At 40.5% G+C, this 288,358-nt stretch overlaps 2 long non-coding RNA genes and 1 other non-coding gene across 8 annotated transcripts; all 3 read right to left on the minus strand.

Annotated features, from left to right (window-relative positions):
- Positions 1 to 5,846: 5,846 nt before the first annotated feature.
- Positions 5,847 to 136,003, minus strand: LOC138756112 (uncharacterized). Of its 6 annotated transcripts, none has more exons than XR_011352759.1 (3): positions 135,865 to 136,003; positions 133,794 to 134,013; positions 5,847 to 6,102 (listed from the first exon to the last, which is right to left on the minus strand). It is a non-coding gene; the product is annotated as an uncharacterized lncRNA (long non-coding RNA). The 6 variants fall into 6 exon arrangements; XR_011352755.1 differs by lacking the exon at positions 5,847 to 6,102 and adding an exon at positions 35,159 to 35,241; XR_011352756.1 differs by lacking the exon at positions 5,847 to 6,102 and adding an exon at positions 101,451 to 102,521.
- Positions 136,004 to 162,525: 26,522 nt separating this feature from the next.
- LOC138756113 (uncharacterized) lies at positions 162,526 to 178,566 on the minus strand. Its single transcript, XR_011352760.1, has 3 exons — positions 178,435 to 178,566; positions 163,129 to 163,237; positions 162,526 to 162,564 (listed from the first exon to the last, which is right to left on the minus strand). It is a non-coding gene; the product is annotated as an uncharacterized lncRNA (long non-coding RNA).
- Positions 178,567 to 230,274: 51,708 nt separating this feature from the next.
- On the minus strand, positions 230,275 to 230,381 carry LOC138759675 (U6 spliceosomal RNA). The gene has a single exon (XR_011355018.1). It is a non-coding gene; the product is annotated as a U6 spliceosomal RNA (small nuclear RNA).
- Between the last annotated feature and the right edge of the window lie 57,977 nt (positions 230,382 to 288,358).

Raw genomic sequence — 288,358 nt, forward strand, 5'->3', positions numbered from 1 at the left:
ATAGGCTCCTCTTTAATCGTGAAAGCATAATTTTTATATTTTTTCTTTATTTAAAAAAAAAGTTATTTAGGTCATATATACGGATGGCCTTGGTGGAAAGTCAGGGAATACAGTCAGGTGATAATAAACTTGAACTTGAAGTTATTTATTTTTTTATTAGCTGTGCATCACATTAACTGAGAACTTTGTTCTCTCTGTACTGCACATGTTGTTTACCTGTGTACGTGGAGTACAGTTTGTTTTTGCAGTACCAATATATGGTAATTCTGCCTTATCGGCAGGAAAAAAAATCTCATTGTTGTATGTAGTCTGAGAATAAATCTGAAATCTTAATATAGTAAAAAAACTGTTTTGTGTGACTCTATTCAAGTCAACTTATCCTTGAGTACATCACATACTGCAAAATTAAAAAGAAATACAGAGATAAAGTTCACTCAAAAACAGTACAAAGCCAGCATCATTTTACACATGAAAAGTCCATTAATGGTAGGGAAGAAATCTGGAGGTTTGTGTTTTCCAACTTATAAATCTTTTGCCTTATCAGAGGAAGGAGAAGAGAATGTGGACCAGAATGAGAAGCTGGAGGGATTGATTCTATGGGTCAAGCTGTGTTCATGGATAGAAATGGTCAGAAAACCTTTCCCCTTTCCTTCCCACTTTAGTGATTTAGTTCATATTTCCTCTTGTTATTTTAGTCTCAATATTGAGCCCTAACTCCAGATATTGACTGTCTATTTCTACTCACAGTTGCTGCCTGTCCCATTGAGTTCTTCCAGTAGCTCTTTGTTTGCTCAAGATTCCAGCATCGGCAGATTTTGTTTCCATAGAGTATGGCCATAGTAGGATGGGTCTTTGTAATGTCTTAGCTGCTTTCCTGAAGCATTGGGAAGTGTAGGCTGCTGGTGGAGGGGAGGTTAACGTACAGAATGGCCTGACCTCCATTCTCAACTCAAGGAGATAAAACATGCATATTTCCATTGTTCTGGAAGTGTCATAGAAAGCACATTGTTGAGAAACTAAACACAAAGAGTACCCCCATGTTACTTGTCGTATATGTAGATGTGTGACATATATATGAGAAAGGAAAAAATGAGATACACAGTTTTAACTGTTCCACCTCGTCTCTTATCGATTCATTAAATTTCATATGTTACATGAAGATAAAATACAAAAATAAATGTACATTTATAATCCAAAGTTGTGTGGGAGACATAAAAAAATGGACTATGCAAATAAAGAAGAGGAAGACTGATGTTGTGTCAAGCAGGAAGACTTGCCTACAACAGCCTTTATTGGTTATGACACCTATTGGACTCTACTCTAACTTTATGCTGCCCCTTCCCTGTGAAGCAGTCAAGTTTAATTGGTTCATTCCATACTCTATGACCAATTACATTTAAAAAATTATGGTTTCAATCTGTATTGCACCCCCCACCCCTTCCCCCATCACCTTCAAATGTGCTGTGGTCCCCAGGAGGATCTGTATGGCCCCCTTTGAGAATGGCTGGACTACAGCAGCAGTATGAGACGCTAGTGGGAACAAGACATGGAAAACAACTATTTCATGAAGCCTTTTTTTTAATGATTGGTAGAGATGCAATTAAAGCTAAAATGTAATTATGATGCAAGTCATGAAGAGAAACTAATGTTGTAAAATTCCAGTTAATAAATATCACTTAATAAATCTGACCTTCATAAAGTGAATGTTAGAATACTCATAGAGATAAGATGAACAAAGAGATGCTTTGTAAATATGTAATAGAATTGCTTAATTCTTGCAAGAGATGCACAAAACAGACCATATAAGATGATGAGTGTTTTGCAGAAATTGACACACAGGAGACTATACAAGACATTATACAAAGTTCTATTGAGAGGAGACACTTTCCTCACATCAAGGAATGGATAAAGCAGTAAGACAAAAATACTTCAAAAGCCAACAGATAAATGTAACATTGGTAACACAAATATGTGAATCATTCTTACTTTTCTGAAAAGGAAAATAGGGCAGTTGCAGAATTATGTGAACACTGAAGAAACAAAACTCCACGGAAGTTCAAGTTTAATAACAAGGCAACAACTTTCAAATTTTGGTCAAGTTGCAGAACATCAGTTCTCAGAAAGCAATACCTAAATAAGGTGCATACATTTCAAAAGTTCTCCATACCTTCAGTAGTTCATCATGTATTATATATTTGAAGCAGGATGGCACAATGGGCATAGCAGTTAGGGCTAGCAATCGGGACCAGGATTCGAATCCTACGCTATCAGTAAAGGGTTTGTACATTCTTCCTGTGTCTGCGTGGGTTTTCTCCAGCGGCTCCGGTTTCTTCCCACCATTCTAAACATATTGGAGGTATAGGTTAACGGGGTGTGAATTGGGCAACCAAAGACCCATGGGCCGAAATGGCCTGTTAATATGCCATATGTCAACATTTAAAATAGGCAAATAAGAGTTCAATTATGTGGATCGATTTTTAGGGTAAAATTTAGGAGGTTGACTATTACATGCATTGTTCTTTTGACCATTGTTAAGTACCTGCATAGTTCGAGATGCTGGGAGTTCCAATGGGGGCCTAGGCAGCCAGAACTGGGTGGTAAGTCTGCATTCAAGGTATCAGGAGCTCATCTGGGCGGCCAAAAGTAAAGGTGTTGCCTTATACACATGATATATGGAAAATACCAGAGTCCAAAAATGGGGGGGGGGGGGGGGGATTCATCTTTTACATGGTATTGACTATTACACAAAGTACCTGACACTATATGTAGTTAAAATAAGAACTATAAAAATTCATTTCATAAGTCACGGCAAAAATCACACACCACAGTAAAATGAATGACATCAATGGAATATTTTATTTTCCCATCTGAGGCAATACTTTAGTTAGAATATCATCAAAGACCAAACAGAATTACTGGAGGGAACTTTATCAGGAAGAAATTAATGATTCTAAAACTATTTCTAAATCCCAAGATACCCATACTGTTTTGATCTCTTGTTGGGAAATGACCTTCCTTCATCATTACCCTGGAAATGAATATTAGAGTGTTCTTCTGGGAAACGAGCTATCCAGGAGTTCATTGGAAGCATAAGGTAAAACCTGTATTATTATTATTCACTTGCAGCTTTGTTGAACTTAGAAAAAACAAGGAAATTATAGTGGACACAATCCATGGAAGAAAAATAAAGTTTTGACTCATCGATCAATTCATATTCTATGCATCTCAAACTTGTTTTCCAGTACTACTAACTTTGTTCCACTTCAGTCTCACACATCAGTGCAAGCTTGCAACGTGTGTCTTCAATTAAAGTCTCTAGTTCAGCGGTAAGTCATCCCTATGCCATCGGTGCGCCGAGATTAGTAAGGGATTGCTTAAAGTGGTATGTGGATGGGAAGGGAAGGTTGAGAACCACTGCTCTAGACCCAATTGTTATTGAAGAGAAAAATTGTCATTGGCCCATTTCCTTTGGAGTTATGAAACCGTGCACATAATGAGTCAATTAGGTACAATTAAAACAGTGGTTTCGAAACTTTTTATTTCTACCCACATACCACCTTAAGCAATTCCTTACTGATCATTGAGCACCTATGGCATAAAGAATACTCCAAGTGCTCTGTGAATGGAAAGAAAAGGTTGAGAACCACTGCTCCAGTTTGTCCATTACAATTTTACCCGAACACAAGGGAAAGTGAGAAAAATGAATGCCGTCTAACTAAAGATAGATGCTGGAGGTTTTGTTTGTATGCAGTTGTAATTTATGTGAGTCTGGTACTGCATTGGTGGCATTATATATCATAGGGACTATTCATTATTCAGTTAATGATTTATTATATTTTGAACAAATTTTGCAATGCTTGCATTTGCAAAATTATCACAAATTATTTAATGTTAGCATCATTACCTCATTCCATTATAATCTGGTTCTGTCAGGGAACTTTAATACTAGAGAGATAAGGGGTGAGGTGGTATTGAAAATGAATATATTACTCCATCATTCCCAATTCCAAACAATCAGTTAAAATTATGATCTATTAGATACATTCAATAATGACCTTGATTACTGTGTTAATATCTCTGTAATGGATGACCACCGTATGCCGCACCAGCTGCTCTATGGTGAACTCGAGACCGGAAGGAGGCTTCAAGGACGTCTAAGCAAGCGCTATAAAGATGCTGTGAAGGAGATCCTACGCTACCGTGGCATCCAGCCAAGAGAACTAGAAGCTGCGGCTGCAGACAGAACCCACTGGCGAGCCCTGTGCTACGAGTCCCACACCCGTTTTGAAGACAGGCACTGCCAAAAACTGATGGAACACCGTGAACAGTGTCACAAAGCATCAGCTACAGTTATTACAACAGACTTTGAGGGCCTCCATTGTGCTAGACGCTGTGACTCCAGTCTGGGACTGCAAAGTTACCTTCGTGCCCACAGATGAACTGCACAATAATGTGTCTTCTTCGAATCAAAAGACTGCCAATAATAAATAAATAAATAGAAGTGTTGAAAGAAAACTTCTTGCATTGAGGGGAAACATTAGGTTTCTTAAGGAGCAAACATAAGAAGTAGTACTTTTTATGTCTGCCCTTCCTAATTTATCTGGACTAATTTATGAATGTTTTATTTTCCATAAACCTCATAGTATATCACATATTTCATGACACACAATGTAAAGACATAAAATGCTTTATCATTTTTAAAGTTGTTTGAAGCACTTTAAAATGTTTTCAAGTAATTGCATCCATGACACTATTATAAACGAAAGTGATGAACATTTTTTTTTGTGCCAATTGGCAATGGAAGCATGAAATCCAAGGTTTGCAAATTGAATTTTGTTTCATTGTACATTTTAGTAAAGTTACATAATTTTTGAAACTTTTTTTAAAAACAAGACCTTATGAAGTTCTCCAAATCTAGCAACACTCATGAAAATATCCTATGCAAATTTAAACATTTCATCACTTGCTGGAATTTTGACAATCCATAGAAAATACCCACTTTATGAAACAATGTATCATGGCTGTGCCAAAATGTTCTTACATTTGTGACATTTTAAACATTTACATTATTATTTCTGCCACATTTGTCAGACTCCTAACATTTTATTGACATGCTAATATAGCAAAGTAATGCTCATAGTTGGTTTTGTAGATCTTAAATTATTAGCGTCAGTGAGTTGCAAATTCCATTTCAAAATGCATTAAAACCACCTTTCGTGCTATCTCAGTGGAAAATGCATCAGAAAAGAGTCAACATTAACCTGTTCTATGTGTGACTGCTGTTTTAATATCAAATATCCACCATATAATGCTAGAAAGGTTGGTGGATACTGTATTAAATGTTAAATGCCCTTGGTATAACATTAGATGGAAAGCCCTCCCCTGGCACTCAGCTGTTGAACCTGTTGAAACAAACTATTAATTATTGCTTTATTATTTCATTTGTGTCCTTGGGCAAGGATGATAGCAGCAAGAATAATCTAACAGAACAAAAGCTATTGGTAGCTATTACTGAGAGAGTAATCAACAAAATCTTTCCACCATCCTGAAATGTCTCACAGTCAACCATGTCATACAAGTCTACCCGCACCTTTGAAATAAAGCAGACCTGTAAACAGTGTTTTGCATTTTAATTCGTAGTTAAAAATGATCCAATCTCTCTAAAATAAGCTTTTAATTTTTCATGTCCTTCTGGTCAAACAGGCAAAGGTAAACATCATTAAGCATTCATAGAGGATGCTGAATCCATGACCATCTATTCGAATGTACCCAATAAAGACGAGTCAGAAACTGGAAACAAAACTAACCCACTCCATCATCCTCCTGAATTGAATTTACTGTCAATCAATATTTGATCTGATATACATGCAATACAAAAAGTGTGGTTGGATGAAGCTGTTAACCTATTGTGACCAAATTACCATCCTGAATGAATAGAAAACTGAGGCATGACAGGAAAACATGAGGAGCAACAAATGTCCTCTTCATTTCAAACCAAGTAAGAACTGAGATATAGCAACAAGACATCTCTGTTCAACTTGAGACTGTTGTGTCTTGCTTCCACTTTATTCTTTCCTTTATCCCTCCACCTCATTTTCCTCCCTGCAAGAGAACAGAAATCTCAGTGACGCTTCCGTAATTCCCCACAACTCAAGGTTGACAACTTTCAACATTGGTCAGGATATGGTTAAATCCATTTAATTGAGAAGAACGTTAGGAAAATATGAAGCAAAGACCAGTACTTAGATGGAAAAAGAGATTTAAGTTAATGGGCAAGAGTGTAGAGAAACACAGAAGCTGCAGATGCTGGAACCTTGCGCCAACAAATGCAATGCTGGAGGAACTCAGTGATTAGAGAAGCTCATTCAGTGATTTGGGTCAGAGTCCTACTTCAAGACTAAAGTAGGAAGAAGTGATGTCAAGGGTGAAAGAAACTGAGGAGTGTCTAAGAGGTGATGATGTGTGGATACAGTGGAGGGAGAGACCACTGGGAAGGTGGAAAGATATGAACAAGAGTAGGTGAATAAGCAGAGGCAGGGATTACACAACTCCCACACAGACATGTCAGTCCTTTGCCATAGTGAGGCCAAACGTAAACTTAATGAACACATATTATATTCCTCCTGGACAATCTTAACTCCAACAACATGAACAATGAAACAGAATTTTAGGTAACACTCATTATTCCATTTCTTTACATTTTCATGTCCTTTCTCATCTCTTTAATTCCACCCTCCTCCCAGTGTGCTCGATCTCTCTCTTTCTTTTTCCACTTCTCCCATTTTCTGTTCAATATGGTTTTAGCTCCTCCACAGATTCTTTCTCTCATGATGTGATATCACCCCTTCCTACTTGAATTTCCATAGAAGACACTGACAAATCTGAAAAATTAGGGGTTTTTTGCATAAGCTGCATAATCGCCTGCTTATGTTTTAAAAAAAAAGACGGATTTACTATTTATACTGAAGATTTTAAAGGTGGATAGGGTAATACTTTTATGTAGCCCAGAGCAGCGCACTAACTGCCCAGGACAAAAGGGGGCGGGATGTGTAGCACAGCAACAGCCGCCCTGTGAAAGCCCCACCCTGTTGCCTGACAGCTCTGCCGCCCCTCAGACTGATAGCTACCTCACCCCATTCCCTGAGCCCCAGTGCCCCACTGCCTGACAGTCCCACTGGCTGGCAGCCCCCCCCCACCACACTGCTTGTCAGCTCCGTCAGGAGTGGGTGGTGTGAGAGAGCAGGCAGCATGAGGGAGTGGGTGGCATGAGGGAGTAGAGCGGAGTGAGCAAGAGCAGCCTGACAGCTCCACTGGCTGCTCTGTGACAGCACAGAGGGGCAACAGTGGTGTCAGAATGACGACAATCATCTTACCTTCCTGTTTGGAGCTGCTTTCAGCTGCAATTCTTTTACACAGGAGGTAGAGTGGCTTCTCTCCACCTCCGACACTACCATCCTTGTCGGAGGGAATTTGGAATGCGTTGGACCCGCCAATCCACCTTTGGACCTTTTATGCAGGTAAGCAGAGCGTTTTAAAGCAGATGAAACCTGTCTTTACAAATCGCTAATTTTCGCTATAAAAGGGCCCACTGAATGTCCATTTCTATCCTTTGATGCTATGTGACCTGTTAATTTTATCTGGCACCTCTTGCTTCATGTGAGAGTAGCTTTACCTTTCTTTCTCTTCCTTGTAATAAACAGATGATGTGAAACAAATTTTAATTGGAATTTTTAGGGATTGTTAGACATTTAAACATCCTTCATAAATTATGTTTCTGACATGTTGATGAACATGTTGATAATCTGATGAACATCGAAAAAGAATTTTAGGTAATACGCACCTCAGATTTTTTTTCTTTACGTATTCTTGTCCTTTCTTATCTCTTTAACTCCACCCTCCTCCCAGAGGCCTCTCTCTCTCTCTCACTCTCTCTCTCTCTACCTGTTTCTTCACTTCTCCCATCTTCTGTTTAATAAGCTTTTAGCTCCTCCATAGCTTCTTTTCCCCATGATATACTTAATATCACCCCTTCATATTTGAATTTCCATGGTGGATCCTGACCAACCAGAAACAAATGGGGATTTTTACGCACAAAACATGAATAAGTCTTTAAATAAACTTTTCAATATAAACTCCAGTGCCATAATCACTTTTGAAATATAAACAAAAGTGTTTTGTAAACAAAGAGTAATGACTGCAGATCATAGGCGCTTGGTTCAATGCAGAAATTAGGGTTTGCAATTTAGCATAACAGTGAGATAGCCATACATAACACAATGAGCTATGTTAATTGGCCTATACCAAATCAACAATGAGATATCTTCAGAAAAGTTATTTTGCTTCATTATGATCAAAGAAAGTTTAACACAAGATTAATGTTGTCATTTAGTGCACCAAGCATGGTCATGGGCATATTTGCTCTGTCTATCATTCATTGAGATTTTTGTGTACCCATCAATTCAGCCTTCACAGAACTAATTTTTGATGTCCTCAGAAAAATTTAGACCATCCATTTGTTTTACTTTCTCCCAGTAGAAGTGCCTTGTCAGTTGCAGTGTGTTCCCATTTGTAAAAATGAATTTCAATAGACCATTTTTCACACTCAAAATGTGGAAGTAATCAATAGCTCCTTTTATATTGCACCACCTGGGTAACCCTCTTTTGACCCAGGAGGGATTACTGGGACAAAGACGCACCTTTTAAATTACAGGACGATCGACTCACTAAATTACCATCACGACAATTTAAGGGGGATCCCGCCCCACAACGATGTGTCACACACTCACCGCAAGTACTGCTGGATGTTCAGAAGCTAGTTGCCTGGTGAGCACTAACGTCACCTGAATAAGCTGGTCAGCTATTTTTCTGTTCAAATCACTGGAAGGTAGGTCAGGGATCTGGTTGGATTTCAATGGGGTTGACCAAGTCGGACCCTTTCTAACTGCCACGGTAGCTATCAATTTCAGTCTCCCCCTCCATGAAATCTAATCATCCAGCCTTCAGTTTCATGGTTGTTGTTTAGAAGGTACTTTAATAGCAGAGGTTCAAGCTTTAGATAAGAACAAGTGTAAGAAATCATCTCTGCCCTCTTATTTTGTTTTGAGGATGGATAATATTAAAAATTAGCAGCAAAGTGGAAAAAGGTTCACAAGCTAATTATGGGTGCACAAGACAGCATCAATGTTTTTGTCCATGTAACTTCCTTGTTCCTCAACCCTTCCGACTATTCATCCCCTTGGTCCCTACCCAAACCCACACTCCTCCCTCACCTTTATTCAGGGCCACAAACACTCCTTCCAAATGAAGCAATGCTTCAGTTGTGAATCTACTTATACTGGAGCTCCCATTGAGGATCCCTCTACATCAAAGAGAATGGATGCAGACTGGGAGATCATTTTGTTGAGTACCTTCGCTCTGTCCACTGCAATAGCAAGGACCTCCCAGTAGTCATTTCTACATGGTCTCATGTACTGCTAAATCAAGGCCATTCGCAAATTGGAGAAACAACAGCTATGTAGTCCGGGCACTCTCCAAGCAGATGGCATTAACATTGACTTCTCTAGTTTTTGTTTGGCTCCTCACCTGGCTCACTCCCTTTCCCTTATCCTTCTTTCTCCTTTCCTCCAGTTCCCCACTCCATTCCCCTCTCCATTCAGAGAGCTATATCCTCTCCCTATCACTTCACAGCATTCTTCTCTTCTGTCCTTCCACCCACATCCCTATGACCTCTTGTGGGCTTGTGCTTCTCCACCTGCTTGCCCTTAAGAAAGGGCTCAACATACCAAAAAATCCAGAGATCTTTCTTCTAAGTAATATAAGAAGTAAAGAATTAGGCCTCAAATTGGATGAAGCACAAAAAAAATTTATTATGATAGCCTTAACTGTAGCAAAAAATGTCAACCTGGAAATCAGAAGAGAGCCTGAGAGTACATCAATGGTACATAGAAATGAATAAATATATTCCATTGGAAAAAAAAACATAGAATTTAAAAATTAAAGTCACATTATTTGAACAAATTTGGGAACTGTACATGGAACACAACAGAGAGGGCCTACCGCGGACCTCCACCCCCTAAAATGATAGAATGAGAAGACGACAAAATGAACTGACCCAGTGTGTAAAAGTAGATGACACAGTTTTCTTGTTTATTTTCATTGTGTGATGACATTGTTTAATGGATTTATTGTATTGTATATGTTGAATGTGTAGTGGGTAGGGAGGGGGGGTGGGAAGGAGGGAGGGAAGGGAGGGGGGAGAAAATGACACTGTGTATATTCAAGAGGAAAATGTTTGTGTTTATTTTGGTTAATATGGTTCATAGTGTGAAAAATAAAAAAAATAAAAATGAAAGAAAGGGCTCAGGCCTTAAATTTATCTTTGTCATAAAAAAAACTGCGTGACCAGTACTTCTGTGTTTTAAACTACAATCACAGCGTCTGTAGACTTTCAGTATAACTGGGTTCAATTATGCCATTATTGCTGCTCATTACAGAACATATTTCATGACTTAGGGACAGATTGTCTTGAAGTTATATAACACTGATTCATTCCTCGAATTCAAAAGAAACCCTACAATCTTCTTGATATTGATTTTAGACCCATTTTACTGCAAAGAAAAATTGCATTGCTGCCCATGCCTGCTGTGGAGAACATCTGCAGCATAGGTGATGGAAGCAGACTTAAATGTTTATTTCAATCATTTTAAGAAATGCTTCCAAACTTTATACCTCACTATAAACAAGAAATCAACAGCATGAGTCGCACTCTTCTTAATTTCAATGGGATTATTGTCATGTTTCCCTAACTAATTCACTATTTTTTCATCAGAACGAGATCATATTCATGACTGCAAAACCATTCAAGATCCCATCTGTCCTCACCATTATTTGTGTCATTTTCAAAGTCCTCATCATGTAATTCTTTAATATCCCTTCAAAATCATTGCTATCAGCCAATTATCAGAACCAAGGTTCTTTACACAGCATTTCAAAACTGTGGATCTTCTATGTTGCTGTATATTTTTCTCCAGTATTGTGAGTGAATCCTGAAGTTAATGTTACTAAGAAACAATATAACATTGCTTCCTTGCATTTAATTGTCCTGGAAATACAACCATTTTATTCTGGTCTTGTTAGAACCTTTTGACAGCGGTAATTTGATATTCAATTACTCATGCTTAAAATCTTAAAGGGTTTCTCATAAGAATGCAGGGCACCCAGTCCTATGCATTGAATATGTGTTTTGCATTGACTAGTATCCTGTATATCTAAATGTATTTTTCCCTCACATAAAACTCTCACCATTACCATGGGATATGATTCAGGCCCCACTTCCCAACAAATTTACATCCAGGTATCTCTGAAGGGCACAGGATATTATTCATCTGGTTGAACAACAACTCAAACTTATTTCAAGTTTAGGTATTAGGTAAGCTGTGAACATGGGTGGATCATCATTGCTGGTAAATTCTAGGCCTATGCCCATATGTCTAGATTGTTTTGATTGAATAGTGCAAGATTCTATCCCAGTGAAAATGATCTCCAAAGATTAGCTGCATCATAATACAGAAATCTTTCATGAAGAATACCATATTGCAATGGGTTATGAGCCTACAAGTAATTTTGCCAATCAAGTGGGATGTTTCTAGCCAAACCATTCAGAAGTGTCATAAATAATAATTGAGTTTAGAAAGTCATAGTCACCCCTGTCAAGAGCAAATAAGCTTTAAGCATGCGGTTTCCTGCAGCTCTTAATTGGCTATGTCAGAGTTATGTAAAAACACAAGGATTGATTACATGATCAGAATATTTATCAAGACTAGCACAGGAAGAATAGCATAGGACTGCATTGTATCCTGAAATATTCAGTTTGCCTTAGACAGCACATGCCACACCTTTGATGTAAATTAGTGAGTGATGTTCTTGTATGTCATTCCTTGAAAACTTTTTTCAATTAATAACTAAAAGCTATGATGATAAATATTTGTTTTAGTTCCTTCAAGCACACTCAAATTGTGTAAATCATTTATTAGGAGGAAAATTGTGTGCCTCAAACAAAGTTGAAGATTTTGTGTCTTATTAATACCACAATCTTTTAAAGCTAGTCTTAATTCTTTCAGAAAATAATCCTCTGCACATGCCAATATTTAGTACCTGGGTTCAATTTTTTTTTAATCGTTAACAAAGACCTTTTAGCTATAACACAGCAATTTGACATTAATTGGTTTGGTGATTATAAATTTACATGAGGTAGATGGCTGATATAAAGAAGCAAATAAAATCTGATATTAATATAGGAAGTTAATTTATGATAAATCTCCTTGGAATGGAGACAAGTGAACAGAGTAAAACACAAAATTCTTTAACGATATGTTTAAGGAAGGGTTGAATTAATAGATTAAAGTTTATGCTCTTGCAGTGAGCAACATTTCTTGAACTTATTTACATGTATCAGCATAGTTGAGCTAATTGCCTCACCTTTTTAGGTTATGAAGCTAATATTAAACAATATTTTTTTTAAAAGAGAGGTCTATTACTTCTCAATGTTTTCTTGATGAAATATCTTGGCATAAAATATTCCAAGGAACAACGGATGTAAGCTATCAATCAAAATTTGACATACTTTCCTTAAAACAATAAATAAAGTTCGGTTGAAGTTAAATTTTAAGCAATGCTTTAGCAACTCTTCCAAAACGCTCAGAACAGCTGACCAATGAAGCAAAAGTATTTAGACTCATGGGGTCATATTTCATACAACCACCCCCCTCCCTCCCCCCCCCACCCCAATTTTCAAGATTGATGCAACAGGTACCTTAAATCATTTGAGATATGAAAGAAAGGGTTGCATTTCTGAAGTGACTCCCACATCCTCAAGACATCACAAAGCTTTTGAATGGAGTGAAACATGAAAGTCTGCAGATGTTGTGATTGTAGTCCAAACACAAGAATGTTGGAGGAACACATCTGGTCTTGCACCATCCATAAGAGGTAAGGATATATTACTGAAATTTCAGGCCTGAGCCTTTCCTCAAGGTATACCTGACATTAATGAAACAAAAGCCTGACATTGGATATGAGTCAGGACAGAGTAGAACGTCTAGGCTATAGCACCATTTGCGGACCAGTTTAGGCTCTAGGAAAAGTGGAATGTCGTAGGAAGATGGAATTTGATGCCTTTAATTATCAGTCATTCAAATATTTCTTGATGGTTGAGGTTAATGTCATTCAGTGAAAGTCATTTGTTCCAGTTAAATTTGCTCTTGATTGCTGCCTGTGTTGGTGGTGGAGTTAGATACAATCAATACATTTTGGAGACATTTAGCCAGGTAATTAAATGGGCAAAACATAGAAAGATACAATCTAATGTAAGGAAATTGGATTAGTATAGATGGGTAATAGGGTAGAAAGGTATGCTGGATGGCCTACTTTTGAGCTGTATAACATTTTGACTCTATATTGTCCCCCCAGCATAAGATTAAAAATATATACTCTAATGCAATTCAGAGAGAACACCAAACATTTGGTCACATTCAGAGTTGATTTGATGTTCCATCTCACAAGTAGCTTATAAAAGTTAAAAGAAAGGGGAAATGCTTTATTATACAATAGTAACTGCTGAAAACCTGGAATTAAAGCAGAAAGTATAAGAAAGGCAACACATTCATGAGGCTCAACAATGTGCGGAGTGAAGAAGACAAGTGGGAAGTGCTCTACCCTCAAGTCGGCCATTGGATTTTCCAAGCAATAAGACACTTTCCTACTTATTCTGAAGCGATGGAGTTCCTGCAGAAGCAGTACTGGGGCTCGGCAAATGTTACATATGCATGACTCCTCCTGGGCAGCCGAAACAAGCCCTGGGTGAGTCAATTAACTAGTATATGAGGGCACTGTCGCAGCTGCGATTAGCCTGCAAATGCTGAGAAGTATCTGCAGCTGCCCACCTCGAAGGCCTAATATAGGACATGTACGTAGCTGGGTTCAGCTCTGACTACATCATACAGGGACTCCAGAAAAAGGGCATTCGGAGCTTGCAGGAAGTAATGGACTTGGGTAAATCACTGGAGAGAGCACAATGAAGCGCTGAAGCATTCTCTTCAGGCAATGCGGCTGCCAAGTGGGGTACGCAGGCACAGTCATCATGGGATGCAGGGTCCCTCATCACTGCTGCCACCATCAAATGCCAGAAGTGCTACTTCTGCAGGCATGGGAAGGACCCCTGGAAGAGCTGCCCAGCTCAAAGTGCCACATTCTCCGCCTGCTGGAAGAAAGGGCACTACAGAAAAGTGTATAGGTCCCAACCTTTCCCCAGCAGCACCGAGTGCAGCCGACAGCCACCGTCATTATGGACAATCCCATATTCGGCTTCACCTCAGGCGTCACTTCCAGTGGCCAGGGACGGATCGACGGGGCCCAGGGGTCAACGAACGAGGGCAGCTCCATTTCTTGTAGCACAGGACTGCACCAAGTGCACGACATAAGGGCAGCCATCTTGGCGAGCGCCCTTAAACCAACATGGTAGTGACTCGGACAGCGACCAGACACTCACCTCCATCATCATTGACCAAGACAACCCACACCAAATGGCCAAAGCCATGATGAGAATTGAGGTAAACAACCACCCTACAAACTGTTTATTTGACACTGGAAGCACCGAGAACTTCATCCACCTGGGTACTGTACAGCAATACTCCCTCATTGTAACACCAATGCAATACAAGGTCTCCTTGGCCTCCAAATCCGACTCAGTGGCTGCTGTACTGTGACGCTGACTGTGCAAGGCATGGAGTGCAGGAACTTTAAACTCCTGATCATGCCCCACCTTTGAGTGCCAGTCATACTGGTACTGGGCTTCCAGTGCCAGCTACAGAGTGTCCATATGTAGTTCAATGGCCCCCACTTACCCCTCATGGTCTGCAACACCAAACTTCTGAACTGGCCGACCTCCCCTGAACATGACCTGTGGCCTCGTTACTCTCCAAGACCCACCACCGCCCCTGTTTGAGAACCTTACACCTTGACTGCAACTTGGTAGCCACTAGCAGCAGATGGTACAGCCCAGGGACAGAGCATTCATTAAAGAGGAGGTCAAACAGCTCCAAGTGGAAGGAGTCATAGAACCCAGCACCAGCCCATGGAGAGTCCAAGAGTGATAGTAAAGAGCAGAGAGAAACAACGATGGTCATTGACCATAAACTGCTTCACCCTGCTGGATGCCTAACCACTTCCCTGCATCGCCGATATGGTTACCAAGATTGTCCAGTTCTGAATTTTCTCAACCATCAACCTCAAGTCAATTTACCACCAGCTACCAATCTGGCTGGAGGACAGCCCATAAACTGCCTTCAAAGAGGGCGGACACCTCTACTAGGACTTCCACGTCCCTTTCAGAGTTACCAACAGTGTCTATGTCTTCCAGAGGGTTATGGACCACATAATCAATGACTATGGACTAAAGGCCACATTTCCTTACCTGGAGAATGTGACCATCTGCAGCCACAACCAGCAGGACCATGACGCCAACCTCCACAAGTTTCTCCAGGTGGCCAAAACCCTCAACCTGACTATTAACCAGAAGAAGTGCATCTTTAGCACTTCATCCTTGGTTGAGTGGTGGAGAATGGCATCATTGGGCCAAACCTTGACCACATGCACCCCCTGTTGGAACTCCCATGACCCAAGACCATCAAGGCCCTGAAAAGATGCTAGGGTTTCTTTTCATTTTATGCCCAGTGGGTCTCCAATTACGTGTACAAAGTCCGACCCTCTGTGAAATCAGCCACTTCCTCCTTGTCAGCAGAAACCCATATTGCATTCACACACATCAAAGGCGACGTCACCAAGGTGAATGCTGAAGATGAATCCATCCCCTTCTAGGTGGAGAGTAATGCATCTGACTGCGCCTTCAGGGCCATGAGCTTCAGCACTCAGCTGTCGATGAGGAGGCCCAAGCCATAATGGAACTTATGCACCATTGGAGGCACTACCTGGCCGGAAAACCATTCACTCTGCTGACTGACCAATGTGCAATCGCTTTTATGTCCAAAAACAAACAGCACGGAAAAATTAAGAATGAAAAGATCCTGAAGTGGAGAATTGAGTTATCCACCTACAACTACGAGATCTTGCACTGGCCTGGGAAGCTCAACAAGCCTCATGATGTCCTTTACCAAGGGATATGTGCCAACACACAACTGGATCATTTCCAAGTCCTCCACAACAACTGCTGCCACCCTGGAGTCACCAGTCTCTTCCACTTTGTTAGAGCCCACAACCTCCCCTACTCAGTCGAAGACATCAGGAAGATGACATGCAACTGCCCGGTCTGGGCTGAGTGCAAACCCAAATTCTACTAGCCAGACAAAACCCACCTTATCAAAGCCAACTGTCCCTTCAAGCAGCTGAGCATGGACTTTAAGGGACACATCCCATCAATCAACAGGAATGTATACTTCCTTAACATCGTAGATGAATACTCCCGCTTCCCCTTTGCCATCCTTTGCCTGGATATAACCACGGCAATGGTCATAAAAGCACTAGGTGGCATCTTCACACTGTTTAAGTACCCCTGCTATATCCATAGTGATTGGGGGTCCTCCTTTATGAGTGAGGAGCTGCCTAGTACCTGTTGGCAGAACCACAGGCTATAACCCCCAATGGAATGACCAGAAAGAGAGGGAAGACAACACATTTTGGAGGGTGGTTCCCTTAGCCTTTAAATCAAAAGGACTACCTACCTCCCATTTGCAAGACACCTTCTCTGATGTGCTCCATGCTACTTGGTCCTTTCTCTGTATGGCCACGAACTCAACACGGCACAAAAGGCTCTTTTCCTTCCCCAGGAAATTGGCATCCGGAACCACATTAACTTCCTGGCTGATGAACTTTGGGCCCGTGCTGCTTCAAAGGCACATCATACACCATAAAACTGACACTCAGGTCAAGAAGATCCCCCTCCTCCATGCCAACCCCCAGTACACCTATTTGGAGAATCAGGATGATCAATGGAGCACTGTCTCAATCTGGGACCTGGAGCATGAAGAAGACCCCTCAACCAACCGGACAATTGTGTCCCCGGTAACCCCAACCAACCGGCCCCACTATTGGTGCCCAAATTCATTCCCCAAACTCGAACCAACCCGATAAGTACCATGGTACCAACTCCCCCCTCAGCCACCAGAGGCACCACCTAGGAACCGGCAACTGTGCCACAGCAGACCCTGTAAGAGTCACAGCAACAGATGAGACCACTGAACATGAAGATTCTATAAGGGACTTTGAAGCATTGTGTGGCTGCAACAAATACTAAACTACCCCATCCCACCAGACTTTGTTTTAAAAAGGAGGGATGAATGTAGTGCTACCATGTATATACTGTATGGGCTAGCTCGCCCCCTGAACTGTGACTCCTCCCTTCCAGATATACCCATAAAGGCTGTTATGCCCAAACCCCTCCCTCAAAACCTGGCTTGGAACCAGGCCAGCAATATGTAAGTTGTGCTGACACTTTAAGGTGATTAAAGCCTATTAGTCACAATTATCTATCTGATTGTGGTTGATTGGTAGTACAAATTTGAAAAACAATTTTGTTTGTTAAAAACCTGCTTGAAACACATAGGAATATTATTTATTACTATTTGAATCTACATCAATGGTTTTCTTGAACAATGCAAAAGTAATCCATTCTGTCATCCTTTGATTTCAATATTTACAAATCCTGAACATTTTCCACTATCAAAATATATGAAAAGGTTAGATAAGATAAAGGTAGGAAAATTGTTTTCACTGGTCGGTGAGACCAGAACTAGGGGACACAGCCTCAAGATTCAGGGGAGTAGATATAAAATGGAGATGAGGGAAAACTGTTTTTCCCAGACAGTAGTGAATCTATGGAATCCTTTGCTCAGGGAAGCAGTTGAGGCTACTTCATTAAACATATTTATGGTTCACTTAGATAGATTTGTACATAAAAATTGAATTAAGAGATATGGGGAAAAGGCAGGTAGGTGGAGTTGAGTCGATGATCAGCCCTGATATTAGTGAATGGTGGAGCAGGTGCGATGGGCCGGATAGCCTACTCCTGCTCCTATTTCTTATATTCTGGTGTTCTTTTGACATGATCGCAAAGGATTGCACAAGCAGAATCTTTCCTTATCTAACTTTATCAAGGATTACTTGATTGACTAATAACCCATCATTTTAGTTCATCCAAACTTAACACAACCTCATGTTCAATGATTCCAGTAGAATCCTGCGAGAATTTAACTTCTCCAATAGTGCCTCAAATTTCTCATTACAACTGTTAGTTCCACGCTTCAATCTCTTAATAACGTTAATGCATTATTGGTGTAATAACATGGCAAAAAAATCTCCCACTGTGATACAGATCTGAAATAGATATCCTTTTGGCTGAACTCTATGCTAATAAACCAATATAGTTTGTCACTGAGAGAAGGAATTTCCACAATGAATTGAAAAAAAAGGTAATTCTGGAAAATCTCCAGATTTTCTGCTTGGCTTCAAATTACACCATTTCCTGTATTTTTCTTTTGGATCTGCACAGGGAAGTGTTTCTTAATACCTGGAAGAAGATGGTGGAAAACAATGCAAATGAAACTCTTACATAGTGCAGAGAGCAGTTCAATGCTCTCACAAGGACATCTAAGGGTATATTCACAAATCAATATTAGGCTATCAGGTTGCAAATAAAGGAGAGAAATAAACATTTAGTCACTAACATGAAACAAATATGAGAATACTAACTTCAAATAACCACATTGGGAAGTGAGTGCAAATGACAATACAAGTTACCAAAGGCAATTTCTGATTCTTTGAAAGTACAAGTTGAAATGGATGAAGCTATAAGACACTAATAGCATTGTGCACTTTTATCATAACCATATAACCATATAACCATTTACGGAGCGGAAACAGGCCATGTTGGCCTTTCGAGTCCGCACCGGTTCACTGATACTGCTATATATATTTGAAAGTAACCTTCATTGAAGTTCAGTGTTTTCGTTGATCTGTGGAGACTCCTGCCGGAAAGTGTGGGATACTCACAGGACTTAATTTAAACCTGCCAGCAGCAAACTCTTCATGATGTCCCACCTTGTCTCGTGGAGCCCGGCACATATAACCACATGACAATTTACAGCATGGAAACAGGCCGTATCAGCCTTTTGAGTCCATGCCGTTTCACACGAACCACTCCACTCCCTAACCATTTCCCAGCCCCTTCCCACACTCCGCCCATATCCTCCAACCCCCTCATATCTGTTTACACATCCAATATTCTCTTCAATAATGGCCATCATGTACAAGAGCAAAGAAATAATCATCAAGTTTGCTGATGAAGGAACCGTGGTGGACCAGATCAGTAAGAATGACGAGACAGCGTACAGAGATGAGGTGTAGTCACTTACAGACAGGTGCACAGCCAACAACCTGTACCTGAACATCAAAAAAGCAAAAGAGATGGTTGTTGACCTCAAGAGGTCCCGGGGAACCATGCTGCACTGACCATTGACAGCTCCATCTTTGAGGTTGTCAAGAGTATCAAGTTCCTTGGAGTACAATTGGCAGAGAATCTCACCTAGTCCCTTAACACAAGCTCTGTAGCCAAGAAATCTCAGCAGCACCTCTCTTGCTGCAAAAGCAGAGGAAAGTTCATCTCCCACTCTCCATCCTCACTACATTCTACAGAAGATGTACTGAGAGCATCCTGTGCAAATGCATCAGCACCTGGTTTGGAAGCTGTACGTCCTCAGTCTGCAAGACCTTTCAGAGGATGGTGAAGTCAGCGGAAAGATTATTGGGAGCTCTCTTCCTACCATGGAGGATGTACACAATACTTGATGCAGTCAAAAGGGAATAAACATTGTGAAGGACTACACACACCCCTCATGTAAACTGTTCTCCCTTCTGCCATCTGGTAGGAGGTTCTGCAGCACTTGAGCTCTTACGTGCAGAATGGGCAACAGCTTTTTCCTCTGAGCCATCCGAGTCCTGAACTCCCAAAAATTTGTGGATAGGATACCATGGACTGTTACTGTTTATGTCTTAATATTTTAATATTTCAATGTGTTTAATTTCTATTCTAATGTATCTATGTAAATAAATACATGGTCCTGGAGAAACACTATCTCATCTTTAACATGCGAGCATGGTATAAACGATAAATAAAGATGTCTTGGCTTGATGACCAACAATGTAAGGTACTTCATAAGAGTTCTTTCAAATGAAATTTGATGAAGTGCCTTGATACAAAAGAAAATACAATTCAATTATTGAGTTTACCAAATAGATCACACCTTGGTGATTTTACATTTTGCTTACACAGTCCTTCATTTACTATAAATTTCAAAGCTTTGGTATCACAAATAGCATTGATATACAAGTTAGGAGCAGGAGTTCAATCCAGATTATGGAGTTCAAACTGGAAGAGTGAGAAGTGATGGAGTTTGAAAGGTTGAATGGAGTTCAATCCAGATAAGTGTGAAATAATACGAAGAAAAGATAAACCTGAAGATTAATTCATGGTTAATTGTAGGGTTCCTAACAATGTGGAGGAAGACTGGGGCCTTGGGTTCCAAGTGTATAGATCCCTCCAGCTTGCCACATAAATTGATAGGATGATTAAGAAGGGGTATGGTCCGTTGGTCTTCATTAATCAGAGTGATTGAGTTCAAGATTGAGCTAATATTCCAGCATTGAAAAACTCTGGTTTAACTCTGGTTAGACCATACTTGGATTTTGCAGTCAGTTCTTGTCACCTCACTATAGGAAGGATGGAGAAGATATCTACATCCATGTTTACCAGAATGGTGCCTGGATTAGAAAATATATCTTCTGAAGCAAGTATGACAGAGCAACATAAGATGACAAATGACTTATAGAGGTATATAATATTTTGACAGGTTGTTGATGCTACTTGACTCCCTAAGTTCCTCCAACAGATTCTATTTGGCTTTAACATCCTGGACAAACTCCAATGCACACTGTCAAGCACAAACACATACTTCCTATTCTCCATTTTTATGCATCTAATATTTTTTGCATTGAATAACAATATTCCACCAGCTTTCCTTATTATTTGCTGTATTTACAAGCCACCCTTCAATGAATCGTCCCTTATGATAACAAGATCCTACTGAATGCCAGGATTCAAGCATTAATGGGTATTTATAGGTGTTGTGGCATAGGGAATGGTACTGGAGACTCAACTTTGAACAATGTTTATAAATGACATAAATGAAGATACCATAGATATGAATGCTAAATTTGCTGATAACTTCAAGAAAGGTAGGAAAGTAAGCTGTGAATTGAACTTTAAAGGGATATAGGGGGAGACAACAAATGGAACTTGGGGTGGGAAAATGTGAATTTCCAGAAATTTTCCTAATTTATCAGGATAAAAATAACTCTTAGTAAAATGGAGGGTCCCTTCACTCATCAGACAGGAAATAGCATTGGATCTGCCCACAGCTGACACCGTATTCCAATTGGTCACCCTCCTCTTTTAAAGTCACGAGTCGATACCTGGGCTGGCCTCAAGGTCTCAGCCACTGATTGGTGTGCATGTCCTTGATTTACTCTCATTTTTTAGGATATGCTGAGTAGCTGTTTGCAATCTGCGGACAGTGCTGGGAACCAATTGTGAGGGGTGTGTTGTTAGGAGTAGGTGACTCATTCTTAGCATGGACCTGGGTGAATCATAGTCATTCACATGATTTAATTTGTACTTTCAAATCTGCAGCTCAATAGCTTCTTTAATCCAGGTACCATGGCTGTACATTAGGTGCAGTTTGCTTTGACCCTCAGTCCATCTAGATACCTTGGAGAGGTGCTCGTAGCTGAGGAGACCATCATGATTACGAGAACAGTTTACATACAGACATGCTATCTTCTATTTTGTATTTGTTTCCCATTTGTAAATAAATTCCAAGATTTTACGATCAACATGTGTCCAGGGTTGTCATTTCTTGAACCTTTTGAGCCTATTACCTGTCCCTTCATCACCAGTATCTAAACAGTGAGAGTCATGACATCCAAAGGGATCTAAGAATTCTCCTGCATAATTAATAGATGAACTTGTACATTGGTTTAAAAAAAAACATATTAGTAAACCCAACAGAAGCTTTCATTTGTTACAAAGGGAATTCAATACAAGAATGAGAAATGAATCTTTTGATTCCATCAAACATTGGTAAAATATCATCTGTACTTTTGTCTTCAGTATTGTTTTCTTCAATTAAGTAAGAATGTTTTGGAAACCACTTATGAAATGTTTGCTTGACTCATATATAGCGGCTAGTCTTTTGAGGAAATGTTTGATAGACTAGGTCAGTAGCCACCAGAGCCCGATAGAATGAAATGGGACTTGATTGAACCAGGAACCTACAGAGGACATGTCTTTCTCGAGAGACTCATGTATTGGATATAACTATTTATAGATAAGACATCACCTAAGTGTAATGCATATGAGGTAGTACATATTTTTTTCCCAAGGGTTTTATGTGTCTAGAACTCTCTTCCTTAAATAACAGTGGAAGCAGAGTCTTAAAGACTTTTATCATAGAGTCGATAGATTGTAGAAGAGCAAGGAGGTGAAAAGTTACTCATGATAGAATGGACAGTAGGATTTGACACTACTGTTAGGACAGGTGTGATCTTATCAAGGAGTAAAACAGCTTTGAGGAGCCTTGTGGCATACTCCTGTTCTGAATTTGTCTGTTCTTTGCATCTTTCAATCTTACCAACCCCTTTTATTTTTACTTCCACAAACTAATTTGGCATGTTCAAAGTTTTATATAAATTCAAGTTGTTGTCTTGAAATGATTGTTTCAGTGGATGTAACTTTCATGTAATTGATATTTAATCTTACCAAGATTCGAATGGCACCATTCAGGCTCATTTGTAGAGTCAATTTTTATTCAGAACCAATATTTCAAAGAAGTACATCACAAAATTCTGCAGACACTGTGGTTGAAGAATAAAAAATGCTGGAGAAGGTCAGCAGGTCAGGTGAGGTAGCAAAAGTAATGATACATAACTGATGTTTCGGGCTTGACCCCTTCATTAAAATATGAGAAAAAACCGGCAAGCATCCAAATAAAAGAGTTGGGGGGGTGAGGAGAAGGGAGCGTTGACAAATGCAGGAGATGATAGGTGAAGAGAGGAGGGAGGGGACAGCTGCAATAAGGGGAAGAGGGATGACTGGGTGGATAAAGGAATTGGAAGGACAGGAAAAGAAAGGAATGCAAGTTTAGTGGAAGACAGTTAAGTCAATGTCAATGACATCTGGTTGGAGGGTGCCTAGATGGAAAATAAAGTGTTGTTCCTCCAATCTGTGGGTAGTCAGAGTGGGATGGTACACAAGGCCAAGGACAGAATTGAAATGGTTGGCCACTGAGAGGTTTCTGTGTTTGCGAATGGAGTGGAAGTGCAGAGCGAAGCAATCTCTGGGTCGGCGACCGGTCTCTCCGATGAAGAGATTGCCACAAACGATGCACTGGATGCAGTAAAGGAGTCCTCTGGATGTACAAATGAAGTGTTGCTTCACTTAAAAGGCCTGTTTGGGGCCCTGGACTGTGGTGAGAGAGCAGGTGTGGATGCTAGTGTTACACCTCCTGCTGGCACAGGGGAAGGTGACGGGGGTGCAATGGGTAGGGAGAGATGAGTGCAGGAGAGAATTGTGGAGGGAGTGTCCCCTGTGGAAAGTTTAGAGGGGAGGAGTAGGAAATATATGTCTGGTGGTGGGATCCTGTAGTAAGTGTAGTAATTCTGGAAGATAATGTTTTGGATGTGAAGGTTGATGGGGTACTAGGTGAGCATGAAGAGGATTCTATGTTTGTTGTGTCTATGGGTAGAGTGGGCCAGGGCAGATGAGCGGAGAAGATGGAGATATAGGTGAGGGTTGAGTTGATGGTGGTGGAGGGGAAGCCATGTTTGTGGAAGAAGGTGGACATTACAGAAGATGTGGACTGGAAGATCTCATCTTGGGAACAGATGCAGCAGAGACAGAGAAATTGAGAGAAGGGGATGGAATCCTTGCAGGGGACAGGGCGTGAGGAAGTGTGGTCCAGGTAGTCTCTCGAGATGTAGACAGAGAGATCCAGGAAGGGGAGAGTGTTATCAGATATGGACCAGGTGAGTTTGAGATCAGGGTGAAAGTTGTCTATGAAGTGGATGAAGTTGACAAGCTCATCATGGGTGCATGTAGTCATCTATGAGAAAGAGTTGAGGGGGCCTTTGACAAGCTCATCATGGGTGCATGTAGTCATCTATATATCGGAGAAAGAGTTGATGGGGGTTGCCTATGTAAGCTTGCAGCATGGATTGCTCAATAAAGCCCACAAACAGACAGGTGTATCTAGGACACATGCAAGTACGTGCTGAGCTTTTCCAGCATTGTATGTTTTAACATTTCAAAGAATATTCTTTGGGTCAAACAAAGCATCAGATAATCACATATTTTGCCATGGATGCACAATTTAATAATTTTAGATTTTGAAGACAAAGCGAAGCAAATGCCATTAGAACTCAAAATATTGTTGGGATAAACATAGAATAATTACAGTATTGAAGGAAATCATTTAATTTATTTTGTATGCCAGCTCATAAAAGATCATTCTCATCCCTCCTTTCCTCTTGTTCTTTCCCTCGAGCCTTGAAAATTATTTTCTCTCAAGTAATCATCTCAGCAAGTAATCATCTCAGCCCTTATGAAAATCCTTATTGATTCTGCATCCATCACTCATACAAACTGAAGATGCTTGATTATATTTACTCTCTGAGTTAAAAAAAATCCACAAATTATTTGTATTAAACAAAATTTTAAATCATTGTCTTCCAACTTAACCATTTGCAAATGAGGACTCCATGTATTTTAGCAGACACTTGAACCTCACCTTGTTATACTAATTATGGGCAAATCTTACACCACAAAAGCACTGAACTATGCAAGTCTTTCTGCATTGGGTTTACTGTGACTATCTATTATATATCTATCTTATGTATTTATTTATTAATCCAATGAAGTTTACTATTTTAGTTTTTTTTACCAAAACCTGTTTAGCCCAGCAAGTAAAATTTCTGATACATTTTTACATTGCACAGTGTATACGACAATAAACTCATTAATCATTATCCCTATGTTAAATGAATCATGATTAACTCAACTTGTGTTGAATTGAGAAACTAAAGACAATGACTATTTGAATTACAACTGGTAATTTTTATCATTTATATTAACATGTCAGCTTTCAGTATCTTGAACCACACAGGTTGTCATTCATAATAAGTTAATTCCATAATTTTCTGCACAGAGCTAACATTTAATCTGTATTCAAACCATTCTGAAACTCAAATGGGATGCTTGGACATAATTGACACTGCACCTACCTGCATTATTAACAATCCACATTGACAGAAAGAATTCTAATTAAAAATGAAAAGAGATCAGTCTTTCTTCACCATTAACAATGGTAAATTAAATTGCAAAAGAGCATTGCTCTGAAGTATTTGATTTAGTTATGGGGTGTTAAAATAAAATTGTTTTGTAAGAAGAAAACATTTTGAACCATAAAGTATTGCAGCACAGAAACAGGCCCATTCGGCCCTTCTAGTCTGTGATAAACCATTTATTTTGCCTAGTCATACTGACCTGCACCCAGAGCATAGCCCTCCATACCTCCCCCCCCCCCATCCATGAACCTGTCCAAATTCTTCTTAATGTTAAAATTGAGCCTGAATTTACCCCTTCAGCTGGTAGCTCATTCCACCCCGCCAGCACTGAGACGTGGTGCCCATTTCAGAGTCATTTATATCAGCTTGATCAACTACAGCAGCATCACCTACCTTCTCTGATGAAGATCACCTGGCGAGACAAGGTCTCCAATATCAAATTATGCATCTGTATTCCCAGGTCCTTCTGTTCTAATGCACTCCTCAGTGTCCTATCATTTACTGTGTATATCCTTTCTTGGTTTGTTCTTCCAAGATGAAACACCATAAATTTTCTTGAGTTGGAATGCCTGCAATATCAACTTTAGTGATGTCAGCCCAATGGCCTGATGAAAGACTGCCCAAGGGCATCTTGTATGGCCAACTGTCCAGTGGGACCCAAAAACAACTATGGTACAAGGATGTTCTGCACAGGAGCCTCAAGAAAGCTGACATTGCCCCATCAACATGGAAGGATCTGGCTCAAGATCACTTGCAGTGGAGCGACACCATCAGAAAAGATGTGAATGCTGCTGAGAACAAGATTAAAGAGGCAATAGAAGGAAGGTGCAGGAAGTGCCACTACAGAGCTTCTGCCCCTGCTGCCCCTTCAGGCCTCACCCGCCAAGTAGTGGCAAAGCAGGGCCTGTCAAGGCACTCCAGAAGGCACATATCAAACCTCTCAAACTGACTGAAAGGAACCATCATCATCCTATGGGATGGATAGTCAGAAGAAGAAGACTCTCTGTGTGAAGAAGATCCACCTAATGTTCCCTCTAAACCTTTCCCCTTTCACTCTTAACCCATGTCCTCTGGTTTGTACCTCAGCTACCCTCAGTGGAAAAATCCAACCTATATTTACACTGTCTATCCCCCTCATAATTTTAATACTGCTGTCAAATCTGTCCTCCAGGGACTAAAGTCCTAACCTGTTTAACCTTCCTCTGTAACTCAGTTTCTGATGTCCAGGCAACGTCCTAGTAGACCTTCTCTGCCCTCTTTCTATCTTATTGATATTGTTCCTGTAGTTAGGCAATCAAAGCTGCTCACAATACTTCAAATTTAGTCTCACCAATGTCTTAAACAACTTTACCATAACATCCCACTTCCTACACTCAATACTTTGATTTATGAAGGCCAATATGCTAAAAGTTCGCAGTGACACAACTTTCAGGGAATTATGTATCTGTATTCCCAGGTCCTTCTGTTCTAATGCACTCCTCAGTGTCCTATCATTTACTGTGTATATCCTTTCTTGGTTTATCCTTCCAAGATACAACACCGCACACTTGTCTGAATTAAATTCCATCTGCCATTTTTCATCCCATTTTCCCAGCTGATCCAGACCCCTCTGCAAATTTTGAAAACCTTCCTCGCTGTCCTCAACACCTCCAATCTTAGTGTCATCTGCAAACCTGCTGATCCAATTTACCATATTATAATCCAGATCATTAATATAGATGACAAACAACAATGGTCTCAGCACTGAACTCTGAGGCACACCACTAGTCACAGGCTTCCAGTCTGAGAAGTAATTATCCACAACTACTCTCTCGCTTCCTCCATCCATCCATGGTTGAATCCAGTTCACTAATTTACCATGAATATCTAACATCTGAAACTTCCTGACTAAAGTCCCACGTGGAACCTTGTCAAAGCCCTTACTAAAGTGCACATAGACAACATCCACAGCGTTTCTTTCATCAACTTTCCTGGTAATTGCCTTAAAAAAAACTCTAAAAGATTGGTTAAACATGATCTATCATGCACAAAGCCATGTTGACTATTCCTAATCAGTCCTTAGCTATCCAAATAATTGTAGATCTGATCTCTTAGAACACCTTCCACTAATTTACCTACTACTGACATTAGCCTCACCAGCCTATAATTTCCAGGGTTACTTTTGGAGACTTTTTTTAATATAATGGAATGACATGAGCTACCCTCTGTTATGTTTGTTCTCTGAAGAAGAAAAACCTTGTGTGGTTTTAACACTTAAACAACTTTTTAATTCGAGCTGCTTGAACCAACAGTGCACTCAATTTATGTTGTGTTCTACTTTTTGTTTCGGACCATACCTACTGGGAAATGTAATTCTTTATTATATACACATAATAACACATCTTTCCTCTTTATAAAAAAGAAAAAAAAATCACAAACACAATACTATTTCTACCAAATGAGAGTATCTACATTCCATAGCCCGTCTCTTTCCACTCATCAGCTTTTGATCTGTCTCTGAAGTGGTTTAATAGTACCTTTGGTCTGGTACATTTTTCCAGTGGTGGATTGGTTGCATTTGCTGTGTTCGTATTTCTGTCTTTCTGTGAACGCTGACAACTGTACCTTTTCTACATGAGCAAGCCCCTTTTGTGCACTGACAGGTGATGGGTCATGACCATAGGTTGGAGCTTGTGGTTGTAGATCCATGTGGTTCCTTATCAAAGGCATCCCTCCCTCCCTCCCTCTGGATCTGGTAGGAATGTGGATCTTTTTCCTCTTGCACAAATCATTGCGTGGACCATATGCCAGATTTCTGATCTCAGATTTGCACTTGAACTCCAGGCTTCAGGTCTGGTGGTGTTTTCGCAGTGTTATTATGATACAGTATCTGTTTTGCCTTTCTTCCACTTTAGCCTGTTTGACCTTGTGTGCTCCTTCAGGTGTCAACAGATTTTCATGCATTGGAAGGTTGGTATATATATGTTGACCCATCAGTATTTAGGCAGGAAAAAAGCCATTCTGTAGTAGTGCACTTCTGTGGAAATCATCTCATCCATCGTGCACTTCCTTTATGAGGCTTTTCACCATTTTGACAAAACTGCTTGGCCATTAGATTTTGGGTGATGTGGGCTTGATGTTATATGTCGAAACCCTCAAGTATTGGCAAAGGATTCAAATTCACTGCTCAAAAATTGTGGACTATTGTCTGATACAACTTCTGAAGGAACTCCATGCCTCACAATTACATTTTTCATAGCGTTGCTACCTCTGGGAATTTGGAAAAGTATTATATTTATTAATAACTGTAATAATATTACACATTATTCAAATCAAACACAACTGTGTGTGTGTGTGTGTGTGTGTGTGTGTGTGTGTGTGTGTGTGTGTGTGTGTGTGTGTGTGTGTGTGTGTCTTTTACTATAATATGAATCTTTGCATTACAAATCTACTCCAACTTTGAAGTCTGGCCTGTTTGGTACAGGGTGTGGTGTAAGTGGTCCTGCTTGCTGCCTTGGTTTATAGGTAAAGCATATTGCATATAAAGCAGTGGTCTGGCTAATGTGTCTTGGTTCATTCTTGGCCAGTACATCACCTCTTGAGCTCTACATTTGCATTTTTCCTCAGCAAGATGTCCTTTGTGTATCTTCTGGAGAATTTCCTTATGTAGTATTACGAGCTCCCATTTCATTTAGTGTGAGTGTCACTTTAAGGGCTAGTACAGACTGAAACCATTCACAGCTTTGGAGAGATTGGATGACTTCAGCTAGTACAGGCTGTATCCAAATTTGCTATTTTGAAGAGGAGAAAGAACATGTGTTGCTTTTTTCCAGGGACACAGGTGGTGAGAGAGTCATGTATGTGGAACACTGGAGGAACAGCACATTTTGACAAGTGACCATCTCATCGAACACAGAGCAAGAATAACTCTGTGTGATAATGGGGAATTTCGGCTGGTTCTCCCAGTCGGAACAATTATTGAACCCCATCGTGACCAAACAAAAGGTCACTTTGATTGACCTATATTTGGGTTTTGGAAGCATCGTGGAAGTCATGCATTTTGTTTCCCCTACGCAAGGAAAAGGGGAGTATTAATTACTGTTCGTACAAAAGGATATTTCCCTGGAAGAAACTCGACAAGGATTTGTGAGTTTTCAGCAGTCCAATCACTCAGTCTCTCCCATCTCCTTCAAGGTTACTTCTGGGCATCACTTTAAAAGTCTGTGTTTCGACAAGAGATTTCTAAAACTGAACTTTGGAATGACTTTCCAGAATTCTCTCTCTCTCTCACTCTCTCTCTCTCTCTCTCTCTCTCTCTCTCTCTCTCTCTCTCTCTCGCTCTCTCTCTCTCACACACACACACACACACACACACACACACACACACACACACACACAGAGTTGTGTTTGATTTGACTAATTTGTAATATTATTAAAGTTTTTAATAAATATAATATTTTAAAATACTAACAGTGCCTTGGTAAATTTCCGTTGCTGCTGGTCTACGGCAAAACAAATTGGTGGCTCATCCGGTATTTGACCAAAACTGGATCTTATTGATCGGTTGATTTTCGATTTGATTGATTAAAATTCCTTTTCTCAAAGCCAATTAAAAGGCTTGTGGGTGTGTGAGAAAAACAGCAGCAATGTATATTAATGAGTTTTTGAAATTGCCATCCTTTGTGGGTTGGCAGAGGGTGAAAAAGGATGATTTGTGGTTGTTTCCCAAAAGTTGGGACTTGCTGCAATAAAACCATCTTTGAAAAAGGTGAAGATCCAGAGAATTATAACAAAAACTTATATAGCAGCAGGAAAGTTTAGAAAGAAGAAATTAGAACAGTTTCCCATGAGTAAATGCCTTGTGCAGCGGTTAGCCTTGAACAGATAGAGTTAGAATAATATAGATTTTAGGTGGAGGAAACAGAGCAGCAAAGGCAGTTTGAGCTATGTGCATTTGGGTTTGATGTAGAAAAACATAGATTTGAGGTGAAGGAAGCAGAGAAGCAAAGGCAGTTTGTGAGAGAAAAGATGAGAAACAGAGTACCACCTTCTGGTCTGACTGGGTGATTTGTGACCAGTAGGGAGGTTAGGTTAGTTCCTCCATTTTCATGAGGCTGAGATTGGTAAATACTTCCAGTATTTCAAGGAAGAATTTAAAATGGTCACAAGACCATGGGTCTCTCATGTTATAAGGTATGATTAAAGGGAACGTCCAGCAGGATTACGCTGCCCTTACAACCGAACAAGCAGCTAATTATGAGGCTGTAAAGTAAGTCATGTTAAAGCTTATGAATTGGTTCAGGAAGCTTGTAGGTAAAAAAAATTCAGGAAGTTGAGAAAATCAGTGAATGAGTTATATTGATTTTGTGTCTGACAAAGCAGTGTGTTTTACCCGATGGAACACATAAAAAAAAAAATTATAACTGACTGATAGATCTGGTGTTAGTTCAGGAAATTAAAATGTGCATTCCTAATGACATAAAAGCATATTTAGATGAAAAGAAAATGGAAATGGTAAGAATCTGCTAAGTTAGTGGACTGGTAAGCTTTAACCCACAAGGTTAAGCTTGTACCAAGTAGAACCTTTCAAAAGGGTAATATAGGCTATCAAAGTAAGTTAGAAAATAAATCATGAAGTAATGATTAAGGGAAAGATGAAGGGAAGCAAGTAAAGGAAAAATCTTGGTCTCCCCTTTGCCACTATTGTGAGAAACCTGGTCATATGATAGTAAATTGTTCCAAGCTGAGAAAGAAAGAAAAGGAGGCAGTGCCAGATACATATATAAAGAGATGAAAAATATAGGTTCCAGACTTTCTGATAACAATAGGGATGATTTCAAATATTTCATGCCAGAGGGTTTGGTTTTGGTAAAGAAAGGGTCACCACAAGTGACAGTGAAAATCATTTGAGATGCTGGGGCTGCCCAGTCACTTGTGTTGCACTGTGTTTTGGAGTTTGGCAATGAGAATGCCATGGGTGCAATATATTTGATTCGAGGTCTGGAGTGGGGGGGGGGGGGGTGGTGGGGGGATCCAGAGTGCACAGCATTGTGTTGAAATCAGCATTAGTTGATGGACCTGTTACGATAGTGGAGGGAGTTTCATTATTATGAGGAAATGACCTTGCGGAGGGTAAAGATATCCCTGCACTGCAGTTGACAAATAAAGCAGTCATTGATGAGACAAAGACAGATTCTGACATGTATATTCAGCCCGTGCAGTGACTTGGGCTATGGCGAAAGAGCTTGCCAGTGCACACAGCCCTGCGCAAACTAATTTCACTGGGACCAGAAAATGCAATATTACAAAATAGCTCTCAGATTGTAATGACCTGCCAAAGCCTTTACTTCCTTCTTTATTGGAGCAGTTTCTGGCATTAAAACTCAATTGTTTTAATCCCAAAAAGAGTATACAGTGGGTCAAAACAAAAATCTCGATCTGACTGAATTAAGTTGAAATTAAGAAAGTGTCAGTTGGCTATTCTTTCAAGGATGGCCTGTTGATGAGGAAAGTGGAAACAACCTGATATCCCTACCAGTGAAGAATGGGCAATTGTTCACTGGGTTGTTGTTCCTAAAGCCTATAGGGATTAAATTTTAACCTTGGCTTACAACACGCACTTTGGTGGTCATCTTGGTGTAAGGAAAAATGTGTATAAGATTATGAAAAAATTCTATTGGCCTTGTTTAAGAAAAGGTGTTGTGACATTTTGCTGGCCATGTCACATTTGTCAGGTGGTGGGTAAACCTAATCAGGTTCCCACAGTGGCTTCATTACAACCCATTCCTGCGTTTGATGAACCCTTTCTAAAGTTATTGTAGACTGCGTTGGCCCATTGCCCAGTACTTCTTAACTGTCATCTGTACAGCCTCCAGATTTCCAGAAGCAGGACCATTTAGAAATATTAAACCTAAAGCTATGTTAAAAGCTTATAATTTTTTTTTCACTTTAGTTAGTTTGCCTAAAGAGTTTCAATCAGACTCAGGGCTGTTTCAACTGTTACAGAGTCCAGAGGACCCCAAAACCAGCAGCCATGGATATGCACCACAACACAGGATTACTTAAACTAAAGTAGTTTTTAATTATATTTGAACAAGAAAACAGAATTGAACTTTAACTTATTACTTAACCTACCTAACCTAGTTAATCCCCCTCTAATACTAAGCGCAGGTATACTTAAGATTATACTTAAGATTAAGATTAGAAATGTTATTTGGATCACAGTCCAATCTCACTGGTGGCATGCAATTCTTGTCCTGTGCACAGAAGTAAACATTAACAAAGTTCACAAGGCTTTGGTGTTTACCAGGTAAATGGTTACCACTCAGGAGGGTTCTTGCTGGTTTTCAGAGAGGGATTTCTTTACCAGGACATCCGCAACTGATTCCTTCTCAATCAGTCTTGCTGACAAAACTCGCCCCCTTCAGGGTTCTCCAGATGATCCTCTTTCTTTCAGGTCACCTTTGAGACTGCCAACTTTTTCCTTTGACCAGGCAGCCTTCCAAAGTTTGCCAGCTTGTCCTTCTGGAACTGATTTCTGTGTCTCTCCTCTCTATTTCATTCCCTCCCTCTCTGAGAGCAAAACTGCTATCTGCAAAGATCCCAGACAGGCTGTCTGTTGCTACTTTGTTACTTTCTGCAAAAGCATTCTGAAAAAGTCCTGCAAAGATTCTGTGTTTTAAAATGTGTGTGTGCAAGCTGCTCAAACAATTCCTCCCAGGCCACCTCTAAATACTCTGTCACACAACAGATAGTTTATAAATTAGGAGTAAACCACATCACATCATCTGCATATCATCCAGAATCTCAAGGGGCCTTGGAGAGGTTCCATTCGACCCTCAAAACCATGATGAGGTCCTATTGTTTTGAGAATGAGAAGGACTGGGAAGAGGGTGTCCATTTGCTTTGTATGAAGTGAGAGAGTCTGTACAAGAATCATTAGGTTCTAGACCTTTTGAGCTGATGTTTGGACTCCAAATTAGAGAACCTTTAGTATTGTTGAAGGAACAATGGATTAATGAGGATGAGTGGTTGAATTTGTTAGATTATGTTTCAGAGTTTAAAATTATTTGGAGAAAGTCTGTAAACTAGCTCAAAACAATTTAAAAAATGACTCAAGGCAAAATGAATGTCTGGTATGATAAAAAGGCAAGGGTGAGAACTTTTAAGCTGGGGGAAAATATAAGGGGATTGGATTTTTTTTCCCAACAAATTCCAATCCCCTTAGGGCTAAATATTCAGGCCCATGTGAGATTGTAAGGTGAATGAAGGCAGCTACAAATGTACAGTACAGTACAACTCCGATTATTCAAAATTGGATTCTCCAAAATCCCCAGTTATCCCAAGTTTTTTGGATCCAAAGTGACAGGAGATGTCAGGCTCCCGGCAGTGGCAGAATTGGACCTTGGCCTTCCGGTGCCAGCAGCAGTGGCCCTCAGGCCTCTGTCGGAAAAGACAAACCACGTGGCGCCATCTTTGATGCGGCTTCTCCACTGACGAGGGTGTAACATATGGAGTTGGTTCATCCAACCATCAACTATATGCGCCGCCACATGATAAAATGAAGGAGTCATGATACAGTACGAAATCAACTATCAACTATCCAATTCGATTGTTTTGCAGAATTTGGATGCTAAGGTGGCTCATCTTCAACCCCAGGAAAAGGAGCAAATGAAGCAGCTACTTTTAAAATTTACGAACCTGTTTCCAGACATGCCAAAGAGAACCCCAATAAATAACTTGTCAGGATGTTGATGTTGGAGATGAATAACAACGATCAAACAACATCACATAGAATGAATTTTGACAAGTGCAGACTGGCAGATCAAGTAATTGAATATATATTAAAGAATTATATTACTAGATGTTCTACCTCAGAATGGAGTTCACCTTCTTTCCTGGCAGTAACAAAGACAAATGTTTATCCTATCCCTCAGGTAGATGATTGTGTGGACAAGGTTGGAAAGGCTACATTTTTTTATTAAAAGGTTACTGGTGGGTTCCCTTAACAAACAGAAGTAGGGAAATTCCTATATTTTTGACCTCAACGGGGTTATATGAACAAAATGTTTTACCATTTGGAATGAAAAATACTCCAGGGACATTTCAAAGTATGATTAATTCTGTAATTCAAAGTTTAGAGGATATGGATTCTTATATTGATGATTTGGTTACTGGGAATGTCACCTGGAAAATATATATCTATGAGTTAGAGAAATCATTTGACAAACTTTCAAAAACAAACCATACTGTTCATTTAGCTGAAAATGAATTTGGTCATGCTACTGTGACTTATCTTGGTCATGTTGCTGGTCAAGGCAAACTGGTGCCTGTTCAGGCAAAAGTTCAGACAATTTCTGAGTTCCCTGTTCCCATGGGTAAGAAAGCTGTTTGGATGTTTTTGGGAATGGTAAGGTATTATCGAAAGTTCTGTATAAATTTTGCTGATATCGCCCTTCCCTTGTTTAACCTTCTGAAGAAGGTTGAAAAGTTTGTTTGGGCAGAACTTTGCAGGAAGCATTTTATGTCACCAGCTTGTACAGAAATCACCTGATTTTGAGAAACCATTTTCTTTAGCAGTAGAAGCTAGTGATGAAGTTGCAGGAGTAGTGTTATTGCAAAAGAAGGGTTGTGATATATTGACCATCCATTAGCTTACTTATCCAAGAAATTCAATGAACAGCAAAATAAATTTCTACCATAGAGAAATAATTATTGTCACTTGTACTGGGTTCACCGCATTTCGATGTTTACATCTGCACAGGTCAGGGACCACTTGTTGTGTATACTGATCATAACCTTGAATAAAATTAAAAACAAAATAGATGATTGTTAAACTGGAGTTTAATTCCGCAGGAATATGATTTAATAATAACTCATATTAGAAGCGAGGCTAATTACCTTTAAATATATTAATTTTGCAATGTCTTGCAACAAATTGAAACTTATTTGTATTCATAACTAAAAATGTTATATTTGTCTGTATTATATCATATAAAAATAGTGAATTCATTATATCAAATGTTGTAGGTTGCAGTTAAAAATATTGCTCCTACAGATCAAAAATTTCTGTGTTGCAGGAGGTATTACGAGCTCCTGTTTCATTTAGTCTGAGTATCACTGTAAGGGTTAGTATAAGCTGCAACCATTCACAGTTTTGGAGAGACTGGTAGCATCTGCTAGTACAGGCTGTATTCCAAATTTGTTACCTTAGAGAGGAGAATGAACATTTGTTGCTTTTTCCAGGGACACAAGTGGTGAGAGAGTGGAACACTGAAAGAACAGCACATTATTGACCAGCAGCCATCTCATCGAACATGGAGCAGGAATGACTGTGTGATACTGGAAAATTAGGCTGATTCTTTCTGTCAGTGGAAGAACCCTACCGTGACCATAGGAAAGGTTACTTTGAATCTACCTGGGTTTTGGATGCATCGTGGAAGTCACACATTTTGTTTCCCCTATGCAAGGAAAAGGGAGAGTGTTGACAACCATTTGTAAGAAAGGATATTTCCCTGGCAGAAACTTAACAAAAATTCATGAGTTTTCAGCAGTTTCACCCATCTCCTTTGTAATTACTTCTGTGCATCAGTTTAAAAGTCTGGAACAATTTAAAACAGCTTAAAACAATGGATTTCTAAGACTGAACTTTGGAATGATTTCCAGAATTGTGCCTAAGCTGTAATTGTTTGGATATCCAGCACGCACGCACACACACACACACACACACACACACACACACACATACACACACACACACACACACACACACACACACACGCACGCACACACACACACACACACACACACACGCACACACACGCACACACGCACACACACACACACACACGCACACACACGCACACGCACACACGCACACACACACACACGCACACGCACACGCACACACGCACGCGCACACACACACACACACACACACACACACACACACTTACATTTGCAAATAGTTGGGTTTGATTTGACTAATGCATTATATTTTTAGTAGTTATTAATAAATATAATCTTTAAAAAGAACAAAAAAGGCTTTGTGAATTTCCATTGCTGTTTGCCTGCAATGCACTGGAAACACAAACCTGTTCCGTTTAAAAACCATGTCCTTCACAACTGACTGTTCATCTCTGCATGCCTAATAATCCCGAATACCCATTAGACAGGCATTCTTAGCTACATGCCATCCTTTCTGTATTGTATCTTTGAGCTCTTTCACTGTTTCATCTGTCTTTGTTGGTTTCCTGATCTGCTCTGTTCTATCCCAGGATACTGGAAATGAGGTGATAATCATGTCAACATCAGCCAGTATCTCTGCATTAACCACATGGTTGCTCTTTTCTTTTTTGACAACTGCTCGAGACAATGCACCAGCTGAAAGCATGTATTTTTCTTGCCATGTAGAACTTTTTCACATTATATTTCTGCAGCCTTATCAACACGCGCTGTACTTACATGAAAACAGTCATTCAGTGGTTTTGACATAATTCAGACCAGTAGTTTAAAGTCTGTCTTCACTTCAAGAGCTTGCCCATAAATGTTGGCAAGATGCTCTTTCTCTCTCTGTGCATAGTTGGCTTCTGCACTTGTTAAAGCCCTTGATGTATAGTCCACAGGTTGCCATGTGTCCTCATGGTGCTGCAGTAGTACGCTCCAAGGCCATGTTGGGATGCATCAGCCGAGATCCTGGTCCACCAATCCAGATCAAAAAATATTAGTAGAGGCTCTTCTGATAGGATGTTTTTGGGTCCCTGGAAGCACTTTTGCGACTTGTGCGACCAGATCCAATCATATTTTTTCTGTTCAAGGAGTTACCTAACTGGTGCTGAGGCAGTTGACAGATGAACCATGAACTTAGCTAGGTAAGACACCATCCCCAAGAAGTGTCTCACCTGGGGGGGTTCACAAAATTCTCTGTGGCTGATGTCTTTCTTGGATCAGGCTTCACTCCCTGTTCAGATATGACATCTCCAATTAATGCCAGTGTCTTTATGCCAAACTCATATTTCACTTTATTTAATTTCTAATTGGCATCTCGTGTCATGACAAGCACTTCTCTTAGTCGTATATCATGTTCATTCTTGGTGGACCCCCATACAATGATGTCATCCATCATGTTCTCAACTTCAGGTATACTTTCAAAGATCATGTGGATCGTTTCATTGTAGACTTCTGTTACAGACAAGATCCTATATGGTAGCTAAAGAAAGGAGTATTTTCTTTGTGGAGTATTGACAGTGCCTAGTCTCAAACTTGCCTCATTGAGCTTTATCTGCTGAAACCCGATGGCGTGTCGAGCTTGCTAAACCACTATGCCACAGATGTTGGCATATTAAAATACTCTCTCTTGATGATTTAATTGAGACCTCTTGGGTCCATAGATTTACGTAATGCTCCATTCTTTTTTGCGCGATGACCAGTGAGCTGACCCAATCTGCAGGTTCTTCCATTTTTGGATGACTTTTATCCATTCCATGCATGCTAGTTCTTGTTTTAAATTTGTCTCTGAGTGGAAATGGAACTTTCCTGTAGGCATGGACAGCAGGAGTCACTGTCTCATCAATGTGGATCTTGTCTTTATTTCTTTGGCTTGGCTTCGCGGACGAAGATTAATGGAGGGGTAATGTTCACATCAGCTGCAGGCTCGTTTGTGGCTGACAAGTCCGATATGGGACAGGCAGACACGGTTGCAGCAGTTGCAAGGGAAAATTGGTTCGTTGGGGTTGGGTGTTGGGTTTTTTCCTCCTTTGTCTTTTGTCAGTGAGGTGGGCTCTGCGGTCTTCTTCAAAGAATGTTGCTGCCCGCCGAACTGTGAGGCACCAAGATGTACGGTTTGAGGCAATATCAGCCCACTGGCAGCGGTCAATGTGGCAGGCACCAAGAGATTTATTTAGGCAGTCCTTGTACCTCTTCTTTGGTGCACCTCTGTCTTGGTGGCCAGTGGAGAGCTTGCCATATAACACGATCTTGGGAAGGCGATGGTCCTCCATTCTGGAGATGTGACCTACCCAGCGCAGTTGAATCTTCAGCAGCATGGATTTGATGCTGTCAGCCTCTGCCATCTTGAGTACTTCGATGCTGGTGATGAAGTCGCTGCAATGAATGTTGAGGATGGAGCAGAGACAACGCTGGTGGAAGCGTTCTAGGAGCCATAGGTGATGCCGGTAGAGGACTCATGATTCGGAGCCGAACAGGAGTGTGGGTATGACAACGGCTCTGTATACGCTTATCTTTGTGAGGTTTTTCAGTTGGTTGTTTTTCCAGACTCTTTTGTGTAGTCTTCCAAAGGCGCTATTTGCCTTGGCGAGTCTGTTGTCTATCTCATTGTCAATCCTTGCATCCGATGAAATGGTGCAGCCAAGATAGGTAAACTGGTTGACCGTTTTGAGTTTTGTATGCCCGATGGAGATGTGGGGGGCTGGTAGTCATGGTGGGGAGCTGGCTGATGGAGGACCTCAATTTTCTTCAGGCTGACTTCCAGTCCAAACATTTTGGCAGTTTCCATAAAACAGGATGTCAAGCGCTGAAGAGCTGGCTCTGAATGGCTCTGAATACACCAGGTAAACATCAATGCCACTCAAAGACATTTGCGTACTCTTCCATGAGTGTTGTGTGGTCATCTTCGGTTTGTGAAGCAACTATGCAAACTCTTTTCACTACGTTGAACTCTTCACATGCACTCAGACCTAATATTGCCTGTACTCTCCTTTCTACAATCAGTAGCTGTGACTTTAGATGCCGTCCTTTGTGTTTGAAGATCACCATACAGGGAACATTCTCTCCAGTGTAACATGTCACTTTTAATTTTACTGGATAGATCTTGCTGTTTACAGTGAGGGTCTTGTAATTTTCCATAAATAACAGATTCACCTGGGCTCTGGTGTTGATCTTCAATGGAATTACTGTCTCATTCACAGTCACTGTGTTACTAGCATTCTGTCTTACTAGCAGCAGAAGTCTGTAGTGTATCCACAAAGAATTCATCCAATTCTTTGTCCACTGTGAGCACCTTTCTCTTGCTAGCTCCTGTTTTTCAACACTTTGCAAAATGATTCATCTTCGCACATTTATACCAGGACAGTCCATAGAAAGGACACATCTTTGGAATATCTCTCCCACTGCAGCTGCTGCATTTGCTGTCTGAGCTTACCTCTTTGCTTTGCTGTAATTTTGAGAAACACCTGGTGCTCTGCTACTCTGTTTTCACAGTATGCACTGTAGTGTCTATCCTGTGCAGCTCCTTAGCTTGTGCTTGTGTGGTGTCTGATGCCCTACACATATTCACAGCCTTTTCCAGTGTCAAATATTTTTCACGAAACACTCTTTCTCTAACCTCATTATCTGAGATTCCACAAACTATTCTATCTCTAATGAGTGAGTTTTTCAAATCTCCAAATTCACAGGACTTACTCAGTGTGTGAAGCTTGGCTAAGTATTAGTCAAAGCTCAAACCTTGTTTGTGGTCACAGGAGAAAAACTTGATTCTCTCTAGTGTGACGTTTTTACTTGGAACAAAACACTCCTCAAATTTTGTCATCAGAGAGTCCAACATGAAAGCTGTTTCATCAATTTGAAAACTGTTATACAGGTCCAAGGCATCCTCACCCATCACGTGTAAAAATATAGATGCTTTCCATTTTTCATCGGGCTCTCTTGCTCCACCAGCCTCTAAATAAATCTTGAATTGCTGTTTGAAGCATTTCCAATTATTTGTTAGATTGCCAATAAACTGCATCAGTTTGTGAGTACTTAACTTATCCATGTCAGGAAATGTTGTCTAATCTTACTTACACACTTCTGAGACCATGTTATGTTTGTTCTTTGAAGAACAAATCTGTGTGATTTTAATTCTTAAACAACTTTATTTTTCAAGCTGCTTGAACCAACAGCGCACTTGACTTCTGTCATAGTCTACTTTTTGTTCCTGCCCAAACCATGTGCATTGCCTACTGGGAAATGTAGTTCTTCATTATACACACATAATAACACACCTTCCAAACCTCCAGCACCACACACATGGCTAAGGACATATTAATTGTTTCTGCCAGAGCCCCTGCAATTTCTAGACTAGCTTCCCTCAAGGTCCAAGGGAATATTTTGTCAGGCCCTAGGGATCCACCCTTATTTACTTTAAGACAACAACTGCTTCCTCCTCTTTAATCTCTATAGGTTCCATGACCTCACAGATTGTTTTACTTTCTTCCCACAACTCTATGCCTGTTTCCTGAGCGAATACTGATGAAAAAAAAACATTTAAGATCTCCCCAGTCTCTTTTGGCTCCATACAAAGCCAACCACTCTGATCTTCAAGGAGATCAATTTTGTCCCTTATTATCCTTTTGCTCTTAATATACCTGTAGAAACCCTTAGGATTTTCTAACGCATTTTCTGCCAAACCAACCTTTTGATTTCTTTTTTTGCGTTTTTTCTTGCATTTTTTTATACTACTCCAATACCTAATTTGCTCCATGTTACCTTTATCTGCTATACACCTCTCTCTTCTTCTGAACCAGATCCCCAATATCCCTCAAAAACCAAGATTTCCTGTGTCCATTTACTTTGCCTTTAATTGTGACAGGCACATTCAAAATCTGCACTTTCCAAATTTCACCTTTCATGCATTTTGTTTTGTATTGATTTAATGCAAAATATTAGAAAGTAAACAAAACTACCATTTACAAAAAAAAAAATCCATTTTAATTGTGCACTTAGAGTAAACATTTCTGCTTCATCAGGAAATGAAAACTGGAAGTTAATGACAAGTTATCCATTTAGTAAAATACCAAATCTTCAGTCAGGAAAACAACATTGTTCTGAGTTACCATTTCTATTTGTGATTTCAGTCTGTTTTAACCCATTTAGTGAAGCAAACTGAAAAAGAAAAGTATGAATTAACTTTATTAAAAATACCTTGCTTCTATAGCAAGATCTTCTACTTCATAGTACTTGGAAGAGAATTACAATTAGATCTCAGTCTATCCTTTCACTTCATTTATGACTTGTTTAAAAGCAAAGGACAAAGATTTAATGAAGAGGCCTCATGCCCATATATACATGTGGGCATGTATATATGCTTACGAAGCACACAGAAAGAAATAGCCATTCAACTATTTCTTCCTGTTCCTCCTTTCAAATGAAATGACAGCTGATATACACTGAAACTCATTGATCACTGTTATTTCCAACCCCTTGATGCACCTGCATTACAGCCTTGAAAGCTCCTATTGATTCAGATTCTGTAGATTTTTGGCAGAGGTATTTCCAGCCTTAACCTCAGAAAAACAATCTTTTTCTTTTGTTTTCATTTCTAAAAGGCTTTGCCCTTATTTTAAAACTATAACTTCTTCTGGTTGAACCATCGGGAGTAAATAAAGCCTTTATTTGATTGATTGAAGCCATTTTATTATTTGCATATTCTTAGACATCTAAAATCAATGGAATGCAAGCCATTTTTAAGCAAAATAACCAGTTATGTATTGATTTTTGTTCTGGTGTTTCTGGGCTCTAACCTTTCCAAGGCCAAAAATTCTTGCTAAGTCTAATAAAGTCTAATTAAAGGGTGAAAAACTACAGCATGCTGTTGTGCAGAGGGACTTGAGAGTGCTTGTGCATGAATCGCAAAAAGTTAGGTTGCAGGTGCAGCAGGTTATTAAGAAGGCAAATGGAATGTTGGCCTTCATCGCTAGAGGAATTGAATTCAGGAGTAGGGAGGTAATGTTGCAACTGTATAAGGTATTGGTGAGACTGCACCTGGAGTACTGTGTCCAGTTCTGGTCTCCATATTTGAGGAAGGATATACTGCCTTTGGAGATGGTCCAGAGGAGGTTTACTAGGTTGATCCCTGGGATGAAGGGGTTGACTTATGATGAAAGATTAAATCGTCTAGGATTGTATTCGCTCGAGTTCAGAAGAATAAGAGGAGATCTTATAGAAACATATAGGATTATGAAGGGTATGGATAGGATAGATGTAGGAAGGTTTTTTGAGGTGGCCAGGGAAACGAAAACGAGAGGACACAGTCTCAAGATTCGGGGGAGTAGATTTAGGACAGAGATGAGGAAAAATAGTTATTCCCAGAGAGTAGTGAATGTTTGGAATTTTCTAACCAGGGAAGTGGTTGAGGCTGCCTCATTAAACATATTTAAAATTCGGTTAGATAAATTTTTACATGATAGAGGAATTAGGGGATATGGGGAGAAGGCAGGTAGGTGGAGTTAGGTCATAAATTAGATCAGCCATGATCGTATTGAATGGCGGAGCAGGCTCGATGGGCCATTTTTGGCCTACTCTTGTTCCTACTTCCTATGTTCCTATGTTCCTAATATGTGTAATTAATGGAATCCTCCTAATGAGTCCAATCAAAAAGCTGAAAACAGTGAAAATAAAAATCATTACTCTATGATAAATACAGTTATTTACCTAATTTTGTCCTTAGAACCTTCAACATTTCTTGTTTCTTGTCATCTGCTGAACCACCTCAGAGGAGATCTCTCTCCCCTGAGTTAAAAGATCACCAAAGTTCAACTTGAAATTTGAACTCCAGAACTTGAATACACAATCCAGGCAGCTATTTTAGTTCAGCATTTAGCAAGTATTACGTTGGAATAGGTGAAATCTTTGAGATAAATCACCAGTCCAAAGCCTAGTTTATCCTATTCAATTAATGTAAACGATTCCATTCCATAACTCAAAGAAGTCACAGATCCATCCCCAGGGAATAGGCTGCCATCCATTTTTTAAATTATATTACTTGGGTTCTAAATCATTTCAGGTAAATCATTGATGGGGTGAAGCAAATAGGAATGTGTACAAGAGACCTTAGAGAAAATTGAAATAAAATATATTAAACAGAAACAATTATGTAAGCAAGAGACAATAATTTTACATCTCATTAAGAGATAGTGAATGTATAAAAGGCAATGTTAATTGAATGGAAAATTTTGCAAGGGAGGAGAAAAGTGCCATCTAGAATTATGCTTATAAATATATTTTTAAAGGAAGAAAAAGGGAAGGGTGTTGTGAAAATATGCCTGTGAGTATATGATGTCATCACGCATATATTGTGTGCTGCGGGGCACCATTTTTAGTTTAGTAGAAAAGAATGAATGAAGCCCCAAGAAAGGAAGAACAACTTTCAAAATCTATAAATAAAAATATAGCAATTATTGTGTTGTTGAAAATGTAAAATAAGTATTGCCTGTTCAATCTGATGCAGTCTAACTGCATTGTTGGGGAATGGGGTGGATGCTTACATTGTGAATGGATTGCACCACTGATTAGCATGAACAAAGTCAATGAATGCCATTTCCTACTGATTGCAAAATGAGATTCAGGCACTGCTCAACATTACACAGGGCATCTCTCGCCCACTTAGTTGGATCTCAGACCTAACGTTCAACTGCACACAATTTCTAATCTGATTCAGACCTATCATTCCTAATTTTAGACTTTTTCACCATCTTACTATGTCTGTCTCACTGCTATTCCAAACTATCTTGAGAGTAATCACAAAGCAAAATAACTTGATGTTGGAAGCAAAATAAAATCAGGAAATGTTGGAGTTCTGCACAAGATAAGAAAGTGTGTGTGGAGAGAGAAACTGAGTTTGCATCTCAAGTCAATGATCATTAAAGTGAAAAGGTGTGAAAACAAACATTTTTACAAGGATGTTGCTATGGATGGAATATTTAAATTGTGAAAAAAGATGAGAGAAGCTGGGTCTTGTTTCCGTAGAACACAAGAGTTTTAGAAGGGACGTGATTGAAGTATTTAAAATTTCAAGGGGTTTAGATAGGGTAGAGTGCATTTTAGAAGTAGATAAAATGAAGGATTGGACTGAGAAGTAGGGTTAATTTATTAGGGGCTGGGTGGTGTTAGGTCAGCAGCTGAGGTGTGTTTTTAGTGTATTGAGGACCAGAGAGTGGGACTGGTTTATTCAAAGTTGGTGAAGGGGTTAGGTTAGGGACTGGGAGTGGAGGAGAATTTGAGTTTGGGTTAAAATATTTAGAGTGGGTCTCAGGGATCTTTTTTCATCCAGCGTGGCAAGTACCAAGAATGCACTGACTGGGAGAGTGATTAAACATAATCACTAAGAATAGTAGGCTATGGGATGTGCTAGAAGATGGAATAAAAAGGGATGGATTCCCACAGAGGGCATGATGGGCTGAACCATCTGTTTCTCTGCTAAAGGACAATGACAAATGTATGGAAAAGATGAAAAGAAACAAGAGAATATTTGTGATGTGATGGAGACCAAGGGAATATAGAAATGTTGGTTCCATCAAAGAGAGGGTGTTGAAGGTTGTTAATTGTTGCTGATCTATCCAGATGACTAATGAAGGAGAGGCTGAAGAAAAAGAAAACAAACACACTGCTGGAACTGTGAGATGAAGGCCACAATTGTAGCCGGAAATCTGAATTAAAGGAGAATGCAGGAAATAGTCAGCAAGTCCATTAGTACCTGAAGTGATGGAAGAAAACTGAACTAAAGTTGAAGTTGATGACTTTCTATTAGAATAGGCAAATTCTGACAAAAACAAGAAAAAAATTGGTTATTTGAAATCGTTGAATTTCATTCTGAGTCTCAAGGGCTCAATATGTTTGGATCGAACCTGAAGTGCCTTGAGCTTACTTATGTCAGGCTTTGTTCGAATAGGGCAGAAGGCTAAAGGCAAAAAAAAAGAGTCTGAGCTGGATGGAGAATTAAAATGACAGACAACTGAATGCACAGGGGCACTCTGGTGAACTGAAGTGTTTTGCAAAGTGGATGCCAAAACTTTGTCTTGTTGTAGCTAATATTTTCTATGCTGAAAGCATAATCAGTTGGGCTTTCAGCTGCCTGAAAGAATAAAATGCTATTTTTATCTCTGAAAACAGAACAAATTTCTGGTAGGAGTGCTAAGAGGCATAATTATGTGGTAAGGTGATATGGAACCTTAATTTTCATAATTCACTGGCATCCAGAATGGAGGGCTCAGAAGGAAGGCAGAAACATATTTATTAATAATTGTTGTTCCCTTCTGTTTTTCATTCATCTTTCCCTTTAAAATCTTCAGTCTTTACCAATAAAACAACTGCAGATTTCTCCATTGTAAAAATATAAACATAATTATCCCCTGGAAAAACATGATCATCAAGATCATGGATGTTAGTGGTGAGGAACAGAGCACACATTTTAATTTAATTCCCTTTTGTCATTAGCTCCTCCAATCTCCTAGAGTGTGCTTGATTGCCTCAGGATATTAGCAATGAATATCTGTGTAATTTCTCTGCATTGGATGATATCATATCCTCTTTTTGTCACTTTGAGTTAGCATTGGTATGAAAGTAAATAACTGAGATGTAAAATTATTGAGCTTATAAGCATAAGGAGAGCATGGGGAACAGAAGTGGACAATGCATCTGGAATGAAATATTGCTTGGCCGTACTTCATGATAAGATTGGATGTTTGTTGCATGCCCAAAGCCGGCAGGAATATTTGTTGGTAGCCTTTGACAGGAATCATCCATGTATTTCAAGTGACTATGTGTGAGAAGCTAAGGAGTAGACCCCAACATAAGGCAAAATATTAGGGAAGTAATTGTAATGTACCTTCTGGCCAGGGAAAGGGAGAGGAAATATGATGGCAATAGAGACTATCCCTGAACATTATATCCAAAAATTAAAATGCTTCATTTTGCCCCTTCTGGCCATTTTATTGTTTGCTGCCATTTCTCTGGCAGATTTGCTACTGGGCACATCTCACCTTTATTCCAAGAGAATAAAGTGATGTTGTGCAAGAGATGTTATTGGCCTTGACTTTCAAAATTAAATTAAACACCAATCTGTCATTATGAAAGCTTTGGACAACTTGAAAAGCAAATAATGATGCAGACTAAGAATAACACGTCAGTCAGTCGATGTTAAACCCACCCATACACATTTTTCATTGACTAGTGGAGAAATCATGATCTGTTTCCTCATTGTTTATTCCCCAAAAGCTGGTTAAACAGAGAATGATACTAAATACCAGAATTATTGACCTTGGAATGGCCTTTTGTACAGGATGGATTTCAGCTAAGGACTCTGTGTAACTTGTGGTAGCTGAATGCTGACTTACCAATTGCCTGGAACTTTTGAGAACAAAGGGAAGCAGAGAGCAGAGAACAGCAGTTGGAGTGGCAGAGGGCTGCTAGAGAGCTGTTTGAAATGAACATGCCTCTTAAGTGAGGATTCTTAAATATACTGCAATGCCACATCAGTCATTTCTCTCTCCAATGTTCAATACAACGTCTTTTGTTATCAGTTAAAGAACTGAACTTGGATATTGAAATTTGAGAATGAATTCTGTGGACTGTGTATTTTGGACTGACTTAATTGACTTACTGACTTGGAGATTTGGGAATTTTTTTTATTAGAACTAGAGGTAGAGGAGCGAATGAGGCTGCATATACTGGAAAGGATTACAGTGGATAATCACAGGAGGAAAGAAGAGACCCAAGATCAAATTTTTGGTCATGGTGAGGGGTTTATGGCCAGTAGAGGTTAGCTTAGTTCCTCCATTTGAGAAAGCTATAATAGATACATATTTTCATTTTGAGAAAGTGTCTGTGATTTTATATTGGCCACAAAAGCAATGGTCTTGTATATTACAGAGGGTAATTAAAGGGAAAGTTCAACAGACTTGTTGAATCCCATTGTGGCCAAAGGGAACTTGATGAATCCCATCATGGTAAAAGGAAAAATCACTTCTGAAGGGAATTGTTGAATTCCATCGTGTCTAAGAGAAAAAGACTGTGTTGGCCATTGCCCAAAACCAAAGCTGGAAATCAGTATTTGTTGAAACACATAAGGTTTCTGGGGCTATTCCTCTGAGAAAGATTAAAGCAAAGGCAATTGTGAAGGGTTTGTTAAGGTTTTGCACTTTGGTTGGCCTGCCTAGAGAAATTCAGTTAGATCAAGTGAGTGATTTTCTGTCAGGCTTATTCCAACAAGTCATTTATGAATTGAGAGTTAAGCAGATTGTATCTTCTGCATACCATCCAGAGTCAAGAGACCTTGAACAGGTTCCATTCAACCCTGAAAAACATGATGACAACCTATTGTTTTGAGAATAAGAAGCATTGAGATGAAGGAGTTCATAATTTTATTTGCAGTGAGGCAGTCTGTCCAAGAATCACTTGATTTTAGTCCATTCAAGTTATTTTTTGGACATGAGATGAGAGTATTTTAATGTTATTAAAGGACCAGTGGGTTAATAATGATGTGCATTTAGATGTGTTGGAATATGTCTTTAAATTTAAGGATTGGTTGAATAAAGCTTGTGAAATGGAAAAGGAGAATTTAAAGGCCACTCAAAACAAGATTAACGTTTGGTATAATTGCAAGGCAAAGATGAAATTTTAAACCTGGTGTCAGAATTTTGGCTCTGCTTCCTACACATTCAAATCTTCTAAGGGCTAGGTTTTCAGGACCCTATGAAGTTGAGTCTAAAATTAAGGAGGTTACTTATGTTATTGAAACACCTAATCATAGATGAGAAACTCAGGTCTATCATGTAACTATGATTAAGCCATATTTTGAGCAGGTACCTCTCAGTGAGACTAAACTTTTGCCAGAGGTGATGATCATCAGCCAGGATAATGAGGAGACAAAACAAGTTTCAGAGGAGGTCATGGGACACAAAAATTGATAAGCCTAAGGCTGGAAAATCACATGGTTTTGCTGGACCAGGAAACAAATTTGGCTCATCTCCAAACTTCAGAAAGGAAAAAAAAATGAGACAGTTAAATTTCCAAAATTTGAGAATTTATTTCCAGATATGCCTCAAAGAATTTCCATAGCTTATCATGATGTTGATGTAGGTGTTGCTAGACCTATTAAGTAGCATCCCTTTGGATGAATATGGAAAGGTGCAGACTAGTAGATCAGGAAATTGACTACATGTTGAAGAATGGTATCATTAGAAAGTCAACTTCAAATTGGAGTTCACCTTGTGTTTTAGTGCCTAAGCCAGATGGAACTGTTAGGTTTTGTACTGACTATAGGAAGGTAAATGCTGTGACAAAAACAGATGCCTTCCTGTTCCTAGAGTGGATGATTTTATAGACAAGATGGGGAAGGCAAAATTTCTTTCTAAAATTTACTTGTTCAAGGTTACTGGTGTGTTCCTTTTACAGATAGGGGTAAAGAGTACAATGTTATGCCCTTTGGAATGAAGAATGCTCTGGGGACATTTCAACGAATGATTAATTCTGTAATTCAGCAGTTGAAGTACACAGGTGGTCACATTGATGATTTAGTTATAAGTAGTGACACATGGGAAGAGCATGTCCTTGAGTTAGAAGAATTGTTTAATCGACTTTCAAAACCAAATCTCACAGTTAATTTAATTAAAAGTGAGTTCAGTCATGCAACTGCTACTTATCTGGGTTATGTCTTAGGACAGGGGCAGTGGGTCCCAGTAGAGGCAAAGGTTTTGACTCTCTCTGAGTTCCCTGTTCCAATTAGTAAGAAGACTCTTTGAAGGTTCCTGGGAATGAGTGGCTACTATTGCAAGTTTTGTAAAAATCTTTGCAGATACTACACTCCCTCTAACAAAACTGCTTAAAAAGGGAGAAAATAAATTCTGATCAAAATGTTGCCAAGAGAAACGCTTGTAAAATTGAAGGCCACATGATGCCATCAACCTGTGTTGAAGTCACCTGTCTTAGAGAACATTTTCATTAGCTGTGGTTGCCAGAGATGAAGGTGTGGGTGCACTGCTATTACAGAAGAAGAATGATGAAGATATTGATTATCCTATATCCTGCTTCTAGAAGTTTAATGATCATCAGAATAATTATTCCACCACAGAGAAAGAGTTGTTAGCTCTAGTATTGGCTCTACAACATTTTGTTATTTATATTTGTACAGCTGAAATGCCACTTCTAGTGTATTCTGATCATAATCCATTGTTTTTTTTTGTGTAAAATAAAGAATAACAACAGACAGTTGTTAAATTGGTGTTTGATTTTATAAGAGTATGATTTGATAATAACATTCATTAAGGGAAAGGATAACATGATTGCTGGTTGTCCTTCTAGATGCTAAATTTTGTAAATTAAATTTGTTACTGTGTGTGCTTGTAAATAAACATAGCGCTTTACTTTATATTGTGACACCTTAATTAATTACTCAATTTGTTTTTCTTACAGGCCAAAATTTTCTTTGTAGGGGAAGATGTTATAGTCCTTTATAATAACTGTGGACAGTCATTATAAAGGATGGATTTCATCTCAGAACTCTGTACAAATTATGGTACAGCTGAGTGCTGACTCACCAAATTCTTGGAACTTTCAATGACAAAGAAAGAATCCAGCTAGACAGCAGAGAGCAGCAGCTGGAGTGGCAGAATGGCAGTGGGACTGGCAGAATGGCAGTGGGAGTGGCAGAATGGCAGTGGGAGTGGCAGAATGGCAGTGGGCATGGCAGAATGGCAGTGGGAGTGGCAGAATGGCAGTGGGTGTGGCAGAATGGCAGTGGGAGTGGCAGAATGGCAGTGGGCGTGGCAGAATGGCAGTGGGAGTGGCAGAATGGCAGTGGGCGTGGCAGAATGGCAGTGGGAGTGGCAGAATGGCAGTGGGCGTGGCAGAATGGCAGTGGGCGTGGCAGAATGGCAGTGGGCGTGGCAGAATGGCAGTGGGCGTGGCCGAATGGCAGTGGGCGTGGCCGAATGGCAGTGGGCGTGGCGGAATGGCAGTGGGAGTGGCGGAATGGCAGTGGGAGTGGCGGAATGGCAGTGGGCGTGGCGGAATGGCAGTGGGCGTGGCGGAATGTCAGTGGGCGTGGCGGAATGGCAGTGGGAGTGGCAGAATGGCAGTGGGAGTGGCAGAATGGCAGTGGGAGTGGCAGAGGGCAGCTGGAGAACTGTGTGAAATGCTTATGCCTAATAAATGAGGTTTGGTAAGTTTACTGTAATGCAACATCAGTCATTTCTCTCTCCAACCTTCAATACAATGTCCTTTGTTATCAGTTAAAGAACTGAACTTGGACATTGAACTTTGAGATTTAATTTTGTGGACTGTGTTTTCAGACTGATTTACTTGACTAACTAACCTGTTTTTTTTGTGTGGATTTTTCCTTTTTGAGTATTAGGCACAGACTGTAATGCTTTGGGCTTTTCTCATACACACTATTTATAAATATATGGTATCTGTATATATTTGCTATACATCAGATGCAAGGATCGACAATGAGATAGACAACAGACTCGCCAAGGCAAATAGCGCCTTTGGAAGACTACACAAAAGAGTCTGGAAAAACAACCAACTGAAAAACCTCACAAAGATTAGCGTATACAGAGCCGTTGTCATACCCACACTCCTGTTCGGCTCCGAATCATGGGTCCTCTACCGGCACCACCTACGGCTCCTAGAACGCTTCCACCAGCGTTGTCTCCGCTCCATCCTCAACATCCATTGGAGCGCTTACATCCCTAACGTCGAAGTACTCGAGATGGCAGAGGTCGACAGCATCGAGTCCACGCTGCTGAAGATCCAGCTGCGCTGGATGGGTCACGTCTCCAGAATGGAGGACCATCGCCTTCCCAAGATCGTGTTATATGGCGAGCTCTCCACTGGCCACCGTGACAGAGGTGCACCAAAGAAAAGGTACAAGGACTGCCTAAAGAAATCTCTTGGTGCCTGCCACATTGACCACCGCCAGTGGGCTGATAACGCCTCAAACCGTGCATCTTGGCGCCTCACAGTTCGGCGGGCAGCAACCTCCTTTGTAGAAGACCACAGAGCCCACCTCACTGACAAAAGGCAAAGGAGGAAAAACCCAACACCCAACCCCAACCAACCAATTTTCCCCTGCAACCGCTGCAATCGTGTCTGCCTGTCCCGCATCGGACTTGTCAGCCACAAACGAGCCTGCAGCTGACGTGGACTTTTTACCCCCTCCATAAATCTTTGTCCGCGAAGCCAAGCCAAAAGAAAAGATTAATTATTGATAAAATATTCATAATTTGTTTGTCATTTTCAAACTGCACCATAATTTATTTTCAGTACATGTCTTTAACACTCTCTGTTCAGCTATTCCTGTGGATCCAGAAAACATTATAAAAACTCAGTAAAGATTTTTTTAAATGTTCAGGCACTCTGTGGTCACATGGAAAAAATATTGAATTTCCAACTCGTATGAAGAATATTGTTAAAACCATACTTTATATCTTGAGTGTTACATCCAGATATGATCTGCATGTTTAATCTGTTAGGATTACAATATGTTTGGGGCCTGAACTCGCTCAGTCTAAAATAAGACTGGTGTTATGTCTCAAACCAGCAACAAAAGAAAATGAAATTCAAAAGGGTTAAATTTTAACTCACGTGGACATTTACCCCCTCCATAAATCTTCATCCGCGAAGCCAAGCCAAAGAAGAAGCCACCACAAGGGAATAATATGAATTGGCACCCGGCCCCAAATTGGGCACCGGGTCCCACCTATGGGGGCAGGACTGGAGGTCCAATGGGGGGATTCCGAGTAAGAGGGAGAGGTCGGGGTGTTCCACGAGTGCAGCCAGCCGTATGTTTTGGATGTGGTCAACCAGGACACTGGAAGAGAGGGTGCCCCCTAGCATGGGGTCTTCAGGACACTGGGGGAACGGGATATGGACCACCACAATATGAGCCTTGGGTCCAGCCCCAGAGATAGTCAGTGCCACCCCCGGTACATCAGGCACCCCATGCGGCTCTAACTCTGTCAAGACAATTCCCATTGCTGACAGAAGAGGAGCAATGTTACCCACAGTGAGGGGGCCCGAGCACCCAAGAGCAGGCTGCAGATTAAAGTGATGGACATGGAAGTATCTTTTTTTAGTAGATACGGGTGCCAGATTTTCAACACTTACTGGCGCTGAGTTTCAATCTAAAAAGTCATCCTCTAGCATCCAGTTGATCGGGTTCTCGTGTACACCAGAAAATCTGCCGTTTTCTACACCACTAGTCACTTCTGTGGCAGGACAGACTTTTGCACATCAATATATTCTGTCGGCAATGTGCCCTACTAATCTTTTGGGCAGAGATCTGCTGGTCAGGTGTGGAGCATCGATCCTTTGCGGACCTAACGGATTAGAGGTCACCTTTCCAAATGGATATTCAATGAACTGTTCATTAACTACGCTTTGTTCCAGTTCTCAGATGTTGGTGTCAGCCGCTGGAGGATCCACGTCTGAGGGACTATGGTCCGACATTTACTGGGGGCTGCTGGAACCAGAGGACCCACAGAAGGGAGGGCTGCTAAAGCTTTATAATCAATGGAAGCCGTGGATCCAGACGTTACACCCATATACCCCTCCCTCGGTTCCCCTCCATGTTACCCTCTTTTACGATAGAGATGGGGATGAAATTTATCAGCATGCCTTTTATGCAGAGGTAGAAGGCATGCAATGGGAGATTAATTCGGACTACATAGTGATAGGAAAGGAGAGAGTGGCCGCTACAGTGGCACTGACATCTGAACAGCTGGAATGGTATGTGATGGCCGGTGAGGTCATTCCTCATGTCACTCTTGCAATTGGCACTAATCACCAGGCAAAAGATTTGGGACCGATGTGTCAGAACTTGATGTCCTTGAGGGACTGGTCTGACACTCAATTATCGACAGTGCAGTTCTCTCTATCTGGTCAGGCGTACAGGATTTTGTACCCTTCAAATGATCGGGTCCTCCTTGAGCATAGACAGATTGAACGCTTTCATGGTAGAGAAAGGATGTATCATCCCGACTCTGCCCCTATGTTAGATTCTATCCCTGAGGACCTTTGGTCAGTGGGACCAGCAGACGTGGGTTTTTGCCAGCAGGTTGATCCCATAACATTTGAACTTTCAGATTATACTCCCATTTGGCAGACACAGTATCCCCATAAACCCGAGGCTGCGTTGGGTCTGGCAGATACCATTGATGGCCATATGTATTCAGAGGTGTTGGAACATTTGTGTTCAAGTTGGAATACACCCATCTTACCTGTTCCGAAACAGGACACGGGCAAATATCGGATGGCCCATGACTTAAGGGGCATTAATGGTATTGTGCGAACACCCACAGTTCCAGTACCGAACCCATATACCGCCATGACTGCTTTAACTCCAGACCACAAGTGGTTCTCTTGTATAGATTTAGCGAATGCTTTCTTTTGTTTGCCGCTGGCAGAACAGTTTAGAGATGTGTTTTCCTTTACGTATAGAGGTATAAAGTTACCTTATACTTGTCTCCCACAGGGCTTTATCTTATCCCCAGGGATTTTCAATCAGGTTTTGAAAGAACAGCTGGGGGGGCTAGTACTGCCAGGTGGGGTAGTTCTGATCCAGTACGTAGATGATATCTTATTGGCAGCACCTGAGCCTGTCTCCTGTTTGGAGGCCACAAAACTCCTGCTAGTGCAGCTGTTCAAGGCAGGTTTTAAAGTCTCTCGTTTAAAGTTGCAATGTTGTAGACAAGTAGTCTCCTTTTTAGGAAGAATGGTCTCAGCGAAAGGTACAGGGATATCCCCTGTGCATCGTACAGCGATACTACATCATCCAAAACCAAAGACAGTTAAGGAAATGCTTTCATTTTTGGGTTTGACAGGTTATAGTAGGCAGTTTATCCCATCGTATGGTGAGTTGACACATCCACTGCAAACTTTGGTGAATGAGCAGGGGATGAGGAATCTGGGAGCTACACTTGATTGGACTGCACAGGCTGAGATGAGTTTTATTCTACTTAAGCAAGCTCTTACAACCGCTATAGATTTGGCGATTCCAAATTATAGACACCCTTTCTTTTTGGATGTTTCTGAAAAAGCACACACGATGGTTGGTGTCCTTTTTCAGAAAAAAGGGGGTGGAAGATGTGTGCTCATGTATGTGAGTATAACACTAGATCCGACTGAAGACAGACACCCACCATGCACAAGACATGCAGTGGGGGTAGCAAAGATTTTACAAAAGGGTGGCACACATAGTGATGGGACATGCCCTGACACAGTATTCTAGCATTTGTGAGCTCGACAGCGTTTACAATGACATCACTGAGGCAGACGAGACTGGAAAAGATCCTGAATGCTCCAAATATTACGTTTACCCATGAAGGCATTAATATGGCAGAAAATATGGGAGAGGGTGAACCACACTGTTGTGAAAATAGGGTTCTAAGGGATATTAAAAGAAGACCTGATTTACAGGCTTCACCCTTGAGAGAACCAGATCAAACCTTATTTACAGATGGTTGTTGTTACAGACATCCCACGGACGGATTAAAAGCCGTCTATGCAGTAGTACGGAGAACCACAGAAGGATTTGAAGAAATTATTACAGAGACAGTGAGAGTAAAGGACTCAGCACAACTGGCTGAATTATAGGGAATGATAGCAGCATTAGAATAGGCAGAAGGAAAGGAGGTAAATATATATACAGATTCGGCATATGTGGTAGGGACAATACAGATTGATCTGAGGATTAGAAGTGGGTTTTTAACAGCAGCAAGGGCCCCAATTAAACACGAGAAGGATGTTAGGAAATTGGTTGAGACCCTCTTGAAACCAAGGGCATTAGCAGTTATTAAATGTAAGGGCCATGATAAAACATACGATGGTAGCTCGGGGAAATCAGGAAGCAAAAAGGGCAGCAGGGTACGGCCCTCAGTTTATTATGATGCAGGCAAATAGAATGGCACATGACTTATTGCCACTTTGTGAGGTAGGAGTAATAATTCAGGAACAAGCGCAGTCATCATCCCAGGAAATGATGGTATGGAAAGAAAGTGGGGCAACCGAAGATCAAGGACTGTGGAGATCAATGAACGGTAGGCCAGTATTACCATCTGGACTCATAAAATCCCTCCTGGAGGAGGAGCATGGGTTAACCCACTGTGGGAAGAAACAGATGATAAGGTATTTGGGACATTGGTGGCACCCCTTCCTGCCGGCGATGGCGGAGAATCATATCAGAGAGTGTAAGGTATGTATAACATATAATGTTAAGGCGACTGTGAAACCTCACAAAGGACAGTTTCCGTTGCCTAAGTTACCAGGGCAGGAAATTGTAATTGATTACACAGACATGATAGAGAGGGCGAGAGGAATTGATACCTCTTAGTAGCAGTTGATGTGTTCACAGGTTGGCCGGAGGCAATCCCTGCCAAAAGAGAAGATGCAAAGAAGGTAATTAAGTTCCTAATCAACCAGTACATTCCTATACACGGGTTTCCTAGGAAGATCAGGTCAGATAATGGAAGTCATTTTAAGAATAAAGATTTACAGGAGGTAGAAGCGATGTTGGGGTTAAAACATGCCTTTGGAACGGTGTATCATCCACAATCCCAAGGAAAAGTGGAGAGAATGAACCAAACAATAAAAGGTAAGATCGGGAAAATACAGGCACGGACCAAATTAAATTGGGTGGATGCACTGCCCCTAGCATTGATGTCAAATAGGAGTTCGTTAAGTTATGTGACAGGATTTACTCCGTATGAACTACAAATGGGGCTGCAGTTTCTGGGACCTGGATCCGGGATTCATACCACAAAGGAAGAGTTTAGTCCATTGAGATGTAAGCTTTATTATGATAAACTAACGGCTCTGGTATCAGCTTTTTCACAACAGGTTACAAGTAGCAAAAGGAAAGGTGAAACCCCAATACCATCAGCTGCTAAAGGTGATCAAGAGAAAGTGGTCGGAGCCCAGGTGGACAGGACCCTACAGAGTGGTGGAAAGAACGTCCCACACGGTTCGACGACAGGGAAAAGGAGAGACGTGGTATCATTGGAGTCAGTGAACAGCAACGGACCCACCAACACGGACACTGGAACAGATTCGAACGGAGGTGACTGAGAACCTGTGAAGCAACTACGGACTAAAAACTTTTTGAACGGGTCCCTTTACAGAGACTATTGGATTACGGTGACTGAATTTCAGTATTTGAAGTGATATCTCTATATTGAAGTCAACAAAATTTAGGGGGTTGTGATGGACACTATGTGGGGACTATGGGTGTGATGTTGTTCCTAGCCCTTGAAGCATCTGGAGAAGGAAACAACTGTACAAAGTGTTTGTGGTCAGCCTGGGAGGCCCATAACGAACTGAAACAGTACTTTGCGGATTGGACTGACTTTCCTGAACACTGTGTTGGGGCCCCCACTGGACTGAAGTGTGTTCATAATGGCCAGGTTTATGAGGTTAAGTTTAATAAGGGGTCGTGGATGCCAGTCTTTGCCAAAAGTCCTGAGGTCCCATAAGTTAACTGGTGGTTGGTCTCATTTTCATGAGACCAAAAGGGGGACTGTTGGAATATAGGGGTTAATTAATCATAGAAAATATGTAGAATATATGCTTATGTACTATTCAGTTTGTATACATGAATCTAGTACTATGTAACAATTTAATATTTACCTCGTGGTGAAGGGAAAGAGTAATGTAAGTAAGGGGCAGCCACAGTATGTAGCAAAGTTGGCTGATTACAGTAGGTTTAGAATTGCCTGCTCCCAAAATACAAAAGAGAGGATATGTATAAAACAATTTAGTAGGAATGTTAAGGCAAAAGGAGGTGTTGATTAGCACAAACAAAAAGAATCTGACAGAGACTGTCAGAAACAAAGAGAATGGAATCAGTAAGAAGAAGCTAAGACAGAAGGAGGTGTTGAGTAGAACAGAAAAATATGGCCAGATGAGAACAAAGAAATAATTAGAAATATCTGGGGTATGAATTGATTTCACGGACAAGTTTCTCTTGTGTCTTGGTGTGAGCTTGCAGGCGCCTCAGATTGAAGAGACTGCCATCCGTGCGGTACCAGATGTAAACAGCATCTTAATTGTTGGGGTCTTTCATGGCTTGGTTCAGCATCATGCTGAAGAAGATTGAAAAGAGGGTTGGTGCGAGAACACAGCCTTGCTTCACGCCATTGTTAATGGAGAAGGGTTCAGAGAGCTCATTGCTGTATCTGACCCGACCTTGTTGGTTTTCGTGCAGTTGGATAACCATGTTGAGGAACTTTGGGGGGCATCCGATGCGCTCTAGATTTGCTAAAGCCCTTTCCTGCTCACGGTGTCGAAGGCTTTGGTGAGGTCAACAAAGGTGATGTAGAGTCCTTTGTTTTGTTCTTTGCACTTTTCTTGGAGCTGTCTGAGGGCAAAGACCATGTCAGTAGTTCCTCTGCGCGAAAGCCGCACTGTGATTCTGGGAGAATATTCTCGGCGACGCTAGGTATCATTCTATTTAGGAGAATCCTAGCGAAGATTTTGCCTGCAATGGAGAGCAGCGTGATTCCCCTGTAATTTGAGCAGTCTGATTTCTCGTCTTTGTTTTTGTACAGGGTGATGATGATGGCATCACGAAGGTCCTGAGGCAGTTTTCCTTGGTCCCAACAAAGCTTGAAAAACTCATGCAGTTTGGCATGCAGAGTTTTGCCGCCAGCCTTCCAGACCTCTGGGGGGATTCCATCCATACCTGCTGCTTTGCCACTTTTCAGTTGTTCAATTGCCTTATATGTCTCATCCTGGGTGAGGACCTCATCCAGCTCAAGCCTAGGGGCTGTTGAGGGAGCTGGAGCAGGGCTGAATCTTGAACTGAGCGGTTGGCACTGAAAAGAGATTGGAAGTGTTCTGACCATCAGTTGAGGATGGAGATCTTGTCGCTGAGGAGGACTTTGCCGTCTGAGCTGCGCAGCGGGCTTTGGACTTGGGGTGAGGGGCTGTACACAGCCTTTAGAGCCTCGTAGAAACCCCTGAAGTCGCCATGTCCACGCTGAGCTGGGTTCGCTTGGCGAGGCTAGTCCACCACTCATTTTGGATCTCCCGGAGTTTGCGCTGAAGATGGCTGAATGCGCGACGAAAGGCTTGTTTCTTCTCTGGACAGGACGGCTTTGTAAGGTGAGCCTGGTGGGCAGCTCGCTTCTTTGCCAGCAGCTCCTGGATTTCCTGGCTGTTTTCGTCGAACCAGTCCTTATTTTTCCTGGAGGAGAAGCCCAGTACCTCTTCAGTGGATTGCAGTATGGTAGTCTTCAGCTGATCCCAGAGGGTTAGGGTTCAGCGCTTGATGTCCTGTTTTGCGGAAACTGCCAAAATGTTTGGCCTGGAAGTCAGCCTGAAGAAAACTGAGGTCCTCCATCAGCCAGCTCCCCACCATGACTACCAGCCCCCCCACAACTCCATCGGGCACAGAAAACTCAAAGCGGTCAACCAGTTTACCTATCTCAGCTGCACCATTTTATCAGATGCAAGGATCGACAACGAGATAGACAACAGACTCGCCAAGGCAAATAGCGCCTTTGGAAGACTACACAAAAGAGTCTGGAAAAACAACCAACTGAAAAACCTCACAAAGATAAGCGTATACAGAGCCGTTGTCATACCCATGATTCGGCTCCGAATCATGGGTCCTCTACCAGCATCACCTACGGCTCCTAGAACGCTTCCACCAGCGTTGTCTCCGCTCCATCCTCAACATTCATTGGAGCACCTTCATCCCTAACATCGAAGTACTCGATATGGCAGAGGCCGACAGCATCGAGTCCACGCTGCTGAAGATCCAGCTGCTCTGGGTGGGTCACATCTCCAGAATGGAGGACCATTGCCTCCCCAACATCGTGTTATATGGCGAGCTTTCCACTGGCCACTGTGACAGAGGTGCACCAAAGAAGAAGTACAAGGACTGCCTAAAGAAATCTCTTGGTGCCTGCCACATTGACCACTGCCAGTGGGCTAATAACGCCTCAAACCGTGCATCTTGGTGCCTCACAGTTCGGCAGGCAGCAACCTCCTTTGAAGAAGACCGCAGAGCCCACCTCACTGACAAAAGACAAAGGAGGAAAAACCCAACAACCATCCCCAACCAACCAATTTTCCCCTGCAACCGTTGCAACCATGTCTGGCTGTCCCGCATCAGACTTGTCAGCCACAAACGAGCCTGCAGCTGACGTGGACATTTACCCCCTCCATAAATCTTCGTCCGCGAAGCCAAGCCAAAAGAAGAAGGAATTGATTTCTGATCAAAACAACAAGATATTCTGACCTTGAGGATTACGATGGGAGCTCGACACCCCAGATAACTGCAGAGCAGGAAATTACTTGTGATAAATCTTATGCAAGAAATCTAGCAAAGAAAGCCAACTTTTGTTCTGCATGATAAGGTTGAGCTATATAAACTGTAGAGACTGGACAGTAGAGGTCAGTCTTGGGGAATAGCTCACTGTGCAGGTGACCTGTGAACTAACGACTGAACCAGTGCTCTGTTAAGCTTTATTCTTGTGCTGTGTAATAAACTGATTGTTGAACCGAATACCTTCTCCTATCACTTCATTCAACGAGCACGCTGGATTCAGATGACACATAGACTAAATTGAGGGTAGGGTAAAGCCAGAATCCGACATAGCTTATTCCACATATTCAACCCCCAGTGTGAATAAGGTGTCCCTTTTAATCTTTACCCTCTGACCTTAAAACTATGCTTTCAAGTTTTCGATTAAGAGCGGAAAGCATTATGCTTGACCAGAATGAAATGCTCACTAAAGTTCACTCAAAGATGATAAGAAAAATAATTTAGTTATTGACTTTCATGTTCTCAAGTCACAACAAAATACTTCCCAAATATTCATTACGTTTGAAATGCAGTATCCAGGTAAATGCAGAAATCAATTTAGGCACAGAAATTTTCAATTACTAGTCAAAAATCCAAACAAGATCTAGGGTTGAATTTCATCTTTGTGCATCATGAACTCATCATGCTAAATTACTATTAACATAAACAATGCCAAATGTCAACTATAGTACATGGAACCTTTGTGAAATGATAACATGTCACTGTTAACCACTTGGCTGCAGAGAGTGCTTTAGAAATAGTACTCTATTCTGACACAAGGACTGATGATTTTCATGTTCAAGTTCATTGTCATCTAATTGTAGATGCACATATACAACCTGATGAAACAGCATATCTCTGGACCATAGTGCAGACACATAGTTACACAGTCCACCCTAAGCCCAAATTACATCTATACATAGTGAAATAAAATGAATACAGACAAAGATAATTTACAGGTTTCTGGAATTGTTCAACAGCCTCACCAGCTGCTGGAGGAAGCTGTTTCCCAGCCTGTGAGTCCTGTTTTTATACTCCTGTACCTCTTCCTCGAAGGTAGTGTCTCAAAGATACTGCAGGCTGGATGGCAAGGGTTCCTGATAAAGTTCTGAGCCTCTTTACCATTAATAGAGGGAAGTGATACTTCAATGATCTCCTCAACATTTTAATCACCCTCCATATTGACATCCAAGCTCCATACCACCCTATGATGCAGCCAGCCGGTACAATACTTATTGTGCTCCTGTAGAACATTGATGGCTGGCAGACTTGCTTCCTCAACCTCCTGAGGAAATGTAGGCACTGCGGCACCTTCCTGACTAATGAAGTGGTGTTGTGGGTCCAAGATAGATCATCCTTTAAATGGATGCCAAAGAACTCTGTACTCCCCACTCTCTCTCAATGGCGGAGATATTGATATGTAGTCAGAAGTGTTCTTTCATCCTCCTGAAGTTCACAATCATCTCCTTTGTCTCATCCACATTGAGACTTAGGTTGCTGCTGTTGTACCACTTTTTTATAAGCCTGTCGACCTTCTCTATGTAAGCAGACCCATTATTGTTGCCAGAGGCCAACTGCCATAGTGTTAATCCGCAAACCTACTGGTCTGTTGGAGCTGGACCTAGTAGTACAGTTATGAACAGAAGTGGGCTTGAGCATGCAGCCCTGAGGAGCGCCAGTGCTCACTGTGATGGGACTTGAGGTTTTGCTGTGAAACCAGTCAGGCTGTGGTGCTTCAATAAACAAGTACAGGATCCAGTTGCAGAGTCCCAGCCAGGACACAATGAGTGAAACACAAAAGTCTGCAGATGCTGTGATTGTAGTAGAAACACAGAAATGCTGGAATACTCAACAGGTCTTCTAGCATCCATAGGACGTAAAGATAACTGACATATCGAGTGTTGAGAAAGGACTGAGGCCCAAAACATAGGTTATCTTTACATCCTATGGATTCTACAAGACCTGCTGAGTTCCTCCAGAATTTCTGTGTTTTTAGGATAATTTATCTACCAGCCTCTGAGATACAATTGTGTTGAAAGCTGAGCTGAAGTCAATGTACAACGGCCTGGCATATGAGGCATCATTCTCTCGGTTGGTCACGACAGAGTGGAGGGTCATGGCTATTGCACCATCTGTGGACTGGTTTTGCCGACAGGCAAACTGGAATGGGTCCAGGGTTACTAGTATCTGCGCTTCAATGCTTTCCATTATCAGTGCTCAAAGCACTTCATGATTGTGGAGTGAAAACACCAACCATCCAGCTAAACCCATTGTTTCTACCTACCCCTGCCCCACCAAACTAGTTTCATCCTACATTTGCAGTGTCCTTTCTCCCCAGTCCAATCCCTCCCTACCTACATCTGCAACACCTCATATGTCCTCCATCTCCTCAATGACTTTATATTCCCCGAACTGGACCTCTTCATCTTCACGATGGATGTCCAATCCCTTTATACCTCTATGTCCCACATAGAAGGTCTTAAACTACTTCACTTATTCATGGACCAAAGACCCGACCAGTCACCCTTTACTACCACCCTCCGCCACATGGCAGAACTTGTCCTCACTCTAAATAGCTTCTCTATCACCTCATCCCACTTCCTCCAAATCAAAGGAGTTGGGTTTTTTTTGTGCAGGTGACAAACAAACTGAAAAACTTCATACACACATCTCATTTAAAATGCCAGAGCTCTGCTCAAGCCAGACATTCCAGACTCTCAGTGCCTTTGTAAAGACAATGGAAACTGCTTTGCTGAAGGACTTTGCAAGTTTGTGTTAATTGCACATGTTGTAGAGTAATGGATTATTGTTCTGGAAAGCAACAGATGAATGGACTCAGAAGATTGGGCCCGGTGCTGCTGTCTGTCTGAATGCAGTTAGCTGTTCTAAGAAAGTCATATGGTTTTGCAAGCAGAGAGAGTCAAACAGGATTGTCTCTATGTGTGACAGAGAGAGAGAGAGAGAGAGAGAGAATGAGTGAGAGGGAGGACTGGTTTTCTGCAGTGGCTTTTGAAACCTGGTTTTGAAACCCCATTTTGAAGATGGGTTGTGAGTTCTGAGGTCTGTTTTAAGCCCTTGTGGCCGACACAAAAGAAGATGGCTGGCTGTATAATGTTTTACCTGAGGTAAGGGAAACAGAAAAGGAACTCTGTGGTGATCCAGCAGTTTGTGTTTTTACTTCAACCATGCTGTCTACTGAATATATACTATATAAGTGGGATGAAAAGTTGGTGCAACATAGAAATTCACCAGTACTGCACCATCTGCTCAACATTTGGAGGAAGGTTCACGTAGAAAGGAATAAAACAAATTATCAACTACCAAAATTAATATTGACGCAAAATCAACTAATCCTTTTCACAATAGATAACCTTTCCTTTAGAGAATGGGAGAGAAAAGGGATCAAAAGAATAGAAAATTGTTTCTTGGGAAATAAATTATTATTTTTTGAACAAATGAAGTACAAATATGGTATAACTCACAGTACAATGTTTGCATACCACCAAATGAAAACCTACTTGAAGGACAAATTAGGAAGCAGGCTGAAGTTACCAGAAGGAAGCAATTTTGAATATGTGATTACAGACACAATGATAATTAAAAGATTTATAACAACATGTACATCAAACAGCAAGAGAAAGAGAACGAGGAAACAAGCTGTAAACCCAAACAAAGATGGGAACAAGATCTAAACATAAAGATAAAGAATGAAACATGGGAAAAGCTATGCTCCGGAACTATGAGAAATACAATAAACATGAGGTTACGCATGATACAATATAATTGGTTACACAGGCTATACACCAAGCCCCAAAAGTTAAATAAATGGGACCCAACAGATGTTTTCGTTGTAAGAAGGAAACGGGAACAACTGTACATGCAATTTGGGCATGTGAGAAAGTGGAAAAGTTTTGGGAAGATCTAAACCAGGTATTAAATAAAATCACAAAAAGCAACATACCAAAAAATCCAGAGATCTTTCTTCTAAGTAATATAAGAAGTAAAGAACTTGGACTCGATTTGGATGGAGCACAAAAAAGATTTATTATGATAGCCTTAGCTGTAGCAAAAAAAATATTATGTCAACCTGGAAATTAGAAGATAGCCTGAGAATACAGCAATGGTACATAGAAATGAATAAATGTATTCCATTGGAAAAAATAACATATAATTTAAGAAATAACATCACAGTATTCGAACAAATTTGGGAACCGTACATGGAACACAACAGAAAATTCCTACCGCGGACCTCCACCACCAGCAGAAGGAGAAGACGAAATGAACTGACCTAGTATGTAAAAGTAGATGACACAAATTTCTTGTTTATTTTAATTGTGTGATGACATTGACCATTAATGTATCATATATGTTGAACGTTGAGTGGGTGGGGAAGGGGGTGAAGGAGGGAGGGAAGGGAGGGGGGAAAAGGGGAGAAAATGACTCTGTGCATATTCAAGAGGGAAATATTTGTGTGTATTTTGGTCAGTATGGTTCATAGTGTGAAAAATAAAAATAAAAATTAAAAAACCATGGAGTCTACTGAATGTTGTGATTTACTTCATAATCATGGAGGTCAGTGTTATTGGACAGTAGTCATTTAGTAGTCATTTAGTCCAGCTTCCGTCTGATGATGCGTATGTTCAGAAATCCTTGGTTCTTTTAAAAAGAGTATACCCACTTCATCTGACAATTTTATATCAGCACAATGTTAAATAGAAATATAGAATCAAAGAATTTTACAGCACATGACGTTGTACCGACCTATACATAGTTAACAAAAAAACCACCTTAAATCATAACCCTCTATTATTCTTTCATCCACATGGCTTCTATCTTAAATGCCCCTATTTTTCTATAAACCCCACCCCACCACCACCGCCCCAGGCAATGTATTCCAGGTACCTACAACTCTCTGTGAATACCTGCTATCTACCTTAAACTTTCCTACCTTCACTTTGCACAGATGACTGGAACATTTGACATGACCTTTAGACATAATATGAGATTTCATGCATGCACTTTATAATTTAGCACATTACTTTTGCATCTGCCATGTGGGAATCCCTTAATGTCCAATTGTTCAGAAATCAGATAAACACAAGAATTGTAGATGTTGGAATCTTGAGTCAACAATATAAAACTGAAGTGTCTCAAAGGGTCAGATAGCATTTATGGCAAGAAATGCTCAGTCACTGTTTTGGTTTGGGGCCCCTTAAAGTAGGTTAAGGTAAGCAGAAAAATGAGTGGGGGTGGAATAGAGGGTCAGGGAAATGGCCAGGAGGTAATAGGATAATGGATTGACAAAGGTGGGATAGGTGGAGAGGGGAGGAAACCACACAGGAGAGGAAGAAAAAGGTTTGAGTGAAAATGGGAGTAGCAAAGGATTGATAGAACTGATGGAAACAAATCAGGGTGGTGGTTACTTAAAGTTGGAAAAATCAGCATTCATGATGCTGTGTTTAAGGCTATCCAGGAGAAATATGATCTGTTGTTCCTTAAGTTTATGGATGTGGATGTGATGAAAGACATGTTTGTGTGGGAATCCAATGGTTGGCAACAGGAATTTCCTGATTGGATATTCAGACAGACCATTGTACTTCTAGAAATCACCGTGGAGAATGCAAATATTCTTGGGCATGTTGATTTCAAGATAGATGAGATGTTGGATTTATTGAAGAACATGAAGGTGAATAAGTTGCCAGGGCATTGAATCCTGGTTATTGAAGAACACAAGCGAGAAGATGGTTGGAGCCCATGGTAGGGGTATCAAAAATATGAGGGCATAGTTTTAAGATTGGAGGAAGGAATTTTGAAAGGAATTTGAGAGTGAAATGTTTTACATAAAGAATGGTTGATATCTGGAGCTCAATGCCAGAGTAGGGAGCAGAATCAAACACAATCATTACTTTTAAGAGGCATTTAGACTTGTACTTAAATATGCCAGTCAGAGAAGGATTATGGACCTAATGGAATTAGAGGAGCAAATATTTTTGCATGACCGTGGTGTGATGAGTGGCCCATTTCTCTACTGTATACCTCTGTCACTGCAAGATTAGTAGAAGATACAGACTAATAAAAGTTTTGGAGAAACATTCTGTGCAGTTGTTAACTTAATAGTCAATGTCCTTATAAACAAAGTTCAAAATTGCAAACCTGGATCTGCAACATTTGAAACATGACATTATTACATCAACTGGACTGAGATCATAACAGGTCAATAAAGGCAAGAAGGTCAGTTTGTGTGGTTGTGTAGTAAGATATCAATCATTCAGTTTGTGATTCTCATATTAAATTGACAAACTGCTGTTTCTCTCCACCAGAGAGAAAGAAATCATTACCTGGGGTAAAGTTTCAACTTGTCACAGTTTACTTAAAAAGTCCCCTGAGTGAATTAAATCTATTCCATACAGTGTATTTGTAGTTATGACAAGGTATGAAAGAAAATGAGAGATTTAGAAATAAAATGTTCTTCAGAAAATAGACTAGAGATTTTTCACACAGTAATAGAGCACATTATGTTAACATAACATGATGTTATGCTGTCCCTATAGAAACTGACTCCATATCGATCCAATTTTTCCCTACCTCACACCATAACCCTTTTTTTTAATAGTCATGTTAATTTTAAAGAGTTTTTTAAATTTCGCTAATGCACCAGCCTTCACTATCACCCCTGGCAATGCATTCTAGACACCCACCAATCTCTTTGCAAAACAAGTTTCCTTTAAACATTCTTTCACTCACTTTAAATGAATGTCCTCTGGTATATGCTATTGTTAACATTGGAAAAATGTGCTTATGTCTGCCTCATAATCTTACATACCTCTGTTGTCACTTCTCATAATCATACCTACATAGTTTGACGTTCCAATGAGAAAAGCCTATCTTGCTCAACCTTGCTTCATAAGACATATTCTTCATTCCAGGCAACATCCTAGCAAATCTCCTCTGCACCATTTCCAACACTTTCACATGCTTCCTATCATGAGATGACGAGAACTGTGCACAATACTCTAAGCATGGTCTAACCAGTGTTTATAGGGCTGCTATATTACATGTAGCTCTTGAACTCAATTCGCCAACTGGTGAAGGCCAGTATATCATACATCTTTTTATATATTATATCAACTGTATGACAACCTTGAAGGATCTATGGATTTAGATAACAAGTTCCATCCGTTTTCCACGTACATTAACCACATATTCCACCTTCTATTTCGACCTTCCAAGGTGCACCACTACGCACTTTTCAATTTGAATTCCATTTGCCACTTCTCTATCCAACTCTGTAACTTGTCTATATCCCAGATTCTACAACAACATTCTACATTATTCACAACACCTCCAACATTTGTATCACTGAAAAACATACCTACTCTCCTCTTCTTCATCCAAGTCATTTATAAATATCACAAAGAGAAGGAACCCCAGAATATATCTCTGCAGAATTTCACTAGTCACTGATCTCCAGGCAATTTATGTTTCATCTACTACTACTACCTTCGTTTTCTTCAGGCAAGCCAATTCTGAATCTAAGTAGCCAAGGTTCCTTAGATTCCATACCTCATGGTTTCTAACCTATCAAGGGAGATCTTGTCAAACATCTTTCTGAAATCAATATACACCTTCATCATTTTCTTACATCATCCACAGTTAGGTTCATGAGGAATGATGTTCTCATCATAAAACCATGCTGATTATCCCTGAGAAGACTGTATATCATACAAAATTCTGGGTGACATCCTTGATGAAACCAAATAGATCAAATACCTTGATATCAAAATCCAGAATGACCTGCGTTGGAATGATCAGACTTATAATACCACGGTGAAGGTAATAGGTGTCCTAAATTTTCTGAGATGCAACTTCCATCATTATTCAACTTCTGTCAAGTAGAATTTATACCTTACCTTCATTAGATCACATTTGGAATACACACTATCTGCATGGGGTCCATACACAAACAAAACCCTACTCCCATCAAGCGAGTTCAGAGACAAGCAGCCCGATTTGTCACAAATACATATGGAAGAGAAGCAAGTGTTACAAATTCTTGGATTCATTAAAGTGGAGCTCTTTCAAGACTGATGTTAAACACACTGCCTGACCTTTTTTTACAAAATGCCAAACTGCTAGCTCAAAATAGACTACCAATTCTACACTTGCTAAAAAACCACCCAACTTTCTAGTGCTGTGGCGGTGCACATCCTCATGGCGAACCGGCCCCACTTGTATTGCCACATGGTGGGGCAACCATGGGGAAATGGCATGGTCAGAGGTTTCTCTCTGACTCCAGCATCCCTTCCAGTGCGCACCCTGGGCAGCAATTATGACATCACAATGCACCAGGTGATTGAGCTCATGATGCCCTTAAAAGGGCGTGCTGAATTTGAATAAAAACAATCGTTTAAGACCCTCAACATGGTGGCTGTGTTTCTTCCACTGCTCACACCGCCACAGTGGTGACCCCAATGAGCCCAGACGTTTTTCTGGACTCAAAACACCATGAATTCAACAGAGGTTAACGCTGTCTCCATCAAGCTTCCCCCCTTTTGGACCCACCGACTGAGAACGAGGTTTGGGCAGGTGGAAGCATAATTTCAACTCTGTAATATCTCCTCAAATGCCACAATGTTCTATCATGTCCTGAGCGCTCTGGACCAAGATACAGCAGTGAAGGTGGGCGGCATCATCCATCATCCTCCGGGCAAGTACACTGCCCTCAAAGACCTGCTGCTTGGAACTTTCAGACTAACTCCCCAGCAATGGGCTTCCAGGCTCCTTCACCTAGATGGGCTTGGGAACCGTACTCCATTGACACTAATGGACAAAATGCTGGCCCTGGCAGAAGATCACAAGCCTTGTTTTCTCTTCCGCAAGATATTCCTGGAACAGATGCCAGAGAACATCCAGCTGCTCCTCACAGATGGACTTCTTGAACCCGAAGAGAGCAGTAGCTCATGTGGATGCCCTCTGGCACACGAAAAGGAAGAATGAGGCAGCCCTCAAACGGGTGGCATGACTAGGAGCCAGCCGACTGCAAGTTGCTCCCAAGACCAAGCCAGAGGAGGACCAGTCAACCTGGTGTTTCTACCACCAACGCTGGGGAGACCAAGCCCGTAAGTGTTGCCAGCTCTGCGGGTTTCAGGGAAATGACCAGGCCAGCGCCGTTGATGGCTGCGACGGCTGACCGCACAAACAGCCTCTTTTATGTGATAGACAGATTCACCAGCCGCCGATTCCTGGTGGACACAGGGGCTGAGCTCAGTGTTCTTCCCCCCACAGCATTAGAGACTCGCACCCAGTCTCGAGGTCCAACCCTGTGGGCGGCCAAAGGCTCCACCATCAGGACCTATGGCACCCGTAGGGCACAGATCCAGATCGGGAAGGAGAAGTTCCACTGGAGATTCATCCTAGCCTCCGTGGGTACCGCGCTGTTAGGGGTGGACTTCTTCCGAACTCATGGCCTACTGATTGACAAGAAGGGCAAAAGTTTGGTCAACGCCCGAATGTTCCACTCCACCCGACTTGACGCAGTAGAAGCCTGCAGGCCCGAAATCGCCACTGTAGTCGCCACCAGGGATGATTTCGACAAGAACCTCCATGAATTCCCCGCCATCTTAGAGCCACAGTTCAACGCTGCCCTGCCCCAGCATGGGGTCTTCCACCACATCACCACACAGGGCCCCCCGCTGCATTCTAGACCCAGATGGATGCCACCTGAGAAGCTCCAGTAGGCAAAGGAGGAGATCTCCAGGCTCCAGGGACTGGAAATCTTCTGGCATTTGGACAGCGCCTCGGCATCACCGCTCCAATATGGTCCCAAAATCGTCTGGGGGCTGGAGTCCGTGCGGGAACTACTATCGGTTGAACAATGCAACCACCCCGACAGGTACCTGGTGCTCCACATACAGGACTTCTCTGCCAACCTCCACAGTGCACGAGTCTTCTCCAAAGAGGACCTGCGTATGTCCTTCAGTCTAAAGAACATGGCCCAAATGTTCCAGCGCCTCATGGAAATAGTTGGAAAAGACCTGGTTTTCTGTTCATTTACATGGATGATATTCTCATTGCCAGTCACAACTGCGACGAACACAAAGCCCACCTCTGCACACTCTTTGCTTGGCTGGTGGACTTCAGCCTCACGGTCAACGCGGCCAAATGCCAGTTCGGCAAGGAATCTCTCCAGTTCCTGGGGCACTCCATTTCGGAGGCTGGGGCTGCACCGGTACCAGAGAAAATAGTGGCTGTTCAACAATTCCCCAAACCCTCCACCATGAAAGGCCTCCAAGAGATCACAGGGATGGTGAACCTTTACCATCATTTAATCGCTGGAACCACGCGCACCATGCGCCCATTATTTGCACTCATGGCCACCAAAGAAAATATTTTATCATGGTCAGAGGAGGTAGACAGGGCTTTCATTGTGACAAAGGAGGCTCTAACCAGTGCCACGCTGCTGGTGCACCCGCGGCCAGAGGTGCACAAGGCGCTCTCTGTGGACACCTCAGCTACGGCAGTGGGGGTGGGGGGGAGAGTGTCTGGAACAGTTGCTCGATGGACAATGGCACCCGTTGCCTTCTTCAGCAAGCATACAGTGCTTTTGACAAGGAGATCCTGATGCTGTATTTGGCCATCCATCACAACAGACTCGCCAAGGCAAATAGCGCCTTTGGAAGACTACACAAAAGAATCTGGAAAAACAACCAACTGAAAAATCTCACAAAGATTAGCGTGTACAGAGCCGTTGTCATACACACACTCCTGTTCGGCTCCGAATCATGGGTCCTCTACCGGCATGACCTACGGCTCCTAGAATGCTTCTACCAGTGTTGTCTCCGCTCCATTCTCAACATTCATTGGAGCGACTTCATCCCTAATATCGAAGTACTCGAGATGGCAGAGGCCGACAGTATCGAATCCACGCTGTTGAAGATCCAACTGCGCTGGGTATGTCACATCTCCAGAATGGAGGACCATCGCCTTCCCAAGATCGTGTTATATGGCGAGCTCTCCACTGGCCACCGTGACAGAGGTGCACCAAAGAAGAGGTACAAGGACTGCCTCAAGAAATCTCTTAGTGCCTGCCACATTGACCACCGCCAGTGGGCTGATATCGCCTCAAACCGTGCATCTTGGTGCCTCACAGTTCGGCAGGCAGCAACCTCCTTTGAAGAAGACCGCAGAGCCCACCTCACTGACAAAAGACAAAGGAGGAAAAACCCAACACCCAACCCCAACCAACCAATTTTCCCCTGCAACCGCTGCAACCGTGTCTGCCTGTCCCGCATCGGACTTGTCAGCCAGAAACGAGCCTGCATAAATCTTCGTCTGCGAAGTCAAGCCAAAGAAGATTTCCGCTACTTCCTCGAGGGCAGGCCGTTCACAGCCTTCGCAGATCACAAGCCCCTCACTCAAGCACTGGTGATGGCCAAAGATCCGTGGTCCTCCAGACAGCAGCGCCACCTCTCGTACATGTCTGATTTCACGACCGACATCCGACATAGGGCTGGCCAGGTCAATGTAGTGGTAGATGCGCTCTCCCGTCCAGCCATCAACACTTTCACGCCCGGCCTGGATTATGAGCAACTGGTTTAGGCACAGAGGGAACGATGCGGAGACCCAGGCCTTTCAGACCGCCATCTCGGGCCTCAAACTCAAGGATGTCCAGGTGCCCAGCAGCCCGGACACATTGTTCTGTGACATCTCAAAAGGCACGCCATGCCCAGTGGTCCCACTGCATTGAAGGGCGAAGGTCTTCAGTCTGATCCATGACCTTGCTCACCCAGCGGCAAAGACAACAGTGAGGATGGTTGCGGAGTGGTTTGTGTGGCACGGGCTGAAGAAGGAGGTGGCGGAACTGGCCAGAAACTGTACCGGGTGCCAAACCTCCAAGGTTCAGTGACACACATAGCCCCCATCCAGAACTTTGACCTGGTGGTTCGCAGATTCCAACACATCCACATTCATGTTGTCGGACCCTTGCCGGTGTCCAGGGAGGCTCGTTACCTCTTCACGGTGTTGGATCAGTCCACAAGGTGGCCGGAGGCTGTCCCAATTTAGGAGGCCTCCGCAGAGACGTGCAACAGGACTCTGGTCAGTCAATGGATTGCCCATTTCTGAGTCCTGGCGCACATCACTAGTGATAGAGGGGCACAGTTCACGTCTGCCCTGTGGACTAAGATGGCAAAGCTCCTGGGGGTCAAGCACAGCATACCACCCGTAGTCCAAAGGGTTGGTGGAGAGGTTCCACAGTCACCTGAAGGTATCGCTTATGGCCAGGCTCTCTGGACCAGACTGGGTCCTCCACAGGATTATGACAGCACCCAAGGAGGACCTGCAGGCTTCATCAACAGAGATGGTCTATGGTGCATCGCTTTCCCTGCCAGGTGAGTTTTTTGGGCCAGATCCTGACACCACGGCCACTGACAAAAACCTGCTGGCAGACCTATGCAGGCGACTGGCCTCCCTAGCTCCCCCACCGCTGGCACGCCACGGCACACGGCCATTTCATCTCCCCAAAGAGCTCGACTCGGCTTAGTTCATTTTCGTGCGGAGGGGACCACAAGGTGCACCGCTACAACGATTGTACGATGGGTCATACAAAGTCTTGCACCGGTCCGGCAGAACCTTCACCCTGGATGTTGGGGGGAGAGAGAAACTTTTTACGGTGGGCCGCCATCGGCCAATCTGGACTTATCACAGCCAGTGCAGATGGCCATGCCCAAGCGCCGGGGCCAGTTGCCAAAGCGACTGGACGTGTAGGCGGTTCTGGGGGTGGTCGTGTGGTGGCGCACATCCTCATGGCGAACTGGCTCCGCTTGTATTGCCATGTGGCAGGGCAGCCATAGGAAAATGGTGTCATCAGAAGTTTCTCTCTGACTCCAGCATCCCTTCCAGCGCGCACCCTGGGCAGCGATTATGATGTCACAATGCACCAGGTGACTGAGCTCATGCTGCCCTTAAAGGGGCGCACTGAATTTGAATAAAACGTGGTGGTTGTGTTTCTTTCACTGCTCACACCGCCACAGTGCTATCTTCCAAGACTGATATGTACAGCAATTCATTTTTCCCCCATACAATTAAAGCATGGAATAATCTTCACCTTATCATATTCACACAATTAAATATATATGTACCCAATTAAATTTAAGACAGCTCTTTGTCAAAAATCTCCTCCTCAAGCATACCCTCCCCCTAGCTCCAGTTTAAATTCCTTACGGAATATTTTGGAGGATCAAGTACCAAGAACCAAGTAATGCTCATAAATCCCATGCTTATGAATCCTCTCCAATAGTTTGCCCATCTGTGATGTCAGGCTCATTGGTCAATAATTCATAGGTTTCTCCCTCTTAGTTTTCTTAAACAACTTATGTCACTGGCCTATAATTTCCTTTATTTATTCTTAGATCCTTTCTTAACCAATGCAAAAATGTTAGCAATTCTCCAATCCTCTGGCATCTCACCAATGGCAAAGGACATTTTAAATTCCTCTGCTAATGCCCCTATAATTTCTGCACTAGCCTCCCTCAAAGTCCAAGGGAATATCTTGCTAAGCCCTGGTGATTAATCAACCCTTATTTGCTTCCAAGTAGCCAGCACTTACTCCTCTGTTATCTATATTGGGTCTATGACCTCACTGCTGTTGTCTCACTGCTGAGTCACACTTCAATCAACTTAATGTCTATCTCCCAGGTAAATACAGATTTTAAAAAAAGATCTTCTCATCTCTTTTGGCTTCATACATAGATTGCCATTCCAATCTTCAAAAGGGCCAATTTTGTCCAATGGTATCCATATAAACATAGAACCATAGAATGATACACAGAGAAAATAGGCCATTTGGCCCTTCTAGTCTATGCTGACCATTATTTTGCTAGTCCCATTGATCTGCTCCCAATCCATAACACTCCAGATCTCTCACATCCATGTATCTATCCAACTTATTCTTAAAACACCTCCCATAATTTTGTAAACCTCTGTCAAATCACCATCATTCTTCTTCACTCCAAGGAATAAAGTCCTAACCTGTTTAATTTTTTCCCTGTAACTCAACTCCTGAAGACCTGATAACATTCTAGTAAATCTTCTCTGTAATCTTTCAATCTTACTGACATCTGTAGTTAGGCAAGCAGAACTGTATACAATATTCCAAATTTGCCCTCATCAATGTCTTAAACAACTTCAACATAACATCCCAACTCATATACTCAAAACTTTGATTTATAAAGGCAAAGATGCCACAAGCTTTCTTTATAACCCTGTCCACCTGTGATGCCACCTTCAGGAAAAAAAATGTATCTGTATTTCCAGATCTCCTTGCTCTTCTGCACTCCTCAGTGCTCTACCATTTACTGTATATCTCCTACTTTGGCTTGCCCTTCCAAAATGCATCACCTCACACTTGTCTGCATTAACTCCATCTGTCATTTTTTGGCCCATTCTCCCAGTTGGTCCAGATCTCTCTACAAGCTTTAAAAATCTTTCTCACTGTCCACAATGCCTCCTATGTTTGTGTCATCAGCAAACACTGACCCAATTTCCCACATTATCATTTGATCATTGATATAGACAACAAACAATGATGGTCCCAACACAGATCCCTGAGGCACACCACTAGTCACAGACCTCCAGTCTGAGAAGCCACCATCCACTACCATTCTCTGTTTTCTCCCACATAATCAATTACAAATCCAGCTTACAACTTCTCCATGGATACCTAGTGTCATAACCTTCTAAACTAATCTCCCATGTGGGTCCTTGTCAAAACATTTACTAAAGTCTATGTAGACACATTCTACAGACTTTCCTTCATCTACCTTCTTAGAATCTTCCTCAATAGACTCTACAAGATTAATTAAAAATGACCTACAATGCAAAAATCCATGCCCACTCTTCTTAATCAGCCCATGGCTGTCTAAATACCTATATATCCTATCTCTCAGAACTCCTTCCAATAATTTGCCTACTACTGACATCAGGCTTACCAGCCTATAATTACCTAGTTTACTTTTGGAGCCTTTTTTAAACCATGGGACAACATGAGCTACCCGCCAATACTCTGGCAACTCACCTGTGGCTAAGGACATTTTGAATATATCAACCAGGGCCACTACAATTTCCACACTAGTCTCCCTCAAGTTTCAGAGTCAATATCATTCCAGGCCTGAGAAATTTACCTATCTTTTTTTTTGCTGTAAGGCAGCAAGCACCTCTTTCTCCATAATTTCCATATGTGTGACCCTTCGGTTTGTTTCCCTTCCTTCCTTATGCACTCTGCCAATTTCCTGAGTAAATAGTCATGCAAAAAAATTTGTTTAAGGTCTCTCCCATTACGTGAGGTTCCACACATAGTTGAACACTCTGATCCTCTAGGGGACCAATTTTGTCCCTTACTATCCTTTTAATATACTTTTAGAAACCCTTTGGGTTTACCTTCACATTATCTGCCAAAGCCACCTCATGTCTTTTTATGCCTTCCTGATTTCCTTCATGAGTATTTTCTTGGATTTTCTGTGCTCTTCAAGTACCTCATTAACTCCTTGTTGCCTATACTTGCTATACACCTCACTCTTCTTAATCATATTGCAAAAATCCCTTGAAAAATAATGTACCCTATGCCTGTTAACTTTGCCATTAAACCTAAGAGGAGCATGAAAACTCTTCACTCTCAAGATTTTACCTTTGAAGACCTTCCATTTACTTAACACACCCTTGGCAGAAAATAACATATCCCAATCCACTCTTCCTAGAGCCTTTCACAGTTCCACAAAATTTGCCTTCCTCCAATTGAGAACCTTAACATGAGGACCAGACTTATCCTTTTCCATAATTAACTTGAAGCTATTGGCATTATGGTCACTGGACCCAAAATGTTCACCCAAATGCACATCTGTCACCTGACCTGTCTTATTCCCCTCTCAAAGATCAAGTACTGCATCATCTCTCATTAGGTTGGCCATTCCAACGGATAAAATTATTATAGGTTACCATATCTCTCTCTCTCTCTCTCTCTCTCTCTCTCTCTACACACACACACACACACACACACACACACACACACACACACACACACACACACACACACACACACACACACACACACACACACACACACACACACACACACACACACACACACACACAGTGAGTTGGCATTTGTCATGCACGTGCACACATCTCAGTGATACCTCTATATATTGATTTAGAAAACTTTCCTGAACACATTTGACAAACTCCAAGTCATCCAGCCCTTTTAAAGTATGGGAGCCCCAGTCATTATTTGGAAAGTTAAAATCTCCTCCTTTCACGACTTTCTGCTTCTTATATCGGATTCTCTCTACATACTTGAACCTTCAATTTTCTTTCACTATTGGACGGAGTATAATACAACCCTATCAATATGGTCACACCTTTCCTGTTCCTCAACTCCACTCAAATGGCTTCTGTATCACACTCTCCTGGCTGTCCTGACTTCACACAGCTGAGATATTTACCCTGACTAACAATGCCACTCATCCCACTTTTATTTCTGCCCCTCTATCATGTCTGAAGCAACGGAACCTTGGAACATGAGGATGCCAGTCCTGCCCCTGATGCAACCAACTCTCACTAATAGAAGTAATGTTGTAATCCCATGTGTCAATCAATCTATGCCATAAACTTGATTGCCATGGTTGCCATGGACTTGATTGCCATGGATTGTACCCCGTAGGTCAATCCCCCTCAACACCATCCAAAATAATGTACTTGTTTTTCAGGGGGACTCCCACCGGGGGACCCTGCTCTGCAGTCTGTCCCCTCTCCCTCTCCAAACTGCAACCCATCTACCCTCTTTCAGTCTCCTAGGTCTAATGATGTCCCTGTAACTCCTATCTATCACACCTTTTGCCTCTTGAATGCTCCGGAGTTTATCCACCTCCTGCTCTAAGCCTCAATACAGCTTATCATTTGGATGCACTTCTCACAATTGTAGTCATCAGGGAAACTACTGACTTTTCTAGCAATCCACATCCCACAAAAGGAACATTCCCCTGCCCTAGGCTCCATACACACACTCTCCCTTTCTATCCCATTCCCTCTCTCCTATCTCTCTATCCCATTCTTTCTATCCCACTCGCCATCACCACTACACTACTACTATACTGGTAGAGTAAAGAAAATCATGAAAATCTGTTGAAGTAAAAGAACACAAAATGCTAGAGATGTTCATCAGGTTAAAGAGTGTCCTTCATGTAGCAAAGGTAGAGATACATAACCAACATTTCAGGTCTGAGCCCTTCATCAAGGTATGAGAGATTGCTGGCAGGCATCCAAACAAAAGGGTAGAGAATGGGGAGGGGTGGATGAAGGAAGGGAGGGGACAGCAGCAATGAGGTGGAGATGGCTGGATGGGTAAGTGGGGAGGAAGGGGAGAACTGGAAAGACAGGAAAGAAGGAGGGGGTGAAAGGTGAGCAGGTTCAGCAGAAAGTAGAGAAATCAACTTTCTTGCCACTTGGCTGGCGTCTGTTGGTCTCTCCACTTCTCCCGACGACTCCTGCGCACCATCCTTGCCTCGATGCAGAAATATCAGCAGTAACTCGTCCTCTCACTGTCACAGCTCCGGTCCTCGTTGGCCATGGCCTGTAGTAGCCCCCTTCTATACTATATCTACCACTGGAATCATGCATTCAACTGCCAGCTCTACATCCACCTGTCATCCATCAAGAACTGTAAACTCGCTTCCCTTAACACTGCAGCCTCTGCAACCTTCTATGTTGATCCCCATCTTGACCCTGGCCGCCTGCTCTCTGGAGCTCTCAGCATCATGGCCACTGACCTAAGCCCTGTCCTCAAACGCTCACCCAACAGAGCTCCTAATGTCATGGCTGCTGACTTCAACACTGTCCCCGACTGTCAACCCCATGGAGCTCCCAATGCCATGGCTGCTGATCCGAAAACCAGCCTCGACTGCCTGCCCAAAGGAGCTCTCAACACCACAGGCACCCACTCTAACCTGGATCCTGGCCACCGACCTCACAGAGTTCCTGATACCATGGCCGCCTACTCCAACCCAGGCCAATGTCGCAGATCCAATGGTACTCCTGAAACCGCAGATTCCAAACACAGATTGCTACCTCCAGGAGAAAACAATGGAGATTCCAACACTGAGTCACACCATGTGGTTTCCAACACTGACTGCCAATGGAGTCCTGATCTCGCTACTGGATCCCACTTATTTATACCCCTTACTACTCCTTCCCTATCCTTCTACAATTCTTCCTACTCCACCCCCATCTCCTCCTCTCTGCTCCCCTCTTCTCCACAACCCCACAACCCTCAGATCTCATCTCTCCTCCCCTCCCCCACTCTGGCTACCTCCCTAACCTCCTCTCCCCTCCCACCCTTCCTCTCCCTCCAACCTCCCAACTTGCCTATTTGGACTTTGTGGAGCAATCCATACTACAAGCTTACACAGAGAAGACCCCATAACTTTTCCTCTGGTATATCGATGACTGCATTGGGGCTGCCACGTGTACCCATGATGAACTTGTCAACTTCATCTAATTCGTGGCCAATTTCCACCCTGATCTCAAACTCACCTTGTCCATCTCTGATAGCACTTTCGCTTTCCTGGATCTTTTTGTCTTCATCTCGGGAGACAAATATCCACTGACATATAATACAAACCCTCCAACTCTTGGACTACACTTCCTCACATCCTGCTCCCTGAAAGGATTCCATCCCCTTCTCTTAATTTCTCCATCTCTGCTGCATCTGTTCCCAAGATGAGGTCTTCCAGTCCCGATCTTCTGAAATGTCTGCCTTCTTCAATAGATGTGGCTTCCCCTCCACCACCATCAACTCAGCACTCACCTGCATCTCCTCCATTTCCCAATTATCTGCTCTGACCCTCTCTGCGCCTAGACACAATAAATAGAGAATTCCCCTCATCCTCACCTACCACCTCACTAGCATCCGCACCCAATGTATTATGTACCAGAATTTTCAGCACTTACTACAGGATCTCACCACTAAACACATGTTTCCTTCTCCTTCCCTCTTGGGCTTCTGCAGGCCCTGCTCCTTTTGTCATTCCCTCATCCACTCATCCCTTCCCACATATATCCCCACCCCTCCCAAGCAACTTCACTTGTGCCAGCAGAAGGTGAAAGACTTGCACTCACACCTCCTCCCCCACTATGGTCCTGGGCTCCAAATGGCTTTTTACATGAAGCAACACTTCACTTGTACATCTGCAGGACTAATTTACTGCATCCAGTGTTCTCTTTATGGCGTTCTCTACTTCAGATAGACCGGTCGCAGATTGGGAATTTGCTTCCCTGTGCATCTCCCCTCTGTCTGCAACCACAGCAACCACCCAGTAGCCAACAATTTCAATTCTGAGTCACACTCCCAGACTTACATGCCTGTCCATGGCCTCTGGCACCTTCCTGCCTTGACCACCTGCAGATTGGAGGAACAGCACTTTATCTTCCACCTGGGCACTCTCCAGCCAAATGGCATGAACATTAATTTCTGTTAACTCCCCTCCCCCTTTTCTATCTTTTCAGTTCTCCCCTCCCTTCCCCTTTACTCACCCAGCCATCCCTCCTTCCCCTCACTTCTGCTGTCCCCTTCCTTCCCTCATCCTCCTATCATCTCCTGTCTTTGTTACCCCCACCCCCCCACTCCCCCATATTTTTGTTCGGATGCCTATTTGCATTCTCCCAAACCTTGATGAAGGGCTCAGGCCCAATATGTTGGTTATGTATGTCTACCTTTGCTATATAATGGACACTGTTTGATCTGTTGAGCTTCTCCAACATTGTGTGTGTGTGTGTTTATTATCCTGGTAGTGTGTCTCTTGGGAGAGACAAAAAAACAAAGATAAAACCTACGGCCAATTTCAGGAAAAAATCCTTTGGAAAATTTCCTTTTGGTTTTAATATATCTGTGGAAACCCTTGGGATTTTCATCTTCTCTGCCAGAGTAACATCAAGCCTTCTTTTTGGCCTTTTGATTCCCTTCTTAAATGTTTTCTCACATTTCTTACATTCCTCAAGTGCCTTGTTCCTTGACTACACCTGCTATGTATCTCATTCTTCTGAACAGGAGTCTCAATATCTTTTGAAAACCAAGGTTCCTTTATCCTGTTAGTCTTGCCTTTAATTCTGTCAAAAACATACAAACTCTATATTCTCAAAATTTCATTTTTGAAAGCCTCTCACTTACCAAGCATATTCTGACCGGAAAACACACTAACTCAGTCTAGATTTTTTCGATCCTTTCTTATTTCATCAAAATTGTCCTTCCTTCAATTTTTAATCACAACCCGAGGACTAGTTCTATCCTTATCCATAATTATCTTGTAACTAATGGCATTCTGATCATGAGATCCAAAGTGTAAAACACATGCTTCAATTATTTGACCTCATTCCGTAAGATCTAGTATTGCATTCTCTCTAGGTAGTGTGATATATCTTTTATTGTAATAAATAAACTTAGATTCTTTTAAAACAGCAATACTTTATTAGCAAAAGTAATGAAGGCCCTGTGGAGGCATCCATCTTGAATCCCACTGAAGCTGCAACAAACTATTCTCTGCCTCCCTCCAGTGGTTAGGAGGAACACTGTTACATCTCATTTCCTTGAGATGTTTAATCTAAAACATGACAAACTAATGCAGTATTCATTTCAATTTAAAATAAAAAAAAATTAAATGCAAACAATAACACCACAAACTTTTAAATATGTAGTTCTTTTTCTTTTACAGATTCAGTCTGTCAGGTGAGGTGCCGTGACGTGGCAGGATGGTATGGAGGGATCAACCAGTGAGGCTGTTTGGGTGGAATTGAGGGGTGGAGGAGGCAAGAGGGTGCTAATAGGGGTGTATTACAGACCACCAAATGGGCCAAGAAAATTAGAGGAACAAATTTGTAGGGAGATAACGTATATATGTGAAAATCATAGGGTAGTGATCATGGGAGATTTTAACTTCCCACACATTGATTGGGATACCCATACGGATAGAGGGCTGAATGGGCTGGAGTTCGTTAAATGTGCTCAGGATTGTTTTCTAAATCAGTTAGTAGAAGAACCGACTCGGGACGGTGTAATACTGGATCTCCTGTTAGGGAACGAGCTAGGTCAGGTAGTGGACATTAATGTTGGAGAACAAATTGGGTCTAGTGATCATAATTCTGTTAGTTTTAGGGTAGTTTTAGGGAAGAGCAAGGAGAGGCCTAAAGTTGAGTTTCTGGATTGGAAAAGAGCAAATTTTGAAGGAATAAGAAGGGATTTGGGGAGTATTGAGTGGGACAGGATATTTTCAGGTAAGGATGTTAAGAAAAATGGAGGATATTCAAAAAAGAAATTTTGAGGGTACAGAGAAGTTATGTCCCAGTGTGGATCAAAGGAAAGGCTTGGTTTTCGAGGAATATTGGAAATTTGGTTAGGAGAAAAAGGGAGGTGTACAAGAGGTATAAAGAGCAGGGAGCTGAGAAGTTGAAGGAGGACTACAAGGAGTGTAGAAGGAATCTGAAGAAAGAAATTAGAAAGGCCAAAAAAAGGCATGAAGAGGCTTTGGCTGACAGAGTAAAAATAAATCCAAAGGGTTTCTATAAGTACATTAAAAGTAAAAGCTTAGTGAGAGATAAAATTGAACCCCTTGTAGATAACGAGGGTAGGCTGAGTGAGAAGTCTGAGGAAATGGGGGAAATTTTGAATGATTTCTTTGCCTCGGTATTCACTAGGGAAAAAAAATGTTGAACCAGTTGAAGTAAAGAAAAATAGTGGGGAGGTCATGAAGCATATAAGGACAACCGGGGAGGTAGTGATGGCTGTGTTAAAAAAGATAAAGGTGGATAAATCTCCCGGACCGGACAAAATATTCCCTAGGACACTCAGGGAGGCTAGTGGACAGTTAGTGGGGCCATTAACAGAGATATTTAGGATGTCACTGGCCATGAGGGTGGTGCCAAAGGATTGGAAGGTGGCGCATGTGGTTCCTCTGTTTAAGAAAGGGAATTATAGGCATGTAAGTCTGATGTCTGTGGTGGGCAAGTTGATGGAAAGTGTTCTGAGGGATGCTATTTACACATTTTTGGAGGTACAGGGATTGATAGGGAGTAATCAGCATGGTTTTGTCAGGGGTAGATCATGCTTGACAAACCTGATTGAGTTCTTCGAGGGGGTTACAAAAAAGGTTGATGAAGGGAAAGCTGTGGATGTTGTCTATTTAGACTTTAGTAAAGCTTTTGACAAAGTTCCCCACAGGAGGTTAGGAAAAAAGGTGGAGGCATTAGGTATAAATAAAGAGGTAGTGAAATGGATTCAGCAGTGGTTGGATGGGAGGTGTCAGAGAGTAATGGTAGAAAATTGTTTGTCCAATTGGAGGCCGGTGACTAGTGGAGTTCCTCAGGGTTCGGTCCTGGGTCCACTATTATTTGTTATATATATTAACGATCTGGATGTAGGTGTGGAGAATTGGATAAGCAAGTTTGCAGATGACACAAAGATTGGTGGTGTTGTGGACAGTGAGGTAGATTACCGTAGATTAAAAGGTGATTTAGGAAGGCTGGAGGTGTGGGCTGAGAAATGGCTGATGGAATTTAATACAGATAAATGTGAGGTGCTACATTTTGGAAAGGCAAATTTAAATAGGCCATATACATTGAATGGTAGACAATTGAGGAGTGCAGAGCAACAAAGGGATTTAGGAGTTATGGTAAATAGTACCCTCAAGGCTGATACTCAGGTAGATGGTGTGGTGAAGAAGGCATTTGGAATGTTGGCCTTCATAAATCGGAGTATTGAATTCAAGAGTAGGGAGGTTATGATGAAATTGTACAAGGCATTGGTGAGGCCAAATTTGGAGTACTGTGTACAGTTTTGGTCACCAAATTATAGGAAAGATATAAACAAAATAGAGAGAGTGGAGAGAAGGTTCACGAGAATGTTGACAAGATTTCAGGGTCTGAGTTACAGGGAAAGGTTGTGCAGACTGGGGCTTTTTTCTCTGGAGCATAGAAGATTGAGAGGGGACTTAATAGAGGTGTTTAAGATTTTAAAAGGGACAGACAGAGTAAATGTGGATAGGCTTTTTCAATTAAGAAAGGGGGAGATTCAAACTAGAGGACATGGTTTAAGATTGAAAGGGGAAAATTATAAAGGGAACATGAGGGGAATTTTCTTTACGCAGAGGGTGGTGGGGATGTGGAATGAGCTTCCGGCAGACGTGGCCGAGGCGGGATCATTGGTTACATTTAAGGAAAGGCTGGATCGTTACATGGATAGGAGGGGACTAGAGGGGTATGGACCGGGTGCTGGTCAGTGGGACTAGGGGGGGTGGGGATTTGCTACGGCATGGACTAGTAGGGCCGAACTGGCCTGTTCTGTGCTGTAAGTGGTTATATGGTTATATGTTTATAGGTGCTTTAATAACACATGTGGATCTTCTTAAAACAGGTGCTTATGTCAGTTCTGCTGGTCAACTACTATCCAGCACTGGTGGTATTTCCTCTGTTGTTGTGCAGGCTGGATCTTTTGCATTTGTCTGTTCCTGAAGTGTCACTTGCATTTTCAGCAGGTTTTTGATTACTCCTCAGGATTTGACCATCCTCTGTTCTGACAGTGTAGGATCATGGATTTTCTTCCTCTAGAACAGTTGCCTTTTTGTCCCAAGTGTTGGATTCTCTTAGTTTGACTGTGTCATGTTGTGCCAGTGGCCCTAAGCTTCTTGCTGACTTGTCATACATTTGCTTTTTGTCTCCTTTGCAGACACTTTTGTTTCCATACCGCATCTTTGTTCTTGTTTGGGTCTGCAGAGTATGGAAGTGTGATGTGTCCCATCAGATATTCAGCAGGTGACATGCCATGTTCTAGTGGCAAAACTCTGTAACTCAATAGAGCTAGATACGGATCTGAGCCATAAGTATCTGAGTCACTATCTATTGCTTTCTTGAGAAACTGTTTAACGATGTGAACTTATTTCTCTGTTTTATTGTTTGACAGTGGATGCAGAGGACTTGAAGTCACAAGTCAAAAATCATACTCTTCTGCAAAGTTCTGAAATTCTCTACAACTGTAGCATGGTCTATTGTCACTGTAGGCAATTTGAGGAATTCCATGCCTTGCAAAGGTCAATTTCATATGTTTGATCAAACAAGCAGCAGACATATTAGGAAGCAACACAATCTCTGGATAGTTCAATAGATAATCAATTTTAAGCAAATAATTATTTCCATCAATGTGAACAGATCAGTCCCAACTTTCTACCTTGGTTCTACTGGTATGTCAGTAATTATCATGGGTACCTTGACCTGGTTTGTGTAATGTTTCAAACAGGTTCTACAGCTTGAAACCACACTGTCAATGTCAAGGTTAAACAGCATTTCTGGCCTTCCTCTTGCATTTTTCTATTCCAAGGCGACCCTCATGTACACTTTTCATCATCTCGTTGCAGAGATTAAGGAATGATAATTCTGCTCTGTCTGAGTAGAAGCCATTGACATGACTCAGCTCAGCCCTGATTTTGTAGTATGGCTGACATGCACCTTTCGGCCATCCTTCATTCAGATTCTTGGTGACCTTCTGTAGAACTGTGTCCTTTTCTGTTTCCGTTGTGATCTGATTGGCTTTCATGTCAGATATGGGATGATATTCGGTGATCAAATTCATGTGGAGATTCACATAGGTCTCTCTGGAATTCTCTTTGTGTGCTTCACTTTGCATCGATGCCCTGGATAACACATCAGTTAACACAATAAGTCATGATGTTATAGCTGCATCATCAGTTTTTGGATTATCAGCAACATTTTACTGAGATTTTTCTTGTTTATCACGATTAATGGGTTGTGGCCTGTTTCTGCATGAATGTTGGTAGACAATCCACATAACTGTAGAATTTATTGAGTCCATAGACCAGACACTTTCTCAATCTGCGTATGATGTTCAGATGTTGTCATTATCCTTTTTTTTAATTAAAAAAAAAATTCACACTATTAACCATATTGACCAAAATACAGATAAACATTTCCCTCTTGAATATACACAGTGTCATTTCCTCCCCTTTTGCCCCCCTCCCTTCCCTCCCTCCTTCTCACCCCCCTCCCCACCCACTAAACATTCAACATATACGATACATTAAACCCATTAAACAATGTCATCACACAATGAAAATAAACAAGAAATTTGTGTCATCTACTTTTACACACTGGGTCGGTTTCATTTTGTCTTCTTCTCATTCTATCCTTTTAGGTGGTGAAGGTCCGCGGTAGGCCCTCTCTGTTGTGTTCCATGTACGGTTCCCAAATTTGTTTGAATACTGTGATGTTATTTCTTAAATTATATGTTATTTTTTTCCAATGGAATACATTTATTCACTTCCATGTACCATTGCTGTATTCTCAGGCTCTCTTCTGATTTCCAGGCTGACATTATACATTTTTTTGCTACAGCTAAGGCTATCAGAGTATGTACATGACATCACTTACAACCCTGAGATTCTTTTTTCCTGTGGTGAGGCAGTATTACCACTTATTGAAAAAAGACTGTACATGTAAACAGATAACAAATGTAAATCAACTGACTGGAATACAGAGAGAATTTAAAAAATATATTGTCATTATCCTTGATGCATATCCTACTGGTCTCCAATCTTCTCCCACAGCCTGAAGTAGTACGGCACCTATTCCATCTTTTCAAGCATCTGTAGATATTTTTGTCCTTCTGAATGTATCAAAGAATGTCAAAAGCACTGGTCTGTAGTTAGAATGCTCTTCAGTCATCCCCATTCTTCCTCATGGTTGGCTGTCCATTTGAAATCACATTTGTCCTGTAGCAACTTTCTTAGGTACATTGTTTGGCAAGACAGATTTAGTGTGAATTTACCAATGAAATTGATCATTCACAGCACTGTCAATGCACACCTTTTTTTCAGTGGGTCTTGAATCTCTAAAATTGCTTTCACATTGCTCTTGTCTGGCTCCACACCTGCCCCTGACAATTTATATCCCAGAAAGGTAGTTTTCTTTGCATCAAACTGATATATTTTCTCTGTGTAACTTTAATCCATACCTCTGATATGTTTTAGCACTTTGATGAACTTCTCATTGTGTGGTTCTTGTGTGGATCTCCATAGGATCATGTCATCCATTTACACACATACCCTATTTATACCTTCTATGATATGCTCTTCTCGAGCTGAGGAAATTCCAAAAGCCATCATCAGACAGAAGTATCAGCCAAATGGTGTATTAAATGTATAGTATTTTGTGCTATAATCATGCAGTATTCATTGCCAGAAGCCCTCGGATGCATCCAATTTAGTGAAAAACTTTGCACTGGCCATCCCACGTAATTTCATCGCTGGTTGGAATCTGATAGTGTCCCTTCTTTATATTGGCATTCAAGTCTTTTGAGTCCATGCACATGTGTGGGTCACCATTTATCTTTTCGACACACACCATTGAATTCACACATTCTATGGGCTCCACCCCTAGTGCCATCATTCAGTCGGGTTCATTCTTGAGCTTTTCTTTCACCGGTGTTGAAATCTGCAACTGGCTGTTGTCCTCCTTTAAGTGTATCTTATAGCTGAATGTTAGACCTCCAAACTCCTTGAAGATGTCAGGAAATTGAACCAGCATTTCCTCTAAGCTTTTCTTTGATTGGCACTGTTAACATGGTACTCCTTCTTGACTAGGCTTAAGTTTTCACATTCTTTATCACTAAGCAGTGATTCATGTCCACCTGGGACTACTGTGAACCTAAGTTGATGCTCTTTATCTTTAACTTTCACCTTGAGTTTACATGTACCTTTGAGCTGTACAGGATTTGCATGGATGTGTGGCTTTATCTTCATTTCCCTGATGTTGTGCTCACAGATCAAAATGACCTTTGCCCCATGTCCAGCTTGAAAATAATAATTGTTCCATTTGTATGCAATGACATAGTCTACTTATCCTGTTCAACCTTGTTCATGCTTGGCTGTTCAGTGTCTGTTGGTTTATAATCTTCCTTCACTACCATGCCAACAAAAAGTGTATCGCAAAGGGCAGTTTCTTCTATAGTGTGTACCATGTGCACGCTTTAACTTCTGTTTTGTTTCCCTTCGGAAAAACATTGTGTCACATAATGATTCTGCCCTTTACACTTATTACAGACTTTTTGATAGGCTGGGCATTGTTTTGATGCATGTTGAGTGCCACATCGTTTGCACTTGAATGTCGTCCATATTTTTGTTATTTCCTATGTCTCCTTTTTGTTTATATGAGTGCCCATGGCTATTCTTTCATTTTCAGTGGCTTTTGCACTCTCACTGAGCATTTTGCATGTTGAAGAGCTAATTCACTGGTGTAGCATACCTTCAAAACTTAAGCTAAGGTAAACTCTGTATCTCACAGCAGTCTCTCTCACTGTCTTATCAGCAATCTGGAAACAATTTGATCATGGATCATTGAATCTTGCAGCGAACAAAATTGCATGTTCTTGCTTTTAATTTCAAGCCAATTAAAAAAAAAGTATTTAGAATGATTGGGAACGATGTAGACTTGTCACTTATAGATGAGGACTGGGATACTGTTTTAAATTTGATTAATGAATCTTTCTTCTATACGCAACAGTGGTTATTGCAGTTTTAAGTGGGGCATAGAGCAAATATTTTTAAACTTAAACTATTTCTTTTTTATGTCAGAAATGTAACAATTTTGAGGCTTGACACATATGTTTTGGACGTCCTAGTTTATAAGATTTTTTGGAAAAAATATTTTCAAACTTTATCAATTATTTTCAGGGTTGAATTAGAACTTAGTTGCATATTTGGATTTTCTCAAGAAGAGGAAATAGTATTGATCTCATCTTATTTACCTCTTGATAGCTAGATGAACAATTTTTATGGAAATCAGTACCTCTTATTCATATTCAATGGTTACAGGAGGTGATTGCCTTCCTAAGTTTATAAAAGAAATTAGATGCAACGATAAAGACCTAAAAATGAATTTTTATAAGACATGGGTCCCATTCATGAAGTATTACCATAATTTAATAAATTAGGGTGTTTGGATGTTCGCAAACAGTGCTGTCTTGTTTCCGAATGTTGTCTTTCATTTCCTAAGTATTTCAGATACATAAGCAAACCTTGTTTAGAGGGTGGGGTTTGATTAATGTGGGGGATGGGTCCTTTATTTTTTTTCCTTTCTTTTCTTTCTTTTCTTTTTGAGGTATTTTACAAAAGAGGTTTGATTGAGAGGAGTGCACCACTTTTTCATATATATAAGCCATGAAAGACCCCAACAATGAAGACGCTGTTTACATCCGGTACCGCACGGATGGCAGTCTCTTCAATCTGAGGCGCCTGCAAGCTCACACCAAGACACAAGAGAAACTTGTCCGTGAACTACTCTTTGCAGATGATGCCGCTTTAGTTGCCCATTCAGAGCCAGCTCTTCAGCACTTGACGTCCTGCTTTGCGGAAACTGCCAAAATGTTTGGCCTGGAAGTCAGCCTGAAGAAAACTGAGGTCCTCCATCAGCCAGCTCCCCACCATGACTACCAGCCCCCACCACATCTCCATCGGGCACACAAAACTCAAAATGGTCAACCAGTTTACCTATCTCGGCTGCACCATTTCATCAGATGCAAGGATCGACAATGAGATAGACAACAGACTCGCCAAGGCAAATAGCGCCTTTGGAAGACTACACAAAAGAGTCTGGAAAAACAACCAACTGAAAAACCTCACAAAGATAAGCGTATACAGAGCCGTTGTCATACCCACACTCCTGTTCGGCTCCGAATCATGGGTCCTCTACCGGCACCACCTACGGCTCCTAGAACGCTTCCACCAGCGTTGTCTCCGCTCCATCCTCAACATCCATTGGAGCGCTTACACCCCTAACGTCGAAGTACTCGAGATGGCAGAGGTCGACAGCATCGAGTCCACGCTGCTGAAGATCCAGCTGCGCTGGATGGGTTTCGTCTCCAGAATGGAGGACCATCGCCTTCCCAAGATCGTGTTATATGGCGAGCTCTCCACTGGCCACCGTGACAGAGGTGCACCAAAGAAAAGGTACAAGGACTGCCTAAAGAAATCTCTTGGTGCCTGCCACATTGACCACCGCCAGTGGGCTGATAACGCCTCAAACCGTGCATCTTGGCGCCTCACAGTTTGGCGGGCAGCAACCTCCTTTGAAGAAGACCGCAGAGCCCACCTCACTGACAAAAGGCAAAGGAGGAAAAACCCAACACCCAACCCCAACCAACCAATTTTCCCTTGCAACCGCTGCAATCGTGTCTGCCTGTCCCGCATCGGACTTGTCAGCCACAAACGAGCCTGCAGCTGACGTGGACTTTTTACCCCCTCCATAAATCTTCGTCCGCGAAGCCAAGCCAAAGAGAAAAAGAAGATTTTAGTATTATTGGAGAAGTACAAATTGTCATTTTATTTTTATATTTTAATCTATGTTTTGGATCAATATGTGTGTATATTTTTATTAAACTCAATAAAGATATTTTAAAAGGAAAAAGTATCAAAGCTCTCTCCATGAAGCTGTGTGCACAAGCAAAACATATACCTCTCGAGGGTTTTATTGTTCTTCGGTGAACAGGGTTCATCAAATACCTGGATAACCTTGTCAAACTTGCCCTGGTCTTCTGCTTCAGCAAACATTAACATATTGAAAACCTTTAGTGCTCAAGGTCCAACCATGGTAAGTAGCTGTGTAATCTTTTATTCATCAGGTTTGCTATTGAGTCCAATGAATTAGAAGTACAGCATGAATCATTGTTTGAACAACCTTCACTCAACGTCGACATTTTCAGGCCAATTTACATCATAACTCTCCATATCTCTGCTGATAATGACTGATTCACACTCTGCACCCACCATGTATATTCCTGGTGCTTCTTCCACTCCTAGTACCATGTGATGTTTCTTTTATTGCAATATAAAAGGGTTATTTAAAAAAATATATATATTTTAATAGCTAAAGTACATACGACTGTGTGGAGGTATCCATCTTGAATCCCACTGAAGTTGCACCAAACTAGTCTCCAACACCATCTAGGGGTTAGGAGGATTACTAATGCTCCATCTTTGCAGTTAGGACATCTATTTATTGATTAAGAAAACTTTCCTGAATACATTTGACAAACACTAACTCCTTCAGCCCTTGTAGATTATGGGCATCCTAATTAACATGTGGAGAATTAGAATAATCCTCTATCTCAACTTCTAAGTTTATTGCACTATCTGTTATCTCTCTAAATTTGTTCCTTCAATTTCTGTTGACTGTTGGGTGGTCTAAGATATAATCTCTTTCCCATTCTTCAGTTTCATCCATATAGCCTCAGGAGACAAACCCTCCAGTTCTTTAAATAGCAATGGCAGAGTGTCTATCATTCATTGTATCCTTCCTCCTTTGTGTGCTCATCTATCTTCCCTTTAGAAACATTTATTCTAATCTTATGAACCACACCTTATGATAATGCTAATAAGCTTTACATACTGAACACTGGATAAAAAAATGTTAACACCTAATTACATTTAAATTTATTAGAGATTTAATGTTCTCAAACATTGTGCAATGATGAAGTCAAATCATCATCAATCGAATTATGAAACTTTATGGGGTTGCAAGCCAATGTTAAAACACTTGACTTTTGAATATGAATGAGGTTTGGGCTTTAAAATAAACGCATGCTAAAGAGAAAAAGAACTGTGGATTCTCTGTTGTGTCAGCCTGATTTGAAAAATTGCACGTGGTTCACAGCAAAATAATTACTTGTACTTGAAGGAGGAAAGGACTGCGGGAAGCCAGTTGAGGTCAGCTTCAGGACAGAAAAAAAAAAGATTGTGCTGACTCAGGTTAGCACTGAGAGCAAATATATTGCAACAAAACGAACTGGTAGGGAAGCTCAGCTGGTTGAATAGCATCTGTAGGGGGAATGGAATTGCTGTTATTTCAGATTGAGACCTTGAGTCAACTAACATACAAAATTGTGTTAAAATTTCACTTGGAGCAGAAGGGTGTAAGAACCTGTTTTTATTTCCAAATATGGCTTGGCTTTTCCCAAACAGAAGCCACCTTATACATTAGCTTTTTTTTTAACTCGTCTCATTGACCAATGGTTATACAAATAACATTTGTTCTCATGTAGCATCTTTAACATCATCTGTCTCAAAGTAAAGTCACTAAGAGATATTAAAGTGGGAAGGCTGGTTTTAATTATCATGTTGGAGAGATAAAAATAGATGAAGTGACAAAGGCATTGATGGAAGAAACATTTGACCTTAGGCCAAGGAATAGAATGTCAGCTTGCTGCTGGTGGTTGTAACTGTGAACGTACAATTTGTCCAATGGAGGGTAGAGATTGTGAAGGGTTACACACATTTGGAGAAGATTAAAGAGATTCAGCAGGATTAGGGTTTATGCAGAGATTTGAAAACAAAAGTGAGAATTAGAGGAATGAAGCACTGATAGTCTGTGAGACATTGCAGGTCAGAGAGGACAACAGTTATAGATGAACAGGACTTGGCAAATTAGGAAATATCTGTCAAGGTTTTGGCTGAATTTGAATTTTATGGAGTCCAGAAGGGGAATATTGGAATAATGAAGCCATGAGGCATAGATGAGGGTATCAATTGCAGGTACACTGAGCCAGAAGCAATGATGTAGTAGACAGTGATGATGTAAGTAGTAGATGATGTAGATAGTGTAGCAGAGAAGATCAATGCCTCACTGCCCTAGAGGCCTAAATTGATCCGAATCTCTGAGATATACCATGTGGGAGTTTTTTAAAAATTCTTCCCATTGTTGTCTTGTGTTCTCCTTCCTGTTAAACTTTCCATTTTCTAAAAGATAGATTGGAGATTGCAAACTAGCCCTGGTTTCGATCATGGGTGGAGGAAAATTGATCGGGATCTGAGAGAGAGTGGGAAAATTAGACTCAAACAAGTGAGGGTGTTGAAATGATGGGAGAGCTAACATTGACATTGACATGATGGCCCTCTATGTCATAGGAAAGTAGAGATCAAGGCAGCATTGGTGACATAGCAGTTTTGGAATGCAAGGCATAGCTCAAGGTCACACAGGTTGACAAAATAATGATTGGTGTGGCCGAGCATGCCAAAGAGAGAGCAATCTGATCATATAAAATACCTTATCATAATCACTGTTGCTTTGGATGTCATTAATGACCTTGCTTAGGAGGAGAAGAAGATGCTAGAAACCCACAAAGGAAAAAGGAAATGCTGGAGATACCAACAGCTCAGGCTGCATTTGTAGAGTGAAACAGAGTTAATATTTCAGGTTACTAACCTTTCATCAGTTCATTAAATACTGATTTAGCAGTTGCAGTAAATAAATCCTGTAATTTATCAAATATTTCATAAAAATCCACATGTATTTGAGAGAAATTACTTTTTACAATTTGAATTTAAGAACTTCAGCAAAGCTGAGCCGAAATAATTCTTTGAAAATATAACCCTTAATCATTTTTTTAAAGAAGCCCCCTCCTTTCTTAAATCTATGCTTACTTTGGTCGAATGAAAATCAACTTTTGTAGATAAACCATAGATGACTCTTGTGAGAACAATATATGTTCACAGATGATAATGAGAATGAGCTCACCTATCTTACAGTAATGATGCTGTTTATTATGATCCTGAGAAAGACTTTCCGCTGTATGCCAAGTCTTAGTTAAATGTATCATTTGCCATTTGTCTAACGGTTGTTTCCATTGATTGATGGTAACCAGATACTCTTTATGATTAAGTTGATTCCAAACTAAATATCTGTTTGCATGGGACTAAGAATGAATTGTTCTTCAGCAATCATTTACTCCAAGATGCCATTTATGTTTAGGGACTTTGAAGGTTCCTTTAAGGGAAAATGGATAGCTATTTGAAACAGCCATATATCTAATAGGAGCATGAGGTAATTTCATTGTTCTAACAGCATTGAGTGCAATTCAACTCTTACTAATTGATGAATTAATTGTTATTGTGAATAAAACCACCTCGCAACATGAGTCAGGCAATAAGGTACTGCATGAGAGAGAATGACATTTAACTCAATAAGAATTAGGCTGTCCAATAGAAGAATTAATGCCTTGTGTATAAAGTAATGTGGCCTGACCTTCTCTGGCTCTGTCATGTTATTTCATCAGCTGTGAGATTGAGCCACCAATTACCAATGATGTTCTGACCAAATAAATGCAGTTTATTCCAATAAAATGTATTCTTTTAGATTGGCTGTGCATCATTGAGAATTTAGTCCGTACCAGTTCGATTTGATCATGTAACAATATATTTCTTAAAATTAGGACCTGTTCTTTAAAAAACAGATTTATATATTGTTTTCTGTGGCATTTCACATGTTTTTATATCTAGGACCAGCTAGAAATAAAACAGAAAATCCTTAGACTCTGTCCATCCCACTTCAATTGGATCCTTGATATTTATCAGCAGATCCCAATCAATGTGGATGAACAATATCACCTCCTCCTCACTATCCATCAACACAAGGGCACCTCAAGGATGTATGTTAAGTCCCCTGCACTATTCCCTGCATAGCCAAGATTGGCTCCAATGCAATCTATTAATTCCCAGACAAAACCATATTGTTCGCAGAATAATTGGTAATGATGAGTCCGAATACAGGATGGAGATTGGCTGGTTCCTGAAAAACAATATTATTCTTAATATTATCAAGACCAAGGCTTTTAGCGTTCATTTTAGGAAGGAGAGGACAAGGGTCCATGCACTAGTCCATATTGATTGGATGGTGGTGGAGAGGATTTGTCCATTTACATTCTCGGGCATTCACATACCAAAGGACCTCTCTTGGAGCCAGCACACTAAGGCAACTGTGAAAAAGACAGACCAAAGTCACTCTTTTCGAAGTAGTCTGCGGAGATTTGGCATGTGTACTGACAGGTTGCATCATGGCCTGGTTTAGTGATTCCACTGCCCAGGAATGCAGAAGAAAATGGAAAACATAGCCTGGTCCATCACATATTCTGACCTCTCATCTATTGAAGACATCTATGTGAGGCATTGCCTCAAGAAAGCAGCTAACATCACTCCCATCACTGTAGTCACAGCCTTTTCTTGCTGCTACCTTCAGGGGAAAGGAGCAGAAACCTGTAGTCCCAGCACCTCCAGGTTCAAGAACAATTTTTATCCAACGGCTATCAGATCTTGAACCTCCCCTCACTAGCTTAACCACCAAAAGGTCTGTCTGCACTATGGGAGAAAAAGGTAAAATCCTATTATCACTGGTTTTCTGTTTATGACTCCATGACTCAATCTTTTTTCTTTATACATCTTATCTGCCTGAACGTTTTCAAACCTAAATCCTTTTGAACCTTTTCTTTGTCAGCTAAGATGGCAAATAGAAACAAACTTCTACATAACCATATATAACCATATAACCATTTACGGAGCGGAAACAGGCCATATTGGCCTTAATTTGGAAGAAAAACAAGTTTCTTGAAAAGGTTCAAGCAGACATAGAAATCTGTATAATTGTTGAGGACCATTTACCCTATCACACTTAGTTATAAAAGTTATGCCAACTAATTTGATTTCCAGGCCTTGTGCTATCGATATACAGATTAACACTTATTGTTGTTCACTTCATTTTTAAAAATAATGAGTTTCTGCCTCTATCAGCCTTTCAGTCTTATTACTTTTTTTGATTAAAAATAGTCCTCAACCTCTCTCTGATGCAAGGTTAGAAATTTTTACATCAACTCTTTCCATTTCCACAGATGCTGTCTGAACTACGGAGCATGTGGTGTTTCCAGTTTAGATCGGCCACATCAGCAGCTTTTTTTTATTAACCCGTCAAATATTTCTGCTTTATTTCTTTAAATATTCACTCCTCAGATACTACCTGTTATGTAAAAGGAAGCAAGTGCTTCTTTTTATTTGGGCCTTTCATATCTTTAATGAGACCTTCTCATCTTCTTAGCCAACAACCATAGTCTAATGAGTTTTTCTTACAATGAAACCTCCCCACTAAAGAAATACCTTTTTAAAAGGGTGGAATGGTTAACAAAGCAGTTTGTGCAAAACTATCACAGTGACAGTTCAAATCTGGCACCATCTGTAGGAGTTATATGTTCTCCCCATGACCTGTGTGGGGTTTCTCCAGGTGCTCTGCTTTCCTCCCACCCTCCAAAACATACAAGGTTGGCACGTTAGTTGGATGTAATCGGGCAGCATGGATTTCATGGGCTAAAAGAGTTTCCTACTGCGCTGAATTGTTGAGGAAAGATGTGGGGAGCAGCAGAGGCTAATGGAAACCAGGCAAGTCAATGTTAATTCCATCCAATTGGAGAGTGCTCAGATGGAATATGAGGTGTTGTTCCTCCAATTTGTGGTTGGTCTCAGTCATGTGCACTGCCAGAATCTTTCTCCCTCTCTATTTCCTTGTCCTTCCATCTCCTTTTCCCCAGCTTTGCTTCCACAGAGCTAGAAACAACATCCTCCCCCAGTCAATTCTCATCTTTCCTCTCACCTCTGCCCCATCCATAATCAATTAACACATTTTGTCTGTTGATCTATACTCCTGACCCTACTCATTCTTCCCTCTCCCCAGCCTTTTAATTCAGACACCTGCCTGCTTTTTACTCAAATATTTAAGGAGGATTCAGGCCCAAAACCTCAGTTATATATCTTTGACTTCCATGGACGCTGCGAGACCTATTGGGTTCATCTAGCATTTCTGTGTTTTCACTATAATCACAATGTATGCAGACTTCAGTGCCTCAATCTTAATTACTGTGGACAAACATGGACGTTCAAGACCCCAATTACAAAATTTCAACCCTTCTAACTAGTTACATTTATGCTTTGTCTCCTGCCTGTCCTTCCTCGCAAACTTAGAACACATGGCATTATGCTTTTGACCTTCTGCCCTAATCTCTGGACTCATATTCTGATTCCCACTTCCCCTGCCAAATTAGTTTAAACCCTCTCCAACAGCTCAAGCAAGCCTGTCCACCAGGATATTGGTCCCTTTCCAGTTCAGGTGTAGCCTGTCTTTTTTGTACAGGTTAGACATTCCCCAGAAGGGATCCCAATGATCCAGAAATCTGAAAACCTGTCACCTGCCCAACTCTTCACCCATGCATCATCTGACATAATTTCCTGTTCTTACCCTCTCTGGCGTGTTGCACAGGTAGGAATAGGTCCTGCTTCTTAACTTATTTCCAAATTCCCTATATTCCCTCTTCAGGACCTCGTCCCTACTCCTATCTATGTCATTGGTCCCTAAATGGACCACAGTATCTGGATGCTCACCATCCTCCTCCAGAATGCTGTGAACTCAATCAGTGACATCCCTGACCCTGGCAGCTAGGAGGCAACATACCATATGGGAGCCTCAGTCTCATTCACAAAATCTCCTATCTGCTCTCCTAACCAATGAATCCCCAATGACCACAGTTCTCCTATTCTCTTGCTTTCCCTTCTGAGCCAAGGGGCCAGCCTCTGCACCTGAGATGTGACTACAATGGCTTGTCCCCAGTAGATTGACCCCTCTAACAGTATCCAAAACTGTATACTGCTTGTTGAAGGGAACAGCCACTGGGGTGCTCTGCATTGTCTGCCTTTTCTCCTTCCCTCTCCTAAAAATCACTGTTAGTCTCCTGACTTTGAGGGGTGACTGTCTCCCTGAAGCTGCTCTTTATCACTGATCCAGAGTTCATTCAGCTCCACCTCCAGTTCTTTAACATGGTCTCCAGGAGCTGCATCTGGATGCACCTCTTGCAGGTGTAGTCATCAGGGAAGATTGTGCTGCCCCAGATTCTCCACATTCGGCAATCAGAGCATTTCGCTGCCCTAGCTGCTGCCTCCATTAACTTCCTAATTGAAATTCAAAGATCTTATTGAATCGAGCTTGTCTTCAGCTCACTGGAGCTTCGTGAACCATAGCCTCCAGGTCCCACTGCTCTCCACTGGCTGCTACTCTTGAGCTTTTCTTCCTTTTATTTGTCATTGCCCCCTATCTTAATTATCCTCCTACCAATCATCATTCTGTTTAACCCTCAACTTGCCCTTAACTCACTTTTTAAAGGCATCATCTCAAGCTGGCTCCCAGCACTCCCATCTTTCTCGAGGACCACACTCCTCCTCTTTCAGTAACAGTCCAGTGATGTCTATGACCCGAGTCCTGCTCCACTTGGTCTTTATAGGCACTCACGTCAAGCTTATCCGCGGCACTTCCAGCGATGTCCACAGTAGCGACCAACGTGGAGCAATATGAGGCAGAGATAGGTTACTGTATCTCTCTTTTATATTACATATTTATTTAAATATTTCCAAATAAATGTCAGAAAGACCAATGGTGATTCACCAACATATTCTTAAAGGTAATCAAAGGAGTGTAATGAATTCTTGGCTTATTAGTATGCCCATGCCCTGAGAGAGAAAAGGTAAAGTTAACCATTATGTTTAGGCATCACATTTTATTTAAATGCTGCCATCAAGAGCCTGGAAGCATTTACTATACTATTAATACTATATAAATACAAGTTGTTTACTTTAGGTTTTCAGGTTAATAGTTCAGACCAGACAACACTGCTCAATTCGCTTTCATTATATTGATGAATATTTTTTATTAAATTGATCTTTTATTAATCTCTTTCTTTTAGATACCAACACTTTGGACAAAGTAAAGAAATATTGATGGGTCATTAAAATTGCAGCAGAAACAGACAATGTCGTCTAAGAGGTTGATAAAGTGCTGTTTTAATTCTGGAAGCATTTAATATAAAACATGGAAGTAAAATTGACCATTTTAAGTGCTTAGGTGATTGTGAACATGATTATAAGATGCATAGAAAAGCAAGGGAAGCTTGTGATGCAGATTCACAAATATATCACCAGGCATGAAAGTCATGCATTGGTACAACCATTCATGCAGCTGTCATCACAGTCAAGGAGACCTGCATTTAAACTTGATCTTGCATGCTGTCTGAGTGGAGTTTGCATATTCTCCCTGCCACCTTGAGTGTTTTCTCTGGGGGTCTCTCAAACCCATAAAAGTGCCAAAGAATTACTGGTTGATCGCTAATTGGATACGGTAAGTTCATCCTTGACCAAAGGGTGGCAGGAGTTTGGTGAAGAGTGGGAAGGAATTGATTGGAATAGAGATTAGCACGATGATCTATATGGATGATATCGGCTGAAGGGACTGTTTTCTGCTTATGAGTGGAAAGCATTAACATTGATGAAGAAATATAGTTTTTTTTCACTAAAGCTGAAGATGAGCAGTGAGTGACCTAATAAAGGTTTTCTGGAATAGGCAGTGTAACGACGGGTTGAACCAATTGAAAAGAAATGGGATTAATCCAGAATTCTAGTCTAATTGGCATGGATAATTGGGCTGAAACAACTCTTCCATGCTTTCTGGTTTGATAATCCCATGTAACAGAAATGGCGCCAGTTAGGGTCAGAAGTAGAGTCAAATAGTAAAAAGCAAGAAAGTTTTTTGTAGCAGATGCATGCACCATTTGTAACAAGAATTACATTGAAATATTTTATCATTTTCACCAATATACAATGAAAAAATGCTTTGTTTTGCATGTTATCAAGCAAGTCAATTCATGCATCAACTACTGCAGTAAGAATTCAAGTTCAAGTTTATTATCATCTGAATGACCAAGTACAATCTGACGAAACAGTGCTCTATGGTCCTCGGTGAAAAAAACAAATCCGGACATAACATATATACAAACAAATTGTAGCAATTATAGCAAGTGCTACAGAAGAGAGCAGAAAAACAATACACACTTGATGTGACTGTAGTCAAGACTGTTTTTATTGTTCTCCCTGCCCTTCCTTATATAGGCTCAGCTTACTGTCACTGGGCCTGGTTTTCCCCACCGTTGTCAGCAGAAGTGACATCACTGGCGTGCCAGCCACTGACGGGCTGGCATTCCCACCAATTTTCGCTGTTTCCTGCCAAGTGGGCTGTCGGCCAGGAAGAAAGGCCATTAGCCCACATGGGCTTTGTGAGATCGCCGTGTTCATCTGCCATTTTGTGTATTGGGTCACCTCCCAGGTAGTGGGCCACGACAAAATTATATATGTATATATACAGTACATATACTGTACATGGAAATAAAAATAAATAAATATTGTTTAATAAATAGCAGAATCTCAGAGGGTTTGTATGAGCAGTTCATTTCAGTCTTTCAGCAGTTTGACTGCCCATAGGAAGAAGCTGTTTCTCAGCCTGGTACTTCTGGCTCTGATACTCCTCTATCTCTTTCCCAATGGGAGCAGCTGAAAGATGCTGCTTGCATGGTGGTAAGGGTCCTCAATAATTTTGCAAGCCCTCTACAACCAATGATCCTGGAAGATCACTTTGATGTGAGGGTGGGGGTGGGGGAGGGGAGGTAGACCACATTGATCCTCTCTGCCATTTTAATTTTCCTGTGGATTATCCTCTGATCTTATGCTCTTCAAACTGTGATGCAGCTGGCCACCTCGAAAAAGCTCCTGTAGAATGTTACACGGTGGTGGCCAATAGCATTGCTGACCTCTGACTTCTCAGGAAGTGCATTCACTGTTGTGCCCTCCTAACAATTGAGGGGATGCCAACAACAGAAATGCAAATAACTAAAAAAAAGCAAACTGTTTCAAGACTAATGTTGCAAGGAATAATATCATACAGAGAAAAGTAGAAAAAAAATTGTAAAAGCATTCTTGCCAGTGAGAGATCGAGTTAAGGGTTTAATAACTATAAGTATTTTGGGTAGTGTGCTAAAGATGCCTCTCCAGAACCCTTGTATTTTGGGCACTGATAAATCATGTGATTTAGGTGGTAAGGAGAGCCATTACGCCGAATGCATTTATTCTCTTTTTCAGGATAAATGGCTGACAGTCGGGATTTAGAAAAGTGAGCCCTGTGCAGCACCTTGAATTGAATGTCCTAAGTGAGCGCAGGAGGTGGTAGAATGAATTCTCTCAATAACCTCTTCCCACAGTTTCTCCTCAATTTCTATTTCCAGTTCTTGCTCCCATTCTGTCTTCATTTTGGAAAGTGAATGACTTTTAATTGACAGTATAGAGCTATAAATTTTTGAAATTGTCCCTGTCACTCCTGGATTAGCTGATACTAGATCTTCCCATAGCTTTTTGCAACCCTGCTCATTGACTGCAATGTTTTGAATCTCCAATAACCCCTTAATTTCCTGCAGAAAGACATAATAGCATTTACATCCCTATGAGCCAACCGTCTAATCTTGTTACACTGGAATTCAAATAGGTGGCTTTCTATTGTACAATCGATTAAGGATATCAGTTTTTTCATTAAAATGGAGAAAATGAAATACTTATTAAGAGGGTCCACTGGAAAATTTGTCCATAAATGGCAACACTTTACATGTTATTTCTCTAAATTATGAGTGCTTTTGAAGTAAGTTACAGTGCCAGTACAATCAGTAATAAACAATGATACTGTCAACAAAAGTGCCAAGGTGGTTAGGAATGGGTGGGGGCGGGTGGGGGGGGGAATGGGCATATATCTCAGAGTGTATGTGAACATTTGTGTATATGTATATTGGTTTTTATGTTAAAATAAAGAAAATAGGTGCACAATGGACATCTGTATAATGCATATGATGTTGTTTTTGATGCTCAAGAAATATAGTTTGTGAAAAAAAAAGCTGATAACAGCAGGAAATAAAATGGTTCTTGAACTTGGAGGTTCATGTTTTGAAACTCATGTGTCTTTTTCTTGACAGAAGGATAAGAAGAGAGTAAGATGAAGGTGAATAGGACCTTTACTATGCTATAAACAGGATTGCAAAATGTCCAAGGTTGGAAATTCAATACTCTTGTGCTCATAGGCTTTGGGAGATATAGGCAATATGATAAAGATGAAGAGGAGTCCTGATAATCAATGGTAAGGAAAGGTTTTCATTCAAAACAATCTTAAACAGATTAGTCTGGATGAAAATAATATTGGGAGATGCCAAAAGACCCGCAAGCAGTGCTGATAATGTAGGAACATAGTATTCATTGGGAAATTAAAGGTGCTTCTAACAAAGATAATAAAATAAATAAAGGAATTTTAATCTCCATATTGACTGAGCAAAAAAAAAATAGCAGGAATATTATGGAGTTCAACCAGAAAATCTCCATGTGCTGGGGTCAAATGCAATACACAAATTGTGCTGGAGAAACTCAACAGGTCACACAGCATCCATAAGTTGATTATGCTTTTCTTTCCATGGATGCTGTATGCCATGCTAACTTTCTACAAAACATGTGTGTCTTGTAATAGTGTGGAGGTTGGACAGAGATGTATGAGATGATATTTCTAGATCAAAGTTTGAGTAGGCAATGACAGAGACTTATTACATTTAGTATTATGTGATGAGAAATGATTTGTTGATGCAGTAATTAAGGTCATTCAGAAAAGAATATGATAAAATGTTTTTATCAAGATTAAAAGTGAATTAATTCAATCTGAAATCAGGACTTTAAATAAGAATAATACTGGCTACAATGAGATGAGGCTGGAGTTGGTATGCTCAATTAGCAAATTACATTCAAAAGTAAACTCAGAAAAACAATATTTGAATGGTTAATGAATCATTTACAAATAATAGATATCTATTATGATAAAATACCCAACAAAAAATGTAGTACAGTTATGGATATCAAGAGAAGTTAAATATAGCATTAAGTCAAAGAATAGCAAGGACATTATTGGCAAAAAAAAGAGAAGTAGGTCCTTGCTATTGAACAGATTATTAAGGAAAGGGAAAGAGGAACATGAGGGTATAGTCATAAAGTTCTACAACATAGAAATGGCCCCTTTGGATAAATTGATCCCATTTGCTCATGGGAGCATGATCAATGACCACTCGCAGACACGAAGCAAGAGTCAAAGGCTTTATTGATCAGAAGACCCAGACATGCCACCACATGCTGCTGGCTCATGTCCAAGGTAGGTATGAGGGAGGAAACTAGGGCTCTCAGCCTTTATTAGGGCATGGGGAGGGGCTACAGATACAGCAGGGGGGCCAGCCTGGCCAACCCAGTGAGTAAATGCCCGAACATGCTCGCAGTACTGTGTTCCACCACATTCACCCTTCCTTTTGTTTGAATGAAGTCCGGCAGGGTGATGCGGGACAGTGTCCATCAGCACGGATCTTCCAGTCCATACAGTTCAAAGGTTCAGCAGCTCTGGTGGGTTTATTTAGCACTGAGATATCCGAAGTACTGCTGGGTGTTTGAGGGCTGAGTAGTGTCTGTGTCTACCGGGTCTGTAGGGGGTGGGGAATTTGTTTGTAATGGTGGGGGGGGGGGAACGACTCCAGTGGAAGGTACACTCGGGGGAGCATGTTGGAGGTAGGACTTTCACCTTCTTCCCAGAACCAGGTTTTTAGCAGGTCATCAAATTAGTGGATGTTGCTGGAAACCACAGAAGAAGCATCCCTTGGTCCTGGAGGCCATCACCATTAGGCCAGATGCCATGTGTGAAGCTGTTCCAGGAAACAAATCATCCTGGAGGGTGCCTTCCAGGTTATCAGCTCTCAGTTGGGCCATCTTCAGCAACTTGACCAGTCGCACATTGTCAGTCTTTGCCGTGCTACCTTGCTCCAGCAACCACTGCCTGATGTACTTGGATTTCATGCAACTGATAAGAATGTTCCGGATCTGCTAGTCTTCACATTCTCAGGCCATGCCATCTTCAAACCGACAGTTCCTCACAAGTGCGCATAGAAGGAGGACAAAATATTCAATGGACTCACCAAGCTGCTGCTTCCATTGCAAGAGCTGATACCTCACTAGCACAACATTCTGCGGCCTCACATAGTGAGCTTTCAGCTTTTCAAAGGCCTACTTGTAAGTAATGCAGTCCCTGATGATTGACAATCCTTTAGGTCCATCATGTGAGAGGAGTGCCGACCTCTTGAGTTCATCCATTTGTGTGGCTGCCAGGTACATTTGAAAGGACTCCAGCCAGTATGTGAATTCCTCAGGGACCTCTGGGGACAGAAGATCGATTAAGAGCATCGTTGGTTTCAATAGAACTTCCGTCCTCTTCATACTGAATAAAATTGTAACGTGACTGAGAGCACTCAATACCAGAGAGAGTGCAACACACTTTTATTCAGTAAGAATAGCACACAATAGTCCTTGGACTGCACTGGGGTTTTGGCGGGGATCCAGGGCTCATATCAGGATATGGGTGGAGTCAGGGGAGGAGCTAGTCCTTCAGACATGACATCAGTAGTGAAGTCCCAGTTCACTACACACTGTCTATGCCTACCCAGAAAAAGTTACATAAAATATACAATTTGACCTTCTTTGTTTCTCCAGCAAACTGTTTTTTTTTTCAACCACAGTATCTGCAGACTTTTGTGTTTTACTTCTGTAAGGAGTATGTACATTATCCCAGTGACCACTTGGATTCTCCCAGGTGCCCCGTTTCCTCCCAAGCTCCAAAGGCATGGGGGATAGTAGGTTAATTGGTCACATGAATGTACCTGGGTGATGCTAGCTCGTCAGCTGGAATGTAACTGGTTGATGCTAGCTCGTCGGACGGAATGTACCTGAGTGATGCTAGCAAATCTGCCGGAATGTACCTGTTAACATGCAGCATCTCTAAAATTAAAAAAATATATTAAAATTGATGTAGATCACTTACAAATAGACAGGTAAGACATTATATTGATTGTAGAAGCATCCCTTCCAGATTTGGTGTTCGAAACAACAGACAATTGATTAAAACTGATGCGTATCAGGTGACCAGTCAAAGACTACCTTCAGAGCATGATTTTGGTACAGGTTTTATACTCTCAATGGACATGATAACAGAACTTTGATTAACTAAATTTTACTGTTTTGACTACAGAATGAGTGCTACAAAGATCCAGTTACTTGCAAGATAAAGGTTGATTATAGAAAAGGATGCTTAATTATCCATAAGTTTAACTTAGTTAACAATGAACCAATATTTATATTACAACAATGGGTCTATATTATGATTGTAACTTACTTAATAATAGATCCATTTTCGTGCTACAGCACACTATATAACATCATTCATGATGTTACTGAAACTTGGATGTTGTCCCTGATGTGTTCCATGGCTCTGCTGTTGGGCCTGGCTTTGTTTTCCTGTTACCATATTACTACAAACCATATCCCTCTTTACTAGTTGTAGCCTTCACTATTCTTTCCCCTACTAGATTGGTGAAACACGAAATGACAGAGCAACTGTGTGTTAGTTTCATGAATGAGAATTCAAAATGTCTCCTGGTAATAGAAAACTTAGAATTGCACCTAAAAAGGCAGCTCTCCATCATCTTTACAACAGGTACAGGAATTATTTGTTGTCATGTAATAAAACAGAAATGTAATATTACACAAAAGTGCTTCTAGTCTTCGATGAAAAAAGACAAAGATTCATTAGCATTGCCTGGCTCCCCTTGCAGTCAGAGAAAAAAAAGTAAAAGAAAATTCCCCCCCCCCCCCCCCACCCACCCCAGCGTCTGTAGATTCACCTTCAGTGCTACTGTAGCCTCTGCAGATGCACAAGACTCCAGTTCAGTTCGAGCACTGGCAACCCGAGCCCAGATTCAAATCTCTGACAAGATGAGGATGCCTTCACCACCCCTTAGTGTCCTCTTGAATCCCGGTTCCAATTCCTGCTTCTCATGAGCCAATCTCCAGCAGCCCACAGCCTGATGTGAGTCTTTTGACCTCAAGTCTCCAGCAGCCTGCAGACTATGTGGGTTCCTCTACTGCAAGTTGCCAATGGATCACTGCCTTTCTGTAAACTTCACTCACAGAACTGCTTGTTGATCCACCACTGAGGTCACCATCCTCAGCTTTGCCTCCTCTGCTTTTCCTTCTCTTATTACTCCCCATTACTGGTTCCCTACACCAGTCCTGCAAGTCTGCAACCCCTCGTGACCGCTGCCAAACACAGGTGCTCCTCCAGCAGCACAGCCATTTTTTTTGTGGCCAATAAATTTTAGTCTTGCCAGTGACACCCAGGTACTTAAAAATGAATAAATAACATTCAGAATAAGCTATTAGCTATTCAGAACTGAAATGGGACATTTCATTAACAGAAGGATGAATGTCAGGATTTTCTGTCCGAAAGTATTGTGGAGGCTCAAAGGCTGATAGAGTTTTATATTACTGGAACCAAGGAATGTGGAATTAATGTGGGACAATTAAATGAAGAAAAAAATAACAGACATGATCTTAACTCATGGAGCAGCAAGAATATGAGCTGAATGACTTGCTTCTTTTTTCTTATGTTCTCATATTCTGAAGCTCTTGACAAATAGTTCTATTTGACTGAAGCAATAAGTAGACTTGCGTGGGATAACTTCAAGCTGCACTGACAGACGTCTTTATGAATTTGATTGCTTTGTGTATTCCTGCAGTTTTGTGCTAAGAAGTAGCATTCAATGAAGGTTCTGAAGTAAAACAAAAATGCAATCAAGCCCAATATGGGTCAGTAAAATTGCATTAATTAAGCATGGACACCAACAATTTTTAGACTTTTAGTTGTTGAATGCTCTATGGTATATTTCCAGCAATTCGACTCAAATTTACGATTGAGCTATTGATGTAGTGATGGATGGATAGTAAGCACCTCCTCTTTGATGTCGACCTTGTTTTGCACCATTATATATTTTTGGAAGTTATGTGATGTCTAGCCAGATTTTACAAAAAATGATAATATTCATCATGTCCTTATATTATATATTTGCCAGAAAAATACAAAAACACTTCTTTAAAAATAGTTGTCATTAATAAAAAATGCTTTCTTCTTTATAAAAGCACACATTATGCTTAATATACAGCCATGAGTAATTGAATGATTGTAGTTATAAATCAAAGATAACAGACCCGTCACTTAAATCAGCAATCGCATATTTCTCTGCCCAGTATCTGAGGGTTTCTGTTTCTTGTTGGCTGTGGTTCAGTATTCACTCATCAAACAGAATGCCTTGGCATCTTCCATTTTATTTTATTTACTCTTTTAATTTACTTTCATTTCCCATTGCTGGAGCTCTATATGATAATGATATTACAAATGGAGTATATACTTCATACTATTCTTTTTGTTCCATCCAGTCATCAAAGATATCATGCAATGGAGTCTGCCAAATTCATTGAGGTCCATAGAATGGGGTGGAGGTTTGCAGAGGTGAGAAAGAGAACAGTGAGTCTAGAGTTGGGTCTGGCTGAACAAATGGTAATGGTTCTAACAAAGTCTTGGTGGCTGGAAGTCAGGTATCTTTGGACCTGGGCTGACAGTGAAAGAGTTAGTGATGGCAACCTGGAAAGGAGAGCTTTAGGCAGAAGCAGAGATTAGATTAGCTGAATTTGTTTACACTGGTATGCAGGAAGCTGAGCAATGACCTGAAAGAGGTTTGTAAATTTATGATGATGGATGGATTATGTATAGGATAGGATAAAGAGTTATTCTGTTTCTCTCTAGGTAGTGGGGAAAAGGATAGAGTGGTCCACTATTTAAAGTCTTAATTCAGGGCGGCTAATTTTGATGGCATTAGACATGGATTGATGTCGAGATGCAAGATAGAATTAGTTTTTTTTTTAACTTAACCATACACATCTTATTTTTCAAGCTTTAGATACTTTGGTGTGAAGAACAATTTCAAGAGGAGGATGACATCAAGCCGATGGAGTAGTGGTTGGAGAAGAATAACCCTCCGCAGAGAAAATAAAAAAAGAAGAAAAAACAAAGCTGGACAGAAAAAAACATAGAAGGCCTGAAAGATAAAGAAACCAAGAAAACCCGAGAGATGGCACCAAAAAAAGGAAAAGACCAGAGAGAAAGATAAAGAAGAAGACAGGAAAACAGCAGAAAGAAAAGAGGTAGGCCTTACCTTCAAAAAAGAACGTCCAATCCCCAAAGCCGTTGAAAACTCAGCTGGGCAACAACCCTCCTCGGACCAAACTACAAAAATGGCTCACTGAGCCATAACAAGATGCGCAACTGCGCATGTGCGAAGAGTCACGCATGCGCGGTGCGCATAACGAAAAAGACACTGATGAGAGGCAAGCCTAGCAAAAGGACAAAAATGAACTGACAGTAATAACTGGGCAGATCACATTGCAGCAATAAGAGGTGAACAGAAGACAAGAAGAGTAAGAGAGAGAGGAAAAAGAAGATAAAAAGTTACACAGAAAAGAAGAAGGTAAAAAAGATAAACAGTTAATAGACAGAGAATATTTTGATGAACAAATGAAGACATTAAAAGACATTTTAACAACAGAATTTAACACAATAAAAATAAAAATGGAAAAAGTCGAAGATAGAATGCAAAAACTAGAGCTGGCCATAGCAGAAGAACAGATGAAATAGAAGAAAGTCAGAAAACTGTGGAATTAGAAATGAATGAACTAAAAGAAAAGCTGAAAGATAGAGACAAAGAAATTAAAGAGATGCAAGATATATTAATTCAAAAAATTGGTGTGTTAGAGAATTATAGCAAACAAAACAATATAAAAATAGTAGGCATTTAAGAAGGCGTAGAAGGATCAGACTTAAAGGGATTCATAAAAATATGGATCCCACAAGTCTTGGAAGCTGAAGAACTATAAGACAAAATAAAAATTGAAAGAGCACATAGAATATCGGCACTAAAGACTTATTCAAACCAAAAACCATGTTCCATAATAATAAAGTTATTAAGACACACAATGAGAGAAAAATATTAGAGTGGGCAAAGTATAAAGTAAAAGAAAATAAACAACCACTGGAATATAAAGGACAAAAAATATTTTTCTATCCAGACATCAGCTTCGAGCTCTTAAGAAAGGATATAATTTTAATCTATGACATCCAGCAATATTAAAATTTTTATTCCAGGGGAAAGATATAGACTGTTCTCAGACCCAAGAGATGCCCAACACTTTGCAGAACAATTGACAAACAGAAAACGAAATGAGAAGTATTAAAAAAAGATTATCAAAACAATGTACAAAATAAATTGTATCGATAATAATGTAAATATAAAGTTGAATTTTGAAAATGATGTGGAAAAAAATAAGAAAAAAGGGGAAAAAAGCTTTCTTACATTTTTGAAAAATATATAGTGTTTCTCTGGGGGGGTGGCTGGGGAGAAGAAAAGAACTGCTACCGCAAAATCAGTTGACACTTGCGTTTTATTACCACAATCCAAATAGATAATGGAATTGTGGTTGTTTGGCAAGGAGTCAAAGACAACCCAATACAGGGAGGACTTTCATTATTTTGGGTAGGAATATTTTATATGTTAATTTTAGTAAGGGTTTCCAGGCTAATTTGTTTTTAACCATGTTGTCATGTATTGAGATGTGCAAAAATATATTTTTTTAAATTGGAAAAAAAAGAGATGAAAGAGTTGAGGAGATATAGAGAATTGAAAAAAAGAGGTATAAGATGGGTACATTAAATTTCATGACTGTAAATATTACTGGAATACACAATCAAATTAGAAGGAAGAGGTTACTGACATTACTAAAAAAAGAAAAAAATTGACATTGCTTTTGTGCAAGAAACACACTTAACTGAGATAGAACACAGTAAACTGAGGAGAATCTGGGTCGGCCATGTAGTGGCATCATCATACAATTCAAAATCCAGGGGAGGAGCTATATTAGTCAACAAAAATCTACTAATCAATATAAAAGAAATAATAACAGATCCAACAGGTAGATATGTAATGACAAAGTGCCAGATTTATTCTGAATTTTGGAATTTACTAAACATCTATGCACCTAACAAAGAAGACCAGCTATTTATGCAAAATATCTTCCCAATGATAGCAGATACACAAGAACATATCTTGCTTGGAGGGGATTTCAATTGCAACCTGGACCCAGTGATGGAAAAAAACTGGGAAGACAATTAACAATAAGAATAAAGTAACTAAATTTACACTAAAAGCAATTGGAGATATGAATAATCAATATATGGAGGAAACAACATCAAAAAGAGAGAGAATATTCACATTACTCAAATAGACATAAGGCCTATTCAAGAATAGATATGTTTTTGTTATCAGCACAGATCCAAGGAAGAGTTAAAAAAATGGAAAATAAAGCAAGATTATTATCAGATCACTCTCCCCTGTTATTAACAATTGAATTAGAGGATGCCCCTCCAAAGACATATAGATGGAGACTAAATTCTACACTGTTAAAAAGACAAGATTTCAAAGGATATATTGAACAACAAATTAAAATATACTTTGAGATAAATATGGAATCAGTAAAAGATAAATTCATTTTATGGGATGTAATGAAGGACTTTATTAGAGGACAAATAATTAGTTATATGACTAAAAGTAAAAAGGAATGTAATCGGGAAGTAGAAAAGTTGGAAAAAGAGATAACAATCATAGAAAAGGAATTAGTGGAAAGAGAAGATACAGAGAAAAAGAGAGAACTGACAGAAAAAAAATAAAATATTTAACATTACAATCATATAAATTAGAGAAAAATATAATGAAAACAACTCAGAAATATTATGAACTGGGAGAGAAAAAACACAAAATATTGGCCTGGCAACTTAAAGCAGAACAAGCTAAAAGAACCATTCTAGCAACAAGAAAAGACGATAACCAGATCACATATAATCCATTGGAAATTAATGAAAATTTTTAAAAGATTCTATAAACAATTATACTAAACTGAAAATTAAGGAAAAAATGACAACATTTATGAATTTTTATCTATCATTGAACTACCACATCTATAAATAGAAGAACAAAATAAATTGACAGAACCTTTTAAGACTGAGGAAATACAAGATATATTAATAAAACTACCAAACAATAAAATACCAGGTAAAGATGGATTCCCTATAGAGTTTTATAAAGTTTTAAAGGATCTATTAATCCCTCCCCTCCTAGAAGTAATAAATCAAGTAGAAGAGTCCCAAAACTTACCAGAATCATGTAAAACAGCAATATTTACAGTAATCCCAAAAGAGGGAAAATACCCGCTATTGCCATCATCATACAGACCAATATCATTATTGAATACAGATTATAAATTAATAGCACAATTATTAGCATACAGACTGAAAAATTGTGTACCGAAACTGGTAAGGCAGGACCAAATTGGATTTGTTAAAAGAAGATGGGCAGCTGGATAATATTTCAAAACTTATTAATTTAATTCATGCAGCACAAATAAATAGAACACCAATGGTAGCTGTTACATTAGACACAGAGAAAGCCTTTGATAGGATAGAGTGGAACTATTTGTTTAAAGTGTTACAGAAATTTTAACTACCAGAAAAAATTATTAACTGGATTAGAGCATTATACCATGGACTGTTAGCAAAGGTAGTAATAAATGGATATGTATCAGATCATTTTAAATTAAGCAGATCAACAAGACAGGGATGAGCCCCTTCACTTTTTGCTTTGGTTATTGAACCACTAGCGGAGTTGATAAGGAAGGAAACTATGATAAAAGGAATAAAAATAAAAGAGAAAGAATATAAAATCAGCCTATTTTCAGATGACATCATAGTATATTTAACAGAACCAGATAAGTCAATAAAAAAAAAACTACATATGAAACTGAAAGCGTATGGAGAGATATCAGGGTAGAAGATTAACACTAATAAAAATGAAGTGATACCAATGAACAAAATTGATTATTCAGAATTTTAAAAAGTAACCCTTTTTAAATGGCAATCAGGTGATACGTTACCTTGGTATAAAAATAGATAACAACCTAAAACATTTATACAAATTGAACTACGAACCATTAATTTTAAAAATACAGGAAGATTTAGAGAATTGGAAAGAACTATCATTAACTTTAATAGGAAGAGTAAACTGTATGAAGATTAATGTGTTCCCATGAGTGCAATATCTATTCCAAGTGTTACCAATTCCCCCGACAGATAAACTTTTTGCAAAACTGAAGAAAATAGTAAGGGAATTTTTATGGTAAGAAATCAAGAATAGCGCTAGAAAAATTAACATGGAATTACAAACCAGAAGGGTTACAGCTACCAAACTTCAAAAACTACTACAGGGCAGCACAGTTAAGGTACTTATCAGATTTTTATCAGAAAAGAGAAAAACCAGATTGGACTAAGATAGAATTAAACAAATTGGGAGAAAATATCCCTGAACACATACTTTATAAATGGGATGAAAGATTGGTGCAATAAAACAATTCACCAGTTCTACATCACATACTTAAATTATGGAAAAGAATACACCTGGAAGAAAAAAAAAGCTAAATTATCAAATACCAAAATATATATTAACCCCAAAGCCATCAATCCCCTTTACAATAGACAATTTATTTTTCAAGGAATGGGGTAAAAAAGCAATCAAGAAAATAGAAGATTGCTTTTTGGGAAATAATTTATTAACATTTGAGCAATTAAAAGATAAATATGGAATAACACAAGGTAAAATGTTTGCATATTGCCAATTGAAAAGTTTTCTAAAAGATAAACTGGGAAATGGTTTAAGGTTACCAGAAAGTAGCAACCATGAATATTTAATCACAGACACAATGATAATTTTAAAAAAAATTACTAACATGTACATCAAATTGCAATATAAAAGAGAAGATGAAATAATGTATAAACTGAAACAAAGTTGGAAAAAAAGATTTAAACAGAGATAAAGAACGAAACATGGGAGAAGTTGTGTATAGGAACAATGAGGAACACGATAAATAGTAGATTATGTATGATACAATATAACTGGCTACACAGATTCTATATCACTCCTCAGAAATTAAAAGAGTGGGACCCAACAGCATCGGATCGATACTTTTGTTGTAAACAAGAGACTGGATCAATATTACATGCAATTTGGACATGTTCAAAAGTAAAAACTTTCTGGGAAGGTCTAAACATAATATTAAACAAAATCACAAAAAAAATAAAATACTAAATGATCCAAACATTTTCTGTAAAATAATATAAGAGACAAAAAATTAGGACAAAAATTAGACAAAGCCCAAATAAAATTTATTATGATAGAACTCGCAGTGGCCAAAAAATGTATTATGACAACCTGGAAATTGGAAACAAACCTTAAAATACAACAGTGGTTTACAGTGGTATAAACAAGTGTGTTCCATTAGGAAAAATGACATACAATCTGAAAGACAAGTGTACATTATTTGAACAAATTTGGGAACCAGACATAAAATATGTCGGAGAATGCCGACCAAAGACCCCCATCGCTTAAAACAACATAATTATGAGCACAATAGGATTTAAATATATAAAAGTAGATGATACAACTTTTCTTTTTTTCATTTTTTGTTATTCCTTTGTTTTATGTGTTTTATTATTTATTGATTTTTGAAGATGGATGGGGAAGGGGAGAGGGATATAAGGGGGGGGGAATAAGAAATGTCACTGTAAATATTGATGATAATCATTTGTGGACGTTGTTATTGATATGAATCAGTGCAAAAAATAAAAAAAGAACAATTTCAAGAAAAAAAACAAATTAAATATCCCTGAATACTAGTGCTGTGAGGCAGAAAAGTATGAACTTTGGTCTTGATACAGAATTCAAGAATTTTGGATGAAGATACATAAGTATATTGGTGAAGTTTCAGGAATTCAAATTCCTTTCTGACCCAGACTCTTTGTATTGGGAGATACACTTCGGTTACTTGGGGAATAAATACTCTCAAAATTGGATTCAGACAAGTAGGAAGGCAAATTATATTTCAAGGTTGGAAGAATTTGGGGGACCATAATTTCAGGAGTAGGCCTCAAAAATGGCCAAATTGGCAGTGTTTCAACAAAGAGTGTGGTAAATTGAACATCCAAAAATGGGGTAAATATGAAGGTTTTTGGCTGGGGGTGGAGGAATAGTGTTGGATGTAGTGGTGAAGCATATTAATGAATGGCAGGTTTTTTCCCTGTTATTAGTGGTCTAAATAGACACATATTGTTGTTATACTGATTTTATTTGCTGCCCTATTTGTTTCTATTTTGTGGATAACCATATAACCACATAACAATTATAGCACAAAAACAGGCCAATTTGGCCCTTCTAGTCCACACTGATCCAAGTACCCTCCTCTAATCCCACTTACCAGCACTCTGCCCATATCCCTCCATCCCCCTCCCATCCATATACTTATCCAACTCTTTCTTAAAGGACAAAATTGACCCTGCCTCCACCACCTTTCCTGGAAGCCAATTCCAGACAGTAACCACTCTCTGAGTAAAGAAGTTCCCACTCATGTTACTCCTAAACCTTTGCCTGTCAATTCTCAACCCATGACCTCTTGTATCCATCTCTCCTACTCTCAATGGGAAAAGCCTTTCCACATTAAGTCTATCTATCCCTCTCATTATCTTAAACACCTCTGTCAAATCCCCTCTCAGCCTTCTACATTCCAAGGAATAAAGAACTAATTTGCTCATTCTCTCCTGGTATTCCAGATGCTGAAACCCAGGCAACATTTTTGTAAATCTTCTCTGCACTCTCTCTATCTTGTTAATATCCTTCCTATAAATTGATGACCAGAACTGCACACAGTACTCTAAATTTGGCCTCATCAATGCCTTTTACAGTTTCATCATTACTTCCCAACTCCTATATTCTATGCACTGATTTATAAGGCAAGCATACAAAAGGCCTTCTTCACCACCTTATCCACATGCGCTTCTACCTTCTGGGAATAATGTACCATTATTCCTAGACCTTTCTTCTTTACTGCATTCTTCAGTGCCCTCCCATTTACCACATAGGTCTTGGTTTAATTATTCTTTCCATAATTAAGCACCTCGCACTTATCAGCATTAAACTCCATCTCCCATCTTGCTGCCCACTCCTCTAAGCAGTTTAAATATCTCTGCAATCTTTGAAAACCCTCTTCATCATCCACAATTCCCCCTATTTTAGTATCATCTGCATATTTACTCATCCAATTTACTGCCGCATCCTCCAGATCATTAATATATATGACAAACAGCAATGGTCCCAATACCGAATCCTGAGGTACACTGCTTGTTACCGACCTCCATCCTGACAAACAATTATCTACTACTACTCTCTAGCACCTTCCTTCCAGCCACTGTTGAATCCATTTCACTATCTCCAAATTAATACCCAAGGACTTAGACTTCATAACTAACCTCCCATGTGGAACCTTATCGAAGGCCTTACTGAAGTCCATATAGACAACATCCACTGCTCTACCCTTATCAACATTCCTAGTCACCTCTTAAAAAAATTCAACGATTGGTCAAACATGACCTTCCACGCTCAAATCTGTGTTGAGTGTCCCTGATCAGACCCTGTCCCTCCATATACTTATATATACTATCTCTAAGAATGCTTTCCATCAATTTACCTACCACAGACGTCAAACATACAGGTTGATAATTGCTAGGCTTGCTCCTCCAACCCTTTTAAACAAAGGAACCACATGCCCAACATGCTAATCCTCTGGCACTATACCCATCTCTGTTGTCAACAGACTCGCCAAGGCAAATAGCGCCTTTGGAAGACTACACAAAAGAGTCTGGAAAAACAACCAACTGAAAAACCTGTATGACCCGTTGTCATACCCACACTCCTGTTCGGCTCCGAATCATGGTCCTTTACCGGCATCACCTACAGCTCCTAGACAAGCGTTGTCTCCGCTCTATCCTCAACATTCATTGGAGCGACTTCATCTCCAACATCGAAGTACTCAAGATGGCAGAGGCCAACTGAATCGAATCCACGCTGCTGAAGATCAAGCTGCGCAGGGTAGGTCACGTCTCCAGAATGGAGGACCATCGCCTTCCCAAGATCGTGTTCTATGGTGAGCTCTCCACTGGCCACCGAGACAGAGGTGCATCAAAGAAGAGGTACAAGGACTGCCTAAAGAAATCTCTTGGTGCCTGCCACATTGACCACCGCCAGTGGGCTGATATCGCCTCAAACCGTGCATCTTGGCGCCTCACAGTTCGGCGGGCAACAACCTTCTTTGAAGAAGACCGCAGAGCCCACCTCACTGTCAAAAGACAAAGGAGGAAAAACCCAACACCCAACCCCAACCAACCAATTTTCCCTTGCAACCGCTGCAATAGTGTCTGCCTGTCCTGTATCGGACTTGTCAGCCACAAACGAGCCTGCAGCTGACGTGGACTTTACCCCTCCATAAATCTTCATCCGCGAAGCTAAGCCAAAGAATACCCATCTCTAATGACATTTGAAAAATTACTGCCAGAGCCATCATTATTTCCTCACTAACTTCTCTCAAGGACCTGGGGAATATCCTGTCAGGACCTGGAGACTTATCAACCTTTATATGTTTCAAAAGCTCCAGTACTTCCTCTTTATTAATCACTATAGTCTCCTTTTATACCCCCTTTGCTTCCTTTACCCTGCATAGTACAATATCCTTCTCCTCAGTAAATACTGAGGAAAAGAAATTTTTCAGGACCTCCCCCATCACTTTTGGCTCCACACACATCTGTCCTTTCTGATTCTCTATTGGATCAATTTTGTCTCTCACTTTCATTTTGCTATTTACATATTTGTAGAAACCCTTATTTTCACCATGCTTGCTTTTCCTATTTCTTTCTTAAGATTCTTTTTACATTCAGTATAGTACCCAAACATCTCCTTTTTTCCCTGTTTCGTATTTTTATTGTAGTACTCCCTCTTTTTTCGAACCAAGTTTCCAATATCCCTTGAGAACCATGGATCTCTCAAACTTTTGACCTGACCTTTCAACCTAATAGGTTTATAAAGATTTTGCACTCTTAAAATCTCTCCTTTAAAAGACCACCATTTCTCTATTACATCCATTCCAGAAAACAAATTGTCCAAATCCACCCCTTGTAAATCCTTTTGCATCTCCTCAAACCTAGCTTTTCCCCACTCAAAAACCTCAACTCTGGGCCCAGACATACCCTTTTCCATAATTCTTTTTTTTTCTTTGGCTTGGCTTCGCGGACGAAGATTTATGGAGGGGGTAAAAAGTCCACGTCAGCTGCAGGTTTGTTTGTGGCTGACAAGTCCGATGCGGGACAGGCAGACACGGTTGCAGCGGTTGCAGGGGAAAATTGGTTGGTTGGGGTTGGGTGTTGGGTTTTTCCTCCTTTGCCTTTTGTCAGTGAGGTGGGCTCTGCGGTCTTCTTCAAAGGAGGTTGCTGCCCGCCAAACTGTGAGGCGCCAAGATGCACGGTTTGAGGCGTTATCAGCCCACTGGCGGTGTTTCATAAGCTAATGGCACCATGATCACTGGACCCGAAGTGCTCCCCAACACATACCTCTGTCACCTGACCCATCTCATTCCCCAACAGTAAATCCAACACAGCTCCCTCTCTAGTTGGTACCTCCACGTATTGATGTAAAAAGCTATTCTGCACACATTTTACAAACTCCAACCCATCCAGCCCTTTCACGGAATGGGTTTCTCAATCAATATTTGGAAAATTTAAATCCCCCACAATAACGACCTTGTGCTTATTACAAATATCTGCTATCTTCCTATTAATTTGTTCCTCTAATTTGCATTCCCCATTCGGTGGTCTATAATACACCCCTATGTTTTGTAACATATGATTTATTAACTTTAATGCTGACTCAAGGGTTTGGGATTTTTAAAAATAACTCAAAATTTACATCATAAAAGAAAAACAAAATTGTATCTGCCCAGAGTGAGTTTGAAAAGTGCAACATTAAATCCTGCTTTCTGAATATTAGTTAACTATTGGCAAGGCTGCACACAAAAAGAACCTGGTTCACATTGCAATGAACTTGATTTAAATCTAAACGAAAGGATGAGAGGGATAATGGGCGAAGGGCAGGTAAAGAGGGCATTCTTAAATGGTCAACTTGATCAGCATGAACAAATTGGGGTGAAGGGCCTGCTTACATGCTGTGCTGACCTCTGTGGGCACAATTTTAAGGAGAGAGGAGAAATCTGACGTGTAAATTTTTCCACACAATGGATGGCGGTTATCTGGGAAAAGCTCCTGGAGGAGGTGAAGGAAGCAGATACAATAACAACTTTTGAAAGGTGTTTGGACAGGCACAGAGGTAGGTCAAATGCAAGCGATGTAATTAGCAAAGATCATAATTAGCATTCTCAAAGTGGGCAAAATGGCTGTACCATTCAATGATTCTCTCTGTGTTACCCTGAATATTTAGACTAAAAATGTATTTGTGAAGCACAATTTATTTTATTTAAATACCAATCATTTAACTTAAGGATGAATATCAGCTTTCACATTTCTCGAAGAACATAACCTTCAAGAAGGCAGCAGTGATGATCTAACCAAGCTGAGTCATTTGTACTTTAGGTTGTCTCTTGATTTCTTATTTTGTCTTGTATTTCTAATGGCTCCAACCAGTACCAGACTTGTATCTTCCCCATGCCCGCCATCCTGACATATTTTGCACTTTGAAAGCGCTCTTAGGCCAGGCTCTTCAGCATGCATGCCTCAACAGTTCAGAGTTATAAAGTATATTTTTTTTACTGAGACTCCAAGCTTTTGAGTCTGCCTCATAGTCAGAAACCTACCTGTGATTCAAATTTCATGGGATGTAAATGCTGATAAATGCTTGGCATGGAAAAAATTATGCTCCAGTTGACAATATTTTGTAATATAATTAATGCCATTAAATTAAAATTTGAATCATTGCAGATGTGTAATGATCTAGCTTCTATACATGGATTTGCCACACTTTTAATTTTTTGGATAGAATGATCCCAACTGGTCATATGGATATGTCTGTTAACAGCCACATTTTGTACCAAAGGACATAAGAACTAAAAGCTTCATTGATATTATTGAATTATTTCCATTTATTTAAGGATAAGTCATCTCATAATTTTTCTGAGGTTTTATTTAAGTTACTTCACAATTACTTTTCATATTTTAAAATACCCATATATTCTCCATTGGTCTTCTCCCTTTCATCTGTCATGAGATAGAAGGATGATTAGGAAGATCAGGAGTATCCTATTCTGTTGATCTGGACCCATACATCTCTCAGCTACAACTGCAATTGAGCTACTTGAGCATCATGGTTCATAATGTTTGTGAGGGTGCATCCCCTTATGAAGGAATAATTGAAGTTTGCAACCTCTCATACAGATGGTTTATAAAAATGTCCTTCACAGCCAAATATCCAAAGCTAAAAGTTGCCTTTAATCTTCATTTACAGCTCATCTGAATAATGTTGTGCATCTTCTGTCAAGGGCTAAGATAACTCACTGTCAGTGAAAAGAAAATCATTACTCTTTTTTTTGAAATGACCCTTTCCCATTTTGGTTTTTTTTTGTTTGTTTTTGCTTTCCTGGCCTTTCCCTCCCCTCATGTTGCAAAGGTTCTGAGGTGGCTAACTCGTATGTTGGAAAGGAATCTCGGAGAAAAAAAAAGGGCAGATGAGCTCTCTTCTTAGTCATTTCCCCATTAACAAGAAATAAATTAATTTAATTGAATTATTTATTGTTGTATTTACCAGGAGTCAATACAACCACCTTATTTTGCATGAAATATTGGCCAGTCAACTCATCCTTAAGTGCAGCAGGTAGTGAAATGGTATAGCGTTACTGGAAGAAAGTTCAGGATGCAGAGAAAGGTACAGTTGAAGAGTCGACAGGTATCATTTGAGAGTTTGATAATAGAAGGAAATTAAAGTTGATAGAGTTAATATTCCCAGTGAATGATTTAGTCATCCTGTTTTCATAGATGTTGCTCTACAATTTCCTGTTTCTACTTTTGCTATAGCAAAATTTGATGAATAATAATCAAATTTCCTTATGAAATCTTCATTCTTCATATGGATATTCCTGCAAATTATCCATTTGGTAAGGTGCACATGATTGAGCACATTATTTGAACAGATAAAAGCAGAAGACAAAAATATATGACTAATTTACTGTCACCCATATGTCACCCATGTCACTAAATGGACATTTTCAATTGCCACCATGTCATCTGCCCCATTTCAGAATTTTGTCAATCCATGTATTCCATTATTTTCCTTCCTTTTTCTTAAATCTGACTCAAATTGATTCAAATAACATAAAAACACCTAACTTTTCAGTAACCCTTGATGAATTCAAATGCATGCAGTTGTTGCAGTAGCAGTGAGAGTAAATGATCACCAGATGTTAAACCATCTTTCGATGTCACCTGTCTCTAGTCGGGTGCCAAATCTAAATCCTAATCTACATCTGCTAGCTTTCCTCTCTGTAAATGTAAATTCTCTATTCTCTCTACACCCATGACTGTGTGGCTAAGCATAATTCAAATGTGATCTACAAATTTGTTGATGACACCACGGTTACCAGCAGAATCAGATGACAATGAGGAACTGTACAGGAGTGAGATAGATCAGCTGGTTGAATGATGTCAAAAAATCTGCCTTGCACTCAAAACTAAGGAAGGAGAGGCCAGGAGATCACAAAACAATCCTCATCGAGGGGTCAGCAGGAGAGAGGGTAAAGAACTTCAAAATCATGGGTGTCAACATCGCTTAAGATCTATGCCTTTATGTCAAAGCAATCATGAAGAAGGTTTGCCGGTGACTATATTCCATTAGGAGTTTGAAGAGATCTGGTATGTCACTAAAGACTCTTGCAAATTTATACAGGTGTACCTTGGAGAGCATTCCGACTGATTTCATCACTGTCTGGAATGGAGGTGCCAATGCACAAGATGGGAAAAGGCTACAAAGAGTTGTAAACTTGACCAGTGCCATAATGGGCATTAGTCTTCACTCCATTAAGGACATCTTTAAGAGGCAGTTTCTCAAGAAAGCAGCATCTGTCATCAAGTACTGACACCACCCATGCATGCACTTCTCTCAGTGCTACCATCAAGAAGGAGGTATAGGAGACTGAAGACACACCTAAATTTCAAAAACTGATGACCCTATAGATACAACCTCACATTTTTGCACTGAATATTTATTTTAAAGTATTTATGAAAATGTAATTTATAGCTCTTTAGCACCTTTGATGCATAATACTGCTGCCTCAGAACAACAAATGTCTTGACATATGTTCTTGACAATAAACTTGATTCTGATATATACTCAATGACAGAGTCCACAGCCATCTATGACAAGGAAATCCACAGATTCAGTACTCTTGGACAGTAAAAATTCTCCTCATTTTTGTTGTAAAGAGATGTCCTTTTATTCTAAGCTGGTGCCTTCTGGCCCTTGACTCCCATATCTACAAACTCTTCCAACTGCAAAGGTAGTCTGATTCAACAAGATCAGAGTTAATCATCTGCCACTACATCATTTTCCTTCTTAATCTCCATACCTATTGATTCCCTTAATATTATACCTATCTTTATTTGAATTAATGACTGAGCTTCCAGCATCCCCAGGGAGGAGAATTTGGAAGAATCACTGCAATTTGTGTGATAAAATTTATTGGCCTCTGTACTAAATGGAATCCCCTTTATTCTGATTCCTTGTGCTAAATTGTTCAACAAGGGAATCATCTTCCCTGTATCCAGCCTATCGTATTCTGCAAAAATTGTGCAAATTTCAATTAAATCTCTTTTAATTCTTCTAAAATTTAGAGAATATATGCTCACTTAATCACTCCTGTTGTGGTAAAACTCCCATCTCTGAAACCAGTCCTATGAATGCATACTGCACTTCTGCTATGGGAAGTATATCCTTCCTGAGGTAAGGAGAACTAACTGTATGCCATATTTCAGGTGTAATATTACCAAACATCTATTTATTGTAATAGATATCGTCATTTCTCTATTCATTGTTTTTTCATATCCTCTACTTCTGAAAATGTTTGCTTTTTCAATGGGCTGGTATTTTTCATCTGGCATCTTTCACATATCCAGGAAAGACATTTGTCTTACACTATGCATCCTCACTCACAGACATAAATATGCTATCTTTCTTTGGCTTGGCTTCGCGGACGAAGATTTATGGAGGGGGTAAAAAGTCCACGTCAGCTGCAGGCTCGTTTGTGGCTGACCAGTCTGATGCGGGACAGGCAGACACGGTTGCAGCGGTTGCAAGGGAAAATTGGTTGGTTGGGGTTGGGTGTTGGGTTTTTCCTCCTTTGCCTTTTGTCAGTGAGGTGGGCTCTGCGGTCTTCTTCAAAGGAGGCTGCTGCCCGCCAAACTGTGAGGCGCCAAGATGCACGGTTTGAGGCGTTATCAGCCCACTGGCGGTGGTCAATGTGGCAGGCACCAAGAGATTTCTTTAGGCAGTCCTTGTACCTTTTCTTTGGTGCACCTCTGTCACGGTGGCCAGTGGAGAGCTCGCCATATAATACGATCTTGGGAAGGCGATGGTCCTCCATTCTGGAGACGTGACCCATCCAGCGCAGCTGGATCTTCAGCAGCGTGGACTCGATGCTGTCGACCTCTGCCATCTCGAGTACCTCGACGTTAGGGGTGTGAGCGCTCCAATGGATGTTGAGGATGGAGCGGAGACAACGCTGGTGGAAGCGTTCTAGGAGCCGTAGGTGGTGCCGGTAGAGGACCCATGATTCGGAGCCGAACAGGAGTGTGGGTATGACAACGGCTCTGTATACGCTTATCTTTACCATAACAAAATACCCATAAGTATTTTGCAGCAAGGCTGCCAATCAGAATGTCCAGTCCAATGATGTTTCCCAATATCTTTCAATGATATTAGAAGTTTCATCATTCATTGTTCCAGCATTGATTGTGGTCTTTTTATACTCCTGAATACCATCTCTGCTGCACTGACCATACACGTCTTTCAGTAAAATGGAGCCACTCAATTTGTTGGACTCCATATGAGATCATTCTGTCTCCTTTCTGCTGGATTTTCCCTCATCTTCAGAGCAACCTATTATCTCGCTGCTCCATGATTATCATGGGGTAAGCTCCTTCAATAAAGTGACATCACTCCAAGTGATCCAGTCAGCAAAGGTGGAAATAGAGACTGCAGATGCTATAATCTGGAGCAAAGACCATTTGCTGGAGGAATTCTATGGGTTGAACAGCATCAGTGAGGGGACAGGGGGGTGGGGGGGGGGGGAAGAAGGAATTATCAACATATCAATAGAAACCCTTCATCAAACAAAGATAGACTGTTTTCATGCAGGTCCTTTCATTTATTGTGCACATTGCTTGGTGTAAGCCTTCTTAGTTTTTTTTTAAACATAGGTTTGGTAAATACCAGACCCAGCAGGTTTAGCAGACCAAAAAAGAGTTAAGTATATCCAATGATTGAACATTCACCTCCCCAGTGGAAAAGTTTCAGAAAGCCTTTAACCTCTGAAAAGAAATTCAACATACCAGTAGTTTTGCACCTTATTTTGCAGCTATGACTCTCTCACCAGTGAAAATATTTCAACATCCTCCCTTGGGATCTTGTATGTTTGAATGAGATTATCCCTCATTCTTCTCAGTTTCTTCAGCCTTTCATGACAGAACAATCCTCTCATCCCAAATTTCACTTTATTCTTTCATGAATAGTGGCCATCCCTAATTGCTATTTTTTTTTTAAATTTTATTTTTCACACTGTGAACCATATCAACCAAAATACATACAAACATTTCCCTCTTAAATATACACAGTGGCACTTTCTCCCCTATTTTCCCCCCTACCTTCCCTTCCCCCTTCCCACCTCCCTCCAAAACCAATAAACATTCAATATATACAATACAATAAAACTATTAAATGATGTCATCACAATGAAAAATAAACAAGAAAAATGTGTCATCTACTTTTACACACTAGATCAAGTCATTTTGTCTTCTTATCATTTTAGGGAGTGGAGGTCCGAGGCAAGCCCTCTCTGTTATGTTCCATGTTCGGTGCCCAAATTTGTTCAAATAATGTGACTTTATTTTTTTTAATTATATGTTATTTTTTTCCAATGTAATATATTTATTCATTTCCATGTACTATTGCTGTATTCTCAGGCTCTCTTCCGATTTCCAAGTTGACATTATACATTTTTTTGCTATGGCTAAGGCTATCGTAATAAATCTTTTTTGCACTTCATCCAGTTTGAGGCCTATTTCCTTACTTCTTATATTACTTAGAAGAAAGATCTCTGGATTTTTTGGTATGTTGCTTTTTGTGATTTTATTTAATACCTGGTTTAGATCTTCACAAAACTTTTTCACTTTCTCACATGCCCAAATTGATCCCATTTTCTTCATACAGCAAAAACATCTGTCTGATAATGTTGGATCCCATTCTTTTAACTTTTGGGGCGTGATATATAACCTGTGTAACTAATTATATTGTATCATGCATAACCTTGTGTTTATGATATTCTTCATAATTCCAGAACATAACTTTTCCAATGTTTCATTTTTTATCTTTATGTTTGAATCCTTTTCCCACTTTTGTTTGGGTTTATAGCTTATTTCATAATTTTCCTTATCTTGCAGCTTGATGTACATGTTTATTATAAATCTTTTAATTATCATTGTGTTTGTAATCACATATTCAAAGATGCTTCCTTCTGGTAATCTCAATTACCCAATTTATCCTTTAAGTAAGCTTTCAGTTGATGATATGCAAACATTGTACCATGTGTTATTCCATATTTGTACTTCAATTGTTCAAATGTTAATAAATTATATCCCAAAAAACAATTTTCTATTCTTTTAATTCCTTTTTTCTCCCATTCTCTAAACAAAAGGTTATCTATTGTAAAAGGGATTAGCTGATTGTGTGTCAATAATAATTTTGGTATTTGGTATTTTTTTTTCCTTTCTAAGTGAATCTTTGTCCATATATTGAGTAAATGATGCAATACTGGTGAGCTTTTATATTGTACCAGCTTTTCATCCCACTTATAAAGTATATGTTCTGGTACCTTCTCCCCTATTTTATCTAGCTTTACATTAGTCCAATCTGGTGTTTCCCTTGTCTGATAAAAATCTGATAAATACCTTAATTGTGCTGCTCTATAATAATTTTTAAAGTTTGGTAACTGCAAACCACCTTGGTTGTACCTCTCTGTTAATTTATCTAATGCTATCCTTGGTTTCCCCCCCTTTCCACAAAAATTTCCTTCTTATTCTCTTTAGTCCATTAAATAATTTCTCTGTTAAGGGAATTGGTAAATTGAAATAAGTATTGTATCCTTGGGAAGACATTCATTTTAATGCAATTTACCCTCCCTATCAATGTTAGTGGTAATTCTTTCCAATGTTCTAAGTCTTTCTGCAATTTCTTTATTAGTGGCTGATAATTTAATTTGTACAAGTGTCTTAAATTATTATCTAACCTAATAGCTAGGTATCAGATTGTTTGTGTTTGCCATTTAAATGGTGATTCTTTTAAAAATTCTGTATAATCTGCATTACTCATTGGCATCACTTCACTTTTATTTGCATTGATATTGTACCCTGATATTTCTCCATACTCCTTCAATTTCTTATGTAGTTATTTTATTGATACTTCTGGTTCTGTTAAATTTACTATGATGTCATCTGCAAATAAACTCCCTCCCCTTTATTTTATCCTTTTTATTTTATTTTCTGTTCTTATCAGTTCTGCCAATGGGTTCTATTGCTAAAGCGAACAGTGAGGGAGATAATGGACATCTCTGCCTAGTTGACCTACTTAATTTAAATTTGTTCGACACATAGCCATTTACTGTTACCTTCGCCAATGGTCCATTAAATAATGCTTTAATCCAATTAATATATTTTTCTGGTAGATTGAATCTCTGTAATACTTTGAATAAATAATTCCATTCTACCCTGTCAAAGGCTTTTTCTGCATCTAAAGCAACAGCCACTGTTGGCATCTTATTTCCTTGAATTGCATGAATTAAATTAATATATTTACAGCAATTATCTACTGTTTGTCTTTTCTTAATAAATCCAGTTTATCTTGTTTTACTATTTTTAATACACAATCAGCCAATCTGTTTGCTAATAATTTTGCTATTATCTTATAATCTGAATTAAGTAGATACATTGGTCTATATGATACTGGTGTTAGTGGATCCTTCCCCGTCTTTGGTATTATTGTAATTATTGCTGTCTTATATGAATCTGGCAAGTGTTGTGTTTCTTCTATCTGGTTCATTACTTTGAGGAGAGGAGGAATTAATAACTCTTTAAATGTTTTATAGAACTCTATTGGAAATCCATCCTCTCCAGGCATTTTATTGTTTGGCAGCTTTTTAAATATATCCTGTACTTCTTCTATTTCAAATGGTTTTATCAGTTTGTTTTGCTCCTCTCTTCTTGCAATTTCGGCAGTTCAATTTTAGCTAAAAATTCTTCTATTTTATCATCTTTCCCCTTGTTCTCAGTTTGGTATAATTGTTCATAAAATTCCTTAAAGTTCTCATTAATCACCATTGGATTATATGTAATTTGTTTGTCCTTTTTCCTTGATGCCAATACAATTCTTTTAGTTTGTTCTGTTTTAAGTTGCCAGGCTAATATTTTGTGCGTTTTTTTTCTCCTAGTTCATAATATTTTTGCTTTATTTTCATTATGTTCTTCTCCACCTTATATGTTTTGTAATTTTATTTTTTTGTCCATCAATTCTCTTCTTTTTGTTATATCATCCCTTTTTCTAGTTCCTTTTCTGTACTTACTATCTCTCTTTCCAACTGTTCTATTTCCCGATTATAATCCTTTTTCATCTTAGTTACATAACTTATTATTTGCCATCTAATGAAAACTTTCATTGCATCCCATAATATAAATTTATCTTTCACTGATTCCGTATTTATTTCAAAGTACGTTTTACTTTGGCGTTCAATAAACTCTCTAAATTCCTTCATTTTAAGCATCATGGAGTTTAACCTCCATCTATATGTTCTTGGTGGGATGTCCTCCAGTTCTATTGCTAATAACGGGTGAATGATCAGATAGTAATCTAGCTTTATATTCTGTTTTCCTAACTCTCCCTTGAATATGGGCTGACAACAAAAACATATGTTTTATGCCTACTCTAATAATATGAGTATTCCTTCTCTCTTGGGTGCTGCCTCCTCTATATATCCATAAGTTTCATTTCCTGCATTGGTTTAACCATAAATTTGGCCACTTTATTCTTTTGTCCAGTTTTATCCAACATTGGATTCGAATTAAGGTTAAAAACCACTCCTATCAATATATTCCCTTGCGTATCTACAATCTTAAAAAAAATATCTTGCAAAACTTTTGATCCTCTTCATTAGGTGCATATATATTGAGCAAATTCCAAAATACTGAATATATCTGACACTTTATCATTACATACCTCCCAGCTGGATCTATTATTTCCTCCTGTATTTTGATTGGTACATTTTTATTAATTAATATAGCTACATCTCTGGTTTTTGAATTATATGATGCTGCCGCTACGTGCCTTATCCAGTTTCTCTTTAATTTTTATGTTCCACTTCAGTTAGATGCATTTCCTGCACAAATGCTATGTCTATTTTATTTCAGTAAATTTACTAGCCTCTTCTGTTTAATACGGTTATGTATTCCATTAATATTTATAGTCATATAATTCAACATAGCCATCACATATCCCGTTTACACCTCATTTCCGCTTCCTCACCACCACCTTTCCTCTTTTCCCCATTTTCATCTCTCAGTTTACCCTTTTTAAACTCAATGTATGACAACACATTTAAAGCATAAAATACTTCAACAACTCCCACATCCAATATTCCCTTAGCCCCAAATAATCCCCCCCCCCTCTCAGTTTCCCCTTGTGCCTTGCCGGAGAACCACAACTCCCCTCTCCATTTGGATTGCGAACCCGCTCGCAAGTGTCAACTGATTTTGCAGTGATGGTTATTCTCTCCCCCCCAACCACCCCTAGAAAATACTTTTTTTTTTCACACATATAACAAAGTTCACCCTCTTTTATTCCCCCTTACTTCCTTTCTTCCCTTCTCTTTCCCTTCTCTAGTTCTTACATATATATTATTTTTACATCTTTATATATATATTTTATCACCGTTCTTCATTCTTGTTACAACTCTTCATCTCTCCTTCTGTCCTGCAGGCGTTATGCAAATTTTTGTGCTTCCTCCAGATCCGAGTACAGTCTGTTTTGCTCCGCAGGGATAAATATTTTAAGCATAGCTGGAAGTCTTAACATAAATTTATAACCTTTTTTCCATAGGATCGATTTTTCTGTATTAAACTCCTTCATCTTCTTTAAGAGTTCAAAACTTATGTCTGCATAAAAGAATATTTTTTGTCCCTTGTATTCCAATGGTTTATTGTCTTCCGTAATTTTATTCCTTGCCCACTCCAATATATTTACTCTTCTTGTATATCTCAAAAATTTTACTAAAATGGATCTTGGTTTTTGATGTGTCTGTGGTTTCGGAGCTAGTGTTCTGTGTGCCCTTTCTATTTCCATTCTTTCCTGCATTTCTGGCATTCCCAGGACCTTTGGGATCCATTCTTTTATAAATTCTTTCATATCTGTGCCTTCTTCATCTTTCTTTAGGGCCACTATTTGTATGTTGTTTCGCCTACTATAGTTTTCCATTTTAATTGGAGCTGACTGAGGGCAAATACCATGTCAGTAGTTCCTCTGTTTGCGCGAAAGCCGCATTGTGATTCTGGAAAGGGCTTTGGCAAATACTAGAGCGCATTGGATGCCCCCCAAAGTTCCTCAACATGGTTATCCAACTGCACGAAAACCAACAAGGTCGGGTCAGATACAGCAATGAGCTCTCTGAACCCTTCTCCATTAACAATGGCGTGAAGCAAGGCTGTGTTCTTGCACCAACCCTCTTTTCAATCTTCTTCAGCATGATGCTGAACCAAGCCATGAAAGACCTCAACAATGAAGACGCTGTTTACATCTGGTACCGCACGGATGGCAGTCTCTTCAATCTGAGGCGCCTGCAAGCTCACACCAAGACACAAGAGAAACTTGTCCGTGAACTATTCTTTGCAGATGATGCCACTTTAGTTGCCCATTCAGAGCCAGCTCTTCAGCGCTTGACATCCTGTTTTGCGGAAACTGCCAAAATGTTTGGCCTGGAAGTCAGCCTGAAGAAAACTGAGGTCCTCCATCAGCCAGCTCCCCACCATGACTACCAGCCCCCCCACATCTCCAACGGGCACACAGAACTCAAAACGGTCAACCAGTTTACCTATCTCGGCTGCACCATTTCATCAGATGCAAGGATCGAGAACGAGATAGACAACAGACTCGCCAAGGCAAATAGCGCCTTTGGAAGACTACACAAAAGAGTCTGGAAAAACAACCAACTGAAAAACCTCACAAAGATAAGTGTATACAGAGCCGATGTCATACCCACACTCCTGTTCGGCTCCGAATCATGGGTCCTCTACCGGCATCACCTACGGCTCCTAGAACACTTCCACCAGCGTTGTCTCCGCTCCATCCTCAACATTCATTGGAGCGCCTTCATCCCTAACATCGAAGTACTCGAGATGGCAGAGATCGACAGCATCGAGTCCACGCTCTGAAGATCCAGCTGCGCTGGGTGGGTCACGTCTCCAGAATGGAGGACCATCGCCTTCCCAAGATCGTGTTATATGGCGAGCTCTCCACTGGCCACTGTGACAGAGGTGCAGTAAAGAAGAGGTACAAGGACTGCCTAAAGAAATCTCTTGGTGCCTGCCACATTGACCACCGCCAGTGGGCTGATATTGCCTCAAACCGTGCATCTTGGCGCCTCACAGTTCGGCGGGCAGCAACCTCCTTTGAAGAAGACCACAGAGCCCACCTCACTGACAAAAACAAAGGAGGAAAAACCCATCACCCAACCCCAACCAACCAATTTTCCCCTGCAACCGCTGCAACCATGTCTGCCTGTCCTGCATCAGACTTGTCAGCCACAATCGAGCCTGCAGCTGATGTGGACATTTACCCCCTCCATAAATCTTCGTCCGTGAAGCCAAGCCAAAGAAGAAGAAGAGTTTTCCATTATATCCCTCTTCTGAGCGAACAACTCTTGCGACTCTTTAACTTTTTATCACTTTCTTCCAATTTTCTTCTTAAGTCATTCACTTCCATTTCTACAGCCGTTTCTCGTTCTTCCACATTTTCTAATCTTTTCCCTATTTTTGTCATGACCAGTTCAAATCTATTCACTTTATCTTCTGTAATTTTCATTTTTGTTTTAATTTCATTAAATTCTAATGTCATCCTTTCTTTTAATGCTCTCATTTGTTCTTGAAAAAAACTTTATCTATATTCTGTCCATCTCTTTTACCTTCTATTTCTCTGTGCAGATCTTGGTTTTCTTCTTCCTCTTCTTCGGTGTCTGTACATGTGTTTGTGTCTTCTTCTTCTCTTCCTTGTATCTGTGTCTCTTCTGACTTTCTTGTTGAGTTGGTTTTCTCACTTTGCTTGGTTTCTTCTTGCTTGGCTTCTTGCAGTTGGTCCTCTTCTTCTGGGATACTCATCTATTGGGCCTCCTGCTGCTGCTCTTCTTTCCATTCACTCCCTTTCCTGTTACTTTCCTCTTCTTCCAGCTGATAGCCCTGGTGTCAGGCATCCCTCAGCTGGTCACGTTGTGTTTGCCCGCTCCTCTGTTGAGCCCCCTCCCGTCGGTGTTCTCCTTCTCCTTAGTAAGCGCACTGCGCACTTTTGTTTGGCTCAGAGAGCCGTTTTTGCAGTCCAGCGGTCAGGGGGTCGTGACTCTGCGGGTTCATCACCAACCTTGGAGAACGGGCTCTCTTCTCCATGACGGCTCCCTCTTTCTTCATGCAGGTAAGGCCTTCTCTTTTCTCTTCCGGCGTCTTTTCTTCTTCTTTTCCTGTTGTTTTTACCTTTTCCTTCTTGGGTGCCATTTTATTTCTTTTCTTTGCAACTTTATCTTTTATTTGCTATATTTTGTATTTCTTGAACTTTGTATTTTCTTCACTTTATTTCTTCTTTTCTGGAGAGGGCTGGTATTCCCCTACCAGCCACTACTCCATCACGTGATCCTCCCATCTCTAATTGCTCTTAAAAGATGGTGAGCTGCCTTCTTGAACCACTGCAGTCCTTGTAATGTGGGTATACCACATTGCAAGGACTGCAGTGGCCTGAACTATCCCATAATCTTCAACTCCCTGATTTTTACGAATATATTTATTTCGTCTTTACATAAATTGGCCAAAAGGACCTATTTCCTTGCTATATATGATCTATATGATTATAGGATCTATAGGATCTATATGATAATAGGATCTATAGGATCACTATGATTCTAATCTTGTAACTCTATCCCCTCATTCAAGTTTCTCTAACCAAAAATTTCTCAGTGTCTAATCTCTTATGTTCTCTAAGAAATGTCAGATTTATAATTTAATGTCCATGCACATGCAACCCTGAGATTCTTTTACTGTGGGCCACATAGAATTACCACTTATTGGTCATGGGGAAAAAAATGTACACAATGTACACGTAAACACAAACAAACGTTAAGAACTGACTGTGCAGTGCAGAGAGGATAAAAAAACAAACATAAAGCTCTTAAGTAAGAGTCCTTAACTGAGTCCTTGATTGAGTTTGTTGTTAATGAGCAGTCTGATGGTGGAGTTCCTGAACCTGGGTATGCTAGACTTGTTGCACCCATAGCTCTTTCCTGATGGTATCAGAAAGAAAAGGGTGTGTGCTGGGTGATGATTGCTGCAGCTTTTTGATGGCAGTGTTCCCGGTAGATGCTCTCGATGGTAGTAGGGGTTTTCCCTGTGATATCCTGGGCTCTGTTCACTATATCTTTATTTATTTATTTGTGAGTGTGGTGAATCTCTTTTGCAATGCCATCAAGGCCAGTATATTGATGCTTAAATAAAGGGATCAACATGTTACTCCTGTGAGGGCTGCGAGACCCTGTACAAGGGCAACAATTCTTTCCTCTTTCTAAACTCCAAGCATCTTGTGCAGATTAGTTTTTCTAATATATTATTTATCAGGATAGAGATGGTTACCATTTATTCTTTTTTGTTTGAATTAAGCCCATAAGAAATATTTGGGATTCAGCAGCAATTATTAATCGGTTTTACTTGTCATTGGTGGAACATTTAGCATAGTGGTTAGTGCAATGCTGTTACATCACCAATAACCAGGACATGGTGTTATGAGTCCACAGGACTCCAAAACCCTGCAGAAATAGACATTCACCTGGACAAGTAGTTACTTATTCAAAAGTTGTTTATAATTATCTTTAAACATGTAAACAGAATCAAACTTTAACTTATCTCTATACTTAACTAACTCAAATTAACCCCCTTCTAATTCTAAGTGCACGTGTATGTCTTCTTCTTTGGCTTGGCTTCGCGGACGAAGATTTATGGAGGGGGTAAATGTCCACGTCAGCTGCAGGCTCGTTTGTGGCTGACAAGTCCGATGCGGGACAGGCAGACACGGTTGCAGCGGCTGCAGGGGAAAATTGGTTGGTTGGGGTTGGGTGTTGGGTTTTTCCTCCTTTGCCTTTTGTCAGTGAGGTGGGCTCTGCGGTCTTCTTCAAAGGAGGTTGCTGCCCGCCGAACTGTGAGGCGCCAAGATGCACGGTTTGAGGCGGATTCAGCCCACTGGCGGTGGTCAATGTGGCAGGCACCAAGAGATTTCTTTAGGCAGTCCTTGTACCTTTTCTTTGGTGCACCTCTGTCACAGTGGCCAGTGGAGAGCTCGCCATATAACATGATCTTGGAAAGGCGATGGTCCTCCATTCTTGAGACGTGACCCACCCAGCGCAGCTGGATCTTCAGCAGCGTGGACTCGATGCTGTCGACCTCTGCCATCTTGAGTACTTCGACGTTAGTGATCAAAGCGCTCCAATGAATGTTGAGGATGGAGCGGAGACAACGCTGGTGGAAGCGTTCTAGGAGCTGTAGGTGATGCCGGTAGAGGACCCATGATTCGGAGCCGAACAGGAGTGTGAGTATGACAACCGTGAGCAGGAAAGGGCTTTGGCAAATACTAGAGCGCATCGGATGCCTCCCAAAATTCCTCAACATGGTTATCCAACTGCACGAAAACCAACAAGGTCGGGTCAGATACAGCAATGAGCTCTCTGAACCCTTCTCCATTAACAATGGCGTGAAGCAAGGCTGTGTTCTCGCACCAACCCTCTTTTCAATCTTCTTCAGCATGATGCTGAACCAAGCCATGAAAGACTTCAACAATGAAGACGCTGTTTACATCCGGTACCGCACGGATGGCAGTCTCTTCAATCTGAGGCGCCTGCAAGCTCACACCAAGACACAAGAGAAACTTGTCCGTGAACTACTCTTTGCAGACGATGCCACTTTAGTTGCCCATTCAGAGCCAGCTCTTCAGCGCTTGACGTCCTGTTTTGCGGAAACTGCCAAAATGTTTGGCCTGGAAGTCAGCCTGAAGAAAACTGAGGTCCTCCATCAGCCAGCTCCCCACCATGACTACCAGCCCCCCCACATCTCCATCGGGCACACAGAACTCAAAACGGTCAACCAGTTTACCTATCTCGGCTGCACCATTTCATCAGATGCAATGATCGACAACGAGATAGACAACAGACTCGGCAAGGCAAATAGCGCATTTGGAAGACTACACAAAAGAGTCTGGAAAAACAACCAACAGAAAAACCTCACAAAGATAAGCGTATACAGAGCCGTTGTCATACCCACACTCCTGTTCGGCTCCGAATCATGGGTCCTCTACCGGCATCACGTGTATGTAATGTGTGTGTAAATTTAAGAAAAGTTCTTTGGTTCACAGTTCAATCTCACTTCTCCTTCTTCCAAGTTAACTGGTTGCAAGCAATTCTTATATTGTGCACAGAATTGAACATGTAGAAAGTTCACCATCCTTTGGTGCTCAAAAGGTAAATGTTTAATGCTCAGGAAGGTTCTTGTAGGTTTTGTAGAGAGGGAATTGTTGTTCCAGGATTTCCACAACTGAGGTACCACCATTAGTCACCTCAATGTCTCGCCGATGAAACTTTCCCTATCAGGTTCTCCAGATGGTAATCTCTTTCTTTCAGGGTATTGCAGAGTTCCTTTCTGTTCCACTTATTCCAAGAGAAACATCAGACAGATAACATGTCCAACCATCCACTGCTCTCTGGAGCTTTGCTGTTTCCCACCAGCTTTTCCTGGCTTGCACTGTTCAGCTGCTTTCAATGTCACACACACACTGGCTGAGAGAGCTTGTTGAACTTGTCTTCTCTCTCTCTCTCTCTCTCTCCCCAACTGCCAACTGCCAAAAAGCCCATGTAACTCTCTCGCAAAAAAACCCCACCTTCTTCAGCAAACCACAGGAGTTCTCGTCTCTTGGTCAAGCTGTTGTATTAGTTAAACAAAACCTAGGAGTGACCTTTCTGTGAGCACCCTGTAGGTATTTGCAAACAGCCAGTTTGTTTCCTCCAAAACAATGGCTATTCATTTCATGACATCATTTCAATTAGCAGCTACTTGTGAAATGTACATAACATTCTCCATAGATCCTGAAATGTTACTGAATATGAATTATTCAGTATTTCAAATAAGATCTGTTTTAAAATGCGTGTATGTATGTAACCTACTGTAATCTTACCAAATTCCTCCCAATATTTATCCATTACAGTGGGTTCAAATCCCATGCTCTCTGGAAAGAGTTTGTACATTCTCCCTTTGTCTAAATGGGTTTCCTCTGGGTGCTCCTGTTTCTTCCCACCCTTCAAAATGTACAGAGGTTGTAGGTTAATTGGGTATAATTGGGTGGCACAGACTCATGGGCCGAAAGGACCTGTTACTGTGCTACATGTCTAGAGTTTATTGAATTAAAATTTTAAATTTAAACATTAAATCTCTTTAAACATTACTTCTTTTCCCCAGTAATCTTATAAATTTAAAAAAAACTTAACTTTTTCAGTTACTTCAATCCCCCAAGGCTTTGCATCCATTCTAAATAATGCAAGCTTGATTAGATTACCCTATAACATATGGTTTTTAGAAATAAAATCACAGTCCATATGGTTAGATGCCTTCCCTTTTCTATCTATACTTTAGAACACCATATTTAGCAGAATAGTTTTGATCTTACTGTAAACTTAATTCTGATTCTTTCAAATAATTTGCACTATGGATTTTACTTGATTTATTGAGATTATTCATAAGCTTTACCCGTGTCTCTTGGACACAAATGGATTGCCACTTTTCACAGTTGACTTTTATCTCAGTTCACAGGAGGCTCTGACTATCTCTTACCAAGCAAAAGCTTATCCTATTTTACAACTTAATAGATACTCCTGGAAATTTTCCACAATCTTCATCCAAGGACTGCCATTTGTGCTCTTTCTCATTAAATTCTATACTGAATATAAACAGAACTCAGAATGTAAACTCCAACATCGTGAGATTTTATCTGATGGAGTAAGCTTTTGCAAGTTACCTTAATGAGTGCCTTTTGAAAATCCAAATAGATTTGCATGTTCTCATCTATCTGCACTGGCTTATAAATCCACAAGGAACGGTCAATTTTTTTTTGAATTGGTTTCCATTCATGAAGTCATGCTGATTCTGCTTGATTAGATTGGTCTCTCACCCATTTGAATAAAGGTGTCACATTGGCAGCTTTCCAATCCTTCCATACTTCTCCAGAGACCACAGACCTTTGGAAGATCACAACAAATGTATCTATTATCTTTGTTATTACTTCTATTAGGATCCTAGCCTACAAATAATAAAATCCATAACGTGTCTTATTCTAATGTTCTAATAACGGTGAAGGCCTTTAACTTTCCTACTTATATTTTTGGCATTAATATGATATTTGTAATATTTTCTTGCATAAGTGCTGTTGCAAAATATTAAGTGTTTTCTTTTTCCATTTATTTGCTCCTCTATTTGCAAGTCTGATTATTGCAAAGCCCAATGATAGTTTTATGTGTGCTTGTGTCTTGTATGTTTTTTAATAATTTCTCATTGGTTTGTCCTCGTGCTTTACTACCTCCAGCTTCTGAAAGACCTTGTTTGTTGTTGAAGATAATACTCTATTTGTCCAATCCACTTCAGCCAACTCTATTCTGATTCCCTTGTAAATCCTCTTATTTCAGTTTAACACAGTGGTTTCAGAACTAAGTTTCTCAATCTAAATCTGAATGCAAAATTCTATCCTGCTGTGATTATTACTTCTGAGAGATCTTTTACTCTGAGATAATTTATTAAACCTGTCTCGATCCAAAATAGCCTGTTCCCTTGTTGGTTCTTTAACATATTGCTCCAGGAAATCATCCTGGAAGCACTCCAGAAATTCATTCTCATGGCTTGCATTTCCAACTGGATTAACCCAATCTACATGAAGATTAAAAAAAATCTATTATTAATGCTTTACACATAATAGATTCTTCCCCCCCCCCATTATTTCATGATTTATACTCATTCTTACAGCATGAGGCTGCACAGTTTGCATTGCAGTTAGCGCAATGCCTTTATTAGCACCAGTGATGGGGACCAAAGTTCAATTCCCATGCTGTCTGTAAGGAATGTGTACATTCTCCCCTGTGGTGAAAGCACTTGTGTATGTAAGTGCCATGACCTTGTATGTTTGACCCTGTTCTCACTGACTGGCTTGTGACTCCTCCCCATTAAGGCTGTCATGCTACAAACCTGCCCCAGTCAGAGCCCAGGTCAGTGTGAGCCAGCAACTCAAGGGATGCTGTCCATCTCTTGCTAATAAATGCCTTCACTTCCTGTTACTTTAGTCTTTTGGTTAATTGATCATGCATCATCCCCAGAGACTCCAGTTTTCTCTCACTTATCAAAACATACCAGAGTTGTAGATTAATTGGGTGGCATTGACTCATGGGCCAAAGTGACCTTTTACCATTCTGAATGTCTAATTTTTAAAAAAATAAATGTTTACTGTTTGGAGGCCTAGACAGCACTTCTTCACATATCCTCTTTTTCCTACGTTCCACTGTAAAAGATTCTACCTCTTTTAGGGTTAGATCAACCACTACTATTACATTCATTTCACCACTATTTCTTTATCAAATAATTCTGATAATGGAATTCTAAGTTTTGATCTCCTTGCACCTGTTTCATCCTAATGGCTGTTAGATCTCCATTTTGTTTCATGGTACTTTGATAGAGCTCTTTAAAATTTTACTCTATTCTTTACATGACCGTTTTTTTTTCAGTCTGTTGTGCCTTGGTTTGCCTCTTGCCTACACTTTTCTTTTTTGAATTGTGTTTTTCCCTCCCCCTTCCATCACGCCCTTTTCAGACTCCCTGACATCCTTCTTCAAACTCTTCTGAAGTCATCAGCAAACACTTTGTGAAAATAATGATCTCAATAGAGAATAGAATAGAACCTGTGCAACTTTTACAGGTTCCACCTCCCCAAACTGCTCCCATGTCTCAGGAACTTGTATTCCACCAAGCTGCTAATCGTGTATTTATTTTATCTACTCTCTGATTTCTGTTCCTGTGTAGTATAGGAGTAAATCAAAGATTACTACCTCTGAGGTCCTGTTTTTCAATTCACTTCCAAGTTCCCATTATTCAGCTTTTTTTGTTTCCTCCTGGTATTGGTACTTACACATATTACGGCCACTCGCTTCACCCTCTCCCTTCAGAGTGCCCTGTAACTGCTCAATAAAATTCCTTACTCTAGCAGCAGGCAGGGTATCACGCATAACCTTTTCCTTCTGTGATATCATAATAGGTGTCCCACTCATAGTCCTCTCCTCCTGCATAGCTGAGCCACCTGTCGCACGTGGACTTGAGGCTCTTGCTGCATTGCCCTCAGAAGCCACTTTCACCTACTGAATCCTATGCAGTCAATCTGTTTGAGAGATTCCTGCTCTATTCTGCCTACTAGTCACCCATTCTCTTTCTCCCTGTGAAGCTTAGCTTTTCATTGTTACCCTTCTGGTCATAAAGATCTCAGCCTATGGATGCTTCAAAGACCTCAGCTGCAGCTCCAGGATTGAAATGCGGACTTCCAGTTATGGCAGCTGAAGTGCCAGTTGATCAAGTAGACAAAGACGATGTGGTGAAACAATAATCATGCCTTTATTAGCAAAAACTCATAGTACAATAATGAAAGACAATAGGTGCATATACAGTTATATCCAAGGGGAATGTCCTTAACAGTAGAGATAATGCACAGCCAATGTTAGTATAGCAAGGCTCGCCAAAGGGGAGACAGACAGCTTGGCAGACATTCACCACAGCAGCTGAGGACATGTGTTTGCCCCAAATATTGTAAGTATCTCTGGCTACCTGGACAATATATGATGGCCATACCATTTGGCACGCTGTCCCATCTTATGTTCTTAAACAATCTTTTTTGCTTCATCTTCATTAAATACGTACTATTTTATCCCAATTTCTACTTACATCAATAGTCCATCTTACCTTTATTATACTTTAACTATTGAACCAAAGAAACAGTAGAGATGCTTGCTTGATCCGACTAAGGAATCATCAAAGATAATTTGATCTTTCATAAACTATTTACAGGTTAGAAATTTTTTTGAACTCAATCTTTGAGACTTCCTCAGGAATTGGCATTCAATGTTATAGGGAAAATACATCATTTTCAACCAGACCATAAACGCCTGTTGTCTGCCCTGTATTAACTACTTTTGCTATCTAGGGAATTAAAAAACTATGGGAACAACATTTCCAACAGATATTTTCTGAGACTAAATGGGATTCTATTTTGAGATGTATTCATTCATCTTCTCTTTGTACAAGACATTCGCCATTGCAATTTAAAGTAGTACATCATGCCCACTATTCCAAAACCCGATTGGTTAAATCCTAATTTATTTTCTAAATGAGATAAATGCAAAACTGAAGATGGTTCTTTGTATCATGTTTTGGTTATGTCCTTTTCTTCTCAATTATTGAGAAGGCTTATTTCATACACTAGCTTTAGTTTTTAACATGAATTGGGCCCCATCTCCTTTTACTGCCTTGGTGGAATATGTGGGCCCAATGATCTGACATTGAATTCTCACAATCCCATTAGTAGTTTTTGCTTCCCTGATTGCCAGAGGGGCCATTCAATTGATGTGGAAAGATGCTGTCCCTCCCACTCACACTAAACGGCTGTCTCATACAATGGCTTGTTGGTCTTCAGAGAGAAAAAAATGATGCTCCATCATGGTAATGAATGCAAACTTTATTTCTTTATGAGGTTCTTTTCTAAATTACTTCCCAAATTTGTAAGCTTAACTCATTTTTGATTCTTGACCTCATTGTTTATTTTTCTTGTTGTTATCAGATAGTGGACTAAGTATTTTGCCAACAGCCTCTGCAGTTGAGGATCAGATTTGATTAGCTAGTTTCTTTTTATTTCTTTTTGCATGTTGTTTTAAATATAATGAAGGTTTTGTCATGTAATCATATAAAGTTGATTATATTTTTATTCGTGTTCATTTACCTATGAAACATTTACTAATGAAATTAATAAAAAAATTGAAAAAGGGATCATCTGCCTCCCCTGCTGTGAATTATTACTGTGATAACTGATTAGGTGCAAATGAGAATTACAAAGGGAGATATATGAATTTGTGTGCAAACAAGAGGAACTCAGCAGAGCAGACAGATCCATGGATTAAAAGAGACAGTCAATATTTTGGGTCTGGACTGAAGGGAAACATAAAAGCTGTGGATGCTGGAACCTTGAGCAAACAAAGAATTGCAGGAAAAACTTAACACGTCAGACAGCATTCATGAGCAGAAATGGTGCTTGGTTATTTGGATCAATGTCCTTTTGTGTCCACTGGGTCAAAGAAGATATCTGACAGAGCCATTTAAAATGAAGGAAAGCAACAAAGTATCAATGGAAATTAATTTGTACAGGTTGGGAAATATAGAAGATAATTAATTTGTAAAAGCAAAGAAGATAAGATTCTTTTTAACATGGTCATGTTGAAACTGAATGACCATTCAGAAGCAAATTCCAAAATAGTTGTTAAAAAGGACATAAAGATTCTGAAAATATATTTAAAAAATCTGAACGTATTTGAGGAAAGCCTTAGTAGGCAGTGGTAGCGTCTGCAGAATTTCATGTTTCAACTCACTTAGGGAGCAAGGATACGCTTAAAGAATTAAATTGTCTTCTTTGGTGCTGTGAAATTTCAGGATATTTTCACTGTAAAGGGAATCAAAATCAGTTTCAAATATGATACAACCCCAAAAGATAAAGGTCAACTAACTGATGCCTGTTGCTTTATTTATTATGCAAGGAGCACATTAATCTTCTATCCATTCTGATTAGCAGTGTACATACCATAACTCATCTGGTTCTGCAGAGACCTGTACCAGATAATAAAGTTAATCATCTTTTTAGTAATATATTTTGTGAACCCAATGATAAGTGTGTATTTTTTTTAAATAATGTGATTTCTTCCTTCACAACTGCTTTGTTAAGGTTCTGTATCTCAGCCCTCAGCAAACTGGACATATTATGCTGTTTTGTTTCATTATTTTATTACAGTAGGTACTGTAAATTAAACAAAGTGCTGTTTCTCCCAGAAATACACTTATGATACAAAAGTTAAAAGTTATAAACACTTTGTGATTTAAATGAAGGGGAAACCATAAATTGGATTCAGAACGACAACACTTAACATAGTTTCTCCACATTCTGCACAACCTCATGAGACAAAATATTCAGGACAAAACTTAGAACACAATGTTGGTCCTTTCTGGATTAAAAGAGGCATGACTTCTCCGATTAACCTATTTACAACAAGCGAACCCAGCTCAGCGCGGACATTGGCGACTTCAGGGGTTTCTACGAGGCTCTAAAGGCTGTGTACGGCCCCTCACCCCAAGTCCAAAGCCCGCTGCACAGCTCAGACGGAAAAGTCCTCCTCAGCGACAAGATCTCCATCCTCAACCGATGGTCAGAACACTTCCAATCTCTTTTCAGTGCCAACCACTCAGTCCAAGATTCCACCCTGCTCCAGCTCCCTCAACAGTCCCTAAGGCTAGAGCTGGATGAGGTCCTCACCCAGGATGAGACATATAAGGCAATCGAACAACTGAAAAGTGGCAAAGCAGCAGGTATGGATGGAATCCCCCCCAGAGGTCTGGAAGGCTGGCGGCAAAACTCTGCATGTCAAACTACATGAGTTTTTCAAGCTTTGTTGGGACCAAGGAAAACTGTCTCAGGACCTTCGTGATGCCACCATCATCACCCTGTACAAAAACAAAGGCGAGAAATCAGACTGCTCAAACTACAGGGGAATCACGCTATTCTCCATTGCAGGCAAAATCTTCGCTAGGATTCTCCTAAATAGAATAATACCTAGTGTCGCCGAGAATGTTCTCCCAGAATCACAGTGCGGCTTTCGCGCAAACAGAGGAACTACTGACATGGTCTTTGCCCTCAGACAGCTCCAACAAAAGTGCAGAGAACAAAACTAAGGACTCTACATCACCTTTGTTGACCTCACCAAAGCCTTCGACACCGTGAGCAGGAAAGGGCTTTGGCAAATACTAGAGCGCATCGGGTGCCCCCCAAAGTTCCTCAACATGATTATCCAACTGCACGAAAACCAACAAGGTCAGGTCAGATACAGCAATGAGCTCTCTGAACCCTTCTCCATTAACAATGGCGTGAAGCAAGGCTGTGTTCTCGCACCAACCCTCTTTTCAATCTTCTTCAGCATGATGCTGAACCAAGCCATGAAAGACTTCAACAATGAAGACGCTGTTTACATCCGGTACCGCACGGATGGCAGTCTCTTCAATCTGAGGCGCCTGCAAGCTCACACCAAGACACAAGTGAAACTTGTCCGTGAACTACTCTTTGCAGACGATGCCACTTTAGTTGCCCATTCAGAGCCAGCTCTTCAGTGCTTGACGTCCTGTTTTGCGGAAACTGCCAAAATGTTTGGCCTGGAAGTCAGCCTGAAGAAAACTGAGGTCCTCCATCAGCCAGCTCCCCACCATGACTACCAGCCCCCCCACATCTCCATCGGGCACACAAAACTCAAAACGGTCAACCAGTTTACCTATCTCGGCTGCACCATTTCATCAGATGCAAGGATCGAGAACGAGATAGACAACAGACTCGCCAACGCAAATAGCGCCTTTGGAAGACTACACAAAGGAGTCTGGAAAAATAACCAACTGAAAAACCTCACAAAGACTAGCGTATACAGAGCCGTTGTCATACCCACACTCCTGTTCGGCTCCGAATCATGGGTCCTCTACCGGCATCACCTACGGATCCTAGAACGCTTCCACCAGCGTTGTCTCTGCTCCATCCTCAACATGCATTGGAGCGCTTTCATCCCTACCGTCGAAGTACTCGAGATTGCAGAGGTCGACAGCATCGAGTCCACGCTGCTGAAGATCTAGCTGCGCTGGGTGGGTCACGTCTCCAGAATGAAGGACCATCGCCTTCCCAAGATCGTGTTATATGGCGAGATCTCCACTGTCCACCATGACAGAGGTGCACCAAAGAAAAGGTACAAGGACTGCCTAAAGAAATCTCTTGGTGCCTGCCACATTAACCACCGCCAGTGGGCTGATATCACCTCAAACCGTGCATCTTGGCGCCTCACAGTTTTGCGGGCAGCAACCTCCTTTGAAGAAGACCGCAGAGCCCACCCCACTGACAAAAGGCAAAGGAGGAAAAACCCAACACCCAACCCCAACCAACCAATTTTCCCCTGCAACCGCTGCAACCGTGTCTGCCTGTCCCACATCGGACTTGTCAGCCATAAACGAGCCTCCAGCTGACGTGGACTTTTACCCCCTCCATAAATCTTCGTCCGCAAAGCCAAGCCAAAGATTATTCTATCAAATGAACGTTGTATTCTTTCTGACACAACTTGGTACAATAAAAACCCCAGTGCCCGACACCTATGGGGATTGGTAGATGCTGGATAAGTGAATTTGCTGGTTGTTTGAGATTGCATATTGCGTGAATTGGTAAACTGACCACAAGAGACACCAATTTTAAACTTTCGTGATCTTTACCTACTTATTTTTCATGATATTTTTGCCAGTTGCTTGAGCCTGCTGGTTGCTTGAATTCCTGATAACAGGGATTTTCTGTACTTCTATTGAAATGGAATACTTTTCATTGTTAATGTAGAATGTGTAGAAGGCTTCCAGAAATAAAAAAAATATTGTCTAACTTGGCAACAAGTTCCAAGATATATGTCTCGTCAAGTGATCACAATTGAGCAGTGACTTTTAAATGAAGAGTTAATAAAGTTGCTGGATTAGGCTTTGAATTTATTATTATCTCCATTTGTTCTGTGAGAGCAATGTGAAAGTTTATTTGTGAAGATATCAGAGGGAAAAAACAATCTGGTGTCCTGTTGTGAGTGAGGAAACAGGTTTGGCAGATTTCAAAGGCAAGGAGTCTAAACACTGTTTTGTTGGAAAGGATTTTATTTACAGAAGGCAAATGTGGGAAATGGTAACTGGTGCGCGCGCGCACACGCACACACACACACACACGCACGCACGCACGCACGCACGCACACACACACACACACACACACACACACACACACACACACACACACACACACACACACACACACACACACACACACACACACACACACACACACACACACACAGAACTGGTACATAAAATGATCAAGGAAAATTCACTACAATATGCCCCACCACCCCTTGACTCAGTGCAGACACAGCTACAAGAGACACTAATTAAATGCTCCAAACCCTTTTAACAGTGCATATCTTACCAACAGTGGCTACAATATCCTTCCACATTTCTCGGCCTGGAGTGAAGCAGGGTAGTCTTAAACTAGCAAAGAGAGAAAACAAAGAACAAATGGCACCTTTTTAGTGCTGGAACCCAGCTCGTTAGCAGGGTTAATCCAATTACAACAGCCAATTGCCCAAAGCCAAGTACAGGCAGGGTGAAGAGTCTAGTCCAGGTAATTTACATGGTAACAACAGCAAAGTATGCACTAATGGGTGGGGCAGAACCAAACCTTGATTGGCAGTTGGTGTGCCTTCAGACTAGGTAGGGGGCAGTACTGTCACATTATAAATGGAGGAATATATGGAGGAACTCAGCAGCATCAGTGAGAGACAGAGTTGTAGGTGCCTGGAATACCTTCCAATTGGTGATGCTGGAGGCTGAAACATTATGGGACATTTAAAAGACTCCTAGACAGGCACATGCATAAAATGAAAATAGAGGGTTTTGAGGTTGGAAGGGTTTAGCTTTTTTTTGGTAAGAGTATATAGGTCAGCATGACATCAATGGCCAAAAGGCTTGTACTATGCTGTTGTGTTCTGTGTTCTATGACATTAGGGAATAAGTTCTTGAAGGAATAAAAGAAGAGTACTATACTGTAACTTGAACATGGCTTCTTTGAGATGAGAGAATCAATTCCCATTTGCCTCACCCACGTGATTAATTCCATGAAACTCAAGGAGGAGCAGACAAGTTATCTCCAAAAGTCATTCTTTAACCATATTACAATGATAGTAGCATTGCAAAATTGTGACTAATGGTCATTATCACTGGGAACTTACTGTGGCAACTTAATTTTTGCTTCAAGCATCATAACAGTCACTTTGCTTCAGAAGTACTTCCATAGCTGTAAAGTGCTTTGAGGTGATCTAACTCCATGCTTTTATGACACCATGGTTCATTTTATGAATGCAAACATTTCTTCCCTTTGTCTTTACTTTTGCTTTATCCACTCAATTCATGAATCAAATTTATATTAACGAAATGTTGCAAATATATCAGGTAATTGATTCCAGCTATGAAACATTACATATAAAGACATAACTATCACCTCCTCTTATATGTACTGCAAAGGTCCGTTCACTATAGGAATGAGGCATTTGAACGTTTTCACAGATATTTTCAGATTTATGGTGCTTCTTTATTTTGTCAGTTGAAAAATTTCAGCAACTGAAGCCAGGAAGTGTATGGTTCACTGTGATTCTTTCCAGAACTACCGTCACATCAGTAGAGTGCCACAACACTGTCTACAGAAAGACTGAGATATGAATTGAGCGATGTATTGGGGTAATCAGAGGAAGAATTGAATAGTCCATAGCGCATAGCAATATTTAGCTAATGCCATATCATGAATTTTGGCAGCAAGCTGTGGACTTTTCAATTCTACAAGGAGGAAAGGACAGCTGGCAGATATCCGAGAGGATACATGAAAGCTTCATAATGACATTGTTGATAATCTAGATTTGACCCTGGAAGAGCTGGAGGCAGGTAAACTGATGACTGCTGGACCGCTGAGAGACAGGCTCATTTGGCACACTTTCAGAGGTGAGTTGTATACTATTATTTGAAAGTTTCAGGCAATCATTTATCTTCCTTCTCTCTCTAGTTCCACTGAGGTATAAGTAAAAACCCTTGTTCCTCCAACCTGTCCACCACATGCAAATAAATAGCCTCAACATCAGTGCACCTTTTCCCCAATGTGATTCAAGAGAAACAGCTTACAGACAATAATTACATCAAATACTCCAGTTACTCAATAACTTAAATTTTGCAAGTATAATGCTGCCAAAATGTCAATGTTCACAATGATACCAATGGCAAATTTTAGAATGTGTGCAAGCCTAATTAATAATGTGTAAAGCAAAAGATGCTGGCCACGATTACTTCCTAATGGCATTTTCACAGATGGACATCATTTGAAGTTATTGAATTTGCATGATGTTTAACTTCTCAGCAAACTATTCTCATCATACAGAACTTCAGAAGGAAATTAAGCTTTTGTAAACTAATAGGTTAGTCATGATTATTACTGAGCAACTTTTCTGGTCCTTATCTGTTTCTACCAATCACCCAGCAGCCTCTGTGTGACCTCCAGTCTCTGTTTCTGCCCCTTCCCTATCACAGCCACACCCAACACCGACCCCTCCAACCATTTGGTTCGATATGCCCATCTTGCTGGATGCAACAGTTTTCCTGCAGGTGAAACCTGGCTGAAAAATAATGTGTGTGTTAGACAAATCCATACCATTGATCATATCTTTAAGAGAAGCTTGCTGGGTGACTAGCCACAGCCCCATTGCCACTGACCATAAAATCCACCATATATTTTTTCTCTCCATGTGTCTACCCTTAATAATCACGCAAACTTTGGTCTATTCCGTGCTACCAACTTACTCTAACACATGAATATTTGGAGTTTCAGTTGATGCTGTAAAATCTCTTCTTTGGCTTGGCTTCGCGGACAAAGATTTATGGAGGGGGTAAAAGTCCACGTCAGCTGCAGGCTCGTTTGTGGCTGACAAGTCCGATGCGGGACAGGCAGACACGGTTGCAGTGGCTGCAGGGGAAAATTGGTTGGTTGGGGTTGGGTGTTGGGTTTTTCCTCCTTTGCCTTTTGTCAGTGAGGTGGGCTCTGCGGTCTTCTTCAAAGGAGGTTGCTGCCCGCCAAACTGTGAGGCGCCAAGATGCACGGTTTGAGGTGATATCAGCCCACTGGCGGTGGTTAATGTGGCAGGCACCAAGAGATTTCTTTAGGCAGTCCTTGTACCTTTTCTTTGGTGCACCTCTGTCACGGTGGGCAGTGGAGAGCTCACCATATAACACGATCTTGGGAAGGCGATGGTCCTCCATTCTGGAGACGTGACCCATCCAGCGCAGCTGGATCTTCAGCAGCGTGTACTCGATGCCGTCGACCTCTGCCATCTCGAGTACTTCGACGTTAGGGATGAAAGCGCTCCAATGGATGTTGAGGATGGAGCGGAGACAACGCTGGTGGAAGCGTTCTAGGAGCCGTAGGTGATGCCGGTAGAGGACCCATGATTCGGAGCCGAACAGGAGTGTGGGTATGACAACGGCTCTCTATACGCTTATCTTTGTGAGGTTTTTCAGTTGGTTGTTTTTCCAGACTCTTTTGTGTAGTCTTCCAAAGGCGCTATTTGCCTTGGCGAGTCTGTTGTCTATCTCATTGACGATCCTTGCATCTGATGAAATGGTGCAGCCGAGATAGGTAAACTGGTTGACCGTTTTGAGTTTTGTGTGCCCGATGGAGATGTGGGGGGGCTGGTAGTCATGGTGGGGAGCTGGCTGATGGAGGACCTCAGTTTTCTTCAGGCTGACTTCCAGGCCAAACATTTTGGCAGTTTCCGCAAAGCAGGACGTCAAGCGCTGAAGAGCTGGCTCTGAATGGGCAACTAAACCGGCATCGTCTGCAAAGAGTAGGTCACGGACAAGTTGCTCTTGTGTCTTGGTGTGAGCTTGCAGACGCCTCAGATTGAAGAGACTGCCATCCGTGCGGTACCGGATGTAAACAGCGTCTTCATTGTTGGGGTCTTTCATGGCTTGGTTCAGCATCATGCTGAAGAAGATTGAAAAGAGGGTTGGTGCGAGAACACAGCCTTGCTTCACGCCATTGTTAATGGAGAAGGGTTCAGAGAGGTGTAAGAAGAGAAAGGAGGTGAGCTCCTTTGGGCTCTGAGTTATTTGAGCATATAGCTTTGAGAAGGGAGTCAGTTGACCTTCAGGATGGTATCTGACCCGACCTTGTTGGTTTTCATGCAGTTGGATAATCATGTTGAGGAACTTTGGGGGACATCCGATGCGCTCTAGTATTTGCCAAAGCCCTTTCCTGCTCATGGTGTCGAAGGCTTTGGTGAGGTCAACAAAGGTGATGTAGAGTCCTTTGTTTTGTTCTCTGCACTTTTCTTGGAGCTGTCTGAGGGCAAAGACCATGTCAGTAGTTCCTCTGTTTGCGCGAAAGCCGCACTGTGATTCTGGGAGAATATTCTTGGCGACACTAGGTATTATTCTATTTAGTAGAATCCTAGCGAAGATTTTGCCTGCAATGGAGAGCAACGTGATTCCCCTGTAGTTTGAGCAGTCTGATTTCTCGCCTTTGTTTTTGTACAGGGTGATGATGGTGGCATCACGAAGATCCTGACGCAGTTTTCCTTGGTCCCAACAAAGCTTGAAAAACTCATGCAGTTTGGCATGCAGAGTTTTGCCGCCAGCCTTCCAGACCTCTGGGGGGATTCCATCCATACCTGCTGCTTTGCCACTTTTCATTTGTTCGATTGCCTTATATGTCTCATCCAGGGTGAGGACCTCATCCAGCTCTAGCCTTAGGGGCTGTTGAGGGAGCTGGAGCAGGGCGGAATCTTGGACTGAGCGGTTGGCACTGAAAAGAGATTGGAAGTGTTCTGACCATCGGTTGAGGATGGAGATCTTGTCGCTGAGGAGGACTTTGCCGTCTGAGCTGCGCAGCGGGCTTTGGACTTGGGGTGAGGGGCCGTACACAGCCTTTAGAGCCTCGTAGAAACCCCTGAAGTCGCCAATGTCCGCGCTGAGCTGGGTTTGTTTGGCAAGGCTAGTCCACCACTCATTTTGGATCTCCCGGAGTTTGCGCTGAAGATGGCTGCATGCGCGACGGAAGGCTTGTTTCTTCTCTGGACAGGACGGCTTTGTAAGGTGAGCCTGGTGGGCAGCTCGCTTCTTTGCCAGCAGCTCCTGGATTTCCTGGCTGTTTTCGTCAAACCAGTCCTTGTTTTTCCTGGAGGAGAAGCCCAGTACCTCTTCAGTGGATTGCAGTATGGTAGTCTTCAACTGATCCCAGAGGGTTTCAGGGGACGGGTCCGTGAGGCGGGTTGCATCGTCGAGCTTTGCTTTGAGGCTTGCCTGGAAGTTTCCTCTCGCTTCGTCTGACTGCAGGTTTCCAACATTGAACCTCTTTCTGGGGGCTTTACTGTTCCTGGGCTTTGGCTTGAAGTGAAGGTTGAGCTTGCAGCTAACCAGCCGGTGGTCAGTGTGGCATTCCGCGCTAGGCATGACCCTGGTGTGGAGCACATCTCGTTTGTCACTTTCTCGCACCAGGATGTAAAATCTAGTGTTTGTAGAATGGGTCCAGCTATCCATCTAACCCTGCCAATTCTTGGATGGTTGCCTGGCAGTTTGACATTTGGCTGTAGGCTACTTAGCAAACAATAAAGGAATCAATAAAGGAATGATCTTCTGGAATGTCATGAACTGCTAGCGCACCCAGCTAGCTTTACCACTGGAATTGAGAACCAACTCTAATTCCCAGAATACACTGAAAGGGCAAACCTTACAAAATCAGTAAGATTCTTAAATTCTTGAAAACCATCTCGCAAAATATCTACGGCTCCTCTAAGATGGTAACCTATATAAACATCAAACTATATAAACAGTGACCCCCCCCCCCCCCCCAATTATCTCCTAAGTTCTTCAGTTTAAAAAGGTAACAAAAGAGATCACTGTTAATTAGTCTGATTGCCTGCTTTCTGAATATATTCAGTTACTTGGATTTTTACTGAAATGTGAGAATGCTTGCTGGTGCTTCTCCAGCAAGTGTCTTGTTAAAGGGTCCTGACCCAAAACATTGACTGACTTCCTCCAGCATCTGATTGTTTTCTCATAGATTCCAGCATCTACAGTTTTTTCTGTTTTTCAAATACATACACCAAGTTCATACAATTTCTTCTCACTGCCATCTCAATCAGGAGGTCAACTGACTCCCTTCTCAAAGCTATATGCTCAAATAACTCAGAGCCCAAAGGAGCTCACCTCCTTTCTCTTCTTACACCTCTCTGAATGGTTCCTCAATTTTATCCTCTCTCACCTGTTGATCATTCAAATTCCCACCTGTCTCTTCCTATCACCTGCAAGTCTCTGCTCCTCCATCTTCTCTTCCAAACCCCCCACCCCCACCTTCCTATTTGTGTATCTGCTGGTTTTGTGATATTCCTATTGAAAGCAGAAGCCCAAAGTGAAGACTGCCTATTTCTTTCCATGGGTGTTATGTCACCTACTGAGTTGCTTCAGAATTTTTAAATTATTTTAGACATATAGCACAGTAACTGGACCTTTCATCCCACAACCCCGTATTGCCCAATTACACTGCAGTGATAGACTGCTACCACCAGCAGGAGTTGGAGACAGAGTGTGTAGCATCTGGGGAATGTTGCATCTTGGGAATGCTGTTGCATCTTGGGTAGATTCAAGATGGATTCAAGATCTGGCATGTGTATTTTCTGTCCTTAGTGCTGGTTGTTTAGCTAATAAATCTAGTTGTTTAAAAAAGAAATCAAATTTATTTATTGCAATAAAAGAACCATCACATTGTACCAGGAGTGGAAGAAACAGCCAAGTTCTGCTGTGCACAGGAGTGAAAGAAATAAATACACACAGTGTGCATAAGGAGTAATAATTGATATTAACAGTGAAAATATGAAGAGTTTAAAATTCATAATGCTGTCAAATGGACTGGTAATGTCAACCATGAGTGGAGGCTGTTTAAACAAAGCCTTATTCTGTACCAGCAAGCCATTGGAATCAATAGCAAACTGGATAGATGGAAGATTCCACTGCTACTTAATTTGGTGGTTCTTCAAGCACTAGAGGTTTGCAACTCATTTATTTTTGCCGAGGCAAAAGACCAGGGCAAGGTTGACAAGATTTTAGAGATGTTTGATGAACACAGTTGACCAGAAAAAAATGAAACCTTCGAGAGGTATGTGTTTTGCTTGCACACACAGATGCAGGGAGAATGCTTTGACACTTTCTTAACAGATTTAAATTTAAAAGCAAGAACATGTAATTTTTGGATTGCTGCAAGATTCAAAGATTTGTGATCAAATTGTGTTTGGAATTAATGATAAGAAAGTGAGAGAGAGGTTGCTGTGAGAGACAGAGCTTACCTTAGCTGGAGCTGTGAAGATATGCCACACCAGTGAATTAGCTCTGCAGCATGTGATAAAGTTCGGTGATAGTGTTAAGCCAGTGAAAATAAAGGCATAGTCATAGCCTCAATATCTGAACGAACACACAAACATAAATTAAGATACAAGAACCAACAAAAAGATGGAGAAACATTCAATTGTAAACGATGCAGCACAAAGCATGCACCAAACCAATGCCCACTTTAAGGAAAAGTCTGTAACAAATGTAAAGGGCAGAGTTACTATGCAAAGCAATGTTTTCCAAAGGGAAACTAAACAGAAGTAAAAGTGGACACATGATAGAAGATGCTGACATGCTATAGAAGAAACTGCTCTGAGTGGTAAAATTTTTATGGGCATGATGGTGCAGGAAGTAAGTGTTGAGCAGGATAAATGGACTGTATCGTTGCATACAAATTGAACAAATATTCCTTTCAAGTTAGACACAGGGGGCAAAGGTAAATTTAATCTCTGAGTGTGCTATCATGGCAATGAAGATAAATCCATACATCCATGCAAATTCTGTACTGCTCAAAGCATTGACATGAAAGGTACACATAAACTCAGGATGAAAATTAAAGATGAAGAACACCACCTCAGGCTCACAGTAATCCAAGATGGACAATATTCACTGTTGGTGACAAAGCATGTAAAAGCTTAAGCTTAGATAAGAACCGTGACCATGCACAGAACAGCATAGAGGAAATACTGGATAAATTTCCCGACATCTTCAAGGTACTTGGAGTTCTACCATTTACCTATAAGATACAGTTAAAGGAAGATGTGCAGCCCCAAGTTGGGTTCCAGTGCCACTAAAAGAAAAGCTCAAGCAGGAACTCACAGAATGGATTAATTCAAAGTTGTGTATCAAAATGAATGGTGACCTGCATGTCTACATGGACCCAAAAGAGTTGAATGCCAATAGAAAGAGGAAACATTATCAGATTCCAACCAGGGATGAAATTACAAATGAGATGGCCGGTGCAAAGTTTTTCACTAAATAGGATCCATCCCAGGGTTTCTGGCAAATAAAACTGCATGATGATAGCATAAAATACTATACATTTAATACACCATTTGGCCAACATTCCTGTCTGAAGATACTCTAGAATTTCATCAGCTCCGGAAATGTTCCATCGGACAATGAAGCATAAAAGGCATAAATGAGACACATGTACATGGGTGACATGAATTTATGGGGATCCACAGGAAAACAACCCAATGGAAGGCTCATCAGAGTGATACAATGATTCCAGGAGTATGGTTTAAAGTTGATCAGAAGAAAATGTCAGTTTGGTGTGAAGGAAGATAAACTTTTTGGGAGATAAACTGTCAGCAGCAGGTGTAGAGCCAGACAAGTAGTGAAAGCAATTTTAGAGATGCCCAGACCCACTGACAAAAAAAGGCATGTTGATCGTGCTGGGAATGATCTTCCAAAACAATGCACCTAAGGAAGTTGTTACAGGACAAATGTGAATTCAAGTGGACAGACAACCACAAAGGAGAATGGGGATGACTAAAGACCATTCTAACTACAGAACCAGTACTTCTAGCATTCTTTGACGCATCCAGAAAGACAAAAACATCCATGGATGCTTCAATAGATGGAGTAGGTGCTGTACTACTTCAGGCTGTAGGAGAACATTGGAGGCCAGTAGCAAATGCATCAAGGGCAATGACAACATCTGAATGTCAATATGTACAGGTCGAGAAAGTGTCTAGATCTGGTCTATGGACTCAAGAAATTCCACAGTTACGTGTATGGTCTACCAACATTCATGGCAGAGACAGACCACAAGCCATTAATAGTGATAATCAAGAAACAGCTCAATGAAATATAGCCAAGAATCTAAAGACTGATGATGAAGCTACAACATTATGACCTTGAATTGGTGAACACACCAGGGAAACTTATCATGTTACTTGATGCGTTATCCAGAGAAACGATGCAGAGTGAAACACACAATGAGAGTTTCACAGAGACCAATATGAATCTCCACATGAATTTGATCACTGAATCTCTTTCCATATCTGACATGAAGTCTGAGCAGATCACAACTGAAACATAAAAGGACACAGTTCTACAGAAGTTTATCAAGAAATAAATTAGTGGCTGACGAGAGGTGAATGTCAGCCATATTACAACAGCAGTGCTGCCAATGGGCTTCTACTCAGATGAAGCAAAATTGTCATTCCTCAATCACTGAGTCAAGAGATGCTGCAAATAGAGTGGCAGAGGGGAATTGAAAAATGCAAGAGGAGGGCCAGAACTGCTGTTTATTGGCCAGGGATAAATGCTGACATTGACAGGATGGTTTCAAGCTATGAGATCTTTTTGTAACATCATACAAAGTAGACAAAGGAACCCATGAATAACTGACATACCAGCAGAACCATGGGACTGATCTGTTTCACATGGATGGAAAGAATTATTTGTAGGTTATTGATTATCTATCAAACTATCCAGAGATAGCGCTGTTTCCCAGTATGTCTGCTGCTCATGTGATCCAATATAAGAAATCGATCTTTGCAAGACACAGAATTCCTCAAATTGTCTACACTCTACAATGACAATGGATCATGCTATAGTTATAGAGAGTTCCAGAACTTTGCAGAAGAGTATGATTTCTGACATGTTGCTTTAAATCCTCTGCATCCACAGACAAATAGCAAAGCAGGGAAAGGTGTTCACATAGTTAAACAGTTGCACAAGAAACCACCAGACCAGTTGCTCATATCTGTATCTAGCTCTATTGAGTTACAGAGCTTCTCCACTTGAACTTCTGATGGGATGTAGACTATACACCACACTTCGCTACTTTGCAGACCCAAACAAGGACCAAGATGTTGAACCGAAACAAAAGCTTCTGCAACGGAGACAGAAGACAAACTATGACAAGTCAGTGAGAAGCTTAGTGCCACTGGCACAACATGACACAGTGAGACTCAGAGATTCCAACATTTAGGACAAAAAGGCTATTGTTCTGGGAGAAATAAATGCAATGTCAGATCAGAGGAGGGTCAAATACTGAGGAGGAATTGAAGGGAGCCTGCAGAAAATGACAGAGATACTGCAGGAGCAGATAAATGCAGAGGATACAGCCTGCAGAGAAACAGAGGAAACACCATCCATGCTAGATGGTAGTGGACCTGCAGAGCTGACACAAGCACCCACAAAGTTGACACAAGGACGTGGTTTAAGAAAATCCACACGAGTTGTCAAAGCACCTGACAGACCAAATCTATAAAAGAAAAAGAACTGCACATTTAAATGTTTGTCCTCCTCATGTTCATGTTACATCTGTGTCTATCTTTAAATTGAATGAGTACTGTATTAATGTGACATGTTTGATTAAACATCTTAAAGAAAGAGGAGGTAGTGAAAGAGTGATACCACCAGGAGGAGTTGGAGATGGAGTGTGTAGCATCTGGGGAATGTTTCATTTGGGGAATGCTGTTGCATATCAGGTAGATTCAAGATAGATGCCTCCACATGAGGTCTGTCATGTGTATGTTCTGTCCTTAGTGCTTGTTGTTTAGTTAATAAATAGAGTTGTTTAAAAGAGCCCAAGTTTCTTTATTGAAATGAAAGAAACATCACATACACCTGATTAACCTACACCCTCCAGTACATTGTTTGTGTATTGTACATGTAATTTATCTTTCCTTTCTATTCTTTACTTGTCCAGAGATTCCTATATGGCTGTCTACTGAACAAGGCATCAAAGTTTGCAGCTTAAAGGGTATGCCATTTAGGTCTGACATGAAGAGAAACCTGTTCAGTCAGATTTGTGAATTTGTGGAACCATAGAAAGTTGGTGAAGCCAGATCATTTGAAATATTTGAAAGGAAATTGGTTGTGGCTGTTATGGCTAAAATGATCAAGGGATTATGGAGTGAAAGCAGGAGCAGAGTTATGGAAACATTTGATCAGCCATGTTGAACGGTGGAACAGGCTCAAATGTCTGTATGCCAATCTGCCGAACCTTGAGGAAGGGCTCAAGCCTGAAACACTGGTTACCCTTTACTTCCAAAATATACTGTGTTTCTCGAGCTTCAGTGGACTTTCCTGTTTAGCCGCCTAAATTTCCTTTTGTTTCTTGCCTTGGAACCATGTATAAAAACCATTTTCATTGGTTACACTCCCCAGTAAGTGAAATGAGTAATTGGTTCTGAAATTTATGCTTAAAGTTCTCATCAATATCTTTCAATAAAAATTATTTTCAATACTTATTTTGAAATTGAAAAATACAGAGTACATAAAAATACATATTAAAACTAAAAAAAAATACATTACACTTAGATCATACCAGTTCATCCAATGTATCCCACATTCTCAATTAAACAAATTATATTTGTTACATTTTATTATTTAAAAAAGATCTAAACCCACTACAGAAATCAAAAGTAATAAATTACCTTATTAGTCAACACTTCTGCATTCATATCAAATCAGAGATTCTGAAGATAATTCATAAATGGTCCGCAAAGTGTTTGAAATTTTAAATTCAAATCAGAAATTGAGCATGTAATCTTCTCTAAATTTAAAGATGACATGATGTCGCATAGCCATTGAATATGAGTAGGCAGGGCAACATCCTTCCAACTAAAAGTATTTTTAGTTCAGATCAGTACGTCTGTTCATAAGGATTTATTTGATACTGCTGCAATACCTCTGCTTAGTATTTCTTCTAAATGCCCTCCAAATAATCAACATTAAAAATGTTAATGTTTATTCAGTGTACTTTTTTTGAAGCCTCAACAACAAGGAATCAATGACAATATTATGAACTAGGTGACTGTCACAATGAACATCTCAAATTTAACAGAATGTTAAACAGAATAGAAAGCATAATGAAATAAAAGAAAAATGCTGTAAATGCTCAACTGGTCAGGCAACCACTGTGGAGAGAGTAATCAAATTGCTGTTTGAGTTTAATATTCTTCCATCAGACCAGATGAAAGAAGTTGAATATGCATCTTTATTGCCATTTTATATTTTTAAAAAAACATACGTGTTAAGCTTTCATATGAAGAGACAAATTAGAAGCAGGAGTAGACTAAACACCCTCATGAGCTTGCTTCTGCCTTTCATAAGCATTATGGTTGATCTGCATTCCAGTATACCCTTGGTGTCCTTTCACCCTCACTTTTTTAATCAAAGCTATCCACCTCTGTCTTCAAAATATTCAAAGTTTCTGCTTCAACCATCCCTTGAGTAAGACTATGTTTGACTTAAAGGAGTAGGTCCTTATTTTGAAACATTGATCTCTGGTGCTTGTTACTTCCAAAAGGGGAAAGATTCTTTCAGTATGCACCCTGCCACTCTCCTGAACTTCAGTAGATACAAACCTAGCCTGCCCAATCTTCCCCTTTAGACAATTCACACTTTCCATATTTATATGGTGAACTTACTCTGGACTGATTAACTTTCTTCCTTCAATCAATACGCAATTCTAGGCAAAGGCTTGGAGAAGGCAACTCTTGACTTCAAATCCCCAGGCTCGGCTCGTCCAGCCATCAGTACCTGGAAATGGCCCCAGCTATGGGCAAATAGCACACGTCAGTCTGGCATCAGGGGCTGGCAGCTGTGGACAGAGCACAGGAAACAGTTTCCATAGTGGTCTGCAGCAGCAAACCCGTTGGGCGAAGGATCCGTAAGGACAACGGTCAGTGAGCATGGTCTTGAAACAGACCACTGCAGGGCAATCCCACATCACTTTGGCTGTTGTGTCTCATACTCCGCCAAGCTCAGTGGCATGGGACCCAGATGGAGGCATTTGTCCTGGGCAAGTACTTGCCTCCAAGTCCCCGGCACACGGTGCCTAAGGCTGAAAAGCTACAAGGCACCATGTTCATCTTCACATGTGAAGGGATGGGCCATGGATGGATGGACTAAAGATATGGTCTCAGCAAAATGCCATTAGCTGACATAACAAAAGCAAAACATCCTTACTTTTGAATTAGCCCCCCCCACCAACCCAAAAAATGGAGCAGCATTTTTCTTCAATGGTTACATGAACAATGTCGTGTGAACTTGGAGCACTACTTTTGCAATATATTTGTCTGGAAGCTAGGAACAAGAACAAAGAGGTAGAGGACACCTAATTGACTCGTTATGTGCACGGTTTCATAACTCCAAAGGAAATGGGCCAATGGCAATTTTTCTGAAGCAAAATATTTCGGTAACAATTAAGTCTCGAGCAATAGTTCTCAACATTTTTTTCTACTCATGTACCACCTTAAGAGCACCAATCGCATTGCAATTACTCAAGGTGTTTGTGAGTGGAAAGAAAAAGTTTTAAAACCACTGCTATACAAGATGTAAGAGATATCAAGACCATTCAAAGTCCCTGGGCCCGGGCAAACAAGTCACAATTCATGCTGAAGGTTCATTCCATAAAATTAATCATAGCAGATGCCAATTCAGAGTACAAGGTGCACTGAAATAGTCCCCATGGATATCTCAGGCAATGGGAATAATTTTACTTTGCATGTTCTTTTAGATATGTACTTTAAGCATGTTAAACATGTGTTTTATGCATGTACCTGTGACACACAATATAAGCACCTTCACTGGTGGTTGATATGCTGAATTCCTCAGAAGGATTGGAATCAAACATATCCACACAGCTACATATCACTAGACTCAAAGAGCTTGGCATATATACCATTTCAGACTGTGAAAGATGGACTGATAGTACTGACAAGAGGTGAAATTGTGATACAAGATGTCTGTTTCTTACTTCAATCCTGAATATCTACAAGAGAGACTCCAACTGAGTTTCTGATCGGCAGGCATCTCAGAACACAATTTAGATTTGGTGAAGCCTGTCTATTCTAAATAAGTGAAGCAGAAGAAGTGACATGACACCAGAGTTCATGATTGCCATCTCAAAATGAATGATTGTGTATTTATCCAAGATGACATACATGGGATCAAGTGATTGGGATGTATCAATGATTGTGGTTTATCTGAGTGACAGTGATGGAGCATCTTTAAGACTACCTATGACATCATTAGTCATAATGATTAGCTCAGCCAGAGCAGCATTTCCCAGAACTAGATGTTTCCTCATCTTCTATTGAGAGCAATAGAATGATACTGCCATCAATCACGTGATGTTCCTGCACAGAAAGAGCTGAAACAGATTGATTGAATCTGAAAAATAGGAAGGCATTAGGTTTACACATCTCCTGCAAATGAGGGTACATTTCATTGATGTATTATTTTACGTGTTTGCACCCAAGTGTTTTGGAAAATAGTATTCTCTGAGAGCACTAGGAATGGGGGAGATGTGTTTTGTAATATTATTCTTATCAGCACCCTGGGTAGATCTTCTGCTATTATCCTATGACACTCTGTCTTGAAAAAAAAAATATCCTGTTGTTAGCTGGTTGTTCCAAAGCTAACAGTTCTCGTGGAAGAATAGGTCAGGCAAAAATTAAGTTGCTTATCCATAGTTGAAGGCCTTTAATCAGGCCCTGCAGATTTTCTTGTTTAATGAGCAGACAATAGTCATTTTGAGCCATAGGAGTTAAAGTTAGGATATGCAAGACCATCATGGCAGCTGAAGGCCTCATAAGAAGCTACAGGCTGCTGGTGACCAGCTTCTGGCAACTTGGTATCAGGACTGGGAATCGTGAGCTGATGGTGCATAGAATACCCAAAGGGCATCAGGGGCTGAGAGCTTCCTAATCTCCTCAGAGGTTTGGAACCAGGGGTCAAGGTGACATGAGATGGATAATTCAAATTTTTGTTCAGCCTTGAACTGGCAGCAGGCTGTACAACTGTGGGGTTTCTGATAGAGCAGGATGCACCCACATCAGAGGAGTTGGCAGGCTTAATAAACAATTGCTGTCTCTGAAGGGTCTCTCTTTGTTTTTATTTTTCTTTCTCATGTTCATAGTGGCACTGGACTAGTGGCAGCTCTTTAAGTGCCTTTACAGGTCAATCCAAGGAAAACAAAATATGTCTGATTTGTGTGTGTGACAAGAATGGAATCTTCAATTTTGTTCATTCAAGATTCCAATAACTGCAGTTCTCATATTAAAATGAGGCCCCGGACTGCAAATGGGAGATTCTGCGGGCTTCCAAAGATAAAAACAACACATCAAGAGGGATTTGAAAGCTAATAACTCTCTAAATTTGGTGAATTTATCATCAGTTGATTCCAGCTAGCAGGAACAAGTATAGATCCTCAGTATCTCTCAAATCCCAAAAGCCAACCACACTCCAACTCTTGCAGACCTGCAGACAGGGGTGGCACTGTTGTGGTCTGGTGCACTGGCCACTATCTGGCTGAAGCCCGATGACAACTCTCAGAGACCTCCTCTTATTTACCCCTCCAATAGGACCCCACCAAAACTCATCAAACCACTGTATCATGCACAATCTTTGAATCATCATTTCTGATTACCTCCCTGGCATGGCCTCCAACCTTATTGTTTCCCAACTTTGTACCGGCCATTTCTACCTCCTACCCAAGGTCCAAAAACCCAATTGTCCCTGCAGATCCATCATATCCGTGTGCTCCTGCCTCATCGAAGTGGTCTCCGCTTAACTTGACTCTGTTTTGTCCCCCCTGGTCCAATTCCTCCCCACCTACATCTGGGCCAATTCATATGCCTTCCGCCACTTCAACCACTTCCAGTTCCCTGAACTCATTCGCCTCATATTTACCATGGTCATCCAATCACTATACACCTCCATTCACCAAACTGAAGGCCTCAAAAAGCTTCATTTCTTTCTGGAGAATAGAACCAACCAGACCCCTCCTCCAGCTAGAAGAACGTCCTCACCCTCAATAATTTCTCCTTTGTCTCATTGCACTTTTTCCCAGTTAAAGGGGTATCCATATTTACCCACATGGGCCCCAGCTATGCCTGCTATTTTGTTGGCTATGTAGAGCAAACCATGCCAAATGCCTACACAGGCAAGAACCCTCAACTCTTCCTCTCCTACATCAATTACTACCGTGGTGCTGCCTCATGTACCCATGATGAGCTTGTTGACTTTGTCCACTTTGCTTCCACCCCAACTTCAAACTCACTTGGTCCATCTCTAGCAACACTCTTCCTTTCTTTGATATCTCTGTCTCCATCTCAGGAGACAAACACTCGACAGACATCTATGAACTCACCAACTCCCACAGCTACTTCAACTTTACCTCTTCCCACCCTGTCCCCCATATAGATTCCATTCCATTCTCTCAATTCCTCTGTCTCTGTGGCATCTGCACCCAGGATGAGGACTTCATCCCAGATCCTCAGAGATGTCCTTCTTCTTCAAACAACGTAGCTTTCCATCTACCACCATCAACTCAGCACTCACCCACATATCCTCTATTACCCAATCATCTGACCTGGCCCCCTCCACTCTCACACACAACAAAGACAACAAAGACATGGTTCCTCTTGTCACCCCACCAGCCTCCACATTCAACACATCCTACTCCACCATTTCCACCACCTACTATGTAATCCCAACATTAGACACATATTTCCCTCTCCTCCCCTCTATGACTTCCACAGGGATTGTTCCCTCCATGACTCACTTGTCCACTCCTCTCTCTGCACCAATCATCGCCTTGGGACCTACCCCTGTGACAGCAGGAGATGCTCCACTTGCACTCACACCTCCTCCATCAGCAACATTTGGAGCCCCAAACAGTCCTTCCACATGAAGCAACATTTCACTTATGAATCAGTGGGGGCTATCTACTATATCTGGAGCTCCCGCTGTGGCTTCCTCTACATCAGAGACACTTGTCGCAGACTGGGAGATGCTTTGTTGAGCACCTTGTCTCTGTCTGCCACAATAGCATGGATCTCTCAGTGGCCACCCATTTTAATTCTCCATCCCACAAATCTGTCGACAAATCTGTCAATGGACTCGTGTAGTGCCAGACTGAGATCACCTACAAATTGGAAGAACAACACCTCTTCCGAATGGGCACACTTCAACCAGATGGCATTAATATAGACTTCTCTAGCTTCTGTTAAACACCCACCCCATCCTCTTGCTTCCTTTGTTGTCTCTCCATTTACTCTCTCCTTTTGCACAGATATGATCATTTCTATCTATAATAATAATTAATATTATTACATCTAATTAACATCTTTTGTTGGTCTGGATTCCTCCCCCATTTTTTGAATTCTAACACTTTCTGATATATCCCACTTTTGGCTTTTCTGATTTTTCCTTGAAGAAGGGTTTACACCTAAAACATCGGCAATTTTAATCTTTGTCTCCTATGGATGCTGAGTAATAATGCAGTCCTGTTCTCGAACACTTGTTAATCTGTTTAACTTTAACTTTAATGAATTTAAAGTCACAAAATAATTCATTGATATTGCTTCAGACACTTGCTATTGCCTAAATATTTCTTTCAGAATAAACTTATTTTTCACATTTGGGTAAACTGATTGAAGATTGGAGATTTCTCTTCCTCATGGCTATTCATGAACCAGGTGAATCTTTGTAATATCAAAGGTTCACAGTAACTGGCAAATATAACAGAACTGGCAAATATATCTAATTAGAAAAAAAAAAAATCTCCATGGGTTTCAATACATGCTTCCAGGTTAATAATCTGGTACCCTGGATTATTAGTTGTCACCAAAATCACTATCTTACCAAAATCTCATTTCTTTCTCTACTTTTTACTCCATTTTAAAGACATAAATACACTTCCAAGATAACAAGATTCCTTGTCATGTAATAATACAGAAAATGCTATACTACTCAAAATTTTATTTTGTCTGCCATAAGTCCTTTGACTGCAAATCGGCAGCAGGCTGCAGCCTGTACAGGTCCTTCAGCCACTGAGCCACTCGCTGGACCGCTGCCATAGTCATCTTCCTTGTTCGATTGTCTCCATGGTTCTTCTCAATGGGAGGTGCTCCCCCCTACCATTTCTAGTGCCCTGCTGCACCCCCAGATTCTGCAACCCCTCATGGCTGCTGTCAGCCCAGGCACCACAATCTAGGGCATAAACATGCAGATGCAGGGTTTTAATTCAAATCACCATCAGGTCTTTTAACATCAATATTTTGAAGCTCGGAGGAAGCCATATATATGAGGAGTAGGTGGTTGGATCCAGTAGCACTGTGTCCCCGCTGCCTGCTCATTCTAGTCTACAGCAGCAGTGCTGCCATATAGCAGCCTTACCAGTTTTATGAATGGTAAATTACAAAAAAGATTTTAATATAAACAAAATTCGATAATATTTTTAACATCAAAATATTTTCAAATTGCATCATATTTTTGCAAAGTGACATTGTTTTGATGAACCAAGAAGTGGAATATTGGTCTTGGTGGCATGATTGTAATTTATTGTCCAGTTCAAAAGTAAGTTGGAGTGTGCAGGCTCCAGTAAACTGCTCAGTGAGCATTTTTCTACATTATTAACAGGAGAACTTTGCTCTTTCTTGCTTTTGCCCTTATCACCAGTACACTGAAAAGGGGGCCTTCAATCTACACAACCTCCTTACATCTTCCTACTGTCTTCATTGAGCTTGGCCATTTGCCAGCAATGAGTATCTTCAGTGGTAAAAACAGAAAATGTTGGAAACATTCAACAGCATGTGTGGTAAAAGAAATATATTTAATGTTTCAGATCAGCAACCCTTTTAGGACTGGAAAGTCTTTGACCTGAAAGATTGTGGTATTTCTCATGGCATCTGGGTGGTGAGGCCTGAAACTATGGTGAAAAAAGACAAATTTTCCCTTGTCGTTGCTCAGCTGCCTCTGTCTACTAACTCCATCATCCCGCTCCATCTCTCCATTATCTCTTCATCCCTCCTCAGGCCACTCATTGCTCACTGGCTCTTGTTTCACCCCTCTCCTCTTTATTCTGACTCAGGAGGGTGGAGAGGGAAGATTTCTCTTTGTTTCCTCCAGGGTCTCGACGTGAAACGTCAACAATTCCTTTCACCCCGCAGCTGTGGCTCAGCCCATCATTTCCTCCAGCAGATGTTTTTTGCTCCTGTTTCCTGCATCTCCCATCTCTTGCATCTCCACAAAATAGAAGGTTGTTAATTTTAAAACAACATTTATTTTCCATTTTGTTAGCAGCTCATAAATAAGAATAAAGTAATAGGGCAATTTTAAAATTATGTGAGAAGTTGGAGATCTAAATTTGCATTTGTATCACATTTAGTGTTCGCAGCAGAATTTAAATGGACTCACATGTCTGGATCCTCTATTACTTATATCAAACACCTCTGCTTAATCATTAGCTTATTAGAGGATTATGAGCTTTCTGGATTTTCTCAGGCCGACTGGGAAGTAAATTCCTTGAGTTACTTGTTCACGGATGGATTACCTCAATAATAGTCAGCCACGTATCTCATGCAAAATTTTCTTAAGGTTAAGGTAAATGAGAAGAAAATATAATCCATTTCATGCCTCTTCATTGAGTAATCTGACTTTTGGAGATGATAAGTGAATAGCTATTAGCTCTGGGAGGTGCCTGGTACAAGTATTAGCTTAGACCCTGTCATAACTCCACATTTTGAATGACAGATGGTCTTTGTTAATAATAACATCCCAGCATTCTGTTACCATGTGGCAATCTCATTCCAGTTATTAGGAAAACATTACATTTGTGGAACTCTAATGTATGATACATGGAAAAGGAGTCAATTAAAGCATCCAAGCATAAATGGTGCCATTGCCAGAGCTGCTCTAACAGAACCACTGCTGCTGGTGTGGACCCGGGAGAGCGGAAATGGTAGATACAGCACTGATCTGAAGCATTCAAACACTCAATCCTAATTGCAGCAGCTCTGAACAGGCATTAAATAGCCTATTAGAGGAACCGATGGCATTCAGTGGGTTCAGTGTCCAAGATGGCAGCCCCTGAGCTTGGCAGCGGCCAACAAGTGGCTGCAGACTCCAGGGAGCAGTGGCTCAGTACGGGCACCAATAATTGGGTGAACCCACTCGGTTGAGAAAGAGAAGCATGGGAGATGACCCTATTTGACAGTGACCATGGCACAGACCAGTGAGGGGCTCAGCAACTGAAGGACCCATACAGGCTTTGGGCAACCTGCAGTTGGGGAACGCACCCTGGGCTCCTGGAGACTTGTATTGGAGCTGGGAAGAGGGTGCTGAGGGCAAGAAGGCCTTCGGGGGCTAAAGGCTTCCTGATTATATGAGAGGCTTTGATATAGAGCTCAGATTGACAATGAATTAAACAGGAGTCTGTGTGGCTGCCGAGGCTGTGGGAGTGCTTGAAGCGAATCTACGGACACTCGGTGACTTTGTAGGGACTTTTCTTCTCTTTCTCTCATAATTTAAGGGATGTCTGGTGACATTAAATGTGACTCTTTGTCTGCTTTAAGGTAGGCAGAGAACAATTTGTGTAATATTACATGTTCTGTATTATTATATGTCAATAAAGGAATCTTATGTAATGCCTTTCTGTAATCGAACAGTTTAATTTAATACAGTTGATTTCATTTGAGTGGTTCCTGATAAATAGGCAATTCTGTTAAAGAAAAAAAAAATCATGAGAATCAACTTCATGAGTACTTTTTTAAACATACACTAATTTGTACTTTTTAGTTCAGCTTAATTCTGGATTTTCACACTTTTGTGATCAAACTCACAGAACAGATTTTGTTGTGACTGGCGTTTTTTTTTTCTTCGATGAAGTGAAATGATGCGTTGACTTGAGTTACCATGAGGTATATTTTGGAGGAAAAAAAAAACAAATTGACCAACTAACCATATGTCCATTAGTTCTGGAGATCAAACTTGACACATTTTTATTGTGAAATGACTAGAATCAAAGCCATACTTTTGAATGAATTCTTTTAACTGCAGGAACCTTTTGAACAAAAGCAGAAACTGAGGTGCTCCCTAAAAATCATAATTTAATCATGATGATTTTTTGCAGGGAATAATCTTCTTTCTTATCACCAATCCCAATTTCAACAGTCTCTGTATCCATGTTAATATTGTCTGATTTCCCCCACCAAATTTATTTTACATTTCCATTCACTTATGCACTAAAGTACCAAGCATCTCAACTATTCTTGGGAATTCCTACCTGGAATCTTCCTGGTTTGCTTTTTAGCTGGAAGGCCCTGTTACCTTGTCCAGATTAAACTTCAGATAGTATAGATGCATGTTGAGTGATAGTTTGGTTACAAAATTGGCTGGGCATAGAAGAGAGATGGTCACAGTTATTTTGGCTAAGCCTATGACCCGTGGACCAGTATATATAGATGACTTAGATGAAAAAGTAGATGGTGGGTTCATACATTTTAGTACATTTGCAATTATCAACCTTTTTTGAATGGCGTCACAGGCTTGAGAGCCTGTTAGGCCAGTCGTGTTCCTGCTATGTTCTTGCAATGTCATTTTGGAAAAGAAACAACAAATGGTTGAACGATGGGTGAACATTAAGGACATCAGCATCAAAAAAACTCATAGCTTTAATTTAATTTTGCACATAGAGTCATAGAGGTGTGCAGCATGGAAATAGACCCTTTGGCCCAAAGCATCTTTGCTGACCAATTTCCCCATTTGAGTTAGTCCCATTTGCCTTCATTTGGCCTGAAGCTTAGATCTGCAGGAATAAAAATGTCAGCTTCTCTCACATTTCATTTGTTTCATTTTAAAATACTGAACAGACTTTTGTGTGTTAATTTCCTTATCCAGAATATTTTATTACATAATCTCTACACATCCAAAATGTAAAGAAAAATCTCACTTGCTTTACCATGGTTAAAAATGTCAAATTATAAGAAATTTTCAGCAAAAGAAGACGAAAATGTAATAGTTCAGCACATTACAACAACAAGAATATGAATGTATTGATGTCAGTGGCTATGCCCTAAAAGGCCTGGCTCTCAAGGTCACAAATTATGAACTGAACATCTGATTCAGGAGGAGTTCTCTCTCATGGTAATGGACACAGTGCTGCAAAAGCTCAAAAGTCCTTCTTGAAATGCGACACTCCAAGAACTGCACCACTAACCTCATATGCAGTCATGCTGTCGTCCTGGAGGCCTAGTAACGAAACATCTTGCCTGTTAGCAACAAAATTTTGTGGACGCAACATAATAAACATTAAACAATCCTTCTGTCTGAAAGATAACTAAAGACATCAAAAACTGCCACCCAGCCTGAAAGGCCCTGAATGAACCAGTGCAATAATCCATTTATTAACACAGACAGCAGTGGTGTTGTGGGAACAGAGTCAGTGTAAGACATCTGGTTTCAAAATGGTGGATTCTGCACATAACACTCTTCTAGTTGCACCACTGAGGTCCATTTTAGAAACACTGGCATTAAAGTGTCATTACACACTTCGCTGGAAATCACAGCCTGTCTACATCACTTGCACTCTTCTCAACAGGGTAACTGGTAAACATAAATTGAAACTCTGTACCCTCACAATGGATGCTATATTAGTACTAAATCTACCCTTATGCTACTCAAGGGCGAGTGCTCTTCAGCCAAAATTTGCAGTCCAGCTCTCAATTTTCACAGTCCAGAAAAGGAATAAAAACAATTTTTCATTGCATTAATATATTATCTGATTTGATTTTAATTTACAGATAGCAGCGTGAAACTAAGCTGTAATTTCAAACACAATCCATATCAGAAAAAAATGAGCAAATTAAATCCTTCCATTGATTGTAGAAACATTACAGCAATAATAACTGTCCAGAATTCTCTGCATATGTTAATTCCTACTGACCTATTACCATGTGAAACATTATGCTGCTAAGTGATTTTACAAACCACTTTTAATTACTTAATGTGCAGCCATTAACTACTTTTAAAATAATAAATTGGCCAGTAAATTAAAGCCCTCTGCTTTTATGTTGGAGGTCAGTTTGAATGGGCCACATTAACAATGCAAGTTTTGATTTTTGTTGCCTGGAACCCTGACAGCTTTTCAAGAAGGAAATTAGAGTGTGTGGCTGCAACAGCAATTTCTGCTCTATGTTGAATGTTCTGCTTGCAAATCACAAGGAAGCAGAGCAATAATTGAAGATAGAACACAATTCAATTCCCTTTCTACAACTCCTTGTCTGCAGAAAGCAAAGACTAAGCACTATGGAATAATTCTGAATAAAAAGAAACAATAGAGATTATTTTTATTTTGAAACCATTTAACCATGCTACCTACAATTTTTTTCAATGTGCTTTATTCCTTTGCCACGGGGGACAATAATAATGGGTAAGATTTTTTTTATCCCAGAGAATACTTGTCAGTGTATTAGGATTAAAGGATTATGTGGCTGTGTGATTATCTCCATACTCTACGCTTCCCCTCTCAGCCAAGACAAAAATATGCTTTGTTTCGCCAAAGGAATGAAGGTAGAAAGAAAAATAAAAGAGAACAAAATGAAGAAATAATATTTGTACGCTGTCTTTCACTTTCTTTCATAATATCCCAAGGCACTTCAAATCCAATAAATGATTTTAGAGTGCAGAGTGCTGTTACTCTGTTCTCAAGCTTATTTGACAAGGTTCGTGTAGATGAGTTTGGACATTACAGAGCCTATTCATCATCACATAAGTTATTTCCAAATTAGCAAGGAATGCAAGTCAATTAATTGAACTATATTGGATCAAAAATGAACATGCTCTGTAATGACCAAACTCATCCACATGAACCTTGTGGAAGATTGCATTGTGTGCTTGTCTCCAAGACGTGTTTCTCCAACCGATTGATTTTCCACCAACCAGCCTGATATTGCTATGATGGCTTCCTCTTCAATTGTTGGTTTTTGTCCTCCTCAGTTGGTTGAAGCCATATCATACCTCTTTGAGTGTAATAAAAGAAGTGAAAAGGCTGCAGACAATGTAAATCTGAAATAAAATCAGAAAATCCTGGAAACATTGTGTCAGAAATTAGATTATATAATTGTAGAGCTCGTCGAAAGAATCAAAGACTTGTTGATCCAAACCAAGGCTTTTATTGGCAAAAGACAGGAGCACTTCACAGGTACCCGACCAGTCCGGAATGATCCGACCTGACTATGGACAAAACCCTTTAAGGCCCAGACAATAGGCATGGCTTAGCTCTCAGCCAATTGCTGTAAGCACAGTCTAGATACAGTAACTATATACACTATGTACATTGGTGATAGATCTGTACTTCTTTTCTTTGGCTTGGCTTCGCGGACGAAGATTTATGGAGGGGGTAAATGTCCACATCAGCTGGAGGCTCGTTTGTGGCTGACAAGTTCGATGCAGGACAGGCAGACACGGTTGCAGCGGTTGGAGGGGAAAATTGGTTGGTTGGGGTTGGGTGTTGGGTTTTTCCTCCTTTGCCTTTTGTCAGTGAGGTGGGCTCTGCGGTCTTCTTCAAAGGAGGTTGCTGCCCGCCAAACTGTGAGGCGCCAAGATGCACGGTTTGAGGTGATATCAGCCCACTGGCAGTGGTCAATGTGGCAGGCACCAAGAGATTTCTTTAGGCAGTCCTTGTACCTTTTCTTTGGTGCACCTCTGTCACGGTGGCCAGTGGAGAGCTTGCCATATAACACAATTTTGGGAAGGCGATGGTCCTCCATTCTGGAGACGTGACCCACCCAGCGCAGCTGGATCTTCAGCAGTGTGGACTTGATGCTGTCGACCTCTGCCATCTTGAGTACTTCGACGTTAGGGATGAAAGCGCTCCAATGAATGTTGAAAATGGAGTGGAGACAACGCTGGTGGAAGTGTTCTAGGAGCCGTAGGTGATGCCGGTAGAGGACCCATGATTCGAAGCCGAACAGGAGTGTGGGTATAACAACGGCTCTGTATACGCTAATCTTTGTGAGGTTTTTCAGTTGGTTCTTTTCCAGACTCTTTTGTGTAGTCTTACAAAGGCGCTATTTGCCTTGGCGAGTCTGTTGTCTATCTCGTTGTCGATCCTTGCATCTGATGAAATGGTGCAGCCGAGATAGGTAAATTGGTTGACCGTTTTGAGTTTTGTGTGCCCAATGGAGTTGTGGGGGGGCTGGTAGTCATGGTGGGGAGCTGGCTGATGGAGGACCTCAGTTTTCTTCAGGCTGACTTCCAGGCCAAACATTTTGGCAGTTTCCGCAAAACAGGACGTCAAGCGCTGAAGAGCTGGCTCTGAATGGGCAACTAAAGCAGCATCGTCTGCAAAGAGTAGTTCACGGACAAGTTTCTCTTGTATCTTGGTGTGAGCTTGCAGGCGCCTCAGATTGAAGAGACTGCCATCCGTGCGGTACCGGATGTAAACAGCGTCTTTATTGTTGAGGTCGCAATAATATATATACAAAGTCAATGATTTCAGGCTTGGTGATCTGTATCCAGAGAAAAATGCATTTGAACTAAGACAAAATGTTAACAGGCAATGTGGCAACACACAGAAATTAAATGGAAATAAGATAGTAAGGGCCCAGAAATTCTTCAGTCATTTTTTCATTTAAATTCTTACAACTTGAAACATTATTTACACCTACAATACACAAAACTGGTTAAAAAAAAGCATGTTTTAACTCATCTGTAAAATTGCTGTGGCTTTTTCAATGTGCATGGCCATGTCCACCACAGACCATACAGAAAATATGAAGCTACCATCAAGGAATGCAAGACATTCACATAGAATTTGTTCCATCAGCATGGATTCAGGAAGGGTAGGTCCTGTTCGACACATTTACTAGACTGAATAGTATGTTGTATCATTGTATTTTCTGAAGGGATCAACAAGGTGGCACATCTGAATTAAAGGCTTCTCTGTAAGATCTGCCAATGGCGAATCTGTTTGCCTTACAGCAGGCAAAAGCAATTTCATGTAATATGACACTTTTTATTATATGACAATAATTTGAATCTTGAAGATAAGGATGAATTAAGGAAAAAATTACACACTGAAATGCTGGAGGAACTCAGCTGGTCTTTCAGCATCCATTGGATACAAAGATATATTGCCAACATTTTGGGCCTGAACCACAAGTAAATCTAAAAGAATGCTACAGATGCATTGTGGAGAGTAAGGGATTTCTTAAAGTTGTATTTGGGTGGAAAATAAAAGTTTGAGAACTACTGATCTTCTAGATGCAGTACAATATTGGTAAATATGAGGTCATTCACTTTGGTCACAAAAAAAAAGTAGATCATATTATTTCACTTTAATGGTGAAAGATTGCAGCATGCTGATGTGCAGAGAGACTTGGGAGTGCTGGTGCATGAATTGCAAAAGGTTGGTTTACAGGTACAACAGGTATTCAAGAAGACAAATAGAAAGTTTGTCTTCATTGCTAGAGAGATTAAATTTAAGAGCAGGGAGATTCTGTTGCAACTGTACAGGATATGGTTAAGCTGTGCCTGAATACCATGTGCCATTCTGATCTACTTAGAAAGTAACTGACTTTGGAGGTAGGACAGAGGAGGTTCGCTAGGTTAATTCCAGAGATGAGGGGGTTAGCCTATCAGGAGAGATAGTGTCTCCTTGAACCATAGAACATTACAGCACAGTAAACAGACTTTCAGCCCTTCTAGTCTGTCATAAAGTATTATTCTGCCTAGTCCCACTGACCTGCAATAAGCCAATAGCAGTCCATATTCCTCCAATCCAAATGGTTCTTTAATGTGAACATTCAGCCAGCTCTCACCACTTCAGCTGGCAGCTCATTCCACCCTCCCACCACTCTTTGTGTGAAGAAGCTCCCCCTCGTGTTCTCCTTAATTCTCCTTTCATCCTTAACCCACGTGCTTTGGTTTGTATCTCATCTAACTATAGTCGAAAAAGCATACTTGTAATTACTATATCTATACCTCTCAAGATTTTTAAAAATATCTCTATCAAATCTCTCCTCATACTTTTATACTTCAGGGAAGAAATTGCTCACCTGTTTAACCTTTCCCTGTAACTCAGTTCCTGAAGTCTTTGCAACATTTTAGTAAATCTCTGCACTCTTATTGATATCTTTCCTGTAGTTAGGTGACCACACCTATAATTAGGTGAGTCTAGACACCTGGAATGAGACTCACTAGAATTCAGAAGAATGAGAGTGGTCTTATATAAACATTAAACTTTATGAAAGGAATAGATAAGGTAGAGCCAGGAACATTGTTTCCACTGGCAGGTGAGACTAGAGCACACATGTCAAACTGAGGCCCGCGGGCCAAATTTGGCCCGTGATATAATTATATTTGGCCCGCAAGATCATATCAAATATGTATTAGAGCTGGCCCGCTGGCCGCCGCGCCAGTATAGCACATGCACAGCTAATACTACAAATCCCAGAATACTTTGCAAATGCGTTGGCGCCGGCCCGTCAGCCTGCTAATCGCCCCCACCTCCTCTCTTTACTCTCATTAGCATCTGCGACCTGTCGCCCGACTCACATGTAATAAACCCCTTACGAAAAATGGCCAAACGAAAGACAGAAAACAGGACCTTTCAAGACAGGTGGGAGGCAGACTATATGTTCATCATTTTAAAAGACAAACCTGTTTGTCATTGAAGCAAGTTGTTTTTTTTTGACTTGTTGACTTGTGAAAAAAAAACATTTAAAAGGAGCTTAAAGACTATAGAGAAATATTATTCATTGAATATTTTATTTCTCATTTGTTAATGCTTCTTGTGGAAAGAGTTTAACCAAAATTATTATTAAACATTTATTTTAATAAGAAAAAGTTTAGCATTACATATGTTGAAAGAAGAGAAAACATGCAGATGTTGTTGAAAATTTTCAATAAATATTTAGTTTGGCCCACGACTTAGTCCAAGTTTTTAATTTTGGCCCTCTGTGAACTTGAGTTTGACACCCCTGAACTAGAGCAAAGTGACAAAACCTCAGATTTGAAGAGTAGATTTAGGAGGGAGGTGAGGAAGACTACTTTTTCCAAAGAATAGTGAATGTGGAATTCTCTGCCCAAGGAAGCAGTGGAGGTTACCTTTTTAAATATATTTAAGACAGAATTAGATCATGTTGGCATGGTAGAAGAATGAAGGATCACAAGGAAAAGGCAACTAGGTGAAGTTGAATCCACAGTCAGATCAGTCATAATCTCAACAGGCCAGATATCCTATTCCTGTTCCTAATTAGGTTCTAATTTGTGGACTCCACTGGAGAAAAGGAATTTGAATTTACGTGATTAAGGAATATTTAAGTAAACTAAAGTGTAGACACAATTATGATACAAAAAGATACAGCACTCTTTAGTAACATCAGTTGTGTGATAAGTATTGGTCAGGATGTCTTGTGAAATGATCCAGCTGTTCTTCATATAGTACTATGGAATCTTTCCTGTGCTTTTCAAAGGTGAATTACTCTCTTATATAGAATGGTTTTAGTTGTATGCAGCGACATAGTACAAGCTAATTCAGTGGATTCAGCCTTCTTCTTTGCCCTGTTATTTGTGGTCTACCATGTGTACTGCGGCTCTGGTAGTCACTGAAGAGTGGCCTCTCCAGGGCACAGGTCAGGGTAGATTTGCTATGGAGATCTGTCTGAAGCCCATGCAGTTGGACCCCACCCCCCCACCCCCGATGCTAATGACAGATCCAAAGGAATAATAAAAGTCGATAGTTTGGTTCCAGCAACATCACAGGAGTTGCTGAGCCAGTGGTGAGTACAGCAGTCAGTCAACTTCAAGATTCTGACTCTGGATTTTTCCTCATGGTTTACTCCCAATGCCTTTCCCATGAGCGGGTAAAGCTATAAGGCAGCAGAGGTTTGAAATCAGAGATTTCCTCTCCATGGTTAACGAGCCCCATCTGCCCAGATCAACTGGTTTCAAGGTGCCAGTGGCCCACCTTCACCCATTCTTCTGTCAGTGAGAAAAGCTCCACAGGGCATAAGAACTATGCCACACGTGAAGGCCAGGAGTTGGACTTGGTTGTCAGATGCTGTTTGAGTCACACTCCATGAAGAGCATTTGTGCAGCAATGGGAGCTCGTCCCCACTACCACACTTTGGATATGACAACCTAACCTTTGGAGCCATGGACAACCAGCACTGACCACAATATGAATAAGGAAGAAATTTATTGCTTTCATATCTGATAGCATAAGGTAAATTATCATCCAGTCACAAAGGCGGAAACTGAAGAAACATTGATATTTGGCAGCTGTGTGTTTCACTTTGGCATGGCCTACACAGTAAATAGTAGGACCTGGAGAGTATTGTAGAACTGAGAGATATGGTTCCATGAAAGTGGCAATACCGATAAGAAAGGTGGTATAGAAATCGTTTAGTACATTGTCTTCATCAACAGGCCATTGAGTGCAGGACAAGGGACATCTGTCCAAGACACTGGTGAGACCATACTTAATGTATTGTTTGCAGCCCTGGTTACCCTGCTGTAGTAAAGGGAGCAGAGAAACAAATAAATGAGGAATCGGGCAACAATGGGGATAAAGTGGAAAAATAATGAGGTGATGAAATGCAAAAAAAAACAACAGAAAGGGGAAGAGAGATTAGTGAAGAGAACAGAGTAAATGAAGAGAACAAGTAGAAAAAAATGTTCTTGGGGAAGCGAGAAAATGAGAATAAAGGAAGAAATAGGAGAAGATTAAGGGTTTACTCAGATGATGCATCAAAATCTAACTTCTCTTTTTTTCAATAAACAATATTAAGTTGGAGCAATGGTTCTCAACCTTTTTCTTTCCACTCACATACCTCTTTAAGTAATCCCAATGCCATTGGTACTCTGTGATCAGTAAGGGATTGCTTAAGTTGGTGTGTGAGTGGGGAAAAAAGGTTGAGAATCATTGCATTAGACCCAATTGTTACTGAAATATTTTGCTTGATAAAAATTGTAATTGGCCCTTTTCCTTTCGAGTTTTGAAACCGTGCACATAACAAGTCAATTACGTCTGATTAAAACAGTGGTTTTCAAACTTTTTCTTTACACCCACATACCATGTTAAGCAATCCCTTACTAATCACAGAGTACCCATGGCATAGGGAATACTTAAATAATATGTGAGTGGAAAGAAAAAGTTTGAGAACCATTGAGTTAAAGGAATTCAACAGGTCAGGCAGCATCTGTGGGTAGAAATGGTCAATCAACATTTCAGATCTGGACCTTTTTCTGAAAGTGTTAGGTTTAGGGTGATCTTAAATATATTAAGAAGCAAAGAAAATGAAGTGGGGAGGGGAGAAGAAACTGAGATGGGCTAAGAAGTGATAGGGTACTGGACAAAAGGGAGAAATGGTGAGAGGGGTAGAGCCAAGACCTTTGAGCAGGAGGAAGACAGAACAGACATTTCTCTTTATCGTTCCCTCCCTCTCCTCGTAGACTCCAACTCTTCCACAATATGTCCAATAATCACTTCTTCATTCTTCCTCAGCTTTTTTTCAGGCTCCGTGCCAAAACTTTATCTTTCCTCTTTTAATACTCGTTATCATCCTGTCCCATAGAAACATAGAAACATGGAAAATAGATGTATGCATAGGTCATTTGGCCCTTCAAGCCTACACCACCATTAATTCTGATCATGGCTGATGATCTACTCAGTACTCAGTACCTGCCTTCTCCCCATACCCCCGATCCCCTTAGCCACAAGGGCCAAATCTAACTCCATCTTAAATATAGATAAGGAATCGGCTTCAAACATTTCCTGCGCAAAGAATTCCACAGATTCACCACTCTCTGAGAGTGAAAAAAAATGATAATCTCAGTCCTAAAAGACTTCCCCCTATCCTTAAACTGTGACCCCTGGTTTTGCTCTTCCCCGACATCTGGAACAATCTTCTTGCATCTAGCCTGTCCAGTCCCTTAAGTAGACCTCACAGGGTGTCTTGATTGAAATATCGACTGACTATTTCTGCCCCTGGATGTTGTCCAATACACTGAGTTCCTCCAGCATCTCCTTGTTTGCTCAAAATTCCAGCAACCGTAGCAATTGGGGTTTCTCTTTTTCAGTAATCTGTCGGCTTGCCACATTTATCAAATCTTTTGAACATGAGAAATTTTGATTACTGAAACCTGTAATAGAATAAATTACAAATCACATGCAGGTGTTTCTACCAGAATTAATAAACAGGAGCAAAAAAAAATATAAAAATAAGCAGAGCATACATTCAAAACTTATTTTGCTTTGCTTATGTCATTAAATCAAATTCTGCCTTCAGTAGAAAAAGGAGTATGCAATTTGAGATGGTAAATGTTGTTACATTAATCTTGTTACCACGGGCAGAAGATTACAAGATGTTAAAGTTATTCTTGATTGTTGCAGCTTAGCATCCACAAGGACAAAACGAAGCTTACATTGTTCCAATTTTGACAACAGTGTGACAGAGCATTATCAAAGTTGGTTTTTCATCTCAATATACATTTTGCATTTATCAACTCTATTGGTAGGTTTTAAAATTGCCTATATTGTGAAGTATGGGTGGTGATATGAATATATAACTGCCGATGGGTAGCTGGCCCATCCCCCACTGGTGACTCACTCCATGGTAACTCCTCCCCTTGTGACCCTGATTTCAGTTGAGCACATGGAATTGGGCCAACTGCAAGTCTAAAGTATAATAAGTATTCCTCACTCTACGGCTTTGGAACTATTGACAGAGCCTATCAGTCTGTTAGAAAATAAATATGTAAAATATTTTGGTTAAATATAAGGATTGTTAGTTTTGTTTGATATTATTTAAGTCAACTCAAATCACCTTTATTTATTGTTCATAATATACTTGCATGGTAAAAATTAGATAACATTTCTCCAGGACCATGGAGCATATTTACATAAATATAAGTTAGAATAGAAGTTAAACACATTAAAATATTAAGACTTATCCAGTCCACAGTAGCCTATCCCCAAATATTCTGGGAGTTCAGATGTCTGATGCCTTGGGGGAAAAACCTCTTGCCCAATCTGGACATAAGGGCCTGAGTGCTGTAGTAACTCCTACCAGATGGCAGATGGGAGAACAGTTTACATGAGGGGTGTGTGGAGCCCTTCACAATGTTTATTGCCTCTCACCTGCATTGAGTGTTGTAAATAGCATTGGTAGTAGGAAGAGAGTTCCCACTGATCTTTTCTGCTGACTTCACTATCCTCTGCAGGGTCTTATTGTCCAAGGAGATGCAGCTTCCAAACCAGACAGTGACACAGTTGCACAGGATGCTCTCAATCCATCCTCTGAAGAATGTAGTGAGGATGGAGGGTGGGAAATTAAATTTCCTCAGCCTTTGCAGGAAGTAGAGGCACTGCTTGGTTTTCTTGGCTATGAACCTTTTGTTAAGGGACCAAGTGCACTCTAAGGAACTTGATACTCTGGATGACCTCAATGGTGGAGCCATCAATGGTCAGCAGAGCATGGTTCCCCCAGTAATCATCTATTTTTAAAAAATGTTCAGATATAAGTTGTTGGATGTACACTAGTCCATTAGCAAATGCATCTCATCTCTATTCACTGACTCATCGTTTTTACTGTTCAGGCCCACCAAGGTTATGTTATTAACAAACTTGATGATGTGGATTGAGCTGTGTTTTGCTGCACAGTCATGGGTCAGCAGAGTGAAGAGTAGTGGACTCAGCACACAGTCCGAGGGGGGGAGGTTTGGGTTTGTGCTCAATGTGATGGTCTTGGAGATGCTGTTACCGATCCAGACTGCCTGAGGTCTTCCTGACAGAAAGTCAAGAATCCAATTGCAGAGGGAGGTGTTTAGACCCAGTAGGCTCAACGTCCTTATCAGATACTGTGTATGAATGTGTTGAATGCTGAGCTGAAGTCAATAAAGAGTATTCAAACATACAAGTCCTTGTTTTCCAGGTTGTTGAGGGCTCCACCTCCACCTCCACGCTAACCATCAACACAAGGGCACCCCTAGGCTCTGTGTGTTGTCCTCAACTCTATTCCTTAGACACCTAGAACTGTATCGCCAAGTTCATCTCCAACTCAATCTTCAAATTTGCTGATGACACTATCATCGATGGCCAAATAACTAGAAATTATGAGTCAAAATTCAGGATGGAGATTAAGAATCTGGTTAGATGGTGCCAAGACAACAATCTTTCTCTCAATATCACCAAGACTAAAGAGCTCATTGTTGATTTTAGGAAGGGAAGGATGGAGGTGGGAAGGGTCAAGATTTCAATTTCCTGGGTCAATATTTCAGGGTAAATATTCCAGCACATGGAGGAAATCATAAAGTCCTCTACTTTCTAAAAGATCTGAGATTTGGCATATAATTGGACATTTTATCAAACTTCTACAGATGTACTGTGGAAAGTATACAGATTGGCTGCATCACAGGTTGGTTTGATAATTCAAGTGGTCACAAGTGCAGAAGGATGTAGAATGTATCAAACATTGCCAGAACCATCAGAGGCTCCAAACTCTCATCAATTGGAGGCTTGTATATGAGGCAGGCAACATCATAATAGATTCCTATCACCATAGCCAAAAGTGCTTCTCTCTGCTAGCTTCAGGCCTGACACCTGAACCTGCCCTTTTAAAATCTAATCATGGACTGTTCCAACAGGACAAAAAAACTGTCTGCATGACTGGATCACTTTATTTGCACTAGGATTTCTCTGAAAACCTATCTAGTTATTCTAGTTATTCCATCTATCTATCTTTTGCACTTACTGACTCGTTTAATTCAATTGAGTTTAACATTAGGTTTTTTTTAACAAATGCCTGTTCAGCTGCAGCAAGCAAGAATTTCAGTACATTTGCACATTATATCTAAATATGACAGTAAACTCATTATAATTATCATTAATACACTACCCTTTTTGACATGACTATTATGTCGCAGACCAGCAGCAATAGAAATTCACCGAGACTGTTATTATTTTTCTTTTAAAAAATATATTTATTAATAACTACTAATATAACAACTTAGCTAAACTTAACCCCAATTATGCACAGATATGTGTGTGTGTATGTGTGTGTGTGTGTGTGTGTGTGTGTGAGTGTGTGTGTGTGTGTGTGAGTGTGTGTGTGTGCGTGTGTGTGTGTGTGTGTGTGTGTGTGTGTGTGTGTGTGTGTGTGTGTGTGTGTGTGTTTCTATCTGTCTGTCTGTGTATGTGAGATACCCAAACCATTACAGCTTAGCCACAATTCTGGAAAGTCATTCCAAATTTCAGTCTTAGAACTCCATAGTTGAAATGCAGACTTTTAAAACTGATGCTCAGGTATAATCACAAAGGAGGTGGGAGAGAGTGCTGAAAACTCATAAATCCTTGTTGAGTGTCTTGTTGAGAAATCTCTTTTCGGATGAATGGTTGTCACAACTCCCCTTTTCCTTGCATGGGGGAGATGAAATTAGTGATTTCTATGATGCTTTCAAAACCCAGAAATGGGTCAGTCGAAATGACCATTACTTTGGTCACAATCCAATGCAGCAATTCTTCTGCTTTCAAACCCCAGATACAGGTCAAGGAAAGTGAATTTTCCTTTGGTCATGGTGGTTCAATAGTTCCCCTGGCAGGGAGAATCAGCTGAATTGCCCATTTTGTATTGAGTCACTCCACCTTCATGTTCATCAGATGGCTGGTGGTCAATAATGAAAGCCTGTTTCTTTAAGTGTCCCACTCACTTGACTCTCTGTAAATGTCCCACTCACACTACTCTTTCACCACCTGTTTTCCTAGATAAACAACCATTTTTCTTTCTCTTCCTCTAGAGCATCAACTTTGGTTATAGTTTGTACCTGATGGTGCCATCCAGTCTCATTGCAACTGTGAATATTTGCAGCCTGTATTCACCCTTAAAGTGACAGTCACACTAAATTAAACGGGAGCTCAAATATACAACAGACCAAGGAGCAGACCATCCAGACTGCTCCAGTAATCAACAAGATCATGGTTGATATTTTTGTACCTTTTTGCTGCATTAACGCCATATTTTGTGACTCCTTAGGCATCTGATAATCTATTTAAAAAAAACAGTACATCTATTATATGATCCTGCATCACCCTAATGGGTGGTAAATTCTAAAGACTCATGACCCTCTGATTCTGAATGGCCAATCACCTCATTTTGTGACTTTACTTCCTCATTCAAGACATCTCAGCAAGGCAGTTGGCTGTGTTCAAGGGTATGAATACCATTGTGTTTTTTCTCTCCTTAGCACAAGAGCACTAACATTCGATCATACTATTTTAGGTCAAAGTGATATTTTGTGTGTAACAGTTCTCCAAGAAACTGGGAAACAGGAAAAATTAGTTAATAGATCTTGAGTTAATGGAATTGAGTTATTGGATCTGAGTTAGTAAGTTAGTAATTTGAAAGGAAACAACATTGTACAATGCCTCAATGGTGAAAAAATATATATGAAAAATATTTTTTGGTATATTAGGTTATCGCTGGGAAGGCTTATGTTTATTGACTTGGGAGATGATGATGAGATAATTTTTGAACCAGTAGGGGAGGAATTTCGAGAGTAATATTGTGTAACCCTGAAGCAGGGTAACATGTTTACAGTTTCGCTCACAACATTACTCTAGTTAAGCCACTATTTTACAAATTTGTTATATGTAAATTACATGACCTTTCCTGGTTGACGCTTCTCTCACTGGCCAGCTCGTGACTCCTCCCCTTTTCTCCCTATAAAGGCTGTCATGCCACAAGTCTGTCCCCAGTTCAAGTCCGGGTCAGTGTGAGCGACCAACACAGGGATACTGCCCATCTCTTGCAAATAAAAGCCTTCAGTTTCGATAACTTCAGTCTTTGTGCAATTGATTGTGCATCAATCACCAAGAGCAAGAAACTTATTGCCAATTTTACAAGGGAGTGGCTGAGAGACTACACACCTATCAGCATTGGAGGGACTGAGATGGAGCATGTTAGTACCTTCAAGTTCCTGGAGGTTCTAGAGCCAATCACATAGAGGCAACTTTGAAGAAGGCACACTAAAGCTGACTTTCTCCTCAATTTGACATGTTGTCAAATACACTATAAAACTTCTGCAGGTGCAATGTGGAAAGAATACTGATTGGTTGCATCATAGATTGATTTGTGTGTAACCAAGAATGCAGAAAATTGCTGAAAGAAGCAAATATAGCTGGCTCTGACTTCCCATTCATTGGATTCATCTAAGTAAGGCACTGCATCAATAGGGCAGCCAAATCATAAAGGACTCGCATCACTCTGATCACTTCTTCTCACTGTTACCGTCAAGGTACATGTCGGTGAAGACCATCACCTCTATGTTAAAGAACAGTTTCTTACCAATGTCTATCAGGCTTTTGAATCACCCCTTACAAGTATAATAATAAATTACTTTGAAACTTAAAAAAGGCCTGCATGAACTATTGCAATGATATATTTTTTTTATTTGCACTATGGTAACTATCTTTTCTATTTATTATTCCATAGGATAGAAATAGACCCACATGTATAGCTCATCCACACTGCACAACATGCCCACTTGCTTTAGTCTCACTCCATATTTTATTTAAAGCAAGCTAACATACCTGCCTCCACTACTTTGTCTGACAGCTTGTTCCATATGGCCACCATCCTCTAATGGAAGAACTGAACCCTCTCATCCCTTCCCAATCCCAACCTTCTCATCTTATAATTCCCCGATGATGGATTTCAATAAGTTCCCCTTTCAAATTCTTATGCTTTAAATATGTTTTTTGATGTCACAATCATTCAAATGCTGCTTAGATACTAGTGGTTAAATCCAATCTGGGTGACCAGGTCATTGTTAAGTAAATACTACTTGAGGACAGGTTCAATAGCACTTTTCATCGCTATGTTGACTGATGGGTAATGTAGGCATTAAAATGTGTTTTATGGTTGCATTTGTCTTAATGTAGTTTTGTTGACATATTTCATATCTTCTGGCAACAGCCATTCTGAAGGTTATAGAATGCTTACCAGAGTCGGATAAGTTCTTCAGTTAGATTTTATTTGTTTTATGAAAATGCAGACATTAGAAGAGTTCTGACAACTTTTAGTGAACGTTTAATCATTTGTTTAATAGTCTAATCGCTGTTTTAGTACGGTATAACCAAGGTTTCTCATGATGTAATAATATAGCAACTGATATAATGTTTAATAAATGGTGGAAATAATTGCAATAGTAAAATAAGAAACCACGTTGGTTTTCTGGAACAGAAAATTCTCAGCAATTTTCCACATTATCAGGTAAATAAATGCCAGTGATACATCTGTACTAGAATATCATGATGCTGGTTCTGAAAGCTAGGTCTTCATCACTGCAGCTGAGATAGAAACTACTCTCCTAACCTTTGCTGTATCTAGTACTTTGAGCCAATATCAAGTGTAGAAAATCAAATTGCTGAAGACAGGCTTCTTTGATATTGGGGATTACAGTAAGAAGCTGAGATGGATCATAAGTTGCCAATGCTTCTGGAGGGATGATTTAAAATGATCTCCTATTGATCCATTAATTGTCCTCCATTTTCAACTTGGTACAATAAGATAATAAAATTTCGATGTGATCCAGACTTGGCATCATGGGGGGGGTTATCATTCATGGCCATGCCCGCCGAAAGAGTTATTGTGTTCCCCCTCCCCACCGACCCACAACACGTGTCGCGAGGAGGTTGCGAGCCATAGGAATAGTCGACTGAGAGGCTCCACAGTGCATAGTTCTGGCTGCAAGAGCATGTATTGTCCTGAATGGGACAGGAATGGGCTTGCCGCTGGGCCCATAAGGACTGCCACTCCTTACCCAAATGCATTCACGAAGGCTGTCAACGGGGCCAAAAAAAAGACAGAAATCTTATCTCAGCACGTTTGGGTAAGTGTTGATTGAGAAGATCTGGGGAATGCATTTGTCCGTATGAGAACAGATCCAGCAATCTTTACTGGGATCTACTCGAACCATACAGATCCCACAGGAAACCATTCTCTTGTGAATTTCAGGTGCTGATAGCCACCAGAGACAATGTTAAATAAATTAAACAAACATGGATTAAATCGAAAGCTATATTCTGCACACACTGATAAACCCTTGTCAGTGATGTAAAACCTCATTGACTGGAAGACTGCAGTCTTAATTTACAATTGTGGGCCGCACCCCCCCTCACCCCCCTCTCAAACAGCAGTTTGTGCTCCCCCATGGTTACCCTAATGCCCCTGATTAGATTTCTTCTGATGCATGGTTCCTACGGCAACAGGCATAATGGTTGCTTTTGTTGCACATATTGCATGTCTTACCATATGTTGGAGACTTTTTTTGTAGGTGTTGTGTACCACATTGACAACATGACTTTCAATTTTCCCTTTCATTTTGTTCAGTGGCCATGCCTCTCTTTCCACTTTGGCACATTTTTTCTTAAAACGGTTTATGTCTGTTTTTTTTCACTGCATCCACATTGCAGCTAGTTTCACTGAACAGCTCTTTAGCCTGTTTTTACAGTCTCTTTAGCCCGACAGAGTGCTATTGCTTTTTCCAGGTCTTGATTTTGCTCTCTTAGCAGTCTTTCCCTTAGACTATTATTTAGAATACCACACACAAGTCTGTCTTTTATCAGTAAGTTGGTCAGTCCACCAAATTCACATTTTTTGCTTCTGTTTCTCAATTCAGTCATAAACTGATCAATAATTTCTTCCGTTTTCTGGAAATATGTGAAAAATATGTGCCTCTCAAACATCACATTACATTTAGGTATACAGTATACATCAAACTTTTTGGGGGGCATCCGAGCTGCTCTAGTATTTGCCAAAGCCCTTTCCTGCTCACGGTGTCGAAGGCTTTGGTAAGGTCAACAAAGGTGATGTAGAGTCGTTTGTTTTGTTCTCTGCACTTTTCTTGGAGCTGTCTGAGGGCAAAGACCATGTCAGTAGTTCCTCAACATGGTTATCCAACTGCACGAAAACCAACAAGGTCGGGTCAGATACAGCAATGAGCTCTCTGAACCCTTCTCCATTAACAATGGTGTGAAGCAAGGCTGCGTTCTCGCACCAACACTCTTTTCAATCTTCTTCAGCATGATGCTGAAACAAGCCACGAAAGACCTCAACAATGAAGACACTATTTACATCCGGTACCGCACGGATGGCAGTCTCTTCAATCTGAGGCGCCTGCAAGCTCACACCAAGACACAAGAGCAACTTTTCCGTGAACTACTCTTTGCAGACGATGCCACTTTAGTTGCCCATTCAGAGCCAGCTCTTCAGCGCTTGACGTCCTGTTTTGTGGAAACTGCCAAAATGTTTGGCTTGGAAGTCAGCCTGAAGAAAACTGAGGTCCTCCATCAACCAGCTCCCCACCATGACTACCAGCCCCCCCTCATCTCCATCGGGCACACAAAACTCAAAACGGTCAACCAGTTTATCTGTCTCGGCTGCACCATTTCATCGGATGCAAGGATCGACAACGAGATAGACAACAGACTCACCAAGTCAAATAGCGCCTTTGGAAGACTACACAAAAGAGTCTGGAAAACAACCAACTGAAAAACCTCACAAAGATTAGCGTATACAGAGCCGTTGTTATACCCACACTCCTGTTCGGCTCCGAATCATGGGTCCTCTACCGGCATCACCTACAGCTCCTAGAATGCTTCCACCAGCATTGTCTCCGCTCCATCCTCAACATTCATTAGAGCGACTTCATCCCTAACATTGAAGTACTCGAGATGGCAGAGGCCGACAGCATCAAATCCACGCTGCTGAAGATCCAACTGCGCTGGGTAGGTCACGTCTCCAGAATGGAGAACCATCGCCTTCCCAAGATCGTGTTATATGGCGAGATCTCCGCTGGCCACCGTGACAGAGATGCACCAAAGAAGAGGTACAAGGACTGCTTAAAGAAATCTCTTGGTGCTTGCCACATTGACCACTGCCAGTGGGCTGATATCGCCTCAAACCGTGCATCTTGGCGCCTCACAGTTCGGTGGGCAGCAACCTCCTTTGAAGAAGACCGCAGAGCCCACCTCACTGACAAAAGACAAAGGAGGAAAAACTCAACACCCAACCCCAACCAACCAATTTTCCCTTGCAACCGCTGTAACCGTGTCTGCCTGTCCCGCATCGGACTTGTCAGCCACAAACGAGCCTGCAGCTGACATGGACATTACCCCTCCATAAATCTTCGTCCGCAAAGCCAAGCCAAAGAAGAAAAGATACCTCAAACTGTTCCATTATTTTTTCCAATTTCATTTTGTCTCCTTCAGCAGAAAATGTGAAGTTATTATACCCCTCCATGGCTTTATTACCCACAACATGTAAGAAGACTGATGCTTTCACTTTATCACTTTTCTTGTCAGCTCCGACTACCACTAAATACAAGCCAAAATGCTGTTTAAATTTGTTCCAATTTTCCGCCACATTACCTGTCAGATGAAGTTTCACTGGAGGATTTAGATTTTACCTTTAAAGTATTTCCTTTTAATTTCCTTCATCCCACTTCTGACACCATGTTTTATCTTGTATTTATATGTGTGAGTTCTTAGACAACACATGGATGAAGGAAAAGGATCTTTACTTTAAACTTTATGTAAACAGCACCATGAGGCATGCCATGAGGCTGCAAGCCTTCATTACAGATCTTGCATACTGTGTATGTCAATCCCCTGCTGGCAGCCAAGTCTAATCAAACAGCAACTATAATCAAGGCTTTGCTAGTGGTCATGCAAACATGAACACCATCATTAAACTGCAGACCAGAGAATGTTGTTTTGTTGGGTTGTACTTTCGCAATCAGATGAAAATAAACTTGACTTGACTGGACTTGATTAGTCTAGGATGGAGGTGCCAACACACAGTAGAGGAAAGGACGAGAGAGGATTGTAAACTCCACCAGCGCCATTAAGGCATTAGTCTTCATTCTTTAAGAGTCGATGTCTCAAGAAAGTAGCCTTTATCTTCAAGGACCCTTACCACCCAGGCCATGCCTTCTTCTCACTGCGACCATCAGGAAAGGGTACAGGTGTCTCAAAAACACACTCCCAACATTACAAAAACAACTTCTTGCCCTCCACCATCATATTTCTGAATGGACAATGAACCTACAGACATTATCTTTTTTTTCTCTTTTTTGCTCTAATTATTTATTTTTAAATATTGTATTTACAAAACCATTATGTGTACCAGTTTTCTACTGGTAATACACAATGGTGCTGCAGCAAAGCCACATATTCATGATAATAAACCCGATTCTGATTCTGAAATAATAGGGCTCTTTTAGCACATTGTCTGCACATGGAATATAACTTTATACAAAAGTGCTCTGCATTTCACATTTGATATATTTATTGTGCACGTGTTCATGTGTGTGCGGGTGTATGTGTGTACGTATTTTTGAAGGTAGCAGGAAAGATGTAAGGAAGAAATTAAACTGAACTTCTATTCTGATCATTTCAGTTTAGGTGAAGGATGAATGTCCCTCTACCCTAACAAAAACAGATAGATAAATTCCTATTAAGATTCTTGATACACGAGAGAGGGACATACATGGTATTTTAATTATTCTTGAGGTTAATTTAAATCCAAGCCATGGATGTCTCCTCAGGTTCAAACTTTCCCACATGTTGAAGCTTTGGGTTCACCCACTTCAAAGATAAAACTATCACTTAAAATTAAGCGGCATGAAAACAGGCCTGTGTGCTCAGTATGACATGCGGCCAAACAGGAAACTATTCACACTAACCTACACCAATCCCATTTTATTTTACCCCCCCCCCCCCCATATTCTCACTAATCCCCAACAGATTCTACTGCTCACCAGCACATGACTGGAAATTTATGGTGGCCAAATGTCATTGCAATTTAGAATTCATTGAAATGATAGGTCCCTTTATGCTGATGTTAGCAAATGCATATGGAAGAGAATATTGTTATGTATTGCTCTGAATTTAACAATTGATATATTATTGTATGCCTGTGCACACATGTAGTTGTGTGTGTGTGTGTGTGTGTGTGTGTGTGTGTGTGTGTGTGTGTGTGTGTGTGTGTGTGTGTGTGTGTCTGTGTGTGTGTGGGTGGGTGGGTGGGTGGGTGGGGGTGTGTGTGTGTGCACGAGTGTGTGTGTGTGTGTGTGTGTGTGGGTGTGTGTGTGTGTGTGTGCCTGCGTGTGTGTGCACGTGTGTGTGTGTGTGTGTGTGTGGGTGGGTGGGTGGGTGGGTGGGTGTGTGTGTGTAGCCGACAATTATTTAACAGAACATCTGAGGGTACACAATATGTTCATAGAATCATACAACCTGGAAACATACTCCCTTTGGTCCAACTTTTCCATGCATTGAAAGTATCCCAACCACATTCATCCCATCTGCCTGCATTTGGCCTGGATCCCCCTGAACTTATCTGATCCATGCATCCATTCAAGCGATTCTTAAATGTTGCAATAGTACCTGGGGCAACCAGTTTCTCCAGCAACCCATTCCGTAGACTCACCACTTTTTATGTAAAAAGGTTACCACTCAGTTTCCAATTAAATATCTATCCTCTTACCTTAAACCTATGTCCTCTGTTTACTGATTCTCCTGCTTGAGAAAAATCTGTGTTCACCTGATCTATCCCTTCCATAATTTTGTATATGTCTATCACCTTCATTCCCTGGTGCTCTAAGGAATAAAGCCACAGCCTGCTCAATCTCTTCTTGTCTCTCAGACCCACAAGACCTGGAAACATCTTTATAAATCTTTTCTACACTCTCTATGCCTTGACAACATCTTCTGATGAGACAGTGACCAAAACCAAACACAATACTCCAAGTGGGGCTTCACCAGCATCTTGGACAACTGCAAAATGACTTTCCAATTCTCTGATGTCGGCCAATGTGCTGAAAGCATATTTGACCACTGTCAAGGTACTATGTACCTGTGATAGTACAGATCTATCACCAATGTACATAGTGTATATAGTTACTGTATATAGACTGTGCTTACAGCGATTGGCTGAGAGCTAAGCCACGCCTACTGTCTGGGCCTTAAAGCGTTGTGTCCCTAGCTAGGTCAGATCATTCCAGACTGGTCGGCCACCTGTGAAGAGCTCCTGTCTTTTGCTAATAAAAGCCTTGGTTTGGATCAACAAGTCTTTGGTTCTTTCGACGAGCTCTACAGTACCTATACTCCTTTTGTTCTGCAATACATCCCAGCTTTACTATGGTACCCATTTTAGAATAGAATTCCCAAATTGCAATATCTCTGCCCACCTACCTAACTGATCAAAATGCTACTACAAGTTTTTAGCAATCATCTTCACTACCTACAACATCAGACACTAGTATCATCTGCAAACTTGCTAATCACGCCATGTATATTTTCATCTAAACTATTAATCTAAATTAATAAGTCCTCCAGTCTGAAAAACAACCTTCTACCATCACCCTCTTCTTTTTACCATGAACTCAGTTTTCTATTCATTTGCTATCTCTACTTGAATCCCATCCAACTTAACGTTTCAGAACAGCCAACTGAGTGGAACCTTGTTAAATGATTTGCTGAAATCCTTATATACGTCGATAGCTCTGCCGCCTCCCCGGACCACCGGTCCCCACTTGCCAGATTTTGGAGCTTTCCGGATTTTAGATGTCTGGATAAAGGATCGTGAACCTGTATATATATTTTTTCCCCTTCAGAACACTCTCTAGAAACTTGCCAATCATGGATGCTACCTCACTGAACTGTAGTTCCAAGTCTTTTTCCTGCAGCCCTTCTTTAAAAAAAGCCGACAATATTTCCCACCCTGCAGAAACTGGCCAAATGTGCAAACTCCAGCACTGGAGATCAGGATTGAAAATGAGTCACATGCAATGTGTGGTGTGATGTAATGGATTAATTAAATATATGCTTATAAAAGGGATTAGAATTGGATTAGCTGTTAGGTTACATTCATCTCACAGACACAGCCTTGCAAAGTCCGAGGGCAGGTGCAAACAGAAGGTTCAGGGCTTTAGCAACATGTGCAAGCACATTCCAGAAACTGAAACATTTGCAGAGAGTTGGGACCATGTGTTTTTGTGTAAAGCCTGGAAATTGCAACATTTGCAAACTGAAAGAAAAAATAACAGTGCCTGGAACATCAGGAGGGGAGGGGCAGAGAATGGGAGAGAAGGAGTTAGCAGGAGGCTGTCTGAGAAAAGGCTGAACAGAAGAGGAGAATGCTGAAAAGGCTTCCTTTTTCAAGACAGGCATAGTGTAGAGCACGTCGAAAGAACCAAAGACGTTGATCCAAACCAAGGCTTTTATTAACTAAACGACTGGAGCCTATCACAAGTAGGTCAACCAGTCCAGAATGACCTGGTCGTGCTAGGAGCAATCCTTTAAAACCTGCCAGTAGGTGTGGCTACACTTTCAGCCAATCACAGTCATCTTACACTACCATCTGTACATATACATATTGGTGATAGAATCTGTACTATCACAGATAGATCTTAAATGATAGCCTGATTGTACTCTCTGTGAAAATCAGGAGTGGCGGCTAGTCTTCCCGGTGTGGTGAAGAGGAGAAGAACTCTGTAAGAAGAACCTGGAAAGAAAATAAGTTTTTCTGGAAGACATTTCCTGTTTTGGGGTATCCAACAAACAACAACCATATCTCTGAAACCCTCCACAACTTTCCTGCCTGTCAATTCTAAGTAAAGCACTGAAGTTTGCTTGAATGTAATGACTGTTTCATTCTGTGCACAGGATTGAAGATTACTGGAAACTGTAGCCTTGGAAACGTGGACAGTTGAAGATTGGCCAGTAAAAAGGACTTTCTTGAAAACACATTACTTCCACTTTGATTAGTTTAGAGGGGATGGATTGTGTAAATAACTGCCACTTTTGGATTGTTTGATTGCATAGCATCTCTGAATATATTTTCCAAACATAATCATTCCCATAGGGGTTAGATTGTGACAAAAAAAGCTAATTTTCTCATATATCACCATACACCATCTACCTTTACCCTTTGACTTCTTTCTTTTTGATACTAATTGAGGGTGAATCAGGTAATTCACAATTATATTTAACTCTTAACATATAGTTCTGTTTCTCATTATTTTCCAAATGCAAAGAGAAAGCAACGTCAGGATATGTTTACCTGCACATTAAACCTTGGGACTCTTAAATATTTCTCTATATAATGATAGTTGCTTGAAGTTTTTGCCACAACTTGCTATGTAATAATGCAACAATTAGACAAGCAGAATTAGACAAGGCTGGAGATTTTATTTGAAATAGGAAATGTGAGAAAAGTCCTTGACAGAAATTTCTTGGCTGCTCAAAATATTTTCCAGCATAAAAATCTCAAAAAGGCCTAGGCAATTTAAGATTTAATAACAACATAAACCAAATGCACCCAAGAGGCTAACTGCATTAACATTTATCATTTGATGACTACTGTATATCACATGCCATGTAGAAATAAGGGATGTGTTACTAAGTAGAAACATTTTATAAATATTTGGGATTTAGATGATAAAGACCAGTAAATTATAGATAAGTTAGTTCGTCAGGAAATTAGCAAAATCTATAATTAAGGAGACAGATTACTGAACAGCTTGAAATATTTCCATTGTTTGAGAAGAGCCAAAATGGATTTGTAAAAGGTCGATCTTACTTAATGAAGATGTCTAAAATATTGGATGGGGGAATAGATATTATTCATGCGGACTTCCAGAATACTTTTGATAATGTTCAACGTAAGATGTTGACAGATCAATTTAAGTTTCTGGAATTAAAATTAATTTATTGACCTGGTTGAGAGATTATTTAAGTTGTAGGAAGCAGAAAATTGGGAGAATAGGCAGCCACTTAACTTGGTGGGATATGTGGTATCATACAGGAACCTGCGTTGGAATTGCAATTACTCACTATATGTATTATTAATTACATTACCAGATAGAAAGATAGACAACCTTGTTGATGGGAGTATTAAATCATAAAAAAAGGTATTATCAGATTAAGCAAAAGGGGAAAACTGTAGCAAATGAATTTCAACAAAACCACATGTTATTCATGTTTTTAATCTTTCATTAATCTTTGTCTCAATATGCTTTCACTTGTATTCCCCAAGGGAATGGAGAATAGTTGGTATTTGTGATAGTACAGATTCTATCACCAATGTGTATATGTACAGATTGTAGTGTAGGATGACTGAGATTGGCTGAGAGTATAGCCATGCCTACTGGCAGGTCTTAAAGGATTGCTCCAGGTCATTCTGGACTGGTCAACCTACATGTGATATGGTCCAGTCTTTTAGTTAATAAAAGCCTTGGTTTGGATCAACAAGTCTTTGGTTCTTTCGATGTACTCTACAGTATTTACATTAATCAACTTCAGTATTGAACAAAGGAATCTACAAACATGTAACCATTTATTGACAAACGGTCTTGGACCTGAAATTTTATTTTATATGCATTGAAGACCAACATGCTTCATCTATGTGACTATGAGATGGGGGAGATCTTAAACAATTATTTTGCATCAGTATTTACTCAGGAAACTGGCACTGTGTATAAGGAAGGAAACAAGCAGTAGTGGCATGGGACATATAGAGATTAAAGAGGAGGAGGTGCTTGCTGCCTTACAGCAAATTAAGGTAGACAAATCCCCTGGGCCTGATATGATATTCCCTCGGTCCTTGAGGGAGATTAGTGTAGAAATTGGATGGGCCCTGGCAGAAATACTTGAAATATCCTTACCCATGGGTGAGGTGCCAGAGGATTGGAGGGTAGCTCATGTTGTTCTGTTGTTTAAAGAAAACTCCAAAAGTGAACCAGGAAATTATAGACCTGACATCAGTAGTGGGTTAATTATTGGTGGGTATTCTAGGAGATCAGGTCTACAAGTATTCGGTCAGCGAAGAGCTGATGAAGGATAGTCAGCATGGCTTTGTGTGTGGTAGGTCATGTTAAAAAAATCTTATAATAGTTTTTTGAAGAAGTTACCAAGAAAGTAGATGAAGGACAGGCTGTGATGTTGTCTACATGGACTTTAGTAAGGCCTTTGACAAGGTCCCACATGGGAGGTTAGTTCAGAAGGTTCAGCCACGAGGTATCCATGGAGAGGTTGCAAACTGGATTTGAAATTTGCTGAATGGGAGAAGAGAGAGTGTGGTAATGAATGATTGCTTCTCAGACTGGAGGCCTATGATTTGTGGTGTACCTCAGTGATCAGTACTAGAACCATTGTTGTTTGTTGTCTATATCAATGATCTGGATGATAATGTATTAAACTGGATCAGATGGTACTAAGATTGGAGGCATTGTGGACAGAAGGATGTAGACCAACTGGAAAAATGGGCTGAAAATAGCAGATGGAAGTTAATGCAGTCAAGTGTGAGGTGTTGTATTTAGGAAGGACAAACCAAGGTAGGACATACACTGAAAATGGTAGAGCACTGAGGAGTGTGAATGAACAAAGGGATCTGGGAATTCAGATCCATAATTCCCTGAAAGTGGTGTCACAGTTATGAAGAAAGCTTTTGGTATATTTACCTTCATAATTCAAAGTGTTGAATACAGGAGTTGGGATGTTATGAAGAGGTTGTATAAGACATTGGTGAGACCATATTTGGAGTATTGCGTGCAGTTCTGGTCACCAAACTACAGGAAGGTATTAGTAAGTTTGAAAAGTGCAGAGAAGATTTACTAATATGTTGATGGGACTTTAGGAGTTGAGTTACAGGGAAAAATTAAACAGGTTAGGTTAGGAATTTATTCCATGGAGCAAAGAAGAATGACGGGAGATTTGATAGAGGATAACAAAATTATGAGTGGTACAGATAGAGTAAATGCGAGTAAGTCTCTTTCCACTTAATTTAAGAGAGATAAATACAAGAGGAGATGATGTTAGGGTGAAATGGGAAAGGTTTATGGGGAATATTAAGGGGATTCTTTTCATCTGGAGAGTGATGAGAGTGTGGAACGAGCTTTCATCATGTGTGGTAAATGCGGGCTCACTCTTAAATTTAAAAAATAAATTGTATAGATGCATGGATGGGAGAGGTCTGGAGGGTTATGGAACAGTGCAGGCCGGTTGCACAAGCAGTATGATGATTAGTCACAGACTAGAAGGGCCAATTGGCCTGTTTTCTGTTCTGTAGTGTTCTATACACAAAACAATTTTCAAATTTTACAATACCCAATTTGCTTTCCCAAGACTAATGGAAGAGATTTAGAATTGATTGCAACTGCATGAAGGTAAGTTTCTTTCCCAGTTTGTCTGCACTATCAGGTTTATATTTTGGTGCTTGGTGCAAATATATTTTGAAAATCAAAACTCTCACTGACATATCAGCTTTAAGTTTGATTTAAGTTTTGGTTCATGACAGTATATCGCAGTAATAACCGAATGAGAATGAGTGAATACTCATTTACACAATTACACAGAAAATGCTGAAACATGGAGTAAATACGGCAGCATCTATGGACAGAGAGAGTTCACATATGAACTATGAAGACAAGGCAGCTTTAAATTACAGAGATGTTACATATATATTCCCTTTTACAGTTCTGTTAAATAATAGCGTGTTACAGTTAGTGTAGCGGCTAATGCAACACTATTGCAGAGCCATTGATCCAGGTTAGAATCCAGCACTGACTGTAAAGAGTTTGTACGTTCTCCCCTTGATCTGTGTGGGCCCTGGGTGCTCCATTTTTTCCAACCAATCAAAATGTACCGAGGGTTTTAAGTTAATTGATGGTGGGCCACAGGGACCTGTTACTAACATGCAGTAATCTCGCACTTAAAAATTTACTCTTTGTTTCTCTTTCCACTGATGCTACCTGAGCTGCTCAACATTTCTGCCGTGTGATGTTTTTATCTCAGATTTCTCCCATTTATCCTTTTTTTAAAACTCTTGTCACTCAAATTTGGCAATGACCATTTGAAAATGAGATTGATTTTATTCCCACTGTCTTCTAATCACTTTATTCTTCCAATGTGACTACTTTGCTGCTTTGGGAAAAGTTGTCATTGTTTCCTTTGCTCCATATTAAATCTCTGAATCAAAGTAAATATCCATTTTTGTTGTACGTAAGAATGTTTGCTGTAAGTCCTGATATATGGCATCCACTACTAATATCCCCACCTGACAAATACTAATTCCAGGAATTAATGGCTGACAATGTGTTTTCAATTGACATTCTTTCACATTTGCTTCTCAGATAATGTGGCAAAATATTAAGTCACAGAATCACAATGTCCACACTCCTCAACTATGACCCCAGTTTTGGCAAGGAACACAGAATAGTCAGGAAATAGTTTACAAGAAAGAAAGTTACAATTTTATTTTATCCAAATGGCTTAATTTTTTTTTAAAGCTGTTCTTGGTTCTACTACTTTTTTAGACATTGAACTTGTATCAATTCTTCTTTGGCTTGGCTTCGCAGACGAAGATTTGTGGAGGGGTATGTCCACGTCTGCTGCAGGCTCGTTGGTGACTGACAAGTCCGATGTGGGACAGGCAGACAAGGTTGCAGCGGTTGCAAGGGAAAATTGGTTGGTTGGGGTTGGGTGTTGGGTTTTTCCTCCTTTGTCTTTGAGGTGGGCTCTGCGGTCTTCTTCAAAGGAGATTGCTGCCCGCCGAATTGTGAGGCGCCAAGATGCACGGTTTGAGGTGATATCAGCCCATTGGCGGTGATCAATGTGGCAGGCACCAAGAGATTTCTTTAAGCAATCCTTGTACCTCTTCTTTGATGCACTTCTGCCTCGGTGGGCAGTGGAGAGCTCAGCATAGAACACGATCTTGGGAAGGCGATGGTCCTCCATCCTGGAGACGTGACCCACCCAGCGCAGTTGGGTCTTCAGCAGCATGGACTCAATGCTTACGGACTCTCCCAGCTCAAGTACTTCGATGTTGGTGATGAAGTCATTCCAATGAATGTTGAGGATGGAGCAGAGACAGCGCTGATGGAAGCGTTCTAGGAGCCGTAGGTGATGCCGGTAGAGGACCCATGATTCGGAGCCAAACAGGAGTGTGGGTATGACAATGGCTCTGTACACGCTGATCTTTGTGTGTTTCTTCAGGTGGTTGTTTTTCCAGACTCTTTTGTGTAGTCTTCCAAAGGTGCTATTTGCCTTGGCGAGTCTGTTGTCTATCTCTTTGTCGATCCATGCATCAGATAAAATGGTGCAGCCGAGATAGGTAAACTGGTTGACCGTTTTGAGTTTTGTGTGCCCGATGGAGATGTGGGGGGGCTGGTAGTCATGGTGGGGAGCTGGCTGATGGAGGACCTCAGTTTTCTTCAGGCTGACTTCCAGGCCAAACATTTTGGCAGTTTCCGCAAAACAGGACGTCATGCGCTGGAGAGCTGGCTCTGAATGGGCAACTAAAGCGGCATCGTCTGCAAAGAGTAGTTCACGGACAAGTTGCTCTTTTGTCTTGGTGTGAGCTTGCAGGCGCCTCAGATTGAAGAGACTGCCCTCCATGCGGTATCGGATGTAAACAGCATCTTCATTGTATCAATATCTGAAGGATAATACACAATTTTTACCAAATTCGTATCAATTTTCCTTGAAAAAAGATGAACTCACCCCAGAATATAGATAACTTTGTGAAGAACTTTAAGATGGTTTGGTATGTATGCCTTATACAAACAACAATTATTTGTATTCTTTATCTCATTCAACTTACATTATTGTGAAAAGCAAGTGCGACCCTCCTGATGAGAAGCATCCCTTCAGTGATTTCCCTCATTACACCTAAAGCCTAGTGAAATGGGAAATTAATGCCTGATTTGACTATACTAGGGGTAGGGGTGTAAGTCAAGATTATCTCCAAGGTCATAGTCATTCCACATCACTGGCTACAGCCATACTCTCCCCCAGATTAGCAAATGTACCTCAGATGCATACAGTAATACCATGTTTTAGATTGAGTATTTTAAAGTTTGCTACTACCATTATTAACTATAGACAGCTGATGTCTGTACCTCCTGTTGTCTCATTCTGATTAGAATTTTGTGGGCATTACTCTCTGACAAGGCTTTCTTAACCAGGCGTCCCCTGGTCATTGATGATTCACTGTGAGTTCAGTGGAAAGAAATTGGAATTAGATTTCATTTTCAGTGATGTCCAAAAGGGCTTACTGCTTTGATGTGTCTACCATCTTTCAAATAACACAGCGTCTTTAATACTTCAGAGCTGCTGGTAGGATAAATGTTAGTTCTTTCTCTGGTGCTTGCATTTCTGTATATTTAAACAAAGTGCTGACTTGAATATGAAAATAAATAGGCTAAAACATTGGAAATAATGGATTGAATTTGTATTCTATGAAAACAAAGGGATCAGCACCAGTTTCTTTTGCAAAAAATAGAACAGCTGCACATCTTCAACAAAGAAAGAAAGCTTGGTTTGCCTGTATGTCTCATAGCAAAATAGAATGCCTTTCACAGCCTCAGGACATCCCAAAGTGCATGACATCCCTCTGTGTTTTGAAGTTTAGTCATAGTTGTAATATTAAAAGATATGGCAGTCAATATGCACATATCAAGTTTCCACATGTGGCAATTTGATATAAAACAAATAAACTGATTTAATAATTTGATTAAATCTCATGAGCATAACAATCCTGCAACATTGTGCCATATAATATTTATACACTTTATTGAAAAGATGGTAACTTTACTTATTGCTTATGTTGTCCCACTATTGAAGAAGGGCTCCAAAGGTAGGATATATAGATAGGATATATAGTCATTTGAACCATAACCAGCTGAGTAAGAACGGTGAACATGGATTTATGCATGGTAGGTCATCTTTAACAAATCTTGTAGAGGGCAGGCTGTCGATATTGTTTCTATAGTCTTTAGTAAGATCCTTGACAAGGTTTTATGAGAGGTTGGTTCAGAAGAGTAGGACACTAGGTATACATAAAGAGGTTGCAAACTGGATTCGAAATTGGATTGGTAGAAGAAAAAAGAGTGGTGGTGGATGGCTGTTTCTCAGTCTGAAGGTCTGTGTCAAGTGATGTGCCTCAGGGATCTGTGTTGGGACCATTATTATGTGTTGTCTATATAAATGTCCTAGATGATAATGTCGTGAATTGGATCAGCAAGTTTGGTGATGATACAAAGATAGGAGGCGTAGTGGACAGCGAGGAGGATTTTAAAACCTTGCAGAGGGATCTGGACCCTCTGGGAAATTGGGCCCGTAAATGGCTGATGGAATTTAATGCAGGTAAGTGTGAGGTGTTGCACTTTGGAAGAGCGAATCAGGGTAGGACATACGCAGTAAATGGTAGGCCATTGAGGAATGCGGAGGAGCAAAGAGATCTGGGAATACCTATACATGGTTCCCTGAAGGTGGTGCCACAAGTGGACAGGGTTGTAAAGAAAGCTTTTGGCATCTTAGCCTTTATAAATCAAAGTAATGACTATAGAATTTGGATTGTTTTGTTGAAGTTATTCAAGTCATTAGTGAGACCACACTGAGAATACTGTGTGCAATTCTGGTTGCCCAGCAGCAGGAAAGATATCAACAAGATTGAAAGAGTGCAGAGAAGATTTATTAAGATGTTGCTAGGTCTTTAGGAGATGAGTTACTGGAAAAGATTAAACAGGTTAGGACTAAACTCCTTGGAATGAATAAGAATGAGGGGAGAATTGATAGAGGTTTATAAGATTATGAGGGGTATAGATAGAGTAGATGTGAGTAAGATGTTTCGCAAAGATTGGGGGGATAAATGCAAGAGGCCATAGCTTAGGCTGAAAGGGGAGAGGTATAAGGGGAACATTAGAGGAAAGTTTTTCACTCAGAGAATGATAGTAATGTGGAATGAGCTGCCATCTGATGTAGTGAATGCAGATTCAATCTTGAGTTTTAAAAATAAATTGGATGAATATATTGATAAGAGTGGTATGGAGGGTTATGGAATGAGAGTGGTTCAGTGGGACTAGCTAGTTTTATTGGTCAGCACAAACCAGAAGGGTCAAATGGCCAGTTTTTCTGTGCTGTAACGGTCTATGCTGCTATGGAATACAGCCTCTAATTGTTCAGTACCTGCCAATGTCACACTGGAGTATCACCCTGAGAGGAACTGCAGCAGATTTGAGTCACAGTGTCACAGAGTCATGCAAAAGGGGAACAACCCCTTAAGACCAACTGATTCATGCTGACCAAGTTGGCATTCATGACTAGTCCCATTTAACATCATTTGGTTCATATACTTCTGTCCTTCTATCCATAAATCTATTTATATGCCTTTTGAAAGACCTGCTTCGACAGTATCTTTTGACAGTTTGTTCCAGATGCAGACTACCCTTTGAGTGAAAAATTTTCCCCTTGGGTCCTTCTTAAATCTTTCCCTTCTCACCTTAAACATATGCAGTCTCATTCTATAATGGTTTACCCATGTACTCAGAGCCCCATCCAATAATAGTAAGCTTACAAAATGTCTTATCTCCTTGTCAACCTGAATCAATGCTTTCAGGATCTGTGCACCCATGCTCCTAGGTCTCTCTTCACTACATTCTCCAGGGCTCTAACATCTGTTGTGTAAGTCCTCCTCTGGATTGATTTACTAAAGTGAAACACGTCACACTTGTCAGAGTTAAATTCCATTTGCCACTCCTTGGCCCACCTTTCTAACTGATCTACACTATATATCCTGTTGTAAATGTAGATAGCTTCCTCATGATCCATGACATTGTAAATTTTGGAGTAATTTCCAAATTTACTCATAGTCTTAACTGCATTGCCATCTAAACCATTACTGTAGATAATGAGCACCTTCCACCACCCCCTGTAACACACCTACTCATAGGTCTCTAATCAGAAAAAAACTTTGAACAACCACACTCTAACTTCTTCTACCTTACCAGCTTTGAATAATTTGACCAGCTAATCCCATGTGATCTAACATTCCAGACTAACCTGACATGGGGACATTGTCAAAGATTAGATTTATCCATCCTCACTGGATGACTTTCATAACTGGTGTCAGCGCATGCAAGAAATAATCCTTTATGGGACAGGGTGACTTTAAGAGGTGTTACAATTGGTTGGATAAGATCTCAGACATGCCTTTTGAAACATGACTCCAATTATTTATCTGTGAATGTTGATGTTTGCAAATGAGGAATGATAATGTATTGGGAAGAGTTGTGGCTGTCTTGTGAAAGCACTGCCCCATACCTAGTCAGAGGACACACTACCTGCCAATCACAGCTTGGTTACACCCCATCCATTAGTGCACACCTTCCTCTTGGCCTCATGTAAATTATCTGGACTGCATTCTCCTGTACTTGACCTTGAGACATTGGCTGTTGTAATTGGATTAACCCACCGGGCACCATGCCATTTGTTCCTGCTAATGACCTGGGCTGGATCCAACAGCACTAAAAAGGTTCCATGTGTTCTTTGTTCTCTCTGTTTCCCAGTTTGGGACTACCCTGCTTCACTCCAGGCCTAGAAATGTGGAAGAGTGCACGAGAAACTGTTGGTAAGATGTGCACTTTTAAAAGGGTTAGGAGAGGTAAGATGTTGATAAGATGTGAACTTTTAAAAGGGTTGTAGCATAGACCCATGCCTGCACTGAGTCAAGCAGTGGTGGGTCAACATAGTTATTTTTCCTTCATCATTGTATGTACCAGATCATTGTGTGTGTGTGTGTGTGTGTGTGTGTGTGTGTGTGTGTGTGTGTGTGTGTGTGTGTGTGTGTGTGTGTGTGTGTGTGTGTGTGTGTGTGCGTGTGTGTGTTCGTGCGTGCGTGTGTGCGTGCGTGCGTGCGTGCGTGCGTGCATGTGTGTGTGTGTGTGTGTGTGTGTGTGTGTATGTGTGTGTGTGTGTGTGTGTGTGTGTGTGTGTGTGTGTGTGTGTGCGTTACCATTCCTCACACTTTCCTTCTGTAAATAAATTCCTCCTCCATCAAACTGTGTGTCCAGAGTCCTTGCCTTTGAGAGCTACCAAACTTGTTTCCTCACTCACAACAGATGCTGTAATAATAATAATCGGCATGAGAGGAAGAAGAAAAATTAACTGGGATTGTTACAGCACAGAAAATCACCTGCAATTCATGTGATTTGTTTCATTTGACTTTGGCGATGTGGTACGGTAAGATTTACTGAGGACCAGTTAGGCTTTCACCAAATCAGGTTCTTCTACTTATATGAGTTGTGTTCCATCAAAGTTAGTACTTTAGATTTGTTCAATAATTAATTTAAACCATGGATTATTTGGAATAGGATTGAGAAAGGAAGAATATATCTAGTTTGTTATCAACTGTGAGCAGCAAAACACACCCATGATAAAAGCATTGAAAATCAAAACAAATTCAGATACTGCATATCTGAAATTCACACAGGACATACTGAAATGTTCTGCAGATCAGGCAGCATCAATGGAAAGTGAAATAGAATTAATGCCTCAGGTCAAAGAAAGACTCTTCATCAGATAAAGGAATTACTTTGTTCTGATCTGAAGTAGGATTTTCATCTTGAAATATTAATTCTGTTTCTGCCTGAACTTTTTTTTTCTCTTTTCAGCATTATCTGCTTTAACACATAATATAAAAAATGTTTGCTTGTTCCAGCCAAACAAAAAAAAAATACAAGTTGCATGAGGGCATCAGTCCAGGGTCTATCACATTATAACTTTGAGCTATGGTCTGGCACTATGTCGCTCTGGGGTTGAGTGCAGGTGGGCACATCTCAGTCACTCTATTATAATGGGGCTTATGACTGTGGCCACAGGTTGGGGAAAATGGAAAAGAGCTGATGATTTGTGGAAAGTTGACACTTGTGGAAAGTTCATCCTTATGGGATCAATAAATAGATAAATAAGGAGACAGGATGTGGATTAGAGGAGATTGAGTGGAAAAGGGGAAAGTAGATGGAATGGAAAAGGGGACTCTACTGCTGGAAGAGGTCAATGAAAAGAGTTGAGACAGGGCAGAGAGTGCAATGAGGAGGGGCAGTGCGAGGAGTGAGATGGGGCAGTCAGTGGAGTGGAGAGGGGAAAATGAATGGAGTGTATTGTGAAGAACCCATGATTGGCAAGCTCATACCAAGACACAAGAGAAACTTGTCCGTGAACTACTCTTTGCAGACGATGCCGCTTTAGTTGCCCATTCAGAGCCAGCTCTTCAGCGCTTGACGTCCTGTTTTGCGGAAACTGCCAAAAGCCTTGCTCTGAGAGAATGACAAGCAGGCAGCTAAAGTGTTTGAGTGATGTGGGTGGATGGTGGGGGGGCTCAAGGATGTGGCAGTAGAAGCACGTTAGACTGAAATAAAACTTGCAGACATTGGAAATTTGAGACAAAGGAAACACTCAGGAGGTCAGGCACTGTCTGTGGAAGGAGAGAGTTTCAGTGAAACACCCTTCATCATGGCTGAAAGGATGTAGGAAGAGAAAAGAAGGGAAGCAACTGAGTGAAGGTAGTTGGAGTTAAGGGTGAAGAGGCCAACAAACAGCAGTCTGAGGCAATCAGCGAGGGAAAGGAGAGAGAAGTAGAGAGACTGATGAGGGGACTTAGCTCATTATTACATGGGAGCAGTGGCAGAGGAAAAGGGCATGGGTAAGATTGAGTGTCTGTGTATGGTGACTGTGGTGATACAACCACTACATTGGCTGCACTCCTACCGGCCTACTGTAGGGAGTGGACAGATTTCAAACCAGCAATGGCCATCCAGGATGGCATGTACCGACCCCCATCGAACATACTCTATGCCCGGTACCTGCTCAGCATCAGGGTACAGCAGCAAGGTGAGAGGGCAGATGCTTACCTGGGGGTACTGTAAAAACTAGCCCGCCTGTGCATGATCAAAGCTGGGGTGACTGCTCAGGAAGTGGAGCGACTTGTCTGAAATGCCTGTGTGCGAGGGTTGCAGTCGAGGGCGACTCAACAGAGTCTGTTGGGGGAGAATAATTCTTCCCTTACCAGAATGATGGAGGTGGTCTGCTCCCTAAAATCTGCAGCTCGCCTCCCCATCCTCCAGCTGGCCGATGCCGACAACAGCAGTCGCTGAGGGGCCCCTCGTGGAAGAGATGATCACTCCTGCCAACGCAGTCCGCCTCTGTAGGTACTGTGGGTCCCAGTGTGGGTCAGACAGGCGGTCTGAAAAGAACGGCCCTGCGAAGAACTCACATTACTCCCAATGCAGCAAAAAGAGCAAAAAGGCCACTTCGCTAAAGCGTGCCTCTCCCAGCCCATCAGGAGCGATGTGGCCCTCCACGACCAATCGGGAACCCTTCTCGACTCTCTGGGTGCCCCCACATGTGAGTGCTGGCAGCGCCATTACTCTGCCTGCCACTTCTGCTGGCACCAATGATGTCACACCTGGCCATCCAACCATGCAACCCTCCCTGAAGCACTCCACGCCATACGGTTGCTCTTGTGCACGGCTACCAATCAGACCTCTCACAAATGCCTTTTCTCCTTTCCTATGAATTCAGGGACTGGCGACTCCCTGCCAGCGTGGCTGACGTCTCCGGGACCAGTATCCAGTATTCCTCCTTAAACATGTGAGGATCCCACAATCCAACACGCTGGACCAGCAGGTGCACCTCCTCCATTCAAACCCAAATTATGCCTTCGTCAGGTAATCCAATGGACGTGAGGACACCGTCTTGACCAACAGGGCCCTAGCACCCCCACCACTGGCACCCCTGGTCCATCCAGGATTCCTTGGGGGCCAACATCCCCTCTCCGCCTCTCCAGAGGGCCCCACTCCCCATGGACCTGCCCCATACCTGCACCCCCAATTTGCCAGATACCATCCTGCCCGCACCGCCAGCCACCCCGGCCATCCCGGACCAGCTGACCCTCAGGTGGCCCTGCCCCTTCTGACCATTGACCAGGAACCTGTTCTGCATCAATCCCAGAGGCACAGATGACTGCCTGAACCAGTATTTTAAGAAGTGGGTGAATGTGGTGATACAACTACTACACTGGCTACACTCCTACCAGCCTACTGCAGGGGGCAACCACTGTACCTGCAGGAAGGGAACCTGTGAGGCTGCCCCACCTACCTGCTGTCAATCACCAGCTTGCATAAAGACTCGAGGCAGCTTCTTTGGGGGCAGTCAGACACATGGAGCCAGGTGTAACCTGATGTGTACAAGTTTAAACTAACTAAAATCTGTTGTACAGTCTGTAGACTTTGTGTCAGAATTATTTGCACAGTAGTGCTTACAGTCACAATATGTATTTGGGTGTCTGTATATATGTTTGTTTGTGTCCAGGGATGTGATACATTAAGTTTGTACAGAAGAGTCTGGTCTCCATTTGTCTCGAACCTCTTTAAACATTCCTCTGTCCATGTGGTTGCTGGTGTGCAAGACTTCATGGCACAGTTTTCTTCCATTCCTCAGAAATGGAGTGGAAGAATCTCACCCTTGACAAAATGTGACTGCCTAAGAACTATTATTGTTATTCGATGTTCACAGAGACAAAAAGATGCTGTGATGATACCATAGAGGGATAGTAGCATAATGTTTAGGTTACTAGATTAGTTCCCAGAGTTTTAGTGTATTGATTTTATCTGAAATACCTCAATCCCACCATTTCAACTGGGGTACATAAATTCAAGTAATTAAATAAATTTGGAATTCTATTGAAAGGTTTGATTATTTAAAAAAAAACACACCCAGTTTATTAATCTGGTGTCCTTCACTGGTTTCAACTAAATGTGACTCCAAACCTATCAATCAATGAACTCTGTACAGAGGAAAATAAAGATAAATGGTAAACATTGGGGCATTGCCAGTGATGTGCACATCCCATAAAACTCTTTTTTATAAACACTACAATTCCACCTAATTACCACTTTGCCCTGCCAAGTCTAAATAAACCATGCTTGAAATTTAAAAAAAACTCAGTGACCAACTTGATTTTAAACGGGTTCAAATATTTGGAAAAAAAAATTCATTTTTCAAATAATTATTTTAGTAGGATGTTAGCTTTTGCAGAGGGGGTAAAAAAAAAAACAGGGTTAATATCTCCATTCAAATTGTGCATGGAGGAATTTAACAGAAACTAATATTCCTCTGCATGACTTCACCCCTAACTGTGTGAGAGATAGAAAGAAAATTTGAGTCTCATCATGGGCTGACACCAATGAAACTTGGTGAAATCTTCTACCAAACAATTGTCAGTACTGCTGGAAAGCAAAGTATTTACATACCTCATTATGTCTCATAAATAATGCATTTCAAACCTCTACCGCACTCTCTGGAGAATTTTTTTGTGGTAAATTGATGCTCTGCAGCCCCAGGTGAGACTGCATGCTGTTTAACAGGAAATGGAAGATGACATTTCTGAGGAAGATTAGTATTAAGGCTATCCACGTGGAAACATTGAATTACGATACCTTGGCGCCAGCAGCAAAATACAGACTGTGTGCTCTCTAAACCAGAGAGTTCTTCATCAGCTTAGAGGTCGCATAATGCAGTTTTTTCAGGAAGCAACCATGTCCTATTTCCTGTGAAATTACATGCAGTAACACCAGAATTATAAAATACAGATTCAATAACGCTACACAGGTGTCAGCAAATGTTTCACCTCTTTCCATCCCTTCCATAATTTCTCTACCCCTCTCCCTGACCCAAAATCATCATTTAAGTTCTGAAATTATGCTCGTGGGGACAAATTCTCTTCTTAGCTCAACACCTAAGTGTCTGCAATGCTTTGCTGCTAATCCAATGAGCAGTATGACAACATTATTGATCCATGTGGTGGGCATGAGATCATGAATTGTGAGGAGAGCATAAAACCAAACATTTATTGAAGAGCAAGATCAAAGGAATTAAGAAGCAAAATGACTAGTAAAGAGGTCTGATTGAATTCGATAGATTTGACTCAAATAATTCAGAATGTTTGGAGTGGCACAGTTGGCATAGCAGTTAGTGCAACATCTCTACAGTGTCAGCGATCAGAACCGGGTTTTAAATCCAGCACTGCTTGTACGTTCTCTCTGTGTCTGCGTGGGTTTTACCTGGGGGCTCCATTTCCTCCCACCGTTCAAAACAAACTAGGGTGCAGGTTAATTGGATGTAAAATGGGCAGCACAGACTCGTGGGCTGAAGTGGCCTGTAACCATGCTGAATGTCTAAATTTAATTTAAAACAATTTAAATTTAAAAACAAGATTAATGTTTGAAACTTCAAATTGATAGAACATTGGCAATGTTCTTGCCTTTTTAAAGATGCATTCAGGCTGTTTGCAATAGATTCAGGTGGTGATGGATTTTATTTTTGTTATGCAGAATAAAAACATAAAGTAAAACATGAAAGTCTGCAGACATCATGGTTGAAGTAAAAATGTCATAAATTGTCAAGTATTTCCCTTAAAGAAACACTTTTTATTCTGATCAAGATGGCATCTAATTGAACACGCAATACAAATATAACTCTTTTTGCATGCATGTTCCCATAAGACTCTTCCCCCCAAAAAATCTTTTTCGCTTACTTGTAAACAAATATAAAGTTTAACTTAAATATGTTAACATTTGTAAACACTATAGAGAACTTAAGCATAACTTAAATTAATAATTGTATCTATAAATACCATGCAATCACATTTGAAAGTGCATTAATTGGAAACACACAAAGTCTTAAAGTCACTACACATAGTCTTTGAGATGTACTGGAGGGTGCCGTTCTCTTGCATCTTCTTGGCGACAAAGAACACTGAACATGAGTACAACTTTTCAATTTTACTGGAGCTATGAAAAGAGGCCACACTGTCAAAGATTCTGTACTTCACTTTGAATGGGATCGTCCGAAATCAGAATGGAAATGGGGACCTTGTTTGCTCTTAACTGCTTGATGTGTCATTTCCATATCTTGTCACCCACTAATACCCAATATGAACACAAGAAGGATGCCTCATATCCATGTTTCTCCCCTGTGTTCTCTTACCAATAGTTGTTCTCCGATCTCCAGGGATCTTGTTGGCCTACCTGGGGAAATCGATTGCTGAATACGAAGTCCGATGTTTGGTGTACGGCAGCAAGTCGGGTTCCCCAGTTGCAGCCAAACATCAATTCTGCCAGTGTGCATTTTGTAGTCGAGTGTAGTGTTGTTCTGTATGATAACAGAAATTATGTGATTTTATGAATCCATGATTTTTTTAATGACTTCTTTGTTTCATTGCCCTTTAAAAAGTCTGCACAAAGTGATCAACTTTGCCATTTCTACTAGGATGGTAAAGTGCAGATAATATGTGCCACACATAATTACTTTGCAGTAATTGCTTGAAAGCGTCTGATATAAATGGACCAACCAGCAAAATCAATATCAATTTGGTGCCATGGCTGTGATGGCCATTTCCAGGGGTTTGCTTCTGTTTAGGATGGTTTCCATTGCATTTCTTGACAGATGTGGCATTTCTGAACCTTCTGTTCCATGTCTATGTCAGTCAATGGCCACCAGACATGCATATGTGTCAGTGCCTTCATCCAGACCATTCCTGGATGATTGATGTGGAGTTCCTTTAGCAAGGTCTCCTGCCATTACTTGGGAATGATAGTTCTTGTTCCCAACAACAGGCAACCCTCTTCATCAATATTTCATGTCACTGCATATAAAAAGCTTTCAATTCAGGGGTAATGCTGTCAGCCTCAGACCACCCATTCAAGGTGAAGTACAGAATCTTTGACAGTGAGGCTTCTTTCTGTACCTCTTTGCTGATAGTCCTAGCTGTAATGGGCAAGTGGTGCAGTTGTCCCTGGTTGATAGCTGTGGCTTCCACAGCCCAATTAATATTCCCTTTATTCTGTTCTGTCGCAGCCAGTGTGATAATGCATCAGCATGGCCATTCTTGTCCACAGGACAATGCTTTAGATCATAATCATATGCCACGAGCACCTTCCCCCATCTTTGAATTCTTTTTTGGAGTCTACGATCAAACACAATAGTTTATTGTCTGTCACTAAGGTAAATTTCCTACTATGTAGATAGTAGTGGAATTGCTTGAGACCAAACATTATGGCCAATCCTTCCTTCTCCAGATGCACCTAATTTTGTTCACAGGCAGGAAGCATGTGCAACTGGTTATTCTCCTTTTTCAATGACTTGTGATAATACGGCACCTAAACCAACAGGTGAAGAATCAACATCCAGGGTTACTTCCTTGTTTAAGTTGTACTGAATGAGAACATTATCCAATGAGGTCAGCAGTTTCTTCAAGACATTGAAAGCTTTATTGATTTTACCATTCCAACATTGTTTCTGTTCTTTTTTCAACAATTGGTTGAATGGGTTGCAAAGAGTTGACAAGTTAGGGATGTCCTTTTGATAGTAGTTATACAACAGACTCGCCAAGGCAAATAGTGCCTTTGGAAGACTACACAAAAGAGTCTGGAAAAACAACCACCTGAAGAAACACACAAAGATCAGCATGTACAGAGCCATTGTCATACCCACGGTCCTGTTTGGCTCTGAATCATGGGTCCTCTATCGGCATCACCTACGGCTCCTAGAACGCTTCCATCAGCGCTGTCTCTGCTCCATCCTCAACATTCATTGGAATGACTTCATCACCAACATCGAAGTACTCGAGCTGGCAGAGTCCGCAAGTATCGAATCCATGCTGCTGAAGACCCAACTGCGCTGGGTGGGTCACGTCTCCAGAATGGAGGACCATCGCCTTCCCAAGATCGTGTTCTATGGCGAGCTCTCCACTGGTCACCGAGACAGAGGAGCACCAAAGAAGAGGTACAAGGACACTGCTTAAAGAAATCTCTTGGTGCCTGCCACATTGACTACCGCCAGTGGGCTGATATCGCCTCCAACCGTGCATCTTGGTGCCTCACAGTTCGGCGGATAGCAACCTCCTTTGAAGAAGACCGCAGAGCCCACCTCACTGACAAAAGACAAAGGAGGAAAAACCCAACACCCAACCCCAACCAACCAATTTTCCCTTGCAACCGCTGCAACCTTGCCTGCCTGTCCCGCATCGGACTTGTCAGTCACCAACGAGCCTGCAGAAGACGTGGACATACCCCTCCATAAATCTTTGTCCGTGAAGCCAAGCCAAAGAAAACCAAATCAAAGAACAATTGCAACACAACTTGATTCGGTGGGCAGGGTACACTGCCAATAGCTTCACTACCAACTGTATCCATCCTGACTCCTTAATGGTCAATCGTAAATCCAAAATACTTACTGAGGGTACCATAAATACACACATGATGCTGTCAGATTTTAACTCATTCTAACCTTGCTAGGACCTTCTCCAAATTTGTTAGATGCTCTGTATCATCACGGCCCATAACATCATCAAGGTCACATCCAACATTTAGTCCTTGTAATAGTTTGTCCATAACAGCTTGAAATATCACTGGAGCTGATGATATTCCATATGTCATCCTGGTACGTAGAACATAGAACAATAGAACAGAGTACAAGTCCTTCAGCCATCGATCTTGTGCCAAATCATACATCCCTTCCTAAAAATTAATAAACCCTCCCGACACCATAAGCCTCCATTTTTCTTTCATCCAAGTGTCTGACTAAGAGTCTCTTAAATGCTCCCAATGTTTCAAATTCTACCACCATCCCCAACAAGGCATTTCAGGCACCTACAACTCTCTGTGTTAAAAAAAAAACACCCCTGATGTCTCCCCTACTTCCCTCCCTTAACATTGTACATATGTCCTATGGTGTATGCTGATCCTGCCCTAGGAAACGGATGCTGGCCGTACAACCTATCTATGCTTCTCATATTCTTGTAGACCTCTATCAAGTCTTCTTTCATCCTTCTACCCTCCAAAGTGAAAAGTCTCAGCGCTGCTAAGCTTGCCTCATAAGACTTGTTTCCCAATCCAGGCAACATCCTGGCAAATCTCCTCTTCACCCTCTCCATAGCTTCCATATCCTTCTTATAATGAGGTGACCAGAACTGAACGCAATACTCTAAGTCTTACCAAAGATTTGTAGAGTTGTAACATGACCTCTCTACTCCTGAATTCAATCCCCCTATTAATGAATCCAATTATCCCATAGGCCTTCTTAACTATCCTATCAACCTGTGCGGCGACCTTGAGGGATGTATGGATTTGCACCCCAAGTTCCCACTTTTCATCCACACTCTTAAGTAACCAACCATTAACCCTGTACTCAGCCTTCTCGTTAGTCATTCCAAACTGCATCATTTCACAGTTATCCAGATTGAAATCCATCTGCCATTTTTTCTGCCTAAATCTTCATCCTGTTTACATCATCTTGTTATCTTTGACAATGTTCAGATCCATCCACAATTCCTCCAACCTTAATGTCATCCACAAACATACTGACCCATCCATCTGCCTCTTCATCCAGGTCATTTATAAAAATCACAAAGAGCAGGGGTCCCAGAAGAAAGTGAAAAATCCTAGGTGGGTGTTGATAACAACATACTTCCTTGATTTGGGATCCAAATTGATTTGTTGATACGCTTGTGATAAATTTAATTTTGTGAAATTTTTCTCACCATTCAGAGCTTGAAATAATTCCTCTAGTCTCAGAATTGGCTGTCCGGGGATTTGTAGGGCTTGGTTAATTGTTACCTTGTAATCACCACAAATTCGTATTTAACCACTGAGTTTTCTAACCGGTAGTAAAGGAGTTTCCTAGTCACTCTACTGAAGTTTCTTGATCATATCTTCTTTCGGCATTAATGACAGAGCAGCCCCTGTGATGAGTTTCATGTGAAACGGTTCATTGTTAATTTTAATATGAACAAGAATTTCTGACCTGCGATTAAATATACAACAGATGTACATTAATGCCAATGCCCCAACATCCTTGGAGTCACTTTAGTACTCTGGCTCAGTGTTGGAACTTCCATCATTTTCCATAAGGTTTTTAACTTTGGAAGATTTTTTTTATACTTCAATTTCTGTTTTTATTTCTTCCTTCTGTTACCCTTCTCTCTCTTTTGTTTCTGTCTTGGACACTTTAAATCGATGTGTCCCACATTGTCACATAAATAGCACTTAGCCTTTTTGTAATAACAGTTTTCACAGCTGTGGTTATTTCTCCCACAGCAGAAGCATTCTTGTCTATCCATTCTGTTCTCTATGCACAACCCCCTGTATAATGTCTGTATTACGATCGGCCATGTTGAAGCTCGATGCTATCCGTGACGTCCAAATTTTTGAACTCAACAATCTTTGTTGAGCTTGATGTTCTCTCAAAGCTTCTTCCAAGACACCAAAACTACATGTCTCGGACAACTTACGAAATTCAGCCAAATATTGGCTGTTTGGCAGTCTTTTGCTTTCTGGTATAGAATTTGTATTTTTCAGTGATTAGTATTTTCAGTGATTAGTAATAGTTTTGTGGACAGATGTTCACCAACAAGGTCGCATAACTCTTTATAAGACTTGGTATTTGGTTTTACTGGTGTTACGAGCCCAGAGGACCAAAAAACCCAGTAGCAACAGATATTCACCAAGACAAATGGTTACTTAAACAAAATTTACTTTTAATCATCTTTAAACATGGAAATAGAATCACAGTTTAACTTATCATTATTGACTTAACTAACCTAACTTAACTGCCTTCTAATTCTAAGCACACATGTATGTAATGTGTGTGTAAGTTCAGAAAAGTCCTTTGGTTCACAGTCCAATCTCACTTCTGATTCCTCCAAATTCATTGGTTGTGTGCAATTCTTATACTGTGCACAGAATTTAACATTTATAAAATTCACCAGGCTTTGGTGCTTGAAAGGTAAATGGTTACTGCTCAGGAAGGTTCTTGTCAGTTTTCACAGAGAGGTTCGTTGTTCCAGGACATCCACAACTGATTCCTTCTGATCAGCCACTTCAGTGTCTTGCCAAAAATACTTGCCTCCTCAGGGTTCTCCAGATGATAACTTCTTTCTTTCAGGTCACCACAGATTTCCTTTTTTTTTCACTTATTTCAAGTGAAACATTAGAGAGCCAGTCCTCTCCTCTTGTATGAACCACAAGGGCTTTGACCAGATTGAGCTAAGCATTCACAAACCATCTTCCAAATGGGGTTTTTCACAATCTTGCCAGCTTGTCCTGTTCCAGTCCAAGCTGCTGCTGCTGACTGTAAAACTGCAGAACTGCCTCCCCACCCCTCTCTCTCTCTCTGAGAGAAAGCCTGTTTTACTCTGTCTGCCTGCATAACCACTTTACCTTCTGAGGACCACAAGTTCCATTCCAGACAGTCCAAGTTCTTTCATCTGTTGCCTTTTTGTAAACAACCATCCATTAGTGAAGTCTCTTGGGCACTATCCAAAGCTTTTGCAAAGGCTCTTTGCACTGACATGTCTAGCATGAGCAGAGCTCCAATATTTTAAATAAGATCTGTTTTAAAGTCTTTGTATGTGACCTACACTAAAAAAAAACCTGCCCCAATTTATCTCCCCAAAACATATCTATATACAATACAAACACAACATAATCTGTCACATTGGTTTCAATAGAGGCTTAATCAAACCATATATTCTGTTCCCCACCTCACTCAAAAACAGTGCCTGGTTTTTTTCATTGCAGATTTCAGTGCCCCTCACATCATAGGCAATGCAGTACATTTTGAACTTATTTACATGATCATACCAGTCTTCGGTTTCTCTATATTCCCCAAAGCATCTTTCTGCCATTTTCACTATTTATTATTTAGTAACAAAGTAAATCCACTATACCAGTGTTGTTTATTCTCACTCTTTTGTTATCTTTTCTCAAGTTTCTTCCTTTTTCCACTGCTGATGAATACATGCTTTCGTCTTGCTTTTAGCTCGACATCAACCTGGTCATCATTTTTTTCCTCAAAATTATAACCTCCGACATCCACTTTACTCAAAATCCCTGAGAACCCTGAAGAGGCAAGTATTGTCCAGAATGTAGAATTATTTGTTTTGATCTTAGAATTATTTGTTTTGATCTGCATCACAAATTCTGTTGTGTATTTCATTTAAAGAATCATTCATGTGAGAGAAACAATAAGAACTCTTTATTCTGATCAAGATGGTGTCAAACTGAACCCGCAATACAAATATAACTCCTTATATGATATCACACATGCATGTGCATAAACATTAGCTGACATTTCGATATATTTAGAATATTCTCACTTGAAGTTCAGAAGAATATTTTGGAGAGTTTCTTGCCTGAAATGCTATGGATGATTCCATAATTAGGTTTTGATGGAGTTACCAGAGTCAGCGATTCAAATTTTATTTTGGGCAGTGCTTAACCTTCAGTACTCTCCAGATGTGATATTTTAATAAAGCTCTTTCTGGCTGAATTTTATTGCATTTCAAATCTTCCTCAACTTTGCTGCAATTATCCTGTCACCTTTATAGGGCCATAACCTACAGCCAAAATGGCAGACTCCTCTTTTGTCATCTTTGGGTCCATCACAGTTCTCTTGGGGAGTTAACCCAATAATGGTAGCAATGCAATGATCTGAGGAGGAGGAGAAATGGGCCTGTGGATTTTTGAAGATTGATTATAAGTGTGAAGTGTTTCATTTTGGGAAGAATAACCAAAATAGGACATATTCAGTGAAGGGGAGGGCATTGAGGAATGTAGAGGAATGGAGAGATCTTGGAATAATGGTTCAGCATTCTTTGAAGGTGGAATCTCATGTAGAATATCATGGTGAAGAAGACTTTTGGTCTGCTGGCCTTTATAAATCATAGCATAGAATATAGGAGCTGGGAGGTGATGTTGAGACTGTTCAAGGCAGTGAGGCCAAGTTTGAAATATTGTGTGCAGTTCTGGTCTCCAAATTATAGAAAGGATATCAATAAGGTATAGAGGGTGCAGAGAAGATTAACTAAAATGTTGCCTGGAATATGGACAAATATTGAATAAACTGGGTCTTTATTCATTGGAGCGTAGAAGGTTGAGAGGGGATTTGATAGAGGTATATAAAATTATGAGGGGAATAGATAGAGTAGATAGGAATAGACTCTTCCCCTTGAGGGTAGGAGAGATTGGAACAAGGGGTCATAAATTAAGGATTAGGGGGCAAAACTTTAGAAGTAACATAAGAGGAAGCTTCTTCACTCAGAGAGAGGTGGCTTAGTGGAATGACCTTCCCAAAGAGGTAGTTACAGCAGGGTCAATTCTGTCATTTAAGAGGAGATTGGATGAGTACATGGATGTGAGGGGGTTGGAGGGTTATGGGCAGGAAGCAGGTAGGTGGAACTAGTGGAGTTTCACTTGAATTGGTGTGGATTAGAAGGCCTGTTTCCGTACTGTAATTGTTATATGATTATATATGGTAGACGGCGGCGGCCCCGATACGGGCAGGAGCAAGGGGGAGGCGGCGGCCCCAGTCCGGGCACAGGGAGAGCAGCGGCGGCCCCGGCCCCGGTCCGGGCGAAGGGTAGACGGCGGCGGCCCCGATACGGGCAGGAGCAAGGGGGAGGCGGCGGCCCCAGTCCGGGCACAGGGAGAGCAGCGGCGGCCCCGGCCCCGGTCCGGGCGAAGGGTAGACGGCGGCGGCCCCGATACGGGCAGGAGCAAGGGGGAGACGGCGGCCCCAGTCCGGGCACAGGGAGAGCAGCGGCGGCCCGGGCCCCAGTCCGGGCGAAGGGTAGACGGCGGCGGCCCCGATACGGGCAGGAGCAAGGGGGAGGCGGCGGCCCCAGTCCGGGCACAGGGAGAGCAGCGGCGGCCCCGGCCCCGGTCCGGGCGAAGGGTAGACGGCGGCGGCCCCGATACGGGCAGGAGCAAGGGGGAGGCGGCGGCCCCAGTCCGGGCACAGGGAGAGCAGCGGCGGCCCCGGCCCCGGTCCGGGCGAAGGGTAGACGGCGGCGGCCCCGATACGGGCAGGAGCAAGGGGGAGGCGGCGGCCCCAGTCCGGGCACAGGGAGAGCAGCGGCGGCCCCGGCCCCGGTCCGGGCGAAGGGTAGACGGCGGCGGCCCCGATACGGGCAGGAGCAAGGGGGAGGCAGCGGCCCCGGCCTCGGTCGAGTGAGGCAGACGGAGGCCCCGGTCCGGGCAGTATGGACCGACCTAGGAGGGGAGGCAGGCCCCTCCAGCCCGGGTAAGAAACCTGCATAGGAGAAGGCCACTCCGATATAAAACCTACGACCCAAGGACCTCGCTGCCACGTCCCAGCTTGCTTGGCCACGGCACACGAACCATGGGTGTAAAGGGTGGGGTCAGTACTGCGCGCAGTGCACTCCACCTAAAAGCTCCTTTGCGCAGGCCCGAGGACAGGTCCACGTCCTCCCCCTCCACGTCCTCCCCCTCCACGTCCTCCCCCTCCACGTCCTCCCCCTCAAAAGATGCTCACAAACTCAAGCTAGCATGCTGGAACATCAGAACCATGCTAGATAAGACTGACAGCCATCGACCTGAACGTCGGTCTGCCCTCATTGCACATGAACTCCTCAGACTTGACATCGACATAGCCGCTCTCAGTGAAGTCCGCCTGGCAGATGTAGGCAGCTTCCAAGAACGCGGCGCGGGCTACACACTCTACTGGTCTGGCAAGCCTTCGGATGAACGACGCCTATCTGGTGTAGGCTTCATGGTCAAGAGCTTCATTGCCTCCAAACTCGAAAACCTTCCGACAGGCCTCTCGGACCGAATCATGTCCATGCGACTCCCACTTCAAAACAAGCGTCACATCACCCTCATCAGTGTCTATGCTCCAACCCTCCAGGCGGAACCAGCAGAAAAGAACAAGTTCTACACCGACCTGCGCAACCTCATCCAACGTACCCCTACAGCCGACAAGGTTGTCATCCTGGGCGACTTCAACGCTCGTGTCGGCAAAGACTCAGAAACCTGGCCAGGAATCCTGGGCAAGCATGGCGTCGGCAAGTGCAACGACAATGGGCGCCTCCTGTTGGAGCTCTGCACAGAACAGCGGCTTGTCATTACAAACACCCTTTTTCAGCAGAGGGACAGCCTTAAGACCACCTGGATGCATCCCCGATCCAAACACTGGCACCTCCTGGACTACATCCTGGTGCGAGAAAGTGACAAACAAGATGTGCTCCACACCAGGGTCATGCCTAGCGCGGAATGCCACACTGACCACCGGCTGGTTCGCTGCAAGCTCAACCTTCACTTCAAGCCAAAGCCCAGGAACAATAAAGCCCCCAGAAAGAGGTTCAATGTTGGAAAACTGCAGTCAGACGAAGCGAGAGGAAACTTCCAGGCAAACCTCAAAGCAAAGCTCGACGTTGCAACCCGCCTCACGGACCCGTCCCCTGAAACCCTCTGGGATCAGTTGAAGACTACCATACTGCAATCCACTGAAGAGGTACTGGGCTTCTCCTCCAGGAAAAACAAGGACTGGTTTGACGAAAACAGCCAGGAAATCCAGGAGCTGCTGGCAAAGAAGCGAGCTGCCCACCAGGCTCACCTTACAAAGCCGTCCTGTCCAGAGAAGAAACAAGCCTTCCGTCGCGCATGCAGCCATCTTCAGCGCAAACTCCGGGAGATCCAAAATGAGTGGTGGACTAGCCTCGCCAAACGAACACAGCTCAGCGCGGACATTGGCGACTTCAGGGGTTTCTACGAGGCTCTAAAGGCTGTGTACGGCCCCTCACCCCAAGTCCAAAGCCCGCTGCGCAGCTCAGATGGCAAAGTCCTCCTCAGCGACAAGATCTCCATCCTCAACCGATGGTCAGAACACTTCCAATCTCTTTTCAGTACCAACCGCTCAGTCCAAGATTCCGCCCTGCTCCAGCTCCCTCAACAGCCCCTAAGGCTAGAGCTGGATGAGGTTCCCACCCTGGATGAGACATATAAGGCAATCGAACAACTGAAAAGTGGCAAAGCAGCAGGTATGGATGGAATCCCCCCAGAAGTCTGGAAGGCTGGCGGCAAAACTCTGCATGCCAAACTGCATGAGTTTTTCAAGCTTTGTTGGGACCAAGGTAAACTGCCTCAGGATCTTCGTGATGCCACCATCATCACCCTGTACAAAAACAAAGGCGAGAAATCAGACTGCTCAAACTACAGGGGAATCACGTTGCTCTCCATTGCAGGCAAAATCTTCGCTAGGATTCTACTAAATAGAATAATACCTAGTGTCGCTGAGAATATTCTCCCAGAATCACAGTGCGGCTTTCGCGCTAACAGAGGAACCACTGACATGGTCTTTGCCCTCAGACAGCTCCAAGAAAAGTGTAGAGAACAAAACAAAAGACTCTACATCACCTTTGTTGACCTCACCAAAGCCTTCGACACCGTGAGCAGGAAAGGGCTTTGGCAAATACTAGAGCGCATCGGATGTCCCCCAAAGTTCCTCAACATGATTATCCAACTGCACGAAAACCAACAAGGTCGGGTCAGATACAGCAATGAGCTCTCTGAACCCTTCTCCATTAACAATGGCGTGAAGCAAGGCTGTGTTCTCGCACCAACCCTCTTTTCAATCTTCTTCAGCATGATGCTGAACCAAGCCATGAAAGACCCCAACAATGAAGATGCTGTTTACATCCGGTACCGCACGGATGGCAGTCTCTTCAATCTGAGGCGCCTGCAAGCTCACACCAAGACACAAGAGAAACTTGTCCGTGAACTACTCTTTGCAGATGATGCCGCTTTAGTTGCCCATTCAGAGCCAGCTCTTCAGCGCTTGACGTCCTGCTTTGCGGAAACTGCCAAAATGTTTGGCCTGGAAGTCAGCCTGAAGAAAACTGAGGTCCTCCATCAGCCAGCTCCCCACCATGACTACCAGCCCCCCCACATCTCCATCGGGCACACAAAACTCAAAACGGTCAACCAGTTTACCTATCTCGGCTGCACCATTTCATCAGATGCAAGGATCGACAATGAGATAGACAACAGACTCGCCAAGGCAAATAGCGCCTTTGGAAGACTACACAAAAGAGTCTGGAAAAACAACCAACTGAAAAACCTCACAAAGATAAGCGTATACAGAGCCGTTGTCATACCCACACTCCTGTTCGGCTCCGAATCATGGGTCCTCTACCGGCACCACCTACGGCTCCTAGAACGCTTCCACCAGCGTTGTCTCCGCTCCATCCTCAACATCCATTGGAGCGCTCACACCCCTAACGTCGAGGTACTCGAGATGGCAGAGGTCGACAGCATCGAGTCCACGCTGCTGAAGATCCAGCTGCGCTGGATGGGTCATGTCTCCAGAATGGAGGACCATCGCCTTCCCAAGATCGTATTATATGGCGAGCTCTCCACTGGCCACCGTGACAGAGGTGCACCAAAGAAAAGGTACAAGGACTGCCTAAAGAAATCTCTTGGTGCCTGCCACATTGACCACCGCCAGTGGGCTGATAACGCCTCAAACCGTGCATCTTGGCGCCTCACAGTTTGGCGGGCAGCAGCCTCCTTTGAAGAAGACCGCAGAGCCCACCTCACTGACAAAAGGCAAAGGAGGAAAAACCCAACACCCAACCCCAACCAACCAATTTTCCCTTGCAACCGCTGCAATCGTGTCTGCCTGTCCCGCATCGGACTGGTCAGCCACAAACGAGCCTGCAGCTGACGTGGACTTTTTACCCCCTCCATAAATCTTCGTCCGCGAAGCCAAGCCAAAGAAAGAAAAAATATATGGAATCCAGCCTCTATCAAATGAAACATAGGAAAGGAAATTTCCTCTTAATTAATCAGTGCTTCTGCTTGTAAAACAACCAATGAAAGTGGAATGTACTCTCAGCTATCTTCATCATGAGTTATTTTGGGACATCCGCACTGTGTTTTTAATGACAAAAGAAGTCAGTATCAGTGACAAGTAGTGAACAATAAAACAAACAGTATGAGAATTCATCCTGCTGATGCAGATTGGTGGCGATGATTGCCACACAGTCCTTGTTGAGACAAAGGCCAGTGAACTGTGTGCACAGTGTGCATGCACCGGGTAATGCTTACCCAGCCTTATCAAACAACACCTTTCCAACCCAAGAAACTGTGGCATGCACCATGTAGAATATGCACACCTGAGCTACTCAGACAATATTTTGCCAATGGAAAGAACACTACCATCTGTAGAACACTACCATCTGTAGACAATATTTTGCCAATGGAAAGAACACTACCATCTGTAGGTTTTCCTCCAAATCATACACCATCCTGATGTAGAAATACACTGCCCTTCCAACATTGTTGCCCCTCCTACTTTCTTAAATCTTGGACCATGATACACAACAAAAATATGGAGGCATGTTCTTGAGAAAGACTGCAGTGGTTCAAGATGATGCTTATCAGTATTTCTTCTGAACAATTAGGAATGGACAGCAAATGCTCATCTTGCCATTGGCACCAAACAGTCTACATTAATTAAAAAAAAACTTTGCTGTCAATATCTTTTGGTATCTAGTGTATATGTCTTTCATTGACAACACCTCTTATTCTTTCAAATCCAATGAATATATGGGAATTTTAATCTGTCTTCATGTAACAATTAATGTTCACATCATATAGTCTGCTCAGGGAGTCTATTTCTTTCAGTGCAGTCTGTCTTTTTGATTATGCACTCCAAAATTGTATCGGCGATTTAACCAGAACCTTATTTACAGATCAGTCTCCTCAGGCAATTTCTGCTGATGGCAAATCTGTTTGCCTTACACCAGATGAAAGCAAATTCCATGTAATATTGCTCTACTTTTATTACATGACAATAAAGGAAACTAGGAACTATATCAAACCAAAATAAATATTTTATAGTTTATTTTGTGCAAAATAAACATTTTTCTCAGTGGACAATCCATCCTACTCCAACATTTCCAGTCAGGAGTTTATTTGCATGGAGCCTTATGGATGACCAATTCTTTGCCAATTTCAGATCCCAAATGTGATATGGTCTCATCATTTTCATCTTTGTGAGAGGTAGAAAGAGTTGATTGCATGCAATTGGGACAGCTTAGGCTACCTGTTTCAACCTGAATAGTCCCCTTTTTTTTCAATTATTCACACACAAGGACAATATCTATGAAGTGAGAATATCAATGGTAAAAATAGCTCTTATTGGAAAGCCCCAACAGCTTTTGAGAAAATGGTAGACTTGAACTGCTGGAATGCTTGCTGTCAAGGTAATATTGCAGCTCCACAAAATGGGGTGTCTGAAGGAGCAGCAATTCACTGTGAAATCAGTCAATTGTAGCTCAGTTGGTTACACTCTTGCTTCCTTGATTTTGTTTTCATGTCTTGCTCCAATTGGTTGATTTTAAAAAATCGAGGCAAATGCTTCAGGACAAATCTTAAGAAGTGTTGTGTAACTTGATTTGACATCTTTAGGAAGTGTTATTAAAGTGAAGTCCTGCTTTTATGCTCAGATGGATGTGAAAAAAAAAATGAATGCATGCTAGGGAGAAGCTGTCAAAGAAATAGTATTGTCACGATAGCTTAAGCAATTAACTTTCTAATTGTACCATTGTATATCTTTCTAAATATGTATCTCCCAGCCTTTCTATTTCCCTTTCCCTTTCCCTCTGTCTCTCTCTCTCTCTTTCTCACACACACACACACACACACACACACACACACACACACACACACACACACACACACACACACACACACACACACACAAATACATACAAACACACAAGCATACTGTACACAACTACATGTTCTGAATGCAAAATTATTCAGATTATATTTAGAAGCAGAAGCTGATAAGTCCACATAGATTTCCCTACATCAAGATCCACTGTTATGTTGTGAGGAAATGCAAAAATCTATATGCTTTGGGGGCCAAATTGCACTGCAGTACATTAATAATGAACACCAAAACATTTAGATGAAGTTTTCTTACTGCTGTTTTAACTATGATATTAACCCATTTAAGAGAACAATTTTTTGCAGCTAGATGCATTAACCTTTGTTACTAATATTATACAGTACATTCCAAAACCATTAAATCTATTGAAAAATGTATTGTGTGCACTCCAGCGTGTCACATGATCTGTTTCTTCACATCAAGCATTCCTTGCTACTGCTTTGCTCTTCATTATTTTTACATTGCTACAAAAAAAGGATTGATTTTATAACCAATGTATATCAATTGACAATGTAATTTTAAATGCTAAATATGCTTATATTTCCTCTACCCATGCATTTCAATATTGCAGAACTTTTGCTTCAAAGTCATAAGTTTTCATTCTCCAGATCTGGAAGTGCAAGCCCTTGGCTAATACTGCAATGGGATACTGATAGAATGATGCATTCAGAGGAAACGTTGGGCCAGAAATGGTCGATGGTGAGCCAACTCTTTCATGGAAAACATCCAAGGAGTTGCAGTGAATTTATCAGCAAGTTTAAGAACTCTGCCTGTATGCTGCATTGTGACAGTTGGGAGCATAAACAAGGAAGGGTGCATGTACACTTGACCTTTTCCCGCACTCACCTTTCAATCCTAGGCATTCCAAACAAATGCTGAGCAAACTTTTTTAAGAAGGTATCTTATTTTTCATTTTTGTTTGTTTATCTTTATTTTGCCATAAATGTACATTTATGCATTCTAGGGAGATGCTGTCAAAGAAATAGTGTTGTCACAATAGCTTAAGCAATTGACTAACCAATTTATTGCATTATTTTTTTCTTTTCTAAATATTTTTATTGAGTTTAACATATAAGCATACATAATAAATCAATTATATACAAATAAATACACACAGAATGGAGGAAAAATGGGTAAAGAAAATATGCATCCATATTAATAGTTATTTATATTAACTCAATCTAGTCATAAACATACTGTATTCAATCATATCAGACCCATTTATTAGACTGTAATATTAAAATAATAAAGATTTAAAAATAGTTTGCTATATTAGTTTTGTGTCAAAATGTCTTTGGTCTTCAGACATATTTAAACCTCATGACAATGAGTGCTTTCAGAAGACCATCAGGATGGTCCTTAGGTAGGGTATCAAGTTGTGCTGCATGAGGCCCACTCATTGCCTGCCATTTCACAGAAGAGCCATACAGCAAGCTGTGATGATTGTTGGGAGTACACAAATATTGGCCTAGCATTAGAGGATGAAGTTGATCGTTAATGACAAGGTAAAAGGATAGTTGAAATATATCAACTGAAAGCAGACAAAGTCAAAGGACTGATGAGGGAACTCACGTTTGACAAGATATTTAAATTCTGTAATCCCAATATTTACCATGGAGAAAGTCATGGAAGCAAAGGAATTGAAGCTAATGAATAGTGATGTTTTGGAAAATATCCATACTACAAAAGAGTTACTGGAGCTCATAAAGCCACATAATAATAGATAAAACCATAGAGCCTTCCTCAACTAGTCCCATTTATTTGGATTTGGCCTATATTTCTTCAAGTCTGCTCTGTTATTCATTGAGGGCATTGTGACAAGCCCAGAGGACCCCAAGAATGAGCAGCAAAAGATATTCAAGATGACAAATGGTTATTTAAACAAAAGGTGCTTTTAATTATCTGTAAACTTGAAAATAGAATCAAACTTTAACTTATCATTATTAACTTACTTAACCCCCTTCTAATTCTAAGCACACGTGTATGTAATGTGTGTGCAAGTTCAGAAAAGTTCTTTGGTTCATAGTCCAGTCTCACTTCTCATTCCTCTAAGTTCACTGGTTGCAGGCAATTCTTATACTGTGCACAGAATTTAACATTTATAAAGTTTACCAGGCTTTGGTGCTTGAAAGGTAAATGGTTACCGCTCAGGAAGGTTCTTGTTGGTTTTCAGAGAGAGATTTGTTCTTACTTTTTATCAGCCACTTCAGTGTCTTGCTAACAAAACATGCCCTCAGGGTTCTCCAGATGATAACTTCTTTCTTTCAGGTCACCACAGATTTCCTTTCTGTTCCGCTTATTTCAAGTGAAACATTAGAGAGCCAGTCCTCTCCTCTTGCATGAATCACTAGGGCTTTGACCAGGCCATCTTACAAATGCTTTGGACAAGCTTTCCAGCATGTCCTGTTCCAGTACAAGTTACATCTGCTGGCTGTAACACTGTAGTAGTGATGTGTGTGTGTGTGTGTGTGTGTGTGTGTGTGTGTGTGTGTGTGTGTGTGTGTGTGTGTGTGTGTGTGTGTGTGTGTGTGTGTCTCACACACAGAGAAAAGCCAGTTTTACTCTCTCTGCTTGCAAAACCTCATGACCCTCTCAGAACAGCAAGCTATCTTCTAGACAGCAGCATCTCTGGCATGTTCTTTCAACTGTTGCCTTTTGCAAACAACAATCCATTTGTTAAGTTTCTCGAGCACTCTTCAAAAACTCCGGAGCCGATACATCTACCATGACGCAGATCTCCAATATTTAAAATAAGATCTGTTTTAAAGTATTTGTGACCTACTTTAACAAATCTTTCCCAATTTATCTCCCTAAAACATATCTATATATTCTATATACTCGGTCACAGCATTGCTAATCTTCTATTTCAACAACATATGCTCAATATCATTCTTGATGTTATTTGGTATCAAAATGTTCTTATATCATTTTTTAAAATATTTTATTTAAGAACTTAAAACCACATCCATGTATTGAATAAAATTACAAGAGAAAAAAATACACATGTGCTGTCTATATATTCCTTCCCCCTTCCCACACCCACCCATCCTCCCTGCAAAATATATCAAAGAAAGAGAAAAGAAAGGAAAGGAAAAGAATAAAGCAATGGGAGAATATAAAAAAAAACAAATATTAAGTCTCAATACTAATAATAATGCAACTGGAGGTGCCAATAGGATGGGCTTTCAGAGAGTCCTTCAAATTTTCAAACCAATGTATTGTAAATATGGGCTCCATATATATATTTTTTTAAAGATACTTATTACATAAATTGTAGGTTATTTTCTTAAGTGGAATACAACTACACAATTCACCATTCTATCTCTCTATCCCTAAATCTGCATCTGATTTCCAAGTAATGGCCTTGCACTTTCTAGAAACAGCTAAAGCAAATACAATTTGATACATGGTTTACCTTCATTTAAGTCTAATTAATTTAATATTACCCAACAAAAAATAAAATCAGATCCTGTGGGAGTTTAATGCCTAATATTTTCTCAAAAATTTCCTGCTTCTAACTAAAAAGTTTTACTCTTTTGAGAATGCAAAAATGAACCAACTTCTTGACCAGATTTAAATGTTGGATTCAATTTTTTAACAAATATTGAGGAGTTAAGTACAATTGATGCAAAAAATTATATTGAACCAATCTATACCAGACATTAATAATTTTTGTGATATTTTCTTTACATAATTGCCTCTAAACATTTTCATCTATTCATCTAACCTCCCATCTTAATCTTAATTTATAAATTCCAAACATAGGAGTTTATTTTTGAAGTAATTTTGACATCACTGGAATTAACTTCTTCAAATCACCCTTACATAGCAATAATTCTAATTAATTCTGCCTAGGTAATATCAAATTAGGACCTAACTTATCAACCAAGAAAGCCTTAACCTGATAATAACAGAATACGTTATTATTTGGAACATTAATTTTTTCCTTCATTTACCAGCTTAAAAATAATTTCTATTTTTTTAATTCCCCATTTGACTCCAAATCCTCAAAAATTGATTATCCATAGAAAAAGGAAGTCTATATTGAAATAAAGGCATTATTGAGAAATCAAGCCTTTTCCAGCTATTTCATAATCTATTTTATTGCATAATTCAATCAAATGTTTCAAAACAGGCATATTTCCAGAATGGAGGACCATCGCCTTCCCAAGATGGTGCTATATGGTGAGCTCTCCACTGGCCACCGAGACAGAGGTGCACCAAAGAAGAGGTACAAGGACTGCCTAAAGAAGGCTCTTGGTGCCTGCCACATTGACCATCGCCAGTGGGCTGATATTGCCTCAAACCATGCATCTTGGCGCCTCACAGTTCGGCGGGCAGCAACCACCTTTGAAGAAGACCGCAGAGCCCACCTCACTGTCAAAAGGCAAAAGAGGAAAAACCCAACACCCAACCCCAACCAACCAATTTTCCCTTGCAACTACTGCAACTGTGTCAGCCTGTCCCGCATCGGACTGGTCAGCCACAAACGAGCCTACAGCTGGTGTGGACATTACCCCTCCTTACATCTTCGTCCGCGAAGCCAAACCAAAGGAAGAAAAAATATTAACAATTTTGAATTCCATTGGTAAATAAAGCCCTGCATTCTGTTTTCTCCTATTTTACTCAATTCTATTTTAACCCAGGCTGGAGTCAAACATCACGTTAAGGAATTTCAATTGAGCTGCCTTATAATAATTCTTGAAATTTGGAAGTTGCAAGCCTCTCAATTCAAATTTCCAGGTCAATTTTTCCAAAGATACGCTAGAAATTTTTCATTTCCATAAATCTTAGTAATATTTGCATGTAAACCCTTAAAACATTTTTGTGGAATCCAATAGGGAATTGACTTAAAAAGATTGGAAAAATATTCATCTTTATACAAATCACTTTACACAGGTCACTTAGGCCCCACCGCTGTCCTTCATGCCTCCATGCCGACATTCCAGGTACCCACCTCAGCCATCAGGACCTCTGCAATGAATACTCCTCAGACAGAGCTAGAGAAACCGCCAGTGAATTTTTCAGGCTGCAGTAGATCCCTCAGTTGGATCACTGGTGCTTGTCTGCCAGTTGTGCATGCCTACATTCCTAAGGTAAGGTGCACCCAAGTCTAGAGAGCTGCATCAAGCTGCAGTCACATTGCTGCCATATTGCAGCCATTCTCCATCCCCCTCCCATCACCCCACCCCTCCCATCAGTTTTTAATAGCTGAAATTGTCTGGCAAATCTAAAATGAACAGGATACAGTTTTTAAAAAGGTGACGGCTTTAAATGTAACAAATGTGTTTCAGTGATATTCCCGCAGTCAAATGCCCACTCTTGCAATCGATTTTTGCCAGAGCTATGCATTGAATTAATATGAAAGGCAAGAAATCCATCTCGAAGTGCCTTGTGGTATAGTAGAATTGTGTCTTGGCTGACATTTAATTCCATTGACATCATCAATATAAGCAAATCAATATTGTTAGCACTCAATAAAAAAAACTAAAAACCTGTAGCTGTTAGAAATCTGAAATAAAAACGAAGATGAATCAAGCAGCATTTGCAGCAGCGATACAGAATTAACAACCAAAGCTGATAACCTTTTATCGCCAGGTCTAGTTAACAAGATAGTTACAATAGAACACAAAGATAGAGGAGCATAAAATTAAAGATCACAATGGAGTAATAAAATAGAAGCCGAATCTCTGCTTTTTCAGAGGAATATAAAGTAAATGTTTTATGAGGTGAATCTGTAAGATGATGAGCACTTATTCGAAACTATGACCTCATGCATTGCTTAGACCAAGTCCAGATTCTAGGAAGAAGCAAATTTAGTCTGATAAAAATCACAAGAGAAAAATCAGCCGAGCTCATGATGAAGCAAGAACAAAAAAAGGAATAAAAGATCTACTCAGATTCAAGCTTTTCTTTGGCTTGGCTTCGCGGATGAAGATTTATGGAGGGGTATGTCCTCGTCTGCTGCAGGCTCGTTGGTGACTGACAAGTCCGATGCGGGACAGGCAGGCACGGTTGCAGCGGTTGCAAGGGAAAATTAGTGGGTTGGGGTTGGGTGTTGGGTTTTTCCTCCTTTGTCTTTTGTCAGTGAGGTGGGCTCTGCGGTCTTCTTCAAAGGAGGTTGCTGCCCGCCGAACTGTGAGGCACCAAGATGCATGGTTGGAGGTGAGATCAATGCGGAGGTCAATGTGGCAGGCACCAAGAGATTTCTTTAAGCAGTCCTTGTACCTCTTCTTTGGTGCACCTCTGTCTCGGTGGCCAGTGGATTCAAGCTAGTTGCATTGCAAGTCATTGAGTGTATGCTTTAATGCTTAAGCCTTTTAATTTATTTATAGAATGTACAAAAATGTTTTCTTAAAGCAAATAACAATGGAAATAAATGGGGATTCATGGAAAGTATTTATATAAAATAATGCTTTATGGAAGTGCAAGAAAGCCATCTTTCCAACTGAAATGGATTCAAAATCATCAACTACATTAAAGCAAATGTTTTGATGTCCACAGAAAGCAAGAGTGGTAGAAAATATACAGCATCAAATTAACTGTGTCAGAAACTGCCAGGCATTGTGGACAGCTACAAATTTGATGCTTGGAATCAGGCAGGCCACCAAATGAGCATGCTGTCACATTGAAAGACTTGCCTCCACAATATGATTTCATTGTTTTGTTTTAGCTTTCGCCCAGTGTTGTTGTAATTTAATCAATGAACAACTTCAAGTGAAGATACCAAGCAAACAAAATCTCACTTTTGTTTCTGTGTACAAAGTTAACAGTGTGTGTGGATTGGAAATATTACTTGAGGGATTCAAACTAGTCTGTCAGGGTGTGGGACCCAAAGAATCAGGTGAGCAAGTTGTGGGTGACTGAGATGTTAAAGTGAGCAAATTTAGTAGGTAGGTCAAGCAGGGGCAGGTCAAAGAGCATGGAAAACCTGACAGATTTAACTGCTTTTATTTTAATGCAAGAAGAATGAAAAGTAAGGAGGATGAATGGAGTTCAGGTTTTCAAACATGTAAAGGCAGATAAATCCTCAGGGCCTGATTTAAGTGTATTCTAAGACATAACAGGAAATCTTGGAAGAAATTGCAGGAATCATAACTATGATATTTAAATCATTATAACCAATTTTCCCCTGCAACCGCTGCAACCATGTCTGCCTGTCCCGCATTGGACTTGTCAGCCACAAACGAGCCTGCAGCTCGTTTACCCCCTCCATAAATCTTCGTCCGCGAAGCCAAGCCAAAGAAGAAAGAAATTATGAGTTAGGTGCCAGAAGATGGGAAGGTATCTAATAGTGGTCCTTCATTTAATAAAGGCTGTAAGGACAAGCATGGAAACTACACACTGGTGAGATCAATATTAGTGGAGAGGATTCTACCTGAATTTGTAAAAGCAAGGAATGATTAGAGATAGCATGGCTTTGTGCTTGGGAAATAGTGTCTCACAAATTTGACTGAGCTTTTTGAAGAGTTGACTAAAAAGACTGATGAGAGCAATATGGTAGACATTGTCTACCTTGGCTTTAGCTCAGATAAGCAAGGGCAGGGCTTAGACGCTGAATGGTAGGACCCAGGAGCATGTTCTAGAACAAAGAGACCTTGAAAGAAGTGGAAAAGATAGGGACAATTGCAATATTTAGGCAGGAAAAATTTGGAGGGGTAAAGGCCAAATTCAGACAAGTGGGACAAACTTGGCGGACATTTCTGTAAAATATGATTCTGTGACAAAATTACCAGTGTTTGTGAGGGTGAGATCAAGGAGTGTAAAAAGTGTAATTGCAGCTCATAACTGCAATTGTCAAAGACCAAGAGAAAAAGGTATGGTTCCAAACCAGAATCCGCAGCATATATCTGAGATTGGTTCAAATAACTGCCTTCAATGTAATGGAACCCTTCCTTCAAACAATCGTCAATTCAGAGAGATTGTTATTTAACTGACAGGAAAAAAATAAGTGTTATATCCTCAGCATGCAAGTGTACACCCAAGTCAACAAAAAGTTTATTTTTATGGTCACAAGACTGCTACTGGCACAGTGGAGCTTGAATTATAATGAGAGGCTGGATATCCTGGGACTTTTCTCCCTGGAATGTAGGAGGCTGAGGGTTGATCTTAAAGTTTTATAATATTATGAGGGCCATTTAAAATGTCATGGTCTCTTTTCAGGTTAAGCGGGTTAAATATGAGAGGGCATAGTTTTAAGGTGAGAATGGATAGACTGAATTTTAAAAAAATGTATACATGCAACATGGTAACAGGCCCTTCCTGCTCACAAGCCTGTGCAACCCAATTATACCCAAATGATCTACATTTTGAAGCTTGAAGGGTATCTTTTTCAGATAGAGGGTGGAAGGTTATGTGTAGCCATTTGCTAAAAGAAGTGGCAGAGTTGGCAAAAGTACAATGTCTAAAAAGATATTTACCTAAGTAGCTGGATAAGAAAGTCATAGAGATTATATGGGCCAAACACAAGGAACTAGGAAGAGCTTATTAGACAGCTTGATCAGCATGGAGGGTCATGCTGTAAAATTGTATGACTTTCTGAAATTTTCACAATAAATTACTGTAAGGTGGAAGTCTCCACGATATTGAAGGTAATATGAGCAATGGAGAATCGTGGTGATACTGTTACATTGTCAGTGTCCATGAACAAGACAAAAGTGTGATTAAATGGTGAATTCGCCACTGTCGTCATCCATGCAATGACAGATCACAACAACAATTAAATGTTGAGCATGGTACAGCGGTCAGTACATCGAATCACTAATAGTTATTGCTGATTTTGCAAATAGGCAGACTGTAAAAAAATAGTTCATCTGCAAAACAATTAATTTTGTGACTAGCTATGACAATAAATTCTGCTTCTGATTCCGAATATCACACAGTCAACACGATTGGAATTGTTTACAGAAGTCACATCAGTATTACAGGTTATAATGCACAAATCTGGATGAACCCACTGGTACGTCAAATCTAGAGTAAGGATTATGCTGTCCATATAAAATGAAGAACAAAGGGCAGCAAGAGAGAGATAATTAGAACAGAACAGAAAGAAAGTCAAGTCAGAATAACAGGACAGGACCAATTGTTGAGATGTTTAAAGATTCTTTGATCATGTAGTGATGCCATTGATCCAAGCAGATAAAGCAAACCAGTATCCATTGCCTATTTCACAGGATTTACCTATGGAAGTGGCACTAGCCGAAGTTTTCACCAAACTAGATCAATCATATGCTCAGCCAGATGTGCACAAGGAGAGGCAGCAATATTTAATAACCAATGTAGATAAAAGTCTTAATTTGTACATTACATTACTTTATGGGGTGAAATCACTACTGGAGATCTTCAATCTACCATGGATGAGCTACTGAAAGATATGGATCACTGTTTATTTAATCAGGATGATTAACCAGAACTGCCATAGAGGAAAATTTTCAAGTATTTGAGGAAATAAATTAAGAGTTGCACAGACACAATGTAATACTTAATCAAATCATGTTCACGTCTGTACTGAAAAAAATAAATATTTCATCTTGGGCTAAAGTAGCAATGAAATACCAGTCATGAGAGTAAGAAAATATGCAAACATTTCCTATTTGTGTCAGTTTTAGTAGTGGGACATTCCAGTGATAGATATTTGACATACCTTGTCAAAGTACTGTTGTTACATTAAATGATGAAGAAATACAAAATTGGCATTGTGACCAAGAGCAGCAAAGAACTATTATATTTTAGTTCTGTGAAAGAAAACTGGGAAGTGAGTATCCATTGGTTCAGTTTGCAACAATATTTCTGCTGAATCCTACTTCAGATTACTTTGATGTGGATGTAACATGTCACATGTGAAATGTGAATGAAATGTGATAGAATTTCTCTCAGTTTATATTAGAAATGGATATTTTACTCTCTCTCTCTCTTTTGCTAGGTGCTAGGGGCATTACTTAAACCAATCTAAGGAAATGGCTTTGTTTCAACCATTTCCCCTCAGCCCCATCATCACTTCTACCTCAACAAATTTGTCATCCCACTTTCTCAGTTCTAATAAAGGATTTCAGACCTGAAATGTTAGGTCTTTTTCTTTCCATAGATGTTCCTTGACTTGCTGAGGTTTTACAATATTTTCATAATTTATTTCAGAATCCCAGGAATTGATTTTTTGTTTTGTTTTAATTTTCGGAGTGTAGTTGACCTGACTTCAGTGAAATCGTGAGTAGTGAGTGGAAGAGAGACAATTGGAGCAGAAATAAATTGATGACTCAAGCCTTGGGAATAAGTAATTCAAGCAGCATGCACTCCGTGTTAATGGTTCCAAACAATTTTAACTTTCAGAACTGAGATGTTGGTATGAATGGCAATTTGAAGAAATATTCTGCAGAAATAGAAGATAAATTTAGAAAAGTGCATGTAAATGAATTAATTAGATATGAGGAACTGCAACAAGTTCTGTAATTATGGATGTCTTTTAGAAGTCGATTCAGTGAAAGCTGTAGAAGAAATGAGTGAAGAAATCACATTCCCTCAAGACATAAGGTCAATGTAATTGCAGTAGTTCTTCAAGAAGATCAAAGAGGCTTAGAATACCTGAGCAAGTGATTCTATAATGTACTTGTTTTCTCTCAAAAATGCAGTATAAAGGTGTATTAAATTATTGTTGTGTGTTTATATATGTGTAGATTGTAAGCTCCGGCACTACATGATCAGTTGGTTGAATGAACCGATTGTACACATTCTACCTGCTCCTCACACCACTTCTTGCTTGTCTGCACTGTCGATCCTGTCCCGGTCCGAATAAGAAATATATCTACAGACACTTGAAGGAAGGAATGAACCGATTGTACACATTCTACCTGCTCCTCACACCACTTCTTGCTTGTCTGCACTGTCGATCCTGTCCCGGTCCGAATAAGAAATATATCTACAGACACTTGAAGGAAGGAATGAACCGATTGTACACATTCTACCTGCTCCTCACACCACTTCTTGCTTGTCTGCACTGTCGATCCTGTCCCGGTCCGAATAAGAAATATATCTACAGACACTTGAAGGAAGGAATGAACCGATTGTACACATTCTACCTGCTCCTCACACCACTTCTTGCTTGTCTGCACTGTCGATCCTGTCCCGGTCCGAATAAGAAATATATCTACAGACACTTGAAGGAAGGAATGAACCGATTGTACACATTCTACCTGCTCCTCACACCACTTCTTGCTTGTCTGCACTGTCGATCCTGTCCCGGTCCGAATAAGAAATATATCTACAGACACTTGAAGGAAGCATTAAAAAAAGCTCTGGGTCAGAATATCCCCTCATTTGATATAAAATCATTCTTTGCTAAATTGTTTACTATAGTGACTATATTCCTTTATAATTATCTGGACAGCCATGGAAACACTGTTGTTTTGGCCCATTAAATGAAAAGTCTGTCCTAAAGTAGCATATAATTTTTAACTGTTTATTAGAACTTTATGCATGAAGAACTTTGATAAAAGAATTAAATTATACTTAAAACATTTAATAAAATGGATAATAAAACATCAATACATTAAAAGGTACAAATGAATGGTCAAAAGAATCATCTGCATCGTCTACCCTGGTTCTAAACAATACAAAAGCAACGGTCAAACAGCTTGTTTATCTTAAATATACAAAAACTAGCTAGCCTTGGAATTAGCTGTTACTATGAGACACTTACGGAATTCATAAACAATATTTTCGAGCTTCTTGCAAAATATGTTCACAAGATATTTTAACCCTTAAAATAAAATAATTAACATATATAAAAATGATATTTACTATTACAAAGAAAGAAAGTCAAACAGTAATACATCAGGTAAATAGTCAAAAGAAGTGAACGTTAATCATTAAAGCTTTCTGCTTCTTGTAAAAGGCAGGTTTTGGTAATTGGTCTGCTCAGAAAGCCATTTTTAGTCTTAATCTGCTTGCAAGTTTGTCTTGGCCTTATCCAGTGCTTGAACGAGATACTTAATTTCCAAAGTATTCACTTTCTTGAGGGCCAAGATAAGCCTTTTTCTCTTTTTCTTTCCTGAAACTTTGGATACAATTTATTACCTCATGCACATCTTTTTCATCTAACATTGGTTGGTGAAAAGTGTGACCTGATATTTTGGATTCCAATGGACAAATCTCTTTAACCTTCACATCAACAGACATGTTCATCTCTTTCTTTCTCTCCGTGGTTGGTCATAGAAAAGGAAGGACTCAAACAACATTTGTCCCTCAAACTCATCAACACCTTCTTTGGCTTCTATTGTCGTTTCCTTTAATTTCGGATCCAATTTTGCAGCTTCCAAATCAGTCTCATTTTCTGACAATTTACGTTGGTCTTTTATTAGATTCTCTCTCTCTGCATTTAATTCTTTCAATAGGTAAGTAATTTTCTTGTTATCTACTGAGAAGTTAGTAACTTAACTTGATAGATTGGTACCTCTGCTCTCAGCCCTTTTGCAGTATACTCAAGGTGCTTGAATTTTTTTCACTTTGTTTCTCACATTGCTGAAATGCAATATTCCTTTCATTCAGCATCATTATTAATTGGGTCTTCATGATATACTCTTCGTTGTTTTCCATAGTCAGATGTTTTATGTCATTAAACAATGATATTTTTCTCTTACAAAAAATCAATCTCTTCTTTCAAATTTATGCATCTTGATAAGGCTAAATCCCTTTCTTTAATAACTGCATTCATTTCTTTAACAGTTATTATTTTATTCTGCTTGGCTTTACGAATTCCATTTAAAATTAATTCTCCATTCTTGTCAACTTCTCTCTGATCTTCTCTTTTGGTTACTTTCAAAACAAAAGAATCATTAGATTTGTCCGCATTTTTCTGAAAATCAGTTTGGTTTCTAAGTATAAAGTTAAAGCCCTTTTGGTCACTGTTTTCTGGAATATCCAATATTTCTAAGTCCCTTTTCAACATTTTGTACTTGGGGCAGGGCTGGGGGGTGGGGGGGGGGTGGTGGCATGATGGCATTGGTGGAAGACATGAAAATACACCTCTCCTGGCAGAATTAATTAAAACATGAATGGTAAAAACATTTTTTTTTAAATAGAGATATTGAGACTTGTTTTAAAACTTACTTACAATGGCTATGAAGATATCCAAAGCTCAAACTGCATTAAAAAATTACTATTAAAGAGGTTAGTATGATTGAAGAAATGGGGCCTACCACATTGATTGATCCTGCTGACTTGTTTCCTCTTCTTCCAAGAACGACTCAACAGACAACGGTGAAGGCGAATGTTACACCAGCTTCCTTGGAGAGCCGATGAAGTTGATGCTGGAGTGTAGAAGCAACTACACGAATTGATGCCTCAGGAGCAACTATGCATTTGTGAAACTACGAATTACCGAATCGGCATCTTTATACAAAGTAGCGGGGTTTATTAAGCCCATGTTGACTAGCGTTGATAGTCAGACTAGGGCTAAGCACAAGGCCTGAAAACAAATGAAGCAAACTACAGTATCAACTGAGGAGGAAGAAGAAGAAGAAATAAGAACAGAAGAAGAGGAGGTTTTTCAAGAATTGGAGGGAGCAGAGGCAATATATCATGGACACAGGCCTCAGTATATACAAGGCATGGAAAAAGGTAAACTTGAAGTGTATCAGACTATACCTCATTCTGCAGATCCCCTAGCTCAATTTTCTATTATTTCTGAAGAAATTAAAGCACTGTCTGTTCAAATGAGTTCTCAATTTGCTTCTGCAAAAATTAATCTAATTCACAATTTGAATGTCTTAAAGATGAAAAATCCTATTAAAACTGATATGGCAAAATACGCTAAAACTTTGGATAAAGTTGAGGCTAAAGTTCAGAAAATTGAAGAAGACATTCAAGATTATCATCTTAATTTAAAACAATGTAAGGATACAGTTAACAAAATGGAATATTCTTTTATGGCTTGGGAAGTTCAAAGGAAGGAGCTTTTCCAAAAAAATTGATGTATTGGGAAATCATAGTTTTCTTTTATTTAAAAAAAATAAGGAACGCTTCACGAATTTGCATGTCATCCTTGCGCAGGGACCATGCTAATCTTCTCTGTATCATTCAAATTTTAGTATATGTGCTGCCGAAGCGAGCACTGGAAAATCATAGTTATATAAATATTAAAATTGTTGGACTGTCTGGAGATTTTGCTGGTCCTAATCCAGTACAATTTTTTCAAAGATGGATTCCTGAAATTTTAGGTCCTGGAAATTTTCCGAATGGATTGGAACTTGATAGAGCTTATAGACCTATTAGAAAGAAAGCATTTCCGGGACAGATTCCATGCTCTCTTTCAATCAGGTGTTTATGTTATCAAGATAAAGAAATGATATTAAGATTGGCAGTTTAGAATGTTAGAAAACAACAAGGTCTGTCAATAGAGTGGTTTTTTTTAATGCAGATTTGAGTATATCTATTGTTATGAGAAGGAAAGAATTCAATCAGGTGAAATCTGTTTTATGGAAGAAGGGATATAAATTTGCTTTTTGATACATAGCTGTACTTAAAGATTTTGTTGGAGATTACCAATCATGGTTTTTTAATGATGAAGATGAGGCTTTAGAGGTTACTAATTCATTGCCTAATAATAAACAAGATTCTGCTCAAAGTTATTTTTCTCAACAACCCAAATTGAGTGAAGATAAAACTAGAAATGGATCTCAGATGTAGGAGCATCAAGAATCGATTGAGGTTTATGATGATCAAGTAAACAAGAATCTTGAAAGATCTTATCATACTTGATGGACTGATGAAACATGATTTCTGTAGCTGTGTGCCACTTAGTGGCAAAGGCTGCTTCCCACTTAATAGAAGGAAGTAATACTAGTTATTTTTTCATTGTATTAATTTATTTGCTGATGATGTTTTGATTCATATAACAGATTGTGAAAATTCTTTGCATTCATTATATATGAGATTGAAAGAATATGCTGAAATATAAGGCTATAAAATGAATTGGGATAAAAGTGAAATCATGCCTTTGGTTGAGGACGATTATAGTTAATGTAAAAAGATTGTTCAATTTAGGTGGTCAGATAATGGAATTAAATATTTAGGCATTAAAATTGATAAAACAATTTGGATAATTTATACAAGTTGAATTACTTATTATTATTTAGTAAAATTAAAGAAGATTTAAATAGATGGAATGATTTATTATAACTTTAATAGATAGAATGAATTGTATTAAAATGAATATTTTTCCAATGATTCAGTATCTTTTTCAATCTATTCCTTGTATTATTACCTCAAAAAAATTTTAAGGATTTAAATTTAATCATTAGGAATTTTTGTGTGTGGAAAGGTAAAATGGTAAGAGTATGTTTGGAGAAATTTTCTTCGAAATTTGAATTAGCAAACAAATTACATATAATCCAAAAGAAATTAAGGAAAACTTTAGAGAATTCTATGAACAATTATACCGAACTGAAAACGAAGGGAAAGAAGGGAAAATAGATGAATTTTTGACTAAAATTGAACTACCAAAACTACAAATAGAGGAACAAAATAAATTAACAGAACCATTTGGAACAGTAGAAATACAAGAGATAATTAAAAAATTACCAAATAATAAGACACCAGGGGAGGATGGATTTCCAATAGAATTCTACAAAACATTTAAAGACTTATTAATTCCGCCCCTCCTGGATGTAATCAACCAGATTGATGAAACACAAAGCTTACCAGATTCATGTAAAACAGCAATAATTACAGTAATACTAAAACAAGGGAAAGATCCACTCTCACCAGTGTCATATAGACCAATATCTTTGCTAAACACAGATTATAAGATAATAGCTAAACTATTAGCAAACAGATTAGCAGAACAGGTACCGAAAATGGTAAATTTAGACCAAACTGGATTTATCAAAAAAAGACGCACAACAGACAATATTTGTAAATTTATTAACTTAATTCATGCAGTACAAGGAAATAAAGCACCTGCAGTAGCAGTTGCTTTAGATGCAGAGAAGGTCTTCGACAGAGTAGAATGGAATTATTTGTTCAAAGTATTGCAAAAATTCAGTTTACCGGAGAAGTATATTAATTGGATTAAAGCATTATATAAGGGACCGTTAACGAAAGTGACAGTAAATGGACATGTATCAAAGCAATTTAACTTAAGCAGGTCAACGCGGCAGGGATGCCCACTATCACCTTTATTGTTTGCGCTAGCTATAGAACCACTAGCAGAATTGATAAGAATAGATAATAATATAAAAGGAATAAAAATAAAAGACAAGGAATATAAAATCAGTCTATTTGCGGATGATGTTATAGTGTACTTAACAGAACCAGAACTATCAATAAAAGAATTATATAAGAAATTGAAGGAATATGGAGAAGTGTCGGGTTACAAGATAAACGTAAATAAAAGTGAAGCAATGCCTATGAATAACGCGGATTTCTCAAAATTTAAGGAGGAATCCCCATTCAGATGGCAAATGCAGGCAATAAGATACCTAGGTGTACAAATAAACAAAGATCTAGGCCAATTATATAAACTCAATTATAATCCACTAATAAAAAAATTACAGGACGATTTAGAGCATTGGAAAGATCTACCACTAACACTAATAGGAAGGATAAACTGTATTAAAATGAACATTTTTCCAAGGATATTGTACTTATTTCAGGCATTGCCAATACAACTGACAGAAAAATTCTTCAAAGAGTTAAAGAAAATAATAAGGAAATTTTTATGGAGAGGGGGGAAACCGAGGATAGCACTAGATAAATTAACAGAATGGTATAAACAAGGAGGCTTACAATTGCCAAACTTTAAAAATTATTATAGAGCCGCACAATTAAGATACCTATCAGATTTTTATCAAACAAGGGAAAAACCAGACTGGACGAGATTAGAATTAGATAAAATAGGGGAAAAGATACCTGAACACATATTATATAAATGGGATGAAAAATTGGTACAACATAGAACTTCTCCAGTATTACATCATCTCCTCAATATTTGGAAGAAGATTCATGTAGAAAGAAATAAAACAAATTACCAATTACCAAAACTAATATTGACGCAAAATAAGCTACTCCCTTTTACAATAGATAACCTTTCCTTTAGAGAATGGGAAAAAAAGGGATTAAAAGAATAGAAAATTGTTTTTCAGGAAGTAGATTCTTATCCTTTGAACAAATGAGAGATAAGTACAATATAACTGGAGATACAGCACTGGCATATTACCAACTGAGATCCTACTTGAAGGATAAATTAGGAAGCAATTTGAGTTTGCCAGAGGGAAGTAACCTTGAATATGTGATTACAGATACAATGTTAATCAAAAGATTTATAACAAATATGTATATTAAACTGCAAGAAAAGGAGACTGAGGAAACAAATGGTAAAACTAAACAAAAATGGGAACAAGATTTAAATATAAAGATAAAAAAGGAAACATGGGAAAATTTATGTTCTGGAACGATGAGAAATACAATAAATACGAGGCTACGTATGATACAATATAATTGGTTACACAGACTATACATTACACCTCAAAAGTTAAATAAATGGGATCCAGCAGTATCTGATAGATGTTTTCGATGTGAAAAAGAAATGGGAACAACAATTCATGCAATCTGGACATGTGAGAGAGTAGAAAGATTTTGGGAAGATCTCAACCAGATATTAAATAAAATAACAGAAAACAATATACCAAAGAATCCAGAGATCTTTCTCCTAAGTAACATAAAAAACAAAGAATTTGGAATTGATTTGGAGGATGCACAAAAAAGATTTGTTAAGATAGCCCTAGCTGTAGCAAAAAAATGTATTATGTCAACCTGGAAATTGGAAGATAATTTGAAAATACAACAATGGTATATAGAAATGAATAAATGTATTCCATTAGAAAAAATAACATATAGTTTAAGAAATAATATTGAAATATTCGAACAAATATGGGAGCCTTACATTAAATACAATAGCGAAAACCTACCGGGGACAAACATTACCTAAGTTGATGGAAGGAGAAGGAAAGAAAAGAATGGACTCAGTAGAATTTCTGGTGTATTTTTGTTGAATGACAACATTGTCTGACTGAATTAATGCAACCTAGATTGTATACCTAAAATGGATGAGAGGGGGGGGGGTGGGGGGGTGGCTTGGGAGGAGGGAGGGGGGGAGAAAAATTCACTGTATATGTGTGAAAAAGAAAAAGTGTATATCGTGGCTAATGTGATTTATGGTGTGAAAAATAAAAAATTTAAAAAAAAGAAATTTGAATTAGAAGGTTCCACATTTTCAAAGTTATTATAAAGCTATTCAGTTGAAATTTATTGATAGAATGTTGATTTAGATAATTTTTAAACATGTCTAAGATAGAATTAACTCATATAGATGAAAAATCTCTACAAGAATATATTTATAAATTGAACTCTAAATTATTAATTGGTAATAAGATCTCACCTATATTGAAACATTTCATTGCATTATGGAATAAAATAGATTATGAGATAGGTGGGAAAGGTATGCTTTCATGTAAAATGCCTTTATATCAAACTAAAATCTTTCCTTTTACTGTTAATAATATTTTTTTTAAGATATGGAATCAAATGGAGATTAAAACAATAGAAGATTGTTTTGAAGCTGGCTATGTTATTTCTTTGAAAAAAAATGTTCCAAATAATATCTTTTTTGTTATTAACAAGTTAGAGCCTTTTTAAATGATAAATTTGGTCAAAGTTTAAGATTACCTAGACAATCTAAAATAGAAATTTTGCTTATTAAAGGAGGTATAAATATTTTATTTCAGAAATGTATAAATTACTTCAAAGGAAAATGTTCAAATCAGATATTCATAAATCAAGATTAAGATGGGAAACTAATTTAATATGTCAAAATAATTAGAGAATGTTATATAAAATAATATGACTAAAATTATAACATAAGATATTTTTTGTGTCAATTATATTTAACACCTCAAAAATTGAATAAAATATTTAATTTAATATTTTCAGATATTCCCATTCTTGGCTTAACTTGTACAGGTACTAAACTATTGAGAGTTTGCATTTATCTGTACCTGCCCTAGTTAGACCACTTGTCAATACCAAGGCTTCAGCATTGTTTTCACCAGCCTCTTCTTGTTATTTATTCCTTTTCTGTATACTTTTTTTTCCTTTAGTATATGTAGTTTTCAACTACATGCATGGCAGCTGAGCCACTTTTTTTTCCAGTTTTTGCTGATGTGTCCTTTACATAGACAGCCAAAACATACTCCATTTTCTTTAAAAAAAAGCTATTTTCACACTTTTCCATCTGTGCACACTTTTCCAAATTCTACTTATCATTACAGAACAAACATTTCTTCTGAACAGGCAACCTTATTGATTGATTGATTTTCAATTTGATTGGTTAAATTCCTTTTTAAAAGTTAATCAAAAGGCTTATGTATATACAGAAAAACAGCAGCAAAAGATATTGGTGAGCAGAGAGCAAAAAAGGATGTTGTTTATTGCTCAAAGGTTGGAACTTGTTGCGGTAAAATTGACTGTGCAAAAGGCTGAGATCCAGTGAATTGTAAAACAACATCACATATCAGTGGGGAAGTTTGCAGAGGGGGAGTTAGAACAATCTCCCAAGAGTAAATCCCTTGAGCAGTGTTAACAATGAAACAGATTGAGCTAGACAATCGTAGATTTGAGGAAGCAGTGAAGGAAAGGCAGTTTGAGAGAGAGAAGAGGAGAGACAGTGTTACATCTTTTGGTCCTAGTGAGAGGTTTAGGACCAGTAGGGAGGTTAGGTTAGTTCCTCCCTTTGATGAGGCTGAGATGGATAAATACTTCCAGTATTTCAAGAAAGTTGCTGAGAATTTCAAGTGGACAAAAGACCAATGGTCCCTCATATTACAAAGCGTGATTAAAGGGAAAGTCCAACAGGCTTACACTCCCCTTACAACCAAACAAGCTGATGATTATGAGACAGTAAAGCAAGCCACACTTAAAGCTTATGAATTGCTTCCAGAAATTTATCGGCAAAAAAATCAGGAGTTTGAGAAAATGGGTGAACCAGTCTTATATGGATTTAACATATGTTAAAACTGTGCGCTTTGATCGATGGTGCACATTAAAAAAAATAATGATTATAACAGACTGAGAGAGCTGGTGTTAGTTGAGGAAATTAAATGGTGTGTTCATAATGACATAAAAGAATATTTAGATGTAAAGGGATTGAAACTTGGCAGGAATCTTTTAAATTAGCAGATGAGTTTGCTTTAACCCACAAGATTAAATTTATAATAAGTAGAACCTTCTAAAAGAGAAATATGTACTATCAAAGTAAGTTAGAAAAGAAAATAGGAAGTAGTGTTAAGGATAAATAAGAAGGAAGAAAGAAAAAGAAAGACCTTTGGGTCCCCTTTGCCACTAATGTAAAAAACGTGGTCGCGTGAAAGCAAATTGTTCTGTGCTGAGATGCCTGTATTCAAAAGATGAAGCACATAGAAATCACAAAGGTTCCAGACCTGCTGATAACATTAGGGATGAATTCAAATATTTTGTGTCAGAGAGTTTGGTTTCGGTAAAGCCACAAGTGACAGTGAAAATCCTTGATCTGTAAGGTGGGTTTCCTGTAAAAAAATATACTATGCCTGCTTACATTTTTTAAGGTGTGCCAAAAACCTATTTGAAATACATTGTCACATAGATTTGATTAGCTCCCCCTCCACTCCCCCCCCACCCCACCCACCTTTAAAATATAGGTACTGTAATATTCCATCCCAGTAAGGAAATAAGTGGAATTTAGGAAGTGGGACATGATGTAGATGTGGTGCGCTCTCGGTCAGAAGCAAACATTCAAAACCAAAAGACTGTACAACAGGCTTTATTCAATGTAAACTTCCGCAGAGCCAGCTGTGAGTGTGCTACCGTAAACTCTGAGTGTCTTCGAAGGGCCGGCTCAGGCTTATATCCTGGAAGGTGATGGACACCCGACCAGGTGGGGCTTAGTCTATTCAGCTCAGCTGATTGACAGCCAGTCAGGTGTTGTCTTGTCCTGATGCTCTTCTGCAGGTACAGAGGTTGCCCCCTACAGTAGGCCAGTGGTGTACCACCACAGCAGAAGATGTGCTTTTTAAGTTTTTTTTTGTTCTTTCTTTTTATTTCTTACCTTTTGTTATTTTGTCCACCTAGTTATTTTTCCAAGGTTTCTGTAGGGGTATTAGTATCTGTATAATTTATATAACCACATGTATTAGGGTGGGGTGGGGAGATGGGAGGGAGTGATAAATACAACTTGGTATGTTATATGAATGTTGAAAGGGATTGTATTGGTTGTTTGAATTTTTATGAGTTTACAAAAATAAATTAAAAAATTCAAAAGTGACAGTGAAAATCCTTTGAGATACTCTGCCTGCCCAGTCACTTGTCTTGGACAGTGTTTTGAAGTTTGGCGATGAGACTGCCACAGATGAAATAAATTTAGTTCAAGCTCTGGGGGTGATCTGGAGTTGATGCCTCTGCATGGGATAATGTTGATGGATCTTTTATGGTAGAGATCTGATCAAGTTTACCAGTGGAGGGGGTTTCATTGTTATTAGGGAATGACCTTCCAGAGGGTAAAGTTGTTCCTGCAGTGCGGTTGACAGCCAAGCCAGTCATTGATCTGACAAAGACAGATTCTGATATATATCTAGCCTGAGCAGTGATTGGAGGTATGGCTAAAAAGCTTTCCAGTGCAAATGGTGCTGTGCAGACTGATTTCACATGGACTGGAATCTGGAATGGTACAAAACAGCATTCAGGTTGTAATGACACGCCAATACCTTTACCTTCTTTAATGGACCAGAGTTCTGGTGTTAAACCTGAATGTAACGATTTATTATTATCCCAAAAAGAGTATATAGTGGGACCGAACAGAGCTCCTGTTTTTACTGGTGAGAGATAAGGCTCTCTCTAATTATGAAATTAAGTGCCAGTTGGCTATTATTTCAAGGAAGACATGTTAATGAGAAAGTGGAGACCACCTGATATCCCTGCCAATGAAGAATGGTCAGTTGGTCACCAGGTTGTAGCACCTAAAGCGTATAGGAATGAAATGTTAACCATAGCACACCCTTGGGTTGTCAACTTGGTGTATAGAAAATTATGTATAAAATTATGAAAAAATTCTATTGGCCTAGTTTAAGAAAAGATGTGGTGACATATGTCACATTTGTCAAGTCTCCCAGTGGCTACATTACAACTCATTCCATTTTTTGATGAACCTTTTTCTAAAGATATTGTGGATCATGTTGGCCCATTGCCCAAGACAAAAGTTGTGAATCAGTACTTGTTAACTGTCATCTACACAGCCTACAGGTTTCCAGAAGCAGGACCACTTAGAAATATTAAAGCTAAAGCTGTGTCAAAAGCACTTATATATTTTTTCCACTTTAGCTGTTTGCCTTAAAGAGATTCAATGAGACAATGGAAGTAATTTCATATCGGGGCTGTTTAGGAGCAAACCAAATCACATCATCTACATACCATCCAAAATCTCAATGGGCCTTGGAGAGGTTCCATTGGACCCTCAAAACCATGTCGAGGGCTTGTTCTTTTGAGAATGAAAGGAACTGGGATGAGAATGTCCATTTGCTTTTTGTTTGCAGTGAGAGAATCTGTACAAGAATCAGAAGGCTTTTGCCATTTTGAGCTGGTGTTTGGACACCAAGTTAGAGGACCTAGAGGGAAGAGGGTGAGAAATCCTTGTACTAGACTGGCAGGGGCTCATCCAGCTGTCACAGATACGTAATCAGAACTGCAGCAAGCTCAATTAGGTTTCAAAGTTTGAAGATCATTTTCAGAAAGTCTGTAAACTAGCTCAAGATAATTTGAAAATTGTTCAAGGCAAAATGAAGGTCTGGTATGATAAAAAGGCTAGGGTGAGATCATGAGCTGATCCATTTCCCCTCTCAGACTAACTACCTGGCCTTCTTCCCATAACCTTTAATGGCCTGGCCAATTAAGAACCTATCAATCCCTACTTCAAATGCCTTCATAATAGCCTGTAGCAACAAATTCACCAGATTTACCACCCAGCTGGTGAAGAAATTCCTCCATATCACCCTTCAATCCTGATGTTGTACCCTTTTATTCTAGACTCTCCCACATTGAAAAACAACCTTTTTACATGTATTCTGTACACACCTTTGAACATTCAAAATGTTTCAGTGAGATCTCCCTCATTCTCTTAAATTCCAACGAGTACAGGCCATGAGCTGTCAAATACTCATAATATGATAATCTTTTCATTTCCAGGATCATCTTTGTGAGCTTCCTCTGAATCCTCTCCAACTTCAGGTCATCTTTTCTTAAGTTAGGAGTCTAAAACTGTTCACAATACTCCAAGTGAGGTCTCACCAGCACTTCATAAAGCCTAACAACATATCCTTGCTCTTATATTCTATTCCTCTTGAAATGAATAGCAGCATTGCATTTGGCTTCTTTACCGCCACCTCAACATGAGAGCTCATTTTTTTAGGCTATCCTGCACAAGGGCTCAATTTTCTTCCCATTTCAAAAATAGTCTTGCAGCATACTTTTTGCACTAAAGTGTACAACCGTACACTTTTCAACATTGTATTTATTTGCCACTTCTCTGTCCATTCTCCTAATCTGTCTAAGTCCTTCTGCAGCACTGGTATTTCCTCAACAACACCTCTTGCTCCACCTACCTTCATATCATCCATAAACTTGGCCACAAAACCATTTATTCCACAATCCAAATCATTAATATGTACCATAAAAAGGAATGGACCAGACACATGACTGGTTCATTCCAACAGCAGTCCATTCATCGGTGGGTGATTGGTTCACTCTCTCTGTAGGCCACTGAGAGAAGATGATAGGTTAACTCGTATGTAGGCTGCACAATGAAGCCAGGTTCTATGCACTCTCTCCAGGTGCACCTCAACCTTGCAAGTTAGTCAATTATCACCTGTTAATACAAGCAACAGCTTGACAAGTGGACTTCTAAAAAAAATTAGGTTCATTTAATAATTCTGTAAATGTTTAAATCTTATGGCAAACTCATGTTAATTTCATCCTTGTGTCATAATTTTCTGTGAATTATTTCCAACAAGGAGGGCTGGATTGACATTCAGAGCAAAAATCCTGGTGATTTCTTCTCCTTCTCAGTCCATGATGGCTGTGAAACTGAAATTAATTCAAAGATATTTACTGCCATTCTGGAGTGTTTAGTTAACCAGAGGATAAGCTATCATTATTATAGGGTTATGCTGCCCACCAAAAACTGCACTTACCCACTGAGTCATCCTGACGTTTTTATGACAGACAAGATGGTGAAATATTCCCCTCTGCAACAATGTCTTCTCTAAAAATTAAATTATTAAAATAATCATCTTTGATTTGATAACATTGAGGTTTAGAATAAAAAAATAAAATTATTATACACACACGTGTGTGTGTGTGTGTGTGTGTGTGTGTGTGTGTGGTATATATATATGTATGTGTGTATATAAAGAGCACAAATGTATTTGGGTGTCATTTTATCCTATGCATTTTATGTTCAGTGGTTTCTGTACCTTGCCGAAAAGGTCAATACCGTAACCAACAACATCAAATTTTCCGAAGGGAATATCCGCGAAATTGTACTTTTCCCCACTATCAAAAATTGAATCAATAACAACAAACGTAACACTTTTTCTTTGATTACGTTGGTCAATTTCAAAGAAATGAAATTTCCAGTGAATCCAAAAATATTAAACCCCTCTGCTCCTTCCAGAAATCCAACTGCAGTTATTTCTACTTTTCCATAAAAATCTGTTTTTGGTTAAAAAAAAATACAGATTTGGTGTTGCTACTTGAACAATATTCAGACTATTACCCAAAGGTACAAGTTTAAATCTGAATAGGAAGAAATTTAAATAGGTAAATAAAATCTGGAGTAAAAAGTGTACATAGAGTAATGATGCAATGGTGACGTGAAACTACTACCAGAAAATATTCAAGGAAAGAAACTTCTCCTCACTCCTTGGTTTGTCAGGAACTGGCACATCCAAATAAGGCCAGGACCAAACCTTAGTGGGCAAACCCACTTGTGCTGATGGGAAGGCTTAATTTTGCATGGTAGGATAGGAAGCTGAGTAAGAGCTGAAAAGCAGAGCTGGAAATGGAACATGGAAAATTAGTCAGAAAATTTAGAAGATCAAATAAGATTAGGAATGTTTTTATTTATTTATTTTTTTTTTTTTTAAATCACCCTGGATGTTGATTATTTCCACATAATTGAAAAGTGTTTAATGTCTTAGATTCATAGAGTTATAGAGTCACATAACATGGAACAGGGCCTCTGTGAATAAATAAAATTAGCTGAAGGCACAAATACAGATGAGGAAGTATTATACTTTACCTAATAGTGAAACATGGCTTGAAACCATTTCAGTTAAATTTCAAAAGAAAATAAAAGTCAATTATCAAAGCTTCTGCCACTTGTAAAAGGCAGATTTTGATAATTGGTCTGTTCAGAAAGCCAGTTTTAGTCTTGATCTGAAAATGACATCCAAGTCCCCTTTTGTCCTGAATGGTATCAAGAATCTTCCCCATCAACCAGGAATTTTGAGGTCTTAAGATACCCTTGATGATCACAGCATCATCGGGCATGAAATTGTGCCTGATCTTAGACCATTTCTGGTGCTCCTGCAACAGTGGAAGATATTTTTTCACCAATCTTTTCCAGAACAAATCTGATATAAATTGCACCTACTTCCACCTGTGGTGAGCATATATGACTTCTTTCTGAAACACCCCTGGTGGCATTGAAGGGAAGGTCTAGTCTTAAGGAGTGCAAGACATTTTTGGGTAAGTTCTTCTAGATCATTTGGATCTGTAGAATTCTTATTAATTGGATGACTGTTGACGATAGGTTCAACTTCACAAAGAACTGTGTGAAGACCCTCCTTGTTAAGATTCTGAACATTTAGGATGGAATTGAGAATCTTTCACACTGATCTAATCAATCTTTCCCATATATCTCCATGGTGTAATCCAGCAAAGGGATGGAAGATCCAATTAATTCCTTTCTGGACTAGTTCATCATGAATTTGACGTTAATTCCAGTCCCCATGCACTTTCTTAAATTCATATTAAGCAACCACAAAGTTAGTACTATTGTCAGATTGTAATTCTTTTACCTGACAATGCCTGGCAATAAAACACTGAAGAACATGGATGAAGCAGTATATGTGGCACCAGGAATCCACATTTTTTTTTGCATCGTTTGAATATATGGTAGAGACCACTATAACCATATAACCATATACAACACAGAACAGGCCAATTTTGCCCTACTAGTCCATGCCGGAACAAATCCCCACCCTCCTAGTCCCACTGACCAGCACCTGGTCCATACCCCTCCAATCCTCTCCCATCCATGTAATTATCCAATCTTTCCTTAAATGTAAATAATGTCCCTGCTTCAACCACCTCCGCCAGAAGCTTATTCCACATCCCAACCACCCTTTGCGTGAAGAAATTTCCCCTCATGTTCTCCTTACAATTTTCCCCCTTCAATCTCAAACCATGGCCTCTGGTTTGAATATCCCCAACTCATAATTGAATAAACCTATCCACGTTGACTCTCTCTGTTCCTTTTAAAATCTTGAACACCTCTATCAAATCCCCCCTCAATCTTCTACGCTCCAGATAAAAAAAAGCCCCAGGCTGCTCAACCTTTCTCTGTAACTCAAATCCTGACATCCTGTCAACATTCTCGTGAACCTTCTCTGCACTCTCTCTATTTTGTTTATATCCTTTCTATAATTTGGTGACCAAAACTGCACACAGTATTCCAAATTTGGCCTCACCAATGCTTTGTACAATTTCATCATAACATCCCAACTCTTGAATTCAATATTCCAATTTATGAAGGCTAACATTCCAAATGCCTTCTTCACCACTCTATCTACCTGAGTATCAACTTTGAGGGTACTATTTACCATAACTCCTAAATCCCTTTGTTGCTTTGCACTCCTCAATTGTCTACCATTCAATGTATATGACCTATTTAGATTTGCCTTTCCAAAATGCAACACTTCACACTTATCCGTATTAAATTCCATCAGCCATTTCTCAGCCCACTCCTCTAACTTTCCTTTATCTCATTTTAAGCTACGGTAATCTTCCTCACTGTCCACAATACCACCAATATTTGTATCATCTGCAAACTTACTTATCCAATTCACCACCCCTTCTTCCAGATCATTAATATGTACAACAATAATGGACCCAGGACCGATCCCTGAGGAACTCCACTAGTCACTGTCCTCCAATTTGACAATTTTCTACTAGTACTCTCTGACACCTCTCATCCAACCATTGCTGAATCCATTTCACTACCTCCTTATTTATACCTAATGTTTCCACCTTTTTTCCTAACCTCCTGTGGGGAACTTTGTCAAAAACTTTACTAAAGTCTAAATAGACAACATGCACAACCTCTGTGAATATGCCGAAGAATTATATCAGAGATGTAAAGGTCCTTGGCCAGTATGACGGGATGGTTAATCTCTTCTGGCATTGCGGTGGTTTGCCAAGTTGTGCACACCCCCCTCCCAAAATAAAACTCTTAATAAACTATTCTCAAGAATGGGGTTGAGTTTATAAATGTGACTTGTACTTTTAATATTCAGTCCCTTTCTCAGACTTAAAATTTCATCTGCATATCTCTTCCTCTAGCAAAAGCAGATTATCTCCTTCTCAGTATTAATTTCATCTGTGAGGCCTCTGTTTTCTTGAGTCTCAAGATTTCCTGTCTCTTTTTTGTGGTAAATCTCTCTGTTGGATGTTATCCGATTGAAATTGAGCAAGAACACTGCTTGTTTGTTTTTTAAAAATATCTTTCTGCTATGATTCAGAGGCAGTCTTTTAAGTTGGAGCATCCATTCTGTTGCCTTTTTCAAATGATTCCAGAATGAGAAGGAAGGATTCACTGGGTAATGGGATTCACTTGTTCAGACATTTTCTGAACAACATTCGCAGTCTTACTCCTGATTTCAGGATCCTCTGGTAAGATTTCTTCTAATTTATAGGATTTTGAGGGTGTTAGCTTCATCTTCAACTCTCTTTTTAACATTGTGTGCCTTCTGCTCTCCATGCTACCAACCATCAACTCCATTCGAGGGACAGGGGCTGGTTTTAATGGAGCAAATCCACAATGTACCTGATCCTGGTAACAAACAGTTCTGTAACTGTCTTCGCATGCATCAGCAAAATAGTGCAAATGAGCAAATGTTACAGTCCCAATATTTGTGGGTTGGAAGCATCTGTCTATCTTGAAGTCTTCCAGCTTCCAAAGATCCCAAATTCAACATCTATTCCTGTACAATGGAGTCTGGTATCATGTCATCGCAACCAATCCTTTCCCTACACAAATCTTGCACCATCTTCTTGGCAGTCATAATAAGGATCATATATCAAACTGACTGTGGGCATAATTCCCCATTCTTGTGAGGGGTCTGTCCTTCAAAATAATTTTGAACTTAAAAACATCAGATTGAACACACCATTGTTCACCTAACTCCTTCTCCACAGGAAGGTGGTCATGGTCAAAGTCCAGATTCTTCATTTCTTTTCCCCTCTCTGCTTCAGGTGTGAAAGCCAACATATGATGACTGTTACTGATCTATCTAGTAAGTAAAAAAGCCTCCCTTGAAACAGATCACTTGCAACTCATGGTAAAGAGCTATTGTTTCTTCTTCTGTAGCAGCAGAAGTGAGACAGTCATCCACAAAGATGTTATTCCTTCTTCTAAACTGTTTCACACTGTCCTCAGCACACTTTCTAAGGGCAAAATTCACACAACTTGGTGATGAAATTGCTCCAAATCAATGCTCTGTCATTCTGTATTCTACCATGTTCTGGCTGTAGGCCAGAAAAGGAATTGTAACAAGTCACGGTTTTCATTCAGTACTTTCACCTGGTGGAACATCAGTGATGACAACAGGTTCTTTATGGAATCTAGTTAAGACACCAATCAACGTATTGGTCAAATCAGGACCCTATAAGAGCTGGGAAATTAGTGAAACTCCCCAAAAGGTTGTTCCACAATCAAATAACCACTCGACATTTTTTTCTTTGTAGATGTAAAAATCCCATGGTGTGGTATGTTCCATTTTATGCCATCACTACCTTCCAAGTTATCCTCTGGTACTTTCTCTGCAGAACCTTTAATTATCATGTCAGACATGCAGTTGATGTAGTTGGAATGAAAGGAAAGACCTCTCTTGAAACTTCTCTTTGAATTCACTGTGCATTGTTTGACAATGCTTTTATTATCAGGCATGCATAATTCCCTTTTCTTTAAAGGTGATCCAATGCAATGATAATCATTAACTAGCTTGGCAGATTTTGACACCAAATTCAAAAAAAATTGCTGGTCTTCCTTTGAAGGTTCTTGATCATCCCGGAGTCACTCAGGAAAGTAAATCTTGAACTGTTACTTCTACAGCTCATCAAGTTGAACAATCGATATCTTCTTGACACTTATAGCCAACTGGTCCTGAACCTCATTTCTTCCTCCTAATGGTCCATTAATCATCCAACCAAGCATTGTTTAGGTCCGTCTCCAACATTCCTTATGATATTTATTGGTTCCAGAGCTTTTAGTACATCTGAACCAATCAGCAACTCAATCTCACACTTGATTTTGCATCAACAAACATTTTTCAAATGTGTCCACAGTTCAATATCATTTTGATGTGGGATGTTTCCTTTACGCACAAGCATACAATTGGGAGTTCACATAAACTGTTACTATCTAGGCCAGTGATTTCTAAGCCTGAGTGAGTGTCTGAGTGTCTTTGATATTTCCATACACTGGATCTGTGACACATTACCCTTCAATGAACTCCACCAAATCCTCAAAGTAGCCCTTTGATCGTATTTTTTTTATGGTATTCAACAACTGAACTTCTCCATAGTTCTCTCATCTGGTAGAGTAGTTTGATTAAAATGGACTGCTTATTAGTAGACATGTCAAACTCTTGTCAATCTCAGCCATGGAATTGCAATATCTCTTAGAAAGAGGGTGTAAGCTTGTAGAACTTTCATGTCATCTGGTTTTATTGATGACCATGAAAGAGTTTTTTGTATATAAGCTGCAGCAATTATATGCTTGTTGCTGAAATGCTTCTTTAGTGAAGACTTAGCCCTTTTGAATCCTTCATTCAGGGGCATATAATGGCAACTCTTTACAAGTTCTTGTGGTTGTCTGCTCATTAACTGTTCCAAATAACGAGCTTTGGATTTTACTTTCCATACTATGTTCAAAATGTTTAATGAATGCTTGGAACTGAATGAGGTCGCCATTAAAATCTTGAATCTCTCACTTGGGCAGAGAAGAGAGACTGTAACTGGATTAACAATGCAGCCAGTTCAATTTGCCTTCTCATGCCGAAGCATATTTACTTTGTTCACCCAGATTTCTGCTACCTGACAGGAGCATCAAGAATTCTGCATCGAGAGATGGCTCACATCTCTGTCCACTGTGGTTGAAAGTTTGACATCACCATGCGTTAACATCATTTGGTTGGGTACATGCACGTCTCGTAACTGTGGCACTGGCTCGGCCTTGGTATTAAATATTTTCTTTTTTTCTGTCGTCCTTCCTCAAATAGTGACTCCAAAATGTTAAATGCTTTAGATAATTTACTTTGAACTTCAGATACCTCTGAGCCTTCTAGTGCCCTCGCCTTGGCCTGATTAAAAGCAATTTTTGCTTCCAGTTCCAGCTGATCCTTTTGCTTCATTTGCTGCCTCCTTAGCTGCTCCTTCTCCCTCCTTTGCTCCTCCTCTTTCTTCCTGAACTGCTCCTCCTGTTTTTCTTCTTGTTCTTCAAAGACATATTTAAGCAAATGTTGTTGTGTAACAAGAGCAGCCAATTCAATCTGATTCTTTAGTCAGGGAATTGGGTGACTGTGAGGAAAGGAGGGAGAGCGCCAGTGCAGAGTACCCCTGTGGAAGTGCCCCTCAGCAACATGTATTCAGCTTTGGATTCTGTTGGGGGGAACAGCCTATCAGGGATGAGTCGTGGGGGTCAGGTATCTGGCACAGGGGCTGCCCCTGAGGTTCAGAAGGGAAAGAAGGATAAGAATAGGATTCTTGTAGTTGGGGACTCATTAGTCAGAGGGACAGATAGAAGATTTGTGGGACGAGATAGGGGATCCAGGTTGGTCTGTTGCCTCCCTGGTGCCAGGGTCAGGGATATCTCTGATCGAGTTCATCGCATTCTGCAAGGGGAAGGAGAACAGCCGGAAGTCATGGTCCATGTGGGGACTAATGACTTAGTTAGAAGTGGGGATGAGGTCCTGAAACAGGATTATGTAGAATTAGGTAGGAAGTTAAAAAACAGGACCTCCAAGGTAGTAATCTCTGGATTGCTGCCCGTGCCATGAGCTAGTGAGGGTAGAAATAGAAGGATGTGGAGGATGAATGCGTGGCTAAAGAGATGGTGCAGGGGGCAAGGGATAAAATTTCTGGATCATTGGGATCTCTTCTGGGGAAGGTCGGACCTGTACAAGATGGACGGACTCCACTTGAACTGAAGGGGGACCAATGTGCTGGCATGCAGATTTGCTAGAGCTGTGGGGGAAGGTTTAAACTAGTTTGGCAGGGGGGTGGGGAACAGAGGGTGAGAGCAGTGTCCAGGGAGTATGGCCACCTAGCTAGGAATAAAAAAGATAAGAAAGGTAGGATGGAGATTAGGGTAGAAGGTAAAAAAAGAGAATATATGTGAGGGTCATTCTCAGAGATGCATATATTTTAATGCAAGAAGCATAGTGAACAAGGTAGATGAGCTGAGAGCATGGATAGATACTTGGGGTCATGATATTGTGGCAATTAGTGAGACCTGGCTACAGGAGGGGCAGGACTGGCAACTTAATGTTCCAGGATACATTTGTTTTAGATGTGATAGATCAGGGGGTAAAAAAGGAGGAGTTGCTCTGCTTGTTAGGGAGGACATTACTGCCGTGAGGTGGCAGGATGGTATAGAGGGATTGACCAGTGAGGCTCTTTGGGTGGAATTGAGGGGTGGAGAAGGCAAGAGGGTGCTAATAGGGGTGTATTACAGACCACCAAATGGGCCAAGGGATTAGAGGAACAAATTTGAAGGGAGATAACGTATATGTGTGAAAATCATAGGGTAGTGATCATGGGAGATTTTAACTTCCCACACATTGATTGGGATACCCATACGGTTAGAGGGCTGGATGGGCTGGAGTTCGTTAAACGTGCTCAGGATTGTTTTCTAAATCAGTTAGTAGAAGAACCAACTCGGGACGGTGTAATACTGGATCTCCTGTTAGGGAACGAGCTAGGTCAGGTAGCGGACATTAATGTTGGAGAACCAATTGGGTCTAGTGATCATAATTCTGTTAGTTTTAGGGTAGTTTTAGGGAAGAGCAAGGAGAGGCCTAAAGTTGAGGTTCTGGATTGGAAAAGAGCAAATTTCGAAGGAATAAGAAGGGATTTGGGGAGTATTGAGTGGGACAGGATATTTTCAGGTAAGGATGTTAATGAAAAATGGAGGCTATTCAAAAAAGAAATTTTTAGGGTACAGAGTAGTTATGTCCCAATCTGGATCAAAGGAAAGTCTGGAAGTCATAGGGAGGCTTGGTTTTCGAGGAATATTGGAAATTTGGTTAGGAGAAAAAGGGAGGTGTACAATAGGTATAAAGAGCAGGGAGCTGAGAAGTTGAAGGAGGACTACAAGGAGTGTAGAAGGAATCTGAAGAAAGAAATTAGAAAGGCCAAAAAAAGGCATGAAGAGGCTTTGGCTGACAGAGTAAAAATAAATCCAAAGGGTTTCTATAAGTACATTAAAAGTAAAAGATTAGTGAGAGATAAAATTGGACCCCTTGTAGATAACGAGGGTAGGCTGAGTGAGAAGTCTGAAGCATACAAGGATAATCGAGGAGGTAGTGATGGCTGTGTTAAAAAAGATAAAGGTGGATACATCTCCCGGACCAGACAAAATATTCCCTAGGACACTCAGGGAGGCTAGTGGACAGTTAGTGGGGCCATTAACAGAGATATTTAGGATGTCACTGACCACAGGGGTGGTACCAAAGGATTGGAGGGTGGCGCATGTGGTTCCTCTGTTTAAGAAAGGGTCCAAATGCAAACCTGGGAATTATAGTCCTGTAAGTCTGACATCTGTGGTGGGCAAGTTGATGGAAAGTGTTCTGAGGGATACTATTTACAAATTTTTGGAGGTACAGGGATTGATAGGGAGTAATCAGCATGGTTTTGTCAGGGGTAGATCATGCTTGGCAAACCTGATTGAGTTCTTCGAGGGGGTTACAAAAAAGGTTGATGAAGGGAAAGCTGTGGATGTTGTCTATTTGGACTTTAGTAAAGCTTTTGACAAAGTTCCCCACAGGAGGTTAGGAAAAAAGGTGGAGGCATTAGGTATAAATAAGGAGGTAGCGAAATGGATTCAGCAGTGGTTGGATGGGAGGTGTCAGAGAGTAGTGGTACAAAATTGTTTGTCCAATTGGAGGCCGGTGACTAGTGGAGTTCCTCAGGGTTCGGTCCTGGGTCCACTATTATTTGTTATATACATTAACGATCTGGATGTAGGGGTGGAGAATTGGATAAGCAAGTTTGTGGATGACACAAAGATTGGTGGTGTTGTGGACAGTGAGGTAGATTACCGTAGATTAAAAGGTGATTTAGGAAGGCTGGAGGTGTGGGCTGAGAAATGGCTGATGGAATTTAATACAGATAAATGTGAGGAGCTACATTTTGGATAGGCAAATTTAAATAGGTTATATACATTGAATGGTAGACAATTGAGGAGTGCAGAGCAACAAAGGGATTTAGGAGTTATGGTAAATAGTACCCTCAAGGCTGATACTCAGGTAGATGGTGTGGTGAAGAAGGCATTTGGAATGTTGGCCTTCATAAATCGGAGTATTGAATTCAAGAGTAGGGAGGTTATGATGAAATTGTACAAGGCATTGGTGAGGCCAAATTTGGAGTACTGTGTACAGTTTTGGTCACCAAATTATAGGAAAGATATAAACAAAATAGAGAGAGTGCAGAGAAGGTTCACGAGAATGTTGACAGGATTTCAGGGTCTGAGTTACAGGGAAAGGTTGTGCAGACTGGAGCTTTTTTCTCTGGAGTGTAGAAGATTGAGAGGGGACTTGATAGAGGTGTTTAAGATTTTAAAAGGGACAGACAGAGTAAATGTGGATAGGCTTTTTCAATTAGGAAAGGGGGAGATTCAAACTAGAGGACATGGTTTAAGATTGAAGGGGGAAAATTATAAGGGGAACATGAGGGGAAATTTCTTTACGCAGAGGGTGGTGGGGATGTGGAATGAGCTTCCGTCATCGTGGTTGAGGCGGGATCATTGATTACATTTAAGGAAAGACTGGATCGTTACATGGATAGGAGGGGACTAAAGTGGTATGGACCGGGTGCTGGTCAGTGGGACTAGGGGGGTGGGGATTTGCTACAGCATGGACTAGTAGGGCCGAACTGGCCTGTTCTGTGCTGTAAGTGGTTATGTGGTTATATGGTTAAATGTGAAGATGCAGTACCTGAAGTGCAGGAAGCTCTGGAGCTTGCTCTAGAACTTCGTTTGCTTCTCTTGCTTCCAGTATTTGATGGACTATCACTTGGTAGTATATCATCCAGTATTTCAGACATTGCCTTATATATTCTTTCTTGGCCATGCTCCACATTATCATCTTCAGCCATTTTCATCTGGAATATCTGTTGATTTTTTTTTGCAATAAATCTGTGGGGTTTGTATTCCCAGTAGCCAAAAGCTTCTCTGTCACTATTGCCTCTTTCAGTTTTATTAAGAGTGCAGCTTTGGCTCCACTTGAATTGAATTCCCAATATTGTAATACTTTTCTTATTTCCTTGATCTTCATCTCCTCGATACATCGCTCCTCAGGGGCAATGGCTTCTGCAATGACTGCCATTTTATCTTTCTCCAGCTGACTGCCTGTGGTGAGTGAGAAAATAGATTCAATGGGTCTCAAAAACAAAGACACTGAAAACAATTTTGTAGCAAATGATTTTATTTACAAAAGTTGGAGGTGGGAAAATTGTGATGGGATTAACACACAAATGTGCACATTTTAGAGCGAGTATGGGAAAGTCGTACCTGGAATAAAACAAATAAGCAAACAATTCATAGATGACCGTGGAAAAATCACAATGGGGACAAAATACGCACATAGAATAAACTAGATACATGAAACAATCAAGGAAAAAAACAATTCCATGCCCGCCTCCCTTTGACTCAGTGTAGGCATGGCTCTATGCTACTATGGACAATAATTAAACACTTCCATCCCTTTAACAGTGTACATCTTACCAACAATTTTCCAGTGCCTTCCACAGTTCTTGGGCTGGAGTGAAGTAGGGTGGTCCCAAGAAGGCAAAAAGAAAGAAATGAGAACATGTGGTTCCCTTTATAATGCAGGAGGGCTGGGGGTCCAACCCAGGGTATTTACAGAGCCAATGGCTCAGTCCCAGCAAGGTTAGGTCAATTTCAAAGGCCAATGACCCAAGGCCAAATACAAAAGAATTTAAATTAGCCAGTAATTTAAATTAGCCAGTGACAAGATGTGCCCTAATGGGTGGGGCAGGAGATAACCTTGATTGGCAGGTGATGTGTCTTCCAACCAGGTAGTGGGCAGTGCTGTCACTTGACTAACATGACCCTTCACAATACACAGCCATGCTCAGGCACCAAGTTTGCACAATAATAACTCCAAAACCAAAACCATCCTCAAAGGACAAGTGGCAGTTTCTCCAAACTGTATTCAAACTTGCGATAAACATTCAGAAACTATTCTTAAGTAAAGCTGTTGACAATCATGACTCCATGAGTTTGAAATGCTCTAAACAGAGCCCAGTCGATCCAATTTAAATTTAAAATCCAATTTGCAACTTCCTAATCACTTAATTGTAGCAATAAATTCCTTTTTAGTTACTTGGAGGATAAAAGACTTTAGTTGTTGTCTATGACCCATTCAAATAAATTCATACTAAAATTAAGTTTTCCAAAGTTTATTAAATGAACAATATTTATTAAACATTGTTAATGCCATTATAAGTTGCTAAACATTGTTACAAGCCATTAAACTTTGTTGGATTAGCAATAGGAAATGTCAGAACATTCTCTGTATCCTCCACTTAACAGAACAATAACACTAAACTAAACCTTATCCCCCAAACAAAGTGAGAAACCAGCTATGACCCTGGCTCAAAGATGTTGCTAGGAGATAGCATAAAAATGTTAAACAAAAAGCCACAAACAGACTGCTTGCGAACATGAAATACATTTTAACCTCTACAATCACTTTATGTGTGTTTTAATACAGATCCTTCCTGTGTTCTGCCTGTGTCCAGACTCATTGCTCTTTGAACACTTCAAACTCCTCCCTTCCCACACAATGGATATTTAGTCAGATACATGAGATAGAAAGTTTTAAAGAGATGTGGGGATATGCACCAAATGCAAGCAAATGGGACCAGTTCAGCAAGACAGCTTGGTTGGTACTGATCAATTGGTTGAAGGGCCTGTTTCAATTCTGAATAATTTTATGACTGCATATCTTACAAGTAAACTGTCAAAGCCTTCCACATCCAATGAATCAATGAATAATGAAAAATTGAGCTGACCAAATGGAATCAGGCCAATGCATTTGTCAGGAGTGTGTGTGTGTGTGTGTGTGTGTGTGTGTGTGTGTGTGTGTGTGTGTGTGTGTGTGTGTGTGTGTGTGTGTGTGTGTGTGTGTGTGTGTGTGTGTGTGTGTGTGTGTGTGTGTGTGCGCGTGCACAGAGGGGTAGAGAGAGAAAGAGAGAGGGAATTGCAATCCAGGTGCTACAACTAAAAGGATTGTTCTAAAATTCACTTCATCATCCAAAGAATTTCTCATTCCCTTATAAAATACTCGTACATAATATTAAAATATCAATTCTCAAGCAAAATTATCCCCAAATATTTCATTTGAGATGATCATTCCCAGTGCATATTACTATTTCAAAAATATTTTACAATATGGTCACTTTGGAAGAGAAAAAAATGTTTGGTATAATTCAACCACGTACCACCTAAGGCATTGTGGCAATGAAGTGCCAGAAAATTGAAACAGTAAATACTTTTAACAAAGGTTATACCTGGCAGGACTTTAATAGCTTATTTAAAGCCTGCACAAGTTTATTAATAGCAAGATCTGTGGTTTAATATTGGATGGAAAATGCCTTGAAGCACACATTGGCTGACAGCTTATCAGCAGTTTGTTTTTGCCATTGGCTGACCATGATGGATGACTTGGTTATTTTTCACTGTAGATATCGTATGTCTGCATCTCAGCCTAAAAATTCCTTATTGCTTTGAGCCTCCATCTTTCTCAGAGAGCGAGAATATGGAATAGTTTATTGTACATTTATGACTTTTATTAACTTGGTAAATCTCCTATAAAATGAAATGGTATTGCATTTCTTTTTTTTTAATCAGCAATAAATTTTGGGACTGAAATTATAGCAGTTCATTGAGGGTACGTCTTCTGCTAGGGCCTGATAATGTGTTTCTTAATAAAGTCCAGAGAGAACAAAATAATTTGCCAAAAACTGTTCAGATATTTGACAAATGTTATTTAAATATGTAATCAATCATCTTGCCTTAAGTTTTGTAAACTAATCAATTCAATACTTCAGATATTAAAGTTACTTTAATTAAAATAAATTAGCCTCTTCCTTTTTAACAGCTCAAAGATAAAAATTAACAAATACTGTAAAGCCAGACCTTCAAATATAGCACTTGATGCCATAGTTGATAGTCAAAAATATATTTATTTCATAATTTGCTTTGTTCCAAACATTGCAATCTATTGCTCATTTACAAAAACAGTAAGAGGAGAAAGAATGAACTCTTGCCAACTGCCCATACCTTGTAGAGTTTTTAATGAACATGTCATATATACACTATTTGGAGAAGCAAAGGGATTAGAGATTCAGGGAGATGATTGCCAAAATTTGCCACTCTTACAAGTGGCAGTGAAGGTAATAGTGACACTAAATATTTTGCTTTTGGCTTCTTCCAGATTTGAGCTGGTGATCACCGCGACATAGAGGCTTTTTAAAATAATTGAAAAATATTCTGAGGTATAATCTACTCAAGAAGCAGTTTTTTCACTTCCTTTTTCTGGGATAGGGAGAAATGGAGAATGCAAGTGTTTACGACCAATATGAACCTCACTGTGGTGCACTGAATAATGTTGCATTTACATTTAAAAATGTAATGCCAGAGGCAGTCTGGCATCTGTCCACATCCCAGATATCTGCAAATTTGAGATTAATTGCCCTGTGTAAAGCTTCCCTGCTGTGCAGGTGATGGGAGGTAGGAAGAATAGGTTACTGGGAAAAAAAAATAGTTGGAATTGAATTGCTCTGTGAACTAATAGAGACACTGTGGGCTAAAATTGCTTCCATCTACTCGATAGGGAAATATGATAGACATAGTGTAACAAATAAAATGCAAAAATGTAATTGTTCTTTGCAACATCAAGCTTGTTAACATTTTAATATTCACAGTTTGCCGCCAAAGTTCCTGGTCATCATCAAAAGTTGTTTCGCTTTGCCTTAGCTCAAATTTGATAGTATCCTGAGAATGCAAATTGACATTTATGATTGAACTGTATCCAGGAAGTAGTCTCACTCATTTCCTCATCTGTACTGCATTTGACACAGATTGTTCTGCCACCAACTGGGTGGATAAATATGCCAATCAAAGCATTCAACTAAGATTGAATTCGCTTTGGAGGACTGCTGCATTGTGTTACAATTGAGCCTCATGCCTGGGGTTTCGAGAAGAGACATTGGTTTCAGGTTTAATGGTTGATAGAAGTCACAGCTCTTACTGCACAACCTTTCCCTGATAAACTAAAAAGTATCTGTCATATCCTGATGCAAGTATGATTAGCTCAAAGTTATGGGGCTCAGAAAGTAATCTACCATCTTATGGGTCTGGTGATGAAATATTATCAATGGTAATCAGCAAAATCGAATAAAGTAGAATAGTATCTTGGTCATGGCTGGATTAAAAAATGTTAAGAAATGCTCACGGGTGACCATTAGGTAATTAAACCATAAAGGTTAGTGAATACAGATCCATGACAATTGAAAGCAGTAGCTCTTAATAAAACACAGTGTGTGAATTCACAACATCAGATGCAAGGGAATAATGGCAAAAAAAAGCCACGAAAAGGCTGGAAACATTCAACAGGTCGGGTAGCATCTCTATAAAGAGCAGAAGAAATAATGTTTCAGGTCAAAAACATTGTCAAAACTGCAGCGTTTCTCATATTTTCTACTTTTGTTTCAGATTTACAGCACCTGTAGCTTTAATTTCAATCTCTGTGTCACTTTTCCAGTGCATGCCATAAAGTATCAGCTGACCAGAACTGAATGCAATAATCCAACTGTGGTCGAACCAGACTTTTAGAGATTTGCCACATTACCTGTAGCTTTTCAATTATCTTCTGCCACAATTAGTCTTCATTCGGCACCCAATTCCTGTTATTTCAAGCCTGTTAAACAAGAACAGGGTGTGTCAGTTTTGCTCAGGCCGACCACTTTGAGTGGTCTCACAAAGAGAGTATAAAGTTTAAAATGTCAACAGCTGAAAAAAGCATTGGCAGAAAATATGCTATGATCCAGATGATGGGGTGGGTGATGCATTTAAGAAGGTATACAAAATGATGTGCTGGCCTTCATTAGTCAGGGGATTATGTTCAAGTGCTACAGGCAATGTAGCATATTTATAAAACTCTGGTTAGGCCATACCTGGAGTATTGCATTCAGTTCTAGTCACCTCATTACAGGAAGGATGTAGATGCTTTAGCGAGGGTGAAGGGGAGATTTACGAGCATGTAACCAAATTTGGAAAAGATGACTTGTGAAATAAATTGACAAAGCTAGGGCTTTTCTCTTTGGAATGACAAAGGATGAGGAATATAAGATAATCAGGTGCTTATATAGGGTGGAGAGCTCGCCATATAACCACTGGCCACTGGCCACCGTGACAGAGGTGCACCAAAGAAAAGGTACAAGGACTGCCTAAAGAAATCTCTTGGTGCCTGCCACATTGACCACCGCCAGTGGGCTGATAACGCCTCAAACCGTGCATCTTGGCGCCTCACAGTTTGGCGGGCAGCAACCTCCTTTGAAGAAGACCGCAGAGCCCACCTCACTGACAAAAGGCAAAGGAGGAAAAACCCAACACCCAACCCCAACAAACCAATTTTCCCTTGCAACCGCTGCAATCGTGTCTGCCTGTCCCGCATCGGACTTGTCAGCCACAAACGAGCCTGCAGCTGACGTGGACTTTTTACCCCCTCCATAAATTTTCGTCCGCGAAGCCAAGCCAAAGAATATAGGGTGGACAGCCACCACCTTATTCACATGGCAAAATGGAAAAGACCCTGTTGAAATCTGTTAAAGGTGAATGGAGGAAATGTCAGAAGTAATATTTTTACACAGAATGGTGAGTGCCAGGGGTGGTAGTGGAGGCTAGTATAATAGAGACATTCAAAAAACCTTTAGATACACTCATGGATGTAAGAAAAACAGGGGGCTATGGGGGTGAGGTCAGGAAAAATTAGATTGTTGTGGAGTAGGTTTCAATAGGTCAGCAGAAAATCTTGGGCTGAAGGGCTTGAACAACATTGCAATGTTCTATGAAGTGGGACAAAAGCATTGTAGGTACAAAATATATTTCGAGTGCAGGAGTAAGCAGGGAGTAATGAATAATATCGTGCCTTGTTAGTTCCTCTCAGATAGTTTACCCTTTCTCAGCATTTTATCCACACCTTGGTGCCATGCATTTTCTATTTACTTGCTTTATTACCTTTGCTAACTGTTCCTACAAATAAAGTAGGATATCTTCTCGCTATTGACTGGAAAGCTGAGGTTATTCTTCATTTCAGCCACCTCAACGACCTGAAAAATCCTTCCAATTTTTCAGTTCCCCTATCATTTCATGGTATTTTCAAAATAAATGACTGCCATTGCTGTGGTCTTCACCTGTTTATCCAGATGTAATGCCCAGTCTCCCATCCCCTAATGACAGTGAGAGAAAATGGAACAACATATCACAACATCACAGTGTCTTCAGACTTTCCTTTTTACATTGTAACAACTTACTCAACTCCTCTGAGCAGGCACACAATTGGAATGCACCAATTTCATTTTCACTTTCAAGCAATCATCAGTTTAGGCCACCTATCTCTGAGAATGGATTCAAAAATACTATCTAAATGTGAATGAAAGATCAATAGGCCTTTTCACACGTCCTGCGAGTGGCTAAATTCTTGGGAAGGCAAGACCTCCCATGCCTTTCATACCACAGTCCAAATTCCCTGTAATTTTTTGTCACCAGCATTTAGGGGGCGTCCCACACCCAGCAATGATGTAGCACTCACAGGAAGTCCTAATGGAAGTCGGATCGCACACTAACGGCAGATGAGGCTTTTCCAAAAATCAATAAAACTAATGCCTATATGCTTAAATAAATTGAGTAATCCAATCCACAATCCTACCGTACAAACACCTCTCCCACATACTTCTATCTTGATTGATGACGCAGCATGCAAGCACTGATGTAATGACGCTTCCACCTTCTTGGCCATTTGCCGATTCAGACTGCAGGGATAGGGTGGCTCAGGGAAATAACCCACCTCCACGGCCCAGGTAATTTTCCCAGGCCAACATTTTCACACTGCCGATTCAGAGAAGGGTTCCTGGGAAAACTTCTCTGGAATCCCCATTTTACATTGCAGCGTGAAAAGGCCGAATATGAACTTGTTGATGTCACGAATGATGAAGTTAGACTGAATTCTACTGCAGTAGATTGAATGGAAAAGTGATTATTTTATCCCGAGTCAGACCTTTTATTAACAAATTTAATGAAGGTAAAGATCTTGAGGCATCCCTAAAGCAACATAGACTGAGATGCAGTGAGAGCTCATCACTCTACTTCATACAAAATAGAACATGGCATAAATTGCAGACAGAAGAACAAAACAAACAAAATAAATTGATTAAGCTTGTTAGAAGTCTGGTGCCCATTCTAATCTCTCTCAAAAGCAACTGACAAATGGTGGCAAACTGAAATGCTGCTAAAAAGAAATATAGAGACTGAAGGTGCACAATCTAATTTCTGTAAGTGCTCTACATACTTTTCATCAATTATTTTTTCTTTATTTTTGTAGTATTATTTAAACATTGATGGGGACACATGTTTATAGTTGATTATGAATTTAGTTCTACGACCCAATATTAGCTTCAATATGGTAAGAAGAACATCATTTAATATCAGCTTAATGTTCTTATAGAAAATGCAATCGATGCAGATTCTGACAGTAATTATATTACTGCCAGTTTCAGTTACACATCCCAGAGCAAATTCAAATGCCTGATCATAAAATGAATGTTCCTCATCCTCCAGTGAGAAGAAGCATTGAATTAAGTCCAATGCAGCCAAATCAGATGTATTCATTTTTGGCTTTTGAGGGGAACATTCATACTCGTGGAGAGACAGACGGGTGCACTGATAGCAAAGCTAAATAAATCATCCCGGCACTGAAGAATATATTGTAAAACTCAATAGTGACAAGTGATCCAAGGACTGATGCATTCATCTTCAATATATGGTGAAAATTATAGTTGATAGGCAGAAGAAACTGAAGCCTTTTTTCATCTCAAATTTAATTTGGTTTGCCCATACAGTAAATCAAACTTCTGTAGATAGAAGACACAAACAAATGCAACATTAATAATGGGAACACAACCAGATCCCCACATAATCCACTGCTACTGCTACTTATTTTGTGGTAAACAACTATGTCAAGGTCTAAAGTGACAGCAACCTGAAAGATTAAAAATTGTAAACAGTCAATGTGTGCAAAAGAAAAAAATAGTTAAACTAATGCCAATGTTGTTTGGAATTTTTTTCTTTCTTTGTTTCAGAACAAAATGCCAAAACAATGTCTCTTTGACACTCTCATTCCCAATTTTACCTTTAATTTATATGTCAGAACTGATTGCAAAATAGGACTTTCAGGTGTCTTGTATAGTTAAATACATGAGGATGACAGATTCAGGAGGCTTTTGTTTATATAATGAGCTGGTGCCTACCATTTTTGTGTTATTTCAAGTGTTTCTTTGTGGCTTTCGGAAAATCATTTGATTAACAGCTTTAAGGAACAGTCCAGTAGTTTGCCACCTTCAGTGAGAGATCTCGGTTAATTATGCAGATTATCTACATAGCCAGGAAGCAAAAGGAAAAATGAACATGATCTCTAGAAAGGAAATGTAAAAATGTTGCATTGATGTAACAGCATATGGGTCTCAGATCTGAGGCCCAGTGGATGGAAATGCCTTGTCTTTCTGATAGCATTATCATATGCCAGACCATTGGGCTTCCCTGCACAGCATTATGATTCTGGAACATTGAAACAACACTGGCCTGTGAAGCGATAAGCTTCAGCAATCCAACCTGAAGCAATGTTCTGCCAGGAACTCACTGCCAAAAGACAAGACCAGCATTAGTAAAGCATGAGCAGTCACCTATTTCTGCTAATACTTGCCCACAAGCTGTACATGAGGAGAGCATGTGTAATCCTTTATTGAACCATTGTATTAATAAATATTAAATTGGAATTTATTCATTTTACTCTTTTTCAATTTAATTTTAGACATACAGCACAATATCAGGCCTTTCTGGCCCATGAGCTTATGCTGCCCCAATTACACACAATTAACCAATAACTTCATATGTTTTGAGAGGTGGAAGGAAACCAGAGGACCCAGAGGAAACCCATACAGTCACAGGTAGAACACATTGATATGCCATAGAAATAGACTAGTCAACTGTTATACTAATACTGGGCTTTTATTAACAGACTATAACCACCACTAAACTGGCCAGTGGGAAAGCATCTCCATCTGTTATATCAGTAGGGTGGACACAGCCATAGCCAATAGCAAGCAGTCAGTATAATATGCCCCCTCCCCCATTACATCATTACAAAAATTGACCAATTTTAATAAAATACAATTATTGGCAAAAGCATAAGCAAAAGAAAAATTACAGAAGCTCAAGGGTTACAAACAGAATTAATGAGAACACATAGCAGAAAGAGAAAAAAAAAAACAGGCTGCAAGCCTGAGATAATACAGGGTGTCTACACTCACTGTAATTATGGCTAGATGAGAAATGGTCATAACCAATCTCAGAGGAGGCTCTGAGATTCGTGCTGATCTTCGTAAGGGCACAGATAGAAGAGTCTTATCTCAAACCGAAGGACTTCTGCCGCCAGCTGTGGAAGGGAGTGGAGAGTGCGAGGTAACATTCCATGAAGAGGGTATTGTTCCTTAAGTGTTTATTGCAATGAGGAGGGTAGAGAAGGAGTCAGGTCAGTGGAAGAGCTAACAGGCTATAGACCAGGTGAGGCTAGATCCCAAAGGGAAACAGTGTCCTTGCTTCCATCAGGAAAAAATAACATGAGAATACTGTGGATTAGAATGAACCAGTTGAACACGCTCTACAAGCGGGTCAACTTTGTTGGGTTAACATGATTTCTTAATAAAACTTCTCCGGGTTTAGATAGCCAAGTCGGCAAGATCAATCCAATTTTCAATTTTCTAGGGAAAACAAAAAGATGTTGGTGAGGGGTCTCATTGGGAGCTGGACAAAGCCGTGTACGGATAGGGTTTAATGCTTCTGGCAGCACCTCTTGCCAGCGACTGGAGGGGAGACCTTTTGATTTTATCACTAGAGTGATAGCTATCCAGATTATACCATTACTGTGCTCTACTTGGGTTATAGCTTGTAGTATGACTCGTAGCTATACCCCTATTAAGAAGGTATTGCCTATGTTCAGAAATCATGAAAGCTGACCCTTTGCACTATGAACAAAGTTAGGATAACCAAAAATACTAAAAATCTTTTCAAGACATTTAATAACAGAACTAGCAGAAATGTAAGCACATGGTATAGCGAAGGGAAAATGAGAGAATTCATCAATGATATTAAGGAAGTAGGAATTCTTATTATTTGAGGGTGGTGGTCCTTTAAAATCCATGTTGAGGCATTCAAAGGGTCTAGACGCCTTAATCAATGTGGAAGTGGAAGGTTTGTAATAGTATGATTTACACTCCACACAGACGGTACACTCATTAGTCAGTTTCTTGATGTCTTCTTGTGAGTACAGCAAATTAAGGGATTTCACATAATGATAAAATCTAGTGACTCCTAGGTAACATAATTCATTGTGAAGTTATTTCAAACTGTCTAGTTGCAGACTTGCACAGGTCATGCGAGAATGTGTGTCCGGTGGGGGGTGGGTGGGGGGGGTTTCATTGAATTTTCCTGGGCTATATCGTAATCATAAGTAGAAAGATCAATTCACCAATGCATGATTTATTGTTTTTAATCTTGCTCTTCAATTTAGTGTTGAACATGTAGGCAACAGATTTTTGATCATTCAGTGAAATTAATTTCCTTCCAGCTAAAATGTGTCTCCAATAGCGAATGGAATCTATAATAGCTCGCGTTTGCTTTTAGATAGAGGATCGCCTGACCTCTGGCCCATGTAATGTCTGAGAGAAAAAGGCTACAGGTCTACCAGCTTAATTTAGCATAGTTGCTAAGACCCAATCTGACGCATCAGATTCCATTTGGAAAGGTAAGTCCTCATCAATAGCTGAAATTGTATTCTTGGCTATATCTTGTTTGATGTTTTCAAAAGCACAGAGGGCTTCTTCAGACAGGGGAAAACTAGTTGTTTTAAACAGTGGCCGTGCTTTATCTGTGTAATTGGGCACCCAATGAGCATAATAGGAGAAAAACCCCACGCAATGGTTGAGGGACTTTTGTATTGTAGGTAGGAGTAGCTTCATGAGTGGTCTCATTTTTCTGCACTGGGTTGGTCTCCACTTTACTCACTACGTAGCCTAGTATGGCTGGGAGTTTAGTGCGGTATACACACTTGTTGTTGTTAAGGGTTAAGTGCAAATGCTTGGCCACCTGGAGGAATTTTTGTAAGTTCCAATCATTATCATTCAAGTCCTTGCCATATAGTGACATTGTCCAGATAAGGGTAGGTGGCTTGTAAGTTATGAGCATCTACTAGCTTATCCACCTCTCTTTGGAAAACGGATGCACCATTGATAACTCCAAAAATAATTCTTCTAAACTGAAAAAAATTCTCATCTGCCTCAAAAGCAGTAAACTGCCTTTCATTTTGTGAATGGGCACCTGATGATAAGCTGATTTTAGATCAATTGTGGAATATATTTTGTATTGTGCAATCTGGTTTGCCAAGTCTGAGATACGAGGCAGCGGATAAGCATCTAGTTGCGTAAACCTGTTTATAGTATGGCTGTAGTCCATGACCATTTTAGGTTTCATGCCATTTTTGATAACTACAACTTGTGCGCGCCAATGACTTGTACTAGGTTTGATTATTTTTTTCTTTTAATAAATGTCTAACCTCGTTCTTAACAAAGAGTCTGTCCACCTACTCTTTGTAGTTATAGGCTTACAATCCAGGGTTAGATTGGTAAAAAAGACTTGGAGATTTAATCTTTAGACAGCTTCTTGCGATACCATGATCAATGTTAATGGGCCGTTAAATGCCAGTATGATACTTTTCATTTGGCTTTGGAAATCTAATCCTAAAATCATCGCAACGCACAGACCAGGGAGCACATGCAATTTGAAATCTTTATATTCATTTCCCTGTACCTTCAGGCTTATTTTACAGCAACGTGTAACATCTCATTTTAGTCCAGAACTAGCCATAGAAATTTTACATTTGGACGGATACAAGGTAAGATTCAGGGCACTAGTGAATGTAGGGTGAATATAACTGTCAGGACTGCTCAAATCAACAAACGGTCAATAGACTCCCCATTTACTTCCACCTTCATCGTTGAATACTTCAGGCCATGGGGTTCATCTTGATTTATCATCATCGATGCCAGATCAGGCATTCCTGTGGCAGCGATCTGTCAGAGTTCGCCATGACACTGGCAGTTCAACTTATGATTTCAGAAAAAAGAAGAAGAAGAGGAGGTGAATCGTTGGCTCTCCAAGTCAACACAGCAGTCTTGCAACAGTGTCCCTGCTTATTAGTAGCACTCGAGCACTTCTTCTTCTTACTCTAGGTGCGGACTCTCGCGCATGGCAGGCTCTGACCTAGTGCCATCGCTTTACGCAGTTGACAAAATTGGCTTGCCATGCGGAGCACTAAGAGCGAACGTGCAGCGCCAAACCACAGAAGTAGCTTTTATGCTGTGGTTTAGTGGCGCTCAGCAGTAGATCGTCGCTGCGGGCAGGCCTTGGGGGAGTTGCTTCAGCACTTCTTTCTTTCTTGAGAGCTTTAAGACTTTGTAGTGCAGCTCTAAGGGTCTTCGCTTGTTGTAGAGTAGCATTAAAGTTTAGGCCTGGGGTCTTCAGTAAACGTTACCTGATGTACCCCGACTCCAATCTGCTTATAAATGCATCAAGCATCAAAGGTTTTAGGTGGGCTTCAGCCATGACAGCACAAGCACAGGCTCTGGATAGCCCTTTTAGTGCAAATGCGAAAACATCTTCACTCTCTCCAGCTTGTCTTCAAGTGTGAAGTTGATGTCTTGCGAACAAAGTGTTTTGTGGTATATTATAATAGGTTCTGACGAGATTCAGTGCATTCTTATACACAACTCTCTCCTTAACCACAGAGTAAAGTACTTGTCCGAGGAGAGCCACAAGCTACAAAATATATTCCACAATTGATCTGAAATCAACTTATCATCAGATGCCCATTCACAAAGATGAAAGGCAGTTTACAGCTTCTTGCACAACATTGTTGACTTGCATGTATGTTTCAAAACACTGGAGTCAGTGGTGAAAAATTTCTCCAGCTCAGGTGGCATCTTGATCTATTTCAAGTTTTCCAGGTTTCAGTGAAGTATCCATGATTGAGAGTCTGTTAATAAAATCGATGTTACACTAATACTGGGGCTTTATTAACAGACTAAAACTGGCCAGTGGGAAAGCAACTCTATCTGTTACACCAGTAGGGTGGAGTATCTCTATGGCCATAGCCAATAGCAAGCAGTCACTATAACATTCCCCGTCCCCCCATTACATCATCACACATACAAACTCCTCATGGACAGTGCTTGATTCAAACTCCGGTCACAGGCACTGAAGCAGTGTTGCACTAACCGCTATTCTAAGCATGCTGCCCAATTTGTTGTAAGATAAAACATGCATGATGATTGTATGTTTACCATTCATGAAAACCAAGGATATTCAGAAAAAAATAACAAAAATTAAAATTAGGAGGAAGCCCCTCAGCTCTTTATATCATCGAAAAAAATTGTTACCAATAATAACAAAATTATAATTGGTCAAGACAAATTGAATTCAAGGAGGATGTTTTCCTGCTAGGGTTCTGGGGCAGTGGGACAGTTGGAGGGGATGACAAGGAGAGACCATATTCTGAGAATACAAAGTAAGATGTTGAGGACTGAGTTTGCAGAAAAATGTCTTCCTTTACCTAATGGTCAACATGCAAAAGCCTCCAAAAGGCTGTGGAGGTCAAATTACTTATTTATTTGTAAAAGGGATCTGAAAAGATTTCTAGACACAAAAATCAAGGGAATGTTAAGAGGGAATTTAATCTTGAGCTGGAGGGTCAACCATGATTTATTTGCTCAATGGGGCTACTCCTGATCCTAATATGTTATTTTCATCCATTGTTATCTAGTATCTATCTGCCTCAACTTTTCTCTGCTTCTGTCTTTAAAAAAAAAAATGATTCTGCTTCAACTGTCCTTTAAGCCATAGAATTTGAAAAAGACTTACTCAATCAAATCTTTAGGGTAATTGTCATAGGGCTGAGGCATGGTCTTGTTACAAAATAGAGGCAGGCTTGTAAATATTGTCTTGTTTTTGAAGGTATGATGGAACAAGGTAAGGTCCCACTAACAAGGAAAGAATTAGAATAGAGTTTACTAATTTATTTATTTTTTTCTCTTGGCCCTTGCAGCAATTGCTGAGAAGATATTTGAATGCAGGCAATTGTGAAGCTGAGTTCAATGTACCTCATTCTTCAATGTTCTTCATGTGTTTCCACATAGAGGCCCCTTTTCTTTGTTTGCTAGCATTGGGCAGTGTAAAGAAAAAAAAGCTCCTTTCCCTCTCTCTCTCTCTCTCTCTCTCTCTCTTTCTCTCTTTCTCATATTTGCTTATTTGCTTTCAACACCAATCTGGCCCTTTGGCTAAGAAAGGAAGGGGAGAAGACGAGGAGATTTAACAGTTAGGTGAATAGATAATAGGAGGCTCTGTGAACAAGATCAAGACTCTGGAATGGTATATTCCCTCCCAGATGCCAGGTTCAGGGACATCTCCAATCGAGTCCATAGCATTCTCAAGTGGGAGGGAAGGCAGCCAGATGTTGTGGTCCATTTTGGTAGCAATGACAAAGATAAAAGTGAGGATGGTCCATGTTGGAACCGAAGACAAAGATAAGAGTAAGGATGAGGTCCTGGAGAGGGAATATAGCAAGTTAGGAAGGAAGGTGAGAAGCAGGCCCTCAAGAGTGGGAATCTTGGGTTTGTTGTCTGCGCCACATACTAATAAGGGAAAGAATAAGAAGTTGTGGCTGATGAATGTGTGGCTGAAGAGTTGGTGGAGAGGGCAGGGTTCAGATTTGTGCATCATTGGGATCTCTTCTGGGGAAGGATGGGCTACACCTGAAAAGGAGAGGAACCTGGAAGGCAGGTTTGATAGAGCTGATGGGGTGAGTTTAAGGGGATGGAAACCAGAATGAAAGGCCAACAAAGAGCAGAAGGTGAAAGAGCAGGCTGGGGAGTAAAGAGCATTGGGAATAAAAGAGATGAACTTAGAGCATGGATTAGTATGTAGAATTATGATATGTGGCCATTACAGAGACATGGCTGACACAAGGGCAGGATTGGCTGATGCAGATACTGGAGCTTAGATGTTTTAAAAGGCATAGGATGGGGGTAAAAGAGGGAGACGAGTAGCATTATTGGTCAGAGATGGTATCACAGCTTCAGAAAGGGAGGATGTGCCTACTGTGTCAGTGTTGGTCAAAGTCAGAAATAGAAAAGCAGCAATCACTGTATTAGGATTTAGTTTATAGGCCCCCAAGTAGCATTCGGTACATGGTTGTCTGGAACCTTCTTACTGCAAGAAAGATAGATGGGGTAAAATTTATCAAGAGTGTCCATGAAGGATTCCTGATCAGCCAACTAGAGGAGAGGTGATACTGGATCTAGTACTGAGTAATGAACCTGGACAAGTGACAGATCTCTTGATGTGTGAGAATTTCAATGACAGTGACCTCAGCTCCCTAAGATTTAGCATAGCTTCGGACAAAGATAAAAGCAGACAAAATGATAAAGTAAAAATACAAATCTGGAGAAACTTAGCAGGTCCAACAGTGTACTTTATATAGCAAAGATAAAAAATACATAACCAAAGTTTCAGACATGAGCCGAATATTTCCATCAAGGTATGGAAAAATTCAGCAGACATCTGAGCAAAATGAGAGGGGGTAGGTATGGGGGGAAGAGCACGATCCCAAAGGCAGGAGATAATAAGTGGATAAGGGAGGGGAGGGCACAGCAGAAATAGAGAGGGAGGGTAGAGAGAAAAGGGAAAGAGGGAAGGAGACTAGAGAATAGATTAACAGAAACTGGAGAAGTTTATGTTAATGCCATCTGGCTGGAGAGTGTCCAGGCTGAAAAACAAGTGTGGTTCTTCCAATATATGGTGGGATAGTACATGAGGCCATGGACAGACATGTGAGTATAGAGTGGGAAGCAGAATTCAAATGGTTGGCCACTGGGAGATCCCTGTCATCGATGTGGACAGAGTGAAGGTGCTCAGTGAAGTGACCTCCCAATCTGCACCCAGTCTCTCTAATGTCCATGTGTCTGATATATTCTGTCCATGGCCTCATGTACTATCTCACCAAAACACCCATAACTGGAGGGACACCCCTTTATTTTCAGTCTTGGCACTCTCCAATTGGATGCCTTAGACATCAAATTTTCTGGTTTCTGAAAGCCATTCTCCATTCTCCCTCCTTTCCTTTTCTCTGTCTTTTTTTTCCCTGAGCTCTCCACCCTTTCACCCTTTCCCTCTCTATTCACTGAACTATCTCTCTTCCCATTCCTCGTGGATGTGCCCTCCATTCCTTATTCACCTATTGCCTTCTGCCTTTGGCATGATGCTTCTCACTTCACCCCTCCCCCTCATCATTTATTTATATATTTTTATCTTTGTTGTATAAAGTACACTGTGTGACATAGTATTTTGAGGTCATTTGGGAGGAATTGTTAGAGTAGCTTTTAAATTACAGAATATTTGCGGGACTTTTGCAGAATGCTTTTTGCAGGAGGCAACAAAATATTGACAGCAGCTTGCCTGGGAGAGCATGTGATTTTTGCAGGCAGAGGAGAAAAGTTTTGCTTTCAGAAAGGGAGGGTGTGAAACAGAGAGGCAAGAGACAGAAATCCATTCCAGAGGGAGAAGCTGGCAAACTTTGGAAGGCTGCCTGGTCAAAGGAGGAGATTGGCAGTGTGAAAGGTGTCCTGAAAGAAAGAGGATCATCTGGAGAACCCTGAAGGGGGCAAGTTTCATCAGCAAGACTGATTAAGAATGAATTAGTTGTGGATGTCCTGGAAAAGGAATCTCTCTCTGAAAACCAGCAAGAATCCTCCTGAGTGGTAACCATTTGCCTGTTAAGCACCAAAGGCTGGTGAACTTTGTTAATGCGAACTTCTGTGCACAGTACAAAAATTGGCTGCATCCAGTGAGATTGGACTGTGAACCAAAGAACTTTTCTAATCTTAACTATATATTACACACATCTACACTTAGTATTAGAGGGGGGATTAAGTAGTTAGTAGTTAGGAGAGTATATTTGGAACAGATGTTCTCAGGATTATTACAGATCCGGAGGACCCCAAAACCCAGCAGCAATAGAAATTCACCAAGACAGATGGTTACTTAAACAAAAGTTACTTTTAATTATCCTTAAACATGAAAACAGAATCATACTTTAACTTATTACTATGAACTTAACCTAACTTAAACCCCCTTCTAATTCTAAGTTTTTTTTTTTTCTTTGGCTTGGCTTCGCGGACGAAGATTTATGGAGGGGGTAAAAAGTCCACGTCAGCTGCAGGCTCGTTTGTGGCTGACCAGTCCGATGCGGGACAGGCAGACACGATTGCAGCGGTTGCAAGGGAAAATTGGTTGGTTGGGGTTGGGTGTTGGGTTTTTCCTCCTTTGCCTTTTGTCAGTGAGGTGGGCTCTGCGGTCTTCTTCAAAGGAGGCTGCTGCCCGCCAAACTGTGAGGCGCCAAGATGCACGGTTTGAGGCGTTATCAGCCCACTGGCGGTGGTCAATGTGGCAGGCACCAAGAGATTTCTTTAGGCAGTCCTTGTACCTTTTCTTTGGTGCACCTCTGTCACGGTGGCCAGTGGAGAGCTCGCCATATAATACGATCTTGGGAAGGCGATGGTCCTCCATTCTGGAGACGTGACCCATCCAGCGCAGCTGGATCTTCAGCAGCGTGGACTCGATGCTGTCGACCTCTGCCATCTCGAGTACCTCGACGTTAGGGGTGTGAGCGCTCCAATGAACTTAACCTAACTTAAACCCCCTTCTAATTCTAAGTGCATGTGTATGAAATGTGTATGAGCTCAAAAAAAAATATTTGACTCACAGTACAATCTTACTTCTCACTCCTCCAAGTTCACCAATATCAGACAATTCTTATACTGTGCACAGAATTTAACATTTATGAATTTTCACCAAGCCCTGATGCTTAAATGGTTACTGCTCAATAAGGTTTTTGTTGTTTTCAGAGAAAGATTTGTTGCTCGTTGGACACTTCAGTGTCTTGCTGAAGAAACTTTCCCCATCAAGGTTTTCCAGGTGATAACCTCTTCTTCCAGGTCACCACCAAATTCCTTTTTTTTTCCCCTTACTTCAGGTGAAACACTCTAGCCAGCCATCTTCTTTTTATGGACCACATGGGTTTTCAACAAGCTGATCTCACAATCTGTCTTCAAAATGGGGTTAAAACAAGCTGCCAGTTTGCCATGCTGCAGCCTCTAAAAGTCACTGCAGAATGCTGATTCTCCCTCTGTCTCAGAGAAAGCCTGCTTGGTCTCCTCTCTCTCTCTCTACTTGCAAAACTACATGACCTTCTTAGAACATCAAGCTGCATCCAGACAGACTGCAGCACCAGACCCAAATGTCTGAGCCCGTTCATCTGTTGCGTTCAAAACAATAAAACATTACTCGACAGCATGTCCAATTAATACCAACTCGCGAAGTCTCTTGAGCTTGGGTTCTTCTATTTGTATGTCCTTGTGAAAACCCTAAGTAAAGCAGGTTTCATTGTCTTTTCAAAGACACTGAGTCCGGGATGTCTGGTTTGAACAAAGCTCTTCCATTTTAAATGAGATCTGTTTTGTGAAGTGTTTGTGTTTGTTTGTGACTTACACTGTTCCCACAATCTATCTCCTCCGTAAACTATATCTACATAATGTAAAATATAATATAATCCATCGCAGAAGTAATGTGGAGGATGATTATGTACCACTTGGATGGGGTTTGTTCCACTGAGATAGGGAAGGGATGGTTGGAAAAGGGAACCATGGTTGACAAAACAGGTGAGGCAGCTAGGTAAGAGGAAGGGGTCATGAGAATTATGTGGTAGTCTGGAAGGAACTTAAGAAAGGACTTTGGAGAGCTGGAAGGGGACATGAGAAGGCCTTGGCAAGTAGAATTAAGGAAAAACCTAAGGTGTTTTATGCTTACATGAAGAACAGAAGGGTGATGAGAGTGAAGGTAGGGCCACTTAAAGGTAAAGGAGGCAACATATGCCTGGAGATGTAGGAGGTTGAGGAGGTCATAAATGAATACTTTGCTTCATTTTTCACCAGAGAAAGGACTTTGGTCAAGGTGAGATTAAAATATAACAACCTTATGTGTTGGACAATGTTGAGATTAAGAAAGAGGAAGTGCTGGAACTTGTTAAAAACATTAGGATTGAAAAGTCCCCTGGACCAGAGGAAATGTACTCAGGTTACTATGGGAAGGGAGGAGAAAGATTGCTGGTGTATTGGTGATGATCCTTGCATCCTTCTTAACTGCAGGAGAGGTGCCAGAGGATTGGGCAATGGCAAATGTGGTTCCCTTTTTTAAATGAAGGTAATAGGGAAAATCCAGGGAATTATAGAAAAATGAATTAGTGGAGGGCAAGCTATTGGAAAAGGTCCTAAATGTCAGGATTTACCAGCATTTGGAGAAGTAGTCTTCTCAGGGAGAGTCAACATGGATTTGTGAAGGGAAGGTCATGCCTCACAAGCCTAATTGAGTTTTTTGAGGAACTAACAAAATAAATTGATGAAGATAGATGGTATATGGATTTTATTCTGGAATTTGACAAGATCCCTTCTGGGAGACTAATTCAGAAAGTCATGGAACCTTGGCTGTATGGATGCAGATTAGGCTTGCTTGTAGAAAGCAGATTAGTAGTAATGATTGTGATAAATGACCTGTTCGAAGAAGCAGAGGGATGGACCAGTAAGTTTGCAGATGAAACAAAGGTAAGAGGTGTTATGGATAGCATGGAATGCTGTCATGGGTTGTCACAGGATATAGACAAGATGCCGAGGTCAGCAGAAAAGTGGCAGATGAAGTTCAATTCAGAAAAATGAGAGGTTATGCCTTTTGATAGGTCAAACCTAAAGGTAGCATACATGATTAATGCTAGGATAGTGTGGAAGAACAGAGGGACCTTGGGATCCAAATATAAAGATGTGTCAAGGTTTCCATGCAGGTTCATAGAAAAATTAAGAAAATCTATGATATGTTGGGCATCATGAGTCAGGGGATTGGGTTCAGGGGTCATGAGGTAATCTCCGATGAGATCCCACTTAGAATATTTCTGGTCACCTCATTACAGGAAGGATCTGGAAGCTATGGACGTTGCATGGACTGGAAAATAAGACTTATGTGGCAAGGTTAGCTGAGGTAGGGTTTTTTTCTCTTTGGAGCATGGAGGAATGAAAGGTGACTTAATAGAGGTCTCAAGATTATGAGAGAAAAGGTAAGGTAGACAATCAGCATTTTTTTTTTTTGCAGGGCAGGAGTAGCAAACACCAGAGGATATTTGCACAAAGTAAAGGGAGGAAAAATTTAGGGGAGACATTGGTGTAGGTTTTTTAGACAGGGAGTTATGGATGCCTGGAATGCATTTCCCTGTGTGTTGCTGGAGGCTGGAACAATAAGAGTATTTAAGAGATTCTTAGACAGGGGCATAGATGAAATAAAAATAGAGGCTTATGAGGTAGGGAGGGATTAGGATTTTTATGGTATGTATGTTTGGGTCAGCAAAACGTGGTGGGCTGAAGGGCCTGTACTGTGCTGTAATGTTCATTATTATATAAGGACCTAGGCCATGCCAATCACACATTTTATAGTCTCAGATACTTTGACTGTGGGGTGGGGGCAATAGGATAGGCAAATCTTCCAGTCCTTTCACTTAGCCAGTAGCTAATCTGTACAATGCAAAACCATTGTTGCTACTGAAATGCTTCAGGCTCTTAATGCATATACACTCCTAATTTCTCAGTACATCATTGGCCCTTGGTAAGAACCAAGAGAGAAACCCAACGCTAATCCATCAATGGTATGTGTCCAACTGCAACCATGGATATGTGGATCTCAAGTATTTACAATTACCCAACTGTAGCAGCTGAAGACTCTGGCACATATTTGGTTATCCTTATTTGTACTGAACTTCAATTAGAACCACAGTGCCTTATGGGTGAATGGGTCCTTCTTCATCTTGCCCTTCGGCCTTTACTGCTACTGCATGTAAATACTCCTCAGTTGGATGAAGAAACATTTTGACAGTTAGACCACTTTACTGGCTTGTTGGTTGCTATAAAATTGTTAAAACATAATGATTGTGGTAAATATAAATTAATTAAAATATTGTTCATTACTACCAAAAATCACAACTTGCAAGAGTACATTTTCTTGTAATTCTTCTGGAAGGTCATTTGTTTTAATTGAGAGTTTCTTACAAATGTATATGAAAAGGAATAATAAATTGCATGACAACTTTGGAAACTAACTTTAAAACAAAAAATAATATAATAACCTAAGTAAAAGAGGGAGCATCCTCTTGAACTTGCTCCACCATTCAATAAGGCTATGGCTGATCTTGGCCTGTACCCTCTATCTTTATTTTTCCCCAGAACTCTTGATTCCAAAATCCTCTTTGTGTCAGCCTTCAAAATTCTAAGTCATTCAATGATTCAACCTTTACAATTCTCTTGTGTATGGAGTTCCAAAGATTTACAATCACCTGAGTGATCTCTGTCTTTAATGGACAATTTCTTATTTAGGATGTATCCCCCCTCCCTTGTTCCTCTGCTGGGTAAAATATTGTGTCAACATGTCATTCCAAGGTCACATATAAGATCATAAAAGCTTATTGAATATGTTTAATTATGGTGAAAACAATAATTATTTGAAAAAAAACATTGAATGTATTCAGCAGGCCAAGCAGCATCTTTGCAAACAAAAGCAGCATTACCATTTCAAACCCTTCAGCAGAAATTGAGTATTACTTTGTCACTACTTTTTGAGTGGTTTGCATATATACTGTAAAAGTCCTAAAATCCGTACTGCTCAAGGTTTGGCTCGGTCTAGATTTATGGATTTTCTGAGGTCTCGGGCAGTACTTTTAAAATTCAATTTCAAGGAGAATTAAGAAGAGATGAACAGGTAAATCTTGATAGTTTATTAACCAAACATTTTTTTTCATGTAAAATACAAAGTACAAAACAAAATATATATTTTTTCTTACATTTCCACAATTTGGTGTGGTTGTTTGATGCCGCCGTGCTTATGCATGCATGTACACACACAAAAACCCACTAAATTTTAAAAGTTTGAGAGTTTTTAAGAAGTCCAGATTCTTTGTCGGTCTGGATTTCTGGCATCCAGATTTTTGGACTTTTACTCCACCATTAAAAAATAAATTGTAATAGTTTGCAGGTATTCATAAATAAAATAATTAAGAGTTGTTTGCTTTTTTTTGTAAAAACTCAAAAGTTGATAAAGTTTAAGATTTTGTCTCCTTCGCCGATATAGATCACAAGACCATGAGATATAGAAGTGGAATTCTGCCGTTTGGTACATTGAGTCTGCCTTGTCATTCCATCATGGCTGATTTACTGTCCTTTTGAACCCCATTCTCCTGCTTTTTCCCGCAACCATTGACTCCCTTCCTAAATAAAGAACTTATCTTCCTGTATATACTCAATGACCTGGCCTCCACAGCCATGCATGGTAACAATTTTCATCAATTTGCCACTGTTTGGGTTAAAAAATCCTCCTCATCTCTATTCTAAATATACATTATGCAACTCTTTTAGTTGTAAATATTTCTCATTGGCAAAATTTTAGTAGAAGTATTGCGTGCGCAGTTTCAAATCCTGTTTCACGTTATCTTCCAGAAAAAGCCTTAATATCTTCTTGCTTAGAGCTGTAAATTCATTCCCATCTTTTCCATTTTGCGTTATTTTACATTAGCACATTATCAAGGCACCATCAAATTTTTAAATAGCTTCTCTCCTTTAAACACCTTAGGGGAGGAACACATTGCTCATCTTTAGCTATAAACAATAAATGAATGTGAGTTTACCAGCTGATTGTCTTTCACACCATTCCCTTTCTTTCTCATATCTCTTTTCCTTCCTCTCTTCCTTCTCTTTGCCCTCCTTCACCCTACTCATCTGCCTGTCACCCACAGCTTCCATCTTCTAGCTTTCAATTCACCCCTTCTTTCCTCTGATCTCAGCCCTCTGCCTCTTCCTCTTAGCTCCTGTCCTTCCTTCCCCCCATCCCCACATGTATTCACCTATTATCTGCCAGCCTGTGCTCCTCCCCCTCCACACCTCCCCACTCTTATTTGGGCTACTCCCCGATTCTTGATATTCTTGATGAATGGTTCTATCCCAAAGTGACGACTGTCTTTTTCTTTCCACAGATGCTTCATGACCCTTTGTGCTCCTCCAGCATTTCCTATATTGTTACAGTTTATCCAGCATCTGCAGACTTCTTGTTTATCTGCAGTTTTGGCTCTGTTCAACATGTTGGAACTGAATGTGTGGAGTTAATGGTAAGTGATAACTGATGCTCTCACTTCCAGTGCTAACAATACTACAACTAACAATGATCTTTCAAATATCTTGGAAAGAAGACATGCTCTGTAAATTTGTCCTCAGCTGATTACACGAAGAGCATAAGATAGTGATAGCTGTGCAAGCATCCTATTTCCAAATTAGAGAATGTATCTTGGAAAAAAAAGAGAACTAATTGTTTTACATATTTTACGTGAGCTTCCAAGAATGACTATTTACCACTGGGATAGTGGCTGAACATTTATCAATGGTTTGTCAAGTTGCATCAGGGGGAGGAAAAGAATGGTCAATGTTTCACATCCAAACCCTTTTGGATTTGAAACCCAGTCCTGAGGAAGGGTTCCAATCAGAAATTTCTCTCACCACTGCTGTGGTAGGGCCCAAGTTTCATAAGCTGCTACGAAACCACATTCGATGCAGTTGGAGACAGCAAAGCTGCACTCCCAGATGAACTCAATGCCTGCTCTGCCCAATTTGACCACCAGAACAATGAAGAGCCACTGGAGATCCTTATGTCCAATGATGAACCTCTAATGTCACTACCTGAGGATGACAAGCAGGTTGCATTTAAGAGAATGAATCCAAGGTCTGGCCAGAATATTCAGCCAAATACAGGATAATTGTGCTGACCAACTTCTCATTCCGGCAGGGTGTTCAAACAGGCTTTTATTGCACCTGTGCCCAATAAGAGCATGGTAACCTGCCTAACTGAGTATTGACCAATGGCACTCACATCCACAGTGCTTTGAGAGGCTGGTATTGAAGCATATCAGCTACTGTCTGAGCGGAAATATGGATTGTTTTGATTGGCCTACCACAGCAACAGGCTCTCTCTACACCAAACCTGGAGCTCTACATGGCGAAGATGAATACTTCAGGATGCTCTTCATTGATTACAGTTCCTTATTCATCACCATAATCTTCTCAAAACTGATCAGAAAGCTCCAAGACCAGTGCCTCAATAACTGTGTAATTAGCTCCTGGATTTCCTCACCACCGCATCCAAATCTGTGACGATTAGTAAGAACATCTCCTTCACAATCTCCATCAGTACCAGAGCACCACGGAGCTGCATCCTAAGCCCCTGTCACTGCTCTACTCATTATACACCTGTGACTGTATGGTTTGGTATGACACCAACAACATCTACAAATTCGCTGATGATACCTTGGTGATGGGTTGTATAAAAGAGGGAGATGAGTCAGCACACAGGAAGAAGATTGAAAACTTTGCTGAATGGTGTACGAATAACAACATGGCACTCAATGTCACCAAAACCAAGGAGCTGATTGTCAACTTTAGGAAGGGAAAACCAAAGGTGTATAACCCAGTGATCATTGAGACAGAGAGGGTGACTAAATTTAAATTCCTGGGATTCACTATCTCTGAGAACCTCTCCTGGACTCAACACACAAATGTCACCATGATGAAATTGTATCAGCGCATCTATTGTCTCAGGATTTTGGAAAAGTTTGGTGAGACGTCGAAAACCTTGGCAAACTTTAACAGATGTGCAGTGAAAAGTGTGCTGCCTAGCTGCAGCTTGGCCTAGTATGGAAGCACCAATGCCTCTGAGTGGAAAGCCCTGAAAAATTCATACACAGCCCAGACCTCACAGGCAAAACCTCCCCATTATCGAGAAAATCTACATGGATTGCCGCCATTGGAGATCAGTGACGATTATCAATGATCCACACCATCCATGACGTGCTCTGTTCTGGCTGCTGCCAACAGGAAAGAGGTACTGGTGCCACAAGACTCATGCCATCTGGTTAAGAATCCCTCCACGTTCAGACTCCTAAACAACAAACTAATTCAGAGACACACTTAAAGATTCTAATTTTACACATTATTTATTATTGAATATTTATTTTCTGCATTTTTTGTTTTTATTTATCTCTTTTGTACACGTGGCCTTTTCTTGAGTATAGATTTTTGCGCTACCGATAAATAGAAATTCTGCCTGGCCCACAGCGCAGGATAAAGTACTCAGGGTTCAATGAGATGTCATGTATGCCCTTTGAATTTTGAACTTTAGCTTGGGTATCATAGTGGTAAACACAGCACTGTGGTAGCACCAGAGATTGGGACCAGGTTTCAAATCTCTGAAAGGAGTTTGAACCCTCTCCCCATGTCTGCGTGGATTTCCTCTCTCCCTCCCTTCAAACCGTACTGGGGTTGTAGGTTAATTGGGGGTATTTGGGCAGCAGGGGCTCATGGGCCAGAAGGGCCTGTCATTGTGCTGTATGTCTAACTAAAGAAATACTTTGATATCCTCCGGCAGATTAAATTTTGATCTAGATTCCAATATCAGCATCTTGCATCCTATTGGGCTTTATTTCAGGTTTTAATTGTTTACAATATTTTACTTTTGATTAATTGGTAAGGGTTATTGTTTTATGATCATGTTCAGGACTTTGCTGACTGCATGTTATGTTCTCAAATAAAGCCGATCTCAGGTCGAGGTCAGCTAACACAGGCAGTTGGAGGAGAAAGATTTGAAAAGCTCAGACCCAGCAAGAAGAAGCTGATTGGGCAATTGGGGTGAGGGGATGCAGGAATCACTCCAAAAATGAGGAGTGGTCACCATCAGAGTGGTCCGAATGAGTGTGGTATGGTTTTGGTTCGAATGGCTCAAGTCATCTGAGAAAGAGTGGAAAGTCTTTAGCTCAAAAGCTTCGGTGAGAAGATGCTGAGGTGGTGGTGCAGGAGTTGAAGAACATAAGGGCCACCCTACTCGAAGAACAAAAAAGATACAGTAGGTAGGCACAGGTAAGGGCAGATGTATATTTATCTTAAATATTTTTTCCTCTAGTCATAGATTGAGGGAACTGTAGCCAAGGCAGTGGAATTCTCCTCTTGCAAAATGTAGGTAGTCAGAGAAACCAGCAGTATCCCTAATGACTTCATTTGCAAGAAGTGCCTGCAGCTGACAAAGCAAGTTAAGGAATTGGAGCTGGGGTTTGAAGATTTCTGGGTCATTCAGGAGGCCGAGGAAGTGATAGACAGGAGTTACAGGGAGGCTTTCACATCAAAGAGGCAGGAGGAAAATAGCTGGCTGACAGTCAGGAGAGGAAAAGGGAAGAGGCAGACAGTGCAGGGCACCGCTGTGGCCATTTACCCCAAATAATAGGTAGACCATTTTGTCTATTTTTGCTGAGATTGACCTACAAGGGAAAAGCCACAGTGATCAGATCTCTGGCATGGAGTCTGGTTTTGTGGCTAAAGAGGGAAGGGAGAAGAGGTGAGCTGTACTGATAGGGATTCCATAGTTAGAGGAATGGATAAGATGTTCTGTGGAAGAGATCGAGAATCATAGATGATATGTTGTCTCCCTTGTGCCAGGCTCTGATATATCTCAGATCACATTCACAGCATTCTCAGGAGGGAGGGTGAGCAGCCAGATATTATGGTCTGACATTGTTAGAGTGATGAGGTCCTGCAAAGAGAATTCAGGGTGTTAGGCACAAAGTTGACGACCTGCAGGGTTGTGATATCAGGATTGCTACCTATGCCATGTGCTAGTGAGATTAGAAATAGGATGGTAGTGCAACTTAACATGTGTCTAAAGACATGGTGCAGGAGGCTGGGCTGCATGTTTTTGGATCATTGGGCTCTCTTCCAGGGAAGGTGGGACCTGTTCCCATGGGACAATTTGCATCTGAACTGGAGGGGGACAATTATCTGCTGCTGCTTCTGTGGGCTTAAACTATATTTGCAGGGGGATGCACAATGCTAGAGTAGGTAGGGGAGTGGAGGAAGGAAAAGATTATGTCAAAATCGCATGTAAAGTTAGAAGTCAAAGGGCTGTACGTAGTGGAAACATTCTCAGGTGCATCTATTTCAATGCAAGGAGTATTATGGGAAAGGCAGATGAGCTTAAAGCATAGATTGACAATGTGGAATTATGATATTGTGGCCATTAGTGAAACTTAGTTGCAGGAGGAGTAGGACTGGCAAGCTCAATGTTCCAGGCTTCTTTTGTTTCAGAAGTGATAGAGCAGTGGTGGGGGGGTGGGGGGGGGTGGTTGGAATGAAAGGGGGAGGAGTGGTATTACTCATCAGGGAAAATATCACAGCTGTGCTCAGGCAGGATAGGCCAGAGGACTCATCTTCTGAGGCTATAAGGCTATATGGGTGGAGGTGAGGAACAGGTAAATTATAACCACACTCATTGGGTTGAATTATAGACCGCCCAATAGTCATTAAAAATTGGAAGAGCAAATCTGTTGTGAAATAGTAGGCAGCTGCAGGAAACATAAGGTTGTGATAGTAGATTTTAACTTTCCACATATTGACTGGGACACCCATACTATAAAGGATGCTGGATGGCCTGGAATTTGTCAGATGTGTTGAGGAAAGCTTTCAAAATAAATGCAGAGAGGTATGAGAGTGCAATATTTAATCTCCTCTAGGGGTGTAGTTGTACTGCTTTATTACAGCTTACAAACAAATAAAGAATACACTCACTCTTTTTTTTCCAGCACACCATGAAATCCATTTTCTTTTATTCTACTAGACACAACGATGAATTCTTCAACTCCCTAAAAACCACCCAGCCACACCTCTTTGACTTTCTCATTGGATCACCACCACACAACTGATCTTGACGTAATCAGTCTCCTACTCCTGCAACTGCCTGCCTTCTCCCCCACCCCAGTCATGCAAGGTGGCGACTGATTGGACTTGACCTGCTACAGGCTGACATTTTAGCCTGACCTTGTACAATAGTGCACGCCAGGCGATGCACAGTCCAACTGGCAAGGGTGTGACAGGTCTTCTAACTTTGGCTCTGATGCAGAACATGGACTGTCGATATACCTCAGCTTTACCCTGTCGATAAAACTGTGTCAGGTTTTCCATTCCTGTTGATTACAAATGCTTCAGGTGGCGTCATAATACCTGAAGAGGAGAATCATAAACAGGCTGAAGAGGTTGGCGAATAGCATCATGCCAAAGAAGTACTTGAGTACAGCATTGTAAATCATTTGTCACATGCACTACAGGTGATGACTGCAGTGTAGGAGTAGATTGGAGTAATCTCATGCTTTCCCTAAGTCAATCAACTTAACTAGCCAGATCATAGAGCATTGTGTTTGAACTCAGATTCACAAAATCGCCTGGCAAGGTTAACATAGTGCCACATACTAGCTCTGCTACCAGACATCCAAAATCTGCCTAACAGCAGAATGCACCCTAAAGATAACCATGAGAAAACATTTGCTCCATGTAGATTCATAGCCACCTGCTGTTAATGCTGTCTTCAATTGTCAATTGAAACATTCAATGAGGCCATTGTGCAGAAAAAAGCCACTTTGAGAATAATGAGAGCTGGAGGAGGTTTCATCTAAGATAAAGAGATTCTTCTTTTTATTCAAATAGGCATGATCGATTTAATTCTGATACCATCCCAATTACTGCGTAGGATCATGGATTCTGAACATAAAGCAAGAATGGTATCAGATCACTCACATCTTATATTTACCTTCATGAGTGAGAGTTCAGAACAATGCCAACTCAAACTGAGACCCTTGATCCATTGTAACAGTGACCAGAACACCGAAAGATGGAATCCAATGATCCACCCCTAACGACCATCTCTGCAGAGATATCAGTGCTAGGAATAGGCACCTACCACCTAGAGCAGATAAATGTATTCCCCAAGATGGCGGAAGTGGGCCTCCCATGTATAGGTGCACAAGCTGGAAACAGGAATCTGGAACAACAAAATAAGCTTAAATTTTGTGTGTCTGGAAACTTTAGAGCATTGACATGCAAGCAGATCCTTGCCCATAATCCAACATCCTGTTTTACATGAGACCAGCTAAAACATTCCATAACTAATTTGATTGATGCTCTTATACCAGGATGCGATAGATTGTGAACAGATTTAAAAATCTCTCGCCTCATAGCTGCTGGCACTAAAAGCCTAGGCCTTAGTGTGGAAAAATCGCAGATTATATTTTCTTGAAGATGAGACCAGAATTGATCCAGTGATACTGGTTGAGATCAGGATTGGTGATCTGTGCACGAGTCATGGCAATGAAATTGATGGCATCTAGAGGGATTGGCCATGGCATTCACTTTTCCTTGGATGTGTTGTATATCTGATGAGAATTGTAAGATGAAGTCCAAGTGTTGGATTTCTCTGGGTGAGTAGTTTCTTGCACTCGCAGTATCCGTAGGAGGCTGGTGGTATGTATAAATGGTGAAAGGACGACCTTCCAATAAATAGCAGAAATGTTTCACTGCGAGATAGATGGCCAAGAGTTCTCAATCAAACATACTATACTTTGCCTGAGTTGGTGACAGATTGGCTGGAAAAAAGTGCTCAAGATTCCAAACGCCCACAGACTCACTTTTCTAACACTGCTCCCATGTAACTGTCAGATGCATGTGATGAGAGCAGAGCTTTGGGATTCTGATGAACAAGCATTGTGGCATTGGCAAATGCAGACATTATATCGTTGAAATGTGGCATGGCAAAGTTATTGGGCTTTTGAACATGGACTTATCCTTTAAGAAGTTCAGTAAGGGGTAAAGAGATGCTGTGGCATTTGGCAAGAATCAGCGACAAATATTCATCATGCCTAAAAATGTCACAATTGGCCAAATGTGACAGGTGTAGGGAAATCTCGAATCTCACACACTTTTGGTTCATCTGGTAAAATACCACGTTGCGTAACTCTATGTCCCAAGAATATAAGACCAGCAGCACCAAAAATGCATTTACTGAAATGCCAAAGTCATCAAGCCTCTGAAACAATGAGATAAGGCGACGCTTGTACTCCTGTTCATCCACGCTTGCGATTAGAATATCATCGATGTAAACAAAACAAAATCGAGACTGATGACTACATGGTCTATAAACCACTAGAATGTCTGAGCTGCATTCTGTAGATTGAATGGTATTTGCTGGAACTCAAAGGTGTGTAAGGGGTAATTACTGTCATCTTTGCGACATCAGAAGGATCAACTGGAATCTGCTAGTAAGCATGTACTAGATCTGTTTCGAAAATATGTTTGTAATGGAAGTTAGCTGATATATCTTGTAAATTGGGAATGTTGTATTGGTCAGGCACCGTAGAATTGTTCAGGGGACGATAATTATCAAAAGGCCATCTATCCGCAGGAGATTTATTTGGAACCATATGCAATGGTGAAGTCCAGCAGTTGTCAAATCTACAGATTATTCCCAATTCTTGCATGTGGTTGAATTCCGACTTCGCCATTTTAATCTGGTCCAGGGATAATCTACGATCCTGCACTGCAAAACCAGAGGACCACAAGTCTGTATATGGTGGGTTCTGCATGTTTAATGAAAATACAATGGGGTCACTAGGTGTGGAAACACTTGAGCAAGAACTGTAAAGGGCAAGGAGCCAGGTTGGAGGCCCAGCAGCTGGCTGATGATATTTGAGGGACGACAATGTAGTTCATTCAACAAAGAAAAAATGTGACAAGAAAATGGAATTTTCCACATTTGCAACTGTGCAAACCCACCAAATTGGTTCCTTGAGAAATCCAAAGTGATTGATCTCTGACCATATGTTTGAATATGAGACTCATTCACGGTTGAACGAACACATGACATATTAAGTTGCCTGTGTACTTCACGTGTTGGAGGGACCACTGAAATCTCTGCACTAGAACCAACTAAGAAATTAACACTTGAGAGGTGGTCTTTGAGGAAAAGATGGCAACTGAAATACCCATGGGCAGCAGTTGCCTCTGCTCCTGGGTCTGTTTGTTTCCCGACTGCAATTTGTAGACCACTACAATTCCAACCAGGCCGACGGAAGGAATTCTGTTGCATTCCCAAAGCCTGGACCTGCATAGTCAGTGCTGCCACTTGCTGCTCCAATGCAGTTACTTTCATTTGAGAAGGTGCAATAAGCAGTTGTTCCAGTTCCAATTGGTCCTGCTGTCTAGGCGAAGAAGATAATCCTTCTATCTTCAATGCAGAGGTCATGGATATAATAAGGTCAGCATGTTCTGTCAACTGATCGAAGATGTACATTTGAAAGGGACTCACCAAATGCCCTCGAGCATGATGAGGTAAAGATCGAATGAACCTCTGTCTCCAAGAGGGTCTGTTCCAGCTAGCCTGCATCACCTCCTCAACACCTATGATGGTTGCCTATTGCCTAGGATGTCATCAGCTAGTAATTGGGCAATGCGGGTCTCCCTAGATGGTTGAATACACTGTGGAATAGCCACTTTAAGCTTGACCTATGGGGGAATTACCATCTAGATTAGCCAAGACATCCTCCACTTCACAGGCAATCTGCTTTGAAAGATGTTCCACAAGTAAACTATACTTTGTCTTCTGACTCATCAATCCAAGGGTAGAGAAACCCACTTCAAGAATTGTGAACCATACTGGTGAATTATTAATAAAAATTGGGAGTGGGGAGCGAATCTTCAGTTTGACTCCTCAACTACTTCTGTAAGGGATTTATCCTCATAACTATCCATTTTAAATTAGAAGGTACTGTGAGCTTATGGGGTCACCACTTGTAGCTGCACTGCTTTATAACAGCTTACAAACAAATAAAGAATACCCTCTCTTTTTTTGAAGCACACCATGAAATCCACTTTCTTTTATTCTACTAGACACAACTTCCCAAACACAACCCAGCCACACCCCTCACAATGAATTCTTCAACTTCCCAAACACCACCCAGCCACACCCCTCTGACCTTCTCACTGGATCACCGTCACACGAGTGATCCTGACGTATCTCCTACTCCTGTAAGGGAACGAGACAGGACATGTGACAGAAATATTTGTAGAGGTACATTTTGGGTCCAGTATTCATAATGCCATTAGTCTCAAGTTAAATATATATATATATTTTTAAAAATATATTATTTATAATAAAATAATAAAATATTAATACAATATAATCTGACTAAAATGTGGGGTTCATTTGATGAAATGATATGATTTAAGTGTGATGTATTTTCTTGACTTTAAACATAAATCCATATGTACTGTGTTTTTGAATATGAAATTTCAATTTTTATAAAAATATTGAAAAAGAATTATGGAGAAGGATGTATCTGGGCCTCAGGCTGAGATTCTCAATTGGAGAAAGGCCAATTTTGAGGAAATGAGAATGGACCTAGAATGCATGGGATAAGTTGTTTTTTGGCAAGGATGTGCAAGGTAAGTGAAGGACCTTCAAAGGTGAAATTTTGAGAGTACAGAGAGCATGTTCCTGTCAGCCTTAGGGAACATTGGTTTTCAAGGGATATTAGGGTTCAGGTTCAGAAGAGAGAGGTGTATAACAGATAGAAAAAAATGTAAGAAAAAAAACATGAAAGGAATCAGGAAGGCTAAAAAAAGACAAGAGATTGCTTTAGCAGGCAATGTGAAGGAAAATATCGAAGGTTTATAAAGATATATCAAGAGCAAAAGGATACTAAAAGACAAAATTGGCCTCCTTGACGATCAGAGAGGTCGGCTTTGTATGCATCCAAAAGAGATGGGATTAAATCTTTTTTCTTGCATCAGTGTTTCCTCAGGAAACTCATAAATAATCAGGGGAATTTAGGAAACAAGCAGCGAGGTCATGGAACCTATACAGGTTAAAGAGGAGTAAGTGTTTGCTGTCTTAAAGCAAATAGGGATGAATAAATCCCCATGGCCTGACAAGATATTCCTTCAGATCCTGAGGAAGGCCAGTGTAAAAATTGCAGGGGCTCTGGCAGAAATATTTATCCAGGAGTGTGGTGCTGAAGGATTGACAGATAGCTTATGTATTTCCATTGTTAACAAGGCTTCAAAAGTAATCCTAGAAATTATAGGCAGGTGATCCTGATGTCAGTGGTAGTAAATTATTGGACCATGCTCTAAGAGATCAGATCAGTATTTGGATAGCCAAGGAATGATTAGGGGTAGGCAACATGGCTCTGTGCATGGTAGATTGTGTTTTACTAATCTGATAGAGATTTTCAAGGAGGTAACCAGGAAAGTTGATAAACGAATGGCTGTTGTCTATATGGAATTTATAAGGCCTTTGACAAGCTCCAACATGGAAGGTTATTTAGGAAAGTTCAGACAATCAGTATTCATGCTCAGGTATTAAATTGGATTTGACATTGGCTCTGCGGAAGAAGCAATGCAGGAGAAGCCAGAGTGGTGGTGAATGATTGCTTGTCAGACTGGAGGGCTGTGACTGGTAGTCACTGATCTCAGGGATCAGTGCTGGGACTATTGTTGTTTCCCATCCATAAATGAAAATGTGGTAAATTGGATCAGCAAGTTTGCAGATGACACAAAGATAGAAGGTGTTGTAGACAGCAAAAAAGATTTTAAAAGCTTGCGGAGAGCCTGGAACAGCTGGAAAAATGGGCTGAAATATGGTATATGGAACTTAATGCAGACAAATGTGAGGTGTTGCATTTTGGAAGGACAAACCAAGAATGCACATATACAATAAATGCTAGGGCACTGAGAAGTATTGTAGAACAGAGGGATCTGGGAATGCAAAAACAAAGTTCCCTGAAAATGGTAGATAGGGTTGTAAAGAGAGCTTTTGACACATTGACATTCATAATTCAAAGTATTGAGTATAGGAGTTGAGATGTTATGTTAAAGTTGTATAAAACAAAGGCGAGGCCAAATTTGGAGTATTGAATGCAGTTTTAGTCACCTAACTACATGAAAAAATAACAAATATATTAAAATGTGCAGAGAAGATTTACTATAATGTTGCCTGGATATCAGGAACTGAGTTATAGGGAAAGTTTAGGACTTTATTCCCTGGAGTGTAGAAAAATGAGGGGAGATTTGATAGAGGTATTTAACAGTGAGGGGGTCTTCTTCTTCTTCTTCTTTGGCTTGGCTTCGCGGACGAAGATTTATGGAGGGGTAATGTCCATGTCAGCTGCAGGCTCGTTTGTGACTGACAAGTCCGATGTGGACAGGGAGACACGGTTGCAGCGGTTGCAAGGGAAAATAGGTTGGTTGGGGTTGGGTGTTGGGTTTTTCCTCCTTTGTCTTTTGTCAGTGAGGTGGGCTCTGCGGTCTTCTTCAAAGAAGGTTGCTGCCCGCTGAACTGTGAGGCGCCAAGATGCACGGTTTGAGGCGATATCAGCCCACTGGCGGTGGTCAATGTGGCAGGCACCAAGAGATTTCTTTAGGAAGTCCTTGTACCTCTTCTTTGGTGCACCTCTGTCACGGTGGCCAGTGGAGAGCTCGCCATATATAAGTAGGCTTTTTCCACTGAGGGTAGGTTAGATACAAACTAGAGGACATGATTTAAGGGTAAAAGGGGAAATGTTTATGGGGAACTTCTTCACACAGAGAGTGGTGGGAGTTTGGAACAAGCTGAGGTGGAGAATGCAGGCTCAATTTTAACATTTAAGAAGAATTTGGATAGATGCATGGATGGGAGAGTTATGGAAGCCTATGGATTGAATGCAGTTCAATGAAGGTAGACAAATAAATGGTTCAGCACAGAGTAGAAGGGCCAAAGGGGTTGTTTCTGTGCTCTGATCTTCTATGTCAGGTATCTTTATTGAACTACAGGCAGAAAAATAAAAACCAGGCACCTTCTGATCTCCATGACTAACTGCAAAAACATACAGCATCCCACCTAACTCTTGGGAACCTTTGATATTGATCTCTCAAAGTGGTGAAGCACCATTAGGGATTGCTTCAGAAACCAGGACTAAAGAGTAGGAGCACACAGACCCCTCAAATAAGTGACATAAGGCGTAGACTACTGATTCACCTGTCCTGTTGATGGCCATTTGTGAAAGAATCTGAGGTTCCTATATTGGCCATATTAAGCACCTCAGAACAAACTAGGCAGTTATGGAAGAAGATTATCAAGTGGGCATAGGGACTGGCTGAAAAGAAGAGAAGTCAATTCCTACCCCATGGATCAATAACTCTTTTGAGTGGATGTTTACAAAGTGCATAAATCAGATATATTTTCAGGAAATTCAGCTTTTTTTAAATTTTGACTGCATACTTTAAGCAATGTAATTGTAGTAGCAGTCATTCTTCTACACTGTTTTGTAAAATAAATTATTCCATGCCCCAGGTACAGATGTTATCTGTCTGGCCAAATGATTGATGAAGATGCAGTCTTTACCACATGAGGAATCATTTAGGATGGCTAATAGATACATAATGGGACATCTGCATTATGCTGTAAGATATTATTATGTTGCTGGGTATGTCCCAAAATGAATAAAGAATTTGTATTGAATCTTTCCCCCAATACTTTCATTTATCTTGTTAATTTTTTTCCACTTATTTTATCCATCTTCAGTTAGGTTTTGGCTTTCATTGCAGTTGAAGTGAAATATTAACAACATTACAAATAAAAAAGTCCCTGTAACTTTTTGGTGACAATATTTGACTCTTTGGATCACTAAATATTGAAATCCATTATTCACACCAACTTCATCTCAACCTTTCATTATGCTAATCACCTAGTCAACTCTTTATTGAGTTTCTCCTTATAAATGAAGGTATTGTTGTTTTCATCATTATAAATCTTTTATTTTTCTCAATTATCTAAGGCACTGGCCTCCTTCCTAAAGTAGGTTGTTGATATAACAGGAGTTGGTACTGATTTTCCATTCATTCTGTTACACTCCCTTTGGCTTGTTACATTTCTGTTTGTCAATAACTAAACTCTTTGGATTCTTTGGCTTGGCTTCGCAGACGAAGATTTATGGAGGGGGTAAAAAGTCCACGTCAGCTGCAGGCTCGTTTGTGGCTGACAAGTCCGATGCAGGACAGGCAGACACGATTGCAGCAGTTGCAAGGGAAAATTGGTTGGTTGGGGTTGGGTGTTGGGTTTTTCCTCCTTTGCCTTTTGTCAGTGAGGTGGGCTCTGCGGTCTTCTTCAAAGGAGGTTGCTGCCCGCCAAACTTCTTCTTCTTTGGCTTGGCTTCACGGACGAAGATTTATGGAGGGGGTAAAAAGTCCACGTCAGCTGCAGGCTCGTTTGTGGCTGACCAGTCCGATGCGGGACAGGCAGACACGATTGCAGCGGTTGCAAGGGAAAATTGGTTGGTTGGGGTTGGGTGTTGGGTTTTTCCTCCTTTGCCTTTTGTCAGTGAGGTGGGCTCTGCGGTCTTCTTCAAAGGAGGCTGCTGCCCGCCAAACTGTGAGGCGCCAAGATGCACGGTTTGAGGCGTTATCAGCCCACTGGCGGTGGTCAATGTGGCAGGCACCAAGAGATTTCTTTAGGCAGTCCTTGTACCTTTTCTTTGGTGCACCTCTGTCACGGTGGCCAGTGGAGAGCTCGCCATATAATACGATCTTGGGAAGGCGATGGTCCTCCATTCTGGAGACGTGACCCATCCAGCTCAGCTGGATCTTCAGCAGCGTGGACTCGATGCTGTCGACCTCTGCCATCTCGAGTACTTCGACGTTAGGGGTGTGAGCGCTCCAATGGATGTTGAGGATGGAGCGGAGACAACGCTGGTGGAAGCGTTCTAGGAGCCGTAGGTGGTGCCAGTAGAGGACCCATGATTCGGAGCCGAACAGGAGTGTGGGTATGACAACGGCTCTGTATACGCTTATCTTTGTGAGGTTTTTCAGTTGGTTGTTTTTCCAGACTCTTTTGTGTAGTCTTCCAAAGGCGCTATTTGCCTTGGCGAGTCTGTTGTCTATCTCATTGTCGATCCTTGCATCTGATGAAATGGTGCAGCCGAGATAGGTAAACTGGTTGACCGTTTTGAGTTTTGTGTGCCCGATGGAGATGTGGGGGGGCTGGTAGTCATGGTGGGGAGCTTGCTGA

The sequence above is a fragment of the Narcine bancroftii genome, chromosome 3, assembly GCF_036971445.1.
Source record: "Narcine bancroftii isolate sNarBan1 chromosome 3, sNarBan1.hap1, whole genome shotgun sequence".
NCBI lineage: Eukaryota > Metazoa > Chordata > Chondrichthyes > Torpediniformes > Narcinidae > Narcine > Narcine bancroftii.